We start from the raw sequence: 287331 nt of genomic DNA on the forward strand, positions 1-287331 counted from the left end.
GGCAGTGTGGCAGGATAGGTGATCACACTGTAAGCCCACAGATCATACTGTTTATACTGGAGAAACCTGTTTCTAGTTGTGGTTTGGCTCAACTTTAGCACACACCTTTAATCCCCTTGACTGGAATACACATACACCTTCAGTGCACACCTTTAATCCAAAACAGGGAGGTAAGGTTAGTTCATAGAAGGAAGCAGCCATGTTTGAAAGTAATGTCTAATTCAGGGGCAAAATGATAAATCAGGAAAAGATTTGATCCAAGACTCAGCTCTTTTTTTTTAAAGATGTATTTACTTTTTATTTATATGAGTACACTGCGGCTGTCTTCAGACACACATCAGAAGAGGGCATCAGATCCCATTAAAGATGGTTGTGAGCCAGCATGTGATTGCTGGGATTTGAACTCAGGACCTCTGGAAAAGCAGTCAGTGCTCTTAACCGCTGAGCCATCTCTCCAGCCTGAAGACTCAACTCTTGATACCGTTATCCAAAGAGAGCTGAGTCAATTGTAGACATCTCTCACACCTTGCTGTGGAAGATCCATCCTTATCACTGCTTCCATCAAGGCCTCAGTGCACAACAAACCCTCCTGCCTGTGATACCTTGTAGGAGGAGGAACCACTGGATGACCTCCTGAGCTCCCACAATGCTTACATCCTACCTCTCTGTGCTGTGCTCTCACGAGCAGGGGTTTGCTTCTCCTTGCAGAGATCATAGGGCACACTGCCATGTGTCACAGCACACCAAGATCACAGCGTGCCACTCCACTCAGAGGAATGCACGTCCAGGGTCTTCCTAGGAATAAAGCTGGTATGTGCATAGCACTGACTTCTGTGTTCCTTTTTCCATGCCTGGGATCTCACCGTTTGCAATTCTGTGTTAATTCCAAACCCTGGCATTAACCTATACTGATATAAGGGAAAAGGGACGACAACCAACTTTGCATATACTTTAACTTATGAGACAGGGTTTTCATTTTACTCCTGAATCAACCCTGAGACATACACAGAAAAGAGAAAATTATACCACCATGGAAAAAAGTTCTGTTATTCATTATACTTGAATAGACCAAGACTAAGAGAACCCACTTGTTTCCCAGAGTTAAATAGCTAGGAAATAAAGGAGAACCCACAACCCATATGTTCTGAGTCTTAATTCTTTCCTTGTATACAAGACAATAGTGTGCTTCCCTTCAGAGTGGGTGTAGGAGACCCTAAGTGATGTAGGGAGATGTGCATCCCCAAAAGTCGAAAGGGTTCAATGGAAGAGTTTATCTTCCACTTCCAGAGGCAGAACTTAGATGCTAAAGATCATCTAAGTGTGGAAAGAAGAACAGGGTAAACTTGGGGAAGAGGGTACAAGAACTAACTTCTAGTGAATTCTAAGGTGCAACAGACAAGTGTGCATAGTGTGGGATCTCTTTAACTGAAGACCCGGTGCAGGCTGCCATATTTCTATCCCTGGAACCAGGGTGAAGACAGTGAGAACCAGTACAAGAGCAGTGGGCACAGAGCTCCCAAGATGGAGACACCCACTGGAAGCCCTGGGTGGTCAGTGTTGAAGCACAAGGAAGGATCCAAGGAAAACATAAGGCTTGAGAAGATCCCGAGGAAGACACGACCGCCACTATCCAAGGTAAGCACAGCGGCTGTGGCCTCTGCCAGCAGCAGAGTTGGGGGCAGGGGAGATGCTGAGTCAAAAGTAAGACTTATTCAACCTGTAACCTGGAGGGGTGGGGCAGGATGCTCCCTGACAGAGTCCCCTCAGAGTCTGCTATGGGGAAGCTCAGCCACAGGCAGACAAGGGAATAGCAGGCCCGTGCTCCGCTTGGCTCTCCCTAGAGTTTATCCCCCATTGGCTGCGCCCCAGCTCCTTCCTTCAGCTAGAAGAGTGGGTGAGCATCAGGAAGGAGCACTGAGCCATGGATAGACCGCAAGACCTCCTCAGAATGCTGCATGGGGAAGGGCTTCTGACTGAAGGCCATGCGGTGTTGTCAGCCTCAATTCTCTGAGGCAGCCCTTTGTCTCCCTTCCCCCACCCCAAGCCTTACAGACATCTTGGAAACTACTTTGATTTTGTTTTGTTTTGTTTTCAACAAAGCTCCCCAAAACAATGTGAGGAACCAGAGGAAAAGCATAGCTGTTCCAGCCAGAAGAGCAGGGCCAAGCCCTGCCAATTCCACAGAGGTTTGGGGATCTCCTGGGGTGGGGAAGAGGACAGGACTGGGGAGGGAACTGGCCTGGGGCTAGGGAGCGGTCGGCAGAACAGTGTCTCATGAAGGCCTTGACCTGCCCAGGGCCTGGGTCTCAGCAGTGCCCTAGGAGATTAAAGATCCCCACATGACCTTGGAAAAATATTACCTCTGTCCAGGACCAACCAAGGACTCTCCAGCCAAGATCAGGCCTCAGGAAGTCTCTGGTACAGGAGACTTGGGCCCATGTAACAAGCCAATGAGGTTGCTCCAAAGGCAATGACCCTTGAAAGTAGTAAGCAGTTACTTGTGAGTAACTCTGACCAAACTGTGTCTCTGTTATTTCTGTGGATGGGATCTTCATTTTATGTGTGAGGAACTTATGGGTCTGAGAGTTTCAGTCTAAGGCCACACAGCTGGAATGGCAGCCAGAACATCTTATGCCACCGTCTCTGCCTTTTTACCGCTCTCACCATGAAGACTGAATATCCATGATCTCTGCCCTACCACACCAACAGAACAACTTGAGTCCCAGACTTCTTCGTTCCGAGAGTGTGGCTTGTCAGGACCATCTGTATCCTGATCAGCTCTTCCTTATGAAGCTATTAGGCTCATCAGTGACATCCAGCTGTGCCTCTGGTCTGTGGCCTTTTGGCCCTGCAGTGGTTTAAATAATGGTTCCCAAAGGTCCATAGGGAGTGGCACTATTAGGAGGTGTGGCCTTGTTGAAAGGAATTTTGTCAATGCAGGTGGGTTCTGAGATTTCAGTTGCTGGGAATTGATCTCAGGGCCTCTGGAGGAACAGTCAGTGCTCTTAACCACTGAGCCATCTCTCCAGCCCGAGACGTCAGAAGCTCAAACCAGGCCCAGTGTCACTCTCTCTTCCTGCTGTCAGCCGATTCAGATGTAGAGCTCTCAGCTCCTTCTCCAGTACCATGTCTGCCTGGATGCTGCCACGCTTCCCAGTAAGATGATAACAGACCGAACCTCTGTAACTGTAATCCAGCCCCAATTAAATGTTTTCCTGTATAAGAGTTGCCATGATCACGGTATCTCCTCACAGCAGGAGAAACCCTGACTAAGGCAGGCTCCTGAGCTCTGTGTGTGTTACCTCCCTCCAGTTCCAAGCTACTCAGAGGATGACTGTCCTTTCTCCTTCTTTAGCCTCAGGATCACCTGGCTGGGGAGCTGCTCCTCGCTTGCCTTACAGATACTGATCATAAGTCTGCCACGTACTAACTTGCTGTCTTCTCCCCTTTGTCTCCACAACACGGTGCCCCCTGACAGAATAGATGCTCAGTTAAAGGTTATGTAGTAAACAAACTAAAGCAACTGTGGACCAAAATCTCTTCCATGTTGTATTTATACAGGTAATGTTATTAAACCTACATAATCCAGAAGTGTCCATTCATTCAAGGACTGGGTGGTTGAGAATGCATTCATCTGGGCCTTTTACTGCACATCACACACACAGTTAAACAGTTGCCCCTCAGAATCAGCAAGGGATGGGTTTAAGAATGCCCAAAATCTTGGCTGCACAAGCCCTTTACATATAACAGCACAATATGTGCATATAACCCATGAACGCCATCCAGCGTACCTTCTATAGTCTTTAGATTACCTATAGTATCCAATATAGACCGATGCTCTGTAAGTAGTTTTCTTCCATATCACTTGAGTAGTAACGGGAAAGGCTAGACACATTCAATATGAACACGATAATCTTCTTCAAATATTTCCCACCTGCACTTAGCTGAATCTCAGGTAGAGAGTGCCAACTTTGTGTGCATGTGGTATCTATACAGGACCCATTTGTGGGGTAATCATTTGTGATGGCTTGAATAGGAATAGACCCCATAGATGTGTGTGTCTGAATCCTTGGCCATAGAGAGTGGCACTACTGAGGAGGTGTGGCCTTGTTGGGGGAAGTGCCTCGCTGTGGAGGCAGGCTTTGAGGCTGTTCTATTATTTGTTCTATATACAAGTTCTATATATTTGTTCTAGGTTCAAGTTACTCCAGTCTCCTTCTGCTGTCTGCAGATCAAGATGTAGAACTCTCAGCGCTTGCTCCAGCACTATGTCTGTCTGCAGGCTGCCATGCTTCCCATCCTGATGCTAATGGACTTGAAAGGATAAAAAATAATACAGTCTAACTCCAGCCTTCTAAGGAGCCCCAAACACTTCATAATCCAAAGCTTGCTCTTGGTGCTTTTTGTCAGAAACTAGGTAAAAGGTCACAGTCCAGAGCCCGCCCTTTAAGAGCTAGACAAAAAGGCCTTGAATAGGTGATCCTGGTCCCACAAGGTTACTGGAAATGAGCTAAGCTTATCTTGCTTCTGTAAACTGCTTATGCCATTACCCCTATCCAGGAGTTCATGCAGCTATAGACCCCAATAGAAAACTAATTGGTCCACTCAGCGCGGGCTCCGATAATTTAAACTAATTGGTCTAAAAATTATAGAGTGGTACAAATTGATTCGTCCGCACTAAGCGGGCTCTCGATGCTAAGGAATAATTGGTTTGTGATTCGCGGGCTTTGTTGTAAACTTATAAAAGCTGTCGCAATTCTGCTCTGGGGTCCACAGTCCTCTAGCTCTGCGCGGTGTATGGCTGTGGAACCCAGAATTCTAGAATAAAAGAAATCCTCATGCTATTGCATTGAGACCGTTTCTCGAGAGTGATTTGGATGTCGCTTTCCGGGGCGTGGGGTGCTGGGGCGCCCTGGGATTTTTTTTGGGTCTTACAGACTGACCTCTGAAACTATGAGCCAGCCCCAATTGAATGTTGTCCCTCATAAGAGTTGCCATGGTCATGGTGCCTCTTCAGAGCAACGAAACCTTAACTAAGACACATTTGATCCCTTCGTGTGATATAGTATGTGTATCCTTTATCTCATTATATGGCACATACGACATGCATGTCTAGATGTATGCGCTACTGAGGAGAGGGTGTGGGCAGAAGTTGAGGTGGAGAGACAGACCTGGCTCTGGTTAGGCCCAGGAGGCCAGTAAGGATGAGCACCTGTGCAGAGGAGCCACATCGTGGACAGTCGCATCGTGGACAGCCTCAGAGATCAAGGCAATGGCCAGGGGTGAAGCTTGCCCCAGCTCGCAGGCTCCTCCCTGTCGTGAAGGCAGAAAAGCTGTCTCCCAGTGGTTTTGTCGCAGAGCTTTTCAACAAGCGGAAACCTGTTTCCAAGTGGGACTTGTTTGTGTCCATCTGGAGCCTCAAAGTTCAAAACAAACTTCCAAACAAAGGGCCCCCTGCTCCATCGCTGTCAGCCCTGGGCTCTGGACCAGAGAGAGCTGTGACGCTGCTCCTCTGATGACTTCCACAGCCACAGCCACAGATCGCCACCCCCACTTCCTCCTGTCTTTCCTGCCACCTCAGATGGCTGTGGACGTCCTCTTAGCCTCCTAGGGAAAATATGGACAGCTTTGGGGGCTTTTTAAAAAAAACACACAAAAACAAAACAAAACAAAAAATCCTCTTTCTAGCTTTAAAACCATGCAGAGAAAATAACATTGTTTCTCACATGGAAGTGTCTTGGATCTTCTCTAGGGATCAACTGCCCAGTGGTCTCTCCAGAAGTCAGAGTTCATCAGCCACCAGAAGGACCTGTTGTTGAAAGAATCCTAGAGTAGAATAGCCAGTTAGCTAAAGTCCCTGTCACTGAAAAGCTCTAAGGCACGAAGAGGATCAACACGGGCTATCTAGGAGATAGCAGGATTGTCACCCAGCACAGGTGACACCCAGCACTATCACTAAGGATCAGTCTACACCACACTATCATGCATCCCATTATTCGATAGCCAGCTTCAGTCAAATTACCCAGTTTACAGATGAAGTTGACACTCATAAAGACTATCTTGTCTGAGGTCACACAGCTAGGAAGTGACACACCTGGGAGAGCCAATCGTCTGGGTTAAAAACAGTCCCTGAGCTCCTAACCAGGCCGCCAGCAATCAGGCTTACCTATTGTATACTTTATATAGCTAACTGTCATCTTCTCTCCTGTCCCTAAGCCGGGCTGATGCTCTGTAAGTGTAGAGGACCTGTCTGTCCTCCTGGCTACTGTAACTGCACCAGGACTAACAGGAAAACTGGCACAGTAATAAACATCCTGTAGAGTATTACTACTGTTGAGGGACTGGAGGAAGGAATATACACCATTCTTTTATTTGAATTTGCTCTATAATCTGATTTTTTTTTAAATTCAAGTTTTGAGTGACCATAAATGGAAGCAGTTTGGTTGTTTTTATACATCTTGTTTATCAGAACTTTCTCCCAGAGCTGGGTAGGGGAAATATAACTTTTCTCTAAGAATTAGAACCTAATAAGATAATCTGGGATTGAACAAGGAATCCTGGTCTAAATCTGTAGCGGTCTCAGGAGAAATCTTGGAGAAGAACTTAATAGTTTCTTAATCACTTACTATGACTTCAAAGACATTCCAGGCCTCTGCCCTTTCCAACACAATGATGTGTCGCCAATGCCTTTCATATATGAAGTGCTTAATAAGGAAACCAACCCAGATCTTAAACGTCTGTTCATATCTGAAAACCTGTTACACACATAAATGATTCTATGAGCCATTGTGAGAAGGTTGGAACTATCTTCACCGCATCTCAGTGGAAAAGACAACCACAATACACTATCAAAGTGAGTTTGGAATCCACTGATAATTCAATTTATCTAAAGGGTCTTCAGGCACTATTGTGCCTTGCATTTAGGGCATATCAGCAGTCTCAGCTGTATCTGGTACAGACATTGTATTGTTTATCTATAAGGTGTCTTCTCTCTAGTGTTAAAAAGGCAGCTTCTTCACCTTAACCAGAGACCCCAGACTCAAGGGCACACAGTTATTCTCACACAGAACTTCTAGGTAACCTAGAGGAGTCAGGTCTGCCAACAAGATGCTGTGCCCAGAGCCGAGAACTCCGAGCATATGAATATTCAGTTTTCTGGGTCTATACATGCCCCACCCCGAGTCACTGTATAGACTGGGCTGGCATATACGGTCTTCTAGTCTGGTTATTCCTTACATTTTGATAAGCATAAGTTAGGCTGAGAAGGTGCCAGAGTCAGCAGTCATAGGAATGTGAAGAGTACCTACCTTATTTTGGCCAGTTGACAACTAGTTGGTATAACAACAACAACAACAACAATAATAATAATAATAATAGCAACTACTCAAGGTAAGGTGGCTGTACAAAAGCTGAGGTGATCCAGCATCATGAGGCTCTCTCCAGGGATGTGAGAGAGCAACAGAATGAAGACGCTTAGACCTTCCATAACTAGGGTTGTGGCATGTTAGGGTCATTTTTGTCAACAACCTGTTACTGACACCTACTGTGCCAGGCCCTGATGGAGGAGGTTTACTGAGAAGACCCTTTTTTTTTTAAATTCTTACAGTGAACATTTCTAGTAAGACGGGAGGTAGGCTATTAGAACAAATTAATCTAGTGATCCCAAGGATCAAGAGAGTAAGTAGGGGAATGGGGACTCGAGTTGTAAGGATAAAGGTATCCTGAGCATCTCCTTCACTGACACAGGCTCCAGTTCAGTAGGGACCTGCCCAAAGCTTGTCTGAGGTGGGAGCTCATCTCCTGCAAAGCCGGTCTCTCCTAAGTCCTTCCAGTGATAACTTTCCTTCCTTATATAGACTCACCCCCTAGGACCCAGGTCCACCCTGGCCCCCCTCACGATGTCCCCCTCCCGGACTGGCTTCAGGACATCAGAGGTCCCCCCCCCCCGCCGTGCGCTTTTTTTTTGTTTTTGTTTTTGTCTTTGTTTTTTGGGGTTTTTTTGCCCCCCACCCCCAGCACTCAGGCAGAAAGTCCTGCAGGGCGGAGCCTCAGACACGCGCCGGCGCGTCCAGCAGGTGGCAGCAGCGAGCGGCCGCGCCCCCTGCGCTGCCAAGCTGCGAGCCCACATCATGGATGGCGAGCTCTCAGGTTTCGCCTGGCTCGCCCTGGCATCCCAGACCCCAGACGACCAGCTGGATTCATGAGCCGCTTGCAGGGGCCGGGGCAGGGGCCTCTGGCTCCCAAAACTGGCCAAGAGGTGGGTCCCGGGGCGGGTCGCTGCTCCCGAGGCCGGGCGGGGACGCGCTGCCTCCGCCCTGCCTCCCTGTGGTCCACACCCCCTTCGGGCTCCGCAGCCTGCCGGCTGGGATAACACGGGGTGCGCACGAGCTGGCGCTGCCAGCCTCGCTACTGCCCGGGGTTCGGGTCCCAGGTACTGAGGACGAGGCACCTGAGTGCTCCTCGCCTGCCCCTCCTCCCTGCTCACCTGCCCTGTTCGTCCACTAGCCGTAAAGGCCAGCGGCTCCAGCCCAGACGGAGGGGCCAGCAGGGGGAGAGCGCACCTGAGGATACACAGCTGGCCCTGCTCTGCCTTTTCACCCCTAGGTGATGAGTGAGGCCGGGAGAACACAAGATTTAAAAAGCAACCGGGGCCTCCTCCGTATTGAATGAACGACCCAGAGCAAAGGCATCACCATGAACACGAGCAGTAAGTGGATCCTCCTCTCCTTTGCCATGGGAACAGGGGTGGGGGCGGGAGGTTCAGGAGCCTGCGCCCCGGCTGCCTGGAAAGAGGAAGGAAGCCAGTATCTGCGGGGACACCTGACGCCGGACTCCCTCCTTCGGGTGCTTTCGGAGCTCCTTAGGACAGGGAGAGCTTTGGGGGGGTCTGCCTTTTTCTGACGATTTTGCTAATGTTTAATCAGCGGCGCCAGTTGCCACTGTCGGGAAAACTGCTGTCTCCTAGCTATGCCTGGAAAGGCCTAAGAAGCAGTAGTGTGGCCATTGTCTGACTGTGGGGGGCTCCCAGGAGACCTCCATGCCTACATCTGGAAATCCATGGAGGCCCTGCTTGTCCCGGGAAGAGCAGGGAGGCCGTGGGCGGGCCTGGGATAGCAACGAGCAATTTGATAAACAAATCCTCATGAAGCCACCTTTGGGTCCGGAAAAAGATCCAGCTTCTGTTCCCTCAGTGGTCCAGGCTGATTCCCCACCTACCTGGAGGCTGCTTAGCTTAGAGGAGAATGAGAGGAAGTGGCAAACCCTTTGAGCAATATCTCTGGCATGGCAGAGGCGGTAACTGCCCTGCAGAGCCTGGGCCGTGCATTTAGGGCTCTGGCTACCATGAAATGCACTCCGGCAACCCAGGAAGGTCCTGGCTGGGTTAATTTGACCCAGGCAATACCCTAGGAGGGCATAATTGAGTTCAAATATCACTGTCTGGCTCTGCTTTCAACTTGCTTGTTGGGGTCATCTCAGCACCAAATAAAAACTGTTGAACCAGAGGAGTCCGACAAGCATTCCCGGTTGTGTGCGCAGTTCTGACTTTGGGGCTTAGTCCCACCTCTGCATCGCAGGCTGCTCCGCTATGAGATCTAGAGGGATGAGCCGGAGACCTTTCTGATCAAGAATTGAGGAGGTCTTTCTACAAAAGCTAGAGCTTGACAATAGGGTGGGGTAGGGGTGGGGGGTCAGCACCTGAGTGAGGAGACTACGTCCAGACTAGCCCCACTACTTCCGGACCCTCCCTCCATTTCAAGGCCTTGGCACAGAGGGAAACTGCAGAGCTGCTGGGATGGAAACAAAATGTATTTATTTACTACATATTTGTGTGACTCACGTCTCTGCCGTCTTCCTTTGTGTATCACATAGCTATGCTAAGCAAGCCAGTGTGGCTGGGCTCCTTTTCCCTCTTATAGCCAAAGGATTTTTTTTTCCCTCTTAGCTGACAGTCTGAAATGATGTTCTGGCTTTGTACCAGACTTGGGGAGGGGGTGGGGGCAAGTCCTGTCAACCCTGTCACTGGAGGGCTGTATGTTTGCATCTGCATGCTTCAGAAAAATTAAGGTGTGGATCGCCTGTCATTCCGTACTCTATTTAGGGGGGGATTTTTGTTTATGGGAGTCTTTCCCAGGAACTGATAGACAAGAAGGAACTAAGAAGGCAATAAGCAACTGACTCTGCCTTTTCGCTGTTCTAGAATCTTAAGAAATGTTTGTTCTATTAGCAGCACTGAGTATTACAGACTGGGGAAAAAAAAAACAAACCAAAACCAGGTTTCCCTTCATTCTGTCTTTTCTTCCTTCCTTTAATAATGATCAATGTAATGAGGTAGCTAAATGTTGTAGATGATACAGACTGAAAAAAAAATCCACTTTTCTAATTAGGGGATGTTAAGTTTGCAGTCGTGCTGGGAAATGAGCAATAAACTGACCAGGCCAGCCCTGGGAGCCCCCAAGCACCCTGCAGAGAGGAATACTCAGTAGCTGGAGCACCCGATGGGGAGTCGCAGGGCCTGAGAACTGGCCTTTATCACTGAGCTTCATCTCAACAAGGAGACCCTGCAGATGAAGAGAGTCTAAATCAGACCTCAGAGGAGTAACAAGGCCATGGGGCCACAGAGCAGAAACTTGGCAGGAGGCCCTCGGCTGGTCTGATGTGATCAAAAATGTTCCCCTTTTAGATGTGAAATAACCCAACTCTCATGACTCTCGGTGTTTATTCCACTACCAGTGAAGGGGGCCTCGTGCCAGCTACCAAGCAGGGCACTGCTGGCCCCACACAGAACTCCCCTGAAGCTGTGAGATGGCTCCAGCTTTGCAGCTGAGACGTTACTGTTGGTATTCGGTCATTTCGAGCCATTTCTTTAATTGTTGGATTGCGAAAGGTTCTGGAATGTGAACTGTATTTGACAGTAGGCACTATTCCTAATCAGTGGTTCAGGTGCCAACATCAAAGTTTGGGCAAAGCACAAATTGCTCAAGTCATCTGGAGAGCACAGGGCTGTGGTTTGGAGGCATCTGTAAGAGCAGCTACAGCCCCGTGTTGTGTGACACATGGCTTGTTATCCCAGATATCTGGGTGGCTGAGGCAGGAGGACTTCCCTGAGTTCAAAGGCAGTCTGGGCTACCTGGTAACTTTTAGGCCAGAATGAATTACAAAGTGAGAGTCTGTTGAGAGAGAGAGAGAGAGAGACAAAGACAGAGACAGAGACAGAGAGAGACAGAGACAGAGAGAGACAGAGAGAAAGAGAGACAGAGAGAAAGAGAGACAGAAAGAGAGACAGAGAGAATATAAGTGGAGCTTACCCTGCATCCAAGGGTCCCCGGTTCAGATGGCCTCCCTCCTCTTAGCAACAGTGTGGTCTCCAGCATGTTGCTTCATCTGCAGAAAAATAGAATGGAATGGACTCTTCATGTTACACTTTCATGTAACATACTTAGTGAAGCGTTTGTCATCTGTGGGCACAGTTGACCCATCAGCAACAGGTGACCGTCGGCCATCTTTACCCTGGTCATCATGGGGATCACTGTCACCACTAGATTAACTTTGGGATGTTAGCAAGCAGTCCTCTCCCGCGTCACACCTTCACCAGGAATTGAGAAGCATGCATACCTGGGGGAGGATTAAATGGAATGACAGGGACGTTCTCCATAAACATGCATAAATTATGTTTATTAACAAGAAAGTCGATTCTCACGTGACTAAGCAGGAGCTTACTCAGTGTGAATTTCAGCATTAGCTGGACCTTTGCTTCCCCCTCATGATGGGCACTAGCAAGGCATTTGGAAGAAGAGCCATTCTGAGGCTGGGGATTGGACCAAAAGGGTGCACGGGGCGGGCTCTCCCCCTCAGAACCGATGAAGGGAGCAGAAGGGACCACCTAGCGCAGGATTCCCTAAACTTTCCACTTGCCATCCCTTGCTCACCCAGTAAATATTTTCTCAGCTCCAGGTGTGTAGCTTTATAAAAAAGATTCGGAAATCAAATATTTGGGGCTGAAGAAGTGGCACAGCTGTTCTTGGTCCTTTCGGTTCCCAGCAGCCACAGGGCAACTCACAGCTGTCTGTAATTCCAGTTCCAGAGGGTCTGAGCTCCTCCTCTAGCCTCTGTGGCACTAGTCATGCCTGTGGTCCACACACCTACATGCAGACAAAACACTCATACACATAAAATAATAAAATAAATAAACCAAAAAATAATGGTCAAGAGAAACAAAATAGTTGCTGTTAATATATTATAAAGAAACTTATTTTGAAATAATTCCTTCATATATAAGTACTATAAATTTACTACATATTGATAACTGATGTAAATTTGCATGCTGCCTTGATATAATCATTTCCTTTTGCATAATTAATTAAAATGTTGGTTGACTAATTGATACAGCAGGGCATAGAATATCTTTGGCATTTTCAGAGTTTAGCAGATATTTTGGTTTTATAATCACCAGATTCTGAAAACATCATCTTGTGTAAATACACAGTACAAAATGGCAGAAATATGTTTAGGGCCATTTGAGAAGTTGTAGGAAATTCTATCCTAACTCCAAGCCAAAATTCACTGAACGGTTTTCTATGAAAGTAAAGTCAACAACTCAAATAGCAGTTCCCAAAAGCTAATGTTCTAACCTAATGCAATCCGAACAAATATACTAACTTAGCTTTTACTTGCAGAAGGATGGCAGTTAAACGGTAGAAAAGCCTTTGTTTTCCGTGATTAAACTATTGTGATTCTCTAAGAACATCAGGAAGCACGGTGAAAACACTGCCCTTCTTACCATGCAGTAGCTTCAAATCTGCATCCAGGTGTTTGTTGGCACCACATGATGTGACAGCGCCCTTAGTGCAGAGGCAGGGCACAGTGAGGTCATGTGACACAGCCCAGCCGAGACCTGCCAAAACACCAAGTGTGGTACCTATTTGACTTTGAATTCATCTTTGTCCACTAAGCACTCAGAAACCTTTCACCATTGCCAAATTTTTCATAACCCCTGCATTGTTACACAACCCCATATACGTTGTAAAAGTGGTACACTAAAGGCGAGGCTGGGCTTCAAGGCTCCGTCATCTGGCTCCTGCCCCACTGAAACATCCCTAACTGGTCTGTCCCATCCCTCAGTTGTTCCCTCTGCAGCATTTCCTGTGACCCAGCCCCATCCCTTCTCTGTGCCCTTCTTTATAAAAAGAATCATTTATTTATTTTATGTATATAAGTACATTGTAGTTGTCTTCAGACACACCAGAAGAGAGCATCTGATCGCATTGCAGATGGTTGTGAGCTACCATGTAGTTGCTAGGAATTGAACTCCGGTCCTGTGGAAGAACAGTCAGTGTTCCTAACCACTGAGCTATCTCTTCAGCCTCTCTGTGTCCTTGTTACATTTGCCTCTTTCATCCCACTGAGAGCTTTCTCCTATGACCTTCGCTGTCCAGTAAGACCTCTCTATATCACGCCAACCCCTCTGCACATTCCCATGCGTCACCTGGTGGCCTCTCCACCCTACAAAGCTGCTCTCCCCAGATCCCTATTTTAGCTAATATCTCCACATAGATGTTCACAGGCTCAGAGACTCTTCTGTGTCATCCTATACTCATGCATGTGGTCCCTGCATGGGGCTCATCTCTGCAAATACCCAATCCCACATGGGCTGTGGCATGCAGCCTGTGGCAATGACACACTCTGGGATTTTCACGAACCCAGACCAGTTGCCGTGACAGTCTAGAGTCATGGATACCACCCATCAACTGTGCACGCTCAAGCAACAATAAAATATTATTGTTTTTATTAGCAATATTAATTATTATTTTAATTATATTAACAATGTTTAATATTAAAATAAAATAATATTTTATTGTTTGTTGAAGTTCCCGTATTGATACCAGGAGTTCTAAAAACTGGAAGAGACAGAGTGTGCTTGAGGACCTGAACGCCAGAGTCAGTTTCATGTTCTAGAAAGTACCATATGCCTCACTGGATCAGTGCTTCCACAGATCCTAAATGCCTTCTTATGTGAAAAACTTAGGGATGGGTCATGCTCAAGGTGGGGTGAGCTTCTTCCACACTACAAGACCACGCACGCCCTCTGTGCTCTTTCTCATGGCCTGGCATGCTAACAAAATTACTTTTTCTTTTGTTGGAAAGGGTATTCAGAAATCATTTAACCGCACAAGAGTGTTACTTGGCAGGAAGAAAGTGTGCTTTGAAGTATGGATCCCCAAGGTTCCAAGTCAGGACTTTCATGATCTCGGACATAACAGATTTTATCTAGAATGTGATCAGTAAGATGCAAAAAGGTCAGAGTTCTTGAGAGAACCAAATGAAATGTTCAGGGGGGTTAGCTGTCAGTGAGCAGGGGTGAATTTGACGGTGGCCATTGAGTAAAGCAAGGTTCTGAACTGATGATGTCTAGGTGATGTCTAGGAAACCAAGCTCTCGACTGACGGTCATCTCAGAATAATGGTTTCATCATTACAATAGCCAGTATGGGGGTTTTATATATAAATGAAGAGATATTATTCAGGAAGATTTTTAACCCAGCATTGTATTTGGCTTAGGCTATAAAGGGCAGATAGAAAGAAGAATCCTATGTGGTTGACACACATTGTCTTAGCTCAGAATAGGTATGAGGCCAAGGTTTGTGGTGGTTATAAGATAGAAAGAAGGGGGAAAATCCTTTAGAAAATAGACCATGCGACATGCCACCTACTTGTGGTATGGGATTAAAAGCAGAGGAGGCTTCTCATAGTTGGGCTTCTGGCAGGGGCTAGAAGAGCACTGTATAGGGAGAGGGGAGAAAGCTTTTTCCCAGATGTGTGGCAAACATGTAGAAAAATAAGAATCAGCCCACGGGAGGGAGGCCAGTTACGGCACCCATTCCCCAACCCTGTCACGATGACACTACCACCCCCAATCCCTCAACCCCCCACCCCTCCACCCGGCCTGAAGGAAGGAACCAGAAGGCTCAGCTAGGTGCTATGTAGGCACTATCTATCAGGGCCTGCCATTCTTGACTCCCAGAGAGCAAGCAGCACAGTTCTAGGGAAGTAGCCAGGCGAAGGGATATTGTTATCACTTCTCAGGTTCACCACAGTGGCCCAGTCCCACCAGAAGCCATAGGATAAGAAAGGCAGTTGACAGGCTTGTAACAGCCATTCACCCACAGCCTCGCAGGGCTTGCAGCAGACTAGAAAGAGAGGGGGACGTCAAAGGAGGGTAATGTGGACACCAGAGCAGGTAGCAATGGCTCTGCTAATGCCATTGCCTACATCCGGTGTCCTAAGAGAAGAAGTCATGTACAACCCAGAGTCAAACAAACAGCAAGCAACAGTGCTTCCTGTACCTTGAAGCAGTTGTTGATAATGATTCCCTGAGAGGACCTAGAGAAATAATGTAAATAACCATTTTTAAATCATCTGAAATTAACAGCACACATCTCTGAGGAGTCACAGTGTGATTTCAGGAGCACTTGGATTGTAGGAAGGAAGTGACATCAGACCTCAATCCTGACTTCCCTGTCTGGCAACTGCTTCATCTGGCTGAGAGAGCATCTGCTGTGGTGAACGGTCAGCCCCTGGCTCTCACCCAACGTGCACCAGATTCCATTGTAAATGAACAGAAAACAACCAGAAGTGTGTGAGCACCTCCACCTCTGGGTAGTTTGCTGATTAAAATGTCCTCCGGTAGTCCTTAAGGGAACACTGGACTGAAATTACTGAATTTAAATCCATCCCTGCCCCTTACTTAACTGTGTATCTTAAGTAAATTGCCTCCTTTCTACACCAACTTCCCTTCTTTGATGATAATCAAGGGGGGGGGCATGGAGTAGTCATAGAGTTGTTCTCATAGAGTTGTTACGAATAAATAAGTCTGCGTGCTAGAGAGATGTCTCAGCGATTAAGAACACTCGTTGCTCTCACTGAGGGCCTTGGTTCTATTCCTAGCAACCACATGGTGGTTCACAACCATCCCTAACTCCAGTTCCAGAGGATCTTATGCTTTCTTCTGACCTCTGAGAGCACCAGGCACTCACATTGTGCATATACGTACATGCTGGCAAAATACTTTATATATATTGTATATATATATAAACACATATATAAATACATGTGTGTATGTATACACACACACACCAAGTACTACATGCTGAGTGTTTTGAACAACAGAGTTGTATTGCTTTATAGTTCTTGAGACTATAAGTCTAAAGTCAAGGTTTTACCTCAGTGAGTTCCCTTTGACAGTCTGAGGTTCCAGAAAGCTCCTAGTCTATACCCAGACATCTTCTTATTTTTCTTCAGATCATCCATTTCTGTGTGTGATTATGTCCAGATTGCTCCACTGGTAAGGACACTAGTCACACTGGATTAGGACCGCTCACACGACTACCCTTTAATTTGATATCTACCCAAAGGCTATCTACAAATAAGGTCATGTTCTGACAAATCAGGTCTTGAGATCTCCAGGTCTGAATCAGGTCAATCTTTAGGGCCATGACTGCAAGGGGGAAGCCCTCCAAAGGAAGCAATCCCTGTAGGTAGGCTCTCCAAATATCAGCCAGGCCCCAGAGCCAACAGGTGATGTGAAATACTAGTGTTACCTAAGTTTTCTCTCCAGGGTTGATGTTTAAACACTCCCTTTGACACTCCAGAAATATCGCTCTCTTGGCTGGAACTAGGGCTCAGGTGGCAGGATGCTTGGCTATATCCAAGAGGCTCTGGGTTGGATCCCAGCATAAACTGGGGTGGAGGCAGCACCTGTAATCATGGTACTCAAGAGGTAGGGGAAGAGGGATCAATTGTTCAAGGTCATCCCAAGCTACATAGCCACCAAGGGCAGCCTGGGCTACTTGTGATTTTGTTTTGGAAAGGAAGGAAGGGAGGAAGGGAGGGAGGGAGGGAGGGAGGGAAGGGTGAGGGGAAGAAGCAGGGAAGGAGCAAGGAAGAATGGGAGGGAGAAAAAGGGAAAGGGGAGGGAGCGTCACATAGGGGAAGACCAAATATGCATGGCTAAACATGTTCACACTCAGTTGCTGAACACACACCACACCCCCACTCAGGACATTATGCACCTATGGCATTATAAGGGAATTTACAGGCATGGTCTTGGTTTCCAGTTTGCCTAGTTCCTAGTAATGTCCAAAAAGATAATCAAAACTGGATGATGCACTCTAACTCAAAAATTATTTGCTAAAAACTAGGCTGGCCCCAAGCATGATTCTGGTAACAGACAATAAATGTCACCAGTGTGGCCCGCTTTCATGGACCATACAAGTACGTACAATGAGCCCGTGGTGGCCAGCATGCTGGGTTGCCCTGTACTGGATTTCTAATAAATTTGAATTATTACTCAACTCAAAATTGGGATTTCTAGATTATTTTAAAAACAACACCGGAGCCATGGAATGGTGTCTGTGCATGTCTTTGATCCCAGCACCCAGGAAGCACAGGCCAGCTTGGTGAATTCCCAAACAGCCAGGGTTACACAGAGACACTCTGTCTGGAAAAACCAAGAAAAGGAAGCAAAACAAACTCGAAGATTTCAAAGCACTGCTCCCCAGTTCCACCAATAGCCACAGTCAGTAGGATTCATGATTCAGGTATGCTATATGTATATGAGTCTATTTAGGATTCACTAGTCAGGTATGCTGAATGTATACAAATCTATTTAGGATTTAGCATTCAGGTATGCTGTATGTATACAAGTCTATTTAGCTACATTGACCCCCACTTCCTATCACTTAGTAAGTATCTGTTTGTCACTTGCCTCTATGAGCCTGGATTTTATACATGATCTGTATAGCATCAAATGTGGAGAAGCACATCTTCCCATGGAGAAACAGAAGCTGACCCATGATGCCTATAAACAAAACTAGAGTCAGGTGGTGGCACATGCCTTTAATCCCAGCACCCAGGAGACAGAGGCAGGTGGATCCCTCTGAGTTCCTAGATTCTGCCAGGAGTCGGTAGGTGAACAACCTACCTCCCACCAGGTGTTAAAGTCCCCTTGAAGGGAGCAGACCCCACTGTGAGCCCTACTTTCTTAGCTGACCTACACCCAGAGGTGGATATCTTATCCTGTTACATGGGTTTGAGTGAAGGCAGGGTGCACTGTGTCTCCTGGAGGCCAGCTTTTGCTTCCAGGGAGCCAACCTGGTAATGGAAAATGGAGCCAAGAGCAAAGAGGACTATTTCGGATCAACGGTTCCCGGGGCCTGAAAGACAAGCTCTGGGGCCTCTTTGATAGTTGTTCCATTTTTGTTGTGACATAGAAAACATAACCTGCTCCAGCAGAGGTCTTCCAGTCTCAGTGTGAGCTCTGTGTCAGCTCAGGAACCCATCCACTAGGAGTAAGTCCTGAGAGGCCACAACAGGGATCTTACATAGCTACCTGGGGCCTTTCTAGAACAGCATATCTCCCCCCATCCCCCTGGGGAAGTTCCAAGAAAGCAAAACACAATGCTCGTTACACAGCGGCCGCTCAGAAGACATCTGACGAGTGAATTGGTTAATGAAAAGCCCAGGCGCTCTGCTATGCTTTTTGATAAAGAAAGATGATTGTGCCCAGTCCTTGGCCATAATTCTCCCATCAAGGAAGGAGAGGCTGCTGAGGTGGCTCATCGCAGACTCAGGAGGAGACACTGAGCCCGGTGAGCTGCTGGCCTATGTGATTCAGGCGATGTGGACTTCCAGGGATCAGAGCAGTGCTCTGCAGAACCTGCTTAGGGCTCTGTATGCTGAAAGGACAGTGGTCCCCTGCGTGCTCAGGTAGAAGTGGCCAGAACAGTGGAGGATGCGAGACCTGCTAGGGAGGAGGAAGGCGCCAGGCTCAGCATCACACATTGGTCCATGTCTGCCCGAGAACACAGTTAACCCCTCAGTAATTTCAGTAGACAAGGGGCACATAGAGGCAGGCTCTCCACTGCTTCTGCCCTGGTGACCATCCCCACCCCCTCCTGGCTGACCCCCGCCTCCACCCTAGCAGACTCTTCTAGAGCTGCTTCCTTGCATCTGCTTAATTTTGTGCAAAGCAAAGGTCTTTCTCCACGGGCTGCCATCACTTGCCCTCAGCCCAGCCAATGAGAGGCTGCTTCGAGTAGTCTAATGACACAGTTGATCTATTTTAAGCACCTGAAGCTACTCCAGCAAGCGCCAATCTTCCCGCTGCGAGCCACTCCCAGCATGCAGGAGCAGGGGCTGCACGAGGTCTGCTCCTGCATTTTAAGAGCCGGGAAACCTCCCAGGAATCCTGGCCCTGCTGTCCAAAGGTAGACTGAAGCATCCATTGAATTATGTTATTTTCGCAGTCAGCGTGGATGCGTTGCCTCTGGTGTTAGGATTATGGGACCTCAGGTAACCATAAATCCCCCTTTCAAAGGGCGCACACAGAGCGGAGACTGTCACACACGTATAAAAGGAGACCTGGGAGGCAGCATTTAAGGAACAATGAGAAGCCCAACCTCCATCAAAGATTCCTCCTCCCTCTCCTCCCTCTCCTCCCCCTCTTCCCCCTTCTCCCCTCTCTCTCCTCCTCCTCCTCCTTCCCATCTTCCTCCTCTTCCTCCCTTTCCTCCTCCCCCTCCTCTTTCCTCTTTTCCTCCCTTCTTCCTTTTCCTTCTCCCCTCCTCCCTTTCCTCCTCTTCCTCCTCCTCCCCCTCCTCCCTCTCCTCCCCCCTCCTCCCTTTCCTCCCAATGAAGAAACATTCTTTTCTAACTGTAGCCTGACTGTTTTCTTTCTTTCTTTTCTTTCTTTCTTTTCTTTCTTTCTTTCTTTCTTTCTTTCTTTCTTTCTTTCTTTCTTTCTTTCTTTCTTTCTTTCTTTTTGGTTGTATTTTCTACATATTACATTACTGACTCCTTACAACACTCCCCTGAGTTCCAGATCTAACAAAGGCCCGCACAGGATGCTGAGTTCTCATAACCCATCACAGACAGACCTTGCACAGTCCTTAGGGATTACGTTCCTTAGCTCACTATCTTCCTCTCTCTCTCTCTCTCTCTCATCCCCTTTGAAAACTCCCTGTTGACGATGTGACAGACCCTGCCTGTTTTGTGCTGCTCTGTCTGGTGCTCCTCATTCAGTCAGATGAGCACTGCTTGTGCTGCGTATACAGAACAGAGGTCCACGGCTTCCCAAACACCAACCCGCTGCACCATCGCAAGAATCCTGCATGCTACACACTGTATATTATACTTAATTCACAGAAAAAGGAAGTGGTCCAGAGAAGGCACAGCTGGCCCCAAACCACAGATCTGAAACAGGTGACGGAGCCTTGAGTAAATCTATGGACAGATAGGTCTAATGTCATTCTTCTGCATAAAAAAGAAACTGGAGTTCACAAGTAAATCACCAGGACAAAGTCCCACAGCTGGGAAGCAGCTGTGCCGGTGTCAAACAGTGTCTTCCAGCGGAGGCCACCTTTCCTGCCTTCCTGCTCCCCCTTTGATGGTCTCTCCCAGTTTTCTGGGAGGGGAGCCCCAGGGAACACACAGACTGAGTGTTAGCCTTGAAGTTGGATATGCCAGTACAATTTGCTGGTTCACTCAGGCAATAAACAAATCTCTGATCTGTAGAGCATTGATGTTCCAGGTACCTGAGATGCACAGGATAGAAACCTCAACCTAGGACCGTTTCCATCCAGAGTCACCAAGGGACAGGTACCGGGAGCTTACATGAGAGAAACCCTCAGGTGTAGAGAGAGAAGGCAAGGTGTGATGAAGGCAAGCCAAAGTCCTTTGAAAGGCCCAGGAATGTACCACTCAATCTAGACCTCAAGGGGGTGAACACATTTGTATTAGGTCACGGAGAAAAGACAGCATGACTTATGTAGTCATTCTAATTGGCAAGCATCTCACAGCCCCTTATTGTACAACTTCTGGGGTCTGGGCCAGCTGTTGTGTGCATGCGCACTATGAAATGTGGCTTGCTACGTGGTATGACATAAGCTGGAGGAGGGCTGGGGAGGATCAGGTCTTCAAGAGTTTCAGGTACCAGCTAGGGAGTGTGCATTACAGCCTGTAGTTGATGAGGAGACACGGGAGGTTTGGAGCAGCGTGACCTGACAAGGCTTGTGCATTATTTAAGAAGAATGCATGGCAATACCCAGCTGATACACCTCAGAGCTTGGCAACTGGTAGCTGGACATGTGACTTAGGAGAGGGAGACCGCAGGGCTGCAAAGAGGTGGCGGCGCTGTGGTTCACGATACATTATGGCCTGCATTGCTATTCCTAGGCCTACAGGTAGGTCGGCTATCTGACCTTGCTTTCTGACACGATGCAAACTGAAAGGCTCGAAGAACTAGGTAACTGACCCAACCAAAAACCGTGCTAAGTGCTTGAGCTACAGAGTCAGACAGGTAGGCTGGGTTTATATTCCAGTCAGGAAGCTTGCTTGCTGGCCGCATCAATGGCAGTGACTTCTCTCTCCCGGCCCACACTTCAGTTTCCTCTCTAGATACGAGTGAGTGGGGCTGAAAGGCTGGATGGGAAATGCTTAGCATAGTGTCCAACACATGGAAAACACCCAAGACGGCAGCGAGAGAGTTATGAAGTAGAGTCGAGTGTGTTGGGAGAAGGTCTTAAATATGTGAATAATCCTCACAATGTCTGACACTGGAGTGCCTTCATCATCCAGTGCCCTGTGGATTGATGACACAGGACTTAATTGTTAGCTAATAAACTGAGGGCTTTATTACATGTTAGACCCCATTCTGAACACTCCCCATGAATAGTCCCCCTCCCCTTTTTTCACTTCAGCCATGAGTCAGATGTCACATTGATTTTTAAGGTGAATGTTCACTTCACTGAGGTGACCAAATTGAGATGGGGATGGAGGGGTGCCAGTGGCCATGTTATCTAACAAATGTGGGAAAAATAAAACCATAGCCATGACCGTATAGAAAACTCCCATGAATCCATCCACACCTGAAGCCAAAGATGCCTCCTACCCCAGACCTCCCTGTTGTTAGAACCAACAAATTCTATTTTTGCTTCAAGTACTCTCAACTGGGTTTCTGTAAACCACACCTGAGCAGATGCCCGACAAGGAAAGAGGATTGTGAAGCATGTGTTAGACTCATAACTCTTCCCTTTCTATTACACTTCTGGCCATCTTTAAGATAAGACTCTTCCATAAAGATCTTTGTCATTCCCCTCTGCAGTGACTTCATCACCTCCATTTCATTTGAATATTTTGATTCCAACATTTTTCTGGCTACAACTCATTTTCTGTAGGCTGGTGTGGCTTTCTAGTGCATTTCCTCAGTGCCCCTCTTACATCCCAAACTCTCGGGGGACAGGAGTCCTGAGTCCATCCACTGTGCGTATGCCTGCTCCCCATCTGTAGCCCCAGACTGTGGAGGGACGGGGGAATAGTTTCCAGAGCTTGAGAGAATCCCTGTGTATGTTCAACTTCAGATGCATGGCATCTGTCAGTGCATGTGCTGGGGTAAATTCAGCTTGACAAAAAGCTACCAGAAGGCACTTCTAATATGGAGAGGCTCACAAACGGTTTTGATATATAAAAGGAGTCCTTGGCTAATCTGAATGTGTCTGTATGGATACCTGTATGGTTGGAGAGAAAGCTCTCCAACTTCAAATCCCTAAGATTTGAAACTTCAAACACCCACAATAAAAATCTAAGAAAGAAAGAAAGAAGAAAGAAAGAAAGAAAGAAAGAAAGAAAGAAAGAAAGAAAGAAAGAAAGAAAGAAAGAAAGAAAGAATACTGAGTATGGTGTTACACACCTTTAATCTTAGCACTTGAGAGGTAGAGGCAGGCAGATCTCTGTGAGTTAGAGGTCTGCCTGGTCTACATAATGAGTTCCATGATAGCCAGGGTTACATGATAAGACCCTGTGTCTTGGCCACTGTTCTGTTACTGTGAAGAAACACCATGACCAAGGCAACTATTATTAGAAAAACATTTAATTTTGGGTTGGCTTACAGTTTCAGAAGTTCTATCCATTATCAGTCATCATAGCAAGAAGAATGTTAGCATGCAGGGAGGTACTAGACCAGTCGCTGAAAGCTGTATCGTGATCATAGACAGAGAAAAAGGGGGAAGGGGAGGGGAGGAGAGGGGAGGGGAGGGGAAGGGAAGGGAGAAGGGGGGAGAGGAGAGGAGGGGAGCGGAGAGGAGAGAAGAGGTGAGGAGAGGATGTGGGTATAACACAGGCTTTAGAAATCTCAAAGTCCACTCCAATGCCATACTTCCTTATAGCCACACCTACTCCATCAAGGCCACACCTCCTAATCCTTCTAATCCTATGAAAAAGTTCCACCCTGGTGACTAAGCATTCAAAGATATAAGTCTATGAGGTCTGTGTGGCGGGGGAGGAGGAGTATTCTTATTCATACTACCACATACTGTCTAAAGATAAATCTTAAAAAATTAAAATTAACAGATATGCAGAAGACCCAAGTCTTCCATATCTGCTTCCTGATCTCAATGAGCCCTGGTCAGGTGATTCTGTGTGCCATGTTTTTGGGTTCTTGTGGTGTCCTTGATCTCTCGGGCTCCTCTAATTCCTCCTCCTCCTCTTCCTCCTCCCCCTGCTCCTCCTCCTCCTCTTCCACACTACTCCCCAAGCTCCACCTAATACTAGCTTGATCTTGTGGGATTCCTAACAGTGGCTATGGGGCAGTCTCTGACTCTTTCGCCTTGCTTTGGGACTCTTCCTCCTACTAGCTTGCTTCGTCCAGCCTTGATGTGAGAACATGTGCCTGCTCTTATTGTAGCTTGTTATGACATATTTGATTGATGTCCCTGGAAGGCTGCTTTTTTTCTAAGGGAAGTTGAAGTGGGGGTTGTATCTGGCGGGGGGGGGGTGAAGGAAGGTGTGGGGAGAGACTGGAAGGAGGGAGGGGAGGGGAAACCAGTCAAGATGTAGTATATGAGAGAAGAATGAGTATAAAGGAAAAAATTAAATGAGAGTCCTTCTAGCTGACAAGTCGACCCACCCTGCTCTTATTGCAAGACCTCTGTTAATTCATATGTAGAAACTGATTCAAAATATATCACAGACCTAAGGAGAATAAAAGAGAAAAACCATAAGATTTTTCCAAGAAAATATTGTTAAGTATGTTATGATCCTGAGGTAGGCCATGACTTCCTTGATCACTAAAATAAGTAAAAAAAAAAAAAAACAGGTAATAACCCAAACTAACACATCCCAAACAAATGAAGATACGTGGCAAACAGATTCATAAAGAGGAACTCACCATCATTAGTTTTTGGTGGAATTATATTCAAAACACCTGCATATGCCCACCCTGGTAGCTGGAATTTCTTATATGTTGCTGATGGAAATACAAAGGACACAACTTGGGGAAACTACATGAGAGTGTCATAAAAATTCAGAATACACCTACCTATGATCCAGCAACACCTTTCTTAGCTGTGAACACATGAAAGATGAAAACATATCTACAGGAAGATTTATGCAAGAATGTTCCTGGCATCTCTACTCATAATAGCCCAAAGCTAAAAATCAACCCAAATGTTTTGCTGCACACATCTAGATAAGCAGATTGGGATCCATTTATACAATGGATTATTACTTGCTAATGAAAAGTCACAACCTGGTAATACAAGCCAAGACATGAATTAGTGATCGAAGCTGGTGAGCAGGGAAGTTAGACGTGAAAGTATAAACTGTGTGATTCCGTTTATATGAAGTTCAAGAGCAGGAAAATCTGACCATGGTAGGCAGAAGTCATAACAGAGACCAGGCAAGGTTAGTCAACATAGACAGGAAACATAACAGAGATGTCGCAATCAGTAGTATGCTTGCCATGCAAGCCTGAAGACTTGAGTTTAAATATCAGCACTTGTGTTATTTTTATTTTTTTTAATTAGGTATATTCTTTATTTACACTTCAAATGTTGTCCCTCTTTTCTGGTTTCCCCTCCCCGGAAAATCCTGAAAGCCATCTCCCCTTCCCCAATCAACCCACCACCACCACCACCACCACCACCACCCATCCCCACCCTCACCCTCCCATCCTTGTAGTATCACTGGAATACTTCCCTCCCCCATTCTTCAATTCCTTCATTCTGCCCCACCCCATTTTGTAAATGTCTCTTTAATTACTTATTTTAGCTCTCTCCCATGTAATTATCAACTCCCAATGCCCAGGAAACACAGCACATAGAAATTACCCAGGAAATATTGATAAATAATGACTTTTGCCAATGTGCCTGAGTTGTTGACTTTGCAATCTAGTTGTGCTCAGAACTTCCTGTTTGAGGCCAGACCCTCACTGGGTCTGGTAGGTGCCAGAAAAGTGACATCAGACTAATTCCCACCTGTGAAGAGCCTTTGTGTCAAGAGACTCAGAGAAGCCATTAGGACACCTTGACCTTAGGAAGACCGAAATGCTTTTCATGTATGAGGTGCTGTATGGCTCCATATGTTGGCATATGGCCTGGGAGTCCTACATACGTGCCCAGGTGGAAAAGAATCTGAAGCACAAAAAGACTGACAATGTGTGACCCAGGAGTCGTCCCCACCTCCAGTCCCTCCTCATCCTGAACCTGGCAACGGCCAGGAGTAAACGGAAGGAAGGAGTCCTTGTCCATCTTCCTCTTTTTATCCAGAACCACTCCTCCGACTTAACCTCTTCACTCTCTGTAGCTATTAACCAGACTGCCTGTTTTTCTTTGTGTTGTCTGGATCCGATGCCACTCCCTTCCCTGAAGCCATTTCTCCCCTTGAGCTAAATCCAGGCCTGAAATTACCCTCAGACCCAGAGCAGCTGGCTGCCACCTACAACTAACCCACCCAGGAAGCCCTCAGAAGCCTTCAGTCCTGCCACTAGACTGAGTGTGGCTATTTGGATTATGTCAGCATCTCTGACGTCAGCACTGAGGGGAAAATACTACTCAGCCAGTAGCAAAGTCCACTGCCGGGTATAAACATCAAGGATGCTTTGGAGAGCCTCCAAGGGCTTTGAACTCAAGGAGAAACCTGCCATCCTGTTACCTGCTTGCCCTATAACCACAGTTCTGCTTGCTGTTTTCACCGCTGTCTTTCTTGAAATTCGTATTCTTTTCAACACATATTGTCAGCAAAGTCCTTTATGCCAGTGCAGTTTGGGGCTTCTCTGTTACTGATCTGAGAACCTGTCCTGTGCCAATGAGTTTGGGCCTCTGTCCTACGTGTTAATTATTGTACCAGAATTCCTGGAGTTGGCTGGAGACAGGCTGTGTCTTGGGCTAGAAAGAAAGCATCTCAGGGATGAGGGGTTGCTTTGCCCATTAATCTACCTTAGAGAGGCTGAGCTGGTGAACATGTTTGTGTGCGTTAATGACATTGTTTTCATTTCTTGTCTGAACAACTCCTGTAGCTGGGGTTTGAGAACAAAGTGGCAGTGGATTTCTTGAGGTTTCTTGACCTTAATATTGCCAGTAATCAGCTTCGCTACTAACAGTGCCAGGAGAACTCTCCACCTTTTTTTTTTTTTTTTTTTTTTGAACAAGGCAGGATGACAGGAAGCAGTCTACCTAAATGTACATTCTATGTAAGAAGGTAGCTGGCTAAATGTACAAGGACTGAGAGGACTGAGCTGGCATCAGGCATGTGGCTTCAGTACCCTACATCTCAGTCTGCCTAGCCACAGAACAAGTGGGGCGATCCTCTCCTTAGCTGCCTCAGTGGGCCAGAGATGATCACATGGTACAAACCATAAAACCTTATCTACTGACCTCTGTCTCCTCGTAGGTATCTTCTTCCCTTGGCTACTTGAAAGAGAAGCCAGCAAAGTTCTGACTTGGTTTATAACTATTACTGTTTTATTATTATTATCATTATTATTATTATCATTAGTTCTCTTACCCATTAAAGTCGCAAAGAATTCTGCCCCCAAACTGAGCACAAAGCAAACCAACTTTATTCGGGTTACAGGTGAATGGACCAAGCAGGGAAGAGTCAGTTCACTGGGAGTCTAATGTAATTACATACCACTGCCCTCATTTCAAGTATTTCAAGAATTTTATAGGATTGCTGGGCCATGTCCCTGTTCACACATCCCCGTGTCTCATTTGGGAAGCAGAGTGTCTCTGACCAAACGATAATAAAGGGTCTCAGGACAGCATTCATACTGTAGCATCTTAGCTGCTTCCCTTTGTGTCTGGAAGGGCAGTGAGCAAGCCAGACCAGAAAGAAAGAGCCCTTTCATCATGTCTGACAGAGCAGGTGACTTGTCTTGGCTGACAGGCTCAGACTGTCACCCTTTAGCTCCTTTTACAGCACCCAGGTGAATGATGCTGTCACCAGCATTTGCATTGGGAAGAACATGCTGTGACCCTCTCGGGATGACTCAAGTTTTAGCTTTCCCTCTCTTCTTGCGTATCTCTTGACTCTTGGCAGCTGTTCCTGAGACCATTGTCTGCTGACCTGTCACCTGTCACGGGCAGTAGAGAGGGTGAGAGATGACCCCTTCCTGCTGAAAGCTGTCAGACGCTGTGTGTTTTCCTAAGTGTAGAGCCAGGCAACCCAGAGGTGCTTCCGACACACCTCTTTAGGAGAGAGGATCTGCCAGTGTGCAGAAGAAGCCCAACGCAATGCAAAGAAAAAGTCCAGGTCCTGGGTGGATACTGGATGAAAGCAGGTCTGAGGTGAGGCTGAGGAGATGGAGCAGCGTAGCCTCTAGGCCACGGCAAGGTGTCTGGCTGTATCTCAGGTAGAGTGAAGCTATGGGCACTATTCAGTGCCCGGGGGATGATGGGAGTCAGAGTTGAGTATCATTGGATTTGTATTTTGGAAGCATCACTTTGGCTGCTGTGCAGAGAATGAGTCAGGAGAGGCCAGTTGGGACTTGGATTCCTCCAGGCTGGGACTGGGGCTGAAGGTAGAGGCCATTGTATGGCTTTGATTCCCTGGTAGATATTTTTTTATGATTTTACTTTTATTTTATGTGCATGAGTGTTTTGCCAGTATGTGTCTGTGTGTGTGTGTGAGATATGTGTGTGTATTTATGTATATGTGTGTGTGTGTGTGGGTGTATGGTGTATGTGTGTGTCTGTGTGTGTGCATGTGGAGTGTATGGTGTGTGTGTGTGTGTGTGTGTGTGTTGCTCATAGAAGTCAGCAGAGAGAGAGAAGTCAGAATCGGTAAAACTGGAGTTACAGACAGTTGTGAGCTGACATGTGGGTGCTGGGAACTGGACCCAGGTCCTCTGTCATAGCTGTCTCTCCAGCCCATCTTAGCTTTTATACCATCGTGCCACTTAAGTAATGATGTAGACACTACTAAATACTTAATTAGAGTGTCCATAGTGAACTAGTATATGTGGTACAGACAACAGAAGTTATTTTATCACAAATATGGACATAGAGGTGCAAGGTCAAGTCCAGGCAGGCATGGCTGCCGTTGTGATTCTCTGCAGGGCTTGTCCATGATGCTTCTCACACACGTGTTCTCGCCATCTGCCCGCCCTGCGTCATCTTCATCTCTTCTTGTTGGATTCAAGCCCACCTCAGGACTTCACTTTAACTTAATTGTCTTAAAATTCTGAGGTGCTAGTGGTTATGATTTCAGTCTATGAATTGGGGAGGAGAGTTCATGATTCAGCCCATTGGCAGTCCCTCCTGATGTAGACCACCTTGAGTGTTTCCATTCTCTCTCCTCCCTCCCTCCCTGCCCTGGCTGTGTAACCACACTATGTGCAGCAAAGGTTGTATAATCTGTAACCACACTATGTACAGTGAAGGTTGTATAATCTGTAACCACACTGTGTGCAGTGAAGGTTGTATAATCTGTAACCACACTATGTACAGCAAAGGTTGTATAATCTGTAACCACACTATGTGCAGTGAAGGTTGTGTAATCTGTAGCCATACTATGTGCAGTGAAGGTTGTATAATCTGTAACCACACTATGTACAGCGAAGGTTGTATAACATTTTGATTATTTCATTTGGGTTTTGGTCTTCCACCCAAATGGTTGTGTGATTGTTAAGAAAACCACAAGAATTTCCTGAACTAGTTAACTCTTGGGAACAAACCTGGTGCGTTTTACTTTCTCTGTGGCCTCAGGAAACACCTGCTACAGGCAACAGCTGTTAGGTTCATCCTGAGGAAAGAACGCTTAGCTCCTCATTCCATCTGCAGATGTTTCAAATATTTGTCATATGTCCACAAGGACACTCCAGGTACGCACGCATCCCTCCTCAACTGACTTAAAAGCTGATGGCACAACGGAACAAGTGCACAAGTCACCGTATTGAATGCGACCTGTGCTGGAGGGCAGAGGTTTTCAGAGTGTGATCTTCAGTCACATGATTAGCATCATATAAGAATTGGCTAGAGAAAGGCAGGTTCTCAGAGCCCCATCCTAGAGCAGCTAAACCAGAAACCACAGGGGTGGAGTCTGGCCATGTGAGTCTTGGCGAGAGTCTAGATGCCTACTCCAGTCTGACAGCGTAGCTTGTCCCTAAGAAGCTCATACCATGAGATTTCAAGGAAAAATAGCTTGTGTGGAGTAGGGACGAGAAGAGAACCAGAGACTATTTCTAGAAATGTGGTGCATATGAGAAAGGCCTTGAAGAGTGGGTAGGATTTTTATATTTATATGTAGAAGATCATATTTACTACAGTTGCCATCTGCATGTTTATGTATTTCTTTTTACAAAAGTAATTAGCAGCCTGGACTCTAAGTAGAAAGCTCTGCTAGCTGTCCCTTGCTTGTCTTCTAACTGGCTCACTCTGAATTGAAGCTCCCACCAACATATGCTCAGCTACAGAACTGGCAACTGCAGCTGGGGCGGGGTGGGGGGCGCACATGTTGCTAGAGGTTTACCCCAATTCCATACACAGCTTGATCTGGAGGTAGGGATCCTAGTCCCTATAGCTGAGACAAAAATAGCCCAAAGCATCTCACAGCAGGAAGGAGCTGTCAGTGTTATCTAGTCATTTAACCCAGCTAAACAGCCTTTCAGCTGGCCTTGAAGGATAGGTAGCGTCAGGATAGACACACACCTATTTTGCCAGATCATTGAATATCTCTTTAGAACAATGGACAAGCTATGGCCTGAAGGCCGGCTCTGATCCACTTTGTTTTCACTCGCAGTCACTATTTGCTTGGAATACAGCCATGCATGCCTGCTCACTGACTTGGTGTCTATGGCTGTTTGCCCCTATAACAGCATAAGTGCTTAATCCTCTCCCAGTGCCCAAAACTCAGTTCAGACTGCTTCAAGTGATCATTGGTCCCCGTCATTGTAGTCCAGAGAAGGCCTGTGTGGATTAGCTTCTGCAGAGACACCCTGTGTCTTAGTTAGGGTTTTACTGCTGTGAACAGACACCATGACCAAGGCAAGCCTTATAAAGGACAACATTTAATTGGGGCTGGCTTACAGGTTCAGGGGTTCAGTCCATTATCATCAACACAGGAGCAGGGCAATATCCAGGCAGGCATGGTACAGGAGGAGCTGAGAGTTCTACATCTTCATCTGATGGCTGCTAGCAGAATACTGACTTCTAGGCAGCTAGGGTGAGGGTCTTAAAGCCCACATCCACAGTGACACACCTACTCCAACAGGGTCACACCTTCTAATAGTGCCACTCTCTGGGCTGAGTTTACACAAGCCATCACACTCTGTGACAGCTGCCGGGTCATGTCTGTGCTTCCCACTGTGAGTGTCCTCAGTCTCTCACACAGATAACCCTCCAGGCTTCACCACCCGTTGTCTTTTCTGCTCCACCTAGTCCCCTCCACAGCATGCAGGGGTCTCTTCATCTGTCACATGAGCCCTACACGTGGAGTCAAAAGTCCTGACTTTGCTACCCAAGAGCAAAAATATGAGATGACAGGATACTGTGAAAATCAAGACAAAGCAAAACTCTGAACGAATATAAAGGGTGGCTTTTGTCCTTTCAGAACCAAAGCCTATTTAAGCTGGCAAGAAGACTAACGTGTATCTCATCCTCATAGTCTGAGTGAAAAAAAGATGCCCTCAAAGGTGTTTTAGTTGGCTCGTGGGATATTCTTTTTTTGTTTTTGTTTGCATTGGTATTTGAGTCAAAATATGAAAACCTGGGAGTTTTACTTTAAGATCCACGTTTCCAGTTTCACTGGAATTGTACAGAGCAGGAATCAGATGAAACCGAGTAAGTAGGGGCAAGCCTTTGGGACAACCTGCTGGTCCCTTCTTGTCACAACCACATTACTCATGTGCCCTTCTTAGGACTGAGTTTGTGCATCTTGGCCTGATGCAATCATGCATCTGATACCCAAAGATCTGCTTTCTCACCACCACCACTACCACCACCACCACCACCACCCGAAAAATTCATAACCTCACAGCCTCAACCATATATAGGATGCACACTTTACTGGGAGTCACCCATCTGGGTATCTCTGACTTGGGGACAGTTTTCTCTGTGTGGCCAACTTACTTAGCATGCCAAAATGGGTCAGTGACATCTTATGAATTCTTTTGAATATTGGAGAGGTAGGGACAAAGTCCCCAAAATAGTGGTCACTTTACCCTACCGGATGGAACTTGTTTGTTCCTATATCCCTCCCTTAGTCATGAACACCCAACTTGATTTAAGATGGGAATACATTTTTAAAGCTTTTGATATCAAGCTTAGTGTTGGCTGAAATCTCAACTTTTACAGTCTATTTTCATTTTACATTTTATTTTATTTTATTTTATTTTATTTTATTTTATTTTATTTTATTTTATTTTATTTTATTTTTGAGTCATGGCCTCATTGTGTAGCTCTGGCTATCCTGGAACTCACTACATAGATCAGGCTGGCCTTAAACTCATAGAGATCTGCCTGCCTCTGCGTCTCAAATGCTGGCACTAAAGGAGTGTGCCACTACAACCTCCTAACGTTTGCATTCCAAAGAACAAGAACTAGCACACTCTTTCTATAATGAACTGTCTGGTAAATACCTTGGGCTCTGCAAGTCACATGGTCCACTGCAATACCACTGTACAATGCCACTGTAATGTGAGACACCCCCCCCCCAAACGATGTGTCAGTGAGTAGAGAGGGTTCTTGTGGTGCTTGATCTCGAAGTCGGCTTTGTGGAGCTTAGAGAAGCCTACATTAACAAAACAAACCTCCGGGTGTGTCTGTGAGAAGATTTCCAGAGAAGTTAGTTAGGTAAGCGTGAAAGACCCACACTGAATGTGGGCCACACCATCCAACAGATGGGATGGGGGAGCCTGACGCCTGTTGCTTCCCAGGTACCATGAGGCAGTCAGTCTCCCCTACCACAAGTTTCTGCCACAATCATGTCTGCCTCACTACAAGCCCACATAGCAATGGACTGAGTGACCCATGAACCCAAACAATGAAATCATACGCCCCATCCAAGCCATTCCTTCCTTAAGGTGTTTTAGGCAGTGTTTGTCATAGGCAATGAATGATCTGACTAAAATAATTGTGTCCCACAAAACTGTTCACAAAACCAGGTGGCTATTGGTTTCATGTTATGGAATTACATAGTTGGCCCACAAAATATGGGTTTGGGGTAGTATTCCAATGCAATACAGCTTTTATGGATTAGCTTACATCGAACATTTCCAAAAACTTGCTGTGATTTCTTTGTAGGATTTCATCCCTCTAACATCAAGGTGACTTATATAATATAACACTTTAGAAGATGTTCCAGGATCCCTGAGAGTCTCTGAGACCCTCTGGGGAGTCCAGGAAATCAGCATGAACTGCATGCAGACTTTAGGGCATTCTCCTCTCCATTGGCTCATGACTAAACAGCAGAGGTTTCTAGAGGCAATGCATGGTCGGATCACTGCTCTGACAGTTAACAGAATCTTTGTACTTGTGGGTTTTTTTTAATTCCTCGGGTATAATTGCTCATATGGTAAGTATTTTATAGATATAACTGACATGGACAAAAGCTCTTTGGTATTCATAAGAAAATGTAAGATAACAGAGGAGTGCAGGGACCCAAACGTTCCAGAACTGTTGACATTGTGGAAAAGTGACTACCTTTCCGTGGTCTGCAGAACTCTGCTCAGTGAGTGCATGGCGAGGCCTTCCGGGTGCCCTCAACAAGAATATCACTTTCTCATGGACAGAAGCTATGCTAATCATTGCGTTTCGCATTTGCACGTGGTGGTGCATTAAGTAGGCTTGCTTTAATTTTTTTTAATCTTTATTGTTTGTCACCATATGCCAGATATCATGCTTAGCATTAAGACTATAGAACCGAGCTCAAAAATACCCTCTGCCTTTATCAAGCTTGAAGTCTTTGGGGGAGACAGATTTAACAAATAATTATGTGAGTACCTGCTGAGGATACCATCAAGAGAGAGCACCTAGGACCCTGAGAACCAAGACTGCAGAGTTTACACTGCTGAGGGGAGTTGGTAGACATTTGCCTTGAGAATTATGGGATGGCAGAGTTCTATCCCAAACAGTATTTCTTAATGTTGGCATACATCTTAGACCAGATAATCCCACGTTGAGAGGTGAAGGAGGAATCACCCTACGCATTATTGGATAATTAATTACTAGTGCTAGGTGTCAATAACATACCTGCACACACCACAGTTTTGATTATCAAACAAGTCTCTGGGCATTGCCAAATAACCCTGGCTGGGAGATGCTCCTGTTGAGAGCTGGTGATCTAGAGGAGTGTTATGGTAGGAAGGACACTGTGGTGAGTGATGCTCACAGAGATATGGAGTTGGCAGCAACAGGGAGAGACTGACCTGGAAAGATACAGAGATCCGTCGTCTGTCTGCAGCTTGATAGTGGATAGACAATGCGGTAGGCTAGAAAGTGGCAAGGGATGGCTTTTGTTTGCATAAATGACACCAGCACAATCTGGCTATGAGACCTCAAGGTCCAGGGCTTATAATGCGTGACAGTGAGGGGAAGAGACAACTTTGCCCTTCTCTCTCCCAGCATAGCCACCTGGGCTATTCATCTTTGCCTGACTACAACTGGGCACCCAAAATATTCTTCCTAAAAGAAATGACAGTAAGTATAAGGATAAGGCATTAGGAGTCAAAGCAATAGTTGTAGGTCCTGTAACCTGTCTGGACACAGGTTCTTAGTGTATCTCAAGCCTTATCAGAGAAGTTTCCTTTACCAGTAGATGGAGATCAATGCAGAGGCCCACAATTGGTCAAGCTACAAAGAATAAAAGACTGCAAAGTTCTCAGCCTTACATAGGACATCTTCTCTACATCTTTATCTTCATCTACATCTTCATCTTCATCATACCTCCCTTCTTCCAAGGCTCAAAGATCATTGCAGAAGAGGTAAGGGAAAGAGTGTAAGAACTGAAGGCAGTGGATGAATGTAGAGAAACACTGTTTTTATCAGACACAATAGGGCACTTACACACTTAATGCAAATACACAGCAGTTGTATCAGCAGGCACAAGGCAAGCAAAAGCTTAAACCAGAGAAGAGAGAGAAGGCAGGCATGAAGTTTCCCTCCTAGCTGAGAATCTGTGGGTAATTTATAGCTGCTGGGAGAGGGAGAGGAGAGTTAGTTTTCATTAAGGACATAGGTCAACCCCACTCCAGAGGAAGGCCACACACCCAAGAGTCCATGGGTAGCACACACTGGACTCAGTGGATTTTGTTTTAAGGAAGATATAAAGTTGGGTAGGTATAGAATAAAGAGATGGACCTTGGAGGCATTGGAAGAGAGTAATTATGCTCAAGATACAATGTATGAAGTTTTCAATGAATTAATAAAAATAATTTAAGGCAAAAAAAAGAAATGATAACTGTAGAGAAGAAAACCATCTGCTGTGGCTGAGAGAATGAAGTGTGTTTAATCTAGCAGTAGCGGGACAGCATTTCAATGCCAGTTGATTTTTTTTCAAACATTCATGAAAGTTGGCAAACACACTGCAGAAATATACTTTGTAATACCCAGGAAGAGGTTGGCACACTATCTGATAATGATATTTGTGTTCTTGCCTTAGCACTGAGGAGTGCTTAGCATTTCTTTCCAGTTACTAACCCAAGGGTTCTCTTTGGGTGAGCAAAAAGATGTCCTAGAGGAGCTTTTTCAGAATGTGATGTCTGAAGTGGAACCCCATCACCTATATTTTAACAGTCCTTAGCCCAGGAAATTATATAGCAGGTAGTCAGCTGATCACTTGAAGAAATATCTTACAGTGAAAAGAGCCTTGGAGGAAAGCGTTATGGTTCCTATCCATCATCACCTAGGCTCTGGGACCCCACTTATCTCGCCCAGATCTCCTGTTTCTATCCGGAGCTGTTCTGACAAACTTTCTCCAACTGTTTAGATGCTCCCAGATCACAGACCCCTGGGTGCAGCAACAGATGCATGTCTCATAGCAATAACTAGACTGGCCTGAACAATCTAGACATGTTTGTTGTATATTACAGAAAGCATTGGAATGTCCATCTATGCCACCAAGCCCCCATATGGTTCTGTCTGAAGTGGCTTGGAATTCAACATGAGCACCACCACTGCATATGGATAACAATATCCACTGAAGAAGAGCGTTCCTGGGGCCCAGTTCTAGCCACCCAACCTCTAGAAGATTTCTCTGGTGTCTCATTGGCCAATATCACATCACATGTCTTTGCTTAAATCAATCCATTGGCAAAGGAAGGAAATTACTAGGATTCATATACAGCAGTCGGGAGTCTTACTCCAATTGGAAAAGGTTACTTACTACCTTCTCTGAAAGTCATGGCTGCTCTGAGGAGGGTCCACTAAAAAAGAAACTCAGGAATCAAAAGGGATCAGTGGCTGCTGAGAAGGGAGCCACTGGGTCTCCTCCTTCTCTTACAGCACTATCTCCATCTCCCCGACACTAGAGCCAGCGCCATGACAGGCAGGAGTCAGGTCTACTTGGATCACCCCCATACCCTCAGCTAAGTTATCAGTCTTGTTACATATGTGTACTCTAGCATGAAGTGGCCCTAAAATTATAACCTGTTCAGTTTACATTGGAGGCAAGTTATAGTTTGGATGAAAAACGAAGTATTAGTTTAGCTATCTCCCAAGTTACAAAAACTCAACTCAAACTCATGTCTTTCTCTAAAGGGTGAGGATGGGTTTCCATTGCTGTGGCAGAACGCCATGACCAAGAAGCAAGTCGGGCAGGAAAGGGTTTATTCAGATTACACTTCCACGTTGCTGCTCATCTCCAAAGAAAGTCAGAACAAGAACTCAAAGTGAGGCAGGAACCTAGAGACAGGAGTTGATGTGGAGGCCATATAAGGGTGCTGTCTCCTGACTTATTTCTTTCTGGCTTGCTCAGCCTGCTTTCTTATAGAACCCAGGACCATCAGTCCAGTGATAGCCCCACCCAAAATGGGCTTGGCCCTTCCCCATTGATCACTGATTGAGAAAATGCTTTATAGCTGGATCTCGTGGAGTCCTTTGCTCAACTGAGGCTCCTCTTCTCTGGTGACTTTAGCTTGTGTCAAGATGACACACAAAGCCATCCAGTACAAGTTAAAGTACCATATGGGTACTTAGAATGTCCACAGGATCCACAGACTCAGAAATCTGTTCACACTCAGTTCTAAAGCCCTCTCCAACTGGAGACCATCCCCAGATGGCATCAAATTCCACAAAACTGTCCCCTCCTGGCTCAGTAAGACAGGTACCTTCCCCAAAAGATCCTACATAAATAAAACTTCAGGAGGGTTAGGCCCTGTGCCTGCCATCACCCTAGAAAGGAATCCTCTGGATGGGCCAGATCCAGACTGCTTGGCCACTGGGTCCTGGGACAATGTCGATCCTGCCCACATTTCATGAAATGGCTTTTCACAGGAAAGAGATCCCACTGCCAGAAGAAGCTAAGAACAGATGCTGAGCCGGCAAAACAACAGATGTCCACTACATTTACGGATGGAAAAAAATAAAGCTGTTTGCAGGGCATTATAGACAGGCTAAGCCACCGTCGAGAGCCTCTTGCTCATACACACAGAGATTCAACATTTCCTCCTGCCCCTCCATATTGTAAAAGTTAAATTTGAAATTTGAGATGATCATTTGCTTCCCAGATTGTAATGTGAATTTGGGGCCTGGTGGGGGTAGCAGCTGCGGTACGCACCATTAATCTCAGCACTCAGGAGGCAGAGGCAGGTGGATTTCTGAGTTCGAGACCAGCCTGGTCTACAGAGTGACTTCAAGAATAGCCAAGGTTGCTGGGCAGTGGAGGCACACACCTTTAAGCCCAGCACTTGGGAGGTAGAGGCAGGTGCATTTCTGAGTTCGAGGCCCGCCTGGTCTACAGAGTGAGTTCCAGGACAGCCAGGGCCACACACAGAAAGCCTTTATCAAAAAAAACAAAAACAAAAAAAAAACAAAAAAAAGGAAATTTTTGTCCATTGGTGTGTTAAAGATCTCTCCATTTCTTCTCTCATACATTATATCTAAAAGTTTTCTCTAACTTTCTATCTATTGTCTTTTGACTTTTCTCTTCTTTTTCTTCACTGCTTGTTATGCCTTAACTTCTAGGACCCACAAAGCAAGGACCAGCAACTTATTAATAACTATAAAAATGCCACCTCTTTCTGAGGGCCAGCAAGATGGCTCAGCAGGTAAAAGGACTTGCCCTGCAAGCCTGATGACCTGAGTTCAGCCTCAGCACCCATGTGAAGGAGGCAGGCGAGTAACAGTTCCACAAAGTTGTCCTCTGGCCTTCCTGTGCTGTCTGTGATGCCTTGGTATACACACACACACACACACACACACACACACACACACACTAATTAGTTAAATATTTTAATACCATTTCTCCACTATACTCTCTGCACTTCTTTTTTTCTCTCCTTCCCTTCACAGTTAGAAATAATCAATAATCCTATCACCCCACATAAGTACAGTGTCCTACCTTAGAGGGTAGCTACTTAGAGATGTGTTTTATTCAATCATTCAGACAAATACAAAGTGAGTACCTGCTATACCAAGTACTAGATGAAACATTAGAGACAAAATCATTACCACCACCATAATTAATATCAACATCATCACCATCATCACCACCACTCTCACCATATACCTTACTGTATGCATATACTATACTGTATTACATATACTATATATACTATAGTGTATTACATATACTATGCTGTAGCCTAGAACTTCCTTTGGGGTAAAAAGTGTGCTTATCTTTACATTTCTTTGATGTTTACCATTTAGTAGTTAATATCATCACTATCATTATTATGACAAGCTTGCGATGCCATGGGCCTACTGCTTTCTGATTCAAAACTCCTCGAGAGTAAATACTGTTCTTCCATCTCACCAAAGGAGAAACTGAGACTCGGCGGCATGAAGCCCCTTGCTCACACTCATAGCCTGTGAGAGACAAAGCCTAGAGATGAATAAACCCTGGTCAGGCAGGATGTGCAGCCTACCCTCTCTCCACGCTCACCCAGTAGGAGATGGAAGCTGACTTCTGTTTGTCTGTAAAGGCTAAGGTTTGGTTCACTACGTTGCGTGCAAAACATAAGACTACAGACTTGGAGCTACGGCTGCTTTAGTGAGGATAAATCTTTAAGGCCACTCCTCCGGTCAATTGCTCCTAGCTTCTGGCAGACCTCCTTGAGGCTTCAGTGAGTTCCAATTCCATAGCCTCCATTTTACAACCCTCACTGAGGGACCTTGGATTTCAGATTCTTTATTGGCAAAATGATGAAGGAAGATCTAAACCAGTGGTCAAATAGGACAATCTTGAATGAGGAAAATGCTCCACTTCTGTCTTATCCAAGATAGCAGCTTAGTAGTCTGTGTAGCTATGGAGGACATAACTCATGTAATAGGATTCAGAACTGATTGTTGAGTCTTCATAAATTTTAAATAGCCTCATGACAGACAGAGTACACCAGAGTATACAGCGCATAGCTAGAATCATCTTTGTCTCTCTTTCTACCTCTGACAGACAGCCTTCCTACAACCTGTTAGCAGATCTTGAACATCAGTTCACTTGGTAGCAGACAGCATTTTAAAGAAAATGGAAATAAAGTAATGGTATGTGGACTAGCAGAATACCTGAACATGCATTGTGTATGGTAGGTTTTCATAGTGACACCTCATTACACCGATCTATGTCCTGAGTCTTTGTGCAAAAGGAAATGTTTCCAGTGGGTTGTGGCCCACAACCATGTTTGAAAACCACTGCCTGCCCCCAAGGAAATAATGAAACCTTGGAAAGTAAACAAGCACTTCCTTTTCCAGCCAGGAGCTCGATAAGACCTCCTTGCAGGAATATGCCATCCCTCTCGGTCCTTCAGGAATGTGGACAGCATGTGACTTGACTCAGATTGTAATTGAAAGTAACTTTGTGGTCATCTGCCTGCACAGATGCAAAGACCCAAAATGATGACCCACAGACAGAGAATCTGGTTTGCACAGACAGGTCCCCTTTGGAATTGGCATGTGTTTTTTCTTAACTTTAGTTCCTGAGGACCAGTAACTGTCTCCCACTCCCGCCCCAGGTAGCTAGTCTCTTCAGTTTGGGTTTTCTGGTTGCTTTTCCATGCCATCACCTGCCCCTGAAGGCACTGTGTGTTGCAACCTGTACTTGCTCTCCATTTAATTATACAGAATCTGAAGGGAAGCTTAACTTTACAGGGGGCGGGGGTGGGGGGCACGACAAGAGCCCAGAAAGGGAAAGAGAAATACTAAGACATTGTGAAAAAATGACAGAAGCAAAGGTCAGAGGGAGGAATGATGGGGGGAAGGAGATGGGAGGGAAAGGAGGGGATAACAGAAGAGAGGCTGGAAGAGAGATTGGAAAGATGGTTAATTCTTTCCTAAACCAGAGGAGGGGAGGCCTACAGCTAGGCCAGGCTCTGTGGAGTAGGGAGATGAGCATCTACTGAATACCATCTTGAGGGGAACACTGCAGAACTCTGAGCAGTTGGGCCTGGACCTTACGCCCCGAAGAGAGCCTCAAGAAACCCTGACTATCTCAGAGCTGAGAGTGCTTAAATAGCTTCAGTGATTCCATAACTTGTATCCTCCCCTCAAGTGAAATGTCCTTTTCCTGGAACTTAGGACAAGGGTTTCCCTCAGTTCTGATAGAGCCGTCATGAGGAGGACCAAGGGTGACTTCTTCCCTTCTCTGAGCCTCAGGGTTGTATCTGTGAAGACAGAAATGGCAGGATGAGGCAGAGGTCCCCTGGAGATCAGATGGGGGGCGGGGAACAGAGATCTACTTTGGCTGCCTTGGCTCTTAGCCCATCTATATAAGACCTCTAGGATCTCACCCCAGAGCTGTTGAGGACCCACAGTTTCAGTGAGAGGTGGGTCATGCCTAAGGAAAAAGGGAGAGCGGGAACCATGGCAATCTATAAGACCTTAAACACAAATACCGGGCCACCCAAATAAAGCATGTGTGGGAGGCGTGTCCAAACCACACAACAGCTGGTCCAAGGAAATACCCTTAATAACAACCAGGACAGAATATATTAGCATTCCAGAGGGAGGGTTGGGGAGGGAGTTTAGAAACCTCTGTGTATTTCTAGAAAATTAGATATTTTCCAGAGTCCCTCCACTCTCATGATAAAACCATTGAATCCCAGGGCCCAGTTAGCTAGCTGATATTCCCAGGATTTCTCTACAGACTATAGGCACTTGATGGCCTGCCAGGGTCTCAGGAAGCAAACATTGTATAACTACCGAAGCCTCTGGCTCAGGGACCAGGCGACTGAGTCACTCAGAGCATGAGGACAATTGCCAGTTTCCTGAGGGCCTCCATTTTCTAACATGCTTCCCAGAGTCCCAGACAAAACCCAGTTTCTCAGATAAGCTGTGACAGGATCCTGGAAAGGGGCTGCCAGGCTGAACTAAGGTAGCCATGCTCTCCTGTTGGCAATGCCCAGGCAGGCCCGAGGTCCTGGAGACCCAGCAGGGAGAAGAACAGTTGTCTTTCTTGCCGAGATGCTCTTGGCAGGAGATATTACTGAGAACACCCTACCAAAGAGAGAGGACAGAAGAGAAGCGTCCGGGATGGGCTGACGCCTGGCACACTCAGCTCCAGCCCTTAGCTGGATGGTGACCTCAGTCACAGCAACCATCCCCTCTGGGCCTTGGAATCCATGTAGAGTCAGTCTCATGGGATTGTTTGGAGAACTAAATGACATGACGACCACGAAGCACTTAGTGTAGGTTTGGCAGATGGTAATTGCACAATTCATGTTAGCCACCTTTATCCACTCTTCCAGCCTTCAGCATGTGACTGACTGTCTGAAGGTGGTGAGGGATAGGAGAATTGGTGTTGATCAATGAGAGCCCACTCCAAAATGGAAAAAAAAAATCCCAAGACTGGCAGAGACCTAATAGAGTCTCCCTTCTCTGTCTGTCACCCTTGCCTGTTCGCAGCCATTCTTACAGAACTATGGACAGCGGGTTAGTGGAGTCCCATAAGCAAGAAGGCCAAACAATATTTTTGGAGCATCAACGGGGCTTTTCCTTCACCACCCACTTGGGTGAATTACCCCCATTCATCGAACAAGGCCTCAGGGTCAGGAAGGGCAAGGCAGAAAGCAGGGCCCACAGAGAGCAGTTTCCTGACTTTAGAATTTCCAAGGCCTGTGCCTTCAGAAGAACAGGGGGCGCTTACTGCAAATTCAGATGTTCAGCACAAAACATAAATTAGGGAGGACAGAAAGGGCTCCTATCCCACAGCTAACAGGATTATTCCTCTGCCTAGGGACAGGGAGGAGGCTCTCTGGGCAAGAAAGGAAAAGGCACATTTCAATTGAGTCCTAAGGAAGAGGCCCAGTGCCAGATGTCTGGATAAAGCCGGTGGACACAGGCATGGCCAACAGCAGACAGGGTGGGAGGGAGGCAGGAGGGGGTGAAGTTTTCACTTATCACAAAAGAGAAATATATATATATATATATATGAGAGAGGTGTAATTCAAGAGCCAAGGGGATTGTTAGAAATCAGCGTGTCGCTGGGTGTGTGGCAGCCACTGTGCCCCCTCCTCATTCGTGACGGTTACTGCCATGGAGCCCATTTCAGGTCAAACCCATGTCCTCCTGCTGTAGCTTTCTTGTGGCAGTGGCTGTCAGACAGGGGCAGCATGTCTGGCCAAGAGCACTGACATATGTACCAATGACACTCTCTGGAAGAAGACAGCCATACATACGGTGAAGCATGTTGCTGAGCCTGGCGGCAGGGCTGTGGAGGATGGTCTGTTGCCTTTAAAGAGGCCCTATGTGTGTTGGCCTGGGCTCTCAACCTACTGGCATGGGAAACCATGTTTGGGCTGGGCCCATCTGTGGAGACACCTAGGGAGTTGAGGAGACTCAGAGCTCCACCCTGCTGCAGCTGCCAGCACCTACAGAGTTGGCCTCTCTTGAGGACTGGTATGCACACCTGCCAAGCTCTCTCTGCCTGTGCCAGGGAAACTGCTCAGGGCTGAACAGTCGATGCTCCTTTAGCTGCCCTGGCCTAAGAACAACCATCATGGTTTCTTCATCCTCTGTCAAGGGTGATCAATTACACAAGTCCTGCTCTGTACCCCAGGATGCTCCGATTATCACTTCTGGATCTTTTCTGGATGACTTTCTGGAACATGAATGGCTGCCTTAGAGGAAGGTGGATGCTCCTTTAGCCGTCCAGCACCAGTGCTCCCCTAGAAAAGCGTCTGGTGGCAGACCACTGCTGTGGTCAAAGCACTCAGAGTCAGCCTGGCTGGCTTCAGGCTCTGACTCTGCCCCTTATTAACTAACTGTGTGACTTTGAACAAGGAGCCTTCATTCTCTGTGCCTCAGTTTCCTCATCCATAAAATAAGGAAAGTAGTGTTCTCCCTTGAGTGAAGGAAACTCATCAGGAGGACACGCGCACCTTGTTGAGTGTGCTTCCAAACAGAGTGTCTGAATTTTACCTATTGCCCTTGCAAACTTTACCTCTCTGCTCACTCCTCTTGCTTCATCCCAGCTTCGGAGTCTTGTAAACTAACCCCGGCCACCTACATAACACTAGAGCTCAGCAAGCCCTCCACTAGGTTTAGTGTAACCTCACCTTTGTATGCTCTCTGACCACCTTTCCATGACCTGGGCTCTATGTCAGCCCAGCTGATCTTTGCAATGCCTACTCAGGTCCAGTTGTTCTACAGCAGACACATCTGTGCTCTGAGGCAAGTCTCTGTCGCTTGTGCAAGTCTGACAGATCCCTTTCCCCTAGGCTTCGGCTTATTCATTCCTTCAGTGATTTTCTGATTCAGTTTTGAGACGGAAACAGCAATATGGTGAGATGAACACGTTCTGCATGCTTGGTGCTGAGAGCAAACTGCTAGACCAGGTTCTTGCCCGCATGTGGCTCTGTATTAGTTTGGGTTCTCTAGAGTCACAGAACGTATGGGCAGTCTCTATATAGTTAGGGAATTTGTCGATGACTTACAGTCTATAGTCCAACTCCTCATCAATGGTCAGCAGCAGCTGTGGATGGAAGTCCAAGGATCTAGCAGTTTCTCAGTCCCACGAAGCAAGCAGGCAAGGAAGAGTGAGAGAGACTCTTCCTTCTTCCAATGTCCTTATATATCTCCAGCAGAGGGTGTAGCCCAGATTAAAGGCTGTAGGTCTCCAACAGAGGGTGTGGCCCAGATTATTGGCGTGTGGGTCTCCAGCAGAGGGTGTGGCCCAGATTAAAGGCATGTACATCCATGCCTTTAATCCCAAATGATCTTGAATTCGGAGATCTCCTTGTCTTAGCCACTATGCTTCAAGATCTCCATACCAAGATCCATCAGAAACTTATATCTCTGAGCCTCCAAATTAGGATCATAGGTGAGCCTTCCAATTCTAGACTGTAGTTCATTCCAGATATAGTCAAGTTGACAACCAGGAGTAGCACCACAGGCTCCCAGGCATATATGAATGACCGCCAGCCCCTGTCTGCTCCAAAGGTCTTGCTTCAGTGAACATCATCAGCATGGCAGAGACTTGGCCCTCCCAGTTTACCAAGAGCAGCCAATCACTCACTTATTCTAGATGAGCACCCAAACTCTTCCCCGCCACCCATGGAAACAGCAGATATGCTCAAATACAGAGGGATATATCACAGACAGACCTAGTCTCATTCCTACAACAGGAAGAGCCCAATTCATACATTTCCCTGCAGCCCACAGTCAGCTGTAACCAGCGAGGTCCTGAGAAGGAAGAGTTTATTCAAGATGGCAAGTGGTCTGGAGCCAACCGTTTTATTTTGATAGCCACCAAGAAGGAAAAGAAAGGAACCTTTGCTGGATTTGTCCAGCAGTGGGTTTGAGAACTGTCTGAGCCAGGTTCAGTGGCTAGCTGGTCGGGGTAATTTTGGAAAGGTTTTTAGAATGGGTTCAAGGTAAGGATGCAGGACTTCTGCAGGCCTTTAAAATTAGTTATTGCTTTTTGAACCCAAGGTATTTGTCAAAGAATACCCTGAGCACAATTTAAGTTCCTTAAACAGTGCCAAGGTACCCCACTCTAAAGACAGGGAAACTGAGGGCTCAGTTTTGTAACTTGCTCAGTCAGACACCCATCAAGTTGCAAGGCTATAATCCAAAGCCTACCCCACCCCCAATGCCAGCAGCCAGATGTGCCATGTGCTTTCCCGCTTCCAGTGCAGAGACCTGTGTCTCTATGGTCTCACCTTAGGAAGCTAGATCATGCCAACGGGACCTTTTCAACTCTGAAGACAAACCCTGCCTGCCATTGTGAGTTGGCGGATCCATTCCTATGCCAACCCCTTGACCTTTCACACCGCCACTTCATTACGTACAGAGTGCCAGGGTTCACACTTGGGTCTCCTCAGCACTTAGCTAACACTTGAGATCACACTTCAGGGTGCTTTGGGTTCTAATGGAGTCAGCAAGCTGTAGAGCGGCAGCTGCTACACCCTGCGCCCCGCCTAGGTGTGCATTTCTCTGGGCCCCAGGGCATTGGCAGCTCATTGCTGAAGCAGTGGGGACTCTGCTTGATGTCTCACCTTGCAACAGGAAACTCTGCTGTTTTTATTACACTTCTAGCCAATTATTCAAGCTGTTAGACTGTCTCCAAGTCAGCAGTGTTGCTCTCTTAATTAGACTCCAGCATAGATAGCATAGATACCTCTACTTCCTAAAGACTATTTTAAAGACACTCTATTAAAACTTGGGAACATTTTTATCTCCAAGGTCAACTGACCCTTGGGGAGAAGGAAGAGAAGATTGCACAGGTGGCCCATGGGTAGAAAGAAGATGACTTCTTGGTTGTGATGCTTTTGGGGACAACTGTGCCATTATCTGCTTTTAAAGAGACTAATAAACCTGGTAGAATAAAACAGAGTTTAGTTTAAATGTAGGACCATTTAGTAGAGAGGATAGGGTATGGGAGAAGAAAGACCCAGAAACAAACCACAAAGGCAAAACCCTTTGTAAATTAGAACGAGCCTTATAAATCATGTTGTCTATGATGCTTGGTGACCAAGAACACAGCAGAGACTTGAGAAATCATAGGATTTATCCAAAATCAGAAAACTAGGCACCACCCGAGAAGGAAACAAAACCCAAGTCACCACCAGCCCTCTCAGAGAAGGGTAATGAAGACCTAGAAAGCTAGCCAGGGAGGAAACATGGGTGCCAAGTCAGGTGAAAGCAAATTTGAAAGCAAATAAATGTTGGTGAGGCTGGAGTGGGGACCCTCACAAGCAGGTGGAGGGGACAGAAATGAGTGCAGCCACTCTACAAATCAGCATGCAGGTTCCTCAAGAGCTAAAATAAAGAGCTGTCATATGACCCATCCATACCTCTCATTAGGATGTACTTGAAGGGAATCTATATAGGCATAGAATAGACATATGTGTTACCATTGTTCATGAAATAACTTTTCACTAGAGCCAAGTTAAAGAATCAGCTTAGGTGCTCATCAACCAATTAACGAATAAAGAAAATGTTATCTATTTATATATGTATGTATATGCATGTGTGTGTGTATATATATACATGCATATACATATATATGTATGTATACATGAATATATATTACAAATATATTTTAGCCATAAGCAAATTATGTTATTTGCATATATACATATGTATATGATTTCTAAGTGTGTATGAGTGTCCCTCAGTACATATATATGTACCATGTGCACATGTATGGAGTGCCCATGGAAGCCAGAAGAGGGTTTTGGATTCTGTGGACTTGGAGTTAGTGATGGTTATGAGCCGCCTGTAGTTGCTAGAAATGGAATCCTGCTTCACTGGAAGAGCGGCCAGTGTTAACCACTGAGCTATCTCTCCAGCCCAAGAAAATCAGTGTTTTTTCCACAGCTTAGAAGCATTTGTTTTGAGATCAAATTCAGGATGTGTAAGTGTGTGTATAATTGGCACTAATTATAAATTGGATTTTTCATATAACTTTAAAACTTTGTGGAGAATTAAAAATGAATAATTTGGGCCAGAAGGTGGTACGGGGTTGAGGTGGTGCACACCTCTAATCCCAGCATTCAGGAGACAGAAGCCAGGGGATCTCTGAGTTCTAAGTTAACCTCAGGATTACATTAGAGAGACGCTATCTCAAAAAAAGATAACAATTTATGGCAAAGGTGGTATCTGAGATCATTTATACATGCTGTTTTTGTATTAACAGAACTCAACCAGACTTAATTTCTTTAACTCTGCCTGATATTGTCCTTTTGAAACTGTTATGTTCACTCGCACTGTCCAATATGGTAGTCATAGCCACATATGGCTACTTATATGTAAATTTATGCCAATCAAAAGTATCTCAAAATTCAGTTTCTCATTCATGCTAGCCACATTTCAAATGTCCAGCAGCTACATATAGCTAATGACTAGAAAACTAGACAATGTAGATACCTGCTTTCTGCCAGCCCAGCATACACCACTAGATAGCACTTTCTCCAGGCTAATACCAGTCATGACTCTCACACAAATAGTTCTAAAAGAAGCCAGAGGTTCCCTAAAAGCATATTGACAATATATGGCACATTCTATATGCTTAAACTTGGCAATGCCAAGTTATATCACAAACAGAACTACTGTCCCATGAGGCTTGTCACCACTCTTTTTTTCAAAGAATTATTTATCTTAGGTATATGAGTATGCAGTAGCTATAAAGATGGTTGTGAGCCTTCATGTGGTTGCTGGGAATTGAATCCAGGGCCTCTGCTCGCTCTGGTAGGCCCCGCTTGCTCTGGCCCAAAAATTTATTTATTATTATAAATAAGTACACTGTAACTGTCTTCAGACACACCAGAAGAGGGTGTGAGATCTCATTACAGATGGTTGTGAACCACCATGTGGCTGTTGGGACTTGAACTCAGGACCTTCGGAAGAGTAGTCAGTGCTCTTAACCGCTGAGCCATCTCTCCAGTCCTTGTTACCACTCTTAATTGCTCTTTCATGGGAGGTAGTTTGGAAATCTGCATGTAAATCAACTTGGAATCTAAAAGACCTTTGCTCATAAGATAAATGTGATAAACCACAAAACTGGACCTCACTACTTTATAGGTTTAAAAAGAGTGTGTATTTGGGGGAAGGAGGGAGTAGCTAGGAGAAAGTCAACTGTCAATCTTGGCATTTGGGTTGTGGGGTATTTCAGTGACAGAGCTTGCTGGGCACATGTAAACCACCAAGTTCTGTCTGCTGGCATCACAACTAAAATCAAAATCCAAATAAATCGACATTTCGCAGATTGGTGGAGAGAAGACACATGCTCTCTACCCATCCCCATACACACCTACGCATGCAAAAACAAGGCTAGGTTAATTTCCTGGTCTAATTAGCCCCAAATATACAATCTCACTGGAATCAAGATAGCTGCCAGGGCAGGAGCATATGTGGCCTGTCTCAGCCCAACCTCCTTGACCCAAGAGGTCTTCTTGACACTGTCTGGTTATAAAAAGGTCTTGGATCTGGATATAGTGGCATACACCTTTAAGCCCAGCACTTGGGAGGCGGAGGCAGGTGGATCTCTGAAAATTCCATGCCATCCTGTTCTACAAAGCACGTTCCAGGACAGCCTGGGATGTAAACACAGAGAAACCCGGTCTTGAAAAACCAAATTAAAACCAAAAACAAAATCAAACCCCAAAACCCACCTTTTTATAATCAGCCTCCATCAGCACCTGGAAGAACTCTTGCAGGGGTGCATGAGTTTCTGCTAATAATCTACTTGTAAGCACCACACACTCCTGGAGCCCTGACCATGCACAGCATCCTCATGGCCACACCCTCATCCTGGGGGTAGGGAGACAGAGGGACAGAGCTAATGTTTCAGTCCAGAGAGGCCCCCTTTCCTCATCTACCCCTCTGATTTTATCACTTCCTATCAGGCTCTAAGACTGAATTCTGATGGAGGAAAATGCCCACCATTCCACTTCCCTAAATTAGAAAAAAATTAAGTTGACCTTGAACAGTGCTTCTTGAACTATAGGGCAGATTAAATAAAAGCAGTAGCTGAGCGTGTGGGAATGAGTTCTGGTGGGAATCTGAGAGCCTTCCAGGCTCTCCTCGCTGATGGGGACGGCGGTACTATTTGTTCTGATTTCATTTCCAGGCTCGCAGCTTTGCTTCCCTTGGCAGTGGTAGATCACCATGCTGCTCATATGAGTGGGATTTATATTTTCACACGAACCAGAGAAGAGAAGGCAGTGTCATATTTTCCAGGGGGCTTAGAGCAGAAACTCAAAAAAGAAGAAACATGGGTTATACTAAAGAAAGCAGTTCATGAAACATTCTAGGTAAAGAGAATTGTTTGGAGCTATGGGGGCATGGTGGTCATGATTCCAGTCAACATTTCCAGGAGACACACACACACATACACATACACATATACACATACACCTTGTTGCATGCATAGCTGCACACAGAAGCCAGAGAGGATCTCAAATGTTCTGCAGCTGGAGTTACAGGAGAACACACACACACACACAAACATATGCAATGAATGTGTGCACACACACCTACACCTATACACACACACACCTGGATACATGTGTGGGTGCACACAGAGGCCAGAAGATATCAGATCCTCTGCTGCTGGAGTTACAGGGACACACACACACACACACACACACACACACACCTGGGTGCACACAGAGACCAGAAGAAGATATTGGATGCTCTGCTGCTGGAGTTACAGGGACACACACACACAAACACACACACACACACACACACACACCTGGGTGCACACAGAGGCCAGAAGAAGACATTGGATGCTCTGCTGCTGGAGTTACAGGAGGATGTGAGCTGCCTGAGCTCGGGGAAGCTAGAGCTCCTGACCACCGAGTCATTTCTCAGCCTCTTGCAGGGCAGTTAATAGACTTTTCCATGTTAACTCATTCACGTGAGTTCATGATTTCTTTACCTGGCTAATACATGCATTTCTTTGATTTATTTTTTCTGTATTTAACTTAAGATAGAAGTGAAAAAAGATAAGTAATGGAAAGAGAGAGAGAGAGAGAGAGACAGAGAGAGATATTAGGAAATTATGAAAGAGACAGGCATCTTGGTGATGACCATAATCTTAGTAGTTGAGAATCAAAAGGAGTATGGGTTCAAGGCCACCTTCACTCTGTTTTTTGTGATCTTCTTTTCTCCCACCCTGGCTACCAAGATCCTCAGAGTTCAGTTCCAGGGCTAAACAGCCAGGTGATTGCTCTCCAGCACACTTGTGGCTTGGGACACCTGTAAGGAGGAAAGAATCAGAAGCCTAGTCTCTTGTCTGTAAACAGGGAAGTATGATGAAGTGAGCTGGAGACACCATAGCCCTCCTGACCATGATGCTGGCTGGAGGATGATGTGGATAATGCCAAATTTAGCTCCAAGAAACATCAGGTTCCAAGTGGATCAAAGAGGACAATCTTGGTTGTGCTGCACTAACAAAAGGTCTTGGGTGCCATGACAACAAAGATTGGTCCTTGCTCAAGTTGGATGCTTATGCACGGATCCAGGCTCCAGCATCCTAGCACTATCAGGAAATTCCTCACTCATAGATAGGTGAAGAGAAAGACATTATGCTGATAGAATACTGTCTCCTCGAGGGAAGGCACGCAATTTTCATTCACACTCTATTGCCAAATAAGTTGCCATTCAAATGGCAGTGAATAGACTTGAGCTACACTAGGTTAAGAACCTCGAAAGGATGTGATCTCTGGAACCCTCCGTAGTTCAAGATTGCAGGGAGTCCAAGAGAATTTATAATCCACTCATCCATGGAGACTGCATGTGCAAGTGGTATTTTTAGGACAAGAGTAGACCTTCTAACAGTATGAGCAGATGGTGTTTAACTGTGTCTCCAACTTTGAGTGGAAATGAAGAAACTGAATAATGTCTCATCAAAGATGACTAAGGCTACCTACAAGGGAGAGTGGATTCCTCAAAGCCAGCGTTACTTATATCAAGTTATTAATCAGGCTCTTAATATCATTTCAACCCTGAGGTCTTGTGGTCTAGGCAGGTAGCTATTCAATTCCAAGTAACCAGATTTTAGGGTGGGTAAATCACCTTACATCTCTACATAAGCAACAGATGATATCTTGGGGAAAGGAGATCTCTAAAGTAACCATGAGCAGGTCTAAATGGGAGATTAGTAGTGAATAGGTATCTCCATACTGCCCAATCCTGACAGCGGCACTTTGCATAAATGTGTTGTATAAAACTTTTAAAGTATTGTTACAGTCATTTCAGAAATTACTGTAAAGTTCTGCCTCAATCCAAAATCAAAACTGATTTAACAACTTCTTGATGGAACTCAAGTCAACAACTCAAGTAGCAGCTTTTAAAATCAGACATCCTAACACAATACTACCCAAAGATGGACTTTATTGCTACTTGCATGCAACTGAAAAGTAGCAGAAGTCTGTTTTCCAGAATTAAGCTATTATGTTTCTATGAGAGGAGAAGACCTCGTATATCAGTAAAACCATTATAGTTCAGAACATACCATGGTCTCAGATCTGAGTCGACCTTCTTTAGCACTGCATGGTATGATAGCATGAGCAGTGGCCAGTGCCCATAGTGTCTTCAAAGACAAGGCTGAGGTAAAGTTTCACAGTGGAACACAGCTGAGCACTGCCAGGAACACCTAGATTTGCAACACATTTGATTTATTATTATTATTATTATTATTATCATCATTATCATCATTATCATTATTATTTTCCTGCATGTTCAGAAATCTTTGACTGTTGCCAGATTTTTTTTTTGCATGGGGTCCTTGACTCATGACCCCTTATGAGGCTTTGGCCCGTGGTTTAAGGAGCTATACAATAAACAATGAAAAGTATAGTATAGGAAACACAGAATGAGCAACCATCATCAGTTATTGTGTACTGTGTATGACAGCCTATGCTTCCTATGACTGGCAGTGCAGTGGGTTTGTTTACTATGAAGCATCATCACTGCAGCCAGGGAAGCACCAGGCAGTAGGGCCATCCCAGCTGATGCCAAGGGTCCCCATCATGTGTCTGACTTGGCCCAGACCTTATACAGCACATGTCTGTACACTGTTTCCTCTTTCATTTCTATTCATTCAGCAATTTGCTTCTACAGTTGCAAGGTAAGGCTATATGTATGCCTGAGTCTTTGCCTGTTGGAGGAGGGTAGCAGACCCTCTCAGAGCCACCCAGTGCCAGGCTTGGCATATATAACGTGCTGAGCACTTCTGTATGGTGGAGGTATAATTTCTACCCTTTCTACCTCTTATTCTTTTAGTTATGGTTATGGTGACTTATGACTTTTTCAAAGCCTCCTAGACCCTGATCTCTTGTTTCCATTTGCAGTTCCTTACCAGCAGAGTCCGTACAGTCCCCGGGGCAGCTCCAACGTCATCCAGTGCTACCGCTGTGGAGACACCTGCAAAGGGGAGGTGGTCCGTGTCCACAACAACCACTTCCACATCAGATGCTTCACTTGTCAAGGTAGGAGGCCATTTTTCAGTTCACTTCTCAGATGCTTGCCTGTCCCTGGGGAAGCACATGCCTTGGGACAGGAAGAACAAGTTGTTGAGATAGTGTAAAGGCCAGAACTCTCTTTGGAGAATTCTCCCTAAGGCAATGTGGAGCCCAGAGGGAGGGTCTAATGAGATTAGAGATGGATGGATAGATGGATGGATGGATGGATGGATGGATGGATGGATGTGTGTGTGTGTGTGTGTGTGTGTGTGTGTGTGTATAAATGTGTATATGTATGTGTGTGTATGGATTGGTGTGTGTATGTGTGTGTGTGTGTGTGTGTGTGTGTGTATGTTTGTATGTATATATGTATGTATGCATGTATGTTTGTATGTGTAGATGGATATGGAAGTTAAGAGGGGACTTGGGCACCTTAAAGAAGCAGGGGCTGGCCAAGAGAAAAGGACAATCCTTAAGGCTAACTTCTACATCTCTAAAGACTGCAGCTTGTGACTATCAATCAACTGGAGAGTGACTGATAATGTAAGCTATCGCTGGTAAACCCAGTCTGGCTTTGAGATGAGCAGCCGCTCTGTGACCTTATGCAGGTCCTTAAAGGCTTAAGACTGATGAACGAAAAGATCTGCCTTGACCTTCCTAAGGCTTGCCGTTTGCAAACAGATGTTCTGGCTGCTACAGCTTTTACCCACATAGAGCTGACTCACAGCATCCTACAGCCTACATCCAGCCTTGCTCATAGTTCCCAAACAGAAAGGATCACAGCAGCAGGAAGGGGGAGGGGTCGCTGAAAGAGAGTCCCCTCGCCCACAAGCCATACTTCACTCCAGGGTCCTGACACACACCTCTTCCCCTGCGCCTCCCCTGTCTGCCTCCAGGCTGCCAGACTCACAAGCAAACATTCCTGCGAAGGACTGCTTGTGAATTTTTTTTCATTTTTTTTTAATTTATTGATATATTTATTTACATTTCAAATGATTTCTCCTTTTCTGGACCCCCACTCCCCGAAAGTCCCATCAGTCCCCTTCCCTCCCCCTGTTTTCCCACCCAACCCTTCCCACTTCCCTGTTCTGATTTTGCTCTATACTGCTTCACTGAGTCTTTTCAGAACAAGGGTCCACTCCTCCGTTCTAAGCCAGTGGCTTGCACCTGTTAATCCTATGTTTGTGTGCTCAAAGTTTGATGTGTACTTTCTGTTCTCTGCTCCCTAAGACTGAGCTCAGGGTATTTGTAACCAGGGCTTCCCATGACAAATTATCTCACAAGTCCTCCAATTGAACTTCATTCGAAATGACTCCCACCTGTGTCATTATCTTGAAGCTTCCTCTTTGAGCCATTCTAGTTTGTCAATATTATTCTTAAATCATGATTCCCAGAATGCATCACCATTCTCAAGGTCAGGCAAACACAGCAACAGTATGCTTCTGTCAATGGGACTCATGCTGACTTGATTTCTTAAGGATCCAATTCTTACCATTAACTTACATTGAATTTATGGTCAATGGAAAGTTCCAGATATCTTCTTATCAATCATTACCTCAGCCTCCTATATCTAAGATTGGCTTCTATTGCCATGAAGAAAAATCCTAAATTCCTTCCTTTATGCTCCTACTGGGCTTTTCATTGAGCAATATGCATTTTGTGAGCTCTAATTCATTTTATAGAGGCACATATAGGATATATTTTGATTTGTGTGTTTTAAATTTTATAATTATATTCATTATAATTATATTTATATAATTATATCTCAGAAATTGGGGCAGGACAGGAAATAAAAACAATAAAGATGTGTCGTGTGTCTCTGCAATTAATTTTCTAAGGAAAATGTGAGCGGTTACTTTTTGCCTGCACAGGGCTTCTCACTTCCTGGTCTGGCCTGACCTCATTCATGTGAAGGTGTCAGATCTCCAAACACAACAAGAAGATTCTCGCTAGTGATTGAGACCTTTAACACCCAGCTCGGGACATACTTAATGTCCTGCTATTGACAAAACAAGCCAATAGCCAACCCAGATTCAAGCTCCTGGAGAAACTTTGCCCCTTGTGGGGAAATCTGAAGCCTCAGATCTCAAGGATTTGAACACAGAAAAGGGAATAATTTGGCCATGGCTACAATCACCACAAGGAGGTTATAGAGTCTCCTTTGATGGAGATTTTAGGGAGAAAAATAGACCATTATTTTTTCTGAATATTTCTAGGTCAGATGCTAAGAAGTAAAACAAATGACAGGCTTTGAGTTTCCTTCGCTAACAAGGAAGCAGGTTTGTTGCCTTCAATAGGCGCCTCATTTAAAATTCTGAAATGTCTACACATGCCTGATACAACTCTTTCAACACACTGCACTGTGTGGATATGGAAGGAATGAATCTGCAGAGGTCAGAAACATTCGGGAGAGCTGGTGGTGGAACAGCCAGTGCCAGGTCGCATCCTGATGGTTGGTGCAAGGCCTTGGAGATAAAGCTTTCTCCTTCGTGTCTAAGTGGATCATGGAGAAAAGGAGACCACGCTAGAGCCACCAAAGCTGAGCTGTAATGGGAGACACATAGTGAGGCCCAGCCGCAACTGTGCCAACTCACAGTGCATGATGGGAAAAGGAAATGCCCCCAGAACCAAAGAGGATAGCAAGGAAGCTTGCCCACGGCTACAGGGCACTAAAACTTCTGTGCAACTGTTGAGAATCCATCCTTTATGTGACTTATGGATGATACTATGTTTTTGCTATACATTTTATAAGAGTTGAAGTATATTTTGTTTCAATGAATAATTTTATTATCAATGTGCCATTGATAGAAACGAAAACATGATAGGTCCCTACAAAGCAAGTTGAGAGCCATTACTATGCACACCAAAAAAAAATCTAACTCTGGAGAAAGAAGGAACATGAAAGTGCACAGGGGAGGGGTGGACCAAAAATACAGTAAATGTAAAATGAAAAAAATCTAAAATTCTCATGGACAGTTGTTGTACAGCCCAACATCTTGGGGGAGGGAGTGGAAAGTTCAAATTCCAGGCCCAAAACAAAACAACTACAAAATAAAAACAGAATTCTAAACTAGGAAAGTAGAGGCGGGGTGGGGGGGGGATTAGGAGTTGGAGGTCCTCCTCAGCTACACTAAGTTTGGGGCTAGCCTTGGGTATGTGAGCCCTCTCAGAAAAGAATGAGAAAGCTGCAGCCAAGCACATGCAGATTAGGGACTTGGATGTGTCCTGCTGGGTCTACAGGATAGCTTCCCTATAGACTTAGGGATCCTTGGAGATTGGTTCATCGTGTGGCATATTATTTCTACCTTGATACCTGAATGCTGAGCCTCCTTAAGGCTTCCAGAACTGTGTTGTCCCAGGAAGACTTCCACCTGGCTGCCCCCTCCAGCCCCAGTAGAAGCACCTGTGCTCACTGACCAGCTGGGAGGTCTCCTCAGGTGGATGGAGAGGGCCCTGGTTCTCCATCCTTGTTGCAGGCATTGGTGGTAAATGACTAGTCATGGTAGAGCCAGAGGCTGAGCCAGGTAGGGTAGGATGAGGGCTCAAGGGTGCATGTTGTCTGCTAATGCGAGGCTGGACAGGATTAGATAGGGTACATGCTCGGTGGTATCCTTCTGCCTGTGTCTACACCATTAGATCAAGTCTCAACTTGCTTCTCCAGGTTGAGTCTGGTGACCAGGTCAGGTCAACTTTGAAGTGTTTTATTTTCTTATCCCCTAATCCTGCTCCCTGATGGTATTGATGACTTGGTAATGGGAGAGCAAGGAATGCCAACTCGCTTCCATCTCGGCTGTAGCTCGGTTCAGATCAGTTCAAGTGTTTTCCAGAGTCAAGAGATTGAAAACAAAGTTTCACACTTGACAAATAGTAAAAGCCAACAATAATCCTTTTGGAAGGAACTCAGCTCTATTCCAAACCTCAAAGAATTAATGTAGAAAAATGAGCAACTCGGAGCTGGAGAGATGGCTCAGTGGTTAAGAGCACTGACTGCTCTTCCAGAGGTCCTGAGTTCAAATCCCAGCAACCACATGGTGGCTCACAACCATCGGTAATGGGCTCTGATGCCCTCTTCTGGTGTCTGAAGACAGCAACAGTGTACTCATATACATTAAATAAATAAAAATCTTTTTTAAAAAAATGAGTAACTCAGAGACAAACACACAAACCATAGAGGCGAGAGGTGACAGAACCAGTGGAGAGAGGAGTGCATATTAGAATACACATCTATCTAATAGTAATTAGAACATTTGCTACCTAATAACTGTATAATAAAACCCTTCAGGAAAATGCAAAAGAAGCAGCCTACATACGTCAGAGTGAAATCAGATCATCAACGATAAAGAGATAATCTCAAAAGTAACCAGAAATGAAAGACATCATCTGCATATGAATGGTAAATAGGCTGACAGTTGACACTTTAATAGCAACAAACAAGCCAAAAAAAAAAAAAAAAAACAGTAGGATGCTTTCATGTACTGGTAAAGGAAGAAAACTTGTCAAAGTAGGATTATGTAATCAACAACACCACTTTTCTAGAACAAAGGCAACTCCACATATAACCCCATACTTAGTGGTGAAAGACTGAGTATTTCCCTCTAAGAGAAAGAACAAGCTGGGAATGTCTGATCTCACCACTTCTGTTCAGTGATATATTGGGTTAGGCAAGAAAATTAAATAAAAAGTATACAAGCTGAGAAGAAAGTATGAAAGGGCCCCCACTGCAGATAAGATGATCATCACATGTAGAGCCAAACCTATGTAATGCGTGAGAAAACCATTAGAACTGAGAAAATAGACTGTTTCCAAACACAAGATCAACGTTCCAAAACCATGTGTGTGTTTATGCACTGGTAACGAGTGCTCTGAAAATAAATTTGAGAGAGCCAGAGAGGTGATAGCTCAGTGGCAGAGCACTTTCCTAGTATATACAAAGTTCTGGGTTCAAGTCTCAGCAACTCTAAAGATAAAATAAAACTGAGGAAACAGTCCCAGGGGTTGCTGAGATGGCTCAGTGGGTAAAGGCACTTGCAGACAAATCTGTCAGGCTTTGAGTTCAATCCTAGGAACCTACATGGTGGAAAGAGAGAATCAATTCCTACTAGTTGTCCCCTGACCTCAACACATGAACTGTATCTCTCTCTCTCTCTCTCTCTCTCTCTCTCTCTCTCTCTCTCTCTCTCTCTCTCACACACACACACACACACACACACAAAATAAATAAATAAATAAATAAATAAATAAATAAATAAATAATGTTTTTAAGCAACTAGTAACAGTAAATATATACAAATAAATATAACAAAATATAAGAATTATAATGATACCTGGTGTAGTGGCAGACAGTATCAAGAGTGTTTACATGGTAGAGAGATAAGGGGGAAGGGCAGGGAGAGAGACCTCCTTATAAAGGAACGGATAATGCCACTGCATGAAGAGCTCTACCCACAAGACCTCATCTGAACCAAAACCTAATTATCTCATGACAGCCATCCCCAATGCCTTCAGGATGCAGGGCAAGGCTTCAACATATGCTTTCTGAGACAACATAAATCAGTCTATAAAATCCATATCAAATTACAGAGAGCAAGCAATGAAAAATAGCATTGAGGATCCAACACTTTGCACTTTAAAGACCTACTCCAAAGCTAGGCTGCTCGCACATGGACTGACATGCCAATCAATAGAATAGAATCAAGTGTCTAGAAATAAACCCTTATATCGAAGGCCAGTTGATTTTCAACAAGGGTGCCAAGATAATTCAATAGAGAAAGAGAAGAAAAAAAAAAAGAACAATCTTCTATAAGTGGTTCCAGGAAAACTGAATGTTCACAGGCAGAAGAAAAAAGAGACAGAAAATGGATTGTTTCTTACAAACACATATAAACTATTAACTCAAAATGGTTCAACGACAAACATATGAGCTAAACCGTAAAATTTTAAAGAGAAAATAGATTAGTAGATCTTTGTGTCCTTGAGCATGGCACAGGCTTCTCGGATAATATAAAAGGACACCCAGCAAAGGAAAAGTAGGCAAATTAAACATCATCAAAGCTTAATCATTCTATGCTATAAAAATACACTTGAATATGTTTTGGGACCAGTTCTCACTATGTAGTTCTGGCTAGCCTATAACTCATTGTCTAGACCAAGCTGACCTAAAACTCACAGAGATCCACCTGCTTCTGCCTCCCAAGAGCTGGGATTAAAGGAGTGTACTACCATGCCTGGCCTAAATACAACCTTAAGAATGTGAACAGGTAACACCCCAAATAAAAGAAAATACTTACTCATCAGATATGAAGCAAACACTGGGTCCAAGCTTTGTAAGGAATTCTAATAATGTAACAAATGTCAATAACCCAATTTCAAAATGGGTGAAGGACCTGCAATGACATTTCTCCAGAGAGTTATGCAGACATCCCATAAACACATAAAAATGCTCAATATCATTAGAATGCAAAGACATCCAATCAAACCACAATACGTACAAGTTCCCATGTGTAAGGATAGCTAAAATCAACTAATATAAGTGTCCAGACAGTCTGTTGGAACCTTCTGCTGCTCCTAGGTGGTTTTCATTTCAAGGAAAATGAAAGCAGTCTGAGGACAGGGTTCACAAGAATAAAAGACTGGATCTTCCAACTCCATGTAAAATGCAGAGCTAATCCAAGTGGCCGTGAGACAGGAAGTGGAGACAGGCAGATTCCTAGGAGCTTATGAACCAGCTAGCCTGCTGTGTGGAAGAGCCGCAGGCCAAACAAAAGTTAAAAGGCACCTAGGGACCTACAGCCAACGTTGTCCTTTGACCTCCACACGTGTGCCATACATCTTCTACATACACAAATGCATACACATTTACACATGTACACAAAAAGAGTAATGAAAAGAATTTCACACAAAATATTAATACACGAATGTTCATAGCAGTACTGCTTATGGTGGTTGAAGGGGGGATATCAAATATCCACCCACTGCTGATCTGATAAATAAAACACATTTGTCTATACAATAGAATATTATCCAGACATTCTCTAATAGGAGATCCAAGGAGATAAACCTTGAAACACGTGGGAAACACATCACGAATACATGCTTAGGTCCATGTATATGAACTGCTCATAGTAAGCAAGATTAGTGGTTCTCTACAGCCAGGAGAGGTTGAAGAAATGTAAGGACTGACTTGAACGGGTTTATTGTATATTTTGGATACAATGAAAATACCAAATACACTAAAGTATACTAAATATGGATGAGTTATACATATTTAAGTAGTTGAATTTTATATTGTGTGAATCATATGTTGTTGAAACTGCTCAAAGAATATTTTTAGAGAAAAGACTGAATTTTGTTTCAACAGACCCTCATTAGATGAAATTTTGGAATATGTTCTGTAGACAGAAGGAAAGCAGCCCAAAGATGGAAGAGATGAGATGTAAGATAAAATCATTAAAAAAAAAAAAAAAAACTTAATGGAAAATAGAAGCTGCTTCACAGTGAGAGATAAGGATATAATGTGTAAAATACATCGGAAAATGTTAAGTGGTTCTCAGAAAAAGCGGTATAGTCTTAATAATGACAGTAGAGGAGTTTGAACATTAGTGAACCAAATACCCACCCAGTTCTAGAAGTTTAAAAAGCAAATGAATCTGAGGAAAACAGGGGGACGGGGATGGCAGATACTATCAAAAAAAAAAAAATCACAGCAGACAGTTAATCAAAACAAAAGGAGATTCTTTTAGAATATAAGTTTAATAGACAGAATGATTGAAAAAAATCATTTAAGAGTATGCATGGAGGGACCCATGGCTCCAGCTGCATATGTAGCAGAGGATGGCCCGGTCAGACATCAATGAGAGGAGAGGCCCTTGGTCCTGAGAAGGCCCAGTATAGGGGAATGCCAGGACAGGGAAGCGGGAGTGGGTGGGTTAGTGAGCAGGGGAAAGGGGGATGGGATAGGGGGTTTTCAAGAGGGGAATAGAGGAAAGGGGATGACATTTGAAATGTAAATAAATAAAATATCTAAGAAAAAAGAAAAAAGAAAAAAAGAAAAAATCATTTAAGTAAAAAGAAGAGATATACAAATGGTGATGTAAAAGTTCAAACAGAAAGATACTACAGGTGAAAACATAACATAGTTTTATATATATATAACATACATTAGTATATATTTATGTATGTGTAGTTATAACATATAGTAATAGTGAAAACATAACATTATCAACAGTGTCATAATAATAGATTTTAAATTTGTGTAAAATAAAAATTGATCATGTCAAAGTGAAACTGACCAACACTAACTCAAAAAAAAAAAAAAAGTGAAAAGCTGAGTAGCCCCGTAGCTCCCCAAGATATTGAACCATAGGATCTTCAGTTAAAACTCTTCTGCAAAGCAAAGAGGGTTCAGCAGCAAAGAACAGAAGTAGGCTATCTTAAGTTTGCAATTCCCCGCCCCCGTGAAGTGATCATTGATGGCCAATTCCACCCACCCAGACTGTGTTCATCGATGGCCTATTCTCCCACATCTCCACCCCAAACCATAAAAGTACAATGAACCAAGTATCCATTGGCACTTCTAGACTTAACTGTCAAGCCACTGAAATGTAAGAAGAGGGGCAGGTTAGTCAGCGCCACAAGGTACAACCAGGAAAACCCAAACTCTGAAGAACTTTAGAGGGCAGGTGACCCAGTTTCTTCAGGAAATACATTGCAAACAGAAGGATGAGAGAAAAGAAGATCTTGAAGATAACAAGATCCATTGTGCTTATGTGGACCTTGAAAAGCCTTGAATCGAACAACCAGTTACCAAAATGGAGAAAGATGAAGAGGTAATTGGGGAAAATTGAACATATAACCCAGATGCCGCCTTAGTAGTTACTACTTTTAATAACTAGGTTATTGCGGTTTTTCTTCTAAAGAGTCCTAATACTTTAGAGATGCCTTTTGAGATATGAATACCAAGAAGGAAATCATGAGCCAGCTATGATGCTCCACACCTTTTCTAGTGGAAGCAGGAAGAGCAGGCGTTTAAGGCCTGCCTTATCTAACAGGCAAGTTTAAAGCAAGTCTGGACAACCTAATGAGACTGGGGGCATGGGCAGGACTATAGCTCAGAGGTAGGGTGCTTTCTACATTGCACAAGATCTTTTAGACAGTGACCAAGGGAGAAAAATATCAATCTTATAAACATGCATAAGATTTTATGTCAAAAATTCTGTTTATAAAACATCATAGGAAATACATCTTCATCTAAATTAAAGAGCTAGGTCTTAAAAAGATGACAGGCAGGCAGATCAATGGAATAGGATTGGAGCTCCAGAAATGAACCCATACACCTATATCCACTTGATCCTCTACAAAGGGGCTGAAAACATCCAGTGGAAAAAAGATAGCCTTTTCAACAAATGGTGCTGGTTCAACTGGAGGTCAGCATGCAGAATGTGAATTGATCCATCCTTATCTCCTTGTACTAAACTCAACTCCAAATGGATCAAGGACCTCCACATAAAGCCAGACACTCTGAAGCTAATAGAAAAGAAACTGGGGAAGAGCCTTGAGGACATGGGCACAGGGGGAAAGTTCCTGAACAGAACACCAATAGCTTATGCTCTAAGATCAAGAATTGACAAATGGGACCTCATAAAATTACAAAGTTTCTGTAAGGCAAAGGACACCATCATAAGGACAAATCGGCAACCAACAAACTGGGAAAAGATCTCCACCAGCCCTACATTCGATAGAGGGCTAATATCCAATATGTACAAAGAACTCAAGAAGTTAGACCCCAGAAAACCAAATAATCCTATTAAAAAATGGGATACAGAGCTAAACAAATATTTTCACCCGAAGAACTTCGGATGGCTGAGAAGCATCTTTAAAAATGCTCAACATCATTAGACATTAGGGAAATGCAAATCAAAACAACCCTGAAATCTCACCTTACACCAGTCAGAATGGCTAAGATTAAAAACTCAGGAGACAGCAGGTGTTGGCGAGGATATGAAGAAAGAGGAACACTCCTCCACTGCTGGTGGGGTGGCAAATTGGTACAACCACTCTGGAAATCAGTCTGGCGGTTCCTCAGAAAACTGGGCACATCACTTCCAGAGGATCCTGCTATACCACTCCTGGGCATACACCCAGACGATTCCCCAGCATGTAATAAGGATACGTGCTCCACTATGTTCATAGCAGCCCTATTTATAATAGCCAGAAGCTGGAAAGAACCCAGATATCCCTCAATGGAGGAATGGATACAAAAATGTGGTATATATACACAACAGAGTACCATTCAGCCATTAGAAACAATGAATTCATGAAATTCTTAGACAAATGGATGGAGCTGGAGAACCCAGTCTCAAAGATCAGTCATGGTATGCACTCACTAATAAGTGGATATTAGCCTAGAAAATTTGGAATACCTAAAACATAATCCATACATCAAATGATGTCCAATAAGAACAGAGGAGTGGCCCCTGGTTATGGAAAGACTCAGTGTAGCAGTATAAGGCAAAACCAGAACAGGGAAGTGGGAAGGGGTAGATGGGGGAAGAGGGGGAGGGAAGGGGGCTTATGGGACTTTCAGGGAGTGGGAAGTCAGAAAAGGGGAAATCATTTGAAATGTAAATAAAAAAATATATCGAATAAAAAAAATGATGACAACGTGGGGCTAGAGAGATGGCTAAGTGGTTACGAGCACTGGTTGCTCTTGCAGAGGACCTGGATTTGGTTCCTAGCTCACAACCATCTGTAACTCCAGTTCCAGGGGGGGTCTCATGTTCTTGTTTGATCTCTGAGGGCACCAGGCATGCTCATAGTGCAGAGACATGCATACAGGCAAACACACTTATACACAGAAAATTTAAAAAATACATCTAAAAATAAATTCAAGCTGGCAGTGCTATGCTGGGTGAACTATGGGTGCAAAGAGAAATTCTAGTACATAAAGTTCCCCATGGAAATTTAGGGGTCTGCTAAAATTGAAGTCTTAGCAAAGAGTCCGTGACTGTCCATGACCCTGAGGAGTGAGGGCAAAGCCGGGGCCCTGTCCTAGCAGCGATCCCCACCTATTGTTAGTGTGTACATTATTAAGTTATTGGAATAACAACGGGTAAACAGGTCAATAGAACTGCATATGGACCCAGAAGAAAGGCGCATAAGGAAACGGGTCTGTTGCTGACCAGTGGAGGACAATTAAGCTGCTTCACAAACAACACGGACATGATTAACTATCCATGTGGGGGAAATTACATACCTACTGTATGTTCCTCACTAATGAGGACTCCAGATGGGTGGGAAGGCAGCCATACAGAAAGCTATACAACTAAACTTCTAGAAAAACAACCTTGAGACATCCTCTTAGGATGTAGGAGGACAGAATCATTTCTTTAACGTAACACAGAGCATTCAAGTCACAAAGAAAACAATGATAAACTAACAACCAGGAAATGAAATTTAAAGTCACACTCTGATGTTGTCTCACATGGGGTCGTGTTGACAAGTCAGGTCTCCCCAAGAACTGAGGGTATGAATTCACCAGAAAACGTAAAGGGAAAAAGACCAGGACTCCAGGTGTTAACAGGAACCGGTGAAAGGGACTTGTGTTTAAGAGAGAAAAACACCACTAAAGGTTTCAATGGGTAAAAGATTTTAGCATTTTTCCATGCAGAAAATACAAGTGGCCCATGGGCATATGAAAATATTCTCAGATTCGCTAATCATCAGGAAATGAAATTTAAAGTTGTCTCACATGGGTCATGTTGACAAGTCGGCTCTCCCCAAGTGTTGGTGGTACTGTGGCACTGCCGGATCTTCTGGTGGGAACACTTAATACAAATGACAACAGCAGCAACAACAACAAAAACCTAGAAGGTAGATAGCGATGCTCTCAGCAGCATATTTGTAAGAGTAGTGCTTATTAAAGCTTAGGTTCTTAGCAGTGGGAGAGTACCTGTAGCCTTAGCCACCTCAAGCAAATCTTAAACACACAGTGCCCAGAGACTGAGCAAGCCCAGCGGGGTCCAGCCATGACAAACCCAGACACAGCCTATACTAAATAATCTACTGCACATAGATATATCAAAATGGTAAAACTATAAGGAAAAGCAAAAGGATAACAAACAGCCCATCAGGGCCCGTGTGGGAAGGAGGTGCTATCAGAGAGCTACAGACCAGCTCCTCAGGTACTGAGAACAACCTAGCTCAGAAACTTGGTGCAGACATATGAGCATGTATTTTGTTATTCTTTAAATATACAGATATATTTTCCTGTGTGCTTCTATATTTCACAATTGAAATATTTTAAACATCGAATTAGATTGTGCTCCAGGCCTTTCTACAATCTTGAAATTTTATAAAACCTAGTCTTGAACGTCTCGATTTCTCTGGCAGAATCCTGGACTCGCACACCTGATAGCTCCTTAGTAACAAGCTAGCCCCCCCTCATCTTACAAAGGAGCTTCAGAGAACAGGGGAACTTTTAAAAATCATGGGACACCTGAGACAAGGACCGCAGACAAAAGCCCAGCAACCTGTAAAAACCGCAGTGCATTTCTCTTTGGCACATGCTATGGCGGTGTGTGAGACCTGCTTCTAATCAGGGTTTTCACAGATAGCATCCATCTGCATCCTCAACAAGAGGGTCTGTCTGTCTGTGTCATCTATCCTTCTTACTGGCCAGCCATAGGATCTGCTTTGGTTTTGTTTGTAATCTTTGAGTTTGTATGTGTGCATGTGTGTCTGAGGGACTCTGCAAGTAGCGCAGGTATGTATGCATGCATGCATGTGTGTGTATGTGTGTATGTGTGTGTACATGTACACATGGTGTGCGTGTATGAGGGAGTCCACAAGTAGTGCAAGTACGTGTGCATGCTGTGTGTGTGTATATGTGTGTGTATGCATGTACACATGTGTGTGTATGAGGGAGTCCACGAGTAGTGCAAGTGTGTGCATGCTCTGTGTGTGTATGTGTGTGTGCGTGCACACTCATGTGTGTGCATGAGGAACTCCACAAGTAGAGGTCAGAGGATGACCTCACTTTCTACTGTATTCATGATGGGGTCTCTTGTTCATTGATACATACTCATACTCCAGGCCTGCTGTCAACACTTCCCACTTGGCTGTAGGAACGCTGGGATTATAAGTGTGCACCACCAGTCTGGCTCTGCATGTGTTCTGAGTATCAGCTCTTTGTGTGTAGCAATCACTTTACCTACTGAGTCACCCATCTTCCAAGTTCTTGTTTCTTAATCATTAGACTTTTACATATGGGTATATGTGCGCACCATGGCTACCCAGATGTGCTCATTCTTACCGGTCCCTCACACGGCACGTGCCCCGTGTCTGCGGCTCTGCGTGGCCTCCTAGGCATCTGCTCAACAGCTCCCATTTGCTCCTCACTCGCCTCCCATCCCTGGCTCCCTACTGTATTTCCAGGAATCCCTTAGATTCTTAATCAACTTTTACATCCTTCCCACCAGAAACTTCCTCCTCTAGCTCCTTGGAGGAAATGAAGGAACTGATTGTTCCAAGTTTTCTCATGGCCTCCTGGTTTTCTCTACTGGGAGAGATGACTCCGGAGGTGGAGTTGGCAGAGAAAACAAAGGAAGAAAAAAAAGGGAAAAAACAGGAGCTGTTTCCAATGAGGTAGTAGGCCATGACCCAACTAATTCCATGAAGCAATTGATCCGCCACCTGCATGCCCAGAACAGCCTGTGCTCTGCCTCTGCCTGCTCCCAAGGCCAGGTATTGTTTAAGAGGATGAATTTCCATGGTGCCTGAAAACTGAGACCTTCCTGGCCTCTTGTCACCACTGTCCCCACCAGCCATCCTGCCTTCCCCTAACCCAGCAAGACTTCATACTGAATTCAAAATGCTCAGACACATGGCAAGCCCCAAGTTCTTCTCCTGGGCCCAGAGGAGATCAGTTCTAAAAGTTCAGCCTCTTTAGTATAAACTGGGGCCCCAGAAAGAAGTGGGCCAAGTTCAAGATCATGCAGAGACTTGGTGGCAGGGATGAGACTAGAGCCCAGTGATCTGATTCCAAGATCGCTCCACCCCCACTGTCTGTTAGCCTTGCGGCCGGCCTACAGAACTGAGCAAACATTTGCAAGCTATGTTTGCCCGAATCTGGAAAGCTCTCCTGCTTTTTGCCTGGTTCCTTTTACAGAACTCTCTGTAACTAAATAGTATTTACTCAGGTGACATCACCCACTACAAGCTGGTTCTGCAAACTGACAGGTTTGGAAACTGTTGGTTCCCCAACCATGGCCCTGACTTGAGAGAGCCCCCTTTTTTATCTACCAAAATCCTCAGAGAGCCCATGTCAAAGATAAGAGTCCTGAACACTGGACTACTCTTCAGTCTAAGAGTCCCAACCCTTTCCACCCAAAGACAGACTGTGTGGAAAGTGAAGAAACCAGGCAGTCTTCAGATAGGTGCGGACAAGCAGGGCTAGACCCAAGACCCAAGGTCCTTTCTGGTTACCTTCCTTAGATTGCTTTTTGACCTACTCCAGTTTTAGATGAACTGGTACGCTCACCTGATTACTGGGGTTTCATTATCACCATGACTCACTCATTTCCATTAGGAAGAACAGCCTCTTCCTATAGCTTAATGTGTTCATTTCATAAATTATCTTCCTATTGGAAGATCTTATTCCCAGATTCCCCTTGTGGGGCTTGTTTCTTCCATAAATTCAGTTGTTCAGATGCCTACAAATCTACCTGGTTTCTCTTATCCAGCCTCTGTTTATTTCTATAAAACACCACACTGGAGAAAGCTTCCCAATCAATATATCCGCTTGTCTTCTCTAAGTCTTGGGATCAAAGCATGTGTTGTTTTCTGCACTAGGGTGTTACCATCAAGTTCTGGGGGATAGCCAAGAGCAATGGCAAAAGCCTGCATTGTTTTATGGCCTGGATCTCTCACCTCACTCTCAGGACCAACCAATAGCTTGGGAGCTCTCCCACACGGGGAAAACCTGAACTTTGTAAACTGGAGAGTCGCCATTCTCCTGGTGGACTGGAGCTATTTTGTCCTGTGTGACTTCCCTTCACTCTGTACAGACTCCACTGTGCCCCAGACCCACCCCATACAACTATGGCTGGCAACTCCCTGCGCCTGTATTCTGTCACATTCTGCATTATCAAGGCTTCGCTCCCTCCCTCCATACTGACAGGATGTCCTTTCTCCTATAGTCTGTACCTATCTCATGGACTGTCAGATATAACGCGTGCATCTTCCCTCCAAAGATGCATTTAGCTTTTTGTAGTTAGGGGATTGTGTATTTTGCATCACATGGCTAGAAACAGACCAACCCTCTGGCTACAGCAAGAACCAATCAGAAGCCTCACATTTTCCATCCTATTGCCAACCTATTCTCTCTTGTTAGGGATTTGGAGCCTACAATCTCCACACTGCTCTTGACCTGAGGGAGAGTCTAGCACATATTGACTTCCCGGGAGACTTTTTTTAGTGAGTAATTCATTCTCAAATTTCATGATACCACCAGCTGTGTGGCATGCCATGATTCTCCAAGGCCTTGAAATTCAGTGTATTGAGAGGACTGTATAATGTCCATGGTCCCCAGGGAATATACATCGGAATCATCTGGGCAGTGTGGAAACCCAACCCTGGACTCTGGGAGTCCAAACCAAGGTTAGGGCATCTCCCTCTGAAGAATCTCCATATGCTTCTAATGCAAGGGACCCAAATTCCCATGAGCTCTGACATGCCATGACCCCGTGGCTATTCACAACAAAAATCAGACAGCAGCCTTTCCCCTAGGAAGGATCTTCTTCTTGCAAACTCTCCCCGGACTCAACCTGCTCTGTTTCTTTCCTCATTTCTCCAAGTATGTGGATGTGGCCTGGCCCAGTCGGGCTTCTTCTTCAAGAACCAGGAGTACATCTGCACCCAGGACTACCAGCAGCTGTACGGCACCCGCTGTGACAGCTGCCGGGACTTCATCACGGGTGAGGTCATCTCTGCCCTGGGCCGCACCTACCACCCCAAGTGCTTCGTGTGCAGCTTGTGCAGGTGAGTGTCCTAGGAGACAGGGACCTCTTGGGTTAGCCCTAGGGGAGAGGATGGCATGGCCTTCTCCAGGCAGCTCAGGAACACAGAGGCTTTTCACTGAACCCTGGGTTTCTGAAAACTTGAGAGTGGATGGACTGCTCTGACAGGCCAGTAGTTTTCAAACTGTGTAGCCGCCAGATCCTGTCTTGTCACATGTCCAGTGGGGCGTAAAGCACTAGTTTATCCTATGATGGTAGCAGGGTAAGGATCTAAACGCCATGATGAGTGTTCCATTTCCTCTCAAAAGGCCTCCAAGAAAACCACTGAGTATCTTGTCTCTCGGTAGTCAGTCTTGGAGCCAACTATCATTGTGGCCCAGGCTTCCACACTCTCATCCTTAGGGTAGCATACGGATGCCTTATCGATAGCCTTCCTCCATCATCCCAACACTGTCTCTTGCTGGAAGAATGACCTCACCAAGTAGCCTTGGTCTGTGTAAGCCTAGGTAATGGAGATCAAACCAGATGCGTGATAAGCTGCACACAGAGACTTGCGCCCAGTGTCTGGCCTGCAGTGCGCCTGCTCTCTCCTCTGCAGCAGGCATCCACCCACCCACCCTCAGGACAGTTGCTCTCTGCCTGCTTCCCTGCCACACAGCTCACACGTGATCACACGTTTGTTAATTTAGTAGTGTGCACTATGGGTCTGCTGCATGCCAAGCAGCACATTAAGGAGATGGAAACAAACTGAAGAAAACCTCAGCCCTGCCCACCAGTGTGTTAAAATTTAATGGCCGGCTCTGATTAAGTCATAAGCAAAATATGATTTGCGTACATGTGCATTTTTATTTTGGAAAAGAGAATATTATTACTTACTCTCCCTGTACAATAACCACTGGTTGGTTAGTGGCCAAATCAAGTAACCAGTTAGAATTTCTGACTAATGGCTGTGTAAAATAATAATAATAACAACAACAACAACAACAACAACAACAAATCGGAATGGCAAGGATACAGCTACTCAGATTCCCACCCCAGATTGCCCTCCACTGTCCCATGTTGCTGATAAAAAAAAAAAGGCAGTGGAGCCACTTGTTATGTGTTAAGCTCTGAGTGCATGTGGCAGGCACCCCACAGCTCAAGAACAAAAGCAGCCACTCAACAGCTCGCAGTGTGGGGATCTATATGTATGTCATTTTGTTGGGCAACAATTGTTTGAGTTTGAGACCCCTTGGCTGGAGAAACAGAGCAAAGACAGGAGGAGGAGGGAATGTTGTTTGGGAACTGATAATCTTCTCATTGGGAAGAGCGTTTTAAGAGATGTCTAGAAGCCGGGCAGTGGTGGTGCACGCCTTTAATCCCAGCACTTGGGAGGCAGAGGCAGGGGGATTTCTGAGTTCGAGGCCAGCCTGGTCTACAGAGTGAGTTCCAGGACAGCCAGGGCTATACAGAGAAACCTGTCTTGAAAAAAAACAAATCCAAAAAAAAAGAAAAGAAAAAAGAGAGAGATGTCTAGATAGTGAAAGGGAGAAAAGGCAACTTTGGGGTCTGAGTGGTCCCCTTAATACATAAGGATGGGACAAACTGTAAGGGCAGAACAGCTCTGCGAAGAGTGGGTCACCTCTCCATGACAGTTGAGGAGCATAAGCTCATAGCGACAGTATGGCTTGACACTGTCACGTGATATACCTAGCTCAACAAGTCTTCCAGTTCTGGTCCCCTGGATTCTGAGTACTTTATCCAGTCTATATTCTGAATAGCACTTGACTTGTCTGGTGCTCTAGAAAACAAGCTACATGTCTTATAGATATGTTTTTTTTTTTTCCCAAGACAGGGTTTCTCTGTATAGCCCTGGCTGTCCTGGAACTCACTCTGTAGACCAGGCTGGCCTCAACTCAGAAATCCTCCTGCCTCTACCTCCCAAGTGCTGGGATTAAAGGCGTGCGCCACCACTACCCGGCAACATGTCTTATAGAATACCCAAGTGCATGCCCTGTCAGTTGTCAGTAGCGGGAAAATCTTCAGAACAGGAGTCATTGACTCTTTCTCATTCCCTTGCAGGAAGCCCTTCCCTATTGGAGATAAGGTGACCTTCAGTGGCAAAGAATGTGTATGTCAGACGTGCTCCCAGTCAATGACCAGCAGCAAGCCAATCAAGATCCGTGGACCAAGCCGTGAGTCCCCATAGGCACCGCTCTGTTCACAAACGCTGTCCTCCCGAGGACCCTGCCCTGGCAGGAAGCAGGGGAGGTTGCCACCCTGGATGGATCCTGAAGCATTACCCAGTTGGCATACAGCCCAGACACAAGCTCCACAGAACAATGCAGGGAGGACAGGCTACCTAGCTAGAGGGAATGATAGCCAGAACCACCTGAGGTAGATCCTTTCTCGGACAAGGGGAGAGAGGTTCCTGATTCTGTGTACCAAGAACACTATAGCAGAGTTGATCAAGGGCTTTGTTACCAGTAGTTCTCCATTTCTAGAAGCTGATGCAAGAATCCAGGAGTGGTCCTAGGAATAAACCCCACAGAGCGTGTTTCTGGGACCACTATGTCAGCCTTGTGGATCATCACGTTGTTACAAGACACATTTCTGGACTCATCTGGAACCTCTGAGAATGGAATCCAGGTGTCATCTTTCTTTGGGAGCCTCTCGGGTGATTCATTAGCTGTTCTTAGGGTGGGAATAGCATCTTGTCAAGAGACAGACATCAGCCGTGCCATAAAAACAGTGTGTTTTATCAAGTCACAGATTTGAGGGGGACCTACAGGTTGAGAGTATGCCTTAGGGCGGTCCTAATCTGAGGAAGTCAGTCCACTCAGTGTGTGTACTGACAAGATGTTTAAATCACTGTTCCTAGATGTCCTTGGAGAGCCATGGACAGCATGCACCCACAAGCACACACAGACCGAGTATTCTGGGTCTCCTGAGCCACATTGAGCTCCAATGATCTTTCATGTTATATGATACCCTGGCTGGTCCCATCAAGAGAATCAATGAAAATCCATTAGCATCCTGTGCTGCATTACTGTGTGGGTCCAGAGGCAGCCAGGCATGGCACCAGCACAGTCAGCATACTGGAGCTGCATCTCACCAAGGAAGCGAGCCAAAAAGACTCACGTCAGCTGCCCTCAGCTCCCAGGGGCTCCATTACAGCCCACCTAGCTGTGGCGAGCTGATGGGAGAGGCAATGGATGGACTCACCTTGCCTGCCCTTCCCTGGAGTCAGATCAGTTCCTGGGATGTGATGTGGTGTTTAGGGCTCTTCCTTTAGTGTCCTTGACGATACTCAAGAACAATCTATTGCTCTGGCCAGACTTAATTTCCAGGTGACTGAGTGTGTGCACGGCTATCGGCTATCCTTTATATCTCCTTGATATCGTATCCCTATGATAAAAACACTAGATAAGGGTTCTCGCCTAGTGACTTATGCTTCCTGGAAACTCAGAGACCAGTGGTCGCATATGTGAAGAACAGAAGCAAGCTGGGAGTGTGCCAACTGTCTGCGTGAGACAAAGTGGTCTTGTAGCCTCCCTGAGACTTGATTTGTGCAGCTATAAAAAAAAATAATGGGATGCCTTATCATCTTCGCAGGAGTGTTGTAAAAAGCAACAGCATTCCTGTACAGTGATCAGGTTAGCATGATTGGTTTAGGCACAACTTAGGACGAATACAAATCAGAGGATTACCTATAGGGAATGTGGATGCTATTGCTCATTAGGCTGGAGAGGCAAGTGGCTCACCATAATGGGCTGAAACATTTGAAACCATGAGCCAAAATGAATCCCTTCCCCCCCCCCAAATTGTTTCTCTCTGGTATTTGGTTACATTGAGAAAGGCTAGCTAACTCCCAGGTTTACTGTAGAAAACACGCCAAATGAATGTGGAGAATAGGATTCCTGAGTCTACTGTGAATTCTCTGGAATGTACTACGTGTTTCTGTATGTGCTGGAGTCTTAGAAATGGGGCAGGCTTTCTCTACTGAGTGAAAGTCTAATGTATGAACAAGTTCTAGAAGAGCCATCTAGAAGAGAGACTCTAACATGTCTCCACCATAGTTTTGAAGATCAGGATACCCAGAAGGACAAGGGAGAAGTTGGTAAAGAAGGACATGTGGGCCAGAGAGCAGTTTCCAGGGGAACAACGGCCTTTGGCTTAGCTCAGAAATAAAAGTATCCACCCGTGCACCCACAGAGCATATTTCCTTGAAGTTTTCTCCCCAGAGATGATCACAGACTATGCTGAAAATGCGCAAGAGCCCTGACTAGAGGGTATAGTGGATGCTCCCAAGGAATAGAACTAAAGCCAGATCTGAAAGATGGAGAAAAACATACCAGAGGACAGAAAAAGAATAACCTACATTATTTTTTCTTAGCTATAAGAGTGAGAAGTTCATCCCTGTTGTGTGGATATATTCTGGAAAATCTAGAATAATATTTACTCAAGGGACAATAGTCATGAACTGTCAAGAGGAAAAACTCATGTTATCATATGTAAAAGAAATACTCCTAGATCATAGATCTCATAAAGAAGAATCAATAGCAGGGGAACCATCCACATCAACATTAGCACCACCACAAGCATTACTGTTACCAACACAATCAGCACCAGCACCAGCACAATCATTACATCACCACAACAATCACAGGTACTACCACATCACCATCGCCACCACAACTGTCACCATTATCAGCACGGTATCACAATCACCACCAGCGTCATCACCATCACCATCACCAGCACAATCATCACCATCATCACCATAACCATTACCACCGCAGTGGTTACCATCCCTAACATAGGTACCATCACTAACAATCCCCCCATCACCACTAATCCACCATCACATGTGTTCCCATCACCACTGCCAGCATTCATTCTATTGTTAGGCATTGCAATAAATGAACAGATATCTCATTCAATCATTACAAATCTATGAAGGCAAGAAGAGTAATTGTTTTATAAGTAAGAAAACCGAGACTCAAACCCTACAAATGACCTTCCCAAAGTAACATAGATGTTAAGGCTCTGAGGCTATTCCCCTAGCACCCTCTATCAGGAGTATGTCTTTCTAATTGGAAAAGGCTCCGTCTTCCTAGGCTAGTTGCCTAAAGCAAGGTAAATAACTCGCTGTGCCTCACAAAGCTCACTTACTTTTGCTGACCTAAATAGAATGGATGATGTAGCCAACCAAACTAAAAATGGCTGTGTGGATCTCTCGGGGCTTTGCTAGTAAAGTGAGAGATTGGAGAGGAACAGGTGGGGCATCATGCTGCCTTCCAGCTGAAGGCTGTAATTTTGGAATGGCGAGGCATACGAGAAGAGTGGACAGCTGCCTCCCAAAAGATACCAAGGAAAGAGAGTGACCCTCCCAACCCTGTTTATGGCCCCAGACCCTTGGGCTCCCAGTGACGTGTGTCCATCAGTGGACAGGAGCAAAAGGAGAAGGAAGAGGGAGGAGAAGTCCCAGGAAACAGGAAACCAGGACAATGGAGGACCAGCAGAGTAACATGGACAGAAAAGTCACAAGTGAGGGCATCCCAGAATTCTCAAAAGGAATAAGCAAGGGTTCCCTTCAGATCCGAGACTTGGCAAACACACAGGATGTGTGTGAAAACACAAGAATGCCAAATAGAACAGCCACTTATGTGAGTGCCAGTTACACTGACCTGGTTGTAGGGGATCCATTTAGAAGAGGAACTTGCCGGAGCAAGCTCACTCCATTCTCTGCCCAGTCTCCAATCACTACACCCCACTGGCTTCTAACTGTATGTAGTTCAGAGCACTAAATTCATCTCAAGTGTGTCCTCTAGCCTGCAGAAACGGCACTTTTTTTTTTTCTTTTTTCTTTTTTCTTTTTCTTTTTCTTTTTTGGAATGTGGCCATTTCTGCAAGCAGCCAGCTACCAAGGAAACCTCATTGAAGAGTCAGAGAGTTTTTTCGTACTTAGCTAATATGATGACTGCCGCTCTGGTGTTCCCTTGAGAGTGAGGATGACCACATCGAGTGAAGCACACGGCATGGTGGCTAAGGGAGAAACAAACCACAGTTGCCTTTAATTATTTGAAGGAACAGTCGGGGAAGAAACAAGAAGATTGCATGACCAGACACCATCTGTTTATAAGAAGAGGAGGCACCTGACCTACCAAAGCCATCGAAACATTGAAACATTTAAAACATACAATTTTATTTCATTTGGGGGATAGGAGGAGACATACTAATTCCAGAAAAATGAAAGGGTAAAAGATAAAGCTGTGCATTCTTTGTTGTCTAGCCTGTTTGAAGGCTTAAGGCACGTTGCAGTTGTAGACATTCCTACCCCAGCTTGTGCTAAGGGAGGTTAGCAAGGTGCTCAGCAGTCATGTGTTCAGACTGCAGGAACTGACCCTACAAGTAGGTCATCAGGTCCCAGATGCTCCCCCACAGCCTTCCAAATGTGCCACCCTTCCTAGACACACCATCTCCTCTTCCAGGACCAGATTAAGGATGGTCCCCCAAGTTTAGATGCAGCTTCTCCTCACATGTTCCAAAATGTCTGTCTGTCTGTGTGTGTGTGTGTGTGTGTGTATGTGTGTGTGTGTGTGTGTGTTGTGATGCCAATAAGGAGGCTTGACCTCAGATAAACTTTGCCCAGTGACCGTGTTCCTCCTCCAGAGCAGACCGTCTGATCAGCAAGGCCTGAATCCCCAGGATTTCCCAAGCACCCTGGATGCTGGCTCCATTTCCTGCCTCACCCACCTACTCTATACTCACTGAACAATAGGCAGACCAGACTATGGGGCTCCAACTTACTTTCTGTCCAGTGCTGGCTCAAGAGCAACAGTGACAGGGGGTGAAAGCACATTTCTAGGTTGGGGACAGTATCTTTAGACTCCTATTGTGTGCCTGGGAAAGATGAACATAGTAAATTCACTCCTTTGCCTGAGCACTATGAGAGCCAGTCATTCTTCAGACTTTCTTCAGCAAATATCCTTTGAGTTCCCACTCTCTGCCTAGCCCCAGGCTAGGCAAAGATAGATAGATAGATAGATAGATAGATAGATACATACATACATACATACATACATACATACATACTACATGGTAGATAGATAGATAGATAGATAGATAGATAGATAGATAGATAGATAGATAGATAGATAGATGAGTGGATGGGTGGATGGATGGATGGATAGATAGATAGATAGATAGATAGATAGATAGATAGATAGATAGATAGATAGATGATGGATAGATAGATGATGGATGGATAGATAGATAGATAGATAGATGATGGATAGATAGATGATAGATGGATAGTTACATACATGATAGATGGATGGATGGATGGATGATGGATGGGTGGGAGGGAGGGAGGGTGGATGGATGGATAGATAGATAGATAGATAGATAGATAGATAGATAGATAGATAGATAGATGATGGATAGATAGATAGATAGATAGATAGATTTAGCATAAAACACAAGTATGGCTTTTCACTAGTTATTTTTCTCCTTCTTGCAGACAAGTACTAAGTAGAAAAGGTTTCTCTTTGGGTCATGGTTCAGAAAATACTGTCCATCATGGCACGGGGTGTGGCAGCAGGAGTCAGTCACAGCTGTGACAGGAGCATATGCTCATATCTCAGCAGTCCAATGAGAACACAGGCTCTCGGCCAGCTGTCTTTCTCGTCTTCTTTTGATTCACTCCAGGGTCCCAGCCCATAGGATGGTGCCAGTCACACTCGGGGCAGGCAGCAACTTCTCCCCATCAGTTCAAACAGAATAGAAATACCCTCCCATCTAAATGCATGCCTCCTGTAGGACACTATATCTGGTCAAATTGACCAAGTGGATTAACTGTCCCATGGCCCTTGCCTAAAAAAGGAATGGAAAAATGCAGCCTGTCTCCAAAAGCAGGGCTTCTAAAACTTTACCATGCAGAGGTCATGGTGGAATTCTGTTCTCTAGATGGGGGCTGCAGTGAGGGGGTGTTCAAGCTACCAGGTGATGCAAATGACAGGCGCTGGGGCTGATGAGACAGAGCATGGGCTTGCACAAATGGTGGTCACAGGCCAGAGCTCTCTGGCAACCTTTCTTCCTGCCTGGCAGGGTCTCTGGGTACAGGCAGCATCAGGGTGGCCACCTGTGGGGAGTAAAATGGCATCCAGGGATGGGTTCCCTTGGCAGGTGATGACGGCAAACCCAAGATGTTCTTCTTCCTTTTGTCTTCTCAGACTGTGCTGGGTGCAAAGAGGAGATTAAACATGGCCAGTCACTCCTGGCACTGGACAAGCAGTGGCACGTCAGCTGTTTCAAATGCCAGACCTGTAGCGTCATCCTCACTGGGGAATACATTAGCAAGTGAGTGTCTCTCCCTCTCCCCATCGGGGCTCCTGAGGCTTCTGTATCCCACAAGGCCTGTCCCACTATCCTCTCCAGAATCCCCAGCATCACCATATATCACATCCATTTGAAACCACAGAAGCCACAGTGGCCACCCTCCCAGCCTCTTTCTACCTTCAGGCCTTCCAGGGTTGTTCCATCTCCCATGATGCACTGGTGGTCTTCACCTATGGCTCCTTCCTTTCTTTCCATATGCCTCTGACTCAGAGGTAGCTGGCTCCATGCCATCATGCCTACCTCCATCCCCTATCACTACCATCAGACTACTCTGCCTCTTACACAAGCTACCACCATCTATAATTATATTTAGTAATGTGTATGTTTTAAGTTTTAATAATGATAATGCTTCCTACCATTTACTGAGCTTTCACTATGCACAAAGAACTAACAGACATCTTTGGATGGACTATGACATTAAACCTCCCCTGGCCAGCCATGGCACATGCCTTTGACCCCAGCACTCAGAGGCAGAGGCAGAGGCAGAGGCAGAGGCAGAGGCAGATGGATCTCTGTGAGTGAAGGCCATCCTGGTCTATATAGTGTGTTCCAGGACAGCCAGAAATATACAAAGAGACAATATCTCAAAGCCAAAACCAATAAAAAATTTAAAAATAAAAATAAAGAACCTCGTGGAGCAGAGACTCAAAGGAGCAAGCAATTTGCACAGTGATAGTTTTTGCTCCCTGTAGATTCTCAGGGAAGTGGATGTGATTTCATTTCTGCTGTATTCCCAACCATTAGCACAACGCCTGACCAAACAGTATAGTTATTACCTGAGTTTAATTGAGATAGGAGGAGATGGTAGGTAAATAAAACTATGAGGTAAGAGGATTCAATCTCAGGGACTTACACACAGCATTTTTGGACACATCTTCTTCAGGCCTTGGCACTAGTGACCACACAAATGTGTTTAAACACCCAAAGGCAACTGGAAGCAAGGCCCTGGCACTTTGACACTTTCTGATCCCAGACACTTCCTCTGCCCCATCTGGTCCAAGGCCAGGAGGTGCTGAAGCTGTAGAGCTACAGAGCACATGGTGTCTGCTGTGGAGACACATTCAATAGGGGGACACGATACAGACAGGAAGGATTAGGATACCAGGAGTTTGTGGAAAGAGCCTGTGCGTTATGAGTATCAGTCATGAGTCCCAAAAAGCTCAATGCAATGCACTTAAAAGCAACAATTGAAGTTGTTTGGTTCAGACATGGAAAGGTGAAACATATACTAGTTTCTTCTTCTTCTTCTTCTTCTTCTTCTTCTTCTTCTTCTTCTTCTTCTTCTTCTTCTTCTTCTTCTTCTTCTTCTTCTTCTTCTTCTTCTTTCTTCTTCTTCTTTTTCTTCTTCTTCTTCTTCATCATCATCTTCTTCTTCTTCCTTTTCCTCTTCCTCTTCCTCCTCCCTCTCTCTCTCTCTCTCTCTCTTCTCTGTCTTCTCTGTCTCTCTCTTCTCTGCCTCTCTCTCTCTCTCTCTCTCTCTCTCTCTCTCTCTCTCTCTCTCTCTCTCTCTCTCTCTCTCTCTCTCTCTCTCTCTCCTTTTTGTTTTTTAGAGACAAGGCTTCTCTGTATGGTCCTGGCTATCCTCACTCTGTAGACCAGGCTGGCCTCGAACTCACAAAGCTCCTCCTGCCTCTGCCTCCTGATTAAAGGTATGTACTACCACTGCCCTGCTTGGTATACTAGCTTTTTGAAGATGTCTTCAGCACTATGGTCTATCTCTTCCTCTACTCCCCTTTTCTCTCTCATCCTTCCCTTCCTGCTCTGCTCCCCTCTCTATTAGATATATCCCCAGGCAGATTAAATAGCAAAGAAAATCAGCAATGGTGCCTGGCTTTAGATAATCAGTCTAGCGAGGCTGGTGAAAGAAGAGGTCTTTCTCTAGAAACAGCAGCAGAAGCCCAGCAACTACCTCTGACTTAGCTACCTTGCTTTACCTGCCCGTTCCTGCTCAAACACTAACCATGGCGGCCCAACCCTAAAGCAGCCCTTGCGATACTTAGAAAGCTGAAGTAGGTAGGGGAGGTGGCCTCTGAAGGGAAGCACACACACTGCTGCCTGAGGAAGGAGAAATAGCTGTTGCCAAGCACACCAGCCTGGGTCCATGGTGCAAAGTGAGGCTATGAACCTTCAGAGCAATGAAGGTCCCTTTCTAACAAGCTACAGATGCTATCTGGAATCTGTGAGAACTTCGTGGAAGGTTTAAGATGCGTCTTGAAAGACTGGGTAAGATTCAAAGTACAAAGACAAGCCTGGAGGAAGAATGGGGGGAATAGGGTGGGCATAGGTTAATCATTTCCATCCTATTTGGGAACACAAGTATGTACAGAGGTGAAGCAGAATGCCAGGCTGCAGAGGTGTGCTGAGGTCGAGTCACTGAAAGCCCTAAATGCCACATCAGTGGGTATTAGGCATCCCCCTCTAAGCATGGCTAGTAAGGAATGTCTGTGGGAAGTCACCAGCCAAGAATCGTTGGTCCTACATTAGAATTCTCTAGGGCAGTAAGAGACTGCACACAGCTCTGGAGCCCCGGCCTAGATTACCCATCCCCCTGGGTCTCTACAGTCTGTCCCTGGGCCCTCGCCTGCTGCAGGAAAGTGGCAGGAGTCATGAAGCTATTACAGATGCTCGAGGCAGAAATCCTCCTGCCTGTGTGACCTTGGTCAAGGACTCAACAGCTCTAAGTCTTAGTTTGCTCATTTGTTAATAAGATGACTCCAGAGGTCCATGTTCCATATCTAATAAGGACATAGTAAATGCGACCTAGCCCATCTGCCTGTGTTTATAATTATGTATATTTCCAATTCCCTAAGGTGTCCCCAACCCAGGAATCCAAGTGAAGTTGTAGTGGTTTGTTTTTTAACCCAGATGACAATTTTTTTTTTCTTTGCACCATTACCCATACTTAAACCCACAGAGTGCTGGGCGGTGGTGGCGCACGCCTGTAATCCCAGCACTCTGGGAGGCAGAGGCAGACAGATTTCTGAGTTCAAAGCCAGCCTGGTCTACAGAGTGAATTACAGGACAGCCAGGGCTATATAGAGAAACCCTGTCTCGAAAAAACCAAATCCAAACCCACCCCCAATGCCCTCCACCCCCAAAAAAGAAGAAAGGTAATGATGAGTCAATACAAACCACTGGTGCTAAGAAAAACTCCTAAAGCTGGGCAGTAGTGGCGCACACCTTTAATCCCAGCACTTGGGAAGCAGAGGCAGGCAGATTTCTGAGTTCAAGGCCAGCCTGGTCTACAGAGTGAGTTACAGGACAGCCAAGGCTATACAGAGAAACCCTGTCTTGAAAAAACCAAATAAAAAAAAAAACCCACAGAGTGAGAACCTGCAGTACCTGAGTGGCTAGTGGTCAGGTTAATTGAGTCAGAGAGGTTTTGTGGGCACACAGACAAAAGCAACCTTAACTTCGGGTAGTGTTAATCACCTTGCTCCCAGGTAGAGCCCCAGCTGGAGACAGAGCTAGCATGCCTGCTCTGTAGGCCTGCCTGTGTCTGATCCACCTTATCCTATACGCAAAAGTGGGAGAACGGGCTCCTTGAGGACTCTCATAGCTGCCATGGTGATTGAGGACTTTCCTGAGTAGGCACTGAGCCAGACACAGATGAAGCCCTAGCATATCCTGAGCCCATCTCCTTCAATCCTCATGAAAATATGGAGAGAAGCCAGACCAACTGGGCTTCATCCTCAGTGTAAGCAGACCTGATGACCTGGGGAAGTTACTTACCTATTCATGCTTGGATTTCCTTATTCACACACTAGGAGATTCATAGTACTGACCTCCCTGGGCCGCCATAACTATTAAATGAAATGCTCCGTGAGAATCACTATCAAAGCAAGAAGTGCCAGCTATTAGCTGTAGAGAGCAGTATAATAAGACACAGCAGGGCTGGCGAGATAAACTAGTGGGTAAAGACACTTACCACACAAGGTTGACACCCAATTTAAATCCCAAGTTTGATCTCTGGAACCCATGGAAAGGTGGAAAGAGAGAACAAACTCTACAGTTATCCTCTGACATCCATATACCTGCTGTGGGACACCACACATACACACACACACTTACACACAATGAGAGTGTATAAACAGGGGGAAACTTCTTATGTACTGGTCCATCAGCTCAGCCAAATGGATAAAATTTTTGGCTAAAGGAGGAACTCTTGAGGGTCTGCAAGAAACAGATCATGTTGTTACATCCCAGAAGGAAAACCAGGAAGGTGTGGAAGGAAAGGGGGGACATTTCCCTTATGCCTTTCTGCACCATGTGTGAGCGTTACATTTTCTATAGCAAACAAAACACATCTTAAATTGTGTCTTAAGTAGTTTTCCAGAAGAGTTCTTTGGGGCAGAGAGAAGTAGATGGGTCTGGACAACTCTGGGGATATGGGAGGGACAAAAGAAAAGACACCAAAAGCGGCTGCTCAGAGTAGTGGTCCCATCAGGGTTTAGGGACCTGACCAAATACAGATGCCCGCAGATTTTCTTTAGCTGTCTATCTGAGGGGCAGTTTGAGTTCAAAAAGGGCTCTCAATCTCCCAGTCCTGGTCAGTCCTGAACAAGACCTGGACAGACCAAGTTCTGGACAAGGACACCTCCCCCACTCTACTAACATCCCCCTCCTATGCGAACTTCCTTTTGCAGGGATGGTGTTCCATACTGCGAGTCTGACTACCACTCCCAGTTTGGCATCAAATGTGAGACTTGTGACCGGTACATCAGTGGCAGGGTCTTGGAGGTAAGCGAGCTGAGTAACCAGAGTAACCATGGAGGTGTGTGAGCAGGGTGGGACTCCAAAAAGTCATCACCTAAGAGGAGAAAGTCCCCCTCCCCATGTCCCCTTTTTCCATTGCTTCAACCTCCCTGAGTCTGCTTACTTCATGGCCCTGACCAGATAACCTTGCCAAGAGCTGAGCACCCCCAAAATAGAATGTGGACAAAATAATTCTTGGTTCAAAAACCGCTGCGCTGGAAAAATCGGTTGCTTCTTTGGATTCAGACTTGGACAGATTTCCAAGGGGTAACAATGAGGATTTTCCTCCAGGATCTGCCTCAAGATGGAAGCCCTTTTTATGTTTTAACTGTTTGGTAATGTGCTGATTTAAGAAGCAGCTTGTCTAGCAGCCTGCTCTCTAAACCCTTCTTGGGCTGGCCCATCGCCATGGCAACGGCTCTCCCAAGCCTCTGATGCAGCAGCTCTCCCTGCCAGTGACAGACAACCTACAGCCTTTTTGCTGAGTCTTTGGCCTTCCCAGCCTTTCTTTCAATACCTTTTGGGGCTAGATGCTGCCTTCCTATGTTTTGGGGGTCACTTACCTTGAAGAGCTCAGGCGGGGACCATCGAACTGTGGCTGGTCTCTACTGATAGCTCATACTATTTGGGGTGAGGAACTTTGTATCTATAGGCCTCCATTTTGCATCTGATAGTGGCTAAGGAATTGCAGGCTGGTTCAGCTACTATAGGTGTAATTATTAGCGCTGCCATTTGCTTGTGGTTACCATGAGGACTAAGTTGAGAAAGACTCTACAGCCACATTTGGGCTCAGCAACAGAGTATAGCAATCAGGAAAGGTCTGTGTGAGGAAGTGCATGGAAGCAGAGCTTGGAGGATGATGGGCCCACTGTATGAAAAGGTAGGGAAGTCAGGCAGTGGTGGCCCAGGTCTTTAATCCCTGCACTCCAGAGGTGCAAACGCAGGTGGATCTCTGAGTCTGAGGCTAGCCTGGTCTACAGAGTAAGTTCCAGGACAGCCAAGGTCACACGGAGAAACCCTGTCTCAAAACCCAAGAAACAAAACAAAAACAAAATCCTGAAGGTGGGACTTTGCACATCATATTTAGAGCTAAGTGTAGGGGAAAGCCTTCAGAGAACTTTAAAACGGAGTAGCATGATAAAAATTGCATATTTTTAAGAATTGCACTTGATATGATATGGAAAACTCATTGTAGGGAGTCAGAGCATATCAGATAATCAAATGCGCTGAGTTCCTAAAGGATGAAGCATCTCTAAGGACCAGCAAAGAGTGCCAAACAGAGCAAAAAGAATGCATGCAGGAAAGGTTGCTGGGCCAGATTTCCAAGGCTGTGGGTACAAGAGTAAGAAGTCTACTTATGATTCACTGGGCGCTGGGGAGTTGGGAGAGACTGAATGGGAGCAACCTGTACACGGAAGGAAACTAGAAGGAGGCCATCAGGAGCCACAGCGTTCCAAGAGTAACCACCTTTGTCTCCAGCTTCCAGAAATTAAATGGTTCAGCCAGTGTGGGCCAACTTGAGAATTTAGGGACTGAGCAGGAAGAAGAAACCAAAGTTGTGGCAAAGTGTTGTATCTGGGTGACAAGAAGCTTAGTGTGGCTTCTGCAGCACCGGAAACGGAAGAGAAACCATATGATCCAGGCAGAATCATGGAGAACATTTGAGATGGGTTGTGACTGAAATCCCAGGAAGGTTCCAAGAAGATAGACAAGAACATAGATCAAAGTCCAGAAACAATACCTGGACCTGGAGAGGCCAGCATCAAAGCACTCAGACGTGAACAATAGTAGAGGAGGCAGTCAGGATTTCCAAGGCGGAGGAAAGATACTGACAGACTGGAAAAGGACCAGTGATGGCCTTGAGGAATGGTTGCCTACAGGTGGCACAGAGAGTGGGAGCTGTCATAGAAGAGAGATAGTTAAGGCGGAAGTTTGGGGTAAAGGGTTGGCCTTGGAAGCACAAGGACCTGAGTTTGATCCCCGGAATATGTGTTAAGAAGCCAGGTACAATGGTGCATATATACTGCCCCAGGTCTGGAGAAGCAAGGACAGGCAGAGCCCAGAGGTTCATGGGTCAGCCAGCCAAGCGCCAGCCAAGCCTACTCAGTGAGTGTCAAGCAGTGAGAGTCCCTATCTCCAAAGCAACAACGAAGGGAATAGAGAGATGGCTCAGGTTAAGAGCACTGGATGCTCTTCCAGAAGATCCAGTTTCGATTCCCAGCACCCATATGGCAGCTCATAACCATGGGAAACTCCAGTTCTAGGGGATCTCGTGTCTAGTTCTGGCCTTTGTGGGCACCAGGCATAAAAAGGATGCACAGACAGACGTGAAGACAAAACCGTCACATCATAAAATAAAAGTCGTTTTAAAAGGAGACAGTTCCTGAGAAACTCTGGCCTTCACAAGCATGTGCACACACATGAACCTGCACACATATGTGGACCTCTAGGTGCATGTGCACCCAAGATATGGGAGGGGAATTGATAACACTGTGAAAGGGTGGGGCTTCAAGAAACATGGCAGGTCAGTTGGAGTGCTGATCAAAGGCTGGTGCGGTCGGTGGAAGTTTGCCTTAGATGGGAATCGCTGGCTGCTTCTGCAGGACTGTGAAGAAGCAGCATCCAGAAAGTTTCAGAGCCAATGGGATGGAGGCCACAAAAGCGGGATTTTCTTCCAAGAGAAAAATCTTGACGCACACTGCAGCTGGAAACGTTTTCTTCAGCCAGTGTGATAGTCTCTCCTTCAAGGCAGCTGTGACTGGGTTCCAGGTGACCCCACCCTTCAGCATGTTGGACCTACTGACTTTTTTTTCCTTTGAGCTGGGAAAGACATTTAACAATCAGCTAGCCCATCCTCCTTGTTTCACTGGTGAAGAAAAGGAATACCCAAGACAAGTGGTACCTTTGCAAGGTCAGAGACAGAGATGAAGTGCAGGACTCCAGCCTTCTGGATCCTACACTGGTGCCTAAAGCTCTCAGCCACTCGGAGGCTAGGGGAAAAAAAATCATGGATTTCAATTCTAATTTTGCCACGTCTACCCAAGAAACCTTAAACCAGTTGAGTCAGCCTTTGTTAATAGCGAAGACTGCCATTTCATCTTAACAGATATGTTAAACAGGGCTTTATTTAGTTGGAAGGCAGAAGCTACCCTCAAATCATAGGGGCTCAAAAGGAAATGTGTCCATTCTTAAAATAAGAGTGTCAGCATCATTCTGGCTTTAGGCACTGCTGGAGAATGTGGCTGATCAAAATCATTTGAATCTTTGACCACCTTGGCTCCATGTTCTTCTGTGCGGCCTTTATTCTGAAACAGGCTCTGTTTTGTGGTTGGGGTGCTGGGCACCAGTTGCTAAAGCTCATAGCCTACCAGCCACATCCACAGTGGATAGCAAACTGTTCTTTCCTAATAGTTCAGCAAACATCTGGGGACTCTCTGGATAACTTCAGGCCCATCTCTGAACCTACTGTGCCCATAGAGTTGGAATCAGCTTATTGGTGGGTTTAACACAATATAACCATATGGCCTGATGGCAGGGGGTCCAACTGAGCAAGGCTCGGTGCTATTTCTGGAAGACAGGGAAAGGATGCTGGCTAGGCAGTTGCCCAGTACAGGGCCAGTGCATTTCCAATATACTTCTGGCAATTAGAACTGTTTCCTTGTCTTCTTACCCCAACCTTCCCATTCCCTTCTGAGGCCATCTTATGACTCCTCCTCTGGGGACAAACAGACCTCAGTATGCTGAGTATCAGACCCACCCTTCCTTCCTATGTCCTCAGCAAAAGGAGCCACACAGCCTGCTTTTGCTCCACTTCAGACCCTGGCTGCCAGTCTCAGTACTTTCTAATATGGCCTCATTCGGAGGCACCAACTCTCCGCTGCTTTTCCTCCCTGCTTTCCTGGCTTCAGTTTGTTTGTGGGTGAAATGGTTCTCATTACACCTCACTGCCTTTGTTCTCTTATACTGGGGGCATGCTGCCCTGGCAGGCTCGCTTCTCTCCCATTGTTTCCCAAGCCTCCCAGGACCAAGGTTACTGAGACTAGCATGATGAAGTCCCTTTCATCTGGGGCAGGGTGGTAGAGTGTGACATTTAAGAAGATGTGTGCCGCAGTATTGCTGGGGCACTGTTGCCATGAAGGGGGAAAATCAGGGCCAAAAAAGGCCTGTAATTGAAAGGATAAGGAGACACAGTAGGAAGAGGCTACTAATTAAGCTGATTATCCTTGTCATGGAACTACAGAATCAGTCCCACGACTTCCTCGCCCGGGAAAATAGCAGGCTCCTCTAAAGTTTGAACACAGCTTGCTTGGTTGACGACAAGGACATGTTCTCATTGGTGGGAGCCAAATAAACAACCAAGAATGGAGAACGGGGACACTGAGGATTATTCTTCTTTTGTAAGAAGCTGCCCTTTTCACATTCTCGATGAGATAAGAGTTTCTCCAAAAACAGACAGGCTGATCCCAAGAACCCCACCCCTAAGACTGTTTGGAAATAAGGTTTCTTTATACGATTGTAATTTTGGAACGAACATCAGACCAACTGATGACCTAAAAGAGGATTTCACAACACCCAATAGTCATTCATTTACCTCATCCCTCCCCAAAAATACCTGTCTTGATATGAAAAATATCCATCAAAGCATGCTGCACCTCCCATCCTGGTCTCTGAGCTGCTCCCAGATGGGGACCCAAGATCTGTCCCCACAGGGTCCTTGCACATCAGGTCTTCTGGGATACAATTCACGCATCTACTGCTGACGTGAGAGGGGACATGACACTGCTACTGGTTTCCAGGAAGTCCTTCAAACACAACCTTCTCAAACACCACCCCCACCCCCAAGGAGATTCAGCAACTTCGCTCTTTTCCATTTTTAAATGGAACATGGGGAAGAAAAGGGAGAAAAAGTAGTGGATTCTAATCAAAGCCAGGTTAGAATAGGCCAAAATCAGTCTGAGAGATGCAGGTGGAGTCTAGGAGCCCCAGGGGTTCTGCTTCTCACATAATATAACTTAGACACTGCGCACATTAAAAAAAAAAATCAGTCCTTCATAGGCTAGTCTCGTAATTTTTGGCATGTTTGTAAACTTCACACACTTAGCCTTACCTAATACTTTAATCCATCTTTAAGTTGACTCACTTAACAGACAACTGGTAAAACATAACAGGAAAACCAAGTCATTTGCCAAATTGAAGACGACCCAAAATGAGTATAGTTCTGGCCAAGTTTTCTTGTTTGTGAAGACTTCAAGCCTTGTACTTGTTCTCATTCTTAGAAAAATAGATCAGTGTGCTTTAGATAATGCTAAATATTCATGGACTCTAAACCAGTATATTTCCCTTGGTGAAATCAGAATTTAAACAGGGTTAAAAGGATTTCCCTATCTATCTATCTATCTATCTATCTATCTATCTATCTATCTATCTATCTATCTCTTTATCATAGTACTTACAGTCACCTTTGTTATCACTACTATTAGGGGCCCCTTAGAGAGACTTGGGAACATGCTCTCAGTCCTCAAAATGGCATTTCCTTGTGGGCACTGAGGATGTGGGAATAGAGGCCTCTGATTCCCCTGCACATGTCCAAGGAAATGCCCTGAGTTTTCATCAGGACCCATGAAGAAATCAACAAACTCTCTGGATAAACTCTCATATGGTTTGGATGCCCCTGGGAAGTCTCCAAACCAAGCACAGGACAATGGAGAGAGACAGCAATACTGCCAATATACCCAGGACGGGTTTACCCACCAGCATACCATATAGTAAACCCAATGCTAATTTCATGCCCTGGTTTCCACAGGCAGGAGGGAAACACTACCATCCTACCTGTGCCAGATGTGTACGCTGCCACCAGATGTTCACTGAAGGAGAGGAGATGTATCTCACAGGTAAGCAAATCTGACCCTCTCTAAGGCACTCTGATAGGCTCACGGCTGGAAAAGAGATGCGACCTCCTTCTATTTCAGCGTTATCTTTGCTGTTGGCTTTTCCTCAAGGTTGCAATTAATTCTCTCCTCTCGGGGTGAATGAGGAAAGTTGCCGGCGTGGCTAATACGAAGTGACATGTAATCTGCCTTCCATCCCTGTGTGCCTCCACCGGCTGCTCCCCTGGCCTGCTTCCCTGGCAATACTAGGAGCAAATTCCTCTGGCTCCACCTGAGGGTGGGAGGTTAAGGTGTACAAAGCCAAGGAGTTAGAGCACCTCCGGGGAATGCCTGGGGTTCTGACTCTGCATGGCTCCTATCTGCCCTGTTCCATCCCATTGCAGCTCCCCACACCCCAGGGCAGCCCAGCAGGCTGTTGCTTGCGGATAACCGGGGTGAAAGACACAGTGGCTTCCCCACCTCAGCCCTAGCATCCCTGTCGCAGGATTCCTGTGCCTCAGTCACTCCATTGATCTCTAGATCCCTCTCATCCTTCAGTCCTTGGTCCAGCCCCTCACCCCAGTACAGCATTGTACTCTTAGCTTTGCTCTTCCTTCCAGGCCTCTCCCACTCCACTGGTGTCATTTCCTGTCACTTCAGCTTCTCATTTGAGGCCTTCTCACCAAGGCAGGAACTAGGTGTTTCTCAATAATCACATGAATGGCTGTCAGCGATGCTAAATGATGTCAGGGGGAGGGTACAGCAGGAGTTGTGCCGCAGAAGGTCCTAGTGAATGGCGGATAACTGGTGTGTTCTCTTTATAACTCTGTCCCCAAAGTACCCAATAAGAACAACTTAAAGAGAGAAAAGATTTCTTTTTGCTCAGTTCAGTCCATCATGGTAAAGAAGGGTTCATGGTAGAGGACCTTGTGATGTAGGCTATTTTTGACCATGGCAGACAAGAAAGAAGGGTTCCAGTTATAACTTTAGAACACCCACTTGTGGTGACCCACCTCTGCCAGCCAAGCCTCTCCTCCTGAAGGTATAACAGCCTCCCATAGCACCCAGCCGAGAAACAGGCAGGCGTTCCCAGTATGAGCCTACGATGGACATCTGAGATTGAAAACGTAACAGCTGATGCCTCGGGCTGATCAGGCTGCAAAGCAAACCAAGATAGACTGGCAGCTCGTAAAGGCTAGAAATGAGGGCCCATAACTGTGGAGACTGGCAGATCCAAGATGGAGGTGGCTGCAGATTTAGTGTCTGGTGATGGCCCACTTTCATACCAGTGCCACCCTCTTGCTGTATCCAGACACAGTGGAAGGGACATGGTGGTCCCCTGAGGTCTGTTTCATACGGGTATTGATCTCAATCATGGAAATTCTGCTTTCATGGCCCAATCACTTCTCCGAAGCCCCGCCTCCTAACATTGTTACATGGATGGAGTATAGTGGGGCCAACGTTAGGGCTAAGAGACAGAGAGAAGCTCGACAACTCATAGACAAATCAGAGGGACCAAGGACAAGCAAAGCACAAGAGACTGTGGGGACTCAAAAAGGAGGCGGTTAAGTTATGAATGGTATTGAGAACATCAGGGTGTTGGCTGAGTCGCTGTAATGAGCCTTGCTAAGAATGTTCTAATAGCCTCTTGAGAGGAGTAAGAGGCCTTCACGGTTCCCCCAGAAAGTAGCCCTGAGTCCAGTAACAGGAAGTGGGTCTTCTTAGGAATATTGCTCTCACCCCAGATTTCCACAGCCACAAAGTCTCTCAAGTTGTGCTTTGTTTTCTGTGTCTACAGCAGTTTCTGAACCTTAACACTGTTAATATCTGGGGCCAGACAATTCTTTGGTTAAGGATTGTCTTGTACACTGTAGAGGATTTCATAGCATCCCTGGTCTACATCCATGAAGTTCCAGTAATATACCCTTTCCAAAACTGTTACAGAGCTTGCCTAATTTCCTAGGGTATAGGAAACAGGACAAAGTCCTCCTCTGCTGAGACCTGTTGCCCGGAGAGATTCAACAGAAACCTGTGCCATCCACAGGGTGTGCTGGGCATGGATTCCTGGGTGGAACTAAATGAAGAAGACTGAGACTCTGTAACTGGTTCCTTAAATGTACTCATCATTCAGGTGCTGGAGTCTATGTAAAACCACAGCTCTCATTGTATAGATGAGGCAGGAAATACACCTAGAGAAATGCTTCATGAGCCAAAGTGTGCAGGGCAAAGAACCTAGATTGAGATTCCCACCAGGCTATCTCCACCTTCTCCCACAGGACTCAGACCCTGGTCCTTGTGGCTCCCCATGGACACCAATGCCCTCCATTAATGCTGAGTGGTTCCTGCTTCAGGACCCGGTGATAGAAGTCTCAGCAAATCAACCACCACTAGGGTATGAAGTTGGCACTTGGTAGCAAATCTGCCATGCAGTGTTCACCTTCTCAGCCTCCTGGTGTTGAGCCTGCCCGGACAGCCACATTCCCACTCATGTAGCACTGAGCAATCAATATCTTTACCTTCCTGCTTACATTCCAAATCCTCATTCTCCTTTGGCAGTTTGGCCTAGACTGCTTTAGTTTGAGTCTTGGCACTATTGCTTACTAAGGTTTTGGGGAGGGGGTTGGTTTTTTTTTTAACTTTATACAAACCTCTTAACTCTCTGAACCTTGATTATCTAACCCGAATGATAGACTTGAAGTAGCCCCTGTAGGATACAAGTAAATTCCTTACACAAGGAAAGCTCTCTTTGCTCATTTACCATCTATATCTGTTGAGCCCTAGCATGTGTCCAGTCATCTTCTAACAGCTGGAGAGGCAGACAGGAGCCGCAGAGGCAAAGCTCCTGCCCTCAGGGAGTTCACAGCTCTGAGGTAGGAACTTTGCTCCCCCAACTTCACAGACACTGAAGGAGTTAAGCGACGATGGAGTTGAGCCAACAGCTCTGTGACCGTGAGATAGACTGCACCGTAGAACTTAAGGCAGAAATGCCTCCAGGAGGTGGGAGAGATTCTTGTAGTGAAGAAGAGCTGTCACCCTCTCATTAATTATCCCCATTCTTACCCTTCTGGCTCCCAGGGGAGTGGGAGTAATTGCAGAGTGTGAGAGGACCTGCCTCAGGGGGTGCTGAGTGATCTGGAATGAGGAGGCTTAGACCATGGGTGCTAGAGTCATAATGATTCTAGTTATGGGTGTCATGTGTGGGTGGCAGCCACCAGGAGTTTCAGTCACCACTGGGAGCAGAGCCTAGAATACCCTTAAAGAGTAACAGCACCCAGGATTCAAGAAATGGCAATTTGGAAGTAAAATGAGCCGGTTGAGAGCTAGAAGTCCTGAGTTCAAGGGTCAGCACTTCCACTAATGGTCTGAGATCTTGAGGAGTGACTTTCTCCTCTGAGTCTCTTCCTTCTCTTGTCAAGTGAGGCTGGAATCAATCTCTCATTGAGCCACTCCAGTGACAGCCACCCTGATCCAGCCTCTCTATTGCATACCAAGTACTCTGCCTGGAGAGGAGCAAGGTGGGTGTGATAGTTTGCCCTGGTGGAGTTTATTGTCAGAAGGGGGAGACTAGCATTAATCAAACAGGAAACAACAGAGTGGGGAGCATCCTCAGGGGACATTGGGGATGTGTCAGAAGCCCAAGAGGCCAGGGGAGGCTCCTCTGAGGAAGAGACACTTGGAGCCAGGACCCTGAGCATGGTAGAGGAGGAGGGGCTGTAAGAGAGGAGAAAAGAAAGTTGTGGAAGCAGGAGGATAGCAGGTGTAAAGTCCTCTGCCGGATGGAAGCATCGCATGGTGGTGGGGACACCTAGTCGATTCATGTCCGTGGTGCAGAGAGAACAGACACACACCTCAGAAACACTGGAGAACAGAGTGAACATGAAAGTGTTGAAAGCCTTTGGGCAGGTTGTGTAGGTGGGCAGGCCAGAAATAGTGTCAGACCCCCTACACACACACACACACACACACACACACACACACACACAACTTATAGACCAAGTTCGGGGGAGGGGAGGGCTGGTCCTGGCAGATGATCCCCAGAGAATCTTTGGTTCATTAGTTTGTGTTTTAATTGCTGTGTGATGGTATTCTGATGGGCCCTACTTGGGAGATGTCTGACGTCTGTCTGGGGGATGTCTGGGACCCCAAGAGACTACAACAAGATTCCTTTTCTTTGCTTTAAGTTCTGTTGCGCATCCCTGTCTTTCAACTGCTTCTGTAAAGAGGCCAGACTTTTAATCTGCTTGTTATCCAAACCCTTCATTTGGGCTTCCCCGGGAAATTAGGTCACCGGTTTTAGAGCAGCAGAATGAAGCTGAAATACCTCAGGTTCAGGGCAGAATTTACACTGAAACCATTGAGGCCACAGTGCCTGCAGAAGTGGGCATTGTGCTGGGCTCTAAAGGCGGTGTGTGTGTGTGTGTGTGTGTGTCTGTCTGTCTGTCTGTCTGTCTGTGTGTTTTCTCCTAAATATGCCTCCATCAATGAAGGAGGGGATATGATCTTCATCTTCTAGCTACTCCACATGCCCCTCCCCTCCCCATTGCAAGGATCTGAGACAGTACTGGAATACATGAGGTCAGCTCTTAGTGTTGGCATACTCAATGAATTCATTTTTGAAATCCAGGGACAGACCCTCTGCTACTAATGGAAGTACTGTAACAAAGTATAAGTCCAGCCAGTGTTAAACCTGAGAAACATAGAGATAACCCTGCATCTGCTCACTGCTCCAGTGTCCACTGCTCTTTAAGTGTTCTGCCCCATAGACTTCTAGTTGATTCTCCTGTCTCCAGTTTTACCTTAGGAATGTTGGGATTGCAAGTGTGTATCTACTGAATGCATTCGACTCTTTCTTTCTTTCTTTCTTTCTTTCTTTCTTTCTTTCTTTCTTTCTTTCTTTCTTTCTTTCTTTCTTTCTTTCTTTCTTTCTTTCTTTCTTTCTTTCTTAATGTGGATTCCAAGTAAGGAAGTCAGGCTATTGAGTTTTCGAACACTTTTCCCTGCTAAGCCATCTCACTGATTTTTGAGTCCAGAGTCTCTCACAGGTTTGGGACTGGCCAAGTAAGGGAAGGTGACAGGCCATCAAGCTCCAGAGATCTGCCCTTTCCTGACTCTCCAGCACCAGAATTGCAAGTGTAAACCACATTGCCTGGCTCTTTCACACAGGTTCTGGGGATCAAATTCAGGTCTTCATGTTTGCACAGCAAACACATTACCCAACTGAGCCCATCTCTCCAGACCCTCTGTGACCAGACTCTTAATCGAAGGCTCATAATTGGCCTCCTGAATAGTGTGAATCTCCTGAAACTGCTTGCCAAATTAGAGAAGTTCCTCTAGAGAGAAGGTCTGTGACTTTCACCCGATCGTGAGCAGTGTGTGTGACCCAAAAATAAAATGGAAGAGTCTCGGCTCTGCATTAATGCAAACCCTGTGGATCCTGGGGCTGCCTTTGAGAGTAGTGCCAAGCCTTCTCTGTAGAGCTGTGGCTATTTCTGACCACACGCTTCTCAGTTCAGAGGACACAAGAACCTGGGGCGGGAGGCATGTCCTGGCACAGCTGGGGGTGTAACTGACATTTAGCAAAGACCTCCTTTTCCTGACAGGTCGCTCTGACAGGTGCATCAGGCTGGTAGAGGCCCCACTGAAGTCACACAGTTGTCTCAGACACCAACCCACATTCTTGATCTTCAAATCTCCTCCAACCACACTTGCTGAGGCACCGTTGCCAAACACAGCGCTGTCATTCCGTAGTTCAGGCTTACTACATTCAATTTGGTCTCTCCAGTGACTACGGTTCAGGTTGTAGGAGTTATGCTTAAAAACTCTAAAACTTGTGTTTCCCCAATCCTGCTATATAATTTTAGATTCTTCAAACATATCTTATTCTTTGACTAAACTGCTGTCTCAAGTCTGCCTGTGCTGAGCACATTTCATTTTAAACAGAACACATTTTAACTTTTGATGAGCTGCCTTCTTTTTTCTTCTTCTTCAAGATTTTAAGGGTTACCTAACATCTTGTAATACTCGAAAGTATTACAGTGTTGTGGCTCTAAAATCTGTTTCCAGCTTGTTCGGATCAGGTCACCACAAACGCAAAGTGATGTGGTCATTTTCTCACGGGTTACATGTCACGTCTATACTTCACAGCCAATTTGTTCGTGTTGGTCAAAATTAGGTCCAGAGCAGCAATTTTCCTGGTTGCTTCCTGTATTTTCTAAGAAACAAAATTGCCTTCAGGGCAAGTCAGGGATGTGTCAGGTACTCAAGGCTGAGTTTGAGGAGAGGTTTTATTACTCTGGACTTTTCTGGTGGAAGAAACTCAACGTCAGCCACTAGGGCAGAAGGGGACTGACTGATGGGCTGGGGATTGAGAAGCATCCAGAAGCAGCGTTGCTGAGCGGTCCCTGAGGATACCCAGGTTCGTCTTCTCCCTGCTTTTCTTTTGGGTTGGCCTCATGCTCTCCTGCTCTGGACGGGGAGTCACGTGATGGGAAGGAGACTGCTGTCCCCAGTTAGCAGCCTGTAGAGAGGTGTCATTCCCCTCTGAGCTCAGCAGAGGAGTCCCTCACTTGGGCAAATGCTGGGCCCAGGCCCAGGCAGAAAGATAGAGGTGAACAAACAGCTGAGACATCCAAGCTTCAGGACCTCAGCTTCAGCGCCACATAGGTCGACTGTGAGGATCAGCTACAGGATGTGGGCTCAGTACGAAGCCAAGTGTCACCAGCTCAGAGCTCATGGCGAACCCCAAGGGGTGGCTGTGCCCTAGGGTGCAGCACATTCATCAGTGCTGGATTGTGCTGCTATTGCCACGGGGGCATTAAGAACACATTAAGGAACCAAGGACCTGACTAAGCGGATAAGCGCACTTGCTATCCGAGCATGAGGACCAGAGTCTGAATCCCCAGCACACATGTAAAAAGCCAGGCATGGATACATGTGCCTGTAGTCCCAGGGAGTGAAGACAGGCAGGTCCCTGGAGCTCCCTGCCAACCTAGCTAAAATGGTGAGCATTTGATCTACTTAGAGATGCTATCTGTCTCAAGAGAATAAGGCAGAGAAGATAGAAAAAAATATCCAATATCCTGTTCTGGCTTCTACACGTGCATACGTGGGTATACATACCCACATATTCATATGCAGGAACACACACATGCATACCCACATACACACACACATACACACACACACACATACATACACACACACACACACACTCATATACAGGAACACACACATACACACACACTCATATGCAGGAACACACATGCAGGAACACACACATACACACACACACACTCATATGCAGGAACACACACATGCAGGAACACACAGATACATACACACATACACACACACACACACACACACACACACACACACACTACATACAGACCTACAGAAAAAGGAAAAAAGAAGAGAGGAGAAAGCAATAAAAATATTTAGAAGGCTGAGACAAGGGAATCATGAATTCAAGTCCACCTTGGTTTACATAGCAAGATCTTATCTAAAAAAAAAAGAAATAAAAGAAGGAATAGCAAAGAAAGAACTTAAATCGGGCTCTGCATATTGCTTAGTAAGTGTTGGCTGCCTTTATATTGTGATTATTATATTTTTTTACTTAGATACTGCTGTTGTCAAGGGACCCTTGAGTATGTAGCAGAGGTCAGGCCCAGGCACTCTCTAAATGTATTAAAATAATTCTGGGAGGGGAAGAAAGGCAATGGTTCCCTGGGTAAGAGCTCACCATGTGCAGGCATCTGAGTTTGGATGCCCAGTATCCACATTAAAAGCTGGACCTGGTTGGAGAACAGAACCCAAGAACTTGCCAGCCAGCCAGCCTAGCTTCCACAGTATGTTTCTCATTCGGTGAGAGACCCCCATCTCAAAGGATTAAGACAGAGTGATGAAGGAAGATACCTAACATTCTTGTCTGGCCTCTGCATGTACCCCTGCACCCACACACATTCCCATGAGTGCCCTAGAGAGATGGCTTAATGGTTAAGAGCACTCGTTGCCCTGACAGAGAGAGAGGATTTGATTCCCAGCTCCCACATGGTGGCTCACGGCCACTGTAATTCCATTTTCAAGAGATCCAATGCCTTCTTTTGGCCTTCACATAGACAGTGCATACACATGGTACACATCCATACATGGAGGCAAAACACTCATGCACACAAAAAAAGTAAAAAATAATAATGAATCAATATCTTTTTGCCCTGTCTCTATCTTGCACCTACATAATCCTCAAGGTCCTCTCCTCCTCATAGGCTCCTCACAACATCAATAAAGTCTTAGGAGAAAAATAATAATCGTAGGGAAAATGTGGATACTTATTGTCGGCTTAGCCTAAGCTCTCAGATCATCTCCATCTCTGTCCAGATCCCCTGGACTACCCGACCCTCAGTCCTGCTGTGTTCCTCTGCCCCTTCCTGCGTGATGCCTTCCACAGTAACTGAGTCTATCCTCACCAAATATCTTTCTCCCTACCTAACACCACTTCCTCATGCCAATCGGGTGTGGTGGCAGCCACACCAGACTTCTGGTCAGCAACTGCACCTGTAAAGCCTGCCATTTGTCCTTATGTCCTCTTTCTCTTGTGGTGGGGAGCTATGAATAAACATCTGCTCACCCTAGAGAAGAGAACCGATGACAGACCAAAGTATAGATGCTCCCAGAGTATAACTTGGTGAACCAGGGAGTTTTCTCTGGGTTACTTGAAGTAGCAGAGGTGACTCAAAGAAAACTCAAAGCCGACCCCAGCGTGAGTGACAACAGCTCACAAAGGCCCACCCCTGTGCAAGTGACAGCTCACAAAATTGGACCCCACAACCTACAGGCAGCTCATTGGGTTGAAGAGTGTCTTCCTGGTAACTGTGTTGGCCTGGGCCTCTTCCAGGCAGTTTGGCTTGTCTTTTAGCAGGCCTTACTGCTTTGATAAGCTTGGCGATGGAGAAACCTGTTGAATCTGACCATGTTTAGGGACTTCTTGGTGTTGTTAAGGTGTTTACTTCCTGTTATTAAGAGCTCCCCTCCAAAATGGAATGTTTTCATTATGCCCTGCAGCCCCTCAGCTGCTATGCCTGGCTCTCCCAGGCCCTGCTCCTGGGAGTCAAAGAATAAGTCTCCTCCTCTAATCACACTGTGAGTCTCTTCCGCTTACCCAAACTAGTTAGCCCCCAGCACACTGAGTTTGGATGGGAGAGAAGAGAGAACTAACAACAATAAAAAGGTATACATAATGCCTACAATAAGCAGATATCACTCCAGTGTTTGCTTGAGTGCCCCCCACCTCTCTCTCTCTCTCTCTCTCTCTCTCTCTTTCTCTCTCTCTCTCTCTCTCCCCTCTCTTCTCTCTCTCTCCTCTCTCTCTCCACTCTCTCCTCTCTCCTCTCTCCTCTCCTCTCTCTCCTCTCTCTCTCCACTCTCTCCTCTCTCTCTCTCTCTCTCTCTCTCTCCTCTCTTCTCTCCTCTCCTCTCTCTCTCTCTCTCTCTCTCTCTCTCTCTCTCTCTCTCTCTCTCTCTCTCTCTCTCTCTCTGTGTGTGTGTGTGTTCATTCATTAATCCTTACAACAAATCTACAAGGCAGATATATCAATCCCCACTTTGCAGATGGGAAAAGGGAATAAGGGTCACAAGCAGGACTGAGTTGCTCTGAACAGTGCAGCCAGTGATGCAGTAAGCAGCAGCCCAGGATTCAAGTCTCATAGGATATCACATTAAATAATACATCAAGTGCCTGACACCTGGGAAAGACCCCTGATACCTAAGTTGATGGCAGTGGTGATGTGCCCTGTAGTCTGCAGAAGCAGTCCATGTCCTCTGGGGTTATGGGACAGGGGTTTCTTTTTTTTTTCCTTGGGATTAAAAATTCACATAACATCAAATTAACCATTTAAAATATATACTCAAGTAGCTTTCAGTCCATCCATTCACAATGTTGTACAACCATCATCTATGTGTATGTCTCTCTCACCCCAAATGAAACCTCATGCCCATTAAGTAGTTGTTGTCTACTCGCCTGTACCTGCCTGCTATAAGCTTCTGGTATCCACTAATGTGTTTTGTGTCTATAGACTTTGCCTTCTATGCTATGTGTCTGTCTTACTTAGGGTCTCTATTGCTGTGACAAAACACCATGACCAAAAAGCAAGCTGGGGAAGGAAGAGTTTATTCAGTTTACACTTCCACATTGTTGTTCATCATTGAAGGAAGTCAGGACAAGAACTCAGAGCGAGGCAGGAGCTGATGGCAAAGCCACAGAGAGGTACTGCTCACTGCCTTGCTCCTCATGGCCCCCTCAGCCTGCTTTCTTATAGAACCCAGGACCACCAGCCCAGGAACAGAACCACCCACAGTGGGCTGGGCCCTCCCCCACTGATCACTAATTAAGAAAATGCCTTAAAACTGGATCACGTGGAGGCATTTCCTCAACTGAGATTTGTCCCTCTCTGATGACTAGCTTGTGTCAAGTTGACACAAAACCAGCCTCAACAATACCACGAGGTCTGAATGTGGGTGTGGGCTCATGAGTGCAGATGTCTAAGAAGACCAGAACATCCGATCCTCTGAAACTGGAATTATAGCTATGAGCTGCCCTGTGTGGGTTACAATTATGTGCAGTTAAGCTATGAGCTGCCTGGTGTGGGTTCTAGAAACCAAACTCAGGTCCTCTTGGAGAGCAGCAAATGCTCTTAACCACAAAGCCATCTCTCTAGCCCTGGGTAGAGTTCTTCACGGAGCAACTCTAAGGTCACTGGCGGGTCACGTCACAGAGGCAGTGCCGCTGCCACAGAGGCAGAGTGCAGAACAGCCTCACCCTGCTTATGGTCATGAGCTATCTGAAGAAGGAACCTGTTGAGGCAGAATTGGAAACTTGAAACTCAACCACCTTCACCCCCAAGTGAGAAGGGCTATGAGCTAGGTACTGGGAGGATCATGGCAACCCACGGTGTCTAAAACCATTCTGACTCAAAAGTGTTTACACAGCGCTGAGCCAGAACCTCCCATCACCTCTGTATTTATAACTCCTCCCTGGGCATTCTGTAAGGCAGTCACACCAGACCCAGCTCTGACATTTTAAAAGAGGCACTGGCAAATTGAATGGCAAGGCCCATCAGAGAGTGGGTGGGATCCTCAAATCCTATCAGCCCCAGATACTGCAGGCCTGGGCCATACTGGAACTAGTCTTGCTGGTTCTGGTGAGCATCAAAGCTGACCTAAGGACTATGCTAGATTTAGTTCTCTATCTCGAGTCAGCTGAGGAACCTATAACCTTCACAATAGGTTTCAACCACAGAGTATGGAATCCTGGGTGACAGTCTCAGAGAATAAGAGAAGGTGACTTGTAGAACCAGGAGCTCAAACAAAACATTCTTGTACGATGTTAGAGTTCTGTCTTGGGCTGTTGGTTTCTCTCTCCCATAGCATTCGTTAAAATTTACTTGGAGTACTGTCTGGTATTTAGTCATTTGTTCCTCATCTTTAAAATCATTAAGTCTCCTGGAGAGGGCTGGAGAGATGGCTCAGCAGTTAAGAGCACTGACTGCATTTCCCTAGTGACTAATGATGTTGAGCATTTCTTAAGGTGCTTCTCAGCCATCCGAATTTCTTCAGGTGAAAATTCTTTGTTTAGATCTGTACCCCATTTTTAATGGGGTTATTTGGTTCCCTGGGGTCTAACTTCTTGAGTTCTTTGTATATATTGGATATTAGCCCTCTATCAGATGTAGAGTTGGTAAAGATTTTTTCCCAATTTGTTGGTTGCCATTTTGTCCTTTTGACAGTGTTCTTTGAGGGGGAAAAAAAAAAGAGCACTGACTGCTCTTCCGGAGGTCCTGAGTTCAATTCCCAGCACCCACATGGTAGCTCACAACCATCTATAATGGGATATGATGCCCTCTTCTGGTGTTTCTGAAGACAGTTACAGTGTACTTATACTAGACAAATAAATAATTTTTTTAAAAAAAAAGTCGCCTGGAGAGCTGCTGATCCTCAGCCCTACCTTCAAGAAACTGGTATCAGGCTCAGCACAGGGGCCTCAGGAGTCTGCACCAACTTATCAGACATGTACTCCACATAGGTCACACCTTGACCAACCCCAGTCTACCGAATGCTCTCACATACACTCAGTCTACAATGGTAGCTGTCAAATGAGAGGCTAACTTATTCTATTTGCTCAAATCCCCAAGCCCACCTTAGAAAATCCAACTGACCTAACATCAAAAATCTTGTTTCTTTTTTTAAGCTTTATTATTGTTGTTGTTGTGTTAATATGTGTATGTGTATACATGTGTGTAGACTTGCCACAATGCATTTGTAGTCAGAGGACAACTTGTGGGAGTTGGTTTTCTCTTACCATATAGGTCCTGGGGATCAGACATAGGTCAGCAGGCTTGGTGGCAATTGCCTTTACAGGTTGAATCATCTTATCGGCCCATTTTTCTCTATTCATTCACTCAGTGAGTATTTATTAAGACTCTTTGATCCCAATAGACAGGAATCTCTCTCTTCAGAGAATTTGCATTCTTATTGGGAGTACTAAGCAGGTCAAATTTTAATATGTGTATATGGAGAAACCTGTTAATTTAGAAACAAGATCTCCAAGGACGGGGATAGTTGTCCAAAATCCGTCAGTGTGATTGACATGTGATGAGTCCCCTCCACAATACTGAGGCTGAGCCTTTTCCTGTCCTGTGTATACTTGTAAAGGAAAGGAGCCTCGTTATCAACTGAGCAAGAACATTCAATTAATGAAAGTTAGTTTTTCTTCCCTGGAATATTTGCTCTCAGTTCTCATTGCAAATCCTATGAAAGCAACTTCCCTCAGAGAGCACAGAAATGCACAAATCATGTCGGCCTCAGCCTTCTATTCCACCTTTAGGGACTAATTTTGGGTACTCTCCCTAGTCTGTTTACCACCCTCCTCTGGGTACCCTTTCTGGGTACTCTTCACATTGTAACTGTAAAAACAAAACAAACAAACAAACAAACAAGATAGGATCCAACCAGGCTCTGTGTTGGGAATTTAAATGGGGATGAGGGGGAAGATGATTACATTCTTCCCTGGATGTCTTTGTTAGAATTACTATTGCTACCAGGACAGAGAAAAGGGAAGGGGAAAGATAGGAGAATGGATGGAGAGAAGAGGACTTATGGGACACATGGGGAGGGGGGAACTGGGAAAGGGGAAAGATTTTGGATTGTAAACAAAGAATATAGAAAATAAAAATATATATAAAAAAGGAAAAAAAATAATTACTATTGCTATGGTAAAATACCATGACCAAAAACTGACATGGAGAGGAAAGAGTTTATTTCACTCACAAGTTCCATATAACAGTTCATCATCAAAAGCAGTGAGGGCAGGAACTCAAGCAGTGAAGGAACCTGGAGGTGGGAACCAGGAGCTGATACAGAGACCATGGAGGGGTGCTTGCTACTGGCTTACTCCTCATGGCTTGCTCAGCCTGCTTTCTTATAGAACCAAGGACCACCAACCCAAGGATAGACCCACCCGCAATGGGCTGAGCCCTTCCACATCAATCACCAATCAAGAAAATGCCCTACAGGCTTGCCCACAGTCTGATCCCGTGGGAAGCATTCTCTCAGTTGAGATTCTTTCTTCCCAGATGACTCCAGCCTATGTCAAGTTGACACAAAACTAGCCAGCACACTAGCTATTTTCTTTATGTTGGGGACCATGCTATTGATCTGGTGACCAAGGGAATGAATACTCAGGAGACCATAATTTCCTACAAGTCTTCATGGAAAACAAAACAAAGCACTTTTTCTTACCTTTATCTGAGTTTATTGCTAGCTACCAGCAATCTAAAGTTTTTTAAGTTTGTATTTTTATAAGTACATTGTAGTCATCTTCAGACACACCAGAAGAGGGCATCAGACCCCATTGCAGATGATTGTGAGCCCCCATGTGGTCGCTAGAATTTGAACTCAGGACCTTCGGAAGAGCAATCAGTGCTGTTAACCGCTGAGCCCTCTCTCCAGCCCAGGAATCTCATTTTTAACTTTCTTTTATATATATGATATTCTGGCAACTCCTGAACAACCCTCCCTTTTTCATTTCTAATTACATCTTCCTCCTGTGTTATGAGTCTTCCCCTCCCCTCTCAGTTCCTTTCTAAGCACACTTTCCTGTATGCAGGGTGTATGCAGAGTGAAGCTAATAGCCATTTGTGGCTCCGTGTTAGTTCAGATTAGATATGTCATGTCACGGAGTCAAAGCAAGGCAGACAGTTCAGTCTGAACCCACACATGCTGTTCTCATGTCCCCCAACCTGGACTTCTGCCTGCCTCGCCTTTCCTTTTTATCTTTCACTTAATTTCATGACCTCATCAGACCCCCGTGCCCACCTCAAGCATTTCCTACAGTGGCCTGGAACATATGTTTCCGGCCATAACCACAGCGGTAAACAACTCCTGGTAGACTCAGGAGCAAGCCAGAGAGGAACCGGAAATGCTCCCTGTAATTTAAACTCCCAAAAGGGAAGATCACAACCCACAGCTTGCGTGAGAGCAGACACACCCTGTGATCCCTGGCTCAAGACTCAGACCCAGAGTCCCTCTACTGGGCTCTGATAACCACTGCATTTTCCTCCCAGACAGAAGCAAACTCCTCTTGAATAATTAAAAACATCCAAGAATACTAGCAGTTAAGTGGGGATTCTTATCCCGCAAAAGAAGAAAAACAGTCCTAAGATAAGAATTTTGGAAATGAAAATAACCTAAGACTATCCAGGTGTTACCTTGATATTTACTCAGATGAAGAAATAGAGAGAAAAGAGGATCTATTAGGGGCTGAGTAGGAAAAAAAAAATAAGCTTTGGGTTCCCTTATTTGGGGCTAATCCTCCTTCCTCTCCTTCAGGTCTTTGATCTCACACCAAACCCCTGTGCCTTAACCAATATTCGAGTTCTAGGAGCTCCAGGCAACAACCATCATGGAAAGTATAAGCTAGAAATAAAGTCAGACAAGCCAATGCCATCTGCTGCTGTGGAATGGAGTCATTTGCTGGCCCCTTTCCTTTTAGGGCTGGTTACCCAAGGGATGGCTCCAGAGGGAGGGCTCCTATTTTTTCCCTTCTAATCCAGGACACCTGTCCCTTCTTTGGGGAATGTGCAATCATTGAGGCTTCACAGCATGTGACCACCCACCTGTTGTTCATGCCTTTCCAAATTGGCCTCTTGGGTTTGGAACCAGCCAACTGGACCCACACACACACCCATTATAAAATGTGGGTGTCAGCAGCACTGGCGTACTAAATTTGAAGGGTCTGGAGTCTCTGAGGAATTATCAGGTCGAGACAATGCTCCTAAGAGGAATATACACCATGACACCTCTGCCCCTTAAATGCAAATACGTCCTAATTCCATCTGAAGTCTTAGAGAAAAGAAAGCCAGGGTAACTGTGGCTTGTCATTTTCTTTCACCCCCCACTGCCATTCATCCATTCAACAAATATTTATTGGCCACCTGCTATGTGTCACTCAGGGATAGTCGTCTGTTCATCTATTCGCCCTGCAAACCCATGGACTTGCACTAAAGGCAAACTCTGTGCAGATGCTATGGGAGACAGACCCATTGGGTAAAGCTCAATCCCCTGCTCAGAAGGTGCTGTGAATGTACTCAGGGCAGCAAATTCACAAGCTAATATGACTTAAGACTGTGTTGGGGAGAAACTTCAGACAACTATGGAGCCCAGAGGAGGAAAATGTCACCTCCAGCTGACAGGTAAGGAAGTTCACAAGAGGATGCCGTGTGAGCTATGAAGAAAGAATCAGGATTTAGACACCCAGAAAAAGGAATATGTGTAGTCAGATTGGCTTACCAGTGACTCAAGAACAATGGGGAGCTAATAAAGCCAGGAGACAGAAAGGACTCTTCCCGACTGATGTGTATGTAGGATACACATGCTATCAAAGGAGTGAACTGATGTAAGGTGGGGACTATGATCATTGGTAGCTTTGAGAGGTCTGAGTCTTTGTCATTTTCCTGGCCCCTTAGGTTCTGAGGTTTGGCACCCGATCTGCAAGCAGGCAGCCAGGGCAGAGAAGAAGCTCAAGGTAAGAGGCATGGTTCTCCATGCTGCGCTTGCCACAGGTTAGGAAAGATGTGCTTTACCACAGAATGTAGCAGCTCCCAAATGTGTGCGCATTTCTGTGGGCTCTTTAATGGGAAGAGTAGCTTCATGGGGCTTGGGTGAATTAAGATCTCGTGTATGAAAGAACCTTGAAAATAATAAAGGGTAGCTTCATGGGGCTTGGGTGAATTAAGATCTAGTGTATGAAAGAACCTTGAAAATAATAAAGGGTTTTGCGCATGGGTGATTTTTAAGTGTGTCTAGGGCAGGTAAGATTATAACCATACCAATGCCAGCCAAGATGGCAGCCAGTCTGAGGTACTTATGCCGTGGCTTTCCCCTAGCCTACAGTCATTTATTAATAATTGTATTGTTGCTATCATCTCAGTGGTTGACAGCTTGCAGAGTGTCTTCATAGCGCCTCTCTGGCTGGTTTCCTTTAACCTCCTGAGGCAGATGAGGCAAGAAATTGTATCTCTACCCTGCCTGTGAGAAAATCAAATCTGAAGAGAGTGATTTGACAGCAGTGATGCAGCCAGGCTGAAGCAGAGTGTGGTGACATCCCCAGGCACATGGCAGACCAGCTGAGGCCCTGGTACCTCGGAATTGCTGTGCTCTGACAAATGCCAGACAAGCCTGTTCATCTGAATCCCTGATACTGAAGAGAGGGGTGGGCTCACCCAGGCTTATGCAGGGAGAGGTTGCTCCCCAACCTCTTCAGGCTGCAGAGAGGCTCCTGAGATGTGCACTGGGGGGAAGGGGCAACACTTGAGGTCTAACATGCCTTTATTTTTTTTCATTTTTATTGGTTTTTTTTTTTGATGACATTTCAAATGTTATCCCCCTTCCTAGTTTCCCCTCCACAAATCCCCTATCTCCTCCCTCTCCCCCCAAACATGCCTTTATATTCTTTCCCCTGCCATTAACTTGACCCCCTTAAGGGTCTCTTATGTCACTTGCTAGAATCTTCTCAACTAAACATACATAGGCACAATTTCTGATTAGCTAATTAACCCTTCTCCTTTGCCATTTCATCCTTCTGGTGTGAATTTGGTAAAAGGTTGGTCCTGTTACTGTGTGGTTTCTTTCTGTCCATGTGTGTAGCCCCCACCCTGTTCTTTCTAAGCTTTTTAAAGCACAAGAAGACCTAGCTGTCATTTTCCTCAGTCTCTTCCCTGGAGAATTTCCCAATTTTGAGTTCTCCTTTAAACCCCTGATGCTTTTCACAGTACCTGTGCACCATCCCTTCCTATGAGTTCCCCTTCCCTCCCCCGACCTTTAAAGCAACTCCACTCATTTAACTGAATTCATTTTAAAATAAAGCTTGAGGTTCACATGCAGAAAGGAGTAATGTTGGCTATAAACAAAATAAATCCAATGGTAATGGAGTAGTTATTAAAAATAAATCTTAAAAAATGCTAGCTAGTGCTGCTGACACACTCGTTAATTCAAAGGGGAAATTAAGTGTTGTCGGCACAGCTGTTGGAATGTGTTAGCACCAAATCAAGAGTCCTCCTCCAGCTAATCAGGAGGCTTGAAATAAAACATCCCGCTCATCGCTGTATGACACAGCGCCATCAGATGTTCACTTTCTGAGATCCACCCCTAGTTCTCATTCATGGTTTGATGAAAGACATTCTTTAGCGCCACTTCGCTTTGAGATGGATGTGGGAGGGACTGAGCAGGCCCGAGGCATCACCACCATTTCCTTTTGCACATCAGGAACCTGAGACCTCTAAAGGCGCATGTATTTCCTAGTGGTCCTTGAGCCAATCTTGACTGTCCCATCACCACACGCTGCCATACTCTGAGATGCACAGAGAGGGCATCACACTCTTGGGCTGGGGGCTGAGGTGCTGGTAATCCCTCATGGTTGATGTACAGAGGCAGATGATTTAAGGTTTTCACTTAAGTTGATGTCAGTCTGCCAAGGGTCCACTGCAAAGAATCAGCATATGGCGCAAGTCAGTAAGCTTTGCTACTAAGTAAGTAAGCTGTTGTCTATCTACTAAGCCACCAAGAAATGAATGCTAAGCAGTTTTGTTCACTTAAACTAAATACACATTATTGGCTAAGATAACCCAAAATGGTGTTTTATGAACAACTTTCTATTTAAAATGCTGGCTACAGATAACTAGAAAATAAATTCATACATTACCCAGCAGCCTGAAGTTCCGGACCTGCTGGATCTCATTCACACAGAGATATTGGCTAAAGGGGCCTAGAATAGAGAGGACAGCGGCAGCCAGAATACTTTAACAATTCTGCTCAAGTGCCTGGAGAGCTGCATTATGGACCTGCCTCTCCCCGCTGAGCCTGAACTTCTGCTTCTCACCCCTCTGTCTTCGTCTTTCCCACAGCATAGACGGACATCGGAAACTTCCATCTCACCCCCTGGATCCAGCATTGGGTCGCCGAATCGAGTCATCTGTGTATGTATTGCTTCTTAGCATTGGCGGAGAGTTGTTCACCCCTGACCTGGCACATGAAAGTGTCTTTAAGGTCATTTGGGCCATGCCCACCCTGTTCTGGGTGGCATACCAGATCTTGAGGATACCGAGGGACATGGGGAGGGCCTGGGCCTTGTTCTCTTATAAGCCAAGAGCCACGGGGACGGTTTAGAGGTCAAGAAGCATGAGAACATGTAATGGCGAACGAAACCTTCCTGCATTCTAAAATCAATTCCAGCTGCCTCCTTTCCCAGCTGTCTTAACTGAGACAAGACAGCAGCTACAGGGTTTGAACTGAGACCAGGCAAGACAACAGTGAGGGGGTCAGGGAAAGGTAGGATAATGTTGGAATTTAAGGAGTGGTCTGTGATAAAGAGGCAGGAAGGAGAATATGCAACCAAAAAGGATGTACAAAGGTAAAGGAGACCTTTCTAAACTTGTGAGAAGGCTAAAAACAAAACAGACCCTTACAGCTGTCCAGGCTCCCAACTTCAGAGCCATCCACATACAGGCAGAAGAGATGAGAGTTAGGCTAGATGCCCTCAGGGGTCCCAGGTTACATAATGTATGTATTCATTCTGTGTATACTGAGCTTCTACTCTGGGCTAAATACCGTGCTCTGTGTTGAGGAGATGATGGTGGACAGATCTGGTACCCTCATGACAGTGGACTTACCATGAATAATCAGCTGTAACTATGACAAGTAGCAGAAGGAAAAGTCACTGCACAGCCTTACAATACTACCAACGAAGGAAGAAGCCTGACCACCCAGAGCCAGTAGAGAGAGGGCAGCCCAGAGGAAGAACTACTGAATAACAGAAGGGATGAAATGACAGAAGGAAGCCAAGGGAGGCGGGTGGCAGAGCCAGGGAGCTATGAGAGAAGCAATATGTCTGACCACAGGCAAAGGAGCCAAGCCCAAGAATGTAGGGGTGTTGGACAACGAAGAACCCAGCCCCAAGGAGAAGAGGCCACGCCTAGTCCTCAAAGCTGCCAGGCCCAGGTGGCCTTTGACACCATGGAAAGATTATTCAGACTCTCATCCAGTTTCTTCTTTGACCCTGGATAATGTCCATCCGTGGTACTATTTCCTGTCCTTTCTTCCCCTGGACAAGTAAAAATAAGAGTTATTGCTGGAACTTCAATATTGGTCAACACCACCATGTGGCTGTCTCAGAAAACAAGTTACTTTTTTTTCTTTCTTTTCTGTGGGGCTGGGATTAACTTCGCGCCAGACACCTGTCGAGGCAGCAAGCTACAGAGCTACATCCCCAGGACAAGTTACTACCATCACAGGCTGTAGTCATTACAGATTCCCATCCAGAACATGAGAGATACTAGGCCCCTGACTTGCAGAGTGGCACCAGTCACAGAGGAATCAATAGACTTAGTTTGGGGACCTATACTGTAAGAAAGTTATTGGCAAGCATAAGCTAGTCCCCAGAAGAGAGTTATCGGGGTGGCTGCAACTAGAGCTGCCATCCTGTTGTGGGGTTGGCAGTAGTCAGCATCCAGGAATGGAGTTCAAACTGCAGTCTGTGACATCAGTTATAGGATGTTTGCGCCTGCGTCCACATCTAGAAGATAATATCAATTCTTCCTTCAGAGCGGTAGGGTGGCCTTCGGAGGAGATCATCCTGGTAAAGCCTGGGGCTTCACAAACAACGTTGTTCAGCAGATGGCCTCTGGGAGCATGGCTGTTCTGACATCTACAGCTTTTCCCTTCATGGCTAATGGTCATTCTTAGAAACTGGAGAAGCTTGAGTGCCTTGCTTCTGTTTCCTCTCTCTTTCCCCCCTTTTCCCTCTTATCTTTCTTCTTCTCTCCTGTTCCTTTCCCTCTCCCCCAGGCTAAAGTGGATAATGAGATCCTTAATTACAAAGACCTGGCAGCTCTCCCCAAGGTTAAGTCCATCTACGAGGTGCAACGCCCTGACCTCATTTCCTGCGAGCCCCATTCCAGATACACCTCCGACGAGATGCTGGAGAGATGCGGTTACGGAGAGGTATCGCGTCCTGCCCTCTCTGGGACTCTTGAAAGAGACAAGGTCCTGCTGGAGTCCCCAACCCACTTCATTATAGACAGCTTGTCCACCGCAGTACTGGCCCCTAGTCCTTTCTAAGCTGGAATTTCTAGCCAAGTTTTAAAAACCAAGAGCTCTCATCCAAAATTCCGGCTTTATCTAAAGCATTAAACGTGTGTGTCCATCATCTAGAGGTGAGTGGCAGCATGCCCAGTGGACAGCACTAGGCTCTTCATCCTTCCAGTCCTCACCACACCCTACCGAGCCTAGAACTATTCACCACTTGCGTTGCTGCTCTTCTTACGGTGGAGAAATCTTGCTGGTACTCAAGCCCATGTCTTTGATACCATACCAGGCTCAAAAGGCAGCGGAGTTCCTAAACCCTGGTTAGGCCTGTTCTCTCCGTAGTAAACTTTACTTAAAACCTCGTGCTCAGAACGAGATGCACATTTATGAAAATGCAGCGTCAGGTAGGTTTAGAAACCATTCAGTGGCTACTTGAAAAGGGAGAATTCTCTGGAGAAGGCAGGATGGCTATCACAGAATAGGTCCTGACCAGTCATGTTCCAAGAGAGTTCTCACCCCATACGAGGCCCTTGAACTGTAACAGTGGGCCCCAGGATCCCGGCCTGAGGCGCAGGCTTCCAGATTCCTGTTTCAACTCCACCACTCACTGGTTTGGATTCTTGGGCAGCAACAGCACGACCAACAGGGGTTGCGTTCTGTCTGGTTGAAGAGTCCAGTCCTGAGAGTCTCTGAGGTCTGGCTCCCAAAATGGGCCCAGAAAAGAGGATCAAGTATTTGTAGACTCTACTTCTGAAACGAGAGACCAGGGCCCTTGGGCCAGAGCCGAGTCCCAGATGGTTTTGGTTCACTCACAGAGAGTCATTCAGAAATACAAATTAGCTGTTGGCATGTAAATGTTAGATTTCACATAAGAATCTACATCTCTTACTTGTCTTAGACATTAAGGATCTGGTCAATGTTGGGTAGGTGTTCCAACATGACTCTGGTCAGAGCTGACAGGAACAGCCTGGCTCAGCAGGCTGAGGCTCCAGTTTGCTCGGCTGCTCCCCCCCATGCCGGCCTCCCAGTTTCTAGCAGTGACCTGGTCCTTGCTTGGCCCTAAATTTGGATGCTGTTCCCCTGGGCTTTGTCTTCATGAACCACAAAGGAGATGTGGGCCAGGAGAGAGACAGAGGGAGAGATGAGAAAATAGCTCTGAGCTCCTAAGACCAGCCATTTCCTGAGACCCCTAGCCTGGCCCTGAGCCCTCATAGTCACAATATTTCCTACCACTTTCCAGCGGTTCTGATATTCTAGAATCTTGGTGAAATGTTGTCTGGATAGGGTCCCCTCCAGATGGGCAGCTGCAGGCCCCCTTCTTACCACAGTTTAACTATCTTACACTGTAACCATGTTCTCTCCCTTCCTCTTGCCTGCCTCTCTCTCCCTTTGCTTCCTCCATGGCTGCCTTCAAATTCTTCGCTTCTAAAGTCACTGGGAACATTATCTCCTTACTCCCAGGTAATTAATTAATCTGATATATATATGAAAAGTGGTTCTTTTATGATGACCAAAAGGGGCTTCCTGGTCACAACTCCCCAACTCCCCTGCACCACAGGACCTAATCCCAACCCAAAATGTTACCCCCCAACCAAACAATGGCATGAAGGATGGTAGCAGACTTGTGTGGGCCTCTAGAATCCCTAGTCAAACTCCAGGAACTGCCTGTGTGGGTTCTACAAGGGCTGTGAATGGTGAATGAGGCCTAAGAATTTGCTCCCATCCTCCTCGGGTTGTGTGTGTGACTCAAGCCTTAATCCCTAGACTGTCAGACTCCATAGCACCTGATTGGGAAAATAAATAAATAAATAAATAAATAAACAAACAAACAAACTATAAGGCTTGTACCATGGGCCTTGCTCATAGTCCTGCCTCCTCCCCCAGGACATCTATGAGAACCTGGACCTCCGGCAGAGACGGGCCTCCAGCCCTGGATACATCGATTCCCCCACCTACAGTCGGCAAGGCATGTCTCCTACCTTCTCCCGCTCACCTCATCATTACTACCGCTCAGGTAAAGCAAGAGAAGCCCTGAAGAGAGATAAAGAGTCGGGACAGTGTGATCACTTAGTGTCTGTGGGCTGCAGGGACAACAGACACTTTCCAAAACCTATAGCCACTCAGGTGACTGACTAGTGGGCCTGACTGAGTCCCTGAGATGGGGGTCTGTGACCCTGAGAAGCAGCAGGAATGTGGGTTGAGAACTGCCAAGAGAGGGCGTGTCAGGCAGCCTAGGGGCTGTGGTTAGAGGAAGAGTCAGTCCTCTATCTCATCCTTCCGCCTGCGCATCCACAGGGAGAAACACAGAGCATCTAGGCCGGAGTCTGGTCCTCACCTGCGGGCCCCAGCCCCACTCAGCCAGTTAATGTACAAGTCACCCTGCAGTCGGGGGAGGAACAAGCGTTTGGCTGGAGAAATGGGGAAACAGAGGGAGGAGCCTAAGCGGGGCGGGGCGGAAGGATATTAAGCAAGGAGCTATCTTCTTGGCAGAATCAGACTTGGGGGGGGAGGCAAATGAGGGGAAAGGTCAAGCTTGTCTCAGCCGACACGGTGCATGAAGGCAAAGCTGCTTCCACTCGAGCTGAGCACACTGGGGCACCCAGCCCGACCCACCCCTGCCACCGCCACCATCACCACCGCCGCTGCCACCTCGCTGCTTCCTTCAGTGCTACCCTGTCTAATGCCTGTTTTCTCTCTGCTTCTGTTCTCTCCGGGGATCACTGCCTGCATGCTCCAGGGCCTGAGAGTGGCCGGAGCTCCCCATACCATAGCCAATTAGATGTGAGGTCCTCCACTCCAACCTCTTACCAGGCTCCCAAGCATTTCCACATCCCAGGTAGGCGCTGCCGGCTCACCATTCCCAGCATGAGTGCATGCTCCCTGGGGGTGCCAGATGCCTGAGCCATTTGCTTGGTGCTACACAGGCACTGAGGAGAAGTCTGTTCCAAGTATTGGGCCTTTATATCACCGATGGACAGAGTAAAGGCAAACTGGTGAAGGGCGCTTGCCTTGGATATTTTGGCTTGAACCCAGACCCCACTTTTTGTAAGCTGGTGGCCTGGGGCCTATCCCCTGGCTTCTCGGGGTAGGCAGGTAATATTCTGGACCCTGAGGCTGCAGTTGGGCTTGCTCCAGCCCAGATCTCACCTTCAGAGTGAGTACAGTTAAATGTGTGGAGACAGCCATCCGCCCAGTTAGTTGGGGTGTTAGTGTGATACTCACAGTGGATGTGTGGATAGCGATTGTGAATGAGTTAAAAAAAAAAAAAAAGTAAAAGTGAATGAAAGGGTAGTAGAAGGTGGTAATAGCTGCTATCAACAGACAAGAAAAAAGCCAGAGCAATGTGGAGGAACAGCTAGAGTAAGGGAGGCTGTGTTGGTGAGGTGGGCAGGAAAAGACTTCTTGAAGGAGGAAGGGGCATCAAAGTTTGAGCTGTGACAGTCCCACAGCCAAGCAGTGGGGGCAGCAGAAATAAAGTCAGCATACCCAGCGGAGGTGAGAGGAAGCCAGAGGCTGCATGGCCTGGTGGGAAATCCCAACGGGGATGTTCACGTTTGCTTTCTATTGCTGGGATAAAAAAGCCATGACCAAAAGCAAGTAGGGAGAGGAAAGGGTTTATTTCACTTGCAGGTTATAGTCAGTCATTGGTGAAAACCAAGGCAGGATCTCAAGGTAGAAACCTAGAGGTGGGAACTGAGGCAGAGACTGTGAAGGAGCGCTGCTTACCAGCCTGCTCCCGAGTTCACCTGGCTTACCTTAGTTATATATGCATACATGCATACATACATGCAAACATACATACATACATACATACATACAAACATACATGCATGCATACATACATGCATGCATGCATACATACATACAAACATACAAACATACATGCATGCATACATACATGCATGCATGCATACGTACATACATACATACGTACGTACATAACACAGTATCACTTGCCCTGTGATTGATTGCATTGCAATGCAATGCAATGGATTGGGTCCTCCAACATCAATCATTAATCAAGAAAAGGCCCCCACATGGAGTCAGCAGAAAATGCTGTCTTGCATCCAACTGACAAAAAACAAAACAAACAAACAAACAAACAAAAAACCCAAACTAACCAGCTAGACCATTTTCCAGCTGTGCAACCCCCGCCCCTTGATTGTTGATCCTATTTCTGTTCCCTACACCACTCCCGGTGGCTCCAGAGGGGCCCAGCATGTCTCTGAGGGAGGCTAATATAGACAAGGTTGAAACTCTGCAGCTTCCAGAGGACTTTTGCATGGAGTGAGTCGAGGCATGGCCGGCTAGGGGCAGAAGCTACAAACACACAGCCATCACCAGGCCTGCTTAGCACTGCCTATCTCTCGCCTGCCCATCCTTTAGCCCACCTCCCCTTCCTTGAGACCATCTGTATGCATCTGCCCTCTCCTGCTTTACCTGGAACCTGTCGGGGTGCGAGCAAAGAAAGAGAGTAGGAGGCCCCCCAGGGGGAAGATGGTGGCCCCTTGGACAAAGTTGCTGACTGGTTCTCTCTTCTCAGATCAACTGACCAAGTGCTGTCTCCTCCCCTGTCTCTCTCTCTCCTCCTCCCCACTGTCCCTTCCTGGTCTCTGGCAGCTGGAGAAAGTAACATCTACCGAAAACCCCCGATCTACAAACGGCATGGTATGGTCAGAGGCAGAGAGAGCTTGGCCAACCGAGGGGGGGTGGCGGTGATAACCAACAATGCAGGTGGTTCCCAGGAACGAGACGATGCAAGGCCACACCGTCGTCCTTCTTGCTACCCCTCCCCCAGCCCCCAATCACTCAGGGTGACTTTGGCTGTCAATTTCAAATGAGAAAAAAAAAAAAAAAAGATTCCCTGAAAATCTTTTTTTCTTACCACCTCCCGAACCTTGGCTGCTCTTTGCTGCTCTGAATACCATGATCAGAGCGATCCTGGACAATGCCTGAACCCCTGTGAGAGCTGCAGTCAGAATGCACTCAGAAGGCGGGCGATCCAAACCGCTCATCAGTATTGTGTGAGATGCGCAGGTCCCTGAACTGAGTCCGAGGCCTCTGCTTTAAGGTTTTTCTCCTGCTTTTCTGAGTGCGGGGGAAAGTTCATAGATGAGAAAGGAGCCGGAAATCATTTTCTCCTTTCACATTTCGTTTCCCTGGTGCTGGAGATCAAACCTGGGGGGCCTTGTGCATGCTAATAAGAACCCTCCTTCCCTGGCCCCTCATGAATTCATTAACTAGGTGTTTTCTGTTTTTGTTTTTGTTTTGTTGTTGTTGTTCAACATCCATTCCTTAGAATCTAATTTTAAAAGGGCAGATTCACCAGCTTCCTCCACGACCCAGACCCCCTTAAAATTAGAAACGCTGAGTTCGCAGCCTAGAAATCTTCTCTTGGCTGCTTTACCCATGATTTCTACCTACACTCCAGTACCAACATCATCCATGCTGGGGCCTCTGTTCCTTAATACAAAGCAGGTGACTAGGCATGCCTTTCCCTCTGACGCGGCATACGGCAGCTGCTGCCAGGGCTGCTGCCTGCCCTCAGTTGCTCACTGTTCTGGTTAGACAGCGAAGCAAAGCACAGGCTTGGATTCGAGCTTGCAGATGGCAGAAGTAACCCTGTACTGTGGACCCGGCTGATCAGATGGTGGAACAGGCGGGACGAGTACTGGCTCTGGACACTGAAGACCTGAATTTGTTTTAGGGTTGCGGGTGGGAATCTCTATGAGTTCGAAGCCAGCCTGGTCTACAGAACAAGCTCCAGGACAGTCAAGGCTACACAGAGAAACCCTGCCTTGAAGAGAGAGCGAGAGAGAAAGAGAGAGAGAGACAGAGACAGAGACAGAGACAGAGAGACATGCCTTAAGCCCACTGTACAGTCCCAGGCTGGCCTTGAACTCCTGGTTGTTCTCCACAAGCCTCTTTGACTGTTGGGATTACAGATCGGCACCACCATGTCCAGCTAAGATCCTGCATTTAAACAGACGTCTTCAGTTTTCAGAGCTGGTGGAGCGGGGCCCCACAGTGAGCTGTTAGCCCATGCTATTTGTGTAAGTGGCCAGGGGAAAAAAGCTACTGCCCCACACAAAGATAGTTTGCCTTTACAGACAGAAAAGGCCCCCATGTTTCTTAGGGCTCAGTAGGTTTTCCTACTGAGGGTTCCCGAGAAGGTTCCAGGAGATAGCACCAAAGCAGTCTCAGGGCGAGCCCAGGGTACAGTCCAGTGGCTGCATCTCAGGGAAAGGCAAATGCCATCAGCCGAAAGAAATCATCTAGGACTTGAGTCAAGGGAGCAAGGGAACGATGCAGATGCAGAGTCCTGGGCTGAACGAAAGCCCCTCCCTGCCCCCCCAACCCTAACCCACCCCCACCCACCCCCACCCCTGCTCTCCCCCATGCCAGGACCTGCTGCTCTGGTCCTTGGAACAACAGACCTTGTCCCTATCAGCCTCCCTGTAACTCTCCCTTGGAGGGTTGGCAAGCCATGCTGACTTCTCCTGCCCTGCTCTCTGCCCTGTCAGCCTGTCACCAGCCTAGGCCCCTATAAAGTCGCTGTCCTTTAAACATGTGTGTCTGCAGCAGTAAGTATTTTGGTCACCTCTGTTGTAGGATTACTTCCGATGGAAGCAGGAAGTCAGGTAGAACCTAAGCTAACCCACAATCCTAATACTTAACTGTGAGGAAACCCAGGCAGGGAAGGCGGTGATTTTTACTCAGGATTGAGCTCAAATCAGGCTCAGAGAGCTGGAACCAGATCTCTGTGTTCTCACTCCCTGTTCAGGGCCCCTTCCTTCAAGACACCCAGACTCCTCCAACAGGACATGGAGACAGCCGACTTAACTCAGCAAGCACTTGGCCCTGTCTAGCAATTCCTTCCTCAATGTGCTTCAAAGTCATGACAAAGCAGCCTTCAAAGATGCCAGGAAGGAAAGGGCTAGATTCACCCAGAAACTTCAGGGGCTTTGTTTTGTTTTGTTCTGTTTTGTTTTGTTCTGTTTTGTGAGGCTATGGTTTTAACATATACCATTCCAATCCATGGAATGTGCTGGAAGAAGCCCAAGTCTAGTTAATCCTATTAACAAGCCAGCTGGGTGGTCTTGATGAAGCCCTTTCCCTTCTCTTCCCTCAAATGTAAAATGGGAGGGGGGAGGCAGTCCTCACCCAGGGCTTCTCCAGCTCCTGTTTCATGGCCCAGACTCTCCCACCAGAGACTTCTAACCTTAAGTAGCCTTGTCTCCCGGAGCTGGGGCATGACAGAGACAGAGTGCATGTTCAGCATGTTGGGAGCTGAGATACTCTGTCTTCTTAAAGTGCTGTCCTTGGGTCCTTCGCAGGTGATTTGTCTACAGCAACCAAGAGCAAAACGAGTGAAGACATCAGCCAGGCCTCCAAGTATAGTCCAGCCTACTCGCCAGACCCCTACTATGCTTCAGAGTCCGAGTACTGGACCTACCATGGGTCCCCCAAAGGTAGTATTACCATAGAGCCAAAGGGCAGAGTCCCCTACCATCTGTATCAGTGACAGTCACCCACTCCTTCACACAATCATGTCACTGAGAATGCTAGGAGAAGATATAGCTGAGATTCTTGCTGCTTCCACAACAGGTATTAGATGCCAGCCCCAGATCCTAGGGGTATAGAGGGGAGCAAAATGCCAGGTTCCTGCTCTTGAGAAGGAGACCTAGGGTCTAAAGATGGAAGGTATAAATCCTCTAAATACCATGACACTCCACCACACAGCCCGAGCTGTTCCTTTCTATCATGCAGAGGAGTTTCCACCAATATCTACTTTGATTCAACACTGGGCTTTACCAGTTGAATCTTCTTTCTCAACAAACCTTAACAGAAGCTCGGGGGTGACCTCATTACCTTCTAAGAAACCTCAGTTCAGCGAAAGAGTATGACATGGAAGCAACCATAAGCAAATGAGACACTGCAACAGCAGCAGCGAGGAGCCCACCAGAAACTGGAGGGTGGAGGGAGGGAGCCAGAGAGCGGAGCAGACAGCACTGTGCTGCTGCCGGAGTTAATCTCCCTGTCCTTTGACAGTGCCCCGAGCCAGAAGGTTCTCCTCTGGAGGAGAGGAAGAGGATTTTGACCGCAGTATGCACAAGGTAAGCCAACTCTGTCATGGAAGAAAATACTTGGCTTCTTATTTTCATTTGCAAGTGACAGAAACCAAATTCAAACTCACCCTAGAAGAAATGCATAGTTAGTTGTACCTAACTGAAGAGTCTGATAGCAAGATTAGCTTCAGTTAGGACTACACTCCAGCTGCTCAAAAAAAGAAAGAACTCTTGGGAGATCAAAAATCTCTCTTGATTTGTGGTGTTCGCCTCTGCATTGGCTTCATGTTCAAGATGGCGGTTTGCATGTGTGGGAAGGAGATACCGGTAGCCTTCAGGGCTGGCTGGAATGCAAAGTGGCCTAACCACTGGAGAAAGCAGATTAACAGTTCCTAAAAAGTTAAACATAAAGATCACTGTAGGACCCATGCAGCAGTCCTATTTAGATAGATAGATAGATAGATAGATAGATAGATAGATAGATAGATAGATAGATAGATAGGGATGGATGGATAGATAGATAGATAGATAGATAGATAGATAGATAGATAGATAGACAGAATAAAGATGGATGGATAGATAGATAGATGGAAGATGGATGGAGGGATAGAGATAGAAGATGGATAGATAGATAGATAGATAGATAGATAGATAGATAGATGGAAGATGGATGGAGGGATAGATAGAGAGCTAGAAGATGGATGGATAGATGGATGTATGTATGGATGGATGAATGGGTGGATGGATAGATAGATAGATAGATAGATAGAATGAAGAAAGATGGATAGATAGATAGAAGATGGATGGAGGGATAGAGATAGAAGATGGATGGATAGATAGATAGATAGATAGAAGGTGGATGGATAGATAGATGGATGTATGGATGGATGGATAGATAGAATGAAGATGGATGATGGATGGATGGATGGATAAATAGATAAATAGATGGAAGATGGATGGAGGGATAGAGATAGAAGATGGATGGATAGATAGATAGATAGATAGATAGATAGATGGAAGATGGATGGAGGGATAGATAGAGAGATAGAATATGGATGGATGGATGGATGGATGGATGGATGGAGAGAGAGAAGATGGATGGATGGTTAGATAGATAAATAGATAAAAGATGGATGGATAGATAGATGGATGGGTGGGTAGATGGATGGGTGGGTAAATAGATAGATATTAAAACAAGCATCCAAGCAAATATATGTTCATATCAGTGCCTATCACAATAGCCCAAGGCAAGAAACCCAAATATCCGCCAGTTCCCAAACGGATGCACACAGTGTGGTATAGCCATGCAGTCCACTATTAATCAGTCATTAAAAGGAAAGGGAGGACAAAAGAAAATTCTCAGCTGGCCAAGTCTATCATGAGGACCTGAGTTCAGATCCCCAGCACCCATGTAAAAACCATGCATAGCCGTGCACATTTATAACCCCAGTACTAGTGACAGAGGGGACAGAAACAGGTGGGCTCCTGGAGTTCTCTGGCCATCCACTCGAGCTGATTCAGTGAATTTCAGTGAAAGATCCTGTCTCAAGAAATAAAGGTAAATAAGGCAGAAAGTGACTGGGAAAGAAACCCAATGTTCACTTCTAACGTCTACACATGCATGTGTGCACGCACATATACAAGCATCCATGTGAACATGTGTACACATACACAGATGAAGGGCAGATAGTCGCCTCCATATGAATGAGCCTTGAAAAACGTAAGAGAAATAAGGCCTGAAATCCCACGTAGGTTTGTTTGAATGCTACGGAGGTGGATTTTACAAAGTGTTACAAATTTGCTAAACATCAAATTTGATATCGTTCACACTGGGTTCAAACAGCTACTGTCTGAAAAGTGTGCTGCTAAAAATGATGTCTGTGCTGCCTTTCTCACTGTCACTCCTCAGACAAGACAGCATAAGAACTGTCTCCTGGTGTCTTTCTTTGTGCTAGTAAGTTTGTAAGAGGTGACCCAAGCTCCAGTGTGCAGGAAGAGATGCTTAGGCTGTGTACAAATTCCATACCACCACTGTCTGTCGGCGCCAACCTAAGTGTCTGAGGGTCTACATAGCCCTGGAGTTGGGGAAATCCTAAAGCAAATGCCCTGTGGCTACTGAGCGACGGCTGGGTTTCAGAATCATTCATTTTTAGAATATATGACTTTTCATTTCAAGTAAAATAGGGAGATGGGGGCCCATCACTGAACCAGTGACTGTAGGCAGGACAATATGATCCTGTCACCGGTTAGACCTTGTGGGGGACCCACTCAGTCAGAGCTTCACTCAGCCCTCGGGACTACTTGGGAAACAGAGATTAACTCACAGAGAAAATCATGACCACTGCAAGGAGGGAGCATTTGGGAAGGGTCAGCAGAAGCTCCTGCCAGGTCCAGTGACTCAGTCGTGCCTGATCCTGCCCCATTGCCATCCCCTCTGACTTCATGCCCCTCACCCCCAGCTCCAGAGTGGGATTGGCCGGCTGATTCTGAAGGAAGAGATGAAGGCTCGGTCAAGCTCCTATGCAGATCCTTGGACCCCTCCCCGGAGCTCCACCAGCAGTCGGGAGGCCCTGCACACCACTGGCTATGAGATGTCCTTCAACGGCTGTAAGCCCTGCTCTGTCCTGGCTCTCTCTGCTGCTGGCTTTGTGACAGCCCCCTGTGAGACACAGAAGCCCAAGACCACTGAATTCATAGAAATGGGTCTCTCTGTTGGGCCTCTTGCTGGAATTATGTTGGAACATAGCCAGCACCCAGTTTGATCTTTTGAACTAATGAAGGGATGAGGCTAGCCCTGAAGGTAGCTACAGACTCTCTTCACTTTCTTGATTCTCTGGTCATCCTTTGGGGCTTCTCCTGGGTGCAGACCACAGACTGGGGCATCAAATGAAACCGTGTTCTACTAAGTAGTCACAGTAGTCTCTTGGCAGAGAAATCTGGAGCCTTGACTTCTAATTGAGTTCATTATATATAAAGAACTGCCATCTGAGTGGCTTAAAGATACAGGGCCTCTGTTCTGAGGTGCTGAGCCTCCCATCACTTAGAAGTAAGCAAGTTGTGACTTTGTTTCAAGTGTCCCAACTTGTAACTCTCACAGAGTTCCTTACTGCTGTTCCTGGAGAGGCATGCCTGCTCCATCTGTTCGCCTTCTTCTCTCACCCCTGTGGAGCTCAGTCCTGCTAGGAAGTTGTATGCTGGTTATAGTCCTGTGCTCCAGGCCTTGCAGGCATCACTATTGATCCTTACAATCTACATAGTGTAGAAAAGTTATCATCACTCATTTCACAGATGAGAGAAGTAACTTTAGGCCACTTGCCCATGGCCAGAAAACCAGTAAGTGACTAAGCTAGGGGTCAGACCTAAGTTGGAAGGAACCTAAGACCATGAAGTTGCCCCTTACCTTGCTAACCCTTGTTTAACCATAGGCGAGATGGAAGACGGAGACGGGTGGTGATAAGGCCAGTGTTATGTATGCTTTAGGGACTGTGCTAAATATCTTTAAGATTTAACATGATCACACATAAGCACACACATGCACACACACACACAAGGGCAGGTGCTCATGAAGAGCAGAGGCATTGGATCTTGGATCTGGAATTCCTTGTGAGGACCCCAGTGTGGGTGCTGGGAACTGAACCTGGGTCCTCTACAATAGCAGCACAGGCTCTTAACCACTAAGCCATCTCTCTCACCACTGTGCTAAGAATCTTTCTGTATTATGTCATGCTGTCATGGTTACTATTGCTGTGATGAAACACTGTGACCAAAAGCAAGTTGGGGAGGAAAGAGTTTATTTGGCTTACACAGCCACAGCATAGTTCATCACTGAAGGAAGTCAGGACAGATACTCAAGCAGGGCAGGAACTTGGAGGCAGGAGCTGATGCAGAGGCCATGGAGAGGTGTGGCTTCCTGGCTTGCTCCTCATAGCTTTCTTATAGACCCAGGACCACCAACCCAGGGATGACACCACTCACAGTGAGCTGGACCCTCCCCTATCAATCATTAATAAGAAACGGCCTTACAGCAGAGGGTCTCAACCTTCTTAATGTTTGACCCTATAATACAGTTCCTCATGTTATGGTGACCCCAACCATAAAATTATTTTTGTTGATACTTCATAACTGTAATTTTGCTACTGTGATGAATCGTGATGATATGCAGGATATCTGATATATGACCTCTATGAAAGGGTTATTCTATTTCCCCAAAGGGGTCTCAACCGACAGACTGAGAATCACCGCCCTATAGGCTTGTCTATAGCCCAGTCTTAAAGGGGCATTTTCTCAATTGAGGCTCCCTCCTCTCAGATGACTCTAGCTTATGTCAAGTTGACATAAAACTAGCCAGCACATACACATTCTTCACAATATCCCTACAACAGAGACACTGTCACTCCTACTTCACAAACAATAAAACTGAAGGGTGATCGAGCAATGTGTCTGACATTAGAATATACTTAGAGGCTGAACTTATGAGACTGTTTCCCTGTCTAGCCACTTGGGGAACTGTTTTCCATCTCTGGCTCTGGGTCTCTTCAGGACACCAAGGCACCTGTTGACTAGGGATGTAACTTAGTGGAAAGGAATGTAGCTAGCATGTATGTGTGAGGCCCTGTCTTCCATCACCAGCACAATGCATATACCTGTATAAATTCATACATACATACATACATACATATATACATACATACATACATACATATCCCAGCTACATCTATGCAACAGATATCCCAGAGCATGTGTTCCCCTGCCAGGTACTAAGAATGCGGAGGGAGAGGGAAGATGTATTTATATTTGACAGAAAGAAACTGACTAATTGGAAATGATACTGATTGAGGCCCCACCTTCCCATCAGCCAGAGTCTTTGAGTATGAAGCCATGTTTCTTTGTAAGCGATAAACATTTCCACTGAGCCAGTTTATACCATGCGCACTGACCTGAGTTTTCTCTCTTGCAGCCTCTCGTTCACACTACCTGGCTGACAGTGGTATGTTCTGCCTGCCCAACCACAGGCCCCCATGTCTTGTAAGGACAGAGCTAGCGTGGCCGCAGCTGCCCATGGCTTTGATTGACAGATGCTAGTATAAGTTAGCCAGCCCATCTGACAGTCTGTCTGCTGTCAGATTGTGGGTCTCCAGCTGAGGTTCCCCCAAAGAGAAGGAAGAGTCCACATCTCTCATGCCCACCGGGGAGCCTGCCTGCCTGGTTTCGAGCTTAACTCCAGTTCCAAGGCCTGTGGCCAAAACATGGGCATCTATCCTAAGAGGACAGATGTGTATAAGTCAATGCCAGAGTGTGTGCGTAGGTGCTTCTGGGGGGCCTGGAAGTCTGCTGGAGCAGGGTTCCCCAAGACAGCCTGGAAAATGTCAGGAGAACTTGGCATCCCCTGGATCCCACCCACCCCACTTCCCACTAGGGTGAGGGTAATACTGGCCAGGTGACCCCAGGGAGAGTGACCTTGGTTCATCCATCCTGACAGGTGTTCTGCCTCTTTTTCAGATCCCCTCATCTCCAAATCTGCCTCACTGCCTGCCTACAGGAGAAATGGGCTACATAGGGTAAGGAGGCTTGTGCTGGGAGCCCCTCTCCCAGATACTAACTCTCTAACCCTAGTGATGCCCTGGGTAGGACTGAGGAGAGGTCTTAGAGTGGAGCTGGTGTTGATAAAAGTGGTAATAATTTCCCCTCCCCGTTGGGTCGTCCAGTAGAATAGAAGCCCAGGATGAAGCTACAAAAGAACTGTGTGTCATCGCTGGTTTTACCAGCACCAGCCGCCTTCACACCTCAGGCAAGGCAGGCACTGATGTGGAACCCAGTGGGAACCATGACGGCAAAGACGGAAGGAAGGTGCAAGCCCAGGTTCTCACACCCAATGAGTGGCCAAGCCGGGGTTCAAACCTCCTACACCCTTGAGCAGCTCATAAAGCCTCCATGTGATCAGTGACCTAGTTCAGTGGCTGGAAAGGGAGGGGAAATGTTACTGTGAGCCTCAACACGTGATGGGGACAGGGACAGTGTGACAAGCACTGTGTCATAAGCACCTACTAAGTGCCAGGCACTGCTCCAGGTTCTGAGGATCCTACAGTAAATGAAGTCGCTTTTCCTGTGACAGTCGCTGTCCTTGTTAGAAGATGGACAGTAAGTAAGGAAATGGAACAGTCAGGTGACCAGAAGTGCCAAGATGGAAAAGAGCCAAAGGGGTGGAAAGGTGAGGAGACAAGAGTAAATTTAAACGGAGGCCTGAGCGTAGTAGGAGGGCTCAGGGTCTGAAGACCTGCCGAGAGGCACGTGCCTATGTCTCTGTTCCAGAAGAGAGCCACAGTCCCAAGTCACATGGCCAGAATGCAAAGTGTGAGGGCGTGAAGCCAGCTGGGGATGTCGTTAGAAGCTGTACACCCCAGGAAGGAACTTCAGGGGTGCTCACAGATACGCCCTGTGGGGTCCTTCTGTCTCTTGTGTAGAGTAGGTCCTGCAAGCTAAGCCATAGATCTATGAGGCGACCATCTTGAAATAGGACACAGGAGAAGGCAGGGCACTACTGGAGAGAATGCTTGGTGTTTATGATCCTGGCCTGTGGAGAAGCCTGTCTTCAGTGCCCTCCAGCACACACTCATCCATTCAGCACACTTATGAAAAGCCTCTCTCACTGCCGAGTTCTGCTCTGAGTGCTTAGAATCTATAAAGGATCAAAGCAACGATCCCTGTCCAGAACATGGAGAGATGGCTCAGTGGTTAAGAACACCGGCCGCTCTTGCAAAGAACCTGGGTTTGGTTCCCAATACCTACACTGTGGCTCTCAACTGTCTATAACTGCAATTCCAGGGGATCCAGGGACCCCTTCTAGCCTCCACAGCCACAAGGTGTGCACGCGCACACACACACATATGCACACACACATATGCACACACACACACACACACACGGCACACACACGCACATACATACATATAGACTAAACACATATACACGCTTTTTCCCTTAATATTCTATCTCTTCAGAGTTTACTAGGTTGTGAGCCTAGCCTTTAATGGCTGAACCATCTCTCCAGCCTCAGAGAGTTGATTCTTGTGGGAGAAGACAAAGTATTAATATTAACAATGGGAAATAAATCCAGGTACATACAAAGTTGGAAGACAGTGTTATGAGAAAAGTAAAAAGTCCATTTGATCTGGTTAAAGGTTTAGGCGTTTATGGAAGGGGTGACTCACAGTCGCCATCAGGGCTCTCTGTCGAGAGACATTCCACTGAATAAGTGGATCCGTACTGGTTGTCTACTGCATCCTGGGACTAAATTGCAAGAACACAGTGAGTTACATTTCCCTGAGCTGATACTGATGCTACAGAAAGTGTCCCCTGCCTTGGCCCTGCTCCACATTCTGGGGGTGGGCAACTGCTTCTGGGAAGCAGAGGTGAGCTTCTCAAGCCAGCCTGGCTCTCTTCCCCTACAGACACCCAGCGCAGACCTCTTCCACTACGACAGCATGAACGCAGTCAACTGGGGCATGCGAGGTGAGCACTGTTGGCTGGGGTCACAGGGGCAGGCCCTCCTGAGACTTCCCAGAGTCTCCGGATGGCGTGCTCACGACTGGTGCTTGACCTGCGAACCACTGCTGCCGGTTCTGTAGCAGGGATGAGGGATGGGCTCCGTCCAACCCCTCCTCCCCCGACTTCCCACTTCCACTCTCTCCTTTCCCTACCCTTCCCACATCCTCTCTCATCCTGGACCTTGGGTGTTTTCCAGGCCATCTGTCCAACCCAGGCTCTCAGAGAATCTGAGAGTGCTGACTGCCCTGTCCTGCAGAGCTAAAGCTTCCAGTCCGACATGGGAGAGGGAAACAGGCAGAGCCAAGTGTACATCATTCCCAGAAAATTCTCCATGAGATCCATGCTCTCTGCCAGGACAGATCTCATGCCAGCCTCCAATGGCAGCTTGGAGCAGACCCTGGTTTGGGGGATCATATCACAGATTCCAAGGACCCCTAAATGAGGGAGATCATTTCCCCAGGGTCCATTGTCTCAGAATCTTTTTCTTCCTATCGTACGTAGTTCAAAAGCTGCTTTCCTCATAAAGCCATCTGAGGAGCAACCAGCCCCCACCTCATGGTCACCCCACCCTCCACAGTGAACTCAGGAAGACGGGGATTCTCATAGCTTAGAGCAGTCACCGTGGAAACCAGCCTCCCTGAGACACTGAGGCAGAGGCCAGTGTAGTGACTTATAGCCCCGAGGTGGGCCCTAGTTGGTACATGTCTCTTTTCTCTTTGCAGAGTACAAGGTAAAGAACACATAGACCCTGGGGGGTCTCCAGGATTCGGGGAAGCCCTGCCTTTGGGAACATCAAGAGGATGGCAGCACCATCTATGCAGGGACGAAGCATAGATGGCGGACCTCTCAGGATTAACATGGTCTCTCCTTGGCCCACTGTCCTTGAGTCCTCCCTTGGTCTCCTCTAACCCATTTCCTGTCCCTAAGGATTCTGGGACACCACAGGTGCCAACTGGGCAGCTTAACACTTACCAGTTCTTAGGCACTTTAATGTCAAATGTCACCACCAAACTTCACTCTGGGGACCAGGCCAACCCAAGGAGGGCAGACCCAGCCCTTCATTCTGACTAAATATCTGGCCTCAGTAAATAGAAGGAGTCCAGGCACAAACAGCAGCTGGAAAAGACAAACTCACCCCCCCCCACTCCCCGTCAACCAAGCTAGATATACCCCCCTTTCTCCTTAGATCTATCCATATGAGCTGCTGCTGGTGACCACAAGAGGAAGAAACCGACTGCCGAAGGATGTGGACCGGACTCGCTTAGAGGTATGTCCAAGCACGTCTGACTTTCTGACATTGCAACATAACCTTGTCGTCTATAAAGTTCACACTCAAGAACCTCTTTTATTTATTGTTTTACTCACAAGAAAATCTCCTGATGGTTTAAGTTTACAGTTTTGTATTAGGCTGAATGAATTACATGCATTAGGTTGTAGGAATGGTGGCCTTCGTAACCATTTTAGGGTACATGTTGGACATGCCTGGCACTGTACAATCCTTAGGAAGACCTTTATTACTGAAGAGATCTCATAATTGCCAGAGTTGACCCAGCTCGGGACAGAATGAGTAAATTAAGTACCTGTCGAAGCTTGATGCAAAATCAGACTTGAGTTAAGCTTCCACGGCCCGACTACTGGAGCCGTTCCCACTTCAGCCTGGTTGGTGTCTGTGGTGCACCGCTGCTGTGTCTCTCATCTGGGGCTGACATTCAGAACAGCAGTTTGGTTTGTTCCCTCATACTCGGGGCTGTACTAAAGCAGGGTCCTGGGATGGATTTGAGGAGGGCGGCAGACAGCTCTGCTTAGAGGGCAAATGCACGAATAAGTCCCAAGTTACAAATCTCCATTCTGCTTCTGCTGTCACCAGGCAGTCGCTTCAGCCAAGGGATAACTGGCTGAAGCTGGTCCGTGATGAGTATGTCCCACCAGGGCTTCCTCAAGCAGCCAAGAGAAGTAGATGAGGGTACACAGCGAGCCCTGAACAGAGTGAGCAGTGAGCCATGGGTTCAGAGCTAGCTAGATGTTAGTGTGCCGCTATTCTAAACAACGTCACTAAGTCCCGCCTGGGTGGCACGGACTTGCAGGAAGAGGTGGGTGGGGGTTGGATGGACATGGGGAGAAGCATCCGTGAGCAGTGGAGACAGTATAGATGAAAGTGAAAAGGGCCCCTGGGCGTGGCACTGGGCAGTATCTTTAATTAGCATAGAGTATTCACCCCAGGCTACCTCTGATGCAGAACATGTGTTGTCCTGTCCCTTGATGTGTCCTTCCTGCCTTCCCATGTCTTTAACTCTCGTTAAATGCCCTTCCCATCCTGCAGCTGTCTCGCTTCTTAGGGTCCCACTCTAGAGATCACAGTTTCCAAATCCTTCTCAAGTCCTCCCCTGGGATGGGTCACGTGCCCGGTCCCCCAGCCTCCCCTTGCCTACATTTAAGAGCAGTTCAAGTACCTCTCACTCCTGTTTCTCTCATGTCCTTTGCCTAACCCTGAGCTTTCTATGGGGAAGACTCTCTGTCCTGCACCATTGGTCCCGCTTAGGAGAGATATCAGAACAGTGGTAGACTTGTATGCCGCAAGGACATGGGAACCAGCCTTGCTCTGATGCTGAGGAATTCGCCCAGGGGTGGAGGCAGATGGGAGGGTTGCAAGTGGGACACGGAGCTCTGTAAATGTCCCCAGCTCTAGTGTGCTGGGTTAGTGGCCCAAGAACCTTGGGTGACTTTTTCCCATCTTAACAAAAAGCTTCAGGTGTCTGCTGGTGCTGAAGAGGACAGCTCCCAGCCATTCCAAAAGATCCAGCTTGAATGCATATTGGTACTAGGACTGTCCTATTTTTTTTTCCCAGAAGGGAAAACTGAGGCTTGGAAGGATTGTTCATTTGCCCAAGGCCATACAACCATGTCTACCTAGCTAAAGACCATGCTAAAGGATTAGCTCACAGTGGTAGTAAGCCAACAAACTGGCTGTGTGGCTGTGTGCATATTTCTTACTGGGTGTCCTTCAGTGCCCAATTAGAGATATCAAAGGCTCAGAGTCCAGGAAGCTCGCAGCCAAAAGAGAGGCCATATGTTTCCTTTTAAAATAAACTTTATTATAAAAAAAACTCACACAGAAATTGATTGCACCAAGTGTATACATCTCAAAGGGTTTCTGTACAGTTAGAATAGCCATTCTAAAGCTCCATGCCGGGCTTCGCACTTTGAATTGGGTTTACTTCTTTCTTTAGACTTGATTTTAAATTACACTTTCGAATATTCTCAGACCTCTAGAAATGCTGCGTGAATGGTAAAATGAAAACCCACCAACCTTTCACCTAAATCTATCAATTCCTAATATTTTGCTGTGTTTTAAATGTCATACACTTCTAAAGGCTTTTGACATGAACCTTCAAGATTGCCAGAGAACAGAGAGGAAGGAAAAATAAAAGGAGGGAGAGGAACCCTGCTGTGAAATACAGAACAATGTCTGATCATATGACAAATTCGTTTCCATTCATGAGGGAAAAGAAAGGAAACTCCAGTAGGGAGAGAGATAACAGCAGTGATTTCTTTCACTCTTCTGTTGCAGACTGCTAGGTCATTTGTAAACTATTAAGATGAGGCAATACACCCTGAATCCTTGGGTGTGCCTCTTTCTCTCCCAAAGGGGTGTTGAGTAGCATTAACCATGCATACACACATACCATGTCCAGATACCTGGGGCACAGATGCATACAGGTGAGGTCAACCAGGGATGTATACACACATACCATATCCAGATACCTGGGGCACAGATGCATACAGGTCAGGTCAACCAGGGTACACAAATAGTAAAGTTAACACCCACCTGAGACGGAGACAACGGAAGCTTCTACAACAAGAGTACCACCCAGGAGAAGCTTCATCTATGCCTCCATCCCCTCTACACACACCACACAACCTCCTTGGCCCGACCCTGGGCCAGATGCAGGGCTCCCAGAGTGAAGGTGCAGGGACTGCTGCTGTCCCCACACCAGCATCCTCACGCTGCCTGTGTTCCCTCCCCATCACCCAGCGCCACCTGTCCCAGGAGGAGTTCTACCAGGTCTTCGGCATGACCATCTCCGAGTTCGAGAGGTTAGCCCTCTGGAAGAGGAACGAACTGAAGAAGCAAGCCCGGCTGTTCTAGGCGGAGGCTGTATACATATAGATGCATTTATATAAAGATGTATGTAAATCTCTATCCTGACACGCCGTCTAATCCTCTTGTATAATGGGACACAACACGCTGCCTGCTGTGAGACTTGCTTTTCTGTACTGTCGGGCGAGCCCACACCACCGAGGTATTTTTATGCTCCTTACTTCTCTTTTCTACGTGCTGTGGAATCTGGGAAGGGATCTGAAGGGACTCCATCCTTTTTCTGGGGATCTTTTTTATACTGAAACATCTGACCCACCTTGAGTCCACCCCACCCCCAAGGTCTGACTCTCCTTTTAAAAGGTGCCTGGAGGAGCCTCTACTTCCCATTTCAGGACCTTTCCCCAGTCTCCAGGGCTGACGCTGGCCACGAAGTCTTCACACACTGTGGTCACAGATGGGCCCTCCGGTGGAAAGTCCACGGTGATCCACCCAAATCTGTGGGCACCTATGAGGCCTCGTAAAGACTTCTCTCCACACATCCAAATAGGAGCTCAGAGCTTTATGGGGTGATGCGGTTAGATATGAGGTCCTCAAACCCATTGCTTACATCAGTACAGAGTGGATAGACCCTGGCCTCTCCTCAGCCCAGCACCCCTCCTCCTCCCACCCCTGGCCCTAAGCACTCCCCTGTGCAAATCTAGAATTCTTGGTAGGAAATCAAAAGGCACTCCCCCTTTACCACCCACGACTGGCTCCTTTCCCCACCTCAGCGGTCCCAGCACCTCCCAACCCTTCCCCCTTTCTAGGAGAGGCCACCGTGGCAGCCTGTACTCTTCAGCCTTATTACAATCTATGTGCCTGATGATCTACACACCACAGGGCTAATGTTTCCACCATAGCTCCAGCGAGCATCCAGACACTCACCTCCCTGTGCAGGGAGAATAGGCCACACCCCAAAGAAAAATCTCGGCCTACACCACTGGTCCCTAGAGGGCAAGACATTCATATCAGACCCCCACCCATCACCCCCTGGTAATGCTGCCACATTAGCTGGGTCTCGCAGGGGAAGTTTTCAGAAGCGTGGCTGTTGAGTGGATTCCAGAATGAGGCCTTGACCTACACTGCTTGTGTTCTGCCCCGTGGCCTCGGGGGACTGACTCTCCTGATTTCTGGGACAGATGAGGACAGAGCCTTCTCACACCCCCACTTCAATTCTGAGTCATTGATTTGGTGGCAGCTCTTTCCTCTTGGAGATGCCTGTGTCACAGTACTTGGGGGGATTCCCAGAGGACAGACAGAGACAATGACAATGCTGGAGAAGCCGGTGATGTGACGTGGCAAGTGTAGCTAGTAATATGATGTGGTGAGTGTAGAGGTGTTCCCAATCACCTGCTGATGCTAAATACTGAGCACTGAGTGGGGGAGGGGAGGGGAACCGGGACGACTCACAGAAGGCCCGAGTTTCTGGGGCATGCTTAGTAATGGGAAACCTGGTAAGACGTGCGCCAGATGTAACAGATGCAAGGCAGAAAGTGACGGACGGAGGCCCGAGAAAGTGTGTGTGACGTTGCTGAAGGTGTGTGCAGCTGGTGCAGACCAAGGAGGCTTCTGGAAGAAGGTTGCATGCGAGCAGAATCAGGAAGGCTGTGAGGAATCTGCAAATCGGAAGGGCGAGAGGGTGGAGGGACTGGAAGGGACGTTTAATGTACTCTCATTTAAGATGTCACCTCCCTGCAACTTCTCTTTTCGGCCAGTGTTTTTCAACTTTCCTGACCCATTAGAAATGTCCCCGGCCAGATGCGATCATTGAAACTGCCTCGTTGTCACTGGTTAGAACTTTTGGGATTGAAGGGCTTTTGTTATTGTTCTTGGATGTTTTTGTTTCCCATAAAAGCACATCATCTCAACCCAAACCCTTGTCCTCCTCTTATTTCTTGTGTGTGTGTGGTGGGGGAGGGGAGGGAGGGAGTAGCTGGTACGGGAAAGGCTGACCATGCACAAAAGTAACTAAAGACTAGGACTGGGCACAGCTCTCTCACTAAAGGCGGTAAGGCACAAAGACCTTAGTTCAGTGGTTCTCGGTCTTCCTAACGCTGCGACCCTTTAATTCCACTCCTCATATTGCTCCCCAACCATCGGTTATCTTTGCTGCTCCTTCATGACTGTAATTTTGCTACTGTTTATTAACATTACAAACTGTACTGTAAGTATCTGATATGCAGGATATCTGATATGTTGACCCCGTGAAAGGGTCATTCAATGACCTGCCCTCAAAGGGGTCACAACCCATAGATTGAGAACCACTGCCTTAATTCAATCCCTAGACCTTACAGAAAAAAAATCTAGGAGTGGCGTAGCAGTGCATTCTTGCAATCTCAGTACTGGGAAGGTTGGGGGAGAGGTGGATACCTGTGACTCCTGTGCTAGGCAGCCTAGCCTAACTGGCAAGCCCCAAGTTCTAGTGAAAGACTCTACATCTCAAAAAACAAAGTAGGCAGCATCTGAGGAACAGCACCCAAGGTTGTCCTCTGACCTCCACACGTACTTGTATGAGTACACATGTGTGTGCACGGGCATGCATGCACACATGCACACACACACACAGTAGACACACACTATCCAGTTTGCTCTTCACAGAACACATGGTACTTGTGATAATAGAGGGTGTTCTGATCTCAAATAAAACTCTCCGATCAAAAATAGTATTAAATACCATCAGTGTGCTAAATTCTAACGTCCTATGCAGAGGACTTTAGACATGTCATCTCAATTAGGCTTCTTAGCAACCCCACAGGTACCCATGATTAACATCCCCATCTCACAGATGGAACAACTTTGAAAAATATATATTACTTCCAGTAGGACCAGGGGTCACCTCAGCTAGTCTAACTAGAAAGACCAGCTTCCCGTTCTTAGCAGGTAAGTCTCTTTACTTGCAAGTCTAAACTGCCTTATTAAAAGTGGCTTGAGCTAAGAGCAGCCAGGAGCCCATGATGTAACGTGTCCGAACTCAGCAGCTCAGCCATGCCATCCAGAGTCAGGTTCTTTGAGCCCCTTCAACTCCGTCATCCTTTACATGCTGGCCCTCATCCTCTGCCAGTGTTGCCCCCTTAGTTATAAGAAGCTGCTGGATCCCCAGCATCGTCTCTCACAGGCATTTAGAAAAGACAGGAAGAAAACATCTCGTTTAACAAGGAAAACTTTCGCAGGGCAGTGGTGGCGCACACCTTTAATCCCAGCACTTAGGAGGCAGAGGCAGGCGGATTTCTGAGTTCAAGGCCAGCCTGGTCTACAGAGTGAGTTCCAGGACAGCCAGGGCTACACAGAGAAACCCTGTCTTGGGGGGAAAAAAAAAACAAAAAACAAACAAACAAACAAAAAAAAAAAAACAAGGAAAACTTTCCCAGAGACCCCAATCTGCCTCTGTTCAGGCTGGTTGGAACTACGAAGTGCTTCCTCATGCTTACCACAGGGGAGACAAGGACACTTAAGTTTGGCATTTTTAGCCACCACAGCAAGGGGCAGACCAAAATTTAGGAACCAGGAGGGAGGGTAGGCAAAGTCACAAACTGGGGAAACAGACTCTGGAGACCAGCATGGAGGTGCAGATCTACTGTATTGCACAGCAGCGAGTGTTTTTTATACAGCATTTGGACCAATGGGGAATAGACGGGAGCTCTGGAGCAGCCAACCATCTTATTGGCACTATGGGGAGGTGCCAGGCTGCCAGCCCCTGAGGGGACTTCTGTAAAGATGGGGGAAGCAGCCACCGCCCTATTTCCGGCTATTCTGAGGTTCCGCTAGTTTCCTAGGATCCTCTATTCTGTGTCACAGGGTATGCTATGGGATGCAGACACTCATACTGTTAGAGCAGTGAAGCCTCCCTCACCTGATGTCCTCAGGCCCCACCCAGGGGCTGTCCACATACTCACTGACTAGGAAGGCAGAAGAAGGGATAGCAATGACCTACAAATGAGTGTTGTAGTCTTCAACATGTCGTCATTAAAAATACTCACGCCTACCGCCAAAGTCCCTGAGATAGCCTGCAGCAATTTCGTTTAACCAACTGTTTCATAATCTAAGCTCCGCACCACCTCTGCATAAGGAATGGAGGCTTCCAACGCTTCATCTAGTTTAAGCTGCCCACTGTGCGATCACATCTTGACATCTCTGAAAATGAGATGAGGGAGTTAGGGAGATGGCTCAGTGGTGAAGAGCAATGGCTTCGCAATCACGAGGACTGGAGTTCAGGGCCTATCCCCTGTGTAGCAAGCTGAGCGTCCCAAGCACACCTGCAACCCCAGATCCAGGAGGTGCAGGGACAGGAGTGGGGGAGGGGTCTCTGGGGCTTGTGGGCTTCCAGCCTGGCTGGGAAAACACAAGCTCTGAATCAGAAAGAGGAGAGAGAGAGAGAGAGAGACAGAGAGAGAGAGACAGAGACAGAGACAGAGACAGAAAGACAGACAGAGACACAGAGAGACAGAGAGACAGAGAACCTGACTTGAAAGAACAGGCAAAGATAGAGACCTGACATTCTCTTCTGGTTTTCACATGCATACAGAGGTGCACATACGCATGCATGCACTTACACAGAAGCACAGACATGAATTAATTAACTAATAAGTAATTTTGAAAATGAGACATTATAGCTGGGTGGTGGTGGTGGTGGTGGCGGCGGGCGGTGGGGGCTGCGGAGGCGGCACACGCCTTTAATCCCAGCACTTGGGAGGCAGAGGCAGGTAGGTTTCTGAGTTCAAAGCCAGCCTGGTCTATAAAGTGAGTTCCAGGACAGCCAGGGCTACACAGAGAAACTCTGTCTAGAAAAAAAAACAAAAAAAGAAAAAAGGATAAAAAAAGAAAATGAGACATTACGACTAGCATCCTTCCTGACCTTTTATTCTATAATTCTTTAGCAAGAATAATTCTGGGCCAGTGAAATGGCTCAGCAGGTGCGGTGCTGATGACCTGAGTTCAGTGCCTGGGACCTGTATGGTGGAAGAAAATAACTGACTTCCATAAGTTGTCCTCTGACCTACACACACACACACACACACACACACACACACACAAATACAATTTTTTAAACAACCAATTTCTTTTTAAAAGGAAAAAAAAGTAGAGAATACTATTCCTACTTTCCCTCCCCCCCCCTTCCCAGACAAGTGGCTCAAATGTGCAAAAGGATGCCAAGAATGCCGCTGTTCCTCCCAGCATACGCACCCAACCAATGTTTACCTCGTGAGCATCTGCTGCTAGATAAACAGTATGGAAGATGTGCCTCCCGTGTGCAGGTCTAGAAAAGAAACAAGTTCTAAATAAGTAAACAGAGATAGCACATGGAGACAGCTCCTACGGAGACAGCAAACAGGAAAGGAACTCCAACTACCGAGTGAGCGAGGAAACGGATCAGCAGGGAGAGCAGAAGAAGGAGCACTCGAAGCCCAGGGAGGCAGCGTGTGCACAGGCACAGGGTGGGAAAGCACTTGACTTACTGGGGACCTGGACGTGAGGGTGGAGTGGGACCAGTAAAGGGAAAGGTGAATTAGACGTCGCCAGGTAGGCAGGGTTTGTCGTAGCCGTGGAGACATGCAGGTGTTCGAGCCGGTACCCTCCTATTCCTCCATGCTTTGGACAGATAGCCTAGCTAGTTCTGTGCTTATCAACAGTGAGTGTGAGAAAGAATTGCTCTAATTGTCCCCACAAAGAATGACATCTCCAATCAGGAGAGAAATGCAGGGTCACAGGCCCTGCCCTGGCCTCCTCATCAGCAACTCTATTTTAATGAGTTCTCCCAAGAGATATCCAGCAGAAAAAGTAAGATACTCTGCTCTAAGCCTTTTAAGGACAGGCTCAACCTTATCTGTCAGACTTCGTTTTGGAGAAGGGTATTTTCCCAGACATATAACCTCTGTGAATACCAGAGCATAACGTTAAGTAAGAGCCATCAACATCATGGGCCATAATTAAAGCTACGGCAATGGCTGTGCTTTGTAGCCACGAACAGACCAACTGAGTCTTAAGCAGCTTCGTTGAGACAGGGATCCTGATCAGCTGCACCAGAGACCCTCACCCACGGCAGACTGCAGGCACCGAGGTACAGACCCGGGTTATGGAGGTGTCAATGGCTGCAGCTGGCCTCTGAAGAGCTAGAGGTGTTGCTGTCCAACACAGCTGCAAAGGTTAATGGGAAAACAACGAACTGCTAAAAGAAACAGCATCCGGGAGCAGGAGAGATGGCTCCGGTCAAAAGCACTTGCTGCTCCTGCAGAGGACCCAGGTTCTATGCCCAGCATCTGCATGGCAGCTCACAAGCAGCTATAATTCAAGTTCCAGGAGAGCCAGTAGCCTCCCTGGGCACCAGGCACACATGTGGTACAGAGACATCATGCCTGCAAAATACCTATGTATATAAAAATTTTAAATCATTTTTAATTAATAGCAATTGATATCACAGAACTATGACCACTCCAGTAATGCCTTGTGTGGAATGAAGATCTAAGTATTTTATAACACTAAAATTTTTGACTACACCATGACAAATACCCTGAAAATATGAGCTGCTTTCAAATCAACAAGAAGCCCTGGAGTTTGGCTCTAAATGAGCAAAACACATAATCTATGAGGATGTATCGCCTGGGAGACACGGCCAAGAGACACCTAAGGCCAGCAGGGACACGTGTGCACATAAGTTAAAGAATAATACGTCATCTAAACCTAGTGACCAATGGATTGCCTAGTTGAAACGAGCTAAACATTACTCTCATCATAGCTAGCTAGCCTCTCAAATCATTGTTTCCCCAGGCTATGGGTGCCCCCTATGGGCCACTGCTGGAACTGCAGGGAAACAGGCATGATTCTCCGATTCTCCAGTGTGCCTCTCCTGATTCCCCAGGTATCAGGGAGGCTTCCTAGCCTCCTTCAAAGCCACAAACACAGGTCACCTGAAAGTAAAGACTGTGAACATAAGGAAGAGCCAGGAGAGGGAGGAGAGAGCAGATAGTGCTCTGCTTGCATACCTAGATCTGTGTGCTCTCTTTAAAGGTAGCTTTTCTCGACATCAGCTTTTGGGTTTAAGTTGTTTTGAGTCCTGTCAAAGGAGTTATGACAAACATGCTGTATTAATGTTGGCAGTGTAGTCTCATGTGCCATCCACGTGACAGGTGACCACCACCCAATAGTGCACATATCTGTCCCTGTAAAGGCTCATGCAGGATGTGTGAATCCCTGGGGAACTAGAAAAGTCAGAGTGAAGGACTAGGAGTTTGCCTTTCAGTCCTGGACAAGGCCTTCCAGAGCCTTGTGCAGTCTCTGACCCTCAGTACCACACCTGACTGTAACCTAAGTCCTTCCTCCCAGTCCTAACACACTGGATCTGAACAACAATCATGTGACCCAAGAAGCTTGTCTTTCTGATGAAATAACATAGCCATTCGGTTTTTGTTTCCTAAGACTGGGTTTCTCTATGTAGCCATGGCTGATCTGGAATTCTCTTTGTAGACCAGGCTAGCCTCCAATGCAAAGATCTTCCTCCTGACTCTGCCTCCTGAGTATTGGAATTAAAGACCTGCACCACCACTGCCAGGATGCCGTTTGATTTTTTTTTTTAATGTCTGTACAAAGTGCAACTTGTCATCAGCCTCTGCAGCAGCGAGTGCTGGAACCCTGGCAGTCTACCCATCCAGGAGCCCAGATGTTCTTGCAGGGAAGGAGGAACCTGGCCAAATGGGTTCCCAAGCCAATGCTTTGACATAAGAAACCCCCTGCAGGGGGCAGCCTGGGCATATGGAGTTAAAACTTCTTTACTAATTCCATAAATTTCTGGCAGCTTCTACCAAGGAGAGCCACACTGATGACAAACGACAAGACTTCCAACAGCAGGTGATTCGCGAGCTCGGTGCTCCGAGATCCTTTGGGTGGCTTTCCTCCTTGGTTTGCAGATGAACACCTTGAGCCCTTGGGGAATAATTTATCCAGTTGTTCACAGCTACATGTGGCAAAATCTGGACTTGAACTCACGGCCGTCTTATGTGATGATCATGTACTTAACCGCTGAGTTACTACCTTCCTCACTAGAATGTCAAGTGGCATTTGAAGAATGTTTGTCATTTAACACACATGGCACCAGGCATTCCACATACACAGTCATAGTCTGTTTTGAAATTTTTGCTTCTTTGCTTTGGTTTGGTTTGGTTTTTGTTTTTGTTTTTGTTTTTGTTTTTCTTTTTCTTTTTCTTTTTAAGAGTTTCTCCGTGCAGTCCTGGCTGTCCTAGAACTCACTTTGTAGACCAGGCTGGCCTTGAACTCAGAGATCTATCTGCCCCTGCCTCTCCCCAGTGCTGGAATTAAAGGTGTGTGCCACCACTGCCTGGCATGTCATAGTGTTTAAAAACCTTCCTGCCCTTCTACTAGGAAGTGTTACTAGCCTGGTGAGGAAACTGAGACCCAGAAAGGTTGAAGATTGTGCCCTGGGCTGCAGGGACAGGCCAAGATATCAGGCTCAGATCCACCTCCTTCCAAAGGTCAGCTCTTCACCACTGTGTTCTGCAACAGAGCAGAGTGACAGGCCAGGGGCTGTGGCAAAGATGTGTGAATCCCTGGGGAAATGGGAACATCAGTGTGAAAGACTAGGAGTTTGTCTTTTCAGCCCTGGAAAAGGCCTTCCAGAGCCTTATGCAACCTCTGGTTCCCAGTGGCATGCCTGCTTGCAACCTAAGTGAGCCTTCCTCCCAGTCCCTAACACACTGGGTCACCTGGATCAGAGCAAACTCTACACAACCCAAGAGGCTTGTCCTTCTGATGAAATGACAGCCATTTGACTGTTAAGATTCCCGCCCCCACTGCTCTCCATTCTGCCACTAAGGCCGTGTGTTAGTTTTACCAAAAGTCTGTACCTGCTCTTGGCTTCCATTTTCCCAGGTGACAAAGGACAGGACCAGATTGACTGGTGCCTTAGACTCCTCTCAGCTCTGGAATTTTTCCAGCTCCAGGTTAATTCATTCTGAACCTCAAAGCCCAGTGTTTGCCTTTGAGCCTCAGAATAAAATGGTGAGCTTCTAAGAAGAGATACCTTCTGCTGTCACATTCTGAGAGGAGGCTTCCAGGTGGACAGGGAGCTCCAGGAGTCTCCACAGGGAAGGCTGATGGCTCACACACAGCCGTAGGCAAGGCATAGCTGGTTCTCGCTATTCTAAAACAGTGACTGTGGACTGTGACTCCTTTGGGGTTTAACAACCCGTTCACAAGAGTCACCTAAGACCATCAGAAAACACAGATGACTATATTACAATGCATAAAAGTACCAAAATCACAGTTATGAAGCAGCAATAAAATAAATTTATGGTTGGGAGGGGTCACCACAATATAAGGAACTGTATTAAAGGGTTGCAGCATTAGGAAGGTTGAGAACTACTGGTCTAAAACAAGAGAAAGTAATGATCAATATTTTTTAAGATTAGGGTCCCCACATATCCCAGGTTGATCTTGAACTTTTTATACAGTCAAGAGTGACCATGGAATACTGACCTTCCAACCACCGCCTCCTCCTCCTCCTCATGCTCCTCCTCCTTCTTCTCATGTTCCTCCTCCTTGTACTCCTCCTCCTTGTGCTCCTCCTCTTCCTCCTCCTCCTCTTCTTCCTCGTGCTCCTCCTCCTGCTCCTCCTTCTCCTCCTCCTCCCTAGTGCTATAATTATAGGCATGGACCTCCACACTCAGTAGGTAGTACTAGAGTTCATACCCAGGCCTCCATGCATGGTAGGCACACATTGAGTAATACCCCCAGCCTGTGACAGTGTTCTTACATTTAAAAAAAAAATCTTACACACCGTTGAATTTGTTCAATAGGTAAAGGCGCTTGCCACTGCCCAATAACCTGAGTCTAATGAGACCCACATGGAGGAAGAAGAAAAACAATTCCCTTAAGTTGTCCCCTGACTGCCACGCATACGTGTGGTGCACATAAACTCATGAGTACGCGTGCTCAATTTTTTTTATATTTATGTGAAAATCTGAGTTTCTGGGTTCTCAAAAAAAAAAAAAAATTACCCATCTGTCTACTCAAGGTCTGAGCTGACTGGCTATTCCTCCAACTACAGGAAACAGGCGGGCTCTGGTTTACCACAGCACTCCAGCACTCCAAACTCCCTTTTCTGCCTCCCTAAAAACCTCAGTTTATGCCTGCTCTGGAGGAAGCGTGGTACTCCAGCCTTAGGGCAGAACTGAGCATAGGGCCAAGCTCCATGAGGCACTGGGACGTGATGACCAAGGCTCCTTCAAACGTTTCCTCTGGCCTAAGCCGTGAGTTCCACAGGAGCCCCCAGGCAGACTGCTTACAGACCCCAAGCCCTGGAACAGAAATGCTCTTTCCTCCCTGCAGCTGTCACCAGATCGCTGTCTGTCTGCTCGCTGGGGCCCAGGGAGGGCCAGCAGCATGTGTCACTTCCCTGGACCAGGCCTATAATGCCAACATTGTGCTGTGTGGAACAAGAGAGGTTTTCATCCAGCAGCCGCCATCGCGCAGACACTCGAGCTTGGGGCTTGGGGCTTACCCTGAACAAAGAACATGGGGGAGGACCCTGGGCCAAGCAGAAGCTACATGGCCCCTGTGCACACATGAACCTGGAGAGCATGGAGACTTTCTACAGGACACCTTGTCGCCTTCTGAAGATAGATACCAGTAAGACATTTCCAGAGGGGTAGCAGGCCTGGACACAACCAGCAATGGTGTGGGCCTCCCGGGTGCCATGGGTTCACCCACTGATTCCTGCCGTGAATTTTTACTTACTAGATTCTAGGTGCTGAGCTGGGATGCAGGGACCTCGGAGTAAGGCACCGCATCAGCTGCACAGTGATCTGGAGCCCGGAAAGGCTAAATAGGAAACTGCACATTCATGACCCAGTGGGAAAATTAAGATTCATGTGGCAGTAGTGTAGTAGCACTCAAGACCCCAGATCTGATCCCAGTCTATCCAGTTGCATTGACTCCCTGGAGATTCTTGAGATGTTCCAAGCTCAACAAAGAAGTCATCTAAATGCTCACGATGAGGAAGTTGGACGCAAAGGGGAATGCAGAATAGGTTTGAGGTAGAACTTACTTAGTCTGATTAGGGTCATGAAAAGGTCACTCTGGCAACGGGGGGGGGGGGGGGGGGGGAGCTGACCCTGAATGCAAGATGACAGATTGGAAGTGGGAACATTTCTCTCCCTGGGACAAGAGCCCTTCAGACTCCAGCTCTTTCTTTCCCAGGGTTTCCCGGCTCTACCTGATAAGCTGAGAGAGAAGTCTGGGGACTATCATTTGTTTTCACAAGAGCAGGAGTGGAACGGAGCTGAATGTATTTTTTTTCCTGGTATTGTTCCCAGGAGCCAAACTCGATATCTTTTTACAGAGCTGGACCTCTGGAAAGTTCTCTAGGCAAGTACCAGGCAAACCTGGAAAACTTAACAGCGAGCAAGAAGATATGGGGCAAATCTTCATTATCTTTGCCAGAGTTACGTATGGAGAAACAGAAATGGGAATTAAAAACTAGACATCAACAGTCCCCTGCCAACCTTGTCCTCATACCGAGCACCTGATACCCCGTGATCCGGCCAATCCAAACCGTGCTGCCGACAGTCCTGCAGGGTTCTATCTGGGTGTCTCGGCTCTCACTGTTCTTTGCCTGCTATGTTATCTCCTTGTTACACATTCAGATCAATTGGCTCCCAAACAAATGCCCGTCCTCCGGTACTGTCTCCACAGTCTGTATGAAGCCGTTGCTTTGTTCGTGGACTCCAAAGCACTTGATCACTGTTGTGAATTTTTTTTTTTTTTTTTTTTTGGACACAGCAATCTGTGTTAAAATTATCTCCTCTTCCAACTCCACGGTTCCTTGAAGATGGGGTTCACTCCTACTTAGCATCTGTTCTCTTGACACCAACGTACACAGATCCCGTCAATGTTGCCGAAGGGAACTGATGGACAGTGGGAATCATTTTTTTTATGGTTCCTTAAAGGAAAAGTGTAGAAAACCATATAATTAGTCTTTTGTATTAACACACAGATCTCGTTAGATCTCCCTGATAGCAGCCAAGCTGTAGTCAACATGGCCAACGTTTCCACCTTGTGGAGATTTCAGGGTAAGCCAGAGCTGCTGTACTTCCCACATAATTAACTTTATTAATTCTCAGAACTGCACATAGATCGTGTTCACTCCCATTTTTATACATTTCCTAGGCCATAGTTCAGTTAATATTACAAAAAAAACATGTAAATTCTCATTAGCTCTTTGCTCCAATTAGCCAAATAAAAACTTCAAGATCCTCTAAAGTTCCTGAAAATTCTTTTTTAAAATGCCAACGAAAGCCTCCATCTATTTGACAGTGGCAGTATTTTACACTATCATTTGAAAATTATTTTATCAGAGGACATGGTAGACTGTCACTGTATCCAACCTTGGGAGCAGAAGGCAAGAGTTGAGTGAGCTGGAGGCCAGCCTGAGCTACTTAGGAAGAAACCCGTCCCAAAGGGGAAAAGAAGGGAGGGGGAGGGAGGGAGGAAGGGGAGGGAGAAGGGGGAGGGAGGGGAGGGAGGGAGAAAACTCAGGGTGATGACCCATGGTAGAGTGCTTGCCTTGCATGAAAAAAGCCTGGTGTCAATGCTCTATGCTGCAAAGCATTCTGGGTAAAAATGGTGATTTAGTAAGCTAGCCTGGGAACTCAGAGTGTGCCGATGGCTTCCAAGTTCCAGAGTTCAAGCTGTGCACTTAGGAAGCTGCATCCACTTGCAATTGTTGGTTAGCTGCTTTAGAACTGAACATGACCTTTTCAGATTGGAAAAGCGGGCTGGGACAAAGAGGAACTTGGAAACTCGCAATGGCTCACTCACATCTTCATAGCTATTTATGGTTTGTAAAGTGGGTCTGTAGCATCCTTCCACTTGTCCTGCCAACAGCTCTGAGGTCAGTATGAGGTCTCTCCCTCAGCACAGAGGAGCAGGCAGGCTTCGAAGATGCGACATTAAACGCAGAACCAACCGAGTAGGAAGGAAAAACTTAGAAAACATTTTTCTCTTTAACCACATCAATGTTCTCTCTAAGCACACTACATACAAATGTACAGAACAAACGGATAGGGTCATTTTGCACCAGGTAATGTTAATTTCAACCTGCAGGTAAAAACTCTGGATGTGAAGAAAATACAAGATGCCCACACCTGCTTCGGTGCCCTGCAGAAGTATTCCAAACATTAGATATGCTACAACTTAGTTCCTCAGTCAAAACTGAATGCAGGGTAAGGCCGGCAGTTGGGGAAGTGTGTCTAAGCACTGGCCTTGAATGACACTTACAGACTCAAATTCAGGGCTATCAGGTAGTCCACAGTCCTACCTGACCAGTAATTTAAAATCTCTTCACTCTCATACACCTTAACACTAAATCTCTCGGCTGGGCTGTAACAGCACATTTTCTGCATCCCGTAATTATCTTCGGAATCATGCAATGCATTGTATTTTCGGTGCTAAAACTGTTCCATTCCTCGGTGTTTCCCGTGTTGTTTTGCTATCTCTTCACAGTTCAGTACATTAGGGACTTGAAAAGTTGAAAGTGGGCCCCCTCCACCACCTGTCTTTTTAGCAATTTAAGATCTTTGTTTAATATTTCTCACTCCTTTATTGTCTTTTTACTAGCCTGGCTCGGGAAAGAACTTTGGGAGTGGACAGATAAACTCAGTCAAAAAGGTGGGCCAGGCTGAGTCCTTGGGAGGAATGCTAAGCAGTCCCCACAGGGGAGTAAAATGGTTAGCTTCCCTGTCGTTAGCGGAGGCCAAGCAAAACTGAGTGGTCCAGGCAGGTCGGCCACGCCGGCACGGAACCGAAGCGTGTGGGCAGTGAGGCTGTCCCTGTTAGCCCAGCAGGAGGGCGGGGGGGGGGGGGAAGCAGGGCGTGGCGTTGGCCAGTGCGGGACCAGGACACTCGCAGGGGGCGAGGCGTGCTCCGGTCTATTCCGGGAGCGCGCAGGGCGGGGCGGGGGCGTCCTGCGAGCATCCTGTCTGGGGGAGGGGACGAGCTAGCGGCCGGGGCAGTCCCGGAGAGCGCACGCCGCCTGGTGCGGCAGCCGCTGTGCCCGGGACTGGGGGCTCCAGGATCCACGCCGGAGCCATGGACCGAAGCAGGGGTAAGTTGTTCCTGAGGCCGGGAAGGGAGGCCTGGGAGATCTGAGGCCGGATAGGACTGAGAAAGAGGAGGAGAGGTGGCAGTCGGCCTTGGCGGGTGCTAAACACTTGGACACAGGTGCCTCCTGTAGCAGCACTAATGTCTTGTGTGTCAGCGCTCTCCCCCTTCCCCGCGGCCTAGGTCTGAGTCCCCTTGTTGGGTAGGAAATTGGCATATATGTACACTCTTCTTCCTAACTTTAAGAAAGGCTCCCTTGGATTCTTGAGGTCATCAACCTACCCACTCCTGGCCACACGTAGGGAAAGTGCAATACAGGGGTCCAGGTTAAACTCGGTGAACAGCCAACCATACGGCTCCTGCTGTGCACCCTAGGAGAAGCCCCGGGAGACTGTAGCTGCCTAGGATTTTGGAGAAGGCGGGGCTGCGTGAGCACGCTTCTGCGTCTGCTTCTGTTTGGTGAACCTACTAGTCCTGAGGACTGCTGCAGTTGGGACTGCCCAGGACCAAGATAAAGGCTTCCTGGGACCCTGGGGTGGGGACAGCACACATCTTAGTGAAGATTAGGACACTGCAGTGGGCCTGTGCCCACTTGATCTTGGGGGTAGTGTTGTAGATTTGAGTCCCGCCAGCACCTCTGGAATCCAGAGATGGCAGGTGTGAACACACTTGGCAAACTTCGTATTGTGTCTTTACAAGCAGTTTCTATTGCTGCTGCTGTTAATGGAAAATTCCTCTCCCTACAATCATCCTAACAACCCGCCCCCTGCTTGCTCTGCTGAGGCCCCAGGGGCAAAACGAAGTGTTTGGGCTAAGACAAGTGCTTGAGCAGGTGTGTGGGGTTACCTTCTGCACCCTGTGTAAATTAGAGGACCTTCCAGAACCCTCCACCCCATCCCCTCTCCAACACAAAATTCAGCACCCACCTTCTCCTTCAGGGTCCTTAGAAAGCCGGCAGACATTAAAGGAAGGGCTTATAGTTTGTTCTTCAAGACTGAGGCATGATTTGAAGGCCACGCTCACCTGTTAACTGACATCAGGGGAAGGGCGCGCCTCCCACCGGGGCAGAAAGCACAATGGGCACCTCTCGTTCCCACTGCTGTCTCTGCTGTCTCCCAGTGCCCCAGCCTCACAACGAAAGCAAGGATGCTCCTCAAATTCACATCTACTCTGTCTCGATCCCTGAACCAGTTCCCTCTGTGGAGAACTGCAGGTGTTCATGTTTCGTAAGCAGTGTGCCCACTTCAAAAGGCAGCTTCCAGACGCTGTAGTTACGAGGTGGGACCTCCCAGGAACCTCTCGGTGCCCAGAGCATTCAAGGACTCTGACCTTTTCTGTTCCCTTTCCTTCTCCCTCCCAGCTCTTGTCCCAGGGTCCTGTTAGCGCTGTGGGGTTAGCTTCCTTTATCTTGTTCCCCTGAACAGAAGTGAGCGTCCAGAAGCCAGGAAGCAGAGCTCCTCCTGAGTGTCTGGCACAGGATGCGAGCTGACCACTGGGGTCTGACAAGTGGGATATGAAAGTATGCTTCTTGTGCACCTCAAGTTAATTGTGTTGGTTTGTTGATTGGTTTGGGGGTTTGGTCTGGTTTGTTTTTTTTGAGACAGGTTCTCTCCGAGTAGCCTTGGCTGCCCTGTATCTCACACCTTAGGCCAGGCTGGCCTTGAACTCACAAAGATCCACCTGCATTTGCCTCCCAAGTGTGGGGCTTAAAATCGTGCACTGCCACCACCTCCTCCTCCTCATAATAATGTCTTTTTTTTTTTTTTTTTTTTTTTTTTTGGTTTATTGGATTTGGTTTTTTCGAGACAGGGTTTCTCTGTATAGAGCCCTGGCTGTCCTGGAACTCACTCTGTAGACTGGGCTGGCCTTGAACTCAGAAATCTGCCTGCCTCTGCCTCCCAAGTTCTGGTATTAAAGGCATGCGCCACCACCGCCTGGTTAATAATGTCTATTTTTAAAAGAATCCTGCAGCCAGGCGGTGGTGGCGCACGTCTTTAATCCCAGCACTTGGGATACAGAGGCAGATGGATTTCTAAGTTGGGGAAAAAAAAGAATCCTGCAAAATTCTCACAAGGGAACTTTTCCGTGAGCCCCAAGACCCATGTCACCCTTTGAGTAAAGCAGTGTTCACGTAGAGTAGAGCGCACAGACCATGCTGTCTTGGTTTCCTACGTGTCCAATACTGGGGAAAACAAATGTGACTGTATTGTGGGTTAGAATGCAAAAATCTCTCTGTGTCCTCATACTGGCTGGATTTGTGTATCAACTTGACACAGGATGGAGTTATCACAGAGAGAGGAGCTTCAGGTGAGAAAATGCCTCCATGAAATCCAGCTGTAAGGCATTTTCTCATTTAGTGATCAAGCTGGGAGGGTCCATTGTGGGTGGTGCCATCCCTGGCCTGGTAGTCTTGGGTTCTATAAAAAAGCAAGCTGAGCAAGCCAGGGGAAGCAAGCCAGTAAGAAACATCCCTCCATGGCCTCTGCATCAGCTCCTGCTTCCTGACCTGCTTGAGTTCCAGTTCTGACTTCCTTTGGTGATGAACAGCAGTATAGAAGTGTAAGCTGAATAAACCCTTTCCTCCCTAACTTGCTTCTTGGTCATGATGTTTTATGCAGGAATAGAAACCCTGACTAAGACAGTCCTCTTGTTTGTTTGTTTTTTTTAATAAAAACTAAAATATGTCCAGTTGATAAAGTCAAGCATCACAATCTACTAATATAATTTCTGAAGTCTTATTTGGAGACCGTTCTCAGCTGTTAACTGATACATTCTAGAATCACCTGGGAAGAGCCTCAGTGTGAGAGATTGTCTGGATTAGGTTGGCCTACGAGCGCGCCTTTGAGGGAATCTCTTGATTCCGTTAGTAGGTGTGGGAAGCCTCAGTATAGCAGTGGGCAACACTAGTGCCCGGGTTGTGCTGTGGGCTGTATAAAAGGGAGCCCGTGAGCTGGGTACAAGAATGCGTGTTCTCTCTCTGCTCTTGACTGTGGATGCGACGCACTGCTTTATGTTCCTGCTGTCTTGACTTCTCTGCAGTAATGGGCTGAAACCTGGAGTTGTGAGATAAAATAAACACTGCTCCCCCGACCCCCAAATTGCTTCTGTGGGGGTATTTCACTATATCAACAGAAAGCAAAAGTAAGACATAGCATCTGTGTTGTGCCTTGTCACTCTTCTTCCCCCACCTCCATCCCCACCCCCATGACAAGGGAAGTTTTAAAGGCAGGTCTCACTTTAGCCTCTCCCTACCCAGGGTAGGGTGATCTTAAGCAGGACAGGGTCACCCTGGGCAAGAACACTCATCGGCATTTGCAACAGTTACAATAGAAATCACCAGTCGAAATCACCAGGCAAGAAGCTCCCTGTTTAGGCTTTCTTGTGGTTTTCTCCCTGAACAACTCATGAGTCAGACGCGATCCCCTCTCAGACTATTTGGGACAATTCCCAAAGCCAGGTCTCTTTAATAGCCGGAAGCTCTTTTCTCTCCGCTTCTCTGCTTCGCCATGCTGGTAGCCCAGGAGGAGGCCCTTTCCCAGCTCTCCCTCTCCTCCCTCTATTTTCACCTCTTCTTCATTGTCTTCCACCTCGTATACCGAAACCAGCCCCCGTCAAATTCAGACCCCTTTCTCACAACCTCGTGTATCCTCATCTGCTTCCCGGAGGAGGCCCTGACTCCAAATGCAGTCACATAGGAGTCAGGGCTTCAGCATATAAGTGGGTAGATGGTGGTCAGGGTAGAGGGCTAGGTCGACCAGAGCAGCCACTGATGTTAACTGCAGCCATTTTCTATGGGACACACAAGAGCAGGGTTTGAACACAGCCCTGATTTTAAGCATAACCCTGAACTGCCTTCGCGGTGACGAAGGACCGGCCAAGCCCTAAAATAGGATCTCTTTCAGTTGCCCTGTGCAAGTTCTCTGTCACAATGATGCCATCAAACCCCCACCTGGGGAATAAGAACAAACACGGAAGACAGGACTTCTCATGGCACACCGTCTTCAGTGAACGGAGCAGGATTCACAGAGCCCAGGCACACACACAGAAACCACTCCTGATAGAATCCCTTCCCACAGGATTTCCTGGTGTATGCCTGTCACACAAAGACAGCTGCCGTGCCTCTAGTGACGTAATACACAGATAAGCCTCGTGACTCCATCTTCTACAAGGCAAGCTAGCAAACTTTCCGTCCCCAGGTGTGAAACTAAAATGTGCAGAACGAGAATACCTTTTTTTGGAGGTGCGGATGTGAACCGTACATACCTAGAACGTAACACAGAGGTCACCCACGTGCTAGCCGGTCATGCACTCCTCACACTAACCTCCAAGGGCTCAAGTTCTGAACTCTCTCCTTCCCCACCATGCCAGACAAGCCTGCCGTGGCTTCTGCTGTTGTGAGCTCAACTACATGAAGAACTTTCAGAGGAAATGGGGGTGGGGTGGGGGTGGGGTGTTTATGAACAAGAGAAAACTTGAAGGGGCAACATGAGACTGGTTCTCAAACTAGCATTCCTCTAGGAGAGGTAGTAGAAATACCTTCCAGAAGTTTCTCTTAAAGGCAAACCAAAAGGCTGGTGCAGGCTCCACTTAGATGTCTATAAATAAAAGAAGCGTTCACAGCTGGAAGCTGGGTGTGGTGGGGATTGATTGTAATTCCGGGACTCAGGAAACCGAGGCAGGAAGAGTTCTACAAACAGACAAAAACAATAAAGAAAGAAAGAAATGAAAAAGATTTTTTTTTAAAAAAAAGTGCCGCCTTGGGGACATAAGGGTTAAATAGTCCTTACCCAATATGTAGGCTAAAGACTGCTCTCACCTACACCTAAAGTTCCGGAGGGAGGATTCCATAAACACCTTCCTGCATGGTGGAGAGCGCAGGGCTCCCAGGTGCGTGTACTTTGACCTAAAACCTTCTGCTTTTCCTTACCTGTGTGCTACCATGCGGCTTTTAATGGAATTTATGGGTCAGAGTGTGAACATGGGAATCGGAAGAGATGGGGGTCTGGTGCGGTTCAAAGTGGTTGTGAAAACTAGTGGGCAGGTGAGATGGCTCAGTGGGTAGTCAGTCAGTCATCCCCCTCCCCAACCTGACTGCCTCAGTTTGCTCCTTAAGACTCAGTGGTGGAGGGAGAGAACTGACTTCCTGGTTGTTCTCCGATCTCCATGTGAAGCATGCGTTCCCTTCTCCCTCTCTCAATAAATGAGATGTAAAGAGAGAAAGGAAGGGGAAGGGAGCCAATCTGTTGGCCTGAGCAGACCTTAGACTGCTTTCTCTCTCTAAGCTGCAAGCCTTTGTTCCCTCCACCAGCTAACTTCCCCTTGCTAGTTTTACTCCAGCCCCATAAGAATCCTCTGGGCCTGCCCCAGGCTCACTCCACTTGCCCCAGTCACTGTGCAAACATTTCCCCCCCCCCCCCAGGGGCAGTATTCCCCAGCCTTCCCAGCTGCCTCTGCTCACGTGCCACTGGTGGTCGTTTTAGCAAGGCATGGAGTACCCTGTTGGTGGGAGCTCTCTGAGGACAGACAGGCCTCCCTAGCTTCTTCATAGCCTCTTCTTCAGTCCCTCCCGCCATGCCTGGCACTGAGTAGTTGCCCAGGAAATGTCTATCGAGATGGAGAAGAAAAGGAAGTGAGAGGACCCAATTTTGAGTGGACCCTGGATTCATTTTTGGCACCAGGATTTGCCACATGGCTGATCGTGATTTGAGGGACAGAGCTGTGCCTTTATTATCGATTATCCCTTGTTTCCTTGGCCTTCCTCCTTTGTATGGACAGATCCCAAACCCTGTTGACTGTTCCCGGGTAATGGATCGTGGGTGGCTGTTTCTTCTCTAGCCTGCGCCCCACTACAGAGTCTTCCTGTCTCTACCCCTGGCTTTTCTCAAGGACCACTCCCAATGTGTCTAAAGTAGTGCTTCCCTAATCTACCTGGGCTCCAAATCGTGTCATGTGGAGCCCAGAGAAAACACACTCTGGACATCTGTTCTGGGGTGCGATCTGGGAATCTGCATTTTTTTTTAAACAGTCACTGGATAAACTTGTCCTCATTGGCAAATACCACAGCTCTCATACACTGCTTTGCCATGACCTTTGACCCCGCTCACACAACCTTCCTGGATTCCTTGTTGCCTGCTCTAAGTACGTAGTGGGTTATAAAGGCCTTTCCCATTCTCAGAGTGGAACTCTGTGGTCCGTGCCTATTACTCAATGCAGACTCCTTCCGGGTAGAGTTCTCTTACTTTAACTCTCAAATCACCAGGCAGACAGTGGTGGCACACACCTCTAAGCCCAGCATTCTTCCCCAACCGTGGCAGCTGTCCAGGGAGTGGATACGGCAGCCATTCTCCCTATTGCACAGGCAAAACACCTGAGATTCTGCACCTTCCAGAAAGAGACCAGTCGGCATTACCTCCCTGTGAGATTTTCTTACCCCTTCCCTTCTTAGTTCCCCTCAGATTTTCAGTCACCAGTCCCTCCTCAGAAGTCTGGGCTTTTGGGCGGTCTTTGACCCGTGTCTTCTATGCACGTGAACCCCAATACTTAGGACTATCATCTGCATTGTATTCCCAGGGTCTATCCTATGCCAAATGCTGAATGTTTGTGCTCACGTCCTGCTTCCACTGTGCGCTTGCTATGACTTCCGTCAGTGCAGATACTATCCTTACCTGCATCTTACAGATAACGGTATGGAGTCTTAGCAAGTCTGCGTATCTACTCATCTCTGCCTGCCTCCAAATCCAAGTTCATTGATCATTAGTATATGTTTATCAAACAAAATAATAAACTTCATTATGGCATATTCACACATGTATATAAGGTACTATGACAATAAATCCCCATGATCACCCAGATTACACAAACATTTCTTTTTCTACATCTGTGTTGTTTGTTTGTTTGTTTCATAAGACAGGGTTTCAATGTGTAGCCTTGGCTATCCTAGAACTCATTCTGAAGACCAGGCTGGCCTCAAACTCAGAGATCTTCCTGCCTCTGCCTCCTAACTGCTGGGATTAAAGGCGTGCGCCACCACTGCCCAGCTCCTCTGTTATTTCTTAAATCTAGATTACTCATATGAGGGGAAAAAACTAACATTTTCCTTCATGAGAGGAAATGTTTTCTTCATTTCAACATAGTAGTGTTCAGTTCCATCCACTTTCCTGCGGGTGATGCGGTTTTGGGTTTTTGTAGCTGAATAAAGCTCAATCTTGCATACACACTTTATTTCCCCCTATTCATTCATCAGTGGACACCTGAGCTGATTTCTTGCTTGGCTGTTGTGCCAGTGCCACAGGAAACTCAGGTGTGCAGGCATCTCTGTGTCCTGACTTAGTCTTTTGGGCATGTACCCAGGAATGGTCTAGCCTGATGGTGTAGTAGTTCTAGCGTTTGTTTCTAGAAGAACTCCTGCCCCGATCCCCATTGTGTACAAGGGCTCCTTCCTCCTCACTTCCTCCCCAGCGTCTGCTGTCATTTGTCTCTGAGCTGCTGGCTATTCACTGGGGTGAGACGTCTCCGTGAAGTGGTTTTGCATTTCCATGGCGGCTAAGGGTATTGGCTGTTTTTTTCTTATATGTATTAGTCATTTGTACTTCTTTTGAGAACTGTGATTCATTTGTTCATTGCTTGATTGCATTATTTGTTCTTTTAATGTTTAATTTTTGGGTTCTCTATAGTTTCTCCAGTACGTAGTAATTCCCTGTCAGATATGTAGCGGGCACAGTGGCCTCTTAGCTCTATAGAGTATTTGTAGTGCAAGAGCTTTTTGGTCTCGTGCTGACCATTTGTCTTTAATATTGTTCTCTGCTGCTTTGTATGAATGTTGGGGGAGCTCACCACGTAAAGACTGCAAGGTAGGGATGGGACAGGTACTAAGAGGAGAAGGAGATCCAAACCATTCTCAGGGACACCCTCCTCCATCAGTGAAAGAGTACAGCCAGACAGCCCCGGCCCGTGGGTTGTTACATCTTATCCTTCCTAACCTTCCCACTGTAGCTGGTGTTTAAAATTAAAGAAGTCACCGAGGAGGCTGGCCCAGGAGGGCCCCAGGCTAGGTTAGTCTTCCATGTAAAATTGCATTCAGAATGCCAGTGACGCCCTTAGTGGGAGATAGCGGTGCCGGCTGGTCAGGCGTGATTCTTCTCCTTGGCACAGCTGTCAGGCCATGATGGGGACAAAATGTGGCACCACATTGCAGTCATTCCAGCTAAGGGGAATTCACCAGGAGCCTGCTGCCCAGGATGCAGGCCAAGGGGCTTTTTATAGCCCTCCAGGAACCTGGAAGAAATCTGATCTCTGAGAGAGAGAGAGGGGGGGGGGAGGCAAAGCACACGTGCCTCATCCAGATCAATCTGTGGTTCCCAGAGGCCCTCAGTTCCATTTAGGGCAAGAGAGCGAGTGAACAGCGTGAGTTAAGGAAGCTGGTGCACTATGACCCAGCTCCTGGCTCTCTGAATCATGTGATCTCCTTGGGCTTCTCTGACAAAATATGGTACAGTGACTCTATTGCAGTGCAGTGGTCCGCAGACCTCAGCCCGTGGGCCAAATAACAGACTTAATGATGTTAAGATGCAGAGCCATGCCTTTCCTTATGCAGTTTTGATGAGCTTCCTCAGTACAAGACCATAACTGAGTAGTTAAAACAGACCATAAGCCAGGTGGTGGTGGCACAGGCCTTTAATCCCAGCACTTAGGAGGGAGAGGAAGGTAGATTTCTGAGCTGGAGGCCAGCCTGGTCTACAGAGTGAGTTCCAGGACAGCCAGGGCTATACAGAGAAACCCTGTCTCGAACCCCACCCCCCAAAAAAACAGGCCATAAGCATCCTTCGAAGTCTAAACAACATGAACGATGCTCCTGGCCAGCCATTCTTAACCTGTAGGTCATGATGACACCTTCAGGGGTCAAACAACCTTTTTACAGGGGTTGCACATCAGATATTTGCATCACAAATCTTAACAAGAAGCAAAATTACAGTTATGAAGTAACAACTAAAATAAGTTTAGTTGTTGGGGAATCACCACAACATGAGGAGCTGGATTCAAGGGTTGCAGCATTAGGAAGGTTGAGAACCACTGCTCTAGGCCTTCCCAGAGGTTTGCCAGCTCTGGGTAAGGCTGGAGAGAGAGAGTGCAGACCCCGCTGGGAACACTGTGGTAGGAATGTGTTCAATACTGACAATAAAGCAGTGTGCCTAAAAAAATGCAGAGGATGGGAAAGTTATTTCCCTCAGTTTTTCATATGACTTTTAGCCTCGAAATTAAGTAAGCAGTAGAGTTATAGTGGGTGAAGTGAGGGGGGGCGGGATACCAAGCAGCCTCCCTCCCTCATGCTCCCAACACAACCCCTGTGGAAGCCACGCAAACCCCATGAATTTTGCCAAAAGAGCAGATGAAAACCGTGTGTCCCCACCCCACCCCCACCCCGTGCCATTTTTATTGTGGGGACTTGAGATTTAAGGACAGTAGCTTTCCTAATCATGTGACAGAGTCCCCAAATGGCAGTGCACAGAACCACTAAAGTCCCAAGCAGAGCGCAGACCCATCTCTTCAGGGGACAGGCCCATCTGTTAGCTGGGCAGAGCCTGCTGATGGTGGTAGTGCACAGCAGCCACGGCCAGCCCCACTGGTGCGGAGCCTCCAGGGGTCAGAGCTGGGGCTCTGCTAAACACTTCAGGGAACCTGCTTTGCATTAATTACATCACTACAGCTGAGTCGGGTTTGAGAACCTCTTTTCTGAGACACCCAGAACCAAAAGAGAAAAATTTAAATCTTTATTTATTTTTTTTTAAATTGCATTGGTACAAAGACTTTTAAAAAAAAAAAAACTCAGAGTGTATGTTACAATTGACATGTTAATTTATTCATTTTTTCCCTTTTCTAAAAAAAGCTGTTATTCAGTAGATAAAAACATCTTCAAATCAGTAGCATCTTAAGATGGAGAAATTATGATAATTTATACAAAAGCTTCCCTTTGAAGATGGAATCAGATTCATTCATTTGTAGAATAAATATTTACCCTTCCTGCCCATTCTTGTAGGAGGGTGTGCTGAGGGCAGCTCCCGCTGATATGAAACGGAGAAGATTTTTTTTTTTTTTTAGCTCCACTTGAACCAAGAAAACTGATCTCCTGGGACCATGCCAGGAAACCAGAGAGACTGATAGCTTTTCCTTGACTCTAGCTAGCAGCCAGGTGTGGCTCTGAAGGGCTGGAGAGAGCAAGATCCAGAAAGCGAGACTGTGCCTGAGGTCAGAAATCATATCTGCTCGCCCTGCATCAAAGAGAATGTGTAGAGAAGCAGGGTCCCGCAGGGATACTTTGTAGCCAAGAACCTCCGCAAAGGATATTCCAAGTGGGGGATCTGATAGAGAGGAAAGAAAGACCCACAAGTTGCAAAGCGAGAGGAAGAGAAAGAAGTGAGCTAGTGAGCTAATCCTTGGGTGGCTCCAGAGAGGAGGCCCCCACTCACTCCCAGGGTCTCTAACAGGGCGTGTCCCTATTCTGAGAGGTTGTGCTGCTTGTGATGTGCCTAATTATAGAGACAGATAAGGCCAGAGTCAAGGGCCTTACTTAGCTGCCTGCTCCTGTCTGGTTACCTCTTTTGGACCCCGTCCGTACCTTCTTCCATATAATTCAGTTTCCTCCGCTGAAATGGTCAAGAGGCTCCAGGAAACGCCTGCCTACAGGACGCATTCTGGTTTAGTTCTTCAAAGGGAGGTGTGGAGTACAAGTTTGTAAGTGATCGTTTTAATGAGCAAGAGAGGAGCCCTAGGTCCCTCAGCACCTCACCTTCAAGGCTCCTACTCTTAGACACCCCTTATTGGCCCTGGAGGAAGACAGTTGGATTGGAGATGACCCTGGAACTGGCTTGAGAGGCCATTCTTGTTTAGTCTGGCAAGAATCTGGCTACATTCTGCCTGTATCCTGAGAACTGGGGTCAGGCTAAATTCAAAAGTCACGGTGAATGTATCTGCTGAAGGTAATTTCAAGACAGGAGCATTCAGGCTGGCTCATGGTGATGCTTCAGTGCTCCTTGTTCAGGTCCATAAAGAGAGGAGACAAAAACACACTAGAAGGACATGAAAAAAAATGTGCAGCTTAGCAAGAAAAGGAGTTGAGCTTAGAATTGCTGACAAGGCTGAAGAACCACTGAGTTGTTAGAGGTTAACATTATTCAAAAATGTCTGTCCCGGTACCAGGACAATTGCCAAGGTGCCCAGGGGTAAGACTTCACCCATCCAAGGCTACACAACTGGGAATCCATTTGAAAGGAGAGATCATGAACTCAGGATGGCACCAGGAGGTTCTCTGCTGGAAAGCAACTGCTTAGGAAAGTATTTCTCTGATTCAGCCACTGAGGCATGGAGTGACCCAAGTTTGGGTCCAAGGGGGGCCAGGTTACATCTTGAGCTAGAATCAATATGTGGCAGCATTGTCCTTATGGGACTGACTTTGTAGGCAGACCGATGTGGCCATCTACTTTATGTTTGAGCCATAATGGACTGTGTCCTCAAACTGTGGGCCAGAATAAGCCCTTTCTCCCTTAGTTGCTTGTGGTTGGGTATTTGATTACAGCACTGCCATAAGTAACTAGTGCATTTGTTAGCATTCTGTCTAAACTCCACCCCACAGTTACCTGGCAACAGCCAGATAGGTCTGACCGACTATGAAAGGGGCTGCTTGCCCCTCCTCTCCCTCTTGCTCTCCCTCTCTCCCCATTCCCTTCCCCCCTCTTTCCACATGGTCATGGCCTGCCTCTTCTCTTCTCTTCTCTTCTCTTCTCTTCTCTCTCTCTCTCTCTCTCTCTCTCTCTCTCTCTCTCTCTCTCCCTCCCTCCCTCCCTCTCTCTGCCTTTCTCTGCCTCTACTACCCTCTTAACTCCTCTCCCCACGCCCTGAATAAACTCTATATTATACCATGATGTGGCTGGCCCCTCAGGGGGAAGGGATGCCTCTACATGGCCTCACTGAGACACCCCTCTTCCCTCTTCCGCCACACCTCACCACACCCCCGTAGAACATGTCTTATACAACTTTATCTTTTTATAAACGCATCAACATTCTGTTTGGGTGGAATTTAAATGACTTCTGTTTTTACTGTGTCTGACCTACTGAAATCTGTGAGTGTGCCTGAGCATGTGTGTAGGGGCTCACACCTGTCTGTGCAGGCCAGAGGACAAATTTAGCTAGCATTCCTCAAATGCCATCCACGTCTTTTTTTTTTTTTTTTTTTTTTTTTTTTTGAGAGGGGGGGGTCTCTCCCTTTTTTTTTTATTTAAAATTGATTTTTTTCATACAGTGTATTCTGACTGCAGTTTCCTTCCCCAAACTCCTCCCAGACACTCCCCATTTCCCCACCCACCCAAATCTATTCCTTCTCTTCATCCTTAGAATATAAACAAGCATCTAAAAACAAATCATCTACAACAAGAAACAGAAAAAAGACTAAAAGAAAAAGCCCAAGAAACCCACACAGATGGTGAGACACACATTTTCTTTCTTTTTTTTCTAAAACATTTCCTTTTTTCGTAAAAGATTTTTATTTATTATGTAAGTACACTATAGCTGTCTTCAGATATTCCATTCCAGAAGACAGCATTGAATCCCGTTACAGATGGTTGTGAGCCACCATGTAGTTGCTGGGATTTGAACTCAGGACCTTCAGAAGAGCAGTCAGTGTTTCTTAACCGCTGAGTTATCTCTCCAGCTCAAGATACACACATTTTTACACACAGAAAAACCCATAAAAACAAAATTGGTGGGGGAAGTGTAGCACACCTTTAATCCCAGCATTCAGAGACAGAGACAGGCAGATCTCTGAGTTCGAGGCCAGCCTAAGTTTGCAGAGTGAGTTCCAGGACAGCCAGGACTACACAGAGAAACCCTGTCTAAATACATACATACATACATACATAAATGGAAGCCATAATATATAAGCAAAAGATCTGTAAGTGGTTGGCCATTTGACCTGCCACTAAATGTGGTTTGTATACCCAGTGAGACCCCACCAGTGAAAAATAGTTTTTCCTTTGAGAGCAGTTATCAGCTGCAGGCAGCTTCTGGGTAAGAGCTGGAGGCTGGTGTCTCCTTAACCTCTGGTTACCTTAAGCACTGGGACCCCATGTGGCTTAGATGTGCGCTTCTCTATGGATGCTGCCATAATCTCTGTGAGTCTGTGTGTCCATCGGCCCTGTTGTGTCTACAAGGCCCTGCTTCCTTGGTGTCCTCTGTCCCCACTGATCCATCTTCCCATCTCTGCTTCTGCAGTTTCCTGAGCACTAAGGGTGGTGGTGGTGGTGGTGGGCGATTTGATAGAGACATCTCATTAAACCCCAAGGTCTCTCACTCTGCACATTGTCCAGGTATGGGAATATATATTTGTTCCCATCTACCCCAGGAGGGATCTTCCTGAGATAGAGTGTCTCGTTGGCCCAAGACTTGCCAAGACGGCTAGGCTGCTGACCAGGGACTCCCAGGAAGCAGCCTGACACTGCTTCCCGGAGCTGTGTGTTCCAGCCAACACACAGAGCTTTGGTCTGCCCTCCTTTTAATTTCTGAGATACCTCCCAGTGTTGTTTGCTTACGATGACTTGTTCTCCCACTGACCTGTGGTCCAGTGGTCCTAGAAGCTATGTCACCTCAGGTGACATTTTTAACATCTATGTGTCTATTTCCTTAACTTCAAAATGGAAATGATAGCTACGTTGCCACGAGGATGCAGAACACTGCAGGTGGCTTCACACAAACCTCATCACCCCTCACTACTGCCTCACGTCTCCCGCTATCCTGATAGTTCTGCTCATCTAATAACTTAACCAACGTTTAATTGATTCGACCCCTGGAAACTATGGTGGAAGGAGAGAACTCAAACCTGAGACCTGTCCTCTGACCTCAATCCGTGTGTCACAAGTCATGCATGTGTTCACACACACACACACACTGGATGGCCCACGATGGCCTTGATCTAGAGACTTCTGCCTTAGCCTCCCTTGTGATTCTGGGATTACAAGCCTGCACCACCACACCATCCTGTGAGAGTTGTTTTAAACACTTGTGCTGCCTTCCTGGACAGGTAAGGCCACCCTGCTCTCAGTTGCAGAACAGAGTTGTCCCATGTCCCTCTCTGCTAAGCTGTGAGCCCATGAGGACAGGAACAGTGTTTTACTTAGTGTGTCACACTGGCATGGTATCTGGCACAGCAGTGGGTCCCAGCAGGTGCACCTGGAGAGGGGCCTGCAGATCCTCTTAAAACAATCTAGTCAAGGATGGAAGGGCCCCCGGGAAAATGGGGAGTCTTGAGCAGAGTACTCCTGGAGTTGTCAGACAGTGCCACCACTACCACAGTATTGGGTTTACTATATTGAAGAAATTTTCAGCCGTCCGGACTAAAATGAGAAGTAGATACCTAAGATGCCTTTGTAGAAAGGCTAGGGTCAGCACAGTGAGTAGTGACTAGCACTGTGAACTGGGCTGAGAAGCACCCGGAATCAAATGGATTGTCCTTCCTTTCCCCAGCCATCTGGGCATCTGACATCCCTCAGGAAGCCTTTGTTCTCACCTGTAGGACAAAGATCACTAAGAAGGAAACACATGAACACCCTCTGAGCCATCTTGCTGACTTCAGAGTAAGTGTTCTGTGCCTGTCAGTGCCTCCAAGTAGCCCCATTAGCTAAGCCTACAAAGGCTTTGAGCCCAGTCCACGCAACATTGCCTCTCAGCCTTTTGCCTAAGATCAGGTACAGAGTAAGTTCCAAAAAAGAGGGCAGTGGGGAGCCTGACGCCCATGCTGGGGAGGTGGTGAGTCTCTAACTCCACACAGACACACTCCAGTCCCGTCAAGCAGCTGGGAAACCTTGCTAATATTGACAGCAATGCATAGGAAGTGAGATAGATAGTCCAGGCAGGATGCTAAGGGTGAGTTCAGGCTGACCCTTTGGACTATCCCCTAGGCTGAAAATCTGTTTCCCTGCTTCCTGTCCTCGAGCCTGTAGAGACCTTCTGATGTGCCTTGAGTTGCTGTGAAGTTGGCTGTGAATCAGGCCCCCAAATCTTCCCCTGAGGAGACCTCAGGGGAGGGATTCTTGTGTCAATTGAAATAATGAACAACAAAATCAACAACAACAACAACCCAGCAGCTCGATTACAGGTCATAGATGTAGATACCTGAATAGGCACTTGGAACGTCATTTCCCCATTAGACGTGAAACTCCGCCCCTTTAACACCACTTGAAACTAAGCTTTGTGGCTTCTGCTCCTCACAGCAAGGTGACTTTATTTTAGGCCTCTGTTCCCATCTGAAGTGTTTGCTCAGTCCTAATTAGCCACTTCTGCCCAATTGCCCTCCTTCCACTCCTCCATGAGTTCCTTCTTGCTTTATCAACTGACCCACACGTCCTAACTCCTTCCAGCCCTCCAGGGCCCAGAACACCATCTTTTCTTTGGGACACAAAGCATTAAGAGCTCCCATTGCCCTTTGGAATCCCACAAGTTGGACTTCTGCTGTCTGCCTTTCTCTCCACATTATGTCTTCCAGACTCCCACTAGAATGGCCCTTGAAGCTCTGTTTATAGCATTCTAGGGTTTCTCTAGCTCCTATATCTTCCATAGACATCTGTAAAACCAAATATCAACCAACCACACATAGTCAGGTTTATTACATAGTGACCCCACTCCTGCTACCAGTTTTAGGAATTACTTTTCTGGTTATTGTGACCAGACGTATGACAAGAAGCAGCCTTTTGGCTTACGACTTGAAGTGGCTCTAAGCCATACTAAGGCTCGGCTTGGTTAGCATGAAGATGCTGTGCAGGGCTCTACTGGATACTCACAGCAGTTTTATTATTTCTACTCTGCACATGAGGAAACAGATGTGTAGGGGTTAAATATTTTGCTTCAGTCCACATAGCTTCTAGGAGGCAGCCATTGGAGCACAGGTCAGTAAGAGGACACATCATATGCAGAGAGCACTGGGAAGGGGTTTCAGATACTAAAAGGAGGTCAGACAAGTTAGACATGAGAAGTCATGAATATGAGGTGGTTGGTGACATAGGTCTGCAGGTGAGGCGCAGAGTAACTGGGGACAGGCAATGAAACCTCAAGGCCTAGCCCCTCCCCCTCCCCCCTCCCCCAGTGACCTACTTCCTCCAGCAAGCCTTTATAGCCTACAGCTTTCCAAAACATCAGTTGAGGACAAGTGCTCAAATACCTGAGCCACCATGCAGAACGGAGCTGTATGCAGAGTCACTTCCCATCTGTGCAGTCTGAGGCATCTGTTGTTCCTTCTTTGGCTGTTGGTTCCTGGGCGTCAACCTCCACCTCAGCCTGAGCTTGTGTAGGCTGCTGCTTAGCCGGGCCTCCTGAATCTTTATGGAGTTCTTCACATGATTAGAACCTTTATTATCTACCTTGTCTTTACCGTTCATTGAAATTGATCAGTCAACAAAACCTCAGCTCAGAGTGCTTTCATGTCGGAGCGATGTGAGACTTTAGTCTTTCACGTTAGGCCACCTACTCTGATGTTAAGAAAACTGAAGTTTTCTCAAATACACAAAGCAACTTGGCCAAGGCCATATAGTTGGTAAGGAGGTAGCCAAGATTTGAATCCCTGGATTCTGGTTCCAGTGCCTGTGTCTTCTCCACTCTACCAAAACACAACACACACACACACACCTTGGGTGGCCAGAAAAATTTCATCGTGCCGCCATGACCTGCAGCAAGTTCCATTACCACACTGGACTTAAGTAAATTTGAATTCCTACTGGATAGTGGTGGCACACACCTTTAGTCCCAGCATTCAGTCAGCAGACACAGGCAGATGTCTGTGACTCTGAGGCTAGCCTGGTCTACGGAGCAAGCTCCAGGACAGCCAGGGCTACACAGAGAAACTCTGTCTTTAAAAACAAAATAAACAAATCTAAAATATAGTATATAGCAGTGTTACAATTTCTACTATACAGTGATGCTACAGTTTCTTCTATACAGCGGTACTACAGTATCTAGTATACAGAGGCACTATGAAGTGGGAACTAGCACAGAGTGAGGTACAGAGATGGCCCCAGGTGGAGAAGCTTGTTCCTCCCTGTTTAGCTCACAATGTAAACAGTTCTAGGAGGAAGTGGGAAGCTGTAGCACCAGCTCCTTCTCCCCCACAAGATGGGAGCTAAACAGGGAGGAATCCACAGACAAAGGAACAATCATGGGAGAGCCCAGTTCCACAATCAGAAGTTATTTCCTCAGAAGCGGGAAGTCGTCATAGGTGAATCCCCACCTCCTCCCATGTGTAGAGGACCAGATGTGAGGAAGCTAGGGCTTCCCTGGGGGCCCAGAGCTAGGAACAGTCTCCCCAAGCAAGAGCCCTCAGCAGGAGCAGATCTGATGCTGAGGATGGCAGTGGATTTCCCTGAGCCCGTCCCCCAGCCTGGCTCAGAGACAGAGCCACCAGTTACACCCAACCACCTGCTTACCCATTGACCTATGGCCTTCCCGGCTTCTTACCTCCTTGTCTTGCTGAAATTATAGCAGGTTAGGGAGTGTGCGAGTCTACTCTCCTAGCAAAAATCCCTGTTTTAAAGGCACGGTCATTCCCCATCTCCCTTCACCAACACATCTGTGAGTTCGACATCTTCAAACCTAGGAGGAAACTGATGTTCCAAGAGATTGCATTGCTTACCCAAAAATCACACCAAGTAAGTGAGGGGCACTAAAACTCAAACCAAGTCCTTTGAAATCAAGTCCCCAACCTATACACACCTTCCCCCGGCCCTTGAGCCTCCTTCCGACAAAGTCAAACCTGTTCATCTCTCCAGTGGGAAGCAAATGCTCTACTTAACATACATGAGGGTGTCTTCCACAGGGGCAAAACTGAACCCCTTAGAGAGGCTGAGCGCCAGGACCAGGCTGGGCATGTGGGATGTCTCTATTGCTTCTTTTGTATTCCGGTTTTTACCATGGTCTTCCTGTGTAACAGGACAACAGGAAATGTTTACTCTGCTGGAAAAACATGACTGCTAGTCCAGCCGATGCTGTCACTTCCAGCATTGTGCTGTTCCTTGGTCTTAGAAAGAAGCTCTTATAAATCCACAGCAAGAAGCAGGATCCCTCTGTGGCCTCAGCCAGGAAGATCTGCAGCAAACTGGAGGAGAACGTGGGCAGAGAGGGACAGAGTTCTGAACCTACAGAGCGAAGGAAGGGTTCTGCTAGCCTTGCCCATGGTCCAAGTGGCCTCCTCTGAGCTACCCTAAAACTGGACGTGTGTGAGCGCAATGTTCTGGAGGAAAGGCACCACAACCAACCCCTCCTCTCTTCCTGCCATCCTCAAACCTATGAAACATGGCTAACCCGCCCCGTACCAATTAATGCATGTGAATAACATGTAAATCTCATAAAGTAGGTAAAGCACCCCATTAGCTGAGTGCCTACAGTATGCTAGATGCTAAGTAGTTCTCTTGTGTCAAGCCCATCCCTACAGAGGGAGCATATTTGTGGGTTAACAGTGGTACATGCAGAGTAGAGATGTTTGTCTCGGCCATGCATAGCTAGGAAGTTGGGGAATAGGAGTTGAACTTGAGGTGAACTTCATTACTAGTCTTGTTGCCGTGACAAGGGCAACTCGTAGAAGAAAATGTTTATTTTGGCTCCCGGTTTGAGGTTACAGACTATCATGAAGAGGACATCACGACAATGGGAGTGCGAGGAAGCGGGTCGAGATGTATCCACAGGAAGCAGGAGAGGTGGATCCTGGTGCTTTCCTTTTTATTCAGTCCAGGTCCGCAGCTTCCAGTACAGTACCACCCACATTCAGGGTAGGTTTGCCCACCCCAGCTAATCCACTCTAGAAACTATATCACAGTCATGTCCATGGATTTGTTTGTGTGGTGACTCTGAATTCCAGCAAGTTGACAATCACAGGCCATTTCCTCAGTATCCTCTGATTGCTTCCATCTCCAGTTTAAGTGTTAGAATTCACACCCACCAACACCCCACACCCACAATCGGGTGCAGCTCTATTCCCATGAGGCTTACAAGACAGCGCAGTCTTTCGGAGCTGAGCCAAAGGAGAACTTGGGCTTCCATTTCCTATCATAGCCAGAGGTTTTGGGGGTTTGCTTTTGCTTTTTCCAAGTACCTTTTGATTCTGTTGAGCTGCTAGCGGGATGGACCTGTTTGTTTAAACCACATTAGCAGGCTGTTAAAGTTTATCAACACAAGAAAAAAGTTTGTGCCCATAACTCATTCCTTTCAGGCCCAAATGAGAGAATCTAACAAAAAGAAAGGAAAAAAGAGAGAGAGAAAGGCAAAGACAGACAGACAGACAGACAAGGACAAGAAAGATTCTATTTCAGCACTACATAAATCATCCAGCACTATGATGTTTCCAGCACTTGTCTAGAGGATCAGAAGTTCAAGGCCATCCCCCTGTCTGAGGCTACACAAGAATACACAAGACTCTGTTCCCCTGAAAAACAAAACAAACAAAAATGGTAACAAGATTTACATTTTACTACATGAGGGCTAGAGAGATGGCTCAGCAGGAAAACGTACTGGATGCTTTTCCATAACATCAGTTCCAAGTTTCATTTCCCCTCTGGCCTCCGCCAGGGCCAGGCACATACACGGTGCACACACATACACATAGGCAAAACACTTACACGCTTGAAAATAAGTAAATAAAATTTTAAAGACAGTCTTACCACACAAAATGCCAGAGAGAGAGAGAGAGAGAGAGAGAGAGAGAGAGAGAGAGATCCATCAAGATATGATAGCATAAGTTAGGAGAGATTAATTAGTGTGGCCAAGAAAACAGAGCTTTTCCCGAGGAAACGTGGAGTAGAGAACAGAAGGCTTACTTGGCAGGCAGGAGAGGGAAATCCTCAGAGGTCAGAAATACTTGTGCAGAATGCCTGGCCTGAGAGGCTGAGGACCAGCATGGGGTGTCCGGGGCAAGATCTCCCTGGGTCATAGGAAGATCCCTCCTCCCTTTATCTCCAGACTCACAGTCTCACATCTCGTAGGCACTCTGCCTTCTTAGGCAGGTAACTTACTGCCCAAGGTTCTTATAGGCCATACCCCATTAATGGGCCTGCTTGTTAGAACACAGCACACAGATTTCTCCCTCCCTTCCTTCCTCCCTCCCTCCCTCCTCCTTCCCCTCCTTCCCCTCCTTCCCTTCCTTCCTTCCTCCCTCCCTCCCTTCCTTCCTTCCTTCCTTCCTTCCTCCCTTCCTTCCTTTTAAGTTTTTTGAGACAGAATCTCTCTGTGTAGCCCTGGAATTCCTAAAACTCACTGTGTAGACCAGGATGGCCTTGAACTCACAGAGATCTACCTGTCTCTGCCTCCTCGACTGCTGGAATGAAAGGCGTTCACCACAATGGGTTCAGACATCTTAATGAGACAGTTTTAAAGCAATGGCTTGGGGTGGAAGTGGTGCCCACTTTCCATTCCAGCACTTGGGAGGCAGAGGCGGGTGAGTCTCTGAGTTCAAGGCCAGTCTACAGAATAAGTTCCAGTACAGCCAGAACTACACAGAGAAAACTTGTCTTGAAAAAAAAACTAATGAATGAATGAATGAATTAGCCCTTCGTGAAACCACGCTGTGTGTGTGCTCTTCTTACCTTCCGTTTAAAACTGGGCTGTGGCTGCTTCACGTTGAACTTGTGATTTTCACGAGACCTATAAGGGAGCAGGCCAGACTGACCTCAAACCTGGAGGCACCCGCCCAGTCAAGGTTTATTTTACCAGTGGGTTTTAAAGTCGGCTGGTTTTCTCTTTTATAATGGAAATGAGATGTGTTACCTTTGAGCCCTTTCTATAAATCCCATATTCCCAGTGTTCTTGCTGGAGTCCTGTGCTCCCTGCCTGCTAAGAATCCTTCTGGCTAAAGCTTTCAATGAGGCTGTGTCAAGGCTGTAGGCAAGTGACTAGGGCTCGGCCTAACCTCTGATACACAACATCCTGTTCTCATTTTGTCTCAGTGGGGAGTGGGGAGGAACATAGATAGTTATCTTAGTCCTGGACAGGTTCTCCCCAGAAACCGTACATACTCAGCTGTCTAATCTTTGGTGTATCCCAAGATTTCAATTTTATTTGAAAAACCTCCTCAACAGAGAGAATAACCTCTCCTCATCTTGAGTTTTTGTGTCTGAAATCCTTGTCTACTCTCACTTGAAAGGTCAAAGATTTATGGACAATCAGGTCATTTTTCCTGTTTTGTTTTAGCCCTTCGAATTCACTGAACCACTCTAGGACAAAACCAAGAACACTAGGAAAATTTATTCTAAATAAACTTTAGACATGAAGATCATTCTGTCCTGATTTGCTGAGTCCTGGCATAGCTCTGAGGATTTGCCTAGGCTAAAGAAATGACAGACAGACAGACAGACCAACAGACAGAAAAGCTGGGATCAGGTAGACCCTCTGGTTGAGGAGGTGCAGAACCCTGGAAGCTTGATGTGTTTGTTTTGTATGACTGAACAAAGAGGCATGGTTTGTGGTAGATGGCTGGATAAAGAAGACAGGTGTAAACTCTGCAGGGTGTAGACGCGTGGTCAGTCTCACACTTGGACCAGAGGAAGGCTTGCCAACCCTCTGAGCCTCACCCCTGGGGAGCAGGGAGACTTTGCATGATCCCATAGGTCTGAGGCTATCAACAGCACACATTCCCTCCAGATCTCCCCGTGCTGATACCCTAAGTCTGCCCCATGAAAAGCTCACATTACCTGGACCAGGAAAAAAAGGAGAGGGACAGGTTCTAAATGTGGAACTGGGAAGAGTAGAGGCGTGGCTCATGGGTGACATTGCTGGTCCCTCTAAAGAATCTTGTCCCCTCACCTGGCTTTGAGCACCTTGCATGAAAGAAGGGGCTCTACTTCTTCCCCACCACCACCACCACCACCATTACCAGCTCAGTAATGCGGACCTACCTGTGAGCCGTCCATGTGGTAAGACTGGCACAGTGCCCGTTCTTACACCCACACCCACACACACACACACACACACCTGGAGCGCCCTCCTGGGAGCTGGGAGCAGACATGGATGCAGACTGGCTGACTGATGCAGTCACTGCTTCATTGTCACCTTGTGGGGTAGCGACTGCTCATCTACTGTTTGCTAAGAGACTGGAAACTTAGGAAAGTTTAGAAATGTTTCCGCTGGAAACCGGAAGTGCTGGAGGAGGACTCTGGCTATCTATAGCCTCTGGCCTCTCTGACATGATTCATCTTAAGTATCAGGCCCAGGTAAATTGTGTGTCAGTTTTACACAGGATATTTCTTTTCCCTCAACTGGTTGTGTGACCACAGGCAAGTCACACAACCTCTTTGACCCTCACTTTACAGATCTTTAAAATGAGAGGACTGGGCCAGGTCATCCACATATTGTTTTCATTGAAATGTTTGGTGGGCATCTGCCGTGTCCCTGGGGTAAACAGTGCTTTGGAATCCAAAGTTCTTGAGGGTGTCAGTAAACAACAACAATTCTGACCACAGCACACAATCCAGCAGCAGGACCTGACCTGGTCCCCTGAGCCCCTGAAGCTGTGAATCCTCCAATACTCATTTATATAGCAAAACCAGAGCTCAGCACAAGTGTGAAATGAAAGTACAAGAATCCAAGGACTCATTTTGAGTTAGACCCAGATCGCCAGCCATGGGGCGAGACTCTGCCCTAAAGCTATTTATCATCATCTGCAGGAGTGGAATGCCCATCCCTCCCTCTCTGTTGCCCCAGAGGAGACAGTCCATGTTTCTTAAGTGTTTCAAGATGTTCCTGTAATTAATATAGTTCATAGATATTTGCTGGCATATTTTGCAAACACTGAAACTTGTATTGCCAAGGCAAAGCCCCTGAGTCCTCTCTCTGGTTGAATTCTAGTGGCCCATCTCTATTTGGTAATCAGTCCTTTAGGTCTCAGAGGGAACCTCAGTGGTTCCCCTAGCCTGTCCAGGCACCCTGAGTTTAATTCCCAACTGGAGGCGAAGGGAGTACTTAGACGTCAAAGTGTCATGTACAGAACCCCATCAAAGACTGGAGGGAAATAGAGCTCACCTTGCAGAGTGTGGTACCAAAGCCCATATTTTAACCTAATTCACTCAACCTAATTGTTCCTAATTAGAAAGGGTGGCCAAGCTGTGCTCAGAGCAATAAACGCAAGTACAGCTTCTGCAGAAGCCAGAAGGATGCTGCCCTTGGGCACTTGCATGGGGATTGGAAATACATGAAAATCCCAAGATATTTTCAAGGGGACCGCAAGAGCAAAACAGTATTTTTGCGACCTTTTTGTTGTTTGTTGAGATCTCACTGTGATTTCAGGCTGGTCTCTAGCTCCCTGGGCTCCAGCTATCCCCTGCCTCAGACTCCTGAGAGCTGGAACTTCAGAGGTGCACTGCCAAGTCTAGCTCAAAACCATTTTAGATAATACAAAGACATATGTCCCTTCTTCATGTGCAGGGTCGGAGTCTAGGGGCACGTGAAGACAGCAGCACTGACGGCTACTGGGATGAGTGTGTATCCTTGTGGTGTAAGGATCTCTTGATTTAGCATGTCATGTTGGTGTATACCTTTAATCCCAGCAACTGAGAGGCAGAGGCGAGGGATCTCAGAGTTCCAGGACAGCCAAGGATATACATACATATAGGTTTAATTGTTATGCAGCATTGCTTGGCACAACCAAGAGAAAACCAGAGCTTCTAGAGATTCTCAAGAATTTCTGAAAGTTTAAAAGAATTTTGAGACCAAATAAACCCAGAATGTCTGGTGTAAGGCTGTTCTACCCAATACCCCAGGGTGCTGACGAGAAGGGCCACAAGGCTGCCCTGTTGTATTTACACCATCACTGTCTCCCTTGTGAATAGTTAGGTATAAGAGTATCAGTGTGTGTGTGTGTGTGTGAGAGAGAGAGAGAGAGAGAGAGAGAGAGAGAAAGAGAGAGAGAGAGAGAGAGAGAGAGAGAGAGAGAATAAATAGAGAGAGAGAAAGAGAGAGAGAGAGAGAGAGAGAATACATTCTACTGGGATAATCTCTCTTCTATTTTTGCTAATCCCCAGAGCAACCAGCTTGACACATAATGCCCAGCAATGTTTTGAGATCATCTTTACTGAAATCCATGTGTGCCTCAGATCCAGCAAGGTCTCTGATTCCTTTGGAAGTGATTTCCTTCCACACAGTGGTAGTTTGGCTCTAGGGAAACTTAAAGTGTTCCTCCTGCTCTAACAGGGAGAGCCTACCTGTCATTCAGACCCTCATCTCTGGTGGCATGGGGACCCGGGCCCTGAGTCTGTAGCTCTCTTCCTCTGCAGGCTTGGAGATCACAGCAGGAAAGCCATGGGTTACACCCTCCCCTTTGAAGCTGTGCAGGTCCCTTAGCTCTGCCGGACTCTGGACATCCTGGAAAACGGGTCTCCCTGCCAGACCACTCACAGCAGCCCAGTGGGGATGAGTTAGACAGTACTTGGAAAGTGACCGCCACAGTGCCCGGTGACTGGAACATTCCTGAGGCAGTGGCCCTGTCTGGGTTGGCCACCTTGCTTCATTTGCTCCAACTTTGGGTTAATGCTCTATGCCACAGAGAGATGACATTGCTACCTGTCCCCAACAGTGACAGTGTACAAAAGATGTCTGTCTGAAACAATGTCTGTTCAGCATGCAGCGCTCTGCTGAGGAGGCTTTGTAGCCTAGATACTTAGAACGTGAGGCACCTAGTTTCGCCCACACTTAGGAAGCCCTTTGAGCATCCCACATAAGTGGGGTGAATTCCAGAGGCAGTAAGAGCAGCTGGGGCATGGTGTGAGAAACCCTCCCAGGCCCTCTGCAAGGTGTGCTGGGGCCCACCTTTAGAGAAGAAACTGAGTCACTGGGATGTTAGACAGCTTGTAGAAGGCCCTGTAACCTCGGATTGAACCTGCTCTCCTGGCCCCAGAGTCTCTAGAGCGAGGATCTTCCAAGTATCCCCAGCCTCCGCAGGATCACATCCGTGCCTCTTTGCCTCCTAAGAAGGAAAGAAACTAGTGAGTCTGAGAGTTGGGCACCAAGCAGGAGCCCTAGCCCTTCTAGGTGCTTCTACGTGACCTCTCTGTCTTAGTTCCTTTATCTAAAAACTGAGGTGATTCCAGGGCCTGCCTCAAAATCATTGATAGGATCAAACAAGACACCAAAAGGCATGATAGTTCCCTGGCTAAGAGAATAGGGTAAGAACTCAATGAAGATACGAGCAGCTATTTGTATTTAACTCCCCTGAGTCTTCATTTTTTATATAACAGTAAAATGCTTGATCTGGGGTTTAAATGATATAAGATCAATGCTTACTAGCACAACTCATAATAACTGTTCAATACAAGTCACTATGTGCAAGTGTCAGTCATAAAGCAGGCCTGTACTTCTGCTTCGAAGAAACTGGCCCTTGGCCCTAACGCAAAAGAAATCCTATATGGGACAAAGAGATGCCAATGACATAATGCTCTTGGTATGCTCCTGTCTTTAAAGGACTCTCTGCTCTGAGAGCAGTTCACTGGGGTCTCTGATCTGGGAACTTATCAGAAACACACAAACTCAGCTACTGACGCCTGGGCCAGAATTTGCATTTTGGCAAGAAGCCAGGAGATTCCTATGTGCACGCACGCACGTAGGATCAAGATGCACCGGTGTGCAGGTGGAAGGGGCAGCCTCAATAGCTTTGGGCATGGAGAGGGAAGGGTTAATGTTCCATTTGGCTCTGGCACAGGAAACAGAAGGTTCCAGAGATTGAAACATGTGGATGATGAAACAGGAAGGCTCCCTTCCTGCCTGTGTTCTGGGCAGCTGGGGACGCTGGCTGAGATATGTTCAGAGCCCCTGGGTCTGCAAACCAGGCTAGGACAAAGGAAAGCCATTCTGCTTCTGTTCAGGGTAGCCTGGACTCACAAGTGCCAAGATGAAGGCCCTGTCCTCAGGCCAAGGCCATCTGAGGCAAAGTAAGAAGGCTGGAGGAAAGCCACCTGGTTTTAAGTAGGGCCCCTCCCCAGAAAGGTTGGTGACCAGCCATGAGACAGCTGTGTGTGAGTCCCTGTGTCTCCCTGATAAACAGGGCCCTGCCTTCTGGCCCCTTCTGCTCTTGACTCCAATGGGCGTGGACAGGATCTTCACTCAGAGCCTGCCTGTCTCTCCTCAGTGCTGGAACAGCTAATCCCAGAGCTCACCGGACTCCTCAGCCTCCTGGACCATGAGTATCTCAGTGACAGCACCCTGGAGAAGAAGACAGCTGTGGCCTCCCTCCTGCAAAGCCTGCAGCCCCTCCCAGGTCATCCCTAAAGAGTCCCATTTATACAGACAATGGTAGCATTCACCCCGCAGCCTGTATAAGGAGATGGCTAAGCCTCAGGTTAGCCTCAGGTTAGCACAGCAGGTTCTACGCTGTGACCCCATATGCTCCTGGTTACGTTGTATGTCCTCTTCCATCCCAGCCCTCCACAGACTCACACAGAGCATGCGCACGCATATTCACCACCATAATTCACAGCATAACACTTACATGTAATGCACATACACACATATATACCGCACCTATCACACATACACATATAAACACACGCTTTGACTATAATATATGCGTGCGTGTACAGCATGCAGTTGCAAACAGACGTTTCACTCCTGTAGACTCTTCTCTGACACACTCATCCTCGCAAGTTGAAACCGTTCTCACCACTTTCCTCTTTGCCCCCTCTAAAACCATGCACGTTTCCCTCACTGCCTACCCAGCAGCTTGCCTTTCCGAGACACCCCAAGTCAGCACACAGCATACAGTCTCTTTGTATCTAACGAGCTATGTCCCAGTCGTGTAGGACTCCTAGAGTGTAAAATTGATAGATTGTAGATCAATAGTCACCACTGGTAACTCGGAGCCATACTGTCCCCAAACAGAATGTTCCCTGCCACCTCACAGGATCACCGTGGGGCTGCAAAGGACGAAGGTTCCTTCTTACTGGGAGCCTCCCTTTTCCCTTGACACCCCCGCTATGGCTGCACCTTTCCATGTGGAGACAGAGCTCTCGATCACATTGACAATGCAAGCAAGTGGAAAGAGGTGTGTGAGGGAACCTTCCCTGCTCACAGTGGTTTGTCCTCCTCCCTCAGCAAAGGAAGTCTCCTTCGTGTATGTGAATACTGCAGACCTGCACTCGGGGCCCAGCTTTGTGGAGTCTCTCTTTGAAGAATTTGGTACGTTCCCTCTTAACCATGAACCTTAGCCCTGAGCCGTCCCTCTAACACAAACGTGCTCACATGCATGTACACAAAATGTCTTGTGCTTCTCTTGGCTTTCACACTGAGCCATTTGGTCCCCCTGGGGTCCCGTGCCTGGCAGCTCTGTAAACTGCCTGAATCTGTAAGTAAGGACTCAACCCAAGCTTGCAGGAGTGAACAAGAAAGCCAGCCAGTGCAGCCCAGGGTAGTTACCTTACAGCCATTGCTGGCCGTCAGTCACAGCCACCGAGCCTGGCTGAGAGTTCCAGCCACTCAGGAGAAAGTAGGAGCTATAACTGGGAGAGTGGCTCCTGGGCCTGAGAGCAGCCATGCTGTGACAGAGAGGGTCCCATGTGTCATGTAACATCATAGAGAAGAAAGCACTATTCGTCTAAGGAGAGAGAGGTATGGTCTAGGGGAGTTTTTGAGACTACATCCCTGTACACCAGACACAGGAGGCCCTCCCCTGCAGGAAACCCCATGCCTCCGTGTCTTATCATCAAAGACCTCTAAAGCACCTCAGGAAGATAGTCTAGTGTGGTCTCTCTCTCTGGAAGCCAGGCAAGCGCAGCCAACCTCCAGAAGATGCCCAGGGCACTCTGTCAGCTGCCTGCTCAGGTTCCTAATGCTGGAGGAAGTCCGTCCTGGATTCACAGGCCGGCCTCCTGAACCCCAAACCCAACTATCTTTCCCCTCTTCCATGTGTGTCCTTGGTTTTCTCTGTAGACTGTGACCTGGGTGACCTTCGGGATATGTCGGACGATGGGGAACCCAGCAAAGGAGCCAGCCCTGAGCCAGCCAAGAGCCCATCTCTGAGAAGTGTGAGTTCTACCCCCATCTAGCAAGGGTGAGAGAAGTTCTTCCTGTAACCCCAGTGGCCATTGCTGCTGTGCACTACAGTCTTTTCTCCATGGTGATGGCTAAGGGCAGGTGTCATACCATGTGGACTTATCACTGGGCAGGGACATGCAGAGTAGGGAGAAGGTGGTGAGCCTAATCTGTGCCTCTGGCCCAAAGGACCTCACCACCTTAGCCTCAGGTTATATATGCAGGGAGGGAGGGGGGAGGAGAGGAAGAGGGGAGAGAGAGAGAGAGAGAGAGAGAGAGAGAGAGAGAGAGAGAACTCTGAGCTAGGAAGTATGGGTTTCTGCTATCCCCTGGGGGCTGGGAGCAAAACACCTTTCTTAGAACCTGAGTTTTTCATACTTACAAAGAAAAGGATTAGATCTAGTGTCCCCAACCCTGGGACTACAGTTAGGGACAGACTTTGTCACCCACAGAACCTGACAAAACTAGTTGCTAACTTGCTATGACCTTCACGTGCATATGGCAATCAAATGTATGTGGCACACTTGCTATTTTACAGATAAGGCTCAGAGAGGGCAGGCGACAGACCTGGTGACCCACAGCTAGTAAAGGACAGCACTGGGCTGAAAAGCTGAGGTTTCCCAACCCCAGGTTTCACTGCTCGCTCAGTTACATACCTCGTGGTTACTTGCTTCTCGTGTGACAGCAGAGCTGACACTTCTGTGAGAGAACTGTAGGCGTGCGCACCCCAAAAGCACCCTGGCCATCCTGGGCAACTGCAGAGCTCTCAGGCGTGACGAAGGATCGCTGAGGCTTGCAGAATGTCCCAACGCGGAGCAGCACAAAGAGGCTCTCGGGTTGCCAGCTCCGAGTCTATGCAGCGTTATAGCCTACACCAGACATAGCAGCTCCTGCTGTAATCCCAGTACACAGAAGGGAGGGATGGGAGCCATGCAGATCAGGGCCAGCCTGGGCTACATGATGAGATCTCAAAACACAAAAGCTGCCTAGAGCTTCACATTCTGGCTGCCTCCTCGGAGCCCTGGCCTCCTGTCCCAGCAGCCTCCCTCCCTCCCTCCCTCATGTCACCTCTTCCCCTCTGCCGTGTTCACAGCCACCTTGTGTCACAAACCCTATTTGTTCCACTGCAGGCAGCTGAGGTGCCTCCACCCTTGCCCAACAAGCCTCCGCCCGAGGACTACTATGAAGAAGCCCTTCCCCTCGGGCCCGGCAAATCCCCTGAGTATATCAGCTCTCACAGTAAGTGCTGGTCCCCACCCCCATGGCTGACAGGATTCCCTCTCTGGCGGCAGCAGGTCAAGAGCCACTGCCCTACCAGTTCTGTCACCCTTTCCAGGGAGGGGCTATCCTGAGCTCCTACCCTTGGAACCAATGTTATAGCTTAGCCGCTTGGCTCCTAGTCTCAGGTCTGTGTGGCCTGAGACAGACTCCTGTCTGTCTTCTGAGGATCACCGTTCCTCCACTCGTGAAACAAGGAGTCACTAGATTCATTCATAAAAGAGCGTCAGGACATAAGTGACAACCATTAGATTAGCCCAATCGTTTGTCTCTGTGTGTGCATATGAATTGGTCTTATTACCAAGTCAGCATATCATAGGATGTGACCCACAGTTCAGCCCCAAGGACACATACAGTGGTACAGGCAGAAATAGTGGAGGCTTTATTTATATATAGTTCAACCATTTTTTAAAAACTATGAATATTTTATATTTATTCTCTCCTTATAGCATAATGCTTGTAAATAGCATATATATGATTTATACATAAATATGTACAAAAATATATGTACGTATTTTTACCGATGGGACAGACTCTTAAGTTAGCCTCAAAGGAGTCCTTGTTCTTCTTCTAACTTTCCCAGCATGCAGCATCCTTTGCATGAGGGTCAGATGGAGTCCCTTTGCCCAGCATAAGGACTTGGCATGACACAGGGAAACTGGGGGTTTGGATATCCAAGCATGCGCAGCTGAGTTTGTAGACACAATTTCAGTGGCCCACATACTGGCCGCTCTGCAGCCCAGCAGAACGCCCTCCACCCACTGAACTGGAAATCAAGCAGGTCTGCCTCCTCGAAACCAGCTCCCGTGGTACATGGACACGGCACAGTCATGGAAGAAAAGCAAGCACGGAATACTTCACAGACATGATTTCATTTGTTTGGGGTTTTTTTTTTCCTAACAGGATATCTACATTCATGCATCGATTTTAGCAATTTTCCTAGGACACACAAAAACCTAGTAACAGGACTATTTTTTTGTGGGGGGAATGAATAGAAATCCATTCTGGACACTGGGCAGATAGCTCAGGGACAGAACCCTTGTATAAATAATAATAATAATAATAATAATAATAATAGGTGAGTGTGATATATTATTTGAAAACATCTTATTTGAGCCAGTTTGATGATATCCACTAGAATCCCAGCCACTAGGAACCTGAGGCAGGAGATGACTTGAGCCCAGGAGTTCGAGACCCCCCCTTCTCAAGAGAAGAGAGTGAGGGAAAAAGGGAAGAATTAAGTAAATCCGTGTGAAGGGAACGTGTTCTTTCACTCATGCTCTTGTATGCTGATATTTTCCCATGGGCAAAAGGGTTTTTCAATGTGATAAAACAGAAGACGAATGTCTCACCGTTTTGAAAAGTACCCAGCTGCATTTAGCAGCTATCTGCGTTTATCAGCCACCGTTGCTATCTAGTCCCTGAGCGTTTTCACCATGACGCACAGTCCTTCCTCATTCGCTGCTTCTCCTCCTCGATGCCCCAGCCTCTGCCATCCTCGTAGCAGCTTTCTGGCAATACGGCTTCATCTATTTTGAACATTGCGTGTAAAGTAATCGTCTGACACGTGACCTTTCTAGCCTGACTTCTTTGACTTAGCATAGCATTTGTGAGGTCCGTCCATGCCGGAGTGTGTAGCAGAGTGGCTTCCTCTATGGCCGGTCCCCTCTGCTAAGGACATGGCGCTTATCTTTCCATCAGACATTTACACGGTTTACACCTTTTGCCTGTGGTGAGTTTGGACCCAATGATCTGCGGCCTTCTTCTTCAGCCCATGTCTCCAGTTCCGTGTCACAGAGGTGAAGCAGGCAGTTTTTCCTATCTGGTCCACTAAGGGCAAAAGAGTAAAGGGAGGAGCAAAGTATTTGCTGGGCCCCAGGTCACATGTCAAGAGGCCTGTGAGAAGAGAGAGCTCCCTTCCCTAGTACAGGGCAGAGAAGCTTCCTCCTGGGAAGGCAGGAAGGGAGGGGCTCAGGAAAGTCGGTGGAGCCAGTCAGGGGCGAGCCTACAACCAAGCCAGCCAGTCACAGTGTCTTCTTCCCACACACACAGCGTCCAGGCATGCCTGGTGTTGCAGTTTCGCTCCCATGTCCCCCACTTCCCCGACCACTGACTCCTCCAGTCCACCTTGCAGGTCATGTTGTCAATATGTAGGCCTCAGAGACGCAAAGGCAGGCTCCGGAGCCTCACTTGGGAGTGAGCGCCTCGCATCCCGTGTGGCTGTCCTCAGGAAACAGCTGGACAGGAGGGACCTAACAACCCTGAGCAGTGTGATGAGAGAGTGAGCTAGCCTGCGTGAATGAAGGTATCCGGCTGAGTCCTGATCCAGCTTCAGCTGCTAGCAATCTCTGTCGGGCCTGTTGCCCTGTGTGTAAAACGGAACCAAAGCCAACCTTTAGCAGCAGGTACCCCACCTGCAGTGCAGGGAGCAGAGCAATGACCAGCGGTCTGCAGGGCTAAGTGGGAAGTCGGAGCATACACAGGGCCCTACACCCCGGCTGAGGCTGCTCCGAGTGTAGCCTCTATCCTCGGGGCTTGTCCAGCCCTGCTCCTGGATTCTGCCCTTATTTCTCTAAGGTCGGCTCTTTCTGACAACCCCGCAGATGGCTGCAGCCCAGCACAGTCAGTCATGGATGGTTACTACGAGGACGCAGACAGCAGTTACCCCACAACAAGGATGAATGGAGAACTGAAGAACTCCTGTATGTCCTGGGCAGCTGCTCACACGGCTGTCCCCCGCACTGAAGAGCTATCCCTTGGCATGCACACACCCACCCACACACCAGCCCTTACCAGGCTGAGATCACCAAACCGGCCCAAAGCTCTTGTTCTATCTCAGTGGATTGGGTAGAAAGACCATTAGAACGGGAGTCACTTGACTCTTGCCCAAGTTCAGTTTCCTTATCTGTCCTGGGGATTTGCGGGCTCACGAGGTTGGCTGTGGGGGACAATGGCTGTGGATGGTGATGAGGTCAGAGCAATAACAGGAGTTCACTGAGCAGTTGTTGGTATAAGACACTTAGCCAAACATTGTCCGTGCCAGATGAAGTAGAATCTGGTATTTATCATGACCACGTATTGGTGAGGAACTCCCAAGAAGTGAAATCTCGAAGACCCCTTCCCACAGGCCAGTCCGAAGCAAAGCTCTTGAGTAAGGCCTACAGTCTGTCCCTGTCACTCCTCTGCCCTCTGTCGCTCGCTCGCTCGGGCCCCAGAACAGGCTGCCTGCCGGGATGAGAGGGGACTTTCCTGGGAGTGGCACAGAGCCTGAGGCCCTTTCTCTTGACACCCACAGACAATGACTCCGACGCCATGAGTAGCTCCTACGAGTCCTACGATGAGGAAGAGGAAGAAGAGAAGGAGCAGCAGCCCAAGCACCAGTGGCCCTCCGAAGAGGCCTCCATGCACCTGGTTAGGGACTGCAGGATATGCGCCTTCCTGCTTCGGAAAAAGCGCTTCGGGCAGTGGGCCAAGCAGCTGACAGTCATCAAGGAGGAGCAGCTACTGGTGAGTGACTCACTGGAGCCCTGTGTGTGTGTGTGTGTGTGTGTCCTTGCATGTCTGAGGGTGCAATTGGCCTTTGCACAGAACCTCAGGACATGATACATCAGGCTCCAGCACATACACACACACACACAAGCACACACACAAGCATACACACATAGGCACGCATGAATCCTTGAAAGTCAGATGGAGGCTCATCTAGTTTTTTTTCCAGAATTTTTTTAAAATTTCCTAAAACATTCATTGTTCTTTATTATCCAAGTTAGTGTACTTAATCATAAACTAGGTGAAGCTTAGGAATGTATCTCAATATCCAAGTATTTGCCTAACATGCACGAGACCTGGAATTCAATCCCAAGTACCACAAAAATAAATAAATAAATAAATAAATAAATAAATAAATAAATAAATAAATCTCACTAGGGAAAAAAGAGGGAGCTGGAGAGATGGCTCAGCAGTTAAGAGCACTGACTGTTCTTCCGAAGGTCCTGAGTTCAAATCCCAGCAACCACATGGTGGCTCACAACCATCCATAATGATATCTGAGACCCTCATCAGATGTGTCTGAAGACAGCTACAGTGTACTCACATTTAATAAAGTCTCTTATAAGGTTGTATGTGTCATTTACATTAGAATTCTTTAAAAGCCGGGCAGTGGTAGTTCATGCCTTTAATCCCAGCACTTGGGCAGAAGAGGCAGGCAGATTTCTGAGTTCAAGGCCAGCCTGGTCTACAGAGTTCTAGGACAGCCAAGGCTACACAGAGAAACCCTGTCTCAAAAAAACAAAAAACAAAAACAAAAAAAAGAATTATTTAAAAAAGGGGGGGGGGCTGGAGAGATTGCTCAGTGGTCAAGAGCACTGACTGCTCTTCCCAAGGTCCTGAGTTCAAATCCCAGCAACCACATGGTGGCTTATAACAACCATTCATAATGAAATCTGACGCCCTCTTCTGGAGTGTCTGAAGACAGCTACAGTGTACTTACATATAATAATAAATAAAGCTTTAGAAAGGAAGGAAGGAAGGAAGGAAGGAAGGAAGGAAGGAAGGAAGGAAGGAAGAAAGGAAGGAAGAAGAAACTAGGGAGAAAAGATTTAAAAAGAAAGATCTCTGCTTGTAACCCCAGTGCATGGGAGGTGGAGGCAGGAGGATTTTCATGAGTTCAAGGCCAGCCAGGGCTACACAGTAAGCCCCTGGAGAGAGACAAAGCAAAAGAATGGATGAATCTCACTGACTAACAGATAATCCAATTGGCTCAGCCGTTAAGATCATGGGCTGCTCTTGCAGAGGACCTGGGATAGATTCCCAGCACCCACATGTTGTCTCACAGCTGTCTGTATCTCCAGTTCCTGGGAGATCTGATGCCCTCTTCTGGTCTCCTGGGGAACTGCACAAATGTGTTGTACAGACATACATGCAGACTAAATACCCAGAAACATAAGACTAAATAGCACACACTCCCTGTTTCCGCTCTTGCTCTCACACATGTATTTATGATGTAATCCCTTTCTGCACATGCAAGTCTATAATTTGTTCTCTTTAAAAGAAGCTTTTCTTTTAATGCACCATTTCTAATTACCGTCACCCCTAAAGAAAAGGCACTGCCATTAATCCCAGCACTCAGGAGGCAGAGACAGGCAGATCTCTGTGAGTTCCAGGACAGCCAGGGCCACACAGAGAAACCCTGAGCACTGGGGATGGAGGAAAGCGAATATAATTGTGGAGAAAGATACTACCTATGTCTCTTTTTTTAAAGAGTTTGCAAGCCATGATCAACACACGGGCTTTGGAACCTTTTTAAATCCTGAGCAATGAAGACGGACCACAGACCAGGGCCAGCCCGAGGGTCATGACGGGTGTGTTTCCAGTTCTTACACCTCCCTGTCTCTGTTTGGCTTGACTGCCTGCTGCTGCCAGGCGGTCCAGCCCAGAGATAGAGAAGGGAGAAGACAGCTGGTCTCAGCCCAACTCCAAAGGAAACACTTTAATACTTCTCTAATACAGGGGCTTTTAGTTAGTTACTTTATGTGAGTACACTGTTACTCTCTTCAGACACACCAGAAGAGGTTATTGGATCTCATTACAGGTGGTTGTGAGCCACCATGTGGTAGCTAGGAATTGAATTCAGGACCTCTGGAAGAGCAGTCAGTGCTCCTGACCACTGAACCATCTCTCCAGCCCCCAGGGGGCTCTTGCTAAGGTGTTTGTAAATGTTCTTTTTAATCCCACACGCAGGGCTGTCCCCTCCTCTCTACTCTGCTTCCTTGCCTTTTATTGCATCTATGGTCCCAAATTTTATCAAGTACCTGTTTCTGCCTCTACTGCGTGGTGTGATGTTTCTCTCCCCTCTCACTATGATGGGTTATGCGGCTATTTCAACGTTAAGCCACCTGTGTTCCTAGAATAAATGGCCCCTGTGTTTCATAAGCGGCTAGAGTTTCTTTGCTAGTGTATCATTTAGGATTTTCAACTCTGTTATAAAAGAAATCAGACAATGATTTTTCTCTTTTAAATTTTTTTCATTTATTTATTTATTGGGGGGAATGGGGGCACTGAGGCAAATCTGTAAGCGGCCAGAGGACATATCACTGGCATTGGTTCTCATCTTCTACCACGTGGGTTTCGGGGATCAAGCTGCAGTCACCAGGCTTGGTGTCGGATGCCCTTACCCACCAGGCCATGTTAACCTCTTTTTAAGCTTCTAGTACAGGTTTCGCTATGAAGGGTGTGTCCATGCATGCATAGATTTTGCTCGCAGTCACTTCAGTCACCACTTGAGCTAATCCCCTTCAACTTCCAACTAGCTCGTCCCACTGCTGTGTGTGTGTGTGTGTGTGTGTGTGTGTGTATGTCTGTATATGTGTATGTGTGTGTGTCTGTATGTGTGCATTTGTGTGCGTGTGTGCGTGTGTATGTCTGTGTGTGTGTGTGCGCCTGTGTGTCTGTGTGTGCATGTGTGTGTGTCTGTGTGTGCGCACACATGTGTCTGTATGTCTGTGTATGTGTCTGTGTGTTTGCACCTGTGTGTCTGTGTGTGTGCATGTGTGTGCATGTGTGTGTGTCTGTGTGTGTGCACGTGAGTGTCTATGTTTGCACGCGTGTGTGTCTGTGTGTGTCTATGTGTCTGTGTATGTGTCATGAGGGTGCACTCGCGCAAGTGTGTGTGTGTGTGTGTGTGTGAACCTAAGTAAGTGTGCTTACTTAGGACTGCTTACAGGAGTGCAGGAACCTTACCAGTGTATACACTATTGAAGGAAATGTCTCTCCCTCCCCCAGCAACCATTATCCGTTTTTAGATCCCATTTTTATCCCATTATAGATCCCTCTTGTAGCACTGTGGTTGAGATTAAGGCCAGCCTTACTATATAAGAAAGCCTGCCTTTTCAAGGTCGGCACTGCACACTTCCCGGGATTCCCTCTGAATGAATGTTCTGCCCGCAGCCCTCACAGCAGCTGGCATCCTCCCAACCCGGCCTATTTATTCTCTGGTCCTTCACCCCGCATGGTCTTCCTAGTATTGTGCTGTAGTCTGCCTTTTCCTCCTGGACAGCAGTGCTGGAAGATTCCCAGAGACCCTCCCCCATCTTCAGGCCTCCCGCTGTGAGGTACCGCTCACAGTCGGACTGGGTGGGGACTCTTCTCTGTCTGGGAGGGTTTTCCACAGAAGGTTCTGACCCCATCTCTCCCTGTGCAGTGTTATAAAAGCTCCAAGGACCGACAGCCACACCTGAGGCTGGCTCTGGATGTCTGCACCGTCGTCTATGTGCCCAAGGACAGCAGACACAAGCGGCATGAGCTGCGCTTCTCCCAGGGGGCCACAGAGGTGCTGGTGCTGGCTCTGCAGAGCAGGGAGCAGGCTGAGGAGTGGCTGAAGGTACGCCACCCCCCCCCCCACGGGATCACCTCCCCATGGGGCCACCACCACCCCCACCCCACCCCCCCAGGACACATAGAAAGCTGTCGTACTGACCTCCCTGCCTCCCCCAAGGCCTGGGAGGAAGTTCTAACCTTGGGGGAGAATGGATCCAGGTACCTCGTGCATGGCTCGTATCAAATGGACCTTGGAAATTCACAGCAGAATAACATAATAGGCCTCATATCTGGAATAATCTATAATCTTCCAGTTATTTAACTTTCCTATCAAGCAACCTACTGTTTGCCCAACTAACACATCCAGAACACAGTGAACCCCATGCCTTAGGAAAGTGATTTATATCATTAGGCCAGCTAGCACTTTTAATTTAAGAAAGAGAGAGAGAGAAAGAGAGAGAGAGAGAGAGAGAGAGAGAGAGAGAGAGAGAGAGAGAGAGAGAGATGGGAAAGAGGGATCCCTTTCTTGTTTTTAGATGGAAATGTCCATTGTTGTAAGGTCTACTGAAGTCCAACATCTGTATAGTGTCACAGATCCGTGGGGCCATGTATTAATCACCTTGTACCATGGAATGTGCCAAAGGCCTCGTGTCATTACTTACATTCCAAGGGAAGTAAACTGAGGCACACAGGACTTAATGTGACTGCCAAGGATCACAGACAGGTGGCTGAGGCTGGGATTTGAAGCTAAGTAGATCTGTTCCAAAGTGGGCGTGGCAGTATCGTGACAGCTAGGGACTTTGTTGGTGCATGGATGGGAGTCCGAGGTCTGGAGCTAAACATGTGCTGATCCTGAGACCTGCAAAGAGCACTGCTTTCCTCCCCTGGTTGCCTCAGGTTAATGGTTCTTTTAAGGATTCCACATAGCTGTTGGCCCAGGACTGTCAGGCAGTAAGTGGTGGTGGTGATCGCGGTAACACCCTGCCCTTCCACCCCGCCCCCACCCCATCCTTTCCAGCAGACCCTCCATCCCTCTACCTACACCGTGAGACCCTGGTCTCCCCTCCTACCTTCCTGTTGGAACAATGAAGCCAAGCCCCTCCTTTCTGCCTCTTCTCTCCCCCTTCCTTCCGGTGATAACCAGCTCTCCCAGGAATGTTTGGTATTCTCATCCCTACCTTTGTGTCCCTCGTCCCTCCCTCCGTCCCTCCTGAGGGGAAGGAAGGAAGGGAGACAGCTTGCCTTCCCAGAACCTCAGGCTTCAGGCTCCCTGGGAGTCTGAAGCTGGAGCCTGAGGCCCAGGATTCAAAGGGATTTGCCTGGCTCTTCCAGTCCTCCGTAGCCCAAGGCTTACCACCTGGCAGTCCATAGCCTACTTTGGGTCTGGCTCTGAGGCCTCCTACCAGAACCTTGACCACCCTGAGTCACACCATCTCTCCTGTAACTGGCAGATCACAGATTGGTGTGGGGATAAATGTGACTGTCTGACTGAGCATCAGATGGTGCCCTTTTTGTTGTTGTTGGTGGTGGTGGTTTTGTTTTGTTTATTTTGTTTTGTTTGAGACAGGGTTTCTCTGTATAGCCCTGGCTGTCCTGGAACTCACTCAATAAACCAGACCAGCCTTGAACTCAGAGATCCACCTGCCTCTGCCTCCTAAGCACTGGAAGGTGTGCACCACCACCACACCCGGCTTAGATTCTGGCTCTTCAGATTGTATCACCCGCCTGCTTTATCTTAAGACTTTGAGCAAGGGACTCAATTTCCATGTCAGTGAAAGCAAGGTGATGACCCCAGCCACCTGGAAGCTATGATAAAAGTCCTGGCTCTCACAGAAGCAGGCCCCGCACCACTGTGAGTCTTCAGGGATTCACACCAGTCTTCTCCAGGGCCTCCCTCTCCTCAGGCAGCAGAGAGCAGAGTCTTTAAGGACACGGAAAGCCAGTTCAGACAGCCACAGACAGGCCCACAGTTATGCAGACGCCTAGTCCAGCCCTACTCTGCCTCCTGGTGGCCCTAATCCTCTTCACAACAATTTTGATCCCACAAGCACCAGCAGCCAGGCTTTCTGTCCCCAGAGCTGAGCACCTGCTCCCAGCTCTGTGTTTTCTTCCCAGGTCATCAGAGAGGTCAGCCAGCCCATCGGGGGAGCCGAGGCCTTGGAGGTCCCCAGGTCCCCAGTCATCCTGTGCAAGCTGGATCAGGACAAGGTATGTCTGTCTACAGCCATCTCCTCTGGGTACGGCAGTGGGTACTAAGCACAGGCCACAGACACACAGGCACACACACACACACACACCTGTGACATCATACAAGCTTAGCAGCAGAGCGGCAGGTGCTTGCTAGTCAAACCTTAGTCTCTGTGACAACATCCCTGCCATAAAGAACTACAGGAGAGTTTTGTTGTGGGTCAGCTCCAGTCAGCCCACAGGCTGGGTGCTGCAGGCCTTGGGCGAGCCTGGGCATGGGCAGGGTGCTCCACTGCAAAACTAGGACTAGGTGGGAAACGTGTAGGCAGGCAGTACAGCTCTCCTCATAAAAGACCGGAAGCAGGCAGGGAGGCAGGAAGGTCCGAGTCTATCTTCTCTCAGGACATGTCTTCCAGAGACACCTGGCCTAACGAGTTCCACTGCCCACCCTCGGTTTCAGATAGTTTAGCCATGACTAAACCCTCTGAAGGAAGAGCCCTTGGGATCCAGTGCTTTCTCAGAAGCCTCGCACCTGGAAAGCTCGAGTTGGAGACAGATTTTTCAAAAGAGAAAGCTGAAACGCCAAGTCTGGTAGTAAGCGAGGAACAAAGCCAGGGTTTAAGGCCGCCCAGGATGGTTCTTTAGGACTCCGCTTACAGCAAGGGAACACCTTGAACAACCACTGGGCAATTCTACAGAGAGGTTCTACCCATGCCAGGCCCTGTGCAGGAAACAGTATGACCCCTGACTCCACTATACCTACAGCCCAGGTCCAGCAGACACGAGCCAAAACAATCACACTGCATTGTAACTGCTGCTCTGGGTACAAGCTAAAAGAGACAGTGCCAGCTTCCTGGTGTGTCAGGAAGACATGCTCCTGTCTCAGAGGTTCAGGACGATTCCTACAGAAGTGATGCCCCAGACAAAGATTAAAAAACAAAAAGGCTAAATAAAATTAAATTATATTAAAAAGGTGCTCTCAGCAGCAGGAACAAGTTGCAGAGCAGAGAAAATGTGGGTCTGAAGGTGGATGGTGGGCTCAGGGTAGAAACGGAGAACTGGTAGACCTGGTCCTGGACAGGGGCGGGGCGGGGGCGTGGAGCAGGGAGCTTGGGATGGCTGGGGTATGGGGGAACATGGATGCCTATGCCGAGCCTTAAAGAGTAATATAATTGAACCAAGGTGGGTAGAGAGAGGGGACGGTAGAAGCAAAGGCCCGAGTGAGGTCAGAAAGGCAGCCTTGGGGTTTTGGTCTCAGGCACCTAGTGAAGGGGGAGTCTAGTCCTGCCTTCCCTTGCCCTTTGCCAGTAGTAAGGCCATTAGAAAACAGAAAACAGCACTGGAGGAGAGGTGTGACTGTGCAGATACACACCATGGTGTGGCCTCTGGAGTTCGGTGCTCTATAGAGCAACAGCGGACAAGTTGTGTGGTGGAGTTCTCTACCGCGGTTGAGTATTCAGGGCGAGGGCAACTGATAGGCTTATGGTGGTCTTTAGGGTGGAGGAAGAGCCAGGATGTTGTGTTGGTGAGCGGTCTCTTTCCATGGGATCATGAGACTGAACGATCACCCTGAGTCCATTGACAAAGCACTCCTGGCCTTCCGCTGCATTTGCTTCCCGTCTTCCTGGGAAAGCTGCTATGGGACAAATGGGGCCCTGCCTTCTATTTCAAACCCTGCAGACAAGACTCTTCACGTTTCCACAGCTCCTCCACTTCCTGAGAGGTGCCTACCCCACACCCAGCCCTTCAGAGACAGAGGGAAACACCTCTCTTTTTCTCACAGCTCTCTAGTGCTGAGTTTATCCCAAATCCTCCCTGGGCCTGTTCTAATGGATCCTCCTCAGGTCAGGCTGAAGAACTAGTGTTGTACCCTCTCGAAGGAGTGGGTATCATTTTAACAGTGGCTCAAGTCTGGCCGGGTCAAGTCTGGCTTCTTGAAGTGAATTATGTGGGTGTTAGAACTGACTCGTTGGCCTCAGAGGCTCACAGGCTCCAGCTCTCTGGTAACTCCCTGCGGCTTTCTCAAGTGAGTCTGATTGACACGAGAAACCAGAGCCTGGGGAAGATGGAGTTTTCCCACAGTGGATAAGTAGTGGTAGCACTGTGATTCCTTCCATCATTTCTATTCCGCCTCCAGAACATGTCGCATATGAATGTATTAATGAATCAATGAATGTATGATTGCTTCACAGTTGATATAATGAATTAGAAATAATAGACTGGCAATGAAGTGTGTGTGTGTGTGTTTGTAAGTGTGTGTGTTTGTAAGTGTGTGTGTTTGTAAGTGTGTGTGTGCACGCGCGCATGTGTGTTTTTAAGTGTGTGTGTGTGTGCGCAGATGTGTGTATGCATGTGTTTGCAAGTGCGTGTGTGTGCGCACACATGTGTGTATGTATGTTTGCGTGTGCGTGTGTGTTTGCATGTGTGTGCATGCGTGTGTGTGTGTGTGTTTGCATGTGCGTGTGTGTTTGCATGTGTGTGTGTTTGCATGTGTGCGTGCGTGTGTGTGTGTGTGTGTGTGTGTGTGTGTGTGTTCCTTCATCCTCTCTCTCGAGGTAGAATTGTAATGGACTCCGGCTGATCATCGGGGTCCTGCCATGACTCCTTCGCGAGCATCTTCTAGGTCACCCTTTTTCCTCTGTGCTCTCCCCTTACACCATCCCTTTCTGAAACGTCATCCTGACCAGCTTGCCCAGCAGCTCTTCAGCATCCAAGGTTGCCCCGCCTCGTCCATCCCTCCCGTGCTACTGGACTACACTTACTGGATCCCACTTAAATGCTTGCCCATCCCAGGACATTGCTGTCAGGACATTATAACCCTGCTCCCCTAGTGAGTGTAACCTGAAGACATGGCCGCGTCTAAGTCATTGCCACCGTCCTGATCATATTGGTGTGTTGTCAGATACGTGATAGACATTGCCTGGAGTACTGGAGGAAGACTGGGAGGATGAGGGAGTCCTTCTGAGAGTCCCTCTGACGAGAGGCTGTCTGTGTCCTTTCCCAGAGATTGTCCCAAGAGAAGCAGAACTCAGACTCCGACAGCCTGGGCGTGAATGACAGCAGTTCCACTCTCGGCCGCCGAGAAGCCTCTGAACATGGTAGGAGCTCCCACGTGCTTCCCCTAGTCCATGCTGGAGAAGGTCAAAGGTGGGAGGGGCTTTCTACAGGTCCACAGCGGCAGAGCAGATCCTGGGGACCAGAGTAAGGCCTCTGGGCATTTCGTATCGTAATTACAGGCAGGTTGCAAGGGCTTCTGGGAAGGCTGGAGAAGGGTAGAAATGGGATCGTGGCCTCCTTTCGCATCCCCCGTGACCCTCTCCTCTGCTACCAGGCAAAGGGAAAAAGACCAGCCTGGCTGAGCTGAAGGGCTCCATGAGCAGGGCTGCCGGCCGCAAGATCACACGCATCATCAGTTTCTCCAAGAAGAAGGCACAGTCTGAGGACCTGCAGACATTCTCCGGTGAGGACGAGGTCCCATGCTGTGGTAAGTCCTGGCACCGAGAAGAAGGGCAGTTCAGACGATTGAACCTGGGCTCCTGGGGCTGGTTCCGGGAACTCTCCATGTCTTAGTCCCTACCCGTTTACTCTGGGTGGCTAGAGTCCACTCTACCAACACCCGTGGCTGCGTCCCTTCAGTCCCGAGGGGGAAAGAGTCATCTAGGAAAGGCAAACAACTGACCATCACATCTGTGATTCCTGTGAACCAAGTCAAACCACTGTCCACCCACAGGCCTCAGTTTCCGCAGCTAAGATGAGATAGGAGTGAATCCACAGCATTTAGCATGCAAGCTTTTTCTGGACTTGGTAGTCCATATCTGTAATTCCAGGGCCAGGGGACTGGAAACAGGAAGGTCAGGAGTTCAAGGTCACCTGTGTCTATACAGTAAGTTTAAGGCCAGAAGCCAGCCTGGAGTACATGGGACCCTATCTCAAAAACAAGCCGTAACAACAAAGGTATATAGGATGCGATGTATATGTAGCTTATATCGTGGCCTTTATAAGCTAGAGAAAAGTAAAAGTTACATAAAATGTATGGCTGCTGCTTTGATGAAACTGGGAGGATTTTAACTCAGTGTGAGGAAAGTCTTTGTAGAGAATGGAGTTGCCTGCTTGGAGGGCTGGGCACCTTGATTGACAGAGGTTTCTGGTTTATAGGCATGTACATATATGTGTAAGTGTATGTAGATTACAGCCTAGTCTGGTAAGGAAATTGGGATTTAAAATATTAGGTGCTTTTAAAGATAAATGCACGTTAATAAAAAGTGTCTCGTAGGGAAAGGGTTATTTGGTTCATACAAGTGCTGTGGCTCATGTACTGTAACACGGTAAGATATTCAGCTGGTTTAAAGCATATGAGGCTGGGCCCTTGGCAGAGTACATGTATAAGTCATGTGAGGTCCCAGGTTCCATCCCAGAATAGCAAAAAATAACATCATCTATTTTGGATGTGCAGAAGTACTCTACTAGTTTAAAAGCTATGGTTGTGAATAAATATTTCATGATCGATCGATCAATGAATGGTAGCATGCTCTGGTAAAGAAAAAATAAATATTCAAAGGATATTCTAACTCCATCTGGGGTCAGCTGTCTGCTCAGATTTAGTAATTCTTACTGTAGCAAGATGGTGGCGTTTCCACATTCTGCCACTAGGTGTCAGCATCGTCCATCATTTTCCATCTTTCACTAACAATTTGGGGGAATGAAGGGGATAGTTGTAGCTTTTGGACATTTTATCTAGTAGTGTCAGCCTTTCCATCACACTTGGTGTGGTCCTGAGGCTGTGAACAGATGCACTAATGGCGTCAACAACAGGAACTCATAGGTAAGCTGCTGAGACGAAAAGAAGAGGATATCTAAGGTACCAGGCCTTCCTGCCAGCTAGATCACAGGAAGCTACCACTCAGTCTTTGCCTAAGGAGCTATAAAGAGGTCATCACACTGTCTCCTGTCCCAGGCTACCTGAATGTGCTGGTCAACCAAGGCTGGAAGGAGCGGTGGTGTCGTCTCAGGTGCAACACTCTCTATTTCCACAAAGACCGCACGGACCTGCATACCCACATGAACGCCATTGCCCTGAGGGGCTGTGAGGTAGCCCCAGGCTTTGGACCCAGGCACCCCTTCGCCTTCAGGATCCTTCGCAATCGACAGGAGGTGGCCATCCTGGAGGTGAGAGAAGAAGGGTCCAGGTAGCCTGGGGTGGTGGTCTTACTGCTACTCTGCTATAGGAACTTTGGGGGAAGAACCCAACGGGCTCGTCAGATTAACACCCGGGACGCCAGGTTTGCTGGAATTCCAGAAAAACAAAGAATGATGTTATTCCTGTGAAAGTATCCCAGGCAGTTTGGAGATATGCCTAGACTGAAAGGTTCCATGTTGCTGTCTGAAGTTCAAACCCGACATAGCGCTCTGTGGTTTTGTATCCTGATACTGGCAGCCCTCACTTAGAGCCTGGCTTTGCTCTTTTGCCCTGACCATAAAGTTCCAGGTCTAACGGGCACCTCCCGTGGCAGAATTGGTATCTGATTCTGGAGTTCTTGCTTAAACCTTCCCTCCAGGAGTCACCAGCTTCAGAAAAAGAGCACTGCCCTCAGGGTGCCTGTCCCTCTCACCGAGCAACTCCAGGCTCTGTGAAGAGTCTGTCCACACTGAGTTAAAATCCTTCCGGCTTCGTGCTGGCGGGGCTGCGGCTGTGCTCTTGTCCTATTTCTCTTTCCTACACGATGTCCAGCACACGCTGTAAGCTCAGCATCTTGAACAATGGCCGAGTGGCGGGCGCTCGCTCACTAGCCTGCCTACCTGCCAGCACTGCTGGCGCTCTCAGATTGTTCAGAGGACACAGACAACCCTCCAAATGGCGGCCCTCTGGATATTTAGAATGTTGACACAGGAGGAAAGTTCAAATGTCTACCTCCCTGTATTATAGACACACAGAAGCCAGGGCAACCATGTGCTTTCCAAAGCTCCCAGAGGACCAGTAGCCTCTCCACCTGCCTCTCTGTGTTTCAGTTTCAGAAACTCTTTATCTCTGCACCATACTTCTGAGTCTCTCATTTCCCTTAACTTACACAGAGTTTTCTAGGGTCTCCCCTCCCCCCTTTTAAAGAGTACCTTGTTAATTTCTTTAATCCATTTAGTAGCTACCTTAGTTAGGGTTTTATTGCTGTGAAGTATTGAGAACATGTACGTGTTGTTTCTATATCAAAAACGGTTGGATCTAAAACCCAGAGGGTTGACGGTAGAGGTGTGCCATTTTACAGAAGGAATCTGAGATCCCTCAGAGGAAGTAGCTTTTGAATAGATACTTGGAAAAAGAGAATTTGTGAGTCTCCCATTTCTGCATGCGTGTCTAGTCTAATTCTTCCCTCCATCCCTAAATACTGAGCAGTGACAAACATTTGTGGGTTTCTCTGACACGGAGCAAGCAACCAGAAGGCTTCCCGGTGGGAAAGTGAACCCCACTGTGTCTCCTCTCCCCAGGCAAGCTGCTCAGAGGACATGGGCCGCTGGCTCGGGCTGCTGCTGGTGGAGATGGGCTCCAAAGTCACCCCAGAGGCACTGCATTATGACTACGTCGATGTGGAGACCTTAACCAGCATCGTCAGTGCTGGGCGCAATTCCTTCCTGTAAGGGTGGCTCCGAGGTCGGCCCCTGCCTCAGCTCCATTTCCAAGGCTCTGCATGTAGCCTTGAGCACACGGGCGGAAGGGGAGGGGCAAGCTCAGGAAGTCAGCTTCCTTGGGAAGGGTGGTACCCAAAGTGGGAAGCATAACCCGCTGCTTGCCGTCCTGGAACCTGTCTCCTGACTTACAAAGGATGCTGGGAATGAGCCACTTGTGGTCAGACTTGTGGTACTCACACATGCCTAGCAGTCCTCGCAAGCACACGACCTTTCGGTCTGCATTAAAAACGGCTGCCAGCATCAAATGAGAGAGGTCAGGCCAGCAGCATAAGCCACAAACCGTCACCAAGATCACTGAACTTTTCGTATTCTAGGTATGCACAGTCCTGCCAGGATCAGTGGCCTGAGCCCCGCATCTACGATGAGGTTCCTTATGAAAAGGTGCAGGTACGGTCCACAGCTTGGGATAGAACTAGGAGACGGGCACAGTGCAACCAGACACAAGTGGGTGGGCGGCATCTAGAGGGAGAACACAGCACGCTGTGAGCCAGGACCCTGGACTAGATGATACTCTGCATTCTCCCCTCCCCGATCCCCCTTTCCTAGAAACATTCCCAGCCTGCCCTTCTGTTCCTAAGGGTCTTTCCTGGATGCAACTTGAAGGTTTGCTTGGTTGCAGAGAAGTTAGTTTCTGCATGGCGTTAGCGCCTCAGATACAAAGGCTGGAGCTGGGGAGACTTCAGCCTTTCTTCTCAGACCCTGCTTCCCACTTTCTGGCTCCATCCTCCCGGGGAATATTTTGAGAACAAAATGAAATGATCTGTGTCAAAAAGAAGGCACTTAGCAACAGCGCCCAGGCAGCGGAACGTTCTGTACAGAAAGATAGCAATGCTGTCCAGAATACGGTATAAGATGACAGTAATGGATCACACCAGGCTCCCAGCGCATTGGCTGGACTTGGAGCATGAGAAATAGTCTTAAAGAACAAATATGCAGCCAGTTCAATAACTTGTATCACCTGTCATTGGTTCCTCTAATCCACGGCATGACTCCGCCCCCCCCTCCCTTCTGAGGAAAGACTGTGCATTAGCAATTCAGAAAATAGAAGTATGCTTTCAAATGATATGGGGACAAAATGCCTATAATAATGGTCTCCCACAGTTTCCTGAGTCTTCTAATTTGTCTTTTCAATAAGTCTCGAGCTTACAGTTGCCTCTACCTCTCATAGAAAGGTATGTGGTTTGAATGATATTCCTAGTGAAGTCCGTGAACCAAAGTGCTGCACAAATCTTTATGTCTAAGGCCAAGCTCTCCGAGGTGCTGGCCAGAAGCTCCCTGCCTGAATGGGTTGAATCCTACCTGCACTTAACTTTCTTTTTCTGTGCTCCTGGCCCAGGATGAGGAGCCCCCGCGCCCCACCGGGGCTCAGGTGAAGCGCCACGCCTCCTCCTGCAGTGAGAAGTCCCATCGGGCGGACCCGCAGGTCAAAGTCAAGCGCCATGCCTCCAGTGAGTTCTGTGACCAGTTCCTGACAAGGGAGGTAGAACAGAACATTGCAGGGGTCTTGTGTTAGGAGTCTGGGACTGTATAGCGGTTGCCATGGCAACGCCCTGCAGGTCCCTGGGCACTGACCTCAGAGCGATCTGCCGAGCCAGTTCTGGATACCAACAAGTCTCAAGACCAGAATTTCCCAGGAGTAAGGGATCAAAATGAGCATGAGCGAACAGTGCAGTATGCTCTACCCTAAGAAGGGAAATGGGGCTGGGCAGTGTGGGAGCGCTTGCCAGGTGTGGTAAGACCTGAGCTCCCAGTCCCCAGCACAGCAACAGAAACAAAAAGAAAGTGACAACACAAGCAGGGAGGTAGAGGGCAGGTGTGGGGGGGAGGGAGGTTTGCAGAGGTAGAGCGCATAGGTCCTAACTGCAGAGGTAGACCCCGTGTGGCTTCCCCAGGAGACACTGTACAACATTTACTGATTACTCAAAAGGCCAGAAGTTAAACTTCATGTAAACTTTTGGCGGGAGGGTTGTTGGTTTTTGTATTTTTGAGATAGGGTATCCCTGAATAGCCCTAGCTGTCCTGGAACTCAAATCAGCCTGCCTCTGCCTCCCTGGGTGCTGGGATTAAAGTCATGTGCCACCACCACCCAGTGTGTGAATTCTTAATATTAGCTGCTAATTTAAATGTTTTTTAGACACATGAGTATTATCCGTTTTACAGTTCAGTGCTTAAATCTCTATATGTGTATATTTGTGTGTGTGTGTATGTGTGTGTGTGTGTGTGTGTGTGTGTGAGAGAGAGAGAGAGAGAGAGAGAGAGAGAGAGGAAGGGAGAGGGAAAGGACACTCGTCTCTAAGCCTGTCTTTTCCAGAAGACCAGAATTTTGGTCTCTGACCTAGAGTAGTATGCAAAGAATCAACCCCCACCCCTCCACTGTTCCTGGGCAGGGCTGCCACAAAATGCACAGTTCACCTCAGTGTCCCCACCCGTGCTCTCCAGACCTTATAGGGGACTAGTTGAGGCTGTCGTAGAGCAAGTCACCTTCCCACAGGACAATGGGTTTCTTTGCCCTGCACCTGGATTCCAGTCTTTGCTTTTCGAAGACTTCTTTAAAAAAATCAAAACCGTTTTCTGTCCCCTCGCTCCATTGCATTAGTATAAATCATTGCTCCTGGGACTCGGGAGAGCTGTCTTCTATCCCTCACTTGGCTGAGACGTTGCGGTGTAACTTTAAGCAAGTCCTTTCTCCTGTCTGGTTCGCTCAGGACGAGGGATGCATAGTGCTGGTGAGAAGCCTCTTGAATCGGCACTGGAGACACACAGCTTTATAAAAGCCCATTTTTAAATAGAGACTTGTTTGTGTAATTGGCCTGCCACGGCCCCCAGTGCTCAGGAGGCAGAGGCAAGGGAATCACTGCAAGTTCCAGGCTAGCCTTATCTGCATGAATCAAAGGCCAGCTAGTGAGACACAGCCATGAAAACAAAAAATTACTGGGTGTGATGGCTCAGGCCTTGGATCCCAGCACTCAGGAGGCAGAGGCGGCAGACAGATCTGAGTTCAAGGCAGCCTGGTGGACACAGTTAATTCTGGGACAGCCAGAGTGACACAGTGAGACCCTGTCTCGGAAAAACAAAAACAAAATACAAAAATAAAAACCAGTGGATAAGCAAAACAGAACACTGACGTGAACATAAGACAGTAAAGAAACCACTAACCAGGCTGCAGAGGTGGCTCAGTGGTTAAGAGTGCTCTTCCAGAGGTCCTGAGTTCAATTCCCAGCAACCACATGGTGGCTCACAACCGTCTGTATTGGGATCTGACACTCTTTCTGGTGTGTCTGAAAATAGCTAGTATATTCATATACATGAAATAAACAAATAAGTAAATCTTTTTTTAAAAATCACTTCTCAAGGGAGGGAGTGAGGATTAAAGGAAAAAAAGAGACAATTAGACAACATTATAGCATGACCCCAGTAAATGCTGAGGCGAGTTTAATTTTTTCCAGTCTGCTTTTATATCATTCTAAGTATATGCAAAGAATATAGCCAGTTCTAAATCATGAACAAAGTATTCAAGGAGCAAAGAAGACATAAACAAAGGTCCCCGCAGTCCCTGTCCCTAGGGACTTATCAAGATGATCAAGATACAAGGCACACATTCCTCGGCTGTATTTTTCTATGGCTTATTTCCTTGTCCTAGCCCACTGTCAAGTAATCTTGCCAATTTCCTAGCAGTGGCACCAAAACTCTCTGCAAATCACAAAATGTCAAAAAAAAAAAAAAAAAAAAAAAAAAAAAAAAAAAGAAGAGAAAAAGAAAAAAAAAAGTAAAAACCTTATACCTGTTTTCAAATCAAATCTCTCCCAAAAGCCCAGATTGTAAGAGCTGTGGAAATGGGACTGGTCTGGCTGAAGCCCTGTGGTGTCCATCTCCATCCCAGGGACCTGCAGGCAATCACTGAAGTCACAGGGCTTGGGGCGGGGAAGACTAGAAACCACAAGGAAACCCCTGGTGTAGCCAGTGCCGCCCCGAGGCACACAGGAGCAAAGCTGTCACAAAACATCTAACCTCTGTGACCTTTTGAAAAACAACAGCTGTTTGTCCTAGCTCTGGAGGCCTGAGTCAGAGTCAGCAGGCCTACTGTCTGTAAGGGCCACACGGTGTTGTTGCATAGGCAGCTATCTTGCTCTCTTATGAGGCCACTGACGTCATGGATAAAGATTTTGTGACCTCATCAGCTAGAGGAAGGCTAAATGGGAAATTCTAGTAGTAAGTAGCCTAGTGTGTAGCACACGCTTGAATTGAGCAGTGTGTTTCTTCTGTGCAACTGCTTGTTGTCCACCATTGTGTTGGAGCTACAGTACACTCCTGGGACTGGGACGAGTTCTCTCCCTTCCTCTCTCCCTCCCTCTCTCCCTCCCTCCCTCGCTCTCTCTCTCTCTCTCTCCCTTCTTCCCTCTCTCCCTCCCTCCCTCTCTCCCTCCCTCTCTCTCTTCCCTCTCTCCTTCCCTCCCTCCCTCCCTCCCTCCCTCCCTCCCTCCCTCTCTCTTTCCTCTCCCTACCCTTCCACAGCAATACAATGAGCAGCAGCGGCTGACATTGGCCTAGGTCTCATCTCAGTTTTAAGTAGGCATCTCCTTTTATCATAGATACTGACGCACCCAAATCACACTTTTTAAAAAGCAAACTGGGTTACGTACACATCACGAAATGCTGTATTATATGATACTACTTGTCATTATTTTCTAACATCTCCTAAGCCCTCCTCATGTGCCAGGTACTATATTAGGTACTTTTTCTTGATTACCACGTTTCAACCTTACTGTATCCTGGAGGCTAAATGTTATCAGTATCTTTATTTGTGCATGAGGACACTGAGATTTTGGGGGAAGGAACAAAAGCACCCCAGTCATTTCTGTCTGATGTCATGCGCCCAATCAAGAGGGAATGCAAACTCGGTCTGCGTGGTTCTGAGCCCCTGGGCATACTATCTCCCTGTTGCTCCCCATTTCCCCCAAGAGATTCATGCTGAGTACACTTAAATGAGTAGACCTAAAGATCCATATCTTATATATGAGGTGGAGGCAAGCCAGCGCCACACAGGTACCTCACCAGACGCAGACCTGAGGACCTCTTGCTTTCCTGTTATCTCTGTAGGTGCCAATCAATACAAGTACGGCAAGAACCGGGCAGAGGAGGATGCCCGAAGGTACCTGGTAGAAAAAGAGAGGCTGGAGAAAGAGAAGGAGACGATTCGGACAGAACTGATGGCCTTGCGACAGGAGAAGAAAGAGCTGAAGGAAGCCATTCGGAACAGCCCAGGTAGCTGCCAAGGTGCTGGGCACACAAGGGTCATTTAGCCTGAGCACTTCCCCTGGCACAGTAAGGGGAGGCCTCTTACACAGATCTCCTGGTTTCCCATCCAGGTGGGGTGGGCTCCCCCCAAACCCCCTTGCTGTCATTCACCCTGTCTAAAGAAAGCCCAGCAGTTTAGTAACTGCTTTAGATAGAGGGTGGAGACCATCCCAGTAGGGCGGAGCAGAGACAGATGCTTGTCTCAGCATCTCACAAGGACGACTTCTTTGGGTCCTGCATTAACTCACTCCGATGGCAGACAGTGGCCCAGCTCTAGGTTTGATGAGCAGCGATATTTCCCAGGATCTCCGGAATCCAGAGACCTCAATAGGCCTTGCCTGCTCTGAGGGTCTCTAACCCCATTTCCCACTGCTTCTTTGAATTCTTTACCTAGCTGCAGTTTACTACACTTCTGCCTGGGTTTCTCCCATGTATTCTGTGGCACAGGACATCCCCTGCCTTATAGAATATGCATGGTCCTTATGGAGCATAGAATCTACAGACCCTTTTCTAAGAACAAAACACACATCAAAAGGGTACAGATAGATTCAGTGGGCCAACCTTAGAGCCTACCCATAGATCACAGAAGTCTACACATAGACTTCTGGTGTAGAGATTATAATGTGAGAGAAGTCTTAATGAAAATCTGTCTGCTTAAACTAAATAAGCAGCAAGGTCCTCCTGGAAAGCCTGGTCTGTGGGAAGCTCCATACTGTGACTAGTACACAAGTAATAAGAAACCCAAATCCCCACCGGCACAGAGACAGATATGCAAACTGAAAACTGAGAGATCAGGCGTAGTGAAGTACAGGGAAACATCACTTCATTCTCTTCCTCTCTGTGGTGGCATAGTGGCTGCACAGTACAAGCCTTCACCCAGGCCTTCTGGACACTCCGGCAAAGGGGGTGTCTCTTCCCAGTGGCCACCACCAAAACCTCAGAATTCACTCCATTTGAACCAACTCTTAAACCCATCACTGTGATTATGGGCCAGGCCCAAGCTATATGGAGCCAGCCCACTCAGAGCACAGGGAAGGAGAGGGCAAGGGTGGTTTTGAGTGGAATATTAGGGTACTGTATCCTGAAGATGGAGGCTGGGCAGATAAAGACCACACCACAGGGGGCTGGAGAGATGGCTCAGTGGTTAAGAGCGCTGACTGCATTTCTGGAGGTCCTGAGTTCAATTCCCAGCCACCACATGGTGGCTCACAACCATCTGTAATGAGATAGGATGCTCTCTTCTGGTGTGTCTGAAGACAGCTACAGTGTACTTACATATGTGTGTGTCTGTGTGTGTGTGTGTGTGTGTGTGTGTGTGTGTGTGTACGTACAGATACATATATAACCACACCACAATGTGGTTGGTGATGCACCTCAAAGTCCATCTTTTAACTGGCCCCACAGTGCTGGGAAGGCCCTCCGGGAGGGACAGATGGGGCCTGCAGCCCCACAGGCTTTCTCATCCGTGTCTCTGGACTCAGGAGCAAAGCTGAAGGCCTTGGAAGAGGCTGTGGCCAGTCTGGAAGCTCAGTGCCGTGCCAAGGAAGAGCAGAGGATCGACCTGGAGCTCAAGCTGGTAGCTGTGAAGGGACGCTTGCAGCAGTCCCTGGCCGGGGGGCCGGCCCTCGGTCTGTCCGTGAGCAGCAAGAACAGAAGCCAAGTGAGTCCGGAGCCTCCTCCGCGGGGAGCCACTTCCGACCCCTCACACACTACACACACCCCCCATGTATGTTCTCACTCCTGGTTCTGACGCTCAAAACTGTCACCAGAAAATGCCATATGTCCCAGAGAGGGCAGGATTACCGTACTAGGAAGCATTGCTATAAACTGCCAGTGATCGAATCCATTCCTCATCTGCATAGCCCTGAAGGGGGAAGGGGAGATGCGTGTCCATCTTTATCTGTTTGCTCTCTGCATCCTGCCCCAAGCAACTGGTTTAATTAAGAACTGAGGGGTGGGGATGTGGTGTGTGAAGCTTAGGTTAGACCACCAGCACCAGAAACAAACCCACAGGAGTTAGACGGCTTATCATATCAGCCTCTTAGAGCCTGGCTGAGAGGAGGATACCAAGTGTTTGCTGAATGATAAGATGCCCTCCCTGCTCTCAGACAACAACCCTAACTTGTCTGGTAAGTATGAGCTGCCCCTGGGAACTGTGTTCCAAGCCGCTCTCTACGGACAGACCACACACCCTGTGATCTTCCTCTCCTTGGGGGCAGTGTTAGCCTCAGTTTTTCAGATGGAGGACCGTCCCCTCATCCCAGCTGTGGCTTCTCCGTGTGTTTTGCAGGGTTGCCTCAATTAGGGGTACCACTGCTGTGATGGAACACCATGACCAAAAAGCAGTTTGGGGAGGAAAGGATTAATGTGGCTTACTGTTCATTATAAAAGAACACCAGGATGAAAACTCAAAATAGGTCCTGGCTGCAGGAACAGACACAGAGGCCATGGAGGGGTGCTGCTTACTGGCTTGCTCCCCAAAGCTTGCTCAGCCTGCTTTCTTATAGAATCCCGAACTACCAGCCCAGGGGTGGCCCCACCCCCAATGGGCTGGGCCTCCTCCCCACAATCACTAATTAAGAAAATGCTCTACAGGCTTGCCTGCCGCCCCATCTTATAGAGGCATTTTCTCAGTTGAGGCTCCTCCTCTCAGAAGCTTGTGTTACGTTGACATAAAAGTAGACAGCACACGAACTCACAGAGTTGAATATTCAGCAATTATCTGGGCGATTTAACGGTGAAGACAGTGTAGACAATAAGACTGAATGCTTAGGTGCATATAGGTGAAGCTGTGTTTAATACATGAAATGTATACATGCTAGACATGTATACATGCTAGTGTTTCAGCTCTAGCAGCACCCCTCAAAGGAAGCAGTACAGCTATGGAATTCACACACTAGCTCTCATAGTAAGCAACCACGTGATCTTGCACAGAACTTTGACCTCCTTGATTTTTATCTATAAAATGGGGTGATTGCCAAGCTGTAGTAGTGTATGCCTTTAATCCCAGCACTTGGGAGGCAGAGGCAGGCAGATTTTTGAGTTGGAGGCCAACCTGGTCTACAGAGTGAGTTCCAGGACAGCCAGGGCTACACAGAGAAACCCTGTCTCGAAAAAACCAAAATAAAATAAAATTAAATTAAAATAAAATGGGACAATTAATTAAGAGAACATATTTTGTGGCTGGAGAGATGGCTCAGTGGGTAAAAGCACTGACTGCTCTTCTGAAGGTCCTGAGTTCAAATTCCAGCAACCACACAACCATCTGTAAGGAGATCTGATGCCCTCTCCTGGTGTGTCTGAAGACAGCTACAGAGTACTCAGATATAATCATAAATAAATCTTTGAAAAAAAAAAAGAGTGCCTATTTCACAGGCTCTGAAACCCACTCACCTACTCATATGCCTTACTGCCCGCCTGATGTGTAGAGAGGCCTCTGTGATTTTGTTTGTTACTGTCTTTACTCCAGAGTCCCCAGCATCTACCCCCACCCCCTTTTCACCCTGGTCAGTGCTGACATGTTTGCCTAGTGCTTTCTAATTTAAATTTGCTTATCCTTCTAAATGTAGGTTGGGTGCAAATAACCACCACTGTATCTTACCTACTTAATGGTTTTGTCTTGTTTGCCATTAACAGGAAACTACAAATAAACCCCAAAGCAATGTCCCAGAGCAATCTCTCCCTGTCAACTGTGTTTCTGAGCTGAGAAAGAGGAGTCCGTCCATTGTAACCTCCAACCAAGGGAGAGTGCTTCAGAAGGCCAAGGTAAACTGAGAGCTCAGCTAATAGCAAGTCACAGATCTGGGTCTTTTTATGCAGGACCTAGCCCCAAACCCAGATCCCCAGCCCCTAGGGAGAAAGGCAGGAAACCTCTGGGACAGCTAGACAGGAAAGCCAGGGTCTTCACCCTTCACCAACACAGTTCTCTACCAAGTTGTCGTCTGTAGTTAGGAGACAAGACTGGGCGTAGTGGGCCTGCCCCACGGCTAAGCAGGGAGCCAACACGTGGACAGAGAGACTCAGGGCTCCCTTTTTGAAGCTGGTCCTCCATCTCTCCTGTGTAATTTGGGGACAGATGTTAACATTTGGAGCTTTAGAAAGGGATATGTATTATGAAACACTGCAACACATTTCTCAGGATATGAATAACTCTATAGTAGATGGTGAGAATACACACACCATAGAGTAGAGAACTCCTTACATCAGGCCAGATCAGGTTTTGCCACCAAATAAGTTTGTGCCAAAACACCCAGGAAGTGTGCCTGTTTCAGTGTTTTCTGAGTTTCAGAAGATACAAGAAAGACAGTGTGGATCTAAAAAACAAATGTTCAACATTGGGCACACTGTCACTTCCTGCAGTCCTAGCACCTGAATCTGAGGCAGGGGGACTATGATTTCTAGACCAGCCTGGACTGCGGAGGATAGCAAGCTCTGCCAGTGTGCCCAGTAAGCCTCAGTGGAAGGTAACCTGGGCATCATGGGTAGTTTGATCTAGAAGCACCCAACCTAAGAGATGTGGAGACCAATGGGGTTTCTCTACTTTAAAATGAAAACCTACAGCTGGGTGTGGTGGTGCACACCTTTAATCACAGTACTTGGGAAGCAGAGGCAGGTGGACCTCTGAGTTCAAGGCCAGCCTGGTCTACAGAGTGAGTTCCAGGAGTAAGGAACCCAAACAAATCTGTCTTTCCCTCGTGGACTCGGGAAAATAGACCTCACACTCATTCATAAATGGAAAGTATGACACTAGCCCATCCCATTGTAAGGACTGAAGTGAAATAAGGCAGAGAACGGTGACAGGTGACTGGAGTGGTTATTAACCATTGATAGCAATGCCTTTGCAATGGGTCACACACAAGCAGCAAGCACAGTACAGTGCAAGGGGACCAAACGGGATTGGAGAGAAGGGTCATCCAAAGAGAAAAGCACGGGCCAAGTCGTTTGTTTGTGGGCATTCAGGCAGAAGGCTGAGCACTAAAAGTGAGGCCCAAGAAGGACTGAGCAGGCCAGAGGGAGCAGCCAGGCCCAGGAGCCAGCAAACTTCTCCTGGAAGGGACAAAGCCAACTACTAACTCAGGAAGAGTAAGGCTGCCTCCCAGGAAAACTTCTCTTCCAGGCACTGAGGTTTCAATTCTGTGTCGCTTTTACTTGTCACAAAAAGATTCTCTTGGTATAGTTTCCAGGTGCTTAGAAATGTGACCAAACATTTTCGTTTGTTTGTTTGTTTGTTTTTGAGACAGGATTTCTCTGTGTAGCCCCGGCTGTCCTGGAACTCACTCCGTAGACCAGGCTGGCCTCAAACTCAGAAATCCACCTGCCTCTGCCTCCCAAGTGCTGGGATTAAAGGTGTGTGCCACCACTGCCTGGCTTGAGCAGACTTTTGTAAATACCAGGTACATTTTTCAAAGGCCATTCTGGGATTTAGAGAAATGGCTCAGAGATTAAGAACAACTGTTCTTGCAGAGGACCCAGATTCAGTTCCCAGCACCTACATGGTTGCTTACAGCCATCTGTACCTCCAGTACTGAGGGATCTGATACCTCTCTTCTGATCTCCATGGATACCAGGCATGCACATGGTGCACAGACAGACATGCAAGCAAAACACTCATATACATAAAATAAATAAATCAATAAAAAATAAATATAAAGCCCATCCTGGTTAGGTATGTAATCCCAGCACTTTAGAGGCTGAAGCAGGAGAATCACCAAGAGTTTGAGGGCAGCCTGATCTGTATATTGAAACCTTGTCACCATCACACAGAAGCTACCCTGACTGTGGAAAATGGAGAATGGACTGGCTTGGTCAAGGGCGCTCTTCAGAGTGCAGTGAGTGTTCCAACCTTCGGTCCCACTAGAGCCCTCCACAAACTGATTTTTCTCATCTTCCTGTGCCTTAGGAATGGGAAATGAAGAAGACCTAGAAAGGGTGAGAATTCCAACCTGAAGCAGTATCAGCTTGTCCATCTAAGGAGGAAATGCTTTCTTCACAAAGACATCAGGAAAAGCCTGGGGCACCCAAAGGACCAGCTTGGCTGTCCTCCTGACTTTAGGGACTGTGGGAAGGGAGAAGCGGAAGCATCCTTCTGGCTTCACAGAGGGTGGAGCTGGGAGTGTCGGGAGACAAGCACCCATGGTTGTAAAGGTTTTATTAGGTCTCTCTGCCTTCTGATGCAATGAAAGCACATAAGCCATTCCATCCTTTCCTTGACATCCCAGTCCCAGTCCTTGCAGCAGAGGAAACCAGTGTCGAAGTGCTGCTAGTGTTATGATAAAAAAGAAAATCACTCCATCACCTGATCACACTTAGGCAGGCTGATTCCTATTGGGCATTACAGGCAATGGGCAAGGTTAATGGACTGGAAGATCAATATATCCCTGCCTGCACAACAATGAACAAAAGCTATTGAGAATGTAAAAATCCCAGTTTTCTGTTTTCGAGCCAGGCAGACTGCAGCTGCTAGAACCTTCCAGGTTTGAGCATTTCTGTTTAAAATCAGATTCTCTGAGAACTCAGAGGGTAAAGAAAGCTGATCAGCTGGCACATTTTAAGCACAGTGGCAGAAGTATGGAGTTCTAATGCCGACACTGTCATATGCATTGGAAGATGGAGTACTTCGCTGTCAGTCAAGTGCTTACCTACCTAATGTGACACTGAAGCTCCTGGGACTGTGGTTGGAAGACTAAATCTCTAGCCTGAGGAAGTCTTCATCTTGTACTAGGAGGCCCACAAGTCTGTTTCCTGCTACAAAGTGAAACTATTAAGGAAAACCAGCAGGATGGTGGCTCATGTCTACCACAAGGGTGCTAAGCCTTTTCCAAACACTTGATGTTTCTATAGGACCTCAATTCCTAGGCAACCTCTTTTCTGTGCCACTCGTGACTTGTCTCAACACTGGGCTTTTAGGTCTGTTTTAACATACTCATTTCCAATAAAGATGAACCTGTTCAACTCTGAGAGGTCAGAGGTAGCTGGCACATGTCGGAGAGGGGGAAGTTATGTGCCTCAGAATAACCGGTGGATGGGTTTCCTAGTCTTGATGTGTGTTACCCACCTAAGATTTACCATACTTTAGCCTCACTGGAGCCTTACCAGCCTTTGAAATAGCTGGGACCAGAGCAGGAAAATCACCTCAGCAGACACCTACCTCACTGGTAGGGCATGCACATCAGGGGTCACGGTCCTGGGTCCAGATTGGGCTGTCTGCTAACTGAGTGAGGAAAACCTGGTTTCCGTTATAAGAACAGGCTGTGACTGTGCTCTCCTCCCAAGACTCCTGGTGGGTATTTAATGAGGTCATTCGGGAAGCATCTTCTTTCTATACTGTTGAAAGTTGGAAATGCTTAAGTCACAAGTGGATATTATTATCAGCTAGAGGAGAAAGATGTGGCTCAAAAACTTTTGTTCTGTCTGTAAAGGAAAAAAAATATGATTTAAATAGTAACAGCTATCAAAAGACATGCAATCCAAAGGGAGGGTTTTCATTCCAAGTTCCGCCTCTATGTCTTCAGTGACGAAGAGACCACATTTGGGTTCCAGTGCTTTTTAAAAGATGTATATTCTCCAAAGGTGCCCACCACTGTGCCTTAAGTACACACCGCATTCTTTCTTAGGCAGTTATTTTAGGCTCAAGTGCCTTTTCCACAAGTAGATCTTGAGCTCAAAGAAACAGGGGCCCTGCATCATTAATCATTAACATGAGAACATGCCACCTGCCCAGCATAAGCCTGCACCTCCAGAGGCCCATGTTCAGAGCACACCTAGTGCTTGCCTTCTGGACAGTGTTTCTCTTTAATCATTTTTGGACAGGAGGTTCTGTATTTTACTTGTCTTTTAAATAGTGCAGCCGGAATCCGGCAATATGACTCAGGAGGTAAGGGGCCTTGCTGCCAAGCCTGAGAACCTGAGCTTGATCCTTAGAGCCCACATGACGAAAGGCTGGAGAGAACCGATGCTCCTAAGCTGCCTTCTGACCTGCGCTGGCACTCGTGCCCACCTTTACCTACCTACATACCAACATATGCAAAATAAACATAAAAAAATAACAGTTTTAAAAATAGTAGCCAGCTCTGCCTAGTATTAATTACCTAAGCATTATATCTGTACTTTACACTAACATTCTGTGAGATTGGTTAAAATAACGTTTGTAGTTTGGCATGAGTCTAGAACCCTTATTTCTTAAATCCAAATTTATGGATCTCCATCCAGAAACACACTTATACCTAATAAATATACGAACAAACGCCAAATTCAAAGTCAGCCAGGTCTACATAGTAAGTTTTAGGCCAACCAGGACTACACAGACTATCTCAAACCCCACACATGCACACAAAGGTATGTAACATATATATAAATGGATGCATGTATGTAAGTACTTGGTCTAAGCTGTGCCACTTAAAGAACTATAACCACAACCACTAAAGCAAACACCAGCTCCTATACTCACTAAAGTACCTTTGTGTTTTTTCAGACTACAGGCCACGGGTCTAAAGGGAACATAAGTTCCAGCCTTCCCAAATCTGAAGTGTTACGTTCCTAGGGTCATTCATCCTCGATGGGGAACATTACACAGGCTCAGGAATTGGTCAGGGTCTCAAGTTTCTTATCTGGAGTTCATGATCCCCATCCTAGCGGCCTATCGTATAGAGCATTTTGTATGAGGACAGTGATTGTATGTGTTAGAATATCACATCAGAGCTGGACCTTAGACGAGATCAAAGATACAAAAAATTGTGTCTGTCTTCATGGAACCGGAAGAGGCAGAGGACAAAGTCTGACCGAGTTGCTTTGGTAAAAGTAAGCTTTATTTTGGGGAGTATTCGGAGTGCTGAGAGAGCATGTCCCATTCCGTTCTTAAAAATTTAACCCAAACACTAGTTCATTTTCACATTCAGACATCATTTCATCAAAAGCCCCTATTTTTTTTTTTCTAAAAGAAAGGTCACATTAATCCCAGCACTTGGGAGGCAGAGAGAAGTAGAAAGATCTCTGAGTTTGAGTTTGAGCCAGGACCACACAGAGAAACCCTGTCTAAGGAAAAATTAAAAAGTAGCCCTGGCTGGCTTCAAACTGACAGAGATCTAATGCTGGGATTAACATCATGCAACACACCAAGCAAAACCCTAAAATGAATGTATCTACATCTCGGGCTGGCGAAATGGCTCAGCAGGCAAAAGGTGCTTGCTACCAGTCCTAATGGCCTAACGTCAATCCCCAGAACCCACATAGTTTTTTTCGAGACAGGGTTTCTCTGTGTAGCCCTGGCTGTCCTGGAACTCACTGTGTAGATCAGGCTGGCCTCGAACTCAGAGATCCACCTGCCTCTGCCTCCCAAGTGCTGGGATTATAGGCGTGCGCCACCACGCCTGGCTAGCCACATAATTTAAAGACAAAACTGACTACTGCAAATGATCCTGTGACTACATGCATTCCTTGGTGTTGTCATTATACATACATATACACATATTTAAAACATAAAATTGGCCTGTATCATTCACTGACATCCAACTTCATTCATTCATTTAACAAGTATTTATTGGGCAAAATATGAGTGCTCAAGATCTACCACAAAAGTCAAATTCTAAATTGCAAAAAAGAAGCAAGAGAAAATACTAAGAAAATAGATGTAAGCGCGGCGACTTGCATCAGGTCGTAAGGTTTCTCTGAAACTCCGCTGCAGTGGTAGGGGTGAGATGGCCTGCGCTGCAGTCCTAGCACTGAAGAGAGTGACACAGACTTCAGGGCTGCATGGTAAGACCCTCTGCCAAGAACCAGCATAAAACAGTCCATCCTCTCTTGCCTGGGCTCTTCCAGCAGCGCATCTCCCCTGCCTCTTTTCACACCCTTCGATTTTCTCTGAACAGCAAAGTGACTTTTTCCAATACTGAGGAAAAGCCCGGCATGCCCTAGACCACTGACTGAGCTGTGTCCTCAGCTCTCTTGTATTTTGAGACCGCCACACTCAGTATCTCAGGATGGGTTCGATCTTGTGATCCTCTTGCCTTACAAGGAAGTGGCTGGGATTACAGGCCTCAGTCACTATACCTGCTGTCAAGTTAATCATAATCAGACAGTAGTTCCGCCCCAAAAGCACTTAGATTTTAAGAGGAAACAGCATACATCATTAACACACAGTTAAGTTGGAAGGCAAATCATTGAAAGACAAACCATGCAACCAGGTTGCGCCAATTCTCCAGTCTTAATGTTACCGTACCCCTTCCCCATATTTGATTTTTTTTCCCTTCCATCTCTCCCTCTTCACTGGCACTTTCTTTACAACGGATGTCACTCCCTGAACCACTTCCACTTTTCATCTATTCTGCGGCTTGTATTCTAGTGTTTCCTTTGCAGTTTTGTATGTGCGTGGCGCCTACATGACTGAGGTCGTAGTGAAGTCAGAGGACGTGTTGAGGAGTTCGATTCTCTCCAAGTGGGTCCCGGGATCGAACTTACGTTGTGGAGGTTTGGCCGCCAGCGCCTTAGCCCGGCTAAACTTTCGCCGCACTATGCCCCTCTCGTTTAAACATTGGCCACATTTTACATTTACCGCGTGTTCCTTTCGTTCCCTTCTCGAGATTGAGATGAGGGCCCACTTCGCTCACCGTGAACCTCGCACCTACTACAAATCTCTAGGGACAAGCGTCCACCGGACCAGCCAGGAGGGTGGACCCACGCCCGGAAGAGCGGAGTAGGAAACCGGAAGTCCCGTGCCTACTGGGGGTGGGGGGCGTGTTTTTTCTGAGAGCGCGACTCTCCGCTTGGCTCGAGTGCGCACGCGTAGCGTCAGCGCTCTAATCTGGAACATGGCGGCGCGTTCGCTGTGGGCGGTGCAGCGGCTGCAGCGCCTCCTGGCCTCGGGGGCTGTGTCACAGAGCAGGTAAGAGGGGCGGCGGGGCCGGGCAGGCAGCGGCGGGAGCGCGGCGATGGGCAACCATGGGAAGGAAAGCGAAGGCTAGCCGGGCTCCGGCGAGGACCGGCCTCAGGTCTCATGACCCGGTGTCCACGCCGCATCTCTTGCAAAGGAGGCTCAGGCCCATAGGCGCGCTTTTCCCGGCCAAGGAGGATAAGTGGATCCGAGGCCATGTCCTAGGAGCCCCAGGCGTGACTGAGTCGGAGACGCACTCTTTCCTAGCCCCTGCTCACCTGTTTCTTGCAGTGATGGAGGTAATGGGGTTCTTAACCGGACTCCATGTGGTCTTAGGGCAGGCAATCCCCCCACCTTCTCGGGGGCGTTCTTTACCGGGCTGTAAAAGGAAGGCAGTAGACCTGGGTTTTCCTAATGGTCAGTCTTAGGGATACGTTAAATTACAGTTGCCCTCAATGGACTGCAGAACTATGGTTAGTTATTATTGTTATTATTATTTATTATCATTATTATTATTATTAATTTCATGTTTAATAGTTGAGACTGGAATTTAGGAAAATTTGCTAACTCCTCCAGGCTTAAATCTTAAGGAAGTTACCCTGTCGAGAATCCACTTGTGATTCACGAACAGGTGTTTCGTGTTAGTTCATTCCTGAGAATGAATAAAAAAAAAAAAGACCGTCTATGAGTTAAACAACTCCGACATATAAATTAGCTGTGGGGAAATCCAGGAAATTTGCAAGGCCATTTGTCACTCTTTTTTTTTTTTTAATGTTCGTCCTCCTGACCTTACACCTGCCATACCAGAGCTGTGAGATGTTGTTGTATTTAATGGGTAGGGCTGGGCGGTTTGTTTTCAATCCTTTGGCAGTTTGCTGGGTGAGGTAAGGAAATAATCAAAGATTAGTTTCTTCTGAAGGAGTAACTATTCTGAGCACTGACGTTTTCTTTTAAATTGCCCCTGTTTTGACCAGCTATCTGTTTATCTAGGACAAATGTCGTTTTCTAGGATGGTCTTTGACCGTCTGTAATTTGCTCCAGACATATCTATGATAACTATATTTTCTGAACCAAATATTTGGAACCATGTAGAATTGGAGAGCAAACCGTAAGAAAATTCGAGACCAGCCTGAAAAGTCGAGGAGATGAAAGTTCTCTTACCTGTGTCTTCAAGCTAGCTCTGCACTCTGCCTAGAATGTTCTCTTTAAAGCACACTTTTACCCCCACCCCCTTAAACCTTTGTTTAGGTTTCTGCCACCTCAGTGACCACTGTCCAGTACATCCCCATTCCTATAAATAATGAAGTATTTGCTTTAAAGAGCTCTTGAACCCACAGATTGATTAACCTGGTAGGTTTTGTTTTGTTTTGTTTTGTTTTTTTCACTTGATATAATTACCAGGATCCAAGAAAGGAGATGATGAAAACTTCTTTAGAAGTCAGGACTGCCACACTCCAAGACCTGCTCTGAACAAGGTCCTAGGCTACATTTCTATGTAAACAACGATTTTAGTAATACCAGGTGTAAGGGCTCATTTCCCTATGCCCATAGAAACCAAGGACAGGTACACACAGTTTTATTGCAAGGTCTGCTGTCAGCGAAGTCGGGAGCAGAAAGTTTACCTCTTTCCCTGTCCAGTTGATAGGGGAGTTATAGGGAGAGGTGCTTTCCTTTTTCCTTTAGGTGGTGAGACTGGGAAAGATCTAGGCTCGTTTGTGTCAGTGTAAATGCCATCATGCCTTTTCACAAGTCATGTGTTCTAGGGGGTGATTATGTTCTGTGCTTGTGATTTTGAGCTTGTGCTATCAAATGTCATTGGTAAGGCAGCTTGGCTTGTGGGAATGTCCTTTCTTTAAAAGCCTGTGTGAAAGTTCCCCCTGAAGGATCCTGGAAGCTATTCCTCAAGCTATATCCCCAGTGTTGGGACCTTCATCATTTTATTAGCTGTGCGATATTTTAGATTACATTACTAGTTGAACAAAACCTAATTGACTAAAACAAGATTCTCTTTTAGTGACCTGTTTAGTCCATAGACTATACCAGTCAGAATTTCTCTTTCATGGTACAGATTTCTCTTCCCTCCCTAAAAGCCTTATAGTGTGTGGTCACATAGTCTTAGCTATGCCTAACTAAATTCCTTTTGCTCAAATTAAACCAAAACCATGTGAACTTTGTGTGAGTTGTTGTGCTAAATATCCTGGCTCAACAGAACACCAGTTCCCTGTGTTTCTTTTGTTTTTGGTTGGGGGGAGGGTGGTGGTGTTCTTTTGAGGCAGGCTTTTATCCTGCTACCAGAAAGATCCACCCGTATCAGCCTCCCAGTACCTGAGAGTGCAGGTAATTCCCATGCTGCTATGCCCAGCTTAACTTTGCAGTCCATACAGAACAAGTCATTAAACCTCAAGCCTCTCATCTTGAGGTTTTCATCGCTAACATAGGGTTTATTGTGGGGACTGGGGAAAATCCTGAGTGAGTGTAGTCCTGAGTCTTGTATTGACTGGGACCAGCCATCCCCAAAACGCCAGAGTCTCATTCCATGAGGAATGGCAAAACTTCCTCAGGGGACAGAATGCTAGTGTTAACTACAATAGGACTTTCGCAGACCCACGGGTTATATAAATTATGACATGGAGTCTTTTTAATATTTTAAAGCTTAGTCCTTTTGCTTGGGTAATCTCCCTTGCTAGCTCATCTTCTTAACCTGACTAATCCTGGCCTCATCTGTGGCCAGGTGTGTTTCTTTGCTTGCTAGAGTCCATCCTGTTCCCTCCATGTCCACCGGCTTCTCCCAGAGACCCTTTCTCTACATGAATTCCACCCTCCACTTCCTGGCTAGCTACAGCTCTTTATTAAAGCCAGCTGGCAAGTAAGGAAGGTGAATGTTTACAAAATAGAAAACCCAGTGACGAGCCATACTCTGTGCTAGTGCAGAATTTAACAGTTGAATGTACAGGAATACACCTTCATACAGTGCACCCCAGCAGTTCACCGTGGAAGTGCAGAGAAGGTCTACTGTAGCTTTCTTACCCACCTTGATGTTGACTGCTCCCCTACGGAGACTATTTCTACTGAGATTAACCAACCCTGCCCCCCTTGATCCAGCTGCATACCATAAGCTCTGCCTCCTTGTTTACCTGTGTGTAATAACCTCACCTTATTCAGCTTTATGCAATAACTCTGCCTTTCTGTTCAGTCTATATACGAAACTGTATATACAGTCAGGGCTTCCGGGGTGCTGGGGTCTGTCCAGCCTGGAGACCTGACTAGCTGATCCCAGCTTTCTGCCTCTTCTCCATGCTCTCACCTCCCCAGTCATCTGTCCCTGGAGCCATTTGCACACAGCAATTGGTGCCCAACCAGGGATATGGACAGTGACCTTGGGAACCTCTTATTGGTCAGATGAGGGACCACTTCTACAAGAAAGTGTGCTTATGCAAGTAAAAGGCGGGGGGGGGGGGGGGGGGGATAAGGTAGAAAAAGATAAAAAAGGAAAAAATGAGAAAGACATAAAGCTAAAGGAACAGAGGGCAAGAGGGCATGTAATTCTAAGTGTTGGGTGTAAGAAATATGGGGATAGGCAGTTACATTTCAGTACTTAGAGATTTTGAGAAACCCTGAAAGCAGGGTAAAAACATTGCATCCCCATCAATGTATGATTAGGAGACAGGTATTCGTTGACAGGTTGTTTTCACTAGAAGCCCCCGTCAATACTACCAGGCACACCCCGATGGAAATTTTTCTCCTAGACCACTTGACTCTCAGGGAAAATAGTCAGTAGAGAATTGGCCATTTTGCAGCATCGGGTGGGGTATTCACTGCAACTACTGCTTTGGTAAAAAACAATTACAGGCCAAACACAGGACAGTCCAGTAGCCCCTGGAACACCCAGTCTTTGTTTTTTAAAAAAAAAAAAAAAAAAAAGAAGCAGAAGAAAAAAGAAGAAATAGGGTGGGGGCTGGTGAGATGGCTCAGCGGGTTAAGAGCACTGACTACTCTTCCAAAGGTCCTGAGTTCAAATCCCAGCAACCACATGGTGGCTCACAACCATCCTAACAAGATCTGATGCCCTCTTCTGGAGTTTCTGAAGACAGCTACAGTGCACTTACATATAATAATAAATAAATCTTTAAAAAAAAAAAATTAAAAAAAAAAAAAGAAGAAGAAGAAATAGGGTAAATGGAGGCAGTTACAGGGTTTACGAGCCACAGAATCATGCAGGAGAGCAGTGGATCTCTACAGCAGGACTGCCATCGCCTGCTGCTAGGCCATTGTTTCCACTTAAGGAAGAGATTCTGCTGCTTTTCCCATCAGTGTTCACAGTGGCAACACCTGTGTAGTCAGAATAATGCAAGCCTTGGAGGTGGCTGCAGGCCTGGATCAAAAATTATGTAGGACCCAGAACTCTTGCTATGTTTGTCATATTTGGTGACACTGAGGTCTCCCACTGCCATTGGCTAAAGGTAGTGTATGTGTCATGCCTTGGTCTCAGGATCCCTGCTCTGCTTCCCTGCTGCTGTGTAGTCTGGCTTTATGGTCATGCTCTGTGCCGTCTAAATGCTGCCTCTTTTTGCAGTAAAAGAGTTTTCCCCAGAACTGGCTAGGCAGGGAGTTAAGCAGTGCCCCCACTGGGCTCCCTTTCCACCTGTCACACACATGAAGTGTTAACCCCAGAGGGTTACATCACAATGCTCCCTGTGGGAAATACAGTTTGTGCATGTTTAATGCCGATACCTATTCTCAGATTGCTTGTGCTTCTCTTCACACAGGAGGCTGCACAGCATACCCTCTGCTCACTGCATTGCAGCATTTGCCATTTTGAGCTATCCACATCTTTAGGTGGAAAATAGACATCTTCTGCATTAAAAACTTTTGTGCCCAACATAAACTAGCTCACAACACAAGCATTTCTTCCTTACAACCCCCAGGGACAGGCTATTGTAGAAGCTCCAACATGTCTCAAACAACAAAAAACTAAAGGGGTGGCGCTCTACCTGACCCAGTTATCTAATAAGCAAGGCCTCGCTTACATTAAAAATTTTAATTGTATAGTAGCCAACCTCACTGCGTAGAATGACACTGGTCACCAAAGGAGAGAGGAGTAAAACCTGAGGTGCTATGGGAAGATGTCATGACAGGAGAATGATCAGGCCTGTGCTAATGTGGGGGTGAGGATATGTTTGTGTTTTCCCGAAGGTGCAGAACAGCCACTTTGGGTGCTTTTACGGCCTGTAAAGGTCCATGGGTCCAATGAAGAGCCTGTCTCCAGGCACGAAGGAGCAGAGACATTCCCAAAGAGTGACTTAGTAGCACCTGAGGGCAAGATGGCAGCCCTAGGGGCAGAGTGTGGGCACTAGCATGGGGTAGCCAAGAGGCAGACAGCCAAGGTGGCAGCTTTACTGCTGTCTGTCTGGTGCTGAGTACTGTAGCAAACTGCTGCTGGACCAGGAGTGAAGATCCATCCTGAACATCTGAAATAAGAAATGGAGATGCAGGAAAAGGAGAAACCCTGAGAGAGATTGAACTCTGTAGTGAATGTGTGTAGTCATGAACCGGCCGTGTCAGAGACCCTGGAGCTTCCTCCTTCCGTGAGGTTCAGAGACATGGCAAAGCCTTCCTCTAGGGATTGAGTGTGAGTATTGATAGTGTGTTCAGAAGATATCCACCAAAGCTTCTCCCCTCTGGATATTTATGACTTTAGGACTGCTCCTCTAACAGAAACCGCTCCTACTGAGATTAACTTAACCCTGGCCCCTTGATCTGCCTGCCTCAGCCTAAATTCCTGTTGTAGCCTAATACTTTTTCTTGTCAGTAAATTCATTCTATTCCTATTCTTTTTAATTAAAAAACTTGTTATTAGTATTTTTCCTTATCAAAAATGCATGAATGAGTCTGAAACACATTCTAAGTGACAAACTGCATCTAAGTGACCATCTATTATGATTTTGTTGACACTAAGCATTCATAAAAGACATGTCTGTAGAACACAAAATATTGTTGGGCTTACCTGGGGCAAACGATTTGAGAGGAAGTGGTAAGTAAATGTAATAAATACAAGCCTTTTTATGGTGACAAAGATATTCTAACATTGTGATTTCAGAATTTGGTTGACTCTAGACATAGTAAAAATGTTTGAATTGTACAGTTTAAATGGTAAATTGTATGGCATGACAACTACATACTGGTAAAACTTTTAAGTGTGTGAGAATGTTGCCTACATTATGTCTGCACACCACCTGCGTGCCTGCTGTCCACAGAAGCCAGAAGGATTGAGATCCTCTAGAACTGGAGTTACAGGGGTTGTGAGCTGCCGTGTGGAATGCTTGGAACTGAAGCCAGGTCTTCTGGGAGACCAGCCAGTGCTCCTAAACTGCTGGGCTGGTTTTCTCACCTTAAAGTTACTGCTTTTAAGAGCACGTTAAAAATCTAGTCATGTTTCAGGTATTGGGTGATTAAAAACATGAGGCAGATGAAGCAGAAAAATGCCTAGGAGGGACTTCATCGATTGTCACCAAGACTGATTTTCGGGTGCTTTGAGCTCTAACTGTTGCGGTTTTGTGTGCCACTGCCCTGCCCCACCCTCTTAGGGGATGGTCACACCCATTCAGCACTGCCACCCAAAGAACTGCTGGGGAAGACTGCAGTTCTGAAGACCCTCCTGATGGACTTGGTCCCTCGCTTGCTGAACAGACCTTAAGGCTAAAAGCTGTTAAACTGGAAAAAGAAGTCCAGGATTTAACAGTGAGTAGTAGACTTTTTATTATTTGTTGTTTATATACTTCTCTGGTTTAAATGTAGTGAAGTTGTGTGTGTGTGTGTGTGTGTGTCTTTTTTAAAAAAAATTAGTTTTCCTCTAAAATAGCTCTTTTACCTCTTCCTCCACTGAGCCCTTTAGGCCAAAAAAAAGAAAAAGGCCTGTGGTTTTTAAAATGCCCCGCGGCTAAGGATGTGCCTCCGTTTGGCTCCCTCTTGTATCTCAGCATTTAGAGAGCTGATGGCTTGGTGATGGTAAGGGGATGCGGTGCCAGTCAGGTGACAGAGAGTAAATATTTGTTGGGTGTGTTAGGTCTTTGTCCTCTACTAGTCAGAGGACATCTGGCTTACTGCAGTCGTGATTGAGCACTTTGAGGAGAGATCAATAAAGCAGAGTTCCAAAGGGAGCAAAGGCACTCAGGACTAATGGGGCTGGGAAGCAAGTTAAAGCAATTAAAGAAACCAGGAATTCACGTGAGAAGAGGACTAATCAGGCTGAGAACTGCCTTGAAAGGATAGGTTTTTAAAAACTCACTTAGTCATATTAGAGTTCAGGTTAATGAAAGAAAGTTTGGCAGTTACCTAAATTGGGGACTCTTTTCTCTGAATAATGAACTTGAGACTGGTGTTGAAGCTGGTCGGGTTTACTTACTTACACAAGAGGAGGAGATCACCTCTTTGTGGTTTGGAGAGCGGCTGGCCTCACATTGTTTTAACAACATTTTTATTGGGGCCTTTGTGCATGCTGAGAGAGCATGCTGCCTCTGAAAGCGTGAGAGTTATAAAGTAAGAGCATTCTTTCCCCATGATTTCTCATCCTTTGATTTTGCTTTTGGTATTTAGCTGAGATACCAGCGAGCCATCGCTGATTGTGAAAACATAAGGAGAAGAACCCAGAGATGTGTGGAAGATGCGAAAATATTTGGTAAGCAATGACTTAGTTGAAGGGCAGGCACCTTTGTAAACTGAGTGTGAGTAGAAACACGTCTGAGTCCCTGACTGATCTCATCCCTCCTCCCGCTGTCCCCATCCCTTCTCCCGCTATCCCCATCCCTCCTCCCGATATCCCCACAGGCTTTCTCTGCTGCTCGTGGGAGTAGTGTCATGTTAACCATTGCTCTGATAATGCTGGCCTTTGTTTTTCTAGGCATGTACACTTAGTAATTTCTAACATTCTAGTCCATATACAACCTTTTCTGTCATTAATGAACTAGTGAATCTTTAAGACATTCAAAGGAGAATCCAAAGAACAGTGCGTAACCAGGGACGCTAAAGTTTGCTTAATGTCAGCAACATTGGTCTGCATCCACAGGGGAAGTCTGCACTGCTGTGGACAAGAATTTTTAGTTGCTGTCAGTACTCACAAGTTGGTAATTTATCAAGCAGCCTGAAGGAAACTAAAATTTTAGAGGGTGGGGGGAGTGTATATGTCCCAGTTTATAGCAAGGCTCAGCAAACCATAGCCAGTTAATATATACAGTTTTAAATGTCATGATTTTTTTAATCCATATAAACTTGTTTTCTCTTTACCTACAGAACATAAAGTCCTTGGCTTTTGCCTCTTGTCCCACAAAGCCTAAAATGCTTCCTGTGTGGCCTTTTACAGAAGACAGTTGTTGGCTGCTGAGTTAATGGAAATGTCTGTTGCAAATAGCACAGTTTTAGCAATGGGAGAGCTTCTGATGTTCCACCTGCTTGATGAGCAAGATGGATGGACACCAGAAGTCAAACTTTGAGTTAGAACTAGTTACTGTCAGTTTACTCAAGAAATAAATGGTAAGACATCTGGGAACAAACTCATGTTAGCTAACTGCTAGCCAGTGTATTATCCTAAAATGTATCTAAACAAAGTCCATAACAGTCATTAGCAGAGGGAATTTCCTCCTGGCAACAAGTGATACTTAGGAAACCAAAGGGTTTTTGGATGATCATGGAGAGAAAAGGAAAACGTACAGTGGGTTTTTGTTTGTTTTGGGTTTTGTCTTTTATTTTTTATTTATTTATTTATTTATTTTTTTGATTTTGGTTTTTTTGAGACAGGATTTCTCTGTATAGCCCTGGCTGTCCTGGAACTCACTCTGTAGACCAGGCTGGCCTCGAACTCAGAAATCCGCCTGCCTCTGCCTCCCAGAGTGCTGCGATTACAGGCGTGCGCCACGTTTTGTCTTTTAAGACAGGGTCTCTCTATGTAGCCCCGGCTATTCTGAAACCCTCTTCTGTATAGACCAGTTTGAGGCTGGCCTTGGAACTTAACAGAGATTCCTACCTCTGCCTCCCAAGTGCTAAATTCAAAGGTGGTGAGCTCCTGTACCTGACAGATATATCATGACAACCTCCCTGCATGCATAGTTTTAACTTTGTAGTCTATCTTCTTAGTCACAAAGACTCTTTTTCCAAGAGATTGCTACCTATTAAAATAATGTAATAAATTAGGACTGGGGAGATGGTACAGTGGGTAATTTCTTTGCAAGCATGAAGGCCTGAGTTGGGATACCCAGAACTCATATGAAAACAAAAGGTCAGGTGTGTAACTAACCCCGTGCTGGTAGGGAGGAGACAGGCAGATCTTGGACGCTCACAGGGTACTCTGTGGCTGTAATGTCCAGCTCTGTGTCCAATAAAAGACTGAACACCTGAGAGTAAAACATCCGGTGTTGACCTATGATGACGTCTCCTGGTGCACACACAGGAAAGCAGATACATACATCACACAAAACGTCCTGATGTAGTAGTGAGAATGCAATCAGCGACTGGGCCTTGGTGCAGCCAGGAGAACTTGGGCTTCTGTGTAGCCAAATTTCCACTGCTTTGCCGATTTAGAAGCAAAGTTTCTCCTGACTACACAGGTCAGCACCGAAGCCTGCAGCTTTCAAGTCTGTACTGGAGGACTGAAAATGTAGCTCAGTGACTGAGCACCCATACATGTTCAGAGCGGTGGGCTGGGCGTCACGGGCAGCACTGGGAACCCACAGACCCCTCTCAGTCAGAGCTTGTTCCTTTGAAGCACCTTCTGCTCACCCGTCTCTCTCCTGCCTCCTCTCTACTCTAAACTAGATGATGCCACACTGCTTCACGTGCACTCGAGTTTATTCCTTCCTTATAGGCCCACATGCATGCCTGTAAATCAGGCACGGTGCTATACTGCTGCTGTTGGACTAGCTCGAGTCAGGTGCCTGCTGTTTTCCTGGGGGGGAGGGGGGAGGCTCTCCCAGGTCTTGTTCCCTGGCACTTAAAGGGAGAGTTCCTTCGTCCTCTAGCCTGCCACGTTTTTCAGCTTTCTCAGATCTGTCTGTTTATCTATTGCTTACATATGGCTAGTCTAGGTAGCTGTTCATTTGGTATGGCTGTAAATCTGTCCATGGAGTCCTTACTCTTCGCCCATCTTGCTGGGCATTATGCCCGGGATGTCTCATGATGAGCATTTCTTATCCCAGTCAGAGTCTGAACAGTGGGTTCTCAGCAGTTGAGCTTGTCTTCATCTTGTAACAGTTTACATTGCTCTAAAAGGTTTCTGTGAACCTTTTCCAACGCCTTCCTAGTAGGCCATAGGAAGGAACTCACCTCAGCTATAGTTGTGCCATACCTTCCTATCTAGCCAGCCTCAAGAACAAGTGGCTCTTGGCATCTTTAGCATAAAGTGTGTTTCTGATTTTTTACTCCCAACCCGTGCCCTCCCAATGAAATCTTCCTATCTTACCTCTTGAGAATGGCCCCTGCACAACTAAGATAAACCTGTTTTTAGTCTGTTTTATTTAGACTTACTTAGTCAAGTTGTAACTTCCCAGTTTCTCAGTAGGATTCCTGGAGATAGCTGTCTGTCTCCAAAAAGACACACTTTGCAGAAAAGGCGCTGTCAGTTGAGCCGGGGCGGATGGTTAAGATAATCCCCAAGTCCTTCCCACTTTGAGAAATACCAACTGTGAAGTGTATGAGCCACTGCCCTGGGCCTCTCCAGATTCTGCCCCTAAGGTCAGCATTGTTCTCAGGCGTGTTTGGTCTCTGTATAGGAATCCAGAGCTTCTGTAAGGACCTGGTGGAGGTGGCAGACATTTTGGAGAAGACTGCCAAGTGCTTTTCGGAAGGAGCTGAACCTGAGGACCACAAGCTTGCTCTGGAAAAAGTCTTCCAAGGGCTGTCCCTGTTAGAAGCAAAGCTGAAAAGCGTGTTTACCAAGCATGGCCTAGAAAAAATGACACCCATTGGCGACAAATACGACCCTCATCAGCATGAACTCATCTGTCACATGCCAGCAGGTGTTGGGGTGCAGCCTGGCACCGTGGCATTAGTTCGGCAAGATGGCTACAAACTTCATGGCCGCACCATTAGACTTGCGCAAGTGGAAGTAGCGGTGGAGTCTCAAAGAAGGCTCTGAAAGGGTCACTGGAACCAAACCTCCCAGAGTCAGGCACCTATGTCTCCTTTATTTATTAAGCTGGTTTGTATTATACATGAGGTCCTTCGTGTGCTCCATTTTGGATTTAGTCACATTGACTGTATCTCTACAGTGTCTTATTGGGTTTACATGACCTGTTAGTCTCATCGGGAATCCTGCCACTAGACATTTGAACAATGTGACGAGTGTCATGTGGCCTTTATCAAAATGTTTACAAAAATCATTTAAATTGGTACTCTGATGCCTGAATCCAAAATCTTACCTGTGTTTTTATCTAACTGCTGGAATTGGTGCAGCATCTTATATCTTGTATTTTTTGGGAAAGGGAAATGGTAGGGATTGGTTTGACACTTAGGTACATAGATACCAATGCCTTACCCTTGTGTAAGTTTAGATCATTTGGGCTGGTGTGTAGAGAGATTTCCCAAGGCTACTTTTTTATTTCACTTTGTCCAGTCATCTCATGTGCTTGTACTCCTACCAGGGTCACACTCACGCAGTTTCATAGCCGCCCCTTTCTCGTCCCTTTTGGAAGGGCTAAAGGGCCAGGCCAGTCTTCCTTTCTTGTTTTTGGTAAGGTGAATACATAACTGGGCCCAAGTCTAAGAAGAGGCAAGCCCTGGTTGCCTTGACAACACAACCCAATCCCAGGGAGACCAAAAGCCTCCATACATTACAAGTTGGAGAGATAGACTTTGGGGACCAACCAGGCATGCTGGCTGTCAATTCAAAAATAAAAACAAAATATTCAGGTGGATAATTTTTTTACAGTATATAATTTACACAAAAGTAATTGCATCCCTTGCATGGACTGAGAACAAACCAGGCCATCCTTTCTGGATTAGGGTGTGGGGCTGCTTTGGAGAGGACAAGGGACTTCCTATAGCAGCAAAAAGAAAAATAAATACAATCAAAAATCCTCAGGCACATTGTAAAACGGTTGCTGTCACCTTCCCCATTCCAATTTTTAAATCCCAAGTCAAAAGCACCAAGAAAAATTTTTTGTATATTTATTATTAACAAAAGCAACAAAGTTGTCTCAGTTCTGCATGTGTTTTGTTAAGAAAAGGTATGACACAGCTCCATCACTGTCCACCTAGAATCACTTGCAGTCTACAAAGGAAGGGCCGTATTCCTTCTGCTCCTCCTTGGTGAACTGTATGTATCTCCTGGAAGTTGCAGCTGCCCATCCGCACAGAGTACTTGTACTCGGGGAGCAATGACGTTAATTTTCATGGTACTAGAAACAGAGGAATGATCTGCATCCTGTAGTAATCAGTGCCTGAGTCCGTGGGGTACCACCAGACTGCACTGTGTTGGCATCAAAGTCTCTGCTGATATTGACATCACACTTAATGATAGAATGGAAGATAAGGTCGTAGATGCCATCGTAGTCCATACCCAGAAAGAAAGGCTAGAAGAGCACCTGGGGCAGCAGAGTTGGTTCTTGGCAGTAATGATGACCTGGCTGTTGGGCAGCTCATAGCTCTTCTCCAGGGAGGAGAAGGATGCAGCCACAGGCGTGTCTTATGGGGAATACCGGGCAACATGGTGCAAGTTGCCCTTGATGTTACCACTTGGCCATGGCGAGGCTGTAGCTGTGCTTGCTCAGGAGCTGCAAGAGTAGTCCACCGGGGTCATGTAAGAAAGAACATAGTCCCTATAGATGGGCAGTGTGGGTAACCCTGTCTCCAGAGTCCACCAGGGTCACGTAAGGAAGAACATAGTCCCTGTAGATGGGCAGTGTGGATAACCCTGTCTCCAGAGTCCACCAGGATCACGTAAGGAAGAACATAGTCCCTGTAGATGGGCAGTGTGGATAACCCTGTCTCCAGAGTCCACCAGGATCACGTAAGGAAGAACATAGTCCCTGTAGATGGGCAGTGTGGATAACCCTGTCTCCAGAGTCCGCTGGGATACAAGTGGTACTGTAAAGACAGCACAGCCTTAGTGGCTCTGTGCATGATCTAGGTCTCTGTTCATGACTGGCCCAGGGTTCAGGGAACCTTGTAAGCAGCACTGAGTGGTCCTCCAGGGCCACACATGTCTCATTGTATGAAGTGTGGTGTTATCTCCAAGTTGGTAACAAACCTCCATAGATACCTCGGGGTCAGGGTGCTTCTCTTGCTGTAGGCCTTGTCACCCATGTAGGAAACCTGGCCAGTGCCAACATCACACCCCAGTGCATTGGGCTACCTACCATGGAGCAGGAGACAGACTTGGAAGCATCCTCGCCTATGAAGCCAGCTCTTAGCGCCAGGGCAGCAGTATCTGCTTCCATGACAAATGGTGACAAGTAGGGACCCAGCAGTGGAGGATCTGAGAAGCCTGTGCTTGCCAGGTAAATGTGGATACTAAAGAGCATCTTCCCTTATATGTAAGGAGCTATTTTTATAGCTTCCTGGGTATGAAGTAATTTTAGGCAGCACCAACAGCAGATGACCAGAATACATTTGTATTGGTAATGACCTACAGTGGCTGGTTCCACCAACCCTGATTGTTGGGTTAGCCCTGGGGTCCTATATTAGATTATATGGGGAGAAGTCAAAAATTCTGGACTCGTATAAGTTCTCATTAAATAAGGCTGATGTGTGCCTTTTTCTCCCACCATATGGGGCTGACAAATTACTACCTCTCACATCACAAAACTTGTATACTTAGAACATTGGGGATTGGATGCAAGGTCTCATGAATGCTACGTAAGCTCTCTACAACTCCCAGCCCTGACAAGCTTTGTTTCCGAGTTTTAGTCTCCACCTTAGGCCTTATTTGTATGAACATCTACGTATGTATTAACCTTGTAAATTTTATGAACCTGTATAGTTTTTAAGTCTCAATAACTGATGGTGTGTAAAAGGTTTGCCCAGAAAATACCTTAATGCATAAATAATACACAAGGTAAACTTTATAATGGTTTTAATATAAGAGATCTTAACTGATAGAGGAGAAAACGGTAATGAGATGTTGATGTTGTAAATAAACTTGCTTAGGAAATACTAAGTAGAATTTAGCAAAAGAAGCACTCTGATTCTCTTAGCATAATTCTGCCAGGCAGGCAGGATGGCCTAGGTTAACAGCTGCCTGGGAAAAGCAGTGCTGGTCTATCTTGATATAACCGTGACAGTACTTCACATTGTAAAATTTCCCCATTTATCCAAACAATCAAATCTTATAATTTCTGTGAAATGTAGTTAATGACTCAAAGTATAACTTGGAGTCTGGAAACTATATGTAGGCATTTCTGTTCAGGGCCGGTTCCCCATTGTCAATTAGCCAGAAGCAGTCAGGTGCTAATACTTAAAAGGAGCTTTCCCTTTATTAATCTCTAAGAGATGGAGTGGCTTCTTCCTGGGAAGGCATATGAATTCTATAACATCACCCATGCTGCTGCTTCTGAAGCTTAAAAATGTCTTATCCTAAGACTAGACTCAAGAGGCAACCCTTCTAGAGACTTTGATCGGACTGCAAATTAAACTGTGACCAACTGGATCACTAGAAGAACCAAATGCTATTGTATACATAAATACCAGAATCCCACAAAATCTGAGACTGTCAGAAAATTGGTGCTTAGATCCCGTCCTCATTTACAGAACAGGGCTTAGGTCTCCTAGAAACTGGAAGAACAGAGGATACTATAATGAATAAAGGTGGTCTTGTAGACATTGTCTGGGAGGTCCTTTGATACATAAAACTGCCAATTGTAATACAAATACATAAATTTTCAACATGTATATTAAAAAAAGGAAAAAGCTTCTTGGGTACTCTCATGATTGCAGTTTTCCAAAGAAATATCAGCTCAATAAGTACCGTGTTGAGGTGGCATATTCTAGTCTCAGCCCTCCAGTCATTTTCAGGTGGGACCCTCATGAGTAAGATGTGTTTAAATGGAGCCATCTCTCCTTGGTCCCCACCATCTCCACCAGATCTAAACACTTGGGCAAAGGTGGGGCTTGGAGGTGGTACTAAGTGTGCTGGGCACAGTAAATAACCACTTCAGAAAACAATTATGACTATCTTATATGCATGCTTAGTCTCTGTCTGTCCTTTGTGCGTGCCTGGTGCCTGTGGAGGCCAGAAGAGGGTGACAGAGCCCCTGGAACTGGAGTTAGAGGTGGTTGTAAACCACACGTAGGTACACTTTAAAGGTACTGCTTCCTGGGGGCTGGGGCATGGCTCAGTGGTGAGGAGCACTCTGCCTGCTCTCCTGGAGAACAAGGGTTTATTCCTAGAACCCTCTACAGTCAAAAGATTCTCTTGGCAAGGCATTATTTTACTGTTCCACTAGGCACATATTGTAAGTTTCATGAGCAGTGAAATTCCACAGTAGGAGTTTGCCCCCTCATGCCCTCATTTCTGCAAGATTGACAGATGGAAACAATGGGAAGCGAGCCCTGTCAATTTTGGAGTTACTAACTGCCCTTGATAGGAAGCTAGGACAAACGGTAGTTTGAGGAGTTCTGTTGTCCAAAGAGTGTTCTGATCTTCTGTCCATATAGTTTTGCAAGTAGATTAGTATGTTCTTTTATTGTTTTGTAGTTTCTGCAGATTTAAATCATGAATTCAGAATGAGAAGAAGCTGTAATAGCAAAACCATTGAAAGAAGGAACAACGGAGCCAGAACAGTATGGTAGAACTTAGGCTTTGTATAGACTCTGAGCCCAGTTCTGGTTCCCATGATTTCTGGTGCTAGATCATTCCCTGCTTATAAAATAGTTGTAATCTGTGATACTGTGAGGAGTGCGTAAAACTCCAGTAAGCTCTCCTATTGTATTGTTAGATTATCACATTGTTTTTCTGGCATTTTTATTGTTGCCTAAAGACTGGGTGAGAGCATTAATGAGTGAGTGAGAATAATAGTAAAATAAGTTGTTAGCTAACCTTCCATGACCCATGTGGCTTGAATCCTGGAACCCTGACTAGGGACAGAGTGAAGAAAGGACCAGTGTGCACATAGAAACATACAGACTGGGACCAGATGGGGCTCTCTTGACAGTCACTACCACAGGAACCTGCGGGTATTTGTTAGAGCACAAGGGAGGAGTTAATTAGTCTCAAAGGGGATGTCTGGACGGCCCACAATCTCAAGACCGTAAGCATCCAGGAGGAAGCCACGGTTGCTAGTCTTCGCAAACACTGAGTCTTCCATAGACACTCAGACTCCAGAGAAAAGTTTGACCAATTTTCCATGGGCCAATTAATTGGTCTTGTAGCCCTCAGCAGGCTGTATCCATATCAAAATACACATTCCCTCAGAACTTTGCTCCCTCAGCCTTCCCCATCGCTTCACTGACTCTCTTAGGGTTACTACTGCTGTGATGAAACACCATGAACAAAAATTGGGGAGCAAAGGATTTATTCTGCCTACATTTCCCCATCGCTCATCATTGAAAGAAGTCAGAGCAGGAACCTGGAGGTAGGAGCTATTACAGAGGCCATGGAGGACTGCTGCTTACTGGTTTACTGACTTAGCGCAGGGGTATCTCTACCCAGAATGGATTGGAGCTTCCCCCATCAATCACTAATTTAAAACGTGTCCTGTGTTCCATGACTGCATTCCATCCTGATCATTAATAGGGGAAGTAAACAAAATTACTTAAGGAAGTCCCTGAAACTGACTAGATTCACTGGTATCACAACTGCCTGTAACTCCAATTTGGGAGATCCATTGCCTTCCCTGGGCTTCTAAGGACATTGCACACACAAACACATTAACAAATCTTTAAAATGACACCAGTAGTTTTTGACACATTGAGGGTTCTTGGGTTCATTCTTGAGCAATTCTTCTCATTGCTTTGTGATTGACCCATGTGATAATAGTGAAAATGGCACTTTGGGCTTCTGGACCAACCCTTAAAAAAAAAAAAAAAAAAAAAAAAAAAACCGCCAAGGAGCTGGAGAGAGGGCTCAGCGGTTAAGGGCACTGACTGCTCTTCCATAGGTCCTGAGTTCAATTCCCAGAAACCACATGGTGGCTCACAACCATCTGTAATGGAATCTGATGCCCTCTTCTGGTGTGTCTGAAGAGTACTGAAGAGTGACAGTGTACTCATATACACAAAATAAATCTTTAAAAATAAAATAAGTGAGCCAATACCTTCTTGTCCACCAGTGGCTCCATCATGGAAATGCTCCCTGTGCACGTGTGAAAAATTAAAAAAAATATTACTTTGGTTTTGGAGTGGCTTGTTACATAGTAGCAGTTAGCTGATGTGGTTTTCTCACTGCATTTTTAAGTCTCAGTTCATTGTTTTGCATCCAACTAATTGTGTGGTTTTGTGTGTTTGCTTTTCCTCTTACCAGCTCTTGTGAGCCTGATGATCCTATGCATGAGCAATAAGCTGGTAGAGTTATAAGAACTAGTGGATACAGCCAAACACTGGGTGAAGCCAGGGGAACCCCCAAGAAGAGAAAGGAAAACTATGAGCCAGAGAGGTGAAGATCACGACACACAGACTCAACTAAGCAGGGCTCATAGGGGCTCAAAGAGCCTGAAGTGACAATCACGCACTCTGTGTGGCCCTGAGCTACGTCCTCTGCATATACTTTATGGTTTTGTAGCTTGGGTTCTTGTGGGACCCCCTAACAAGAATGGGGGTATCTCTGACTCTTTTGCCTGCACTTGGGACCCTTCTATGGAGGGGGGGGTGTCTCATCCAACCTTGATAGTGATGGTTTGTGCCTAGTCTTACTGGTTTTTCCTTTCTTTGTTTTGTTTTTTTTTGGGGGGGGGGATGGAGGAGGAGTGGATCTAGGGGAGAGAGAAGGTTGGGGGCTGAGGGGCTGAGAGAGGTAGGAGAAACTGGTAATGGTGTCATGTATATAAAGAATAAAAATTAACTAGTGGGAAAAACACATCTCTAGATTCAATGAACACAAGATCCCAGTGTTACAAAGTAGAGTGTCAAATGAATTTTAAAGTCAATATGATTAAAAATTAAAACCTAAGTACTCAGCACATAAGAGAACCTGACACAAAAATTAAGTAAATTCTTGTTTAAAATAAGGAGTAAGAGATGGTTCCGTGGTTAAGAGCACTTGTTGCTCTTGCACATCTGGGACCGGTTCAGTTCCCGGCATATACCTGGTGGTTCACATCCATGTTTAGTAACTCTGGATTCATGAGCTCCTACTTCCTCTTGTGATTTTAGAGGAGAGCAGGCTACACGTGGTGCACAGGCAAAAACACTCGAACACATACATTTTAAAATAAGCATGGTGGCTCCGGCCTGTAATCCGCTGGGAGCCTGAGGAGAGAGACCCTGTCTCCAAAGACACGGGAGAGCATGTCCACAACCCCAGAATTTGAGAGGTGGAGGCAGGAGGATCAGCTCAAGATCATCCTCCACTACATAGTGAGGTTCAGGATAGCCAAAGCGACCTGTATCTAAATTAAATAGTTAAAAATAAAGGAGGTGAGAGACGGTAGAGAGCAGGTGTAAAACGTAGAAGCTGAAAGAAAACAAACACCGGGATCTAATGCAGACTCGCTTGTTTCGGCACACGCTAGCGCTAGCGCGTCAAGTCACACAGGTCGCCAGCTTGGTCAGCAATTTACAGGACTGGAAAGACAAGCCCCCAAAGGCCTTCCATCTCCGTTATCACCACAACCTAGAAAGATAGAGCGCAGATTACTCTGTCCCCTGGAAGCGGACACAGAGACGGGATCACAAAGCTAGTAACTGGTTGGATTCCCTTCTGTGCATCTTCTGCAGCTGGGCCCTGGTCCTGATGTTGAGATCCAAAGAAGTGGCACACCTGCGCCTGAGCTGAAGGAGCCAACCAATGAAAACCCCGCATCCAAGGAGGTGGGACAGGGACGCTGCCAATGACTGAGCTCTCCCTGAGACAGACGTAGCTAATGAGGACTTCGTACTGCAGAGGGACGGTTGCTCGACCAATGAAAGACTGAGACCAGCCGGGCTGCTCTGCCGGATCGCCAGTGGGGCGCCAGGGCGGGGCGCACAGTCGAGCGCCAACCGCTAGAGGCCGATCCGCAGCGTGCTGCCCGTTCACCACCCGCCATGGCCCGCGCTGCCCCGCTGCTCGTCGTGCTGGCCACACTCCTCACCGCCGCCGCTGCAGGCGGAGATGCACCGCCGGGGAAAATCGGTGCGGGAAGGATGCGGTGGGGTGCTCACTAAGGACGGGCGGGAAGAGGGCTCGCAGATGACCTGGGGGTAGGGGAGGGCTGCTCCGGAGAGGAACTGGGTGTAGGAGAGGTTAGGGGCTGCTGGGCACGGAGAAGAGTGAATAGGGGAGGCGGGGATGGGGAGGTGGCTTGAGCACGAGGAGAGGGCCACCTGGGGAGGAGGAGGCCTGGGCAGTAATAGCCACTGACAGCTTGCTGTCTGCAAAGCACATGGTCACTGCACATTTGTTCTAGAGAAGCTGGCGGGTGACAGGACAGGAGCTGGGCGTGCGGAGGCGTTTGCCGGGGTTTGCTGAGGGCCTTGGTGTAGCAGAGACTGTGGCTGTTGGTTCCTGCAGGACGAGAGGCCCTTCCTTAGGATGAGAAAGTTCCGAGTCTGGAGAGCGCTTAGCAGGTTCTACGGGCACGGAAAAAAAAAGGCTTTGGAAGAGTAACATTTAACCAGAACTTCCGGTCTGTAAAAGGCAGTTCCTTCCACGGGACAGAACAATGGATTGCTGGGGGTGGATTTGTTGAGTGACAGAGTGGGGAACTTTTCCCCTCAGGCTCACTCTACTGCGCAGCTCCAGCCCAATATGGACAACTCTTAACGACAATCTTTTTTTTTTTTTAATTATTATTTGTGTGGTTTTCCCCCAACATTTCATTGCAAAGTTCTTCAGGCATACAGAAAAGTTGAAAGAATTTTACAGTCTCGTCCATGTGCCCACCACCCACCCACTCTGACATCTGGCATTTGCTACTAACACCGCTTACATTCCGGTGCATTTCAAAATAAACTGCAGGCACCGGGACACCTCACTAAATACACCCTTGTGCAGTCACTGTCACTACTGCCGCCTTTGTTCACAACTTTCTCTTTCTTTTGTTTTCACTCTGCATGACTCAGAGATTCTCAAATCTCTTTGTATATGAATTCCTGCAACCAGAAATGCTGAGCTCCTGGTTGTGGGCGGATAGGTGGGCCGATAGTGGAATATCAGGGACATCATAGACTTGCCTGGACCAGTAGAATTCTAAAGTTTAATTGTGTAAGAAAAAACTCCCCAACAGGCCACACAGGGTTAAAGCTGACCAAAGCATACTGGAAATCGATTTATGACTGAGTCCTTGGAAGAGAGAATCTTGGGGGTTGGGTGTTAAGAGAAGGCCTAATGGAGGTTGACTTTGGGGCAGACTTGGCAGGATAATGAAGTTCGGCAGGCGGGGACCAGGGATGTGCAGTACTCATTTTCCTAGGCAGCAGAACCAAATGGTGATTCCATAGCTTGCATCCCGCCTCCTTCCAGCTTGTCCCCAGACACACCTCACCCACCCAAGTCCTTCCCTATTGATGGCAAGCTGCCCTTTAGCTATCCTGAATGCCTTCAACCCCTTGATGATTTGGACTGGGCCTAGAACGGAGGAAGGCCAGGATGCTTCCTGTTTGAGGGCATAGTCCTTGGGCTCCAGCAAGGAGCCCTTAGAGTCCCCCGCACACCCATGGCCTGCGGATGCTGTCCTTTCTGCTCTCACGAACATGCAGGTTTTTCTCTATGTAAAGCCTGTAGCTGCTGCTTTCTTATCAGGATGCCTTGAAAGCCCGTGGCTCTACTTGGTTATGGATTGTCCTAGCTGAGCGTTCACGAGTCTCTGCCCATTGACTGCTTAGGCTCCTGGGAACCAAAATCCTCTTTGGTTCATCTTTGAGCCTTGGTACATCTTATAGGACAAAGCAGTGTTTGTTATGTGTACCCCATAAGCCTATGCACGGTGACATGACATCTTACTTATAGCCTGGGAGAGTGGGAGTTGAGTGACACCCCCAGACCTTGAAATGACCATTTCTTTGGAGAAAATGAGTAATTTAGGACTCTCCGGAGAAGAAGAGAAGAGAGCAAGTGGTTAAGAAAAAGCTAAGGGTATTCCTGGAAGTACCTTTTTGGTTTTTCAGACAGGGTTTCTCTGTGTAGCCTTAGCTGTCCTAGAACTCGCTCTGTAGACCAGACTGGCCTTAGAGGTCAGACATCTGCCTGCCCTGCTCCCAAGTTCTGAGATTGGAGGTGTGACTCACTCTCAAGTACTGAGGAAAAGCAGTTGGTTATTACAACATGCAAGAGATATTTCGTGGACTTTGCCACCTGCCAAGGTCTGGGGACAGAATCACCCTGCTTCCTCTTTGTCCTCAAACCTGTTGAACATGGTGTGGCAAAGACAGAGTGTGCTGCTGGGATATGTGTGAGATCCCTGCCTCTCCCTAGAAGGGGGCTCTGGCAAGCTGAGCTAAAGAGAGTCTCTCTTCTTGTCTGGCTGGCTGGGAATACTGGGCTGTCAGTGAGCGGAGAGCAGTGTTTCAGATACAGGACGGATGGAATCGCAGGGAAGGCAATAGGCCAACCCAAGGATTTCATAACGAGGTCACCCTCCTCCCTCAGGGCTACTTGTTGACTACTATCTGTCTAGACAGTGGTTCCCAGCAGCCTCAGGTGGTAGGTTGAACTTTGACCAAAGGCTGACACACTTTGCTTATAAAGAGCCAAGAGTAAATATTTGGGGCTCTGAAGGCCATCTTGTGACAGTACGTAAAAGAAAGGGTGTGGGCTTTAGTGGCAGATGTCAGCAGCATCAGGAGGCTGAAAGGGAGACTCACTTGAGCCTAGGAGTTCAAAGCTAGCTTAAGCAGCATGGTGAGACCTTATCTCAAAAAAGACAAGACCAACCAGGCTTGGCGACTCGTGCCTTTAAACTCAGCACCAGGGAGGTAGAGGCAGGCAGATCTCTATGAGTTGGAGGCCAGCCTGGTCTACATAGGGAGACATTGACACATACACACACACACACACACACACAGAGGTGGGGGTGGGAAGGTAGACCCATGCCTGTAAAACTTCTAAAACAAACCTGTACTTGGATTTTGGCCTGCGGGCTGTAGTGTATTAAGGAATGGTTTCCAGCCACCAACAGAAGTGTTTGGTTAGTAACTTTTCACCACTTAATCCTGAAATAAGCAAAATGGAGGAGTTGGGAAATTCTATAAAAATCTAAGTTTATTATCTGATGGTTTGTTTGTTTTTAACATTGATTGATTGATTGATATATGGAGAGAGGGTGCATACATGCCGTGGACCTCGTATGAAGAGCGGGAAACACCTCTCTCCTGCTAGGGTCTTCCTTTGGTGAGGGTGGTAGTAGGTACAAGAGGGGCTGGCAGCCTTTAATTGTTGGGCTTAAAGCATCTTAAAACTCAGACTGAAATCGCCCCCTTTGAGATGTCACAAGCCTGCTCGGTACAGTGCCAGGAGCCTGCGCTCTGCACGGGGCAGTGTAAAAGTAACCAGCCTCTCTCTTGTGCCATCTCTCCTTCCCGGCCTTGACTGGACTTGCTGACAGCTGTCATTGGAGCTGGGATTGGGGGCTCTGCTGTGGCCCATTTCCTTCAGCAACACTTTGGACCCCGAGTGCAAATTGTCGTCTATGAGAAAGGGAGTGTGGGTGGCCGCCTGGCCACCATCTCCGTCAACAAGCAGAGCTACGAGAGCGGGGCGGCCTCCTTCCACTCTCTGAGCCTCCACATGCAGGACTTCGTCAAGCTGCTGGGTGAGTATCCATCATGGGGGCTCCAGTGCCCGGTGCCTCAGGCTCCCGGGGGCCCAGACTCCCCCAGACCCTTAAGGTCAGATAGTCATTTAGTTCAATCTCCTCATTTTACAGATGGAGCAGCTGAGACCAGAGAGGGGAAAGAACTTGCCTGAGGCACACAGTGAGTTAGTTGCAGAGCCGGGATTAGAACTCAGGTTTGACTCCCAGACCAGTCTTTCCCTTTCAGCTCACTGCCTCTTAATTATGCAGTTACATCAGTGTCCACATCTTGTTGCCCACCAGATACCTGGTACCCTACTAGGTAGTATGTGGACATTACCTCAAACTCTACCAGCCTTCAGGATGAGAGACAGATCTCTCTCTAAAGAGACTGGAGCTCAAACCATTAACTTACTTCAGCTGAGATGACAATGCTATATAGGCAATAAAGCTGGGGCTCAAAGCCAGCATCATCTAAACTCCAAATACACACCCTGTTTGCTCAAGACATCCCAGCTTTCAGAAGTGGTCCTGCAGAATCTTGTAACAAAACAAGCAAACTCATTCACTACATCAGGGTATGCCATAGCAGAAGATTGGCATGTCCTCTCAGCCTAGCCTCTTCATACTTGGGGTCAAAACACAGTGCCGTGTAAGCACGCAGTAGACTATCCGGGATGCAGGATGCTGTTAAGGAACGGGATAATGTATATGGACTAAGTCATGGCCATATGCATACATATTCAGGAGCGGAGTGGTCCTTTGGAGTGCTGAGAAGCTAGAAGGAACTTATGTGAGGTCAGGACCCTATCTCAATGCCAGCCCTGTCACTACAGCCTTTAGACATTCTGAAATGGTAGCCTTTCCCTCACTCTTGGCTAAACGGATCTGCTGTTGAGAGAAATACAAAATGGTACATTGTTTCCATCTTCATTTCAGTATTCATTAGCATGCTGCCTACAGACAAGTAGCATATAGGAACAAAATAGACAGCTCCTGCCATTTGCATCAGGAAGATCCCAGTGCCAGGGTCTCCTGGGGTCTTTGAAGGGGAGCTGAGGGGGCTGCTGGTCTCCCCGTAGGGCTGAGACAGCGGCGCGAGGTGGTGGGCAGGAGCGCCATCTTCGGCGGAGAGCATTTTGTGCTGGAGGAAACCGACTGGTACCTGCTGAACCTCTTCCGCCTGTGGTGGCACTACGGCATCAGCTTCCTGAGGCTGCAGATGTGGGTGGAGGAAGTCATGGAGAAGTTCATGAGGTAGGGCAGGTGGAGCTGCAGAGACGCTCAGGAGACCGGGAGGGAGGGTAAACCCAAGGGCCCTGCACAATCCACTACAGGCTCAGAGCAAGCCCCAGTCCGTGTGGGACAGGGCCCCGGCCATGCCACACTAACTCCATTCTTTCCTTCCACCAACGTTCGGAAGCATGGGTTGCAAACTCAGTAACTTTTCAAGGCTGAAGTGCGGCATGCCTACTTGGGGCACCCGAGGGGAAGAGCACGGGGAGGCGGGGTGGCTCCAGGAGTACATCCGGCCGGCCGGCCATCTGAGGGAAGCAGCCCGCTGCAGCACGCCTGGGGCCTGGGGCCAGCCTCAAGGAATCGCGACAGGAACATTTACAACTTTTCAGTGTTTACCTCCAGTTGGCTTTGAGAGCCAAGTGAAACACCTGTGTAGGCTCTCTGCAGCCTGGGGTCACCCGTTGGCAGGCGTGCGGTCCCCACCTTGTCTCTAGAACAGTGGTTCTCAACCTTCCTCATGATGTGGCTCTGTATTACAGTTCCTTGTGCTGTGGCGAGCCCCAACCGTAAGATTATTTTTGTTGCTACTGCAATCTTGCTAGTTGCAGGTCTTAATGTCAATATCCAATATGTAGGGTATCTGATATGTGACCCCTGTGAAAGGGTTAGTCAACCCCCAAAGGGGTCGCAACCCTCATATTGAGAACCGCTGCTCTAGAACATTCTCTCTTGGTCTGAACCAGCTCTGTACTCACACGCCAAGTGTCCACACCTTTTCTGTAAGCCCTCTGCTTCCTGGAGGCCCCTCTGGTCCCACCACAGATCCTCCTCAGTGTCACATGCCCAGGTGTGGTCCCAAAGCACCCTCCTCTACCTCTCTGCCCTTCTCCACTCACTCCCTTTCCACTCTGTGATTAGGCCATCCAAGGTGACACGTCTTCTTGACATTCTCCAGGTATCCCCCAGAGATGCTGCTCTTCTGCTCTGTCTCTCCTTTCTTTCTTTTTAAATTAATTTATTCTTTGAAAATTTTATATATGTATGAATTGCATTCTGGTCAAATTCCTCCTTCTTCCCTCCTTCCTCTTCTCTCCTCCCTCCTTTCTCTTCCCTCCTCCTTCCTCTTCCCTTCTCCTTCCTCTTCCCTCCTCCCTCCTTCCTCTTCCCTCCTCCTTCCTCTTCCCTCCACCCTCCTTCCTCTTCCCTCCTCCCTCCTTCCTCTTCCCTCCTCCCTCCTTCCTCTTCCCTCCTCCTTCCTCTTCCCTTCTCCCTTCTTGCTCTTCCTCCCTCTTCCCTCCTCCCTCCCTCTCTCTCCCTCCCTTACTCACCTCTCTTCCACTCCCACCAAGTCCTCATCCCACTTTCGTGTCTTGTGCCTTTTTTCTGTGTTTGCTTTGCCATTCCCTGGGCTTAACCAGGGCTGCTCACACGGGCATTGGTGTGGAGCTGACCTCTGGGCATTGGTGCAGAGCTGACCTCTGGGCATTGGTGCAGAGCTGACCTCTGGGCATTGGTACAGAGCTGACCTCTGGGCATTGGTACGGAGCTGACCTCTGGACATTGGTGTAGAGCTGACCTCTGGGCATTGGTGTGGAGCTGACCTCTGGGCATTGGTGCGGAGCTGACCTCTAGGCATTGGTGTAGAGCTGACCTCTGGGCATTGGTGTGGAGCTGACCTCTAGGCGTTGGTGTGGAGCTGACCTCTGGGCATTGGTGTGGAGCTGACCTCTGGGCCTTGGTGCAGAGCTGACCTCTGGGCATTGGTGCAGAGCTGACCTCTGGAGTATGGGTCACTCTCTGGTGAAGACAGTGACTTTCTGTCTCCAGCAGCCCTGACTTGCCTTTAGCTTCCTAGGATGGGCTGAGGCCCCGTGAGCTCCTTCCCCATCATGACTGATGGTTTATAGGGCTCTATCTTCTGCATGCTCTGTGCAGGCAACGCCAGTTGCGTGAGTTCCTGAGTGCCGCAGCCATGGCACGCGCACAAGACTATTTCACAGCCCTCCTCTCCACCAGCCAGCGTTCTCTTTTCTCTTCTTTTTTTCTTTTGTAACCTTCTTCCAGCCTCTGCTTGGCACAGAGTCTCACTATGTAGTCCAGCCTGGCCTCCAACTCACAATCCTCCCGTCTCACCCGCCCACGTCCTGGGACTGCATCACTTCCGTCATGTCCACAGTCATGTTCCGCCCCCTCTTTCCATCCATATGCTTTTCTTTCTCATCGTTTTTAAGTAACCCTGCCATGCTGACTGTTGTCTATGGCAGAAGCAAGTTCTACCCGTCTTCTTCCGGTCTTGCAGTCCTATCTACCCTCTTGACACTGCTGTCTAGTGGCCCAATAGACAACCAAGTCCAGGCCTTCGATCAGCAGGTGGTTCCCATCCGGGCTAGTTCAGGGGCCAGAATGCCAGTGAGGTCCCAGACAGGTCAAGCCCCAGGGAAGGGCGGTAGTGGTGTGAGGCTGTTGCCATCAGCCTAGCTTGATGCTTGAAGCCAGGACAGATCCGAAGCTAGGAAGACAAAATCCACTCGTGCTCAGAGACATATCAGCACCTGGGGCAGGAAGTGTAATGTAACTGTCATCCAGCAGGGCCACACTAGGAAGCCTATGGGATCCTGCACTATCTGTCTTTCTCTCTGCTCTGTCCCTGTGCCACCAGTGACGAGGTACAGACAAGCCCAGTATAAGCCATAGAACAGGCCATAAGGGTGGAGTGGCAGGCCTGCAGGAGGACCTCATGATGGGTGGTCAGCCCAAAAGCCTGTCTGCACAGGACTCCAGTCCCTGGCTTCTCCTAGGATCTACAAGTACCAGGCTCACGGCTACGCCTTCTCAGGGGTGGAAGATCTGCTCTACTCACTGGGGGAAGCCACCTTTGTCAACATGACCCAGCGATCCGTGGCTGAGTCCCTGCTCCAGGTGGGCGTCACACAGCGCTTTATTGATGATGTCGTCTCTGCTGTCCTACGGGCCAGCTACGGCCAGTCGGCATCAATGCCCGCCTTTGCTGGTGAGTTTTTAGCCCTCAGCCTGTCTGTCCTTGCTGCCCGCTTACTTAGAGCAAGCTAGGTCCCGGGGAGACCCTCTGGCTTATTAGCGTGGACCTCATCCTTTTCTTTCCTTCTTTATCCACGTTTTCAATCTTAAAACCACATTGTGTTTAATGTCCGTTATCCACACTCATGGTTGGGAGGAGTCGTTCCTGGGATGACGGCCAAGCATCTTTCTTCTCTCTCCCAGGAGCCATGTCTCTAGCTGGGGCTCAGGGCAACCTGTGGTCCGTGGAAGGGGGCAACAAACTGGTTTGTTCTGGTTTGCTGAAGCTCGCCAAGGCCACGGTGATCCATGCCACGGTGACCTCTGTGACCCTGCACAGTACAGGTAAGTGAACAGAGCCGGAGTCGTGTCCATGCCTTTCCTAGGCAGCCCCTTTTTCTCTGCTGTGCCTCAATCTAGTGGTCCGCGTAGGAAAATATTTTTCAGAAAAATCAGTGGAAGGCCTACCACCACTAGAGGGCACTGTTGTGGTTTCCCAGAAAGAGCTAGAAAGCTTCTTTCTACTTTTGTCCCTTTGAGCACTGAGAATTTCAGTGGCATCCTTACCTCAGCCAGTCAGCAGCAGAAGCAGCGGAAGGACTCGGGCTTTCTAACGGCCCGATCAGTGCTTGGCCAGCAGCTGCTCAGTATGGGAAGGAGGCAGCTCAGGTGCCCCTGACACCAGACTCTGCCTACACCGCCGGTGCTGGGTCCCACAGGGCAGGTGGGTGGGTATAAATCAGTGTTTATGTTCTCTCCGGCTAGAAGGGAAAGCCCTGTACCAGGTGGGATACGAGAGTGACAAGGACAACAGCTCCGACTTCTACGACATCGTGGTCATTGCCACGCCCCTGCACCTGGACAACAGCAGCCACAACATCACCTTCGAAGGCTTTACTCCACCCATCGATGACATTCAGGGCTCTTTCCAGCCCACCGTGGTCTCGCTGGTCCATGGCTACCTCAACTCTTCCTACTTTGGTTTCCCCGACCCTAAGCTTTTCCCCTTCGCCAACATACTCACCACAGACTTCCCGAGCTTCTTCTGCACGCTGGACAACATCTGTCCTGTCAACATCTCCGCCAACTTCCGGCGGAAGCAACCCCAGGAGGCCGCGGTGTGGCGAGTGCAGTCCCCGAAGCCCCTCTTCAGGACGGAGCTGAAGACCCTCTTCCGTTCCTATTACTCGGTCCAGACAGCCGAGTGGCAGGCCCACCCCCTGTATGGCTCCCGCCGCACCCTCCCGAAGTTCGCGCTCCACGACCAGCTCTTCTACCTCAATGCCCTGGAGTGGGCGGCCAGCTCGGTGGAGGTGACGGCTGTAGCTGCTAAGAATGTGGCTTTGTTGGCTTATAACCGCTGGTACCAGGACCTGGACAAGATTGACCAAAAGGACTTAATCCATAAAGTCAAGACTGAGCTGTGAGGGCTGCAAGGAGAGCCCCGGAGCTCTGCCCCTCACTGCGGATGGAGCGCACTCCAGCAGCACGGACTGGCGAGGCGGCTTTCTCTGCCCTCATGTATGAGCGGCTCCCCCATGTGGGTCCAGGTGATCTACTGTCTGCTGACCCAAGGATCCTCCTAGAGGCTGCCCTTTTCATTTTTTTAAGGGAGTGATTAAGAAAAGGGAAGGAAATTCAAGTCAGTGTTTGAGTTTTTAGGTTTGGCTTTGGGTTGGTTTTTTGTTTGGGGGTGTTTTTGTTTGTTTTTGTTTTGTGGAGTTTGGGTTTTGTTTTTGTTGGGTTTTGGTATTTTTGCTTGTTTCTTTGTTTGTTTTGTTTTGTTTTTTGTTACAGTTTTTCAAAAAGAAATAAAAATTCATCCTCCAAGGCACTGCAGATTTCGTTTCCTCAGTAGAAGCCAAGATGACTAAGAAGGCGGATAGAGCAGAGAATTCCTTATTTGTTTGTTTATTTTGTTTCGTTTTGTTTTGTTTTGATTTGTTTTTGTTTTTTAAGTTTTTCGAGACAGGGTTTCTCTGCGTAGCCCTGGCTGTCCTGGAACTCACTGTGTAGACCAGGCTGGCCTCGAACTCAGAAATTCACCTGCCTCTACCTCCCAAGTGCTAGGATTAAAGGTGTGCACCATCACTGCCTGGCTCTGTTGTTGTTGTTGTTTAAAGATTTATTTATTATAAGTACACTGTAGCTGTCTTCAGACACACCAGAAGAGGGCATCAGATCCCAGTTGCTGGGATTTGAACTCAGGACCTTCAGAAGAGCAGTCAGTGCTCTTAACCACTGAACCATCTCTCCAGCCCTGAGAACTCCATTTTATTTCATTTCTGTCTTCTATCCCCATCTTCCCAAAACGCACAGCTTTGAGGTAAAACATTTACAACCAGCTACTAAAAGCAGAAGGCAAGGTCAGAAGATAAGCATTTGGATGGGTTGTTTGGAGTGGATTCTAGCTCAGAACTTCCTTAGAGATCATGTCCACACTTCCGACCTAAGGGAGAAACGTTTCCCTGCACCTGCCTTCAGCAGAGCTAGGGCTGTTTGTCAATCATTCAGAATGGAAACAAGCCGGGCTTTCGGGAGAAGAGACCCTTTTGCCATTCCCTGGAGGTACTGGCCATCCTCTTTCTGCAAGGGCACAGCAGTCGTGTGATGGATCTGTCTTGCAAAGGAGACAAGTCCTCAGAGACAAGTCCTACCTCACCCCCCAAAACCTCCTCCTAGCTGGGCAAAAAGAAGCATGGGACAGAGTTCTTCGGAGCTTAATCTGGTGCTTTCTCTGCCCTAGCTTATGAGAGAAAGAATTGTGCTTTGCTTCTTCTATAAACTATAAAGATCAGTAGGTTGGAGCTGGAGACTTACTTCAGTAGGAGAGTGCTGGCCTAGCATTTGGGAGGCCTTGGTGTTGACTCCCGGAGCCATTAAATAAATAAATAAAATTAATATTGAGTATGGGCATAGCTCACCAGAGGGCATATGTTTGGCATGTGTGAAACCCCTGGTTCAGGTATCAGCACCACCATTACTTTTTAACAATGGAATGAATGTCTTCATTCCTTTGGATCTGGGCCTTTCTACTGAAGGAGCACAGGAAGAAGTAGAATCACAGAAGAAGGCGCACAGTATGGGCCGCCTACCCACATAGACACATAGACACACAGAAGCAAGCAGACACACAGACACACACCACTCAGACTTGTTAAGCTGGGTTTTAGGGGAGATGCTTGGGTGCACAAAGAAAACATTGCCACCTGCAGATTCTAGCACAGGCTTGCCCGACAGATATTCCTGAGAGTCATCCGGCTGCTTCCATCCGCAGGGAAGACCAAAGCCCACATAAGCGAGAACATAACTTGCCCGAGGTCTCGACTAAGTGTTAAAGAACAACCTGGATCCAGAGGTCACCTTAATTGAGTTCAGCACAGAGCAGAGCAGAAGCCCCTTCCGGGCAGTGAGACTTACATTGGAGCACAGGCTCTGCTATAGCAATGTCCAGGAAGAGATGGGCTTTAGGGCACGCGTGATCTGGATGTGGTAGGTGTTACAGAAGCCCTAAGACTGGCACACCAGTAAGACAAATTTGGTTGAAGTACAAGAAAAACAAATGAGAACTGAACAATGAAGAAAAACTGGTTAAAATGACTTGAGACCATGTGCAGAGTGCAAGGCAATCCCCAGATCCTTCTCCTACAACCAAAGACTGCTTCCAACAGCACCCCACCCCCACCCGGAAGGTTCTGCCACAGCCACTGAGCCAAGTGCGTAACACAGGCCATGTAGACCAGCCCTGCGCCAACACCCATAGCCAGGGAAGGGCGAAGTGCTGATTGGTGGGGCTTCAGACATCTGTCTGGTAATGGGGACAACAGGGTAAACTGATTTTCTTAGAATAACAGGTTCTAATAATATAATCCCTAGAGCAGGGGTCTTACCCAAGTGTCAAGGCTGTGAAGGGACCCGTGTACCCCCGACCCAAGTCCCCCAAGTTCAATGACATCGGTCCAAATATGTGATAGTGTCTTTCAATTGGTCAGATGACTCAGGCTATCTGTGTTTGTCAGAAGACCCAAGACAACATACTCTGTTATATAGCATACTCAATTAACCATCCCTCCTTCAGATCCCTAAGGAGGGTGTGGCTTAGACCCCAGGCAGGTTCTAGGCTAGGCTGGGGCTTCTGCTAAAGTGGAGCTGGCTACCCTCTTCAGAGTCCTTTGCCTGAATGGGCTGGTCTAAACAGCTCCAATTCAGAGCCATTCACTCCCAGTGCCCTCAGGCCTGCTCACCCAAGCCTTCAAGGTCAGTACTTTTGGGATAGATTCCAAAAAGGGGTGACATAGAGACAGATCGGCTGAAAGCTGGTCCCAGGGCCCAATGTAGCCTTCTCGGGCCAGAACGAGCAATCCCACCCCACCCCACCCCCACCCCAGGCCCAGAGAGGCTTGTGAATCTGGCCAGTAAAACAGAAAAGGGGCCATCCAGGTGGCCCATAGTCCTCAGTACAGTATAAGGAGCATTTGAAACCCTGCACACAGGCTAAGAATGTAGCTCGACGACAGAGTCCTTGGTTAGTGTGCACAAAGCCTTGAGTCACGGTCATCCCTGCTTGTGATCCCAGCCTTCAGGAGTAGAGGCAGGAGGATCAGAAGTTCAAGGTCATCCTTGGCTATATAGTAAGTTTGAAGCCAGCCTGGGGTACATAAAATTCTGTCTCAGAAAAAGAAGTGGGGAAAGGGAGCGGAGAGATAGCTCAGTGGTCACTGACTGCTTACTTTTCCAAAGGTCTTGAGTTCAATTCCCAGCAACCACATGGTGGCTCACAACAATCTGCAATATGATCTGACGCTGCCTTCTGGTGGGTCTGAAGACAACTACAGTGGACTCATATACATAAAATAAATAAATAAATCTTTAAAAAAAAAAAAAGGAAGGAGGGAAGGAAGGAAAAAGGAAAACCACAAATGTTCTACTTTCTAGAGCAGATTACCCAAGATGGCCAACCCTCGAGGATAGAATGTTAAGGAATGCCTTTCTCCTCACCTAGTCATGAAACAGCACTAAGGAAAGCTAGGGGGCAGATGGTAGGTCCCCTCAAAGCCTGCATTTATCTACATGTTGTGTTTCTTTAAGTGTGCTGCATACAGATGTGTAGTGCTCATTAAGGCAGACATGGCCACTACCCCACAGACTGGAAGTTTCTCACAGGCCAGTGGAAAACAGGAAATGTAATGAGCTTTAGGCCCAAGTACAGTTCTGGATTCAGTCTAGGTTCACTTTGCCCAGTGGCTGAGCTACCCTGCTCAAGCCCAAGAAGAGGCCGAGTTTCAGGTCAGCAAGATGGGTTAAGACACTTGCTGCCAAGCGTGAAGACCTCGGTTCAATGCCAGGAACCCACAGGTGGAAGGATGTTACCCTGTGAATTTCACAACTGCCTGTGGTATGCATTCATACACGCATCCCCTCCCTATCTCTCTAAATGTTAAGAAAATTACACAGTTTTTTAAGAAGTGGCTACAGCTTTAAGTCACAGGATTGTAAAGACTGGAAAAGAACTTGATAGTGAAACTGATAGCGATGTACTCACTTTACAGATGAGGACCCAGCAGTAGGGAAAGCCCCCTTCCTAGCATAAGGAGCATAAGGCTGGAGAGATGGCTCAGCGGTTAAGAACACTGCCTGCTCTTCCTGAGGTCATGAGTTCAAATTCCAGCAACCACATGGTGGTATACAGCCATCTATAATGATATCTGATGCCCTCTTCTGGTGTGTCTGAAGACAGTTACAGTGTACTTACATATAATAAATAAATAAACCAAGCCAGGTGGTGGTGGTGTATGCCCATAGTCCCAGCACTCTGGGAGGCAGAGGCAGGTGGATTTCTGAGTTTGATGCTAGCCTGGTCTACAGAGTGAGTTCCAGGACAGCCAGGGCTACACAGAGAAACCCTGTCTCAAAAAAAAAAAAAAAAAAATCCAAAAAACCAAAAAAATAAATAAATAAATCTTAAAACAAAAAGAACCCAAGTATATACTAAGCATTGCCAAGATTCTGACACGTCCTCTGTAAGGGTGGCCCCTCTTGCCGAGATAAGGGGCTCCTCCTACCCTCCCTACCTGTGTTCTCCCAAGGCTTCTACGGCTCAGCTTCTCCCAAGGTGACTTCCTGTAAAGCCATGGACCTAGAGAGCACAGGGCTCTGTGGGTAGAGAACTCAGGAAGACAGTTCATAGTTAGCATGTATAAAGCCTGGGTTGGATTACCCTGTACTGAGGGACATCCAGAGACCAGAGAGCATCTGTGGGAGCCTTAGAGACAAGCAACCCCTGCAGAAGTGTCTGCTAAAGGGATCTGCAGGAGCTGGCACGTGGACTGTATTTTCCATGTGTTTGGAGCCAGGCCAAAACTTCCCAGGGTAATTTTAACCAGTATACACACTCTACAACAATACCAAAAAAGGTAAGTTACTTTCCAGCCCAGACAGGCACATACCTAACCATTGGCTTTTCACGAATTAGTTAAAACATTGCACACTGAAGCAGCTGTATGCCCCGGAGTTCAAGCAAGCAGCCAAGTGAAATATCCTACAGGGGGCTATTGACCCTTTCCCAGAGGGTAACTCCAAAATGCTAACTCACCCATGGAAAATAGCCCAAGCCCCTCAGCTGTCCTGGGGGGGGGGGGCAGGTATTTTTAGAGTCCAGGACAGCTGATTAGGGATTTGCTGTGGGGTTAGAAGGCCCAGGGGGTAAGATTCAATTTCAAGGGGGAAGAATTAGCATCAGGGGGGCCAAAAACCTGTAGGGGCTTTAGGATAATCCTTTCCATACTGCCTGTGCTGCTCAGTAGAATGTCTTGCTGTGACCCAGTGGTTCTCAGAGTTTGGTCACAGATGGGAGCATAAGCAAGGCCAAGACCCACCATGTAGTAATTAAAAGAAGTCACTGTACTGGTGCCCACGCGTGATGCTGGGCCAGTGGTCTGGCTGAACAAGTCTTCCAGGTGGCTGACTCACACTGACATTTTGAGGGTCATGGATACATATATTCAGCACTTCTGGGGATACATACATACATACATACACACACATAATATAGATATCATATTCATTCGTGTGTGTGTGTGTGTGTGTGTGTGTGAGAGAGAGAGAGAGAGAGAGAGAGAGAGAGAGAGAGAGAGAATATTTTCATGCCTTTTTGGCAAGCAGAGGTCCTTTAAGGGAGGTTATCTCTGTTCTTCAAAGAATCCTGGGACTTAGGGCAACCTTTCCTTCCAGTCTGTGACAAAGGTCAGCTTCACAAAGTCGGGAAGAGGCTGAGTTCTAGCTTGTCACTGCAGAGCCTGGAGCCAGGCTCTTCTTAAGAGTAATTACTGGGCTAGAGAGATGGCTCAGTGGTTAAGAGCACCGACTATTCTTCTGAAGGTCCTGAGTTCAAATCTTAGCAACCACATGGAGGCTCACAACCATCCTTAACAAGATCTGATGTCCTCCTCTGGAGTGTCTGAAGACAGCTACAGTGTACTTACATATAATAAATAAATAAATCTTTTTTAAAAAAGAGTAATTACTAACTTAAAAATTCTAGTAACTTTGAGTTAGTTGGCTTAAGACTACTGGGCTTCTTTTACACAACTGCTACAGAGACTCAGAGCCCAAAGAAAACCCACCATGATCTTAAAAGAGAAAAAAAAAAATGAGAGTAGTATTTGTTTCCTGAGAGATTACCGTGTAGCCAAGGCTGTACTCATAGACAAGGATGGCCTTGAGTTTCCTGACCTACCCACCTCCGGAGCACTGGGAATACAGGCTGGCACCACCCCCACTGAGTTTATTGGTGCTAGAGATGGAACTCAGGGCTTCGTTTATGCTGGGCAGACAAGACATTCATCAACTGAGCTACATCCTCAGCCCAGCATTTTCTAATAGTCTGGTTCACTGTTGGAGAGCCAAGTCCTAGAAAATGCTCATGGGTCTGGAATCTGTGTCCCAGGGATCTCTACCAGCGACACAATTTTAGCTTCGTAGTCACAAGGAACAAGCCTGATTCCTTCCTTTACAGAGAACAACGTTTACTGTTTATCAGCCTTGAGGGTCACAGTGGGTGCAGGGAGGGAGGGGGGTTGTTGCAGCGGCCACCCGGTTGGGGGCTGGTGGCTCAGAAGATGCAGGTGCAACCCACTGCGATGGTCTCCATGACGACACGCTGGCGGCAGGGCCCGGGGCGAGGAGGTTGCGGACAGAGGCGGCGGCGCACTGGCACCTGGCTGAACACTGGCACGCTCACCATGCTGCGGTCCTCTTGCATGGTGAAGGGGTTCACGCAACCCAAACATAGGCACCGCGCCTCCGGCAAATCCGCGGGGATGCGGCTGGGGTCGTGGTTGATGCTGCGGGAAGGTGGGGGGGATGGGGGAAGCAGGGTGAGCGTGCCAGGAGGTAAAACAAAGGGCTCTGCCAATGCCAACCCCTGCGCGGTTTGGGTTAGAGTTAGGGTTAGCACTAACAGCCAGTGTGTGTGTGTTGTATGGAACTCCTCCTTCTCAAAGAGCAGATTCAAATCTGAAAGCTGGTCGCTGATAGTCAGGGTCTGTGAAACCAGGATCCTCCTTCAACCAGAAAGATACCATGGGGACTACAGCAAAAAACAAGTCCGCCCTCTTCCTTCTCTGCCCTATTTTTCTATTGTGGGGAATTAATCTAAGGAGATAAAATATGCACACATGGGTGTAGAATATTCATTGCAAGAGAATCTGGGCCTGTTTTCTATTGTGTTACTGAGCTTCAACAAACTTTGGAGTGCTGTGGTTTGGTTTGGGCTTCTTTTGTTTGTTTGTTTGTTTGTTTGTTTCTTTCTTTCTTTCTTTTGTTTCTGTCTTTTTTTTTTTTTTTTTTTTTTTTGGCTTTCCCATTTTTGAGCCAATCTTGTTTTGCATCTCTGACTGACCTCCTGCTTGCAATCCTCTTACCTCAGCCTTCCCAGGGTTGGAATTATACCAGGCTCAGCTCAACAAGTTGTTGTTGATTTGTCTGAGTCAGGGGAAGACCTTGCAAGAAGCTGGAGGAAAACTTTTGGGAGTCAGTTCTCTCCTTTCATGCTGTGAACTCTGGGGATTGTATTTTTATACACATGCCTCGTTATAAGCATTTCTGTCCTAGACTTTAGGCATTCACAGGGGGTTAGGGGGGGTCCCAGATTCATTTTTCTTCTCTGTCTCAACTTCCTCCTCAGTTAGAAAGGCGTGAGAGGTAAGAGAATTAGACCTGGGAACGTACGGCCTCAGTCACCTTCCTTTGCTTGGGAGCTTCTTGGAAATGAATTGGAAACCTCTTCAATGAGTCTACAGTTTTACAATCTCCCTGACTGACGCATGGGCACAGCCAAGTAGGAACAAGCTGTGGCCTGAAGAATTCTCAGTGACTCTCTTGTCACATTCCAGGGCTACACCCCTCCACACAGTAGCCACCAGCTACATACGCCAACTTAAAGTTCAGTCTATAGTCCTTTAGTCTCATTAGTGACTTGGTTACCCCAGTGGATTTTATTAAAGGCCATTCTGGCCTACAATGCTAGTCTAGAGTCTTAGCGTGGCTGGGAGATCTCTGGGCTGAGTTTGTGAGTGAACTAGCCATTTCTTTATTCCATTTAATCCATGTAGCTTGGGTTCCTCTCTTTGTGCATGTCGGCCTAAGAGGTGGACACGGAGATGGACACACAGACACTGCTTCTGCAGCCCAGAGCAGCAGAGAGATTCCCAAATCAAAGTGGGGACTGTGCAGGGTAAGCAGACGAGACAAGTAAAACACTGTGTTCCTGGCATCCGTCCTAGGGAGTTTGACCGGGGGAGCTCAGGAGCGCTGACGTGTTTCTGAGGCAGACATTAAGAAGGCACCCATCTGGCGTGAAAGATGTGAGCCTCGCCAGCAAGCGTGAACCACAGTGTTGGACAAAGTACCTTAGAAACATCCCTGGAGGATTAAAAAGGCAGTGCTGTCTATGGGTACCTGTTTATGACAGCTTATGACGTTTATACCAACATTGCTTCCGTTGACAGCTGGGGAAACTGAGGCTTCAGCAAAACTAATCAACTGACTAAAAGCCTTAGAGTTGGTAAGGGGCAGATGTGGGGTTAAAACCCATCCGAATCCAAAGTCTTGATCACATTTGTCTGGGACAGTGGGCAAGGTGACCTGCTGTGCCCAGCCCACCTACCTATAGCCCCATGGTGACAGGCTCCTCTTGTTGGACAACCACAGCTGCAGGTTGACTTCACATTTCTTCTTGGCTGGCTCTGAGCTGTTCCTCAGCTGGGCCACCATCTCTCCAAGGTTCCTCTCGTACTCCTCCATTCGAGCGTAGGGCTTTACTCGAGACACCAGGTCCAGCGGCACCTGGTGAGGCCCAGGAGCCAAGGAGCCAGGCCTCCCTTGGCCTTTCCTTTTGCCTTTGGTGTTCCGGGGGTGGCTTGGCACCAGGAAGATGGAGATAGCAAGAAGGAAGAGCTGGAGAAGAAGGCTATTGGTCAAAGGCTAGAGCCAAGTCTCTCAGGGAGGAGAGAGGTCTTTTCATGGCTACCTTGCATATGGACACCTGCTTTGGGTTGGGCACTGGTAACACCACAAACCCTCACAGGCTCTCTTGAAGTCCTTAAAATAGGGAGTCTCTTTATGGTTGCTTCCCAGAACTGCTCCACAGTCTACTAACTGGCTCTCCCAAACCTGTATGGCTTCCAGTCAGTTCACCACACCTAGGCCCGCAGCAGCCATTGAGAAGCACATCTGACAGTATCTCTTTCCCCCTAATGCCCTTCCTGAGGCCCTCAGGGGTCTCCTGTGCCCCCTCCTTGCCTCCTCTGTGCCTGTGCTCAGCCTGTCCCTTGCTGCTGCGAGAGGGATTTTGCCCAGATCTCTGCCAACAGAAGTCTACCTTTTCTGTTTACCTTCCGAACACCTTGCCCAGCGGTGGGCTCAAGGTCACTCCCTCAGCAATGCTTCGGGACATCTTGGAGTTGTCATGACCCACGTGCCCCTCGAATGCTTGCAATTGCACTTGGTCACATGATTCGTTGATGTCCTCTTGGCTGCCTGAGTTCCACCCCCAAGGCACGGACTCCCTGAGAGCACTGAGCTCCTCTCCACACAATTTTCTCCCTCGTGTCTGTGTCTGCATGGTGTCAGACATCCTGGAGCACAGAGTGAATAGATTCCGCCACTGAGCCTGCCCTGAAACTCAGTTGTGATAACTGTGGGGGTGGGGCGGAAAAGTAGCCAGAATGACAAGGGGGGGTGGGCTGGAGGCCCGGGGCTCACACTTGGCGTGGGTCAGCGAGGTGGCTGGGCCCAGCTTTTGTAGAGACTCATCCAGTGGATAAGAAGGAGGAATCGTGAGCTGGAGAACTCTTCCAGGGGTGTGGAAGAGTGAGGGGAGTTTTTGGAGCTGCTTACAGGCTTTGCTGGAGGGAAATGAGTTGAAACAGAGTGGGCGAGAAGCAGGAACACCCACACGAAGCTGGCTCATGCTTCCTGTGAGACTCCATTTCCAGAGCACCCACTCAACACCGCTACCACCTCCCTCCCCCTCCCCCTCCTTCATAGCCTACCTGCCTTTCCCCATTCCTGGAATGTGATTTTTGTCACTGCTTTTATGAGTCGTACCTGGACCTCTCAGTCCACAGGGACTGGGCCTGGTTTCTTATCCAGGCTACCCAGCAAGTTTCAATCCTTGGGGAACAAGTCCCTGCATAGGCCCTCTTGGCAGAGCCACTTGCTGGCCTAAACAGCACAGCAGTGAATCGGATTGCTAAATTCTTCCTCTTGGTCCTACGTTCTGCTGCAGAAATACTTCCCTCACTCGGGGCTTTCTCAGTGAAGCGTCCCACACACTCCTCACCTCACCTTGCAGGGCAAGCATGGACCAGACTCAGCGGCCCCTCCCTCAGTTTCCAGATGGCGAACAAAGACAGGAGGACTTGCCTAAGAGCATGCATTCTGCCCAGACCCCCAGAAGCCAGGCCTGGAAAAACCCCAGTGCCTGAGTCTGTCCAGATCTCCCCAGTCGTTTCTGTCTGAAAGGGGTTCAGTGTGGCCAGGTTGTGTCCAGAACCGGAGTCCCGGCCTTGGACCATGACTGCAGGCTGAGACTGAGCTCTGTTTCTCTGTGGGCCTGGAGGAGAGGACAGAGCTGGTCCCCGCAGATTCCAAGCCAAACACAGGCAGCCATTAATCAATGGGGAAGAAACATTTACAGAGAAGGTGAAGGTGGGGTAGGGGAGCACCACGTACCAGGCTGTGAGGCCAGTCCATCCCATCAAGTCAGGCGGCGGGCCTGCCTGCAGCTGCCACCCGCCAGGAACCCCAGATGCCGTGGAGAGAGAGAATGGCAGTGACAGGATGGACTGAGGCAATTATAGCTCCACAGGGGGCTGCTGGGGGGTGTGGGTGGGTGGGCTCACTGTCAGCTGGGAGTCTTGGGCCTCCAGCTGACTGTGCCTTAGCACAGTGGCAGGCGGTGAGGGGTGTGGGGGCAGGCCAGGAGCCAGGCTGAGGTGCCCAGGGGCTGTTGACCAAAGGACAATGCCCTGTGTGTCTGGTGGGGCCCTGGCTGATGGCACCTCTGCCTGTGGCCTGCGGCTGGCTGACCAGCCAGCACCCACAGCGCCAGTTGAGACAATCAGCTTCGTTAGCTTTGGGGATGGCAAGGGGGTGAGGGTGGAGGAGGGAATGGGCTGCCAGTTGGTCAGGAGAGAAAAACGCACTGAGACGGGGTTGGCCCAGAGCCAGGGAGCACTGTCTCCCTGGGAAACAACCCCAGGCACTCCAGTCAGCCTCAGGTGAGCTTGGCTGCCCACCCTCTAGGGCGCAGGCAGGGAAACTGAGACCTGAACAAGAAGGAGATTTCCCCAGTATTCCACAGTGAATTAGCAGTGTCAGTCAGGGCTAGACTTTTGGGCCTGGTTCCTATCCAGAACTCAACACACCATCCCACACTGTTTGTGTTGGGATATTTTCTGCACAGTTCTAGCCCTCTATGAACATGTTTCTGAGTGTGTGCTCCACCCAGGCCAAGGTGCCCATGCCTAAAAACTTTGTAGCCAACTGTGACAGCCTTCATGGAGTAATACTTGCCACCTTGCATGAGAGATCTCCATCCCTTGCATGACTACTTGTAACCTTGCATGACTACTTGTAACCTTCCTTCTCTCGGCCTCAGTTATACTCTCTGTATAATGGGAGGTACACCGTGGGAAGAGTGACCCGGCTGACTCCTACTTAAAGCGTAAATCTGTTTCCACATCTCTTGATGTTACTTTGGAGGATATATATATATATATATATATATATATATATATATATTCCCTGTCAGAGCTGGCCATGCTTGGCACAGAGTAAGCATCCAACAAACACTTTACTGTTTATTATAAAATGATGCTGTGATAATTATTATGCTGTTTATCATAAACAACAGCCGCCTTGGTATTAGGGCTTACGCATCCCCACACCTCTCCCTGTACCCCTCAAACCCACCCTTCTGGCTGAGGCACTGCATGCAGCCTTCTTAAATCAGGCCACAGCTTCATGAGCCCAGGTGACCCCTGGGTTCACAGGGCCCCAAAGGCTAAACTGACCGTCCTCTGTGGCTAAGGCCAATCACTTTGAGGGGACAGCCAACAGAATGGAAGCAGGCACCAAATGCATTCTCTGGGAGGTGGGAATGGCGTTGAGGGAAAAGGGGGCGAGTAACCAGGCGAGTGCCTCATCCTGTCTTGCCGAGGGCCAGTCTTGGCCATTTGCAAGAACCAGAGAGGGGAGGAGAGGCTCCTGAATGTCACAAGATTAGTCTGTGTGGGGCAGGTTTCCACAGCATAACTGAGGAGCTGGTTGGGGCATGAGCTCCTCGAGAGATACCACCATATTTGGTCAAATACTAGACAGGGCTCTGTTTTGTCCTTGGAAACTCCAGAGGGCGGGAGACTCTGAAATACCTCCTTGGGCAACAAGCCCCCACCCCCTGGCTGTCCCAGCCCCTCTTTGAACAAATGAAAGAACCTGGCTAAGGAGTGAATGGGGGCAGCTTGCATAGTTCTTCGCTTTCTTCTGCTGCTACGCTAGGGTCCGTAGAGACGGGAGGCAAATGAAAGATAGGTACTAGAATAGAGAGGTTCCTCTGCCTTTCGGGGCCCCATAAATAGCCATTCCTCTCACTTGCTAGTGTATGCCATTTTTTTCTCCTGATTCTTGGGGAATGAAAGAGCAGCTGCCCAGCACCCAGATTCGGGGTGTGCTAATAAAGATTCCAAAATAACGGAGTCTGGCAGTACAGCCTGTGGTTGCATCGATTGGAAAATGGAGGCACAAGGATCAGGCGTTCAGGGCTCTCTTCGCCTACACATCAAATTCAAGGCCAGTCTGGGATACAGAGGCCCAGTCTCAAGGAAGATAAGAAGGGCATTGGTTGATTTCTAGTGTTTTAATCCAGAGATCTTGACATAGGAAACACAGGAATCTTCATTTTTAATACAAATCCAGTCTGGAAGCATCAGAGGTCCTTACCACTCTCCATCCATGGATAAAACACAGGGTAGGTGGGTCTTCCCAGGTTCACAGGGGCTTGCCCAGGCTCACCCAGCACTTGTGCTGGGACCAGAAGCAGAACTAGAGCTAGGCCATTCCCGAGAGCTCAGATTGCTCACAGTGGGCCCCAGGGACAGTAGAGGAACCATTACTAGTTTCCCCATTCCCGACCGACCTGTCTTGGACCAGACAGACCAGACGCCTCCTCCTCCAGCCTTGGCTTTGACACACCACCAAAGGGTCGTCTTCTCATAGTGATGTCTGGTATGTGGACCAGTGGATACTGTCAGAGGTCGGTGCCAGGCCCAAGAGGAAGGAGAAGAAACCAGGACTTGGAGGTTCCTCTTGCCTCGTGTGTAAGGATGGGGTCCTTGGGTCTTTATGAATAAGGGTTAGGAGCAGATGTGAAGAAAGACAGAGCAGATGGTTGGATTGGCAACTGGCAGAAGATGTGATATGGGAGTCTCTGGAAGGTCTCTCAGACCTGATGAGCGCTTCATTGTACTCACCACTAGATGGCGCCAACAGAAAGCCAGACAGCCCTGAAGAGCAGTTGTGGCTCATTTCTTCCTTCTGGAATAGATTCTGAGGCTAAGCAGGATCTCCAGTGGGAGGGTAAGGCCCGTGCTTGCTGCCCTTGGCTTCCCAGGAACACTGATGTTGAGAACCAATGCTAAGGACGTCTTCCACGTCAGAGTAGGAATAGTCATCCCAGCCTGTGGAGGGCAGTTACTGAGAGTTTCTATCTGGTGACTCCAAGCACATCCTTCCCTTTGAGCACCTACTGTATACTAGGCCTTTCAGAAAATAGCAACTATGGAGCTGGAGAGATAGCTCAGTTGACAAAAATGCTGGCCACATAAACATAAAGGATTTGGTTCCATCCTCAGACCCTAAGGAGAAAAGCCAGGAGCTCTGGTACACACTGTTCTCAAGTCAGGGAGGCAGAAACCAGCAGATTCCCTAGAACTTGCCTGTCAGCCAGTCTAATCTACTTGGCAAGTCCTAAAGCAATGAGAAACCCTGTCTCAAAACACAAGACGGAAGCCAGGCGTGGTGCTACACCCCTTTACTCCCAGCACCCAGGAGGCAGAGGCAGGTGGATCTCTTGAGTTCGAGGCCAGCCTGGTCTACAGAACAAGCTCCAGGACAGCCAGGCCTACGAGTAACTGTGTCTGGAAAAACAAAATCAAGATGGCTGGCTCCTGAGGGGCGACATCTGAGGTTGTCCCCTGGTCGTCTTCACCTACAGGTAGCAGCACACATGTTCACACATACATGCACATACGCACATGATTGGGAGACGGGGACAGAGGAAGGAACTCGTGAGGAATAAGTTATTAGTTAGTGCCTGCCTCCTGGGTGCCAGGCAGGGGCTAACGCCTTCAAGAGTGTTGTTTCGTAGAACGACCCCAGCACACCTGAAGTGAAGCCCTACTTTGTTCTCTGTTGATAACGGGGCGGGGGGGGGGTGGGGGTGGTGCTGAGGCGTGGAATGTCCATTTAACCATTTCCCCAAAGTCTCAGAAGACACAAACAAAGCAAGTCCATTTTACCCCTACATCTCCTGTGGTGCAGGCGGGAGACACTGCCCCCAAGTGGAGTGGGGTGGCTGTCACGCCTCAGCCTCACCTCCCAGTCTCAAGCCAGCCAGATGGGGCAAGGTTAGGATCACACGGCAGGAACTCCAGTCCTTTGGAGACCTGAGAGCTCCCAAGCTCGGGGACGGGCGGGGGCAGTTTAGCTATAACATTTCCGACACACAGAGAGCACAACGTGAGGCATTTCGTCAAACCAGTTGTAACACGGGATGGAGATGCCGGAACTCAGGGTGAGAGATTAGAGCTGTGGGGAAGCCAGAGGAGCAGGTACATCCTCCAGAGTAGTTAGGACCACACAGGTGATGGATTTTAGTCTTGGTCCTCTCTTCCTCCTCACAGCTGTGTGACTTTGGGAAAGAAATTGCCTTTGTTTCTTTTGTTCAATAGAGATAACAGGGAGGGGGTGGGAATGTAGCTCTCTTGGTGGATCGAATGCTTGCCCGGCTTGCACAACACCCTGGGTTCAATTTCTGGCACTGCGTAAACTAGGTGTGGTGGCTCGCGCCTCTGATCCCGGCATTCAGAAGGCAAAAGTGTGAGAATTAGAACTTTAAGACCATCCTCAGCTATAGAGTAGATTTGAGGCCAGCCTAGGCTACAAAAGACCCTGTCTCAAAACAGCAACCACTTGATTTTCAATGGAACTCTAATGAGAATGTGCATAAAAGGGCTCTGTGCAATGCCTGGCCAAAGTGAGTGTCCAGCTCATGCGGGCAGACATGGGAATTGCTATTAGGAAAATGAGTTTTAGCTTGGGCTTTCCGGGATGCTTTGGGTGGGGGGGGGGAGGTGTTCCTAAGTAGAAATTTGGCATTATCAAACGCGTAGGGGTGAGGCTGTAACCAAAGGGAGAATGCAAAGACTTTTCGATTCAGTGTGCCCACCCTGGAGCCTCAGTCAGGCCAGCAGGCTCTGAGGGATGCAGGCCCAGACCTTGGTCAAGGGGATCCAGTTAGGTCAGGGAGGCAGGAAGAGTCTCACAGACATCCCTCCAGGAGGCCTGGTCTCCTCTGCCATGCTGTTCGCCCCTCCCTCCTGGGTAGGAACCCTTCTTCACAAGCCCTTATTTGCACAAATGCCTGCCTCACTGCTCACTGCAGAGCCCCAGCCAAGAGGGGCTATTTTAAGCTCCAGAGACAGGAACATTGCTGGTGGGAATAGCCCAAGCCAACAAGTTCCCAGTTCTCAAAAAAGGGAACGCGGCTGGGTGAATGAGCCGTGTAGAGGGGGCAGCCACGTCAGCAGGACCCTGGGCCTAGGCCAGACACTAGCGTCTGCACCCCACACAGTGGATGTCCAACAAGTGTGAATTGGACTTGGTTCTCTGGTGACCAACCCTGAGATGTCCGTCGGCCCTTCGGCCAGTGTCCAGCCTTGAAAATACCAAGGCCATGCTTCTAGGCTGCAGACTGACTGCATGCTTGCTTTGTTGTCTGGTTAGCACTCACTACCCAGAGACATCCCCACAGGCAGGGACACTTTGCCAGCTCTTCCAGTCAGGGTCTTTGCTGGTGACCTCCCTGCCTTCCAGGGCATCCTTCTCTTGAGATGCACATTCCACCGTTGGTATAACAGGCATTTCATATTTGGTCTCTTTGGTCTCTTTTTATCGTAAATTCGTTTCTTGTGCACTTTCATGGGTGTATTCTTGTGCTTTCGTTTTTCATGAAGACTAATGTTTAGACATAGACTTTGAACCAAAGCAACCTGAACCCCAATCAGAGGCAGCCGCTGGGCTGTTTGTGGTTACCTGGGGCAGGTACCCCAACTTCCATCAAGGGAGTGGGAGTAATGAAAGGGAGGTCATATGTGTGACCTGTGCCTAAGTGTGCCACGAACGGCCTGCCTGCTGTTTGCCTGAACATGCTGTTCTTAGCTCTGTCCAACCAGGTAGCATAACTCTATAGTCAGTTCGGTTCTAAAACTTTCTCGTTCCCAGAGAGACCCCAAATAGAAGGAAGGGCTCTAGGGAAGAGTGGGAACCCCATATGTGGGAACCCCATATGTCTCAGCAGAGGTAAGAAGCCTGGCTCATGCAAGACAGGTGGGGGACCAGGCTTCCCAAACTTTAGAATCTCCCAGCAAGAAGTCCCCGACCATCTGCATAGGACTCAGGACCTCACGAGCATAGTCCTCCTGCCAGTACTAGCAGGCCTGGGTCTGGAAGGAGCAAGATATAAACAGTCTGTCTGCATAGTCCAGGCACCAGGCCCCCTGCTCACCCACACATCCGTGCCACAGACCCAGGGGGATGTTTATAATCTGTCGGAGTCTCCAGGACTTTGACACCCATCGCCCAAGCCGCCACTCACTACCACCCCCGTCCTGGGTGGCTCTGTGTCTCTTTGGGGAAGGAGGCCCCACTACCCAGCTTAAAAAAAACATGGGAGGAGAGCAGCTACAGAGAAGTCCCAGTCCCAGTGAAGGAACTAGTCAGGCTTTGGAGACAGGAGATGAGCTAGGCCAGCCGCCATTTTTTTGCCATCTCCCAAGGTATGTTGGAGCGAGGGAGGCTAGAGTGGAGAGCCATGCCTTCAGCAGGTAAGATTTAACACTGGGCTCTAGCTGGGGAGACTGGCACTGAGACACTTTGTTTGAGGTGGCTCTCTGTTGTGGATCTGGGGGTGTATGGCCTTGAGGGTAGAGTCTCCGTGCTTTGCTACAGTTCTGGGACTGCTTACAGGTAATGAGTACATTTATTCATCTGCCCTGGAGAGCCGGGGACCAGGATAACCACAGATTTGCTCACGTTCTCCCCAGGGGCAACTCACAGCCCAGCATTTGGGAAACACACAACGACTCTGAGCACGGTCGCTTACCCTTGGACAAGGAGCCTTTGGTGGCCATTGCCAGGGCCTCTGTCCCTATCCGAGTTACCACTAGGAAGTTCGTAGCTGGTCAGGGCTATAGTGACGCACAACTCAGTCTCCCTGGCAGTGAGCTTGTCTGTGTGTTCTGAAGGAAACAGTGATGGTTAAATGTATTCTCCAGGTAGTGAGCAGTGTACTTATTAAGCAACTGTAAGGCACCCGACATTGTCCTAGGCACTGGGGGACGACATGAAACTCTTACACAAGTTCCTAAACTTGTGCTCCAGTGGAGAGTGGCAGATGTGATGATGGCCATGCTTCAGGAGCAGCAATACATCTTGGAAGATCTCTTGCTGAACCCTTCTGCTCAGCCTTCTGGATCTCATGTGTCCATGACAACATCTGCATCTTCTGCAGGATTCATGCTACATCTTTTTGTTTGTTTGTTTGTTTGTTTGTTTTGCTTTGTTTTTTTGAGACAGGGTTTCTCTGTGTAGTCCTGGCTGAAACTCACTCTGTAGGCCAGGCTGGCCTTGAACTCAGAAATCCACCTGCCTCTGCCTCCCAAGGGCTGGGATTAAAGGCGTCTGCCACCACTGCCCGGCTCATGCTGCATCTTTTGAGAAGCTTGTGACCATTGGCTCAGCTTAAATGGAGAAAAGTGCTGTCCCCAGAAGGTGACAGCTCACCAAATTTCCATGGGAGCTCAGTTCTCTACACACACCGAGGGCAGAAGAGCCTCCTGGTGATGCCGACCACCATTTCTAGAGCTTGGCTCCCGGGAAAGAAGCTCCATCCTCACCTGATGTCAGAAGGAGCTTCGGGGTCCCCAGCTCTGGGACACACACGAGGTGTCCTGCCCAGGTCCTACACAGAGGCAGGAGACCACTGCCTGGGGATAAGAGTGACACTCCTCACAGGCATGTGGCACTCCGCAGTGTAAAAGCAGTCAACCTGTGACTTCATTTCCCCTGTACAGGAAGTGAAGTCACTATAAACACAAGAGAAGAAGAAAGAGTCCCAGGGAAGAGAAATAACCTGCCCGTGGCCATACAATGAGAGAAAGACAGACAGAGCTTGGGATGAAAAGCTGGGTCCATAGCTTCCCTGGTCTTTGTCATCCTGGTTTAGAGAAAGGTAAGGCCAGCAGGCCAGCTGAGGACAGAGCTGGGTGGCCCATCATCGGATGGCTTCCACCAAGGACCAAAGGTGGAATGATTTCAAACTATGCTCGCAGCTGCCTGGACTCTGCACACATCTACAAGGGAGAGGATGGATCTGTCGGAAGGCTTTGTGCAGAGTGCCAGGACACTGAGTAAGCCCTGTAGAGATGCAGGGGTCAGGCTGACCCGGCTCCGTCTTCCCAGTGTGCTCTCCTGGAGACAGCTCGGCTTGTCTGTTATACATGGCTATCTTCAGAGGACTTTCTCTTCCATACCAGTGTCCCCTTGCTTTCTCCCCATTATCTAAGCCCCCAAACTAGGTCTGGCTGGGCATTCCAGAACCACATGTCTTCTTAAGGAAATCGCAGATCTCCTCCTTAGCTCTCAAGCTCCCTGAGACCATCAAAGGGCATTTTCCCGACACGCCTATCAAATGTCTTTTGGTTTTCCCTCCGAACCTTTGGTCTGAACCTTTGATCTGCTGCCCAGACATTGAGAATGCACAGAACAAGCCTGCTGCCTCTGTCCATGCCAAGCAGCCACAGTCAGGATTAGCCTAGTTGTGCTGCAATGACTAGCAGCCCCCAAACCTACGAAGGTTGGTGCAGCCAAGGTGCCCTCACTGCCTATGCCACGTGACCTGTACAGGTCACAGAGCCCCTTCCATCAGAAGCATTCAGAGATGCAGAAATGGAAACTCTCCCATCATACTCACAACTATAAGCATCGTGGCAGGCTTAGAGATTTGTAGGTGAGCGATCTACAGAGGCCAAGGCTTTGGAATCTCTATTCCAAACATATGCTTCATTTGAGCAAATTTCATCTCCCTCTCCCCCTCCCCCTTCCCTCCCCATTGCCCTCCTCCTCCCCCTCTCCCCCTCTCCCTTTCCTCCCCTTCTCTCTCCCTTTTTCCCTCCCCCTCCCCTTCTCCCTCTATCCCTCTCCTCCTCCCTCTCCTCCTCTCTCTCCCTTTTTCCCTCCTCTTCCCCCTTTCCCTCTATCCCTCTCCCCCTCCCCCTCTATCCCTCCCCCTCCCTCTCCCCCCTCTCTCCCTTTTCCCTCCCCCCTCCCTCTCCCTCTATCCCTCTCCCTCCTCCGTCTCCCCCTCTCTCTCCCTTTTCCCTCCCCCTCCCCTCTCCCTCTCCTCCCTCTCTCCCTCTCCCCTTCCCTCTCCCCCTCTTTCTCCCTCTTTCTCTCTCCTCCCCTTCTCCCTCTCCTCTCCCTCTTTCCCTCCCCCTCCCCCTCTCCCTCTCCTCCCCATTTCTCTCAGTGAGGCATCCTACCCAGGGTCTAGCATATGACAGGCAAATGCTCTACCACTGAGCTGCACGCCCAGCCCTCTTTTTTTCCTCTCTATTAGCTTCTCCACTGTAAAATGAGGCTGGTGAGGAAGTACCCATCTTGCTACTTTGCTGGGGATTGAGCTGGCAGGATGGTGGTCTGTATATGCTCAGCACGGGGAGTGTCAGGATTAGAAGGTGTGTCCTTGTTGGAGGAAGTGTGTCACTGTGGACATGGGCTTTGAGCCCCTCATCCTAGCTGCCTGGAAGTCAGTCTTCTCCTAGCCGCCTTCAGATGCAGATGTACAACTCTCAGCCCCTCCTGCGCCATGCCTGCCTGGAAGCCGTCATGCTTCCATCTTGATGATAATGGACTGAACCTTTGACCCTGGAAGCACCCCAGTTAAATGTCCTTATAAGAGTTGCCTTGGTCATGGTGTCTGTTCACAGCAGTAAAACCCTAACAGAGGTTAAGTTATCAGAGTCTTGTTCATAGAGATTTCAGTCAGCTCTCATGATAGGAGCTGGTGTGGCCATCTCTCCACAGAAGAGCGCCAGCTCTCTCCTGTCTCCCCCATGTTGTCCCATTTCGGGCCTGTCAGTTCTTTTCCTAACAGTCCCTGTCCCGTGTTTGTTTGTTGGCCTTTTCATTTTCTCTCACTGAATGGAGACTGGGGACTGAATACTGAGGCAGAGAAAGGTGTGCCTGTGTGTCTTTCCAACACCCTCCCAGAGATATGTGGCTCAAGTTCATTACCAAGTTCTCTGTGGCATTGAGAGAAGGAAAAATGGAATTTGAAGACGAATCCTTGCTTGAGATGAAACGCAGTGGGAAAAGCACAGAAAAGAAACAGCCTTTGTTGGAGCTGGAAGAGGCTTTGAGAGCCACGTCCCTTAACTCTTAGCTTAAGGATGGACAAACCAAAGTCCAGAGATGGAAAGAAACGGGTGCCATGTCACACAGAATTCGGTGTCAGAGTTGGGAGCAGAGCCCACTTCCTTTACTCTAAAGCTTGGGACTTTCTGTGTACCACCTAAGGGGACAACATGCTTCGCCATCAAGATAGTGGGGCGGGGAGGGGACCGTCTTGGAATTATAGAGTGTCCTCTCTTTGCAGGGCTGTACTCCAGCAGAGTTACAAGGCTAAGAGCCTTATAAACATTACCTTATTAAGGCTTCTTGGAAACCCAAGGTCACAGCTCCTCTGGGTCATGGGACACCAGCTGAGTGTCCGGTGAACAGACAGAGGACGATGTTACACATTTTTCACTTGGTCTAGCAAACCTGGCTTCTAATTATAGGATTTGTTTAACAGTCCTGAGTGGTTTATGAAGGAGTCAGGCTTGGAGTTAGCAGCAATCCTCAAGGCAGGCTGAAGAGTGGGCGGGGTAATGGAGGGAAGGGAGTCCCACCCCCACCCCCACTCCCCTGCAGCATGGCAGAAGGCGGGCAAGCACAGTCTATGTGCAAACCAGGCAGGAGGGGTGTTCATTTTCTCTAAACCCACTAGCCAGGTTGCTCTCAGTTGGAAACCCCTCCTCCCAACGCCTCGCTGATAGAATAACCCCTGGCGCCTGGGGAGAAATGTGACTCTGTCCTACAGCAAGCAGGTAAAATAATCAAATTAGTCAGGTACCACCTCACCCATCACCATGGTCCAGCTCTTTATCTGCAGAGACAGGGAGTGGATGGTCATAGGGAGGGAGGGAGGTTATTATGAAGGGCATTCTGCTCCTCTGCGGCCAAGCACGGAGGACTTGCCCCGATACTCCTCCACGTGCCAAGATTCTGAGGGGCCCAGCCCATCTCCTGATTGCCACGACCCTCCTCAATCAGGACCGCATTGCTCTGTCTGCACTCCTCACCACTTAGAGACCCTGCAAGTCCTTGCCGTGTCTCTAGCCTCCCCAACCTCACAGCACCTCCACCTGTGAGTTAGCGTACCTGCAAACACCCCAGAACCTCTCACACGGAAATTCTCTACACGTGCTTAAAGCAAAGGCAGCCATCCCAAAGTGGGTATTCTTCTACGTTTAGGAAAAATATACGGGGGTTGTGTTTTTTAATTCTATTCTAAATCCCACCTTTTAATTTGTATTAAAATGGTTAAAAAGCGCTTGCCGTTTTTGTAGAGGCTCTGAGTTCAGTCCTTAGCACCCATGTCTGATGGCTCTAGGCTGCCTGGAACTCTAGAAGTTAAAATGCCTTCTTCTGGTCTCTACGGGCACCCGGACACACATGGCATATGCTCACTTAGAAACATACCCATAAAAAAATCTTTGAAAAGTGTGAATAAAGACCAGAGAGATGGCTCAGGCTGTAAAGATATTTGTTACCAAGCGTGACAACCTGAGTTCAGTCTCCTGGACCCAAATAAAGGTGGGAGGGGAGAACCTTCCACCCACTAGGCAAACGCTCTACCACTGAGCTAGGTTTCCAGACAGTATTTTTTATTTGCTTGTTTGTTTGTTTGTTGGCAATGTGTCCCAGCTGGCCTGAAATTCATGATCCTTTTGCTCATCAGTGCTAAAATTGTGCGTGTACACACACACACACACACACACACACATATACACACACACACATGGGACAAGGAAGAGGCCAGAGATTCTTTTAAAGCCTTTCTTGCCCTGTTCTGCATCCTCATAAACTGTTTCCCAGAAGTTTCTCAGGCTTCTCAGTAGGAGCTGAGCTCTTGGCAGGCCCTTTACATCACTGTGACAAGAGAAGCTTAATTAGTAACTGGTGTCTACTGGCCTGCCTCCTCCCCATGATGGTGACAGACCCGTAAATCAGGCAGTCTTTATCTTTCAAGCACCCCGCTTGTTCTTATGAAGGTCAGACTGGAGTTAGTATCTCGGCCCCAATAAAGGCATGGACAAACGCCTGAGTACGTTAATCCCAGTGCCTTCTGAAATCCTCCATGCTTCACAAGACCTCGAGTGTCACATAGCACCGTCTTCTCTACAGTGCAGCTGCTCCTGACTGCGGCTCCCAGTGACATCGCTCCTCCCCCAAACCCTTCCCTCCTTCATTACCCAGAATGCATTCTCAAAGAACAAGACAGATGTCCCTGGATCCAGACACATCTAAGCTGAATCTACCCAAAGGCTTCAGTCACAAGGGCCCACCCAGTGATGTCCCTAGAAGAAATGAGTTCTCATTCTTCTTCAAAAAGGAATATTAGTAAATACTATGCAGTACTGCAGTAGAAATGATCCGACTCCCCTGTCTCAATGCCATGGTATCCACCTCAATACTCTACATACAAGCAATACTCAGGCACTTTTGTTTGAGAGAAGAAGAAAAAAGTAGCCAAAGTATCTGCAGCCCTCAGCAAGCAAGCTCACTGCTGAGGAGAGCGGAGAGAGGCAGGAAGACACATCCACACCCTCTTCAGTGCCCTGCTCACACCCCCCAGTTAAGTACAAAGTATGGGCCTTTCTCATGGATTGGGTGTCCTGGTCCCTGTCTCCCATAGCAAGACAGTGGTCAAACACACGGAAAGCCTGGTTCCCTGGTTCGGATCCCTTCTCGGCCATTCATGATGCACTGGAAGAGTGTGGGGTTGGGGCTGCTCAGGTGCTCAATTCCCAAGGCACAAAGAAAGTGGTGGTGGCAAGAACTGTCATGGCTGAGTACAAACAATTGTATTTTGAAGTAATCCTAAGATAACAAATAATAATAAAGTGGGGTTGGAGAGACAGCTCAGTAGTCAAGAGCACTTGCTGCTCTTGTAGAGGAAGGACCTGGGTTTGGTTCCCAGCACCCACGTGATGGCTCACAAACACCTGCAACTCCAGTTGCAGGGGATCAGATGCTCTCCTCTGTCCTTTGTGGGTACTATACACACATGGCACATGTATGTATGTATGTATGTATGTATGTATGTATGTATGTATATGTAGGCAAAACACTCATTCACATAAAAGTAGATACATCTTTAAAATACTTTAAAAATTATAACAGAACAATAAATTGGGTATGATAGCCTTGTGTAAAGAATTTACAAAGTTAGTTCTCAGCATGTGGGATTAGAGTCTAGTCTAGAGTATGTAACAGCTCTGGGTACCACATTGTCTTGCGTGAATTGTGTTCAATGGAGCTTCCAAGTCAGTAGTGTTGTGTAAGAGACTTTTCCTAGGGAGAAGTGAAGCAACACACACACACACACACACACACACACACACACCTACTCATCCCAGAAAGGGAACCCGTGAGTGACCAAGGCAATGATTGCACCAAAGTCCACCTGGCGAAGCACTGGGTTTTTATTGGGTTCTTAGCAGGAGTCTGAGTGGTCACTTACAGGAGCATCGATGACTCAAAGGCAGCCGCATCACTGAAAATCTCAGTCCAACAAGGTGATGACTCATGAAAGCTAAAACCCTGGGACTCTCTGCACAACTTCCCAGGTCTGAGAGAGCTCTCTGCAACGTGGCTAGTCAGAGTTGACGTCCCTCACGACTGCTTACCTCTTCTAGAAAGCTTGGCATGGGGCTTACAGAATCTTCTAAGTCTTTCCCATTGCCTCTGTCCCCTGCCACTCCAGACACGTGACTTTTTATCTATCTCCGGCGCCTTGAGTCTCAAACCTCCTCCCCACCTCCCAGAGGGACTGTTTCGACTCCGAGGAAGCCATTAGTCAACAGATAGGTCTGATTAGTGATGGCTACCATATGTCAATCACAGGAGCAATCTGAGAACAGGGAAATTTCTAGTAGACTCATGTCTTCAAGATCTGAAGTTGAGAATGACTGACGGACGATGGTAAGGTCAATAGGTGGTACTGGGTTGAGGCCAAAGAGTCTTTGGAGCATCTTTTCCAACCTGCTCAATCTAAAATCTAAACTGAAAACAACCTCACCCAGACTCCTTGGAGGAAGGCCACTGTTACAGCTATTGAAAGCACCAGCACATGGTCATGTGAGTGTCTCCTCACTGTGTCCAAGGTTGGCTTGTAGACCTTTAAATTAGTATGATAAAGTCCTAATCCTCAACACCTCAGAATTTGGCCCTATGATCTGACCAGACTCCTGCTACCTTGAATTCCTCACCATGACAAACTTTGAGATAAAATAAAGTCTTTCTCCCTTGAGTTCGTCTTGGCAGAGTATTTAGTTACAGCAATAGGAAATAGAACTAAGACATTGGCTTTATTTGGAAATAGGGCTTTTCAGGTATGATTTGAATGAGGTCACATCAGCACCCAATAAGACGACTGTCCCTTAAGAAGAAGGGAAATTAGAGACAGACACAGAAGTGAGGCCACATGAACATGGAGGTAGAAATGGGAGTAATTCGTCCACAAGTCAAAGAACTCCAAGGTTGCTTACTCCTCAGACACTAAGCAAGGGTAAGGAACATCCTTTTTTCCTCACAGCCTTAGACGGACGCCACCTTGTCAACCGTCTGATGTCAGACATCCTACAGATACATGCACTCACAGATGTATACCACCGCCCCACGCACTTAGAAACTAGAACTCAGGAGAGCTGCTGCTGTCATAGTCAAAGGCTAGGGAACCGGGGAGCTGCTAGTTTCTTTCCTGGAGACCACAGGCCAAGACTGGGATCTCCAAGGTCTAAGAGCAGGAGATGGATCTCAGCTGAGAAAGAGGGGTGAGGGCAGACTCATCCTTCCTGATTTCCATTTCCTTTGCGTTTCATCAGATTAGAAGTTGAGCAGCCACACTAGCAAAGGTAGGTTTCCTTTACTCAGTTCCTGATAGAAATAACACCCTATGACACACTAGAAGAGGTGTTTTGACGGTCGCCCCGGCATGGCTTAGTCTAGCCAGCTTGAGTTAGAAGACTAACCAAGGCACATCTTTCTGATGTCAAGAGTAGAAATGACCTGGCAAGACAGCTCTGTTGTGTTAGCCAACCTGAACATTCTTTCAGCATATTCTTTCCAACAATGCATTTTGGCACACACTCAGCCAAACGCAAACTCACCTGTTTAACTGAAGTGTTCTTAATACTTATGGTGTGTGTGTGTGTGTGTGTGTGCATGATCATGCCTGTATGTGTGTGAATTCCTGTCTGTGTGCCACATGCATACAGTGCCCTCCGGACTAGAAAAGGGCATCAGATCTCCTGGAACTGAACTTATAGATGGTTGTGTGCCATTATGTGGGTGCTGGGAACTGAACCCATATTCTCTGGAAAAGATCTTAACCACTGAGCCACCTCTCCAGGCCCCGTGATGTGTTCTATTGCACTATTTGAGGTGTAGTTAATGTATCAGGGTTGTCCCTGGGGGTTCAAATGTTCAAGGCCCAGCCCAATGTTGGTAAAAGCAGTATGTCAGAGATGCAGCCCCTCTGCCCTCTCCAGCTTGTATGCACACACACACACACACACACACACACTCACACACCCGGTACTGCTAGGTTTGAATGGGTGGTCTGCAGATTGTCTAAGCAGTGTCAGCCCCTTTGGTCCTGTAAGTTATTCACCGTGGTGAAAAATATGAAAGGACCAACCTAAGCTGATCTCAGCAAGTTACAGCCTGAGTCGAGGGGTCAAATTCAGAGCTGCCAAAGGAACCAGAGGGTTGGGAGCCAGTGTTCCCACTATACCAGGAAAGGGTCCCACACCAACTAATCAGAGCCTTATAATACAATCCATTGCCATTTCCTGTCAGCGTCCCATGCCAGGCTGTCCCTGCGTTTGGGGAGAACTATGCTACACATTGTTTCCTCCACCTCCACAACCAGTCTTCCTTGGCGAGCAGACAAAGGGTCTGTTACATCCTTCTCCAGGACAATGGGCAGCTTACCCTCCCCTGCCATTCCCAGAGCTGCTCCCTCAGGCGCTGCACAGTCAGAGTCTGTCTTGGCTTGTCTGTGCAGAAGACGACTGGAGAGACAAAGCTCCTTCAAAGGCTCCTCACACACTCACCCAGCTCATCTGGTCACAGATGAGCTTTACTCCAGTGAGCTTCTACCATGCATCTTCAGTACCAGGCTTGTTAGAGAGCCTCATTAATATGTGGAGGGAAGGGCTGGAGAGATGGCTCAGTGGTTAAGAGCACTGACTGTTCTTCTGAAGGTTCTGAGTTCGAATCCCAGCAACCACATGGTGGCTCACAACCATCTGTAATGAGATCCAATGCCCTCTTCTGGTGTGTCTGAAGACAGCTACAGTGTACTTAACAGATAAAAATAAATAAATCTTTTGAAAGAATATGTGGAGGGAAGCTCTCCAGCATGATCTTTAAGAACTAATACATCCTCTACTCTTCCGGTTGAGCTGCTGATAGGAGTATGTTTTTGAGAGGATAGTGTGATTACAAAGTAAGTGTAAGAATACTGAAGTAAGTATAAGAATTTTGAACCAGTGGTGGTGACCTTTAATCCTAGCACTCAGGAGGCAAAGGCAAGTGGGTCTCTGTGAATTCTTTTTTTTTTTTTAAGATTTCTTTATTGTCATATGTAAGTACACTATAGCTGTCTTCAGACACACCAGAAGAGGGCATCAGATCTCATTATGGATGGTTGTGAGCCACCATGTGGATGCTGGGATTTGAACTAAGGATCTTCAGAAGAATAGTCAGTGCTCTTAACCGCTGAGCCATCTCTCCAACCCTCTCTGTGAGTTCTTACATGGATCTTTAAAAACAAAAAAGACTTATTTATTATTATATCTAAGTACACCATAGCTGTCTCAGACACCCCAGAAGAGGGGTGTCAGATCTCATTATGGATGGTTGTGAGCCACCATGTGGTTGCTGGGATTTGAACTCAGGACCTTCCGAAGAGCAGTCAGTGCTCTTAACCGCTGAGTCCTCTCTGTGAATTCTTAGCAGCCTGGTCTACAGAGTAAATTCCGGGACAGCCAGAGCTACACAATGAAAACTTGTCTCAAGAAAAACAAAAAAGAGGAGAAGGAGGAGGAAGAGGAGGAGGAGGAAAAGGAGGAGGAGGAGAGAAGAAGAAGAAGAAGAAGAAGAAGAAGAAGAAGAAGAAGAAGAAGAAGAAGAAGAAGAAGAAGAAGAAGAAGAAGAAGAAGAAGAGAAGAAGAAAAAGAAGAAGAAGAAGAAGAAAGAGGAGGAGGAGGAGGAGGAGGAGGAGGAGGAGGAGGAGGAGGGAGGAGGAGGAGGAGGAGGAGGAGAAATAAATCTGAATTAACTACTTTCCTCAAAAAAGCAACTTGGTGGGACAGGGCAAAGGCTCAATAGACAGACTTGTAATGGTCACCTGAATTTGACCTGTAAAAAGAAGAGAACAGACTCTGAAAAATTGTCTTTTGACCTCCACATGTGCATGCACTATGATGCTACACACACACACACACACACAAACGCGCGCAGCGCGCGCGCTGCGCGCGCGCACACACACACACACACATACACAATTTAAACAGTTTAATGAGAAAGAGGCTCCTTTTGGCTTACAGTGGGAAGGTACAGTTCATCAGGGAGAGGCGGTCTTGAGAGCAGTACAGGCTGGTCACACTGCACACGCAGCCGGGAAGCAGCGAGTGTGGAGGTCCAGACTCAGTTAGCTTTCTCTCTCTTTCATTCCGTCTCAGACTCCAGCTTGTGCGATAATGCCACCCACATTCAGAGTGAGTCTTCCAGCCACATAGATCTTCACAGACTCTCTCAGACAGATGTTTTCACAGTCATTCTAAAGCCAGTCACGTTGACAGTGGAGATGAGCCGTTCCAAATTTCAGCAGTGAAGAGTCACGTAGCCTCACCTCCCATATTCAAACACCGTTGGAGAAGGCATGTAACCTTTTGGGGGATTGGGGATTTTTATTGTTGTTTCGGGGTTTTGGTTTGTTTGTTTGTTTGTTTGTTTGTTTGTGTCTGTTTAGACATAGCATCACCCTATAGCCCTGGCTGGCCTGGAACTTGTTATGGGGACCAGACAGGCCTCCAACTCCTGGAGATCTACCTGCCTCTGCTTCCTAATGTGTTTCTAAGTCTGGCTTGTTTGTTTGTTTGTTTGTTTGTTTGTTTGAGCTGGCCTGGGTTTCTGGCCCAAGCAGATCATGGTGGTTTGAATGAGACATGTTCTCAGTGGGTTCAGGTACTTGAACATTTGGTCCGCAGTCAGTAGTGCTGTTCGGGGAGGTGGTAGAGCCTTGCTCGGGGAAGTGCTTCACCAGGGGTGGGCTTTGAGAGTTCATAGCCTTGTCCTACCTTCAGTTTGTTCTCTCAACAGAAAAGGTCCTTGAGCTCTTAGTGATTCTCCTGACTCAGCCTCCTGAGAGCTTATATAGATGTGTGTGTCACCATGATGTTTTGAAGGTAACCTTTTTATCGTTTGTTTGTTTGTTTGTTTGTTGTTTGAAACAAGTATCTCTATATAGGCCTGGCTGTCCCAGAAGTCACTATGTAGACTTGGGTGGGCATCCACTCACAGAGATCCGCCTGCCTCTGCCTCCCAGCAGATTAAAAGGCATGTACCTCCACCACCTAGCCTGGAGCTTAACTTTTAACTTAGGAGTTATAGACCCTGTCTAAATATATTTTTTCTCACCTCTGACTTGTATCCTTGGGGTGAATTGGTAGGAAGTCAGGCTGAAAGCAAAGGAAATGGTGGGGGCTTAAATATGAAATTCAGAGGATCTCAGAGCTGGGAGGGGCTTCCCAGGTTCCTACCCATCCTCTACTTGCATTCTCTAGTGGCAGAGAATCCCGTGCTTTACCGAGACCATCCATCAGCCCCTACCATTCTTGGTGTCTTTGCTGATTGTTTCAAGGTCTTTTCAGGGCTGGGGTGGTGGTGGTATGTAGCTCAGTTGCAAGCGTAGGACAGGTTCCTAACGCTGTAAGCATGTGTGATGCCACACACCTGTCATCTCAGCATTTGAGAGCTGGAGGAAACATGAGGAGTTGAAAGCCACCCAGCATTGTCTACACAGCAACCTTGAAGCCAGCCTGGGCTATATGAGATCCTGTGTCAAAAAAAAAAAGTCTCTCCTGTGTCTCCACCTGTACAAACTAGAGCCCCTCTTCAGTCCCATTGCAAAGTTAGAGGCAGCTCTATCTTCCCAGGTCTCTCTAAGTCCAGGTCATAACAACGGATCTTTTATTTTTGTTAGAGGGGGATTCGGGAGACACAAAGTCCTTGTCTATTGGCCAATGTAGCCTTCAATTCCTAGACTAAAGCTGTCCTCCTGGATCAGCCTCCTAAGGAGCTGGGATAGGTGTGCACCACCATACTGTACTGGCTGGTTCTATGTTTCAACTTGACACAAGCTGGAGTTATCACAGAGAAAGGAGCCTCCCTTGAAGAAATGCCTCCATGAGATCCAGCTGTAAGGCACTTTCTCAATTAGTGATCAAGGGTAGGAGGACCCACTGTGGGTGGTGCCACCCATGGGCTGTTAGTCCCCGGTTCTATAAGAAAGCAAGCCAGGGGCCGGGCATGGTAGCACACGCCTGTAGTCTCATCACTCTGGAAGGCAGAGGCAGGCAGATTTCTGAGTTCGAGGCCAGCCTGGCTTACAGAGTGAGTTCCAGGACAGTCAGGACTATACAGAGAAACCCTATCTCGAAAAAGACAAAAGAAAATCCAGAAAGAAAGAAAGAAAGAAAGAAAGAAAGAAAGAAAGAAAGAAAGAAAGAAAGAAAGAAAGAAAGAAAGAAAGAAAGAAAGAAAGAAAGAAAGAAAGAAAGAAAGAAAGAAAGAAAGAAAGAAAGAAAGAAAGAAAGAAAGAAAGGAAGGAAGGAAGGAAGGAAGAAAAGAAGGAAGGAAGGAAGCCAGTAAGTAACATTCCCCCCATGGCCTCTGCATCAGCTTTTGTTTCCTGATCTGCCTAAGTTCCAGTCCTGACTTCCTTTGGTGATCAACAGCAGTGTGGAAATGTAAGGTAAATAAACCCTTTCCTACCCAACTTGCTTCTTGATCATGATGTTCTGTGCAGGGATAGAAACCCTGACTAATGCCAGGCGATGGTGGCACACGCCTTTAATCCCAGCACTTAGGAGGCAGGCGGATTTCTGAACTCGAGTCCAGCCTGGTCTACAGAGTGAGTTCCAGGACAGCCAAGGCTATACAGAAAAACCCTGTCTGGAAAAAACAAAAACAAAACAAAAAGAACAAAAACAAACAAACAAACAAACAAACAAAAAGAAACCCTGACTAAGATAATACCTGACTGGCTAGTGGACTTTCTAGTAATTATGCCTTTAGCTCACAGTCAGAGTCAGCTAAGCGGCACTGCAGAGCCAGTGGGTGGGGACAATGACATATCCCCAGAGCTCACACTGACGCTTCTTCTTTTCAGTCACAAGCCACAGTGCATGACTGAGGTGGCATGGTCTCCGGAGGGGTTTTCCTTTGTGGCGCTGTTGGGCTGGCTTTGCCTGGCCTCTGGGCCCTGTGGGCAGCCCATTACTGCACGTAGCAGGAACTGGAGACTCAGCAGGGCTGGCGAGCTGAAGCTTCTTCACTCCAGGCACCCTTGTCAGATGGCTAACTCCCATGCGGAGACTGGGGAAGGGGACGTCATGAGCCTTCTCCACACAGCACCTGTCACTTGCATTCCAGCGAAGGAAGGCATGTGGGTACTGATCTCCCAGCCCACGGAAGGAAGCAGAGACATCAACAGCGACTGCTGTGTGGCAGGCCCTTAGGAACGGAGTGCTCCATCAGCTCCATTCTAAGGAGGAGGGAGGTCATTACTAGCCTCTCAGGCATCAAGGAATAGAGAGAGCCCGGGATGACTCCAGCCCCCTCCTCTTCTCTTGCTCACACCACCCCTCCCCTACCTCTCCCCCGGGATATACTGTCACCCTGTCAATCCTCAACAGCCATGCAGAGAGGAAGTGGCTACAACTGTCACAAAGATGAAAATTCAGAGTGCCACGGATAGCTTTACCCTCACTCAAAGCTGAATAGCATAAAGGCAGAAAGAGGCACAGGCCGGTCCACATCCAGAGAGCTCTTCCTCAAGGACCAGTTGGTAGGTAAGGAGTGTTTTATTCTCCTAGTTGATCAGGAGCCAATTAAAATCAATAGTGTGGTCTAAGCGTGGTGGCACGCACCCTTAATACCAGCACTCAGGAGGCAGAGGCAGATAGGTTCTTTCTGAGTTCAAGATCAGCCTGGTCTATAATAGTGACAGCCAAAGCTATGTAGACAGGCCCTGCCTCCTCTCTGCCCCCCAAATCAAGTCTGACTTCTCATTCCATACCTTAAGACCCCCTGGTTGGACCCACACAGGATGACAAGAGACTGTTACTAGCAGGGACATGAACAATAGGATCAGATCATAGAGTGTGGGCCCAGGAAGGGAAAAGCCAGGTAGTCCTGGGTACCTATGCCAGGCTGTCAATAGTCAGTGGAGAGCCACCTAGTGTGGACAAGGAAGGGAAACTGTGAGGCACAGAGGGCAAGGACAGAGTGGTGGCCCTCGGCAGAGGCATGGCTGGCCACTGGGAGGAGCTCTCTGCAGGCCTCAGAGCCGAGAAGGCCCCAGAGCCAAGCTCCCCACTGGCCAAGATCTCTCCATATGCATTTCTGACCAGTCCTGTGGGAACCCTGGAGGCTCACAGCTGTCCAAGAAGTCATCAATGCCTAGGAGAGCCTGTGGTAAGCCAGGCAGACAAGTGTGATTGTGTGAGGTGAGTCCTAGGAAGATGGCAGAGGGCATGTGGTAGGGAGCACTGACAGAGCCCGCAGATCTCTCAGAGATGGTGTCTGATAGCAGAACGGGGAGCAGGCCTTGGGCTGGATGTGGCCAGGTGATGCGTACCTGTAAACTAGGCACTGAGACCTGCGAGTCCTTGACCACCTACTTCATAAGACACTAAAAAATAAAGAGGCTGTGGTTGTTACACAGAGAGTCCCCAGCAGGCTGACTGAAAAAGCTTGCCCTATCTGGGCAGCCTCACTGTGTGGGCCCTGGACCTCCTTTGCACGGGGATAGGAACGGGCGCTCGAGGTCCTGGATTTCTGGAGAAGAGATTTGCCTTCCCTAGGGCCTGCCATATGTCGCCGTTCCCATCACCCGATAAGCCCCAGAAGCTTCAACTGGTGTCTTCCTCTTGGGGGAATTCTCAAAACTTCTCAGGGCCCCTTGTCCTGTCCTGGGACTCGCAGCAGCGGGAGAAAAAGGAAATTCACACACACACACACACACACACACACACACACACACACACACACACAGCGCTGTCTCCCAGGAGCTTGCTGAGTTCCCAGGCTGACAACTGGCAACCCTCAGAAGTCCGTCCCCCACTCCCTTCCTCCTCTCCTCCCTGCCTCCTCCTCTTCACCCCCCCCCCCCCGCTGCCCTTCTCTAGTTTAATAACTTCCACATGGGCTCTGGGGGCTGGAGCCAAGCCCTCAGCATTGTCTGAAACCTCCAAATTTAGAAGAAATATGAAAATTGTCAACCACTCCTTCCTTAGGGGGTAAAAGCAACATTCGGCACCAGGGGCAGGTCAAGGCGAGGCAGTCACGTGGCTGGCGCCCTGGCCAATGGGGGACCCAGGGAGGACCCAGCACCCGCCTTGCCCCAACACCAGACTCGCTTCTTCAGCTCATATAAGGTAAAAGGCAGCGAGGCCTCGGTGGCCAGAGAGCCACGGGCAAGAGGCTGAGCAGAGGGGGGTCCGGTGCCAGTTGCTTAAAAATGCCCCTGTAGCATCAAGAGGTGCCAGCCCCAAGTGAACTTAGTTGAGAAGCAGTAACACCCACAACCACACCCCAAATAGACCGAGCCTCCACCTCCGAGGAGTCATCCCTGGACCAGACACCAGTCAAGGTAAGGACCAGCCACAGACACGGGTCCCTGCGCCAGTCTCTGGGGCTTCTTTCCGGGGGCCTTTTGTCCCCGCTGTCTAACTGCTCTGTGACTCCTGCCTCTCTGGATCTGAGTTTCCCCATCTGTACCAGGGCCGCATCTGGTGATCTCTAAGCACTGGGCCCAGCCCTGAGCAGCTCTAGTCCTATAGGCCTGTAGGCTGCTTCCGTTGACTGAGGAGTTAGAGGCTGAGCGGATGTCCTCAGCAGGCCAAGCCTCCACCGTGCTACGTCTGGGCAGTTTACCCTGTCTCTACCTTACATCACTTGCTCGCTCCCCAACTCCAAGGACCTGGGGCTCCCGTTGAGGAAAACTGTTTCCAAATAATGGGTCTGTAAACCAAAGCTGGAGAGCAGTCGTGTAAGCCCAAGCCTCCAGGGAGTAAGAGGGGGCAGGAGGGTTAAAAGAATGGGGTGCTGGCTGTGTGTAGAAGGGAGGGAGAGGGATGAGCTCCGATCCCAGATCTGTACTCAGGGATGGACTATGTGGCTCTGGGCAGGTACCCATCCGTCTCTGAGCCAGCTTGCCTGTCTAGATGTGAAATGGTCAGGAGACATAAGGTGTGGTTTCTGAACCACTTGGGCGAAGTCCCCTCAGGAGATCCCTGGGCTACATCCATCTTTGACCATAGACTCTGGGTCCAAGCAGTTGGTGAAGGCCCTTGGAGCTGGCGAGGCTGAGCTTGAGGTGCTAGAGAACACTCCCAGGACATCTAGCTGCAGCCCAGGATCTGGTTTCCCTAGGGTGCTGTGCTGTCTCTGGTGGGCACAGGGATGATGTCTGCTGTCATAAGCCACGAGTGCAGAAGCTCAGGGCGGGAATGGAGTGAAGACATCACAGAGAGCTTCCAGGGCCTTGGGAGGAAGGCCTGTGCTGGACACTATGGGGCCAGGCCGCGCTCAGATCGGAACACAGGCAGCATCCAACACCTTGGGCCCAGAATGGAACTTTGGACTGTGCAACATCTAATTCCCTCTGGTACCTGGTCACCCAAGGCCATAGGGTTCAGAAGGAAGCACCCCCCCACACACACACACACACAGCTCTGGCTCGTTTGCATATTAGAAATGGCTGATCCAGTCCGGTCTTCTGTCTCCTCAGCTTGGGCTTCTTCCTCTGTGGAATAGGTACAGCCTAAGTTCTGACAAAGGGACATTAGCCTCACCTATGTGTGTGGAGAGGAAATGAGACAGAGGGAAGAAATGCCCAGAGTGCCCTAGAGAGAGAAAGGTAGAATGAATCCCAGTCAGAGGCAAGGGGCAAAGAGCAAGGAGCTTAAGACGATTCCCTTTGAACTCAGCCCTGGCTTGGAGCTGGGAATCAGCCCTGCAAGTCTCCCCTCCCCCTCCCCCCAAGCTGGAGAGCAATCAGGACACAGTTGAGCAACTGCAACCCCCCTCCCCCCCAGTGGAAGCCTAGCTCTAGCTGACAACAGGGCTGGGACAGAATGTGTGTCTGCCTAGCCAGGGGATTCTTCGGGTATCGTGAATAAAAAGAATACATCGCTTTCATATGTTGAACGCTTAGGAGATCCAGGAACCTGAGATTTTTACGTTTATTGAAGCCTTGCGGGACTGCGGGAGCTAGGTGCAATTATTCCCACTTTACAGAGAGGTCAGACACTGTATATGTGTGCTGGCTGTCCCAGGGTGTTGTCTCCGGCAAGACCCTCTCACTTCCCACTCTGCTACGGCCACCATGATCTTCCTAGAGTGTGTCCGATAAATCTCAAGATGAGAATGCACGGGGCTGTCCCCCAGAGGCAAACACTACCTGAACCGTTTCTCTTATTCCCATTATTCTTGGGAAGAGTCAACTGATTGCAAACATCTCTGGTTAGAGAGGAGGAAATCACAGCCCACCCAAGGTCTCACCATTAGAGACTAGACAGGAGGCATCAACCCAGCGCCACATTCATGCTCTCAGCTGCTTTTCCAAACCCCTGAGTGCTGCGAGGAAGTCAGACATAAGGAGGAGACTCTCGTCCCAGGATTTGTACTGGCACTTGATAAAAAGGCCCCCCGCCTCTTAGGCTACTGCAAACTCTCAGCCATGCCACTGTCCCTGAACAGAGGAGGCTCACTGCCCCCCGCCCCCAGGCCACATTGCAGCTCTGTGGCCTATCTCAGTCCTTTCTCCTATCTGACTAGTACTAGAGAAAAGCTAATACACACAGCTCTGCTGAAGAGAACGTTCTAGACACCGAGCTGCCACAGACTGAACCAGCTTTGAATGACTCCCCAGGTGAGACAACGCCCTAGAGCAGGTCTCCAAGGTCCTTAAGGGTGGCCATGTCACTTTGGGGTCCTGGGTAGCTCAAAGAACCATGAGAAGCCTTGTCATGGTGACATATACCTTTAATGCCAGCATTCAGGAGTTAGAGGCAGGGGGATCTCAGTGAGTTCAAGGCAACCAGGTCAGCCAGGGCTACATCCTAGAAGAACAAAAGAGGAAAAGGAAGCGTTGTGAGAGTTGTTGCCCTCTGTTTTCTGTTCTATTTTAAACGCACCTCCTGTACACAGAGGCCAGAGTTTCTCAGTTTGTACCTGGAGTGGGGTTGCTGGGTCCTGGGTGTGGCTGGAAGCCGACAGGAGAAGCCATCAGGCTATTTCCACTGAGAGGACCCTCTCTCCTTGACCACACGAGAAATGATGAGATTTCTTGAAATATATACATTACATACTTTATTTTGTATACACCATATGACGGAAGGGAGGGGACTGAGGATGTATGTAGTTCAGCAGTAGAACATTTGTCTGGCATATATGAAGCCCTTGGTTCATTCCCAGCACCACAAAGAAAGGAAGAGAAAGACTGGGAGGTATGAAGGAAAGAGGCTGCTGATCTTTGTCCCACAGGCACTTAGGAAGACCATGGAGGAGGCTGAGCATGAAGGGGTTGATGCTCCCCGGGTGGATAGAGGCAGGAGGCAGCCTCGGCTAACAGCCTGTTTAGACAGGCCCCACAGGGATCTGGCACCGGCACACATTGCGAGGGCTCTGCTTGCAAAAGCTTCTGCTGGTGGCAGTGTCGCAGCACCACAAACCTTTGCTCCAGCTTGAGACATGCCTGATGCACAGTGGGCCTTGTCCACTCTCCAGGCCCACACAGCCCAGCAACCTCAACTACTTTTTGGGGTCTGTGGCAGATACAGAGTTCTGCAGAGGCTGGGGTTTAGGGGTACCCCCCATGTCCAAGATGAAGGAACGAGGCAGTTATAATCAAAGTGCTACAAAAACAATGTGAAGTCACAAGGAGCTGGGATCATGGGGGCCAGGTCGGCACAGGCTGCTTGGTTCTAAATCTTGCATTTTTTTGCCTGCTAGCAACTGTGGTTCCTTGAGCCTCCGTAGCTCCCTTTGCAAAGTTGGGAGATTAAGGTACTTAACAAGGATAGTTTATTGAGCTGTTTGGATTAGAGGAGTAGAAGCCCTTGAAACCCATGTAGTAATGACTGGCGCACAGGGATTATACAAGAAAAAGTTAGCTGTTCCAACCCCACACAGCTTCTTGGGGAAGGGATGCCATGCTGAGTTCTAGCTTCTTGGATGCTAAGAATGCTTTTGGTCCTTCAAAAACAACAATTCTCAACACAATACAGGGGTCTGTAATGGCTGCTCTCAGGAGGTGGAGGATGGAGGATCAGGAATGGTCATACTTAGCTACTCAAGGCCAGCCTGGGCTACATGAGACCCTGCCTCAGAAAACAGTTATCACACTGGGGATGGTGTTCGCTCCTGGTACCATGGTAGAGTGTTTGCTTGGCTCCAGGTCATTCCCAGCATGCCAATCTCCCACATAACCCAAACTGCTGTGTCTCAAGGCCTCCCTGCCCAGTACCCCGAGGTAAGTACCTTCATCCCTTGGAGAAGCCAGATGCCCAGAGAGATAGATCCAATCATTAGCTCAAAACCACACAGGTTAATAGGCAAAATTGGGACGTGGCTCCAAATCTGGCAGAGTCCACGGGCTTAGCTGCTGTTTTCTAGAACCAGTCAAGAAGGCTTAGAATCTGAATCAGTTCCGGCATTCGCCTCCCTCATGGGACACCTGATATTTTGGGGGAGGAAGCTATGTGCCTTCTAGATTAAGAATAACTATGCTAGCCAGGCGTTGGCGGTGCACGCCTTTAATCCCAGCACTTAGGGGAGGCAAAGGAAGGTGGATTTCTGAGTTCGAGGCCAGCCTGGTCTACAGAGTGAGTTCCAGGACAGCCAGAGCTACACAGAGAAACCCTGTCTCAAAAAAAAACAAAAACAAAAACCCAAACAAACAAACAAAAAACAACAAAAGAATAACTATGCTGACAGAATGAACAGAATCCCGACCCGACCCTCCCCCTCCCACCCTGGCTGTATCAGAGGGAGAGCAATTATAGAACCCTGCCCCACTGACCAACTCTCCCTTCCCTTCCTCTCTGTTTCTCCTAGCCAAATAGGAATGGGGACAAGCCAAACCAGGCTGCTGGCGTAGACAGCATAAGTAGTGGCCATGATAACAAGCCTCACTCACATGCCTTCCTTGAGCCGACAGATCTCAGGCATACATCCACCAACCTTGACGAGACTCGGGTATCCTCTGAGGTGAACTGAACAAAGGCCTGGTCTCGGCTCTGCAGCCATGACATTTGAGGAAGTGCCCTGCTCTGCTGAGCTCTCCAGGTCCTGATGCCACCACTTGGTGTGGGAGGGGGACAGCTCATGGCCAGTCTAGGTAGTCACCAAGACTGTCTGGAAGGAAACTGCCCAGTGGAGGAATAAAGGGGATCAGGGTGGAGAGGAGAAGGGAGTGTGTCTGCCCCTTGGAAGCAGAGCTGCAAAGGGACTTTCAGGATTCCCAGGGGCTCTAAAAGCACACTGAGGCTAGAAGCAGGAGAAGGGCGAGACCTGGGCTCTGAAATACCTTGAGCTGTCAGATCGTTTTTTTGGTTTCTGATGGTAGGTTTTTTTTTTTTAATCTATTTGTCCCTGTCCCACAAAAACCATCAGACCAAAAGCCCCAGAGGGCCAGAGAGATGAGGGATTACGGCTGAGGAGCACTGCTCAGACGTCAGGGGAGGGAGAACAGCCAGGACAGGGAGGCAGCATGCTACAATCTCCAGCTTCAAACATCTCAAGAGCTTGCTGAAGAGCAGGAATTCTGCAGCCCACAGGACAGGGCATGAAAGGCCAGAGATGCCAGAGGCATCTGCACACTAGAGGGGTCTCCACTAGTCTGCTCAAAGAGGGAGGGAGGGGTTTGGAAGTAGTGAGCTTCTGATCCCAAGAAGCATGCAAGCTTAGCAATGGTGTCCCAGAACGATGACAGCCATGGTGACCCCTGAGGCCTTTCCCACCAGCAGCCTGCAGCTTCACATGCCCACGCGGGCCGCCATGGGACGTAAGTCCCTGACTGCCTGCATGCCAGATTCTAGCCAGATGTGACGTCAATTCTGCCCTGGCTTTGCACAGTGGCTTCTTAGGCTCCCCTACACCACTACCACCCCCACTTCCTTCTTATCCTACAGTGATCTTTTCGTCTTCCCAGGGGACTCCAGAGAGTCCAGAGAGACCTGAAGCCTATTTATGAGAACAGGGTCTCTGGGGACCATTCATCCAATAGCCTCCCTACTCTGCAGGAGTGAGACCGGGGGTATGGGGGGGAGGGGGCGGCCTGCAGAGTCTGTGAGAGCCTGTTCACACGCTCCAGAGAGTCTGCATGGAGATTCCAGCAGGGTCACGGGAAAGCAGCTGACTTATGAACAAGATGTCTCAGTTTTTCCCTCTTCTGCTCCTGTCTTTTTCCCCAGCTGTGGCTGTGGTGAGAAGCTGGTGAGGGAAGCAAACAACTTCCCTGGGCTGAGTCACAAAAGTCAGTAGAGTGAGCTGGGGTGCAGGAGCAACTGTAGGCATCCCATTACCTTCTAGAGCCTAGGGAGGTGGACAGGCCAGAGAAGATGCCCAGAGACCAGCCATGCCTTGGGGTGGGGGAGAGTCCTGGAACAAGAGGTAAACATGAGCCAGGCCAACGGGCAGGGTAGGGGTGCTCACCAGTAGAGCTTCCTGAACCCAGGGTCAAGCTGGACAGAGGGGCTTTCTTAAATAAAGTCATGGGATATGGGGAAGAGGCTCTGGGAGACCTTGAACGATAACCCCCTGCCTCAGGCTGGTTAACATCAGAACACACCGTCTGATGTCCTCCCCTTGGTACCCTTGTGGCTTCTTGGTAAGATGTTCCTGATATGTAAGCATCAGAGCTCTGTCACCTCGTGTCAGTGATAGAGAAGCTGAGGGAAGATGTCCCTACGATCACACCGTCCAAGTAGACACATCCTTTAGAGCTCCTTCACCTTCTAGCCAATGTTGGAGGAGACTATGAGGCTCCTCAAGCCAAAGGCAGGGGCAGAGTAGAGTCAGGACAGGTCATGATCCACTGTCAGTTAATAGCTAGCAACTTACTATCAATTCCTGCTAATCTGTCTTCCAAGTTCCTTTATAAGGCCAGAGATGGCCCCCAAGCTTTTGGAACTACAAACGGGAGGGGGCCTCCTACAAAAGAAATCCCCAAGATTAGGACAGGAAAGTTCTTGGTTCTGTTGGATTCTGCCTAGATCGCCATATGACCTTGAGCAAGAGGTACCTTCTGGCCTCAGTGTGTTCAGTGGGGTCTGGACCCAAGGAGCAAGGATTCCCCCTAAGAGCTACTGCCTCACCCATCTGAGATTTCCCCCGAGGCTTGGCACAGGAAGTGGGTGGGCCGCAGGAAGAAAACAGCAGCCCACGGATTCTTCTGTGCCCAAGCTATGCTTTCCAGCCAAGAAATTCCCAGAGAGAGAAAAAGTGTGGAAGCAAGCTTGGCGTGGTGACGCATGCCTGCAGTCCGGAACTCGGAAATCTGAGGAGGCTTGCTGTGAGCTCAGAGCTAGCCTGGGATACACAGTGAGTTCAAGGTGAGCCTAAACCAGGCAATATGAAACTCTGTGTGTGTGTGTGTGTGTGTGTGTGAGAGAGAGAGAGAGAGAGAGAGAGAGAGAGAGAGAGAGAGAGAGAGAGAGACCCAGTCAGCCAGAACAGTGGCTTACCCCTTTAGTCCCTGCATTTGGAAGGCAGAGGGGCAAGTGGATCTCTGTGAATCCGAGGCTACCCTGGCCTACATAGTGAACTCTATAACACCTTTAACTACACAGTGAAATGCTATCTCAAAAACAACCAGTAATAATAATAAAATAAATGATAAATAAAAGTATCCCAGAGAAGAAAGGGAAGACCAAAATGGGTTAGCAGAGTATTCAAGGTCACAGAGCAAGTCAAAACCAGAAGAGGAGCAGGGTCTGTGACTCCCAGGTCAGTGCTCTTTCCACAGTGCTTTCCAGAACAACGGACGCAAAAGCCTACCAGGTGTGAACTTAGGTCAGTGTTCCTCGGAGTCTCAAACTCCTGCACAAGAAATCCAATCTCCTTCCCTACCTGGACAGAGTGAACTGTGTGAACAAAAGATACCCAGGACCCAATACTAGCATCGAGCAGATAGCCCGGGCTTTCCTAGGACACAATACCAACACGCAGCAGACCAGCACGGCTTTTCCAGGTGGCCTTTTGCCCCTACCTTGGCTCCTTCGTTATAGACAGTAGGGGACTCGGACTAGGAAATCTTACCTGGTCACAGCCCCACAGCCCTATCCCACCCTCGACCCGCGACTGGGCTTCATCCACCGTTGTAGGCTCCAGCCCAGCCTGCCTCTGAGAATCTGGATTTTTTCTTACCATAAAAGGGCAAGTGTGCCTTTCTCAACCCTGTTGCCAGCCCTGCTGGGAGAAAGGCTGAGTTATTTTTAGATGTAGGGTTTGCTCCTAACGAGGTGGAGCTGTCCCTTTGCACACAGCCCCCTCCCCAGCTGCTGCTGTCACCTTCCCTTTACCCCCCTTTGTGGCCATCAGTGTCTACCCCACCACCAGAGACACACATAGACTACACACATACTACACACACACACACACACCACATACACACACCACACACACACCATACACACAGACACACCACTCATACCACACACCACATACTACACATACCACACCACACACACACACACACACACACACACACACACCACCCATACCACACACCACACACTACACATACCACACACCACACACACACACACACACATGGATATACGATTCTTACACACACACACCACACACACATACCACATACACCACACATACATAGATCACACTCACACACACACACATACACCACACACACCACACCACTCACACCACACATACCACACCACACACAAACCATAGATCCACACACACATACCACATACACACATACCACACACCACACACACACACACACACACACACACACACACATCACTTATACCACACACCACACACTACACATACCACACCACACACACACACATCACACATACATAGATCATACACACCACACACACCATACCATACCACACACACATACACCACACACATACCACTCACACCACGCACACACCACACACACACACCACACACCACACTCTACACATACCGTGCCACACACACATACACCACACATACATAGATCACACACACCACACCACACATCTCTTCTTTCTGTTCCCTTCCCTCCTTCCCAGATTCTTTCACAGGCAGCCTTCCCCTCCTTCCCCCCCCTCAGATCTTTTTCTGGTTACTGAAGAAGAAAGTGACACATCTGTACTCCCACCCCCTCCTGAAACAGTATTTACAACATACATTCCAAACATCCTCCATCTGGCTTCTAGGAAGAGCCAAAAGCTATTTGAAGAAGGAAGTCATGATTATTCCATCTTCAAAGCCAGGGAACTTAAGGCCCTCTTCTCCCCACCCCCTTCCTCCCAGAGGCCCCCTGTGTCGACCAATGACATCCTTCAGTCAATATATGAGGTCAGGACCTTAGCTGGATGCAGTTGGATCCCTGACTGCAAGAACTTCCTTTGTGTCTCTCGCTTCGCCTCTCCCGTGCTTTGGAGTTCTCATCCGAACAGGGGTGTGAGACCAGGATGCCCCCAGATTTCAGGCCTCAGCTCACTGAGACTAGCTTTGAGCCCAACACTGAGGAAAAGGAGATGAGGACAGGGGTGAGTTGGGAGGGTCCTGACACAATAGAGTCCCCCCTCAGCCACCATGTCCTGCATGTGTACGTAGCTCCTGACACCCAGAGAGCCAAAGACCCGTGCACATAAGCTGCAGGGATTATACCTGTAGGAGTTTTATCCCTGCTTGCTAATCTCTCTGCCCTAAACAGTCCATAAGGAATCCATGCCTAATATCCAGGAGCCTTAAACATTTCCACGAAGTCACACAACCCTGGAGACTCCTATTCTTTACAAAGCAGGCAAGATGGGCTGGAAGGTGGCTCGAGTGCTATCGGGCTTGCCGTGTGAGCGTGGGGCAAAGACCTGGATTCAGATTTCCAGCACCCATATGGCACCAGGTCCTTTGACAGCACTTCCAATCCCAGTGCTAAGGAGACCTTGACCTTGCTAGACAATCAATATAGCAGGATCGGCAAGATTCGGAAAGAGACCCTGTTTCAAAAAAAATTAGGTAGAGAGGCTGGAGAGATGTCTCAGCGGTTAAGAGCACCAAATGCTCTTCCAAAGGTCCTGAGTTTAATTCCCAGCAACCACATGGTGGCTCACAACCATCTGTAACAAGATCTGACACCCTCTTCTGGAGTGTCTGAAGACAGCTACAGTGTACTTACATACAATAAATAAATAAATCTTAAGAAATAAAATAAAAGAAGAACACTGGTTGTTCTTGCCAAGGACGAGGGTTCAATCCCCGATACCCATAAAGTAGCTTACAACCATCTGTAACTCTAGTCCCCAGGGATCCAACACCCTCTTATGGCCCGTAAAGCACTTAGATACACAGAGACATACTTAAAAATAAATTAAATAAAAAATGTGGTACTGAACAATACATGACGGTATTCAATACCTAACAGTAATCTCTGGTTTTCACACCACTGGTACATGCACATGCACAAGTGTATGCACACACGCACACGCACACGCACACACACACACGCGCACACACACACACATAGGAATACACACACACACAGGAATACACACACACACAGGAATACACACACACACACACACACAGAGGAATACACACACACACACACACACAGGAACACAAACATATACACAAACCCAAAAGACACAGACAGAACAGAAGCAAAATGTTTATAATGGCAATGGGGTTTGGGGTTGTTTGTTTAAACAGATATCCTACAAACAAGAGAGAAACGCCGTAGGAAAGGGAGAGAGCGGCCCCTCCGACAAGACAACCGTAGCTTCCAGTGTCTGGTGGCCTTGCCAGGGCCCAGATGATTTTTGTTCATGCTAAAAATGCCTTCTCTGTTCTCAAAGCTCCTTTCCTCAAGGAGGGCAATCTGGGCTTCAGGGGGGCCAGGACAGTGTGTGCTGGACTGCCTGGGGCCAACTGGGACTCCTAGACTGATGAACTTTGTGGCGGCGACCTTGAGGGAGTGCTGGGAGCTCGGAGAGCCTTGGTTTCTTCACTTGTCAAACGGCCTGAGAAAGATCCTAATGAGACTTGGACAAACATTCTTAGCAAGTAGGGGGGGGCGGGTGCGCCGAGAGCTCCCGACTCATCTCCTCCACCTTGCTTAGAGACGCCAAACTGTGCAGAAAGCTCTTCCCAGATTTTGCCCTCCCTTGGAAAGCTAGGGACCCCGGTGTCAGGGCCCTTCCTCTCTCCCCAGGATCTGAGCCACTGGAGCCTCTTGGGGTTCCAGAGGAGCCAGGGTCCCCTTTCTCTCCCTTCCTTCTCTTCCTCTCTTCCCTCCTCCCACCCCCCCCCCTTGCTGATTTCCACCTCAAGCTGTATTCCCAGGGTTTGCTCAAGAGTCCCAGAACATCATTCCCTGGGGAGGAAGTAGGGAGCGTGTGAGGTTGGTGAACTCTACAGGGTGACAAGGGCCTGAGGACTCTCTGGGAACAGAAGCTGTGCAGGAGGGAACATGAGGAGGGGCCGGGCGGCCGGGCGGTGGCAGCCCCTGCAGTCAGTATCCACGTTCCTACATGCCCCTCTGGCCCTGTGCTTGCCATGCTAATGATAGGAACTGCAGGCCTTTATTCACGCTTATCACGTGCCTGGAGCTGTGTTTGCTCTCTGCTGCCTCTGACCCTCAGAAGCCAAGTCTTCCCAAGGGTCCTTGGACCCAGCTGGGAAGTGCCAGGGAGGAGAGTCAAGCAGCAGGGCCTACCTCTCCTTTATTCTGGCCAAGCCTGTGGTGGCAATCAGATCCTGGAGTCCAGAGGCCTGGAACCTGTGTGTGGGAGGGAACTGACGAAGGGGAGCTGAGGTAGAAAATCTCTCCCTGAGGAACAGCTGTGGCTTATTCCGTGGAAGAAGGTCCTGGCTTTGGCAATGATCGTCACCATGTGAACTTTCCTTTATATCTATCCAAGCTCAGAGGCTAGCCAGCTGAGTCTGGCTTCTTGTCTGCCTCGGATACTGGTCATGACCTCGAGCAAACCGCAAAGTCTCATGTACAAACACACACACACACACACACACACACACACATCTCAGCAGTAGATGCACCATTCTGGGGTCATTCTACAGGCCAAGAGCCTTGAGCTACTGCAAGGGGTTACATTCTTGGTCACTGAGTTAGTGGTCACCCAGGTTGTGGTTTCCTCAGCACAGCCCATTCACGACATGAGGTGGGACCACTGGCCTCTGGGAAATGCCCTTTCCAAACAGAGCCTTCACAAGCCCTGCTATGTCCAAGGAGAAGGTGATCCCATCTGCTCCAGAGCTGCCCTGGCATCCTTCTTCGAGGGACAGAGCAGGCATCGTGGCCACGTAGGGCCCACGGGGCCTGACAAACCCTAGCAAGCCAGCTCAAGGCTTCTGGGCTAGGAGTGGCCCAGGCAGAGCCTTGGAGTTCAGCACTCCGGTCACAGGGTGATCCAGCACACTTCTGACTGAGCCATGTGGACTTTTTCAGGCAAGAGTGATGGTGGGTAGGGTTCCCCTTACACTGGAGGAGAGCCCCAGAAAGGAATCTTCCTGAGAAGCTGAGACGATGGCGGGACAGCGATGGTCGCCTGGCTCCCAGAACTGTAAGTGCTCCCTTCCACCGCCCTCTCATACACCCCAACTCGGGTAGCTCTAGGAATAACTAGGGACCCTCAGACAAGCTGCAAAGAGTGACCAGGAGACCACAGTGGGAATCTCAAAGAACAGAACCTAGCCAAAGGGCAGCCTTTCGGTAATGCTGGAGGCTGCGGTGGTGGTGGCATAATGACGCAATGAGGAGGGGACTCAGTAGGCATGAGAACATTTCCCACCCCTCTTCCCACTTCACCACACCTTCCTCAGAGATGGAAGAGCTTTGTAGGAGCAGTAGCTAGCTGGGGTCCTGGGGCTGTGGGCAAGGATTGTTCTGTTGGTAACAGCATCCCCCAGGGGTAGAGGTGTTCCTTCAGCACAGCTAGGGTGTGAGCATGCAGCGTCCTGCATTTGGTAGCACCTCAGAAAGAGCAGTGGTGGAGCCTCCATAAGACGGGTAGGGAAACTGAGGCCTAGAGGGGAGGAGCACACTCAGAATTGCAAGGTCAGGCTGTGTACAGACATCCGTCTGTCAGTCCGTCGTCCGTCCGGCACAGATCTATCAGGGATGGAATAAACAGAGGAAGCACTGGAGGTGAAGGAGGGGGACATGGGGGGGGGGGGCAGGGCTGCAGAACGGAACCACATTCTGTGGATGGGAGACATGGCTTGTATAACACAGCCCACCTGTTCACCCCCGAGTAGCCCCCGCATGTGTGTGCACCCCAACACAGCATGCACTCGGTCTCCCAGGGAGCCAATGAGCTGCAGAGACTGGTATAAACAAATTGGATTAGGAGGCTGCAGGCCCCTCCTCTGCGACCCTCCAGCGGACATTAAGCAGGCCTGTAGAGTGGCCAGCTGCACTCTCTCTGGCACAGGGACAGTCAGCCCTGAGCCCCCCAATCCCTCCCCCATCCAGCCCCAGGAAGGAGCCTTGCAGAAGATGCCAGGATGATGGATGGGGTGAGGGAGGTTCCAGGCCGGCCTGAGAGCACACAGGATGTTAGTGCTTGTGTGAGGCACATTTCTGAGCTGTTCCCAGCAGCCCACCCCTCCACCCCCTTGGACTCCCCTCCACAGCCTCTCCCACGGTCACTGCTGCTGGCCTGGGACTTGGGCCTAGCCTGAGGTTCCAATCAGAATCTAGGGCTTGGGTCCTCAGCCCCACGGCTAGAAGGGAGGATGGGGGGCGGGGAGGGGGAGGCGGGAACAGCTCGGCACAGGGTGACACCAGAGGCCACGTTGGAGGGGAAAAGCCATCTTAAAAATGGTCTGTGCTTTCCCACCTGTTGTTGCTTCAGTTGGTCCTTAAAACAGGCTGCAGAGGTGGAATTGTGAGCAGGTGCTTCCCCACGTCCTTCTACCAGGCCCGAAGCTGCAGCAGGAGCAATGCCATAGGCTGAAGACACAGTAAACAGCCTGCTGTCCCCGTCTGATGGAACTATTTATTCCTCTTAGGCTCTGTTTTGGAACACTGGGGCTTCCCTCACCTCCAACACAATCAACTTTCTTTTTTCTGTTTTTCCGGGTTTTTTTTTAAAGATTTATTTATTTATTTTATGTATGCTGTATGTATGTATTTTATGTAGCTGTACAGATGGTTGTGAGCCATCATGTGGTTGCTGGAAATTGAACTCAGGACCTCTGCTCTCTCCGGCCCAAAGATTTATTTATTGTTATAGGTAAGTACACTGTAGCTGTCTTCAGACACAGCAGAAGAGGGAGTCAGATCTCATTACAGATGGTCATGAGCTACCCTGTGGTTTGCTGGGATTTGAACTCACAGACCTTGGGAAGAGCAGTCAGTGCTCTTAACCACTGAACCATCTCACCAGCCCGGCAACCAACTTTCTACAGAGCACATGTGATAGCCAAATCCACCCGCCCCTTTATGCTGCATCCAGGCAACCTACTCAGAGCCCCGTGCCAGATACCAGGCCCGGATACCAGACAGCCTGAGTTAAACCCTCATTTCCCGTTCATTTGCGTAGTTGTTCTTAGCCTCTCTGGGCCTGTTTTCTCTTCTGCAAAATGGAGGAGCAATGAGTCTCATCTCATCGCTGACTGAGGATTAATTCTTTCTCATAGTCTCATCTATTATTCCCCACCACCACCACCTGCTACACCAATCAAGAGCCAAGATAAGCCCGCTTGGTGTGCATAGGTGATTCCCAGCATACGTGCCGGGTCTTGCCTGCCTTCTCCGGCAGCAGCCCAGGTGACCAGTGGTGGCCCTCAGTCCTCTGAGTGGTGACTGAAGTGGGAATGACAGGAGGGCTCCTAGCTGAGAGCAACCTTGCCATATAAGGGCAGGAGCCACAGAGCGCCCTGCCTGGGCCTGGCGAGACTCTCCAGACAACCACTGTTTATTTTCTCCTTCGGTCTCCCCTCCTCTCACCCCTCCCAGGAGCTTCCCAACAGACAGAAGGCAGAGATCCCCTCGCCTGGAGACATTTTCTGAAGACTTGGGAAAAGGAGAAAAGGCGGGCTACTCCCTGACAGCAGGCCTCCATGCTTCTGAGAGCCAATACCAAGAACGCCAGGTAAGATCGGGGCGTCCACCTGGGTCAGCCACCTCTTTACCAGAATGGAGAACCAAACCCGGGAGATGCAAGGGCCCAGTGAGAAATATCCCTGCTCTCTGGAGATAGAGCTTGTCTCCCCCCACCCCCCAAGCCTCTCTCACCTTCCAACGGCCCCTCAGGGCGAAGGATCCTTTCTTGGGGTAAATGAAAGGCTCCTTTGAATTCCTTTTCTCAGTGAGGCTCCCTCAAATGGAGGAGTACATGTATGTCCCTGGGCCCAGAGAGAGAAGGCAGACCTTCTACTCCTCCCCACCATCCCAGTCCCCACCCCCACCCCACCCCTTCCAGGCGGCCTTTCGAGCTACTCAGGGGTGGGGGAAGGAATCTCCCTGGCTACCCGTTCTTGGCAATCTTTTTACAGGCGAGTCTGCCCCCATGCCCTCCTCCGGTGCTTTCCTTCCCCCTCAGCCTTCTGTGCCCTGCAAGGCCAAGGCTGCTTTAGCCAGGAGTGCAGGGACATACTTACGAGAACATAGAGACGGTGCTGGGTCTTCTGAACAAGCTGTCCCACACCCAGAGGGTTAAGAAACTGAGATGCCAGGCATGGAGTTTAAGGTGAGAGACCAGGCCCGGCTGCTCTGAGTTAAGAGGCCTGGCATGGTACCTTCAACCCCAACCCCAGGGAAAATTCTCTTTCCTTGGAGCCTTGGAGACCTATGGGGATATGCGCATTAAATGTCCACCAGCTTGATTATTCTAGAATTATAGGGTCCGAACTAGACAGTCTTTATCCGGGGATGGGACAAGGAAGGAGGAGGCAAAGACCTTTCCTGGTTGGATGCCTCCCTCTCTATACTGTCTGGCCATTTACGTCACCTTAAGAAAGATGGGTCTGGTTCTTGTGTCCCACCGAGAAGATGTAAAATCTCTGCCGTGCTCTCCTTTTTCCCAAGTGGGGATGGCAGCAGCCCTCATGTCCCCTTTCTGGATCACTGTCTGCAAATCTAGAATGCCCCATCCCCAGTCCTGGTCCTCCATCCAAGGTGATCATTTCCAGCCACACAAGTCAGAAGTCCAGAAGGTAGAGCAGGCTGTGGTATTCTGCCCCAGACCTCGTCATTGGATGTCCTGTTTTTTTACTTTCGTCTGCAATTTTATTATAAAGAGTAAGGTGAATCTGTTTATGTGCCTAAGCTGGAATACTTGTTACAAATGGAAAACTAACACCATGCAGAGTTTTAAACAATAATAATGATGAAGATGCAGTATCAATACCACACTGTCCCCTGCTTCTGTGGCTTGTTGGGCGCTGACCTGAAGCCCCTTCCGGAAATAAGCAGGCCTCAGGAAGAAGTCGGAGGCAGAACAGCCAGGCTTCCCTCCCCATACACAGGACCCCACACCCACAGGCATTGTAGCCCATGCGTGTAATCTCAGAATTCCAGAAGTAGAGGCAGGGGGATCAGCAGTTCTATACAATGAATGAGTTTGGGGCTAGCCTGGTCTACATGTGTCTCTGTTTCTAAAAAGAAAGGACAAAAAGGAAAATAAGGGGGAAGGGAGGGCAGACAAAGAGGCAAGGGGCGATCCAAATGGCATGTCACCAAATGACTCCCAAAGATCACGACTCCCTCGGCTTCCCCAGAAAGCAAAAGCAGTGCAGGCAAAAGGGCTTTGGGCACAGTTGACCCTGAGGAAGGAAGGCTCCTAACAACCCAGCTACGCTGTGTCCACCACTCCTGGCTATTTCCTGAAATGTTCCTTAGCTCCAGTGCCACCTCTTCCAGGGTCCCCGGGAGCTGTGGGGAATGTCGTGGAGAAGACAAGTTGTCCTGACTCCAAGAGAGTCCTGTGTTCAGATCTCCTGGCAAGTGGGTTGTGGAAAGATTCTGAGGATTCCAGACAGTGGGGAGTTGGTTATTGGCTGGGGGTTGCCTGAGGGAGGGCAGAAGTTTCTCAGCCTTAGTAACAAATCAGAGAAGTTTTCCCCACTGCCCCTGCACTCCACTCCCAGCTTGGGGGTGCTGGACTCCCGTTGGGAGGCCTAGGAGCTGTGGGGTTTCTAGAAATGGAGGTGCACATTTCTTTTTCTGTTCTCTCCCAGCCCTGAGGAAACTTCAGAAAACCCTGAAGGTATGTATCATCCGGCATCAAGGCCACCACCACTGCAGTCACTGTGAAGCAAAGGTCGTCTGAGGACCCTGGGGTCTTAGCTAGAGCAGAGGGAGTGGGTGGTTTGGGGTGGGGGTGTTCTGCTCACCTGGGAGTTTCCACACATGCCATGGCTATAGAAGAAAAGGAATCATTCACGTGGTCACCCAGTCACCACGTGTCATCTGCGGTCTGTGGCTATGTGCAAAGGTCATCAGCAGGTTCTAGGGACACCCAAATTATAATATATGGAGCTCTGGCTGGGGTGACCCAGAGATGAACCACTCGAAGGCCACGAAGGATGGGGTGGGTTGCAAGCCATCTACTCAAGAAGTATTCAAGAGCACAGCCTCGATCCGGGGGCTGAGGGAAAACATTAGGCTCTCTTTCCTGCTGAAGGAAAGTGCCCACAGATGAAAACTGTACCTCAGGAGCTAGGAAGAAACAGAGTTCAAAAGACGGGCACGCCCATGAAGGAGGTGTCCTGGGCTCTAAAGAAGTAAGGGATGGCTTCTCACTAGCAATCATTTGTTCAGCGTGCGTACAGAGATGGATGGAGGACGAATACGAGAACCACAGGTTAAGCCGGCAGAGAGGCTATCTACTATCTGCAAGGCCCTGGGGTCCGTCTTTAGCACTGAAAAACAAAACAAACAAAAAATCAACTGCACGCTTGAAATGGATGGGGTCTATCTCAAGAAAGCTAATTTAGAAAGACAAAGGGCGTGAAAGTGGAAATTCCAGGGCAAGTCGAGACCCGGAGAGGAAGCAGACCACTGCGCATGCTCACACTCCTTCTCCTGCGCAGGAGCGGATGGAGGGCCTGTCTCCCAGCCTGAGGTGCAGTGCTGCATCTCTGGTCAGTTGGGAGTCTGAGATGAAGCACTGTAGCTCAGGAAGGGAGAAGATGTTCTGCAGCCGTCACCAGGACGTGGTAAGTGTTGGCATGGGGTAACGGGCCCAATAGGTTGTCAGCTGCAGCGGTTTGTGGTGATGTTCCTGGGTTCAAGCTGTACCAGGGCTGATCACTCTTGTGCCATCTCAAACAGTAAGCTCTGGTCCATTCAGGGGCCGCCAGCACCAACACCCTGCCTCTCCTTCCTCAGCCTAGAGAAGACCCTGCTAACAAAAACGACTCTACATATACCCATTCTGGGAGGCTTCCAACACACCCTCAGAACCCTTCTCAACACTGCATAGTGAATACTCACTGTAAATGATTCTGCATTGAAACCCCTTCATCTCTATAGACCAGACAGTACCTAACAACCCTTAGTCCTAGAAGCAGAGATGCAGAGTCCTGGCTACCTGTCTGCCCTGCCCTAGAGTTTTCAGAGAGGCAAGGCGTCACCTAGGAGAGTCCCTGGGGTATACCCAATTTGTATTTAACCTCCCAAGCCTGGTCAGAGGAAAGTGACCCACTTCATAGAGGAGGGTAGGAAAAAAGAACAAACCCCACCCTGGTCTTGGCTACACTCAGATGCACCGTCAGAGGCAGAACCACACACTCCCACACATACACGAGGGCATCAGAGGAGGGCATACATGATCCTGAGCCACCAGGTGGCTGCTGGGAGTTGAACTCGGGACCTCTGGAAGAGTGCTCTGAATCGCTGAGCCATCTCACCAGCCCCTGACCATACATACATATTTCTAAGCATCCTGTGGCCTTGCTTCCTCCATGCTGTCTCCTCGCCCACCCAGGAGGTCCTATTTGATGCCACTTAACAGTCGAGCGAGGAGCAGAGTCTGAGTGACCTGCTGGAGGACAGCAGTGAGCCGGTCGCGAGAGCCTGAGAATGGACTTCATAATCACTGGCCAGGGTTCTCGAGGCCTGTGGCAAGGGGGAGGGGCCGGAAAGGACTGGTCCCCAAAAACTTCCTGACCTCAGAGAAGGTACTTTCCAAGCCACTCAGAGCTCTGGTTGGTCTTCCCAGAGCAGGAAGCTGCATCCTGGGAAGCAGGGTGCACACAGCACCCCCACACTGGCTGCCAGAGCTAGGGCCCCGGATGCAGAGAAAAACGTCTGGTCCCTAAGGGCGTGGCACATGCTGAAGGCATCTCTCTCCCACCTTGTCCTCACGGTCCAGTTTTCCCAGGAATCCCTTGGATGCTAAGATGGGGATTCCTGGAAATACTGTTCTTGAGGTCATGGCTTAACAGCTGGATCTGCCTCCTTCCCACCCTGGCATCTCCTCCCAGGGAGGAGGAGGAGGAGGGAGGAGGCGGAGCGAGCGTCGGAGGTAAGCGGTCTCGGGAACTCTCTTCTGACCTTTGTATAGCTTTTCTTTCCACTCTATCCATATTTCCTAACATCCCCGGGAGGCTGGATGTGGGAACCTCAGTGCTGCCTCACTCTTGAGAAACTTGTCTCGAGACACAGCGGTTGAACCAGACTCTATGACACAGCCTTCCCTCCGCTCTGACCCTCCTCATTTCCTTCTCTGTAGGCCTTTGTGGTGAGGAGGAGCCAGAGGCCCACGTCCACATTTTAAAGAAAGTAATGCGTAAATTTATTTTAAAAGTTTATTAAATCAGATAGGTAAACTAAAAACCATTCATCTCTGTTGGATTTGGAGGGCAGCCACAGGAAAATGAGTTTTCAAGGTAGAAAATACATGATTTGGCGCGCCCCCTGGTGGTGCCTCTTCCCACTACAGGAACACTTGTGATCTTGTACACCGCCACCTACGCGTTTAACCCTTATTTCTTGCCAGAGATGCTTCCACAGCTTACGGTTAACTGGGTTTTCCTGAGGCCCAAACAAGAGCCAGGTCACCTAGAAAGCAAACGGTAGAGCCAGGGTTGATTTCGAGCGTGGAATTGAATGTCTGAATGTCCTGAGTCAAAAGAAAAAGTAGAGGCGGGTACTACTCCCTTATAGTTCCCTGCCCCGCCCCCTCCCAGCTCTTGGGAGTTCTTTCTTGTTTTCCCTTAGCAAATCTTTGCTTATTGTGCTAAAATAAAATAAAATAAAAAATAAGGCACACGCCTTTAATCGCAGCACTCAGGAAGCAGAGGCAGGGATGGAAGTCAAAACCCTTGATGAAATCAGCTACAAAGTAGAACTAGGCCAGGAAGGATGTGACAGAGCTTACCAGGCGCTCACCACCAATCTGAGGGCTTGCGTGGAATTCCCAGAACCCACGTGGTAGGAAGAGAAAGCTGTTTGGCCTCTGACCTCCATGTGCGTAGCATGCTGTGTGCAGCAAATGTGTGTGCGCGCACGCACGCACGCGCACACAATAAAAAGAGCTAACTGCAAAGGGAAACTAGAACTCAGGTGCTGGGAGAGAGGTCAGGCAGTAAAGCGCTGGGTTCAGATGCCCAGCGCCTGTGTAGGAAGCCAGCTGTGGAGGCTGGTAGGGAGGACAAGAGGACCCCTGGAGATCTGCAGCCAGCCAGACTAGCCAGGGTTGGTGAGCTCCAGGTTCACAGAGAGACAGTGTCTCAGAATCACAGGGTAAGCGGTGACAGAAGACGCTAACCACACTCACACACTCATGTACACACTCAGAACGATCCTAAAGTGTCCCTAGTTCGTTTGGCTGAGTCGGTGGAGGTGACCGCTGTCATAGCTCCACAGCCCTCATTTCTGATGTGGCCTCGAGTCTCCAGAGACCGGGCAGTGCCCAGGGGCTATGCTTCTAGCACACATCCAGAGACATTTCTGTTGTTTTGATGATGTTGACACAACTCCACTCTCTGGCTCCTGACACACCACCCCCCCCCCGACCCCACACCATGTCAGTTCTCAATTCGACCCAATGAGGTAGAAGACAAGCAGCCCAAGGCTAAGAGAGAGGCCACCCTTAGGAACTGTGAAGGTGTCTAGCCTATGCTAACAACCTCTACCATCCTCCTGTGCCCTCAGGCTGTCCTCCCCCACCCCCAGTAGCTTTCCCATGGGGAAGACTATTGAGCCTTCCTCTCTCTGTTCTGTGACAGAAATAAAGTATTGGACCTTTGATTTGTGTCTTGTTTCTTCCTGGGAATATAGGGGCAAGAAAGAACTTCCCAGTATTCACTGCTATAACCCCCAAGTGCCTCCGCCTGGCAGACACTTGCAGAGGCCAGTACAGGGACAGCAGTCAGGAGCCACATCTGAGCTGCCTATCACATTCCTGAGGTCTCAGGATGCTTCCAGGCTGTGACTTCAGGGTAGAGGTTTGTGGGAGACGGGGACTGTTAAAGTTAAGCAAGGGCCACAGAAGGCTTGGGGGATCTCACACATGGTAACCCCTCTCCCTGTTGCAGAGAACACAGTCTGAAATCATATGTTCACATATCACACGTGTGTGAGATTCTGAGTTACCTCAGGCCATAAGCCCAGCTTTGTGGCACAGCTTCAGCAGTTGTAACCCAGGCCACACATGAGGAGATAGATAGATAGATAGATAGATAGATAGATAGATAGATAGATAGATATAGAGATACACACACACATGCGCGCGCGCGTGTGTGTGTGTGTGTGTGTAATTTTTTTGAGATAGGGTCTCACCATGCATCCCAGGCTGCATGATCCCCAAAACTACTGTATTTAGACAAAACAAGGCCTCTTGCATAGTCATTGAACTTGCTTTGCTTCAGTCTTCAAGGGCTGGGGTTGGGCTGTAGAGATGGCTCAGTGGTTAAGAGCACTCGACGTCTTAGAGGACCTGGATTCAATTCCTAGATCCCATGTTGAGAGGTTCACAGCTCCTTGTAACTCCAGGGATGTGGCTCCAGGAGATCCTACACCTTCTACTGCCTTCCACGGGCACATGCACACAAATATATACATAAATAAAATATGGCTAAACCCAAGGACTGCCATAGGTGCCAAGACACTTAAAGCAGCCACATGGCCAGTCAGTGGTGCCTATGTCTTTAATGCCAGTACTCCAGAGGCAGAGGCTGGAGGATTTCTGTGAGTGTGAGGCCAGTGAGTTCCAGGACAGCCAGAGCTATACAGAGAAACCCTGTCTCGGAAAAAAACAAAACAAAACAAAACAAAAACAAAAACAAAGAAAAACACCCAATCTAGGGCTGTGTTGATGGCTCAGTGTTGAAGAGCACTGACTGCTCTTCCAGAGGTCCTGAGTTCAATTCCCAGCAACTACATGGTGGCTCACAACCATCTGTAATGGGATCAGATGCTCTCTTCTGGTGTGTCTGAAGACAGCTACAGTGTACTCATATACATAAAATAAATAATTCTTTAAAACAAAAAGAAAAAGAAAAAACCCAACCCAATCAAAACAGTCACATGTCTCACATGATCTTCCAAA

At 47.7% G+C, this 287331-nt stretch overlaps 5 protein-coding genes and 1 long non-coding RNA gene across 8 annotated transcripts; 5 read left to right on the forward strand and 1 right to left on the reverse strand.

The window, feature by feature from the left end:
* Window positions 1-8126: 8126 nt before the first annotated feature.
* Ablim3 (actin binding LIM protein family member 3) lies at window positions 8127-127283 on the forward strand. Its single transcript, XM_052155822.1, has 23 exons — window positions 8127-8257; window positions 8605-8707; window positions 51712-51849; window positions 67674-67857; window positions 69897-70009; window positions 76052-76178; window positions 80864-80957; window positions 86776-86863; window positions 102856-102914; window positions 105292-105363; window positions 107231-107386; window positions 108902-108931; window positions 109355-109484; window positions 112091-112138; window positions 114808-114942; window positions 115523-115587; window positions 117999-118146; window positions 120497-120526; window positions 121039-121097; window positions 122988-123048; window positions 123807-123814; window positions 124271-124351; window positions 127118-127283. The coding sequence occupies exons 2-23, from the start codon at window positions 8695-8697 to the stop codon at window positions 127229-127231; spliced, it is 1953 nt and encodes a 650-aa protein (XP_052011782.1). The 5' UTR covers window positions 8127-8257; window positions 8605-8694; the 3' UTR covers window positions 127232-127283.
* A 13936-nt stretch (window positions 127284-141219) lies between these two features.
* Afap1l1 (actin filament associated protein 1 like 1) lies at window positions 141220-199066 on the forward strand. 2 transcript variants are annotated; one of them, XM_052155613.1, is made up of 19 exons: window positions 141220-141332; window positions 167460-167588; window positions 168422-168505; window positions 169256-169350; window positions 170488-170596; window positions 173239-173337; window positions 173931-174142; window positions 177834-178013; window positions 180065-180157; window positions 183141-183234; window positions 183468-183620; window positions 185091-185302; window positions 186614-186759; window positions 187129-187201; window positions 188151-188262; window positions 191912-192076; window positions 193591-193769; window positions 195746-195874; window positions 198009-199066. In XM_052155613.1, the coding sequence occupies exons 1-19, from the start codon at window positions 141317-141319 to the stop codon at window positions 198030-198032; spliced, it is 2304 nt and encodes a 767-aa protein (XP_052011573.1). In that variant the 5' UTR covers window positions 141220-141316; the 3' UTR covers window positions 198033-199066. The 2 variants fall into 2 exon arrangements, with proteins under 2 accessions (XP_052011573.1, XP_052011574.1); XM_052155614.1 differs by lacking the exons at window positions 141220-141332; window positions 167460-167588 and adding an exon at window positions 167589-167669.
* A 3808-nt stretch (window positions 199067-202874) lies between these two features.
* Window positions 202875-217116, forward strand: Grpel2 (GrpE like 2, mitochondrial). The gene is made up of 4 exons (XM_052155461.1): window positions 202875-202985; window positions 209558-209711; window positions 210567-210648; window positions 213731-217116. The coding sequence occupies exons 1-4, from the start codon at window positions 202912-202914 to the stop codon at window positions 214093-214095; spliced, it is 675 nt and encodes a 224-aa protein (XP_052011421.1). The 5' UTR covers window positions 202875-202911; the 3' UTR covers window positions 214096-217116.
* A 4944-nt stretch (window positions 217117-222060) lies between these two features.
* On the forward strand, window positions 222061-232189 carry Pcyox1l (prenylcysteine oxidase 1 like). Of its 2 annotated transcripts, none has more exons than XM_052155763.1 (6): window positions 222061-222225; window positions 225635-225841; window positions 226906-227080; window positions 229861-230072; window positions 230303-230443; window positions 230864-232189. In XM_052155763.1, exons 1-6 carry the CDS (start codon window positions 222138-222140, stop codon window positions 231523-231525), a joined length of 1485 nt encoding a protein of 494 aa, XP_052011723.1. In that variant the 5' UTR covers window positions 222061-222137; the 3' UTR covers window positions 231526-232189. The 2 variants fall into 2 exon arrangements, with proteins under 2 accessions (XP_052011723.1, XP_052011724.1); XM_052155764.1 differs by lacking the exon at window positions 222061-222225 and adding an exon at window positions 225956-226004 and having other exon boundaries at window positions 225745-225841.
* A 6019-nt stretch (window positions 232190-238208) lies between these two features.
* On the reverse strand, window positions 238209-242353 carry Il17b (interleukin 17B). Its single transcript, XM_052156052.1, has 3 exons — window positions 242333-242353; window positions 240264-240553; window positions 238209-238440 (listed from the first exon to the last, which is right to left on the reverse strand). The coding sequence occupies exons 1-3, from the start codon at window positions 242351-242353 to the stop codon at window positions 238209-238211; spliced, it is 543 nt and encodes a 180-aa protein (XP_052012012.1).
* Window positions 242354-277050: 34697 nt separating this feature from the next.
* Window positions 277051-285568, forward strand: LOC127663895 (uncharacterized). The gene is made up of 2 exons (XR_007973060.1): window positions 277051-277392; window positions 279792-285568. It is a non-coding gene; the product is annotated as an uncharacterized LOC127663895 (long non-coding RNA).
* Window positions 285569-287331: the final 1763 nt, after the last annotated feature.

Source organism: Apodemus sylvaticus, chromosome 13 (assembly GCF_947179515.1).
Source record: "Apodemus sylvaticus chromosome 13, mApoSyl1.1, whole genome shotgun sequence".
NCBI classification, from domain to species: Eukaryota; Metazoa; Chordata; class Mammalia; order Rodentia; family Muridae; genus Apodemus; species Apodemus sylvaticus.

Bases quoted from the DNA above. Each gene is read 5' to 3' on its own strand.
- Ablim3 (XM_052155822.1), top strand. The intron at 118,147-120,496 runs GTAAGCCCTGCT...TCTCTCTTGCAG, and splicing joins TGAGATGTCCTTCAACGGCT to CCTCTCGTTCACACTACCTG. The intron at 121,098-122,987 runs GTAAGGAGGCTT...CTTCCCCTACAG, and splicing joins GGAGAAATGGGCTACATAGG to ACACCCAGCGCAGACCTCTT.
- Afap1l1 (XM_052155613.1), top strand. The intron at 178,014-180,064 runs GTACGCCACCCC...TTTTCTTCCCAG, and splicing joins AGGCTGAGGAGTGGCTGAAG to GTCATCAGAGAGGTCAGCCA. The intron at 188,263-191,911 runs GTGAGTTCTGTG...TTATCTCTGTAG, and splicing joins AGTCAAGCGCCATGCCTCCA to GTGCCAATCAATACAAGTAC.
- Grpel2 (XM_052155461.1), top strand. From the start codon at position 202,912: ATGGCGGCGCGTTCGCTGTGGGCGGTGCAGCGGCTGCAGCGCCTCCTG. The intron at 209,712-210,566 runs GTGAGTAGTAGA...TTTGGTATTTAG, and splicing joins AAGAAGTCCAGGATTTAACA to CTGAGATACCAGCGAGCCAT. The intron at 210,649-213,730 runs GTAAGCAATGAC...GTCTCTGTATAG, and splicing joins GGAAGATGCGAAAATATTTG to GAATCCAGAGCTTCTGTAAG.
- Pcyox1l (XM_052155763.1), top strand. From the start codon at position 222,138: ATGGCCCGCGCTGCCCCGCTGCTCGTCGTGCTGGCCACACTCCTCACC. The intron at 227,081-229,860 runs GTAGGGCAGGTG...GGCTTCTCCTAG, and splicing joins GTCATGGAGAAGTTCATGAG to GATCTACAAGTACCAGGCTC. The intron at 230,444-230,863 runs GTAAGTGAACAG...CTCTCCGGCTAG, and splicing joins TGTGACCCTGCACAGTACAG to AAGGGAAAGCCCTGTACCAG.
- Il17b (XM_052156052.1), bottom strand. From the start codon at position 242,353: ATGGACTGGCCTCACAGCCTG. The intron at 240,554-242,332 runs GTACGTGGTGCT...CTTCTTCTCCAG, and splicing joins TGGACTGGCCTCACAGCCTG to CTCTTCCTTCTTGCTATCTC. The intron at 238,441-240,263 runs GTAGGTGGGCTG...ACCTTCCCGCAG, and splicing joins CTGTCACCATGGGGCTATAG to CATCAACCACGACCCCAGCC.